Genomic DNA, 288358 nt, shown 5'->3' with positions numbered 1-288358 from the left:
AACATCCATTTAGCACAAACATGATGTGCAGTGAAAAACTACAGCGAGCCATCTGTCCTGATTAGCTGAACAGCTCTCGTTTGATAAAGGTCAAGTGTAAAATGTTCTGCCTAGTGACTCTCGGATTGTAACAGTAATGGAACGTGCAAGTCTAAATATTCATATGCTTGCTGTTTAATTTACTTTTTTTATTTTATATTATTCTGACTGGCTGTTTGGTTTATTGCTGCAGTCATGTTGTGTAAATGGTTTTAGGTGTCATGATTTTTTCAAACATACTGAAGTTTGAAACTCTGACTTGTCTAAAATTCTCTTAATTTTCCCACATGTCTGTTGTGATGTTTTTGGATTGCACACTTCAGCTTATTCTGGCCAAAAACTGACAACTTCAGACTGTCTGTATGAAATGATATTCTGGACAATATTCAAAAGGAATTGCAAATTGTATGTGCAATTGCATTTTCAATTTGTGGACTGTTCTTGGTTTTCCACCAGTAGGGGGTGTGGCATATTTTCCGACTATGTCAATAAACCCCACCCTCAAGACTGACTGACAGCTGACTGTTTTAGGCACTGGAAATGCAAGTGCAAAGGGGATTGAGATTCCCCTTGAATAGTGTGAGGGTTGGAGCAGGATGTGGAGAAACTGAAATAGCAATTGGTGATTTTTCTATTGCTATTCCAAAATGACAGAATCATAACTTTTAATACATTGGAAATGCAATTGCAAATGGACTTGGCAGACATCTTTCATGCCTGGAAAAGAAAATGGAAACGCAAATGTGTGATTTGCAATTGCAATTGGATGGTGTCTCAATGTATGCATCCACAAATTGAAAAGGTAAATACAATAAAGTTGCAATTCCTTTTGAATATTGTCTGTAACATCAATCCATCTTGTCAGCATGTAGAGCAATCAACGCTTTTTTGTGTGCTAACCTAGAATTCAGAATAGGTTTTTTTGTGCACACCAAGGCTGCTTTTATTTGATCAAAATACAGGGAAAAAAACTGTAATATTATAAAATATTATTATAATTTAAAAGAACATTTTTCTATTTTAATGTTTAAGAAAAATTTAATTATTTACTCCAGAATTCAGTGTCACGTGATTCTTCAGAAATAATGCTAGAAAGGTATCATTGTTATTTATAGGACTGTTTGATAAATAGAAAATCTATTTTAAAATCTAAAATCTTTTGTAAAGGAATATAATTTATTTGAGACTTTTTTGTTAAAACTAATGAAAAAATTTATGTAGTATATAAAATTTTGTCTCTGAAATATCTAGTTCATTTGTTACTAATTGCCTCCACAAATAAATAAATAAACTGGCAAACAAATTTAATGATAAGATTTTCTTCACAATCACTCATAATTTCAGCATGTTAGGACATGATTTAGGTTCCTAGCAAAATGATAATAGCATCCCTGTCCTTTAGAAGCTGTGTTGCAGAGATTGGAGCTTACGATTTTCACAAGTGTTTTCCAGTTTTGCATGCAGTATCAGACAGTCAGACAAACAGCAAAGACTAGTTAGTTAATGACCTCTACTCATACTTCAGTTTGATATGCCATTTTATTATTACAAGTGTAGCAGGTGCTTTCTTTGTTCTTCTGTATTTTGCAAGAGGTGAATTTATGTAGTGACTAATAATTTTGCTGTTATAACCAACAAAGTTGCCATAGAAACGATTAATTTTGTCATCTCGTAATTACGGTAATACTGACACAGCATATATTTACTGTCATTCTTCATACTTTTCTTAATTAAGAACAGTTAAACATTTAGAGAACCTTTGCACTAAATCATTTTCTTGCCCACTGATCAAATGGTAATTTTGACCTGATCCAGTGTGTAGTTCAAAATCAAATCTGAAAAATAGTTCTGGAGGAGTAATGAAAAGTTTTGTATACTTACAACCATACCATTTAGTGACACCCAGCAATCAGGAGGGAAGTCTTGCAGGAGAGGCACCAGAAACTGCAGGCATCCGTCCCAGTGACACAGCAACAACATCATGCCAATCAGGTTAAAGATTCTTACCACTGCACTCGCCAGGTCATATGTCATATGAAAAATCTGAAGGAGGAACACAAGGAGAAAAAGGGCAGAGGTTTCATTAATGAATATTTAAAGGACAGGAGCATGTCTCCCCCAACTGTTTATTTGTATTTTATTATTATTATTATTATCCCAACCCAAATGGCCATGTGATTTAATTAACAGTCATTTCAGAGTTCAGAGAAAGTAAATAAAAAAATTTTAATTCCCTCAAATGTATAATATGCACTGATGAATCTTGCACAAGAAAAACAGTAACATTTATTAAGAAAGTAAATTGGCTACATTTCAATTTAATTTCATCTATAACAACTTAACTTAATGTGAAGACTGAAAAGCAACTAGATACGCCTCATAGACTGTTTCCTACTCTGATCTCCCTTGTTCTTAATAACCAGTGTTATGTTGTATTAGAATTGCTATGTAGACAAAACTGAGAATGTTATGCCTTTCACCTCTTTGTAGATTTATATAGCTAATAATGCATTGAGTATAAAGTGAACATCACGGGAGCAATGCATTTTGCAGAAAAATGAGCCACTGCCCTGGAGGATTCAAAACGATTACGCTCGACCCCAAAGACAACATGAGAAGAGAAGGTGTGCTATCCATCTCATCTCCGCCTACTAAAAGGTCTGATACTTAATAGCTACGCATCAATAAAACTGCAATGAAAAGGGCTGTTCTTCAGTTCAAAGCAGTTCTCAACTGGTTTTGCCTTAGGTTTCAGAATTTACAATAGACATTGAGTGGAAACTCACTGTGATGCCACATTGCCACATCATATAAAAGTCACTAAAATGTCTTTACAAACTGTCTTGAGTTGTTTGTCCTGCTGAAAAGGCAAATCTTTTAAACTAGCTAAGATGGCCTTAGTTTGTCTGTTGGCTAGAAGGGTTTTGAGCTTGGCCAGGCTGGGAGAACATCTTAAGTCAGCTAAAACCAGCAAACCAACTTAGGCCTGTTTAACCATCAAATGCAATGGCCCAACAATAAACGAAATAATTAACTTGGCATAGGCTAAATGGGAAGCTTGACAATACGTAACATCTGAAGTGTGATTTACCATATTCGAACAAGCATTGGGCCAAATATTCAAAATGTTACCATATTACCAAGTGACATATGTTTTTGCACGAAAGTAGACTCAAAAAAAAAAAAAAGATGCTTAGCTTTGGTAAAAAGTGAAGTGAAACTTTTCATTTGTGCAAAAGGTTCGTCATAGTTAAAAAAAAATTTTGATTATTAAATAATAAATTTTTTCAAGAAGTGTTCACTGAAAGGTTCTTTGGGGAACCCAAAAATGGTTCTTCTATGGAATTCACTCTTGAAAATAAAGGTTCTTTATTAGTATTGATGGTTCCATGAAGAACTATAAACATTCATGCAACCTTACACAAAAGGTTCTTAATGGTGGAAAATGGTTCTTTAGATTTTTTAAATATTCTTTACACTAAGAAAATAATAGTTCTTTTAAGAACTTTTCACTAAAAGGTTCTTTGGGAACCAAAAATGGTTCTTCAATGGCATTACTGAAATAAACCCATTTTGGAACCTTTATTTTTAAGCATGCACCTTTGGCATCAAATAAGATATTCTTCTCCCTTTTAAAATACATATTGTGCTATCCTAAATATGCACAATTTTATGGTAAGTTGTTTTTCATAATTTGCATTTGGCATTGTCAGAGCAGACCTGTTACTTGTTTTGGTCACGACCCACCCGTTGAGAGACACTGTGTTAGAGGTTTCATTGAGAATGCCGCCCACAGGCTGTGAAGAATGTGAAGCATTAGGTAGTCTTACGACTGCATGAGTCCTCGTCTGTCTTACCGAGTGCCTGGGATATTTGCATATGTTTTGAGCAAAGGTAGTTTTGGTTTATGATTCACAATAGCAATACTGTCAGGAGCAAAGAAATGAGAGAGGAAAGAAGAGAGGGAGATACAAAACAGGGGACATAGACTGAAATGATATGAGATTACATATAAACACGACAGATGATTAGTCATATGCAAACTACATTATGCGCTGGCACAACAGAGACTCAGAGGGGTGAAAGGCTTTGAATTCCTAAAAAATCAATTCAGGCTTGGCAAGACGGAAGCGGGTGGCAATTTTAAATGGAGTGAAATAATGCAGAGAAATGGATAGGGGGTTAGAGGAAGTGTGTGTGTGCGAAAGAGATACACATTTTGTATTTTTGTTCTGCTGTTTATTCAGTGTAGTCAAATGAAAGAGACTATAGTTGTTATATATTTTTACATTTAGTCTTATACACAACTTCTCAGACTATTTACAACAACATAATTGCATTTTACTCTCACAGTGTGACTCACTGCTTGGTGAAACAGAATTTTCAATGTGTAAAAATGTATGGCAGGACTTGATTTTATCCATTGGGACTTGAATGAATTGTAAAAGTGGTCTCCACTGTATATGACAGGTATTCACTGATGAACACAAAAGACTATCTTAAGTCAACCCAGGCTCATGTGGCGACATTTTTGCAAAATGATGTGAAATGTCCAATGAGTGATGCTTTGGTTAGTTTTTTTCTGAAACATATGAATACGAATCAGGTGACATTGTATTGCTTTGGTTGTTGTATGTATCGCGGCAGCTCAGAAATTAAATGTGTATGCTATATTCCATTTGAAAATAACATACCAACTACCCTAAACCTTATAGTATTAAAGAAAGGAAATGTGAGCTAAAAATACATTCGCTTAAGGAACCATGCCATTTTAGCTCATCTCTAGAAGTCTTTTATTAGGACTTGTGATTCCCTCACTTTGTATTGCTAGTGTAATGAAGAGCTACCAGGTGAGTTACAGAATGAGTTTACTACACCAGAAAAACAAGATTTAGAGCTGGTTAGAGCTGGAAAACATAAAACAAATGTATTAGTTTACAAATAATGCAACTAATGCAAAAAGTGTTTTGAGAGAAACATAACATAAAAAAAAATTGTGCAAGGAACTGCATGAAAATAAGTCTTTATAAATAGATAATCTGCCCCCGAAAACATAATTTGTGTGAAACATCTGTGTGTTTTACTGCCAGTAGTGTTAATTTCAGCGGGAAAGTACAGTGAGTTATATGAAATGAATATGTACACTTTTTGAGTTTTGCAAAAATGTAGACCGAGGCATGTTTTTCCCAAGAAGCCTAAGTTGAATTTGATCTCATATTGACTTTTTTAAGACCATGCTACAGTATATCACTGCTATGATATATTCCAACATTGCAATTCAGACTGAAACTCAGACTGAAATTGGTCAGTTTCATTCAACATGAATAAAGAGACAGAATCCATTGGGTTTATCAGACAAGCTCATGTTATAGCGCAGTTACCTCGTCCATCGTTAGCGAACGGTACGGGATAAAAGGTTTCAACGGCACTGGCTCCGAACAAAGCCGATGTTCTCTCCTGAACGCCTCCATGGGCACCCTCACTAATTCAGTCATCCCTCATTTGCATGAAAAGCCCATTAACTCCACACATCACTCAGTTTCTTTTCTATCCGGGCCAGTTATTTCATTTTACAGCCCTGGCCAGAGAAACTCAATACTTACCATACTTACCCCCGCCCCCCAAAAAAAGATCTCTACTAATGTTTTCTCCAGCTCCATTGGTCACTGGATTTGCATGATAAACCTAGAATTGCGGTGGATATTTCCCCAGCCAAATTAAAGTAGGATTTGAAGCTGAAGGTAAGTGTTATCTTTTTTTAAGTTGATGGGATTGCAATTGCACTCCACATATGGAGGAAAATTACTAAGGTGTGAATTTGATACCATTTTAATGGCCGCTTATGGTATGGGCCTGAACGCTGTGGTGATGGGTTAAGTTCATTTAATGCTCCACAAAACCCACAGTGAGATGAAGGGACCTTTTGTAGTCCAACACTATTTTTGAGTTACTGCAGAGAAGCCAACGCATCATTGTGAGCTAACAGAACAGACTGCAAAACTGTCTCTGCATATTTCTCTCAGATTTTGACACTTGTAATGCGACACAGGAGCATTTCTTATTTCATATGAAATACTAAGGCTGTTTAATTTCTTCCGTCACAGATGCATTTTGCTGTAATCAGAACATATGTTTTAAATCTAAACCCTATTTAGTTTCTTAAATGTCACTTACTGTGCATAGTTCAATCAAAATATAACTTTATCCATCTCCATTTCTTGTCTAGTAAGGTCGTTTGGGTGGGGAAAATCCTGCTCTACATCATTTCCTTTTGTTTTATGTGACATACATCACTTTATGGCCGTTAAATGTGTTGTGTGCGTAGCTCCAAAGTGAAGTGTGTTGTATTTTTTTTTTCATCCCATTTGTAGGTTGATTCCTTTAAAAAGTATAGCATAGACGTGAAGCACTATGGGAATGCTAATCAACAACACTCAATTGATGCTCAAGGTTACTGGTGGAAGGGCACACAGCACTTAAAAAATAACCCATACCAGGCACAGCACGAAACATTCTGCATTGCTGTCCGCCGGGGAAAATCATACATCTGATCACTTATAATGGTGTTAGTTTTGTCTCCTCAACAAATTGCAATATTTGGGGTATTATTTTGAGTGGTGTTTAAATCCCTACCTAAGTATGAACAAAAGAAATAGTGATTATTTCAACCTGTCCTCCAACCAATACGCTTGTATAGGTCGTTTGTCCAAATCCCTGAAATACGACCCATCAGAGCATATATACTACAATTGCGCCCCTATCGGCAAAAGGTCGTTTTCATATTAATGTTTTGTACACTTATATTTGTCCTCTGGTTTGCGTTTCGTGTAGCTCAGTTAGTAGATTATTGAGTTATACCTTGATATGTAATCATGCCATCATGGGTTCGATTCCAGGGAATGGAATAAATCATAATTTAGCATGATTTCTGTGAGGGTTGGGTTTAGGGGTGGGGTTAGGTGTGGTCATTCGAACGAATAAGCCACCTACAGTAGGAAAATATGTAGGAAATACTGTGAGATCGGTGTAAAACGCCCATACATTGCATTTAAATTAACGTGCGTTTTGATTGGTAATGACATTATACGTCAATTCATGAAAACAGATGCAACGCGATACTGTCATTATTTTTACGCCCGCTAGAGGGCGCTTAACTTTAAAACATAAATATAGGTCGTAATAAATGCTTGCACAAACGATCTATATGGTCGTTTTTTGTTGGAGGACGGGCTCGATTATTTCCTTACAAATATTAAAAGCAAGAATTCAGAATTATCACACATTAAGTTGTTTTTTGAACTAGGGTTTAAAAACACAGTTTGAAAACTCCTTATTTAGGCCACATGCCTCCTGATGACACCATTTTCTAGTTTAAATAGCTTTGTATTTACTCATATAATTATAAATGTAAAAGTGAGTAAAATGTTTCAAAAGAGCTTGGTGATAAACTGTAGAGGAGCAGATGAACAAACCAAGTTGAGTAGGAGGAATAGACATAAAATAGGAAAATAGTTTATAATGCTAATAATTAGGCAATAGAAAGCTGAGTCAAGCGGAAAGATCGTGAATGCCAGAGCAAGCCTCGGGCGCTCTATACTTCCTACTTTCAATTGTTTTCCAACTCTCTCTCCATCTTAAACTAGTTTGTTTATCTTTCTGATCTCCGTTCTGCGGGGTTTAGAGGCAGATTCCTATAGTTAGTGATTTGATTGTATATCACTTGCCTTCCTCCCCGATGGTGTTGTCTTTCCCGAATTAATAAACCTCAGTGGGTTTGTAAGTTGTGTTCCATTGTACCCCAGTGCCTCATGGGAAATATGATCAGGCTTATGAGAGCCATGCATCCCAAGGACATCCAACATATGTACAGTATGTACTTACCATTTGTAGAACAAAAGAAAAAATATATACAGGGAATTAATGCCAGATGCACTCATACTTACTGTAAGTAAATTATCCAAAAATACGGTAAAACACTGTTTTTGTTTCACTTAATAATAATCAATTTGAGAGGTTCATGCTGTGGATTAATCTAGAACAGCAGCAGTAACATCTACATTCGCTCCATGATAAATTAATGTTAATAATGTAACGTCATTTAACTAACAGTACATAGCGAATGTGTTGTAGAAGCATTAGGGACATTTGTGTTCACTTACACTGATCATTTCATTTGTAATTGCTTTCAGATTAGTTTTTTTTTTTCTCTCTCTCTCTAATTCAGTAACTGTGATAAGTGTTGAATTTTGAATTGCCATTTATGCAATGTTTAATCTGGTTACTGTGTAATTCAACAATTTATATACAGTAAAAGCATATAAAATGGCTTTGCAAGGTAACAATTTATTCTACTCCAGATAAGAATAAAATCTATTCAGTTTATGAATGCGTTTTCAGCCTAGGAATGCTAACAAAAAACTCGAAGACTGTTCCTATACATTCAATTCAGTTTCTAGCTAAAATGAACACTAGTGGGAGTAAAAGACATAATTTCCTTTTCATGCAAATTATGATTATGGGGCAAATTATCAATCAACAAAGGCTTATTTTCATGTGGTTCCTTGCACAATACTATGTACTCAAAGCAATTTTACAACAGTGCATGATTTGTAAATGTTTGCATGCAATTTTCAATGTTTTACAACCCATTACCAGCTCATGTTTGCTTTTGTTAACATTATCGGTTAAGTTTAGTGTAGGTTCTACAGTATGTTACTTTCAAATTCAATATGGCATTATCCTTTTAACACCACTAATCAAACTGAACTCAAACTGAACTCAACTGAACCTTGAAAGTGTCACCAAACATGCAAGAAGCACCATGATATTCTGTTTTCCAAAAGAGCCTGATTTGCACATTTTACTGAAAATCTTGCTGACCGTCGCAATCTCTCATTCATTCCTATGCAAACCTAATTAACTCTGCAGGAGACTCTGCTCAAACTCAATACTTTCTCTTGTTTTCCTCTCTATTCCTCTTCTCGACCTCCTTCTGTATCTCCACACTCTTTCTTTCTCTCCACCCACCACTGTCTATGGGAATGGCTCAGGCAACAGCAGTGATACAGTAGAGGCTTCTGTAACTCTATTAATCTGCCGGTGTGAGAGATACTGTAGCAGTGTACAGTGCACCAGGGCTAAAATTATCCCAAGGCTGTGAGGCCTGATGTTTCACAGCGCCCTGACCCATCACCATTCCAGCACTATCTCACATGCATGCATGCTAAGTACACTTACACACCGCAAAAACACAGACTGTATCTGTACTAACATAAAGAATCCCACTCACACAGATGCACATCTAGAGTACAAAAAAATGACACCAGATGTACCAGATGTGAGTATAAATGGTATGTAACAACAATTTAACATGTTTTTTTTAATGTATTTGTAATAGGAGCAGTTTGACTGAGATACATAAACCCTGTCTATGAGGTTGCATTCCCAGAATGCATCGAGACAAGGTCAGTGATCATTTTCATTTACGATGGCCGATGGAAATGTCAACTTTGTTTTAAAATGTGTCATAATATAGGGCAAGTATGCATTGCATTATTAGTATTGCCACAAGGGGCACTATAATCATAATTAGTATAAACATGATTTTTCTAAGGTCAGCTACTGTTATAGTGGAGCAAAATTTTGAAGTTCTTGCTGAGAAAACTAGTTAAAGTTAGCCTTTTCATGTCCAGAGTACAAAATGAACAATTTCAATGTAGCAAATCTGAATAAAAATTCATTTAACTTCATTTAAAAGCACTTTGGCAAGGTCAGTGATCATTTTTAACTAAATGTTAAAATGTGTCATAATATAGTGCACGTATGCATTGCATTATTATGATTGCCACAAGGGGCGCTATAGTAGCAACCAATGTAAACATTCTTCTTCCATGGTCAGCTACTGTCATGAGTTAATTTTATAATGTTGACTTGTGTATATAGTCAGTGTTAATGTTGAATTTGTTTATTTGCATACATGTGTGTAAAGTATGCACTCTATACTCACAAACCTATTGTATTGCACATAGTCAGAAAAGTGCAGTGCTAACGCCAAATACACTGACACAAAATTAAAAAAACTTTCTCTCAACACGAACACACATACACAGATTGAACCTAACAACATCTAGGTGTTTTACAGCTCCTTTTGGACCCAAATAAGACAGGAAAAAGGGAAAAAAGAAACAGAATTAACAGGACAATACACATTAGCCTATTAGCAATGCTTATGATTCACAGTCCTGGATGGATACTGAGAGACCCTGTCTGCTATTCATCAAGTAAAATTTACTGAAAAAAGACACAGTGGTGGAAAGGAGGAGACTGTATTTTTTCGATGTAGTAAACTTGCTCAGTTGCTCACCTGGTTCAGCATTATACTTGCATTGCGAAGTGCTGGAATAATATCATTTTGCATAAATGTCAACACAGGCATGTTTTTTCCAGGAGGCCTGGTTTGCAATATAAATATAACAGGATATGGAGAGATAGAGAGAGAGATTTGTGGATGTTAAAGATAAAGAGACATTCAGATTGTATCAATCAGATTTGTGTATGTGAATCTCTAATCCTCATTAAAGAGTTTATTAGTCAGTTCCTGTGTGGGGTTCACAGAATGCTAACAGAATTAGCTTTATCATTATAACAGCTTTGTCAGAGACATACATAGTTTTGAACATTTTCAACATTTATTATTTGCATCTAATCCAGCACATGCATATTGTGTATGTGCATAACCTCTAATAAAGGTTATCAAGGATTAACATGGACTAATATGCTGGGATTCAAAATCCACAACTGAACTCATTACAATGAAAAAGAAAGAGCATATTGCCAGATAATTTTATTTATGTTAAAATTATATACATTATCATAATATTATTACAATAAAAAAACTATTTTCTATTTGAATTTTTTTTTTTACATTTTATTTATTTCTGTGATGCAAAGCTGAAATCTCAGCATCATTACTCGAGTCTTCAGTGTCACATGATCCTTCAGGAATATGCTGACACTGATCATATGTATTTGTATTAACGCTATTATTTAATTAGGCAACGGGAATCTTGAAATAAAGACACAGAGCTGTATTAGTGGTATAATGTTATGTTGATGTATTCAGCATTATGCAGCCTTGTTTTCCTTACCGATTTCAGGCTAGATGCATCTAGTTTAAGAATCTTTACACACCCTTACAAGCTAAATGAAGTGGAAGGGCTTTGCACAGAAGAGGAAATGTGACTCACTGCGTTTGCTTTGAGGGGTTTTCACTGTTCCAGAGGAAGAGGGCATTTTACAGTGTGTCTGGCAAACAGCCACATGGAAATGACATCAGCCTGTCTGTGCTCAGTGAGGGCCTGTAAACTGGACCCCCGTGGGGTAACAGAGAATGGGCCGGAACTTTGAGTGCAGCCTTACCGGCTGTCATTAAACCATCTGATTCAGCCCATTACAGAGTCATTTCACACTTTTACATCCTACTCATACTGGCCTGACAGTCTAAGAGAGAGGGGGGCCGATGGGTGGCATGCTTTCAGTGAAATATATGTGAAAAAAAGATGATAATTTATTGGAGGGAAGGAGAATAGTGATAAAAGTATAAAATCAAATGTGAGATGAACAGAATAAGAGAACAGTTAGACAGCACAAAATGTTGAGCATGAATACAATGAAACTGTAGGGATGGACAATATTTTGCTTTCATGTAATGTATCAGCTGATTTTGTATATATATTTAACTGTGCGTACTCATTTCCTCTATTTATAGATTAATATTGCATATAATTTATAATTTCAAAATGCTAAAAACTAATTTTCACTGTTATGTAATCTAGCTAATTTTTTTATGAATAGCTATTTTTCATAAACAGTACATTGTAATATTTTGATGCAGGCTTATTATAGTACTGTACACTAAAAACTAAATTAAAATTTATTGAAAAATATTTTTAATTAATTTTTTTTAACTGACATAAACATAAAAATTTTATTTAAGAAATTAAAAGAACAAGAATTAATAGAAATGTAAGTGAAAATATTAAAATAAAATCTAAACAAAAAAAAACATAATAGTATCATAATAGTATCCCAATGACATTGAAATAACGCTAAATTCACTTGATGTATTTAAAGCTATTGATTCTATTTTTTACAGTTTTTTTTTTACTCTTTTTAAAATGTTTTTTGTCAAAATAGTGCATATTTTAATATCCTTTGTGTACTCCACACAAAGAAAATCATACGCTGTGGAATAATATTAAGGTGAGTAAATTATGCATAATTTGCACTTATTTTTGGCTGAACTGTCAATTTCAGGGAATGCAAATTCAATTTATTAAGCATGAACATATACAGGGAATGAATAAAAACAAACTGAACAGTTTACTTAACTCACTCCTAGTAGAAATGTCTATAACTGTCAAAACTGTGTGACCTAATAGAGGCAGTTCTCGCTGATGAGTCCCTGATGTTATTAAATGACTAGAGACATTATTAATTCAAGCTAAGGTAACGATCAATAAAACATTCCTTTGGTCCCTGCTGCATGTGTGTGTGTAGAGAATTTGGCAACTCAACCCTGTCGGCTATGTTTTACCTCAGAGCACAAAAACATCTGACACTTCGATTACTGAGGTTCAAAAGCTTTGTGAAGAGAGAAGGCAGCTGATCCAAAGGTCATCTTGCGGCAGCGTCTTTCACCAACAGAATAAATGCATTTTCTTTATTCAGATACACAGAAAATGTCTGCGAAAGTTCAGGGTTTGTCAGCACATCACGATTCCGTGAACTCAAATCTGGGACATCCTGCTGAATTCTAATGTATCAGTTGTGTGTGAGGGGCAGAGGCCAGGGCGATTTATTCTCTTTGATAAGATTTGAGATATTTAGAAAGCCTACTTGTAAACATTGCATTTAACCATAATCTGGCTTCCACGTTCAGGAGAAATGGAGGGACAAACAACAAACCTGTTCCCTCACGTGTCTGTCCATCTGTTGAGCATTTCAGCTCGTCTTCTCACTGCTGTGACATTCTGATGTCTGTTACTTGGAATTGGACAAAATATCTTTATCCTTTTCAACTCTAATGAGAGTAAATCACGTGGGCAGACATCATTCTGTAATCTTCTATCCATTAGTGGGTTGTCCTGTAAGCCACTAAGCATGTTGGTGGTGATTTATAGCCTTTGGGAAAAGATCTTCTGTACGTTTTATTATTTTATATTATGTATATAATTTCTTGGAAACCATTATTAGTAACACCCTAGCTATTGCATAGTAATGCACTAAAACTATGCAATGCCCTAGCTACCACAATAGCATAGCAGCCACCGAGAATACCATAGCAACAGCATAGCAATGCCTTAGCAACCCCCCTGGAATCCCAAGCAACTGGATAGTAATGAAATTGAACCACTGACAAAACCATGTAGCAATTCCTTAGCAACCACCCTAAGGGTCATAGCAATAACTTAAGTAACACCCAAGTAACTGCATAGCTATGCTCTAGCAATGTAACCAACCGGTATAACCTAGCAACTTTATAACAGTGCCTTAACATCCATTCTGAACCATCCTAGCAACTCCATGTTAATGCATTCGAACCACCAGTAACACATAAGAAAACATGTAGCAATGCCTTAGCAACCACATGGACCACCCTAGCAACAACACAGCAATCCCCTAGCAGCCACTCCCTAGCAACTGCAGAGTAATCCCATAAAAAACATCCAGAACACACAAGAAACAATGTGATGCTCTAGCTACCAGAACATCATAGTTACCACTTGGACCACCCTAGCAACTGCATAGCTATGCTCCAGCAGCCATCAATGTAACCAACCATATAGCACTACCCTTACATCCACCCTTAGCAAATAGTAATGTGCCAGGACCACCTAGAAAACCTAAGACCCTATGAAGCAATGCCCTAGCAACCAGAACACCATAGCAACCACCCAACTGGTTTGTTTCAGTACTGCAGAGGTACACGGGCTCTCAAGAGAGGCGTAACAAAATCACGTGCCGTGGGTCTGGGGTTGTGGTCCGGAATGAGTGGTGATGTGGAAAAGAAACGAGTTAGGTTTTTTGCTGCCTGATCTCTCCATTTTAAGTGCCCTAAGTGGCACATCCTCCCTGCATGTCACAGCTCGGTCTGGGCTGCAGTGGGTCTGTTTTAGTCTCAGAAGCGTGATAACCTCAACTCCTCTGCTCTTTTAATCTGAGCTGTGGCACACTGAGGCCTGAACGAGACGCAGAGCTTCCAACACAGAAGAGCCCTCACTTCTCTCACTCCTTACCATCTCAGCTGTCAATCAAAATGGTGCACAACACTGACAACAAGTGCAAAAATCATTAAAGCACCCATACTGTAAGCATTATATATATATATATATATATATATATATATATATATATATATGTGTGTGTGTGTGTGTGTGTGGTATAATGATATAAATTCACAGAACTTATATTCGTATGTAAAGTTAGTGTAAAATAATAAACATTAAAGTATTTACATACAAACCTACCATTTTCATACTGTACATTATATTATTGTGATGCATAAAGTCATGTGAAGTAGTATTTTATAGTGTTTATATATATATATGTGTGTGTGTGTGTGTGTAATATGATGTAATGTATAATAATTAATCTATTATATACATACAAACGTATATACCACTTTTCATATTGTTCATTATAATATCGTGATGCCAAGTCACTTAAAAATATTTCAAACTCTTCATTTTAGTTTTTAGTGTGTGTGTGTGTGTGTATGTATATATATATATATATATATATATATATATATATATATATATATATATATATATATATATATATATATATATATATATATGTATATATATATATATATATATATATATATATGTCACAGTTTGTATATGTATAACAAATCATTTATTATATACATAAACATTTAATTTAATTTGATTTAATTTACTTAATCTTCATATTTTATTTATATTTTGTTTAGTTTAATTTATTAATTTTTTTAACATGAGCAAAAAGATCATGCTTTAAGAAAGCATATATTGGGAATTTAGATTTTATGGTGACTTTGGAAGGAGACAATTAGAACAGAAACTTTACAAACCTATTCATAAAAAACATGAGACAAAAAAGGCCTATGTTACATTAGCAGCTTACATTGTGTGATATTTTAAAACCATCCTTGTGTGGAAGGTTTCTAAAACACACACTGAAACCTATCATGCCCAAGGCCTCATATTTCAATGCTAAAGAGAACTTATTTATGGTCTGAGGGTAGAGGCGATCGATTCTTGGGTGTAACACAAGAACATGGAACAAAACAAAAACACAAACGAGCCAGCTTCTGTTAAAACAGCATTTCTCTATGTACACTCATTAGCAGTGAGCAGCGATAAATCTTTCATTTAAAAAGGCTTAAAGGGCCTAAATTCCATGCATAGCTTTCCTTTTGGATAAATTATTTATTTATTCGATTTCTCTGGGTTCTGCTCAGTTTATTTGTTATATGTGTAACATTAAACTAGGTAGATCTTGTTCAAGCTACCCGCTTTCATTGATGGAGCATTCCGTATGTCCTCAATATGAACAATAAGAGTCGATAAAAATGCAGCTACGGGAAATCTGGATCGATTATATTCTTTCATATACTGCAAGTCCAATGTAGTGCCCAAAATATATGCATGAAATATTTAGTTGCCAATATTTGAATTGATTAGCATTCTTTCTGAAAGCAAAGAAAAATAGTTGCACGCTGGATACAGAAAATATGGTGAAAGAACAGATGTTAACAAGTTCATTGTTCATATTGGATTACTAGTCGAATAATTTATTTGATAAAGTGAGATATCTTTAAAAAGTAGTAAAATTGACTTTGTGTAAGATATTGCTCGATTTCAGAGAATTGAGAAGTGGATATGTTAGATGGAGAGACTAAGAAAAATACACTTATTGCCTGTTATTTCCATCTGGCAACATCCCTACGATAGCCACAACTTATAAAGCGGCCAAGACACCATCCACTATCCCTAATTATAGAGCCTAAATTACCAGAGTTAAATTATTGATCAAGGCCACAGTTAATGGTTGTGTCAGATAGTTGATCTCCCATGATTCAAATGCCAAACTCCTGATCCCAGACAGCATCACTCAGCACGTCTGTGATCGTTCACACAAATGAACATTCTCATGGGGGTCGGAACGGGAAATGTATTCCCTTCGGCACTCAGGGAACCTTAGATAGTTCCTGTAAAAAAGCGCCTTCAGGCAAATGATGACCTGGCATGATCATCTTACAGGTTTGACATTTCAGTAAGTACATATATTCAATTATTTATATCATCTGACATTTGAAAACATGAGATAAATACAGGTTTACCACAGGATGGTATTATTTGATTGTAAGTTTTATTAATTAAGTATTTTATCAGTATTTAATATTTTTGGTACCCTCTTTCTCTCTCTCTCTTTTTTTCTCTAATTGTTTATATTTAATATATTAACTAATTTATTATATTAACTCAATTTAATATTTTTTTTTATATGACTTTCTCCCTGTATATATGTACATATATATGTATATATAATTTTACATTTTAAATTGTTTATATATATATATATATATATATATATATATATATATATATATATATATATATATATATAATTTATTTATTGCAAATATTTATGATTGCCTGTATAATAAATAAATAATAATTTTGGACACCATACAATTCTGGCATTTTAAGACTATATGGTATCATAAAAATGAAATGTTAGATGAAGACAATAAACTTGACAGTAAGATGCTGCTGTCAAAAAAAAAAAACTTTTAGTGGCCTAAACAAATTGAAATGCATCAGAACCGTCGTAGAGTGAAATTTTTGAGACATATCATGTAACAATAGTCAGAACATATGAGCTGAATTCACAAATAAATCCTTCAGCTGCTGTGAGATCTGAGTGACTGTCTAATGTTTCCGTGATGTCTCTATCTCAAACACTTCTGTAAGTGACTAAAAATGTTGCTCGGCTCTGTTCTGATGTTTGAGGGGGATGGGGTTCGACTGTCTTCATAGCTAAAAAAAGCATCTGAGACTTCCAGAGCTGTCTGATCTCTTAGTATAATCAAGTCTATGATCAAGAAACTTGCAGCACAATAGACGCAGAGCATCCAGGCTCAAAGGCAATCACATCAAATCACAGCAACTCTCAGTGCAAGACGAAAAAATTACAGCTGCAACATTCAAAGACTGAAATTTCGATTAATTAGTTTTTGGGTGGTCAGTGTAGTTTTACAACTATCTAATTCATTCTGAGGCTTAAAGGAAGACGCTACTTCATTAACCTCTAACACTGTCTTTAATCTGAAGGACCATATTTAGCCATGCTGGCTTATTCATTCCAGTGGGAGAGCACACACACATATATACACACACACAGAAATGCATGCAGATATTTCACACACGCATTCATGCTGTACTGTTCCAATGACAGATTGGTCGCAGTGTAATACCAGCAGAGAGCCTCAAAGAACATTGATTTAAAAATGGCTGACATCTCTCTCTGTCTCTTTCTCTCTGGTCTTTCTGCGACAGTATTGTTGCTGCTTCCATGTTTAAAAGGATTCCTGATCTCATGTGACATCTATGTCTTCCGAATTTCAAAAATGCAGACATGTGTGCATCTTTTATGTTAATCTTTTATGTCCTCATCTTGTAAATACCTGTTCTTTCAGAATCCAAAGGCCATGTGTGTAATAATATCGCACCCTCAGATGTTCTCATCAAATCAGAGCAAGCCCTGTCCAACTAGATGTCCCCCTTTTTTTCACTTACAGGTATGTCACATTGTTTTTGTTTTGTTTTTGGTTATCAAGGCCTCATTTATTTGATCATATACATAATATTTGATTATAATGTAGCATAATGAGATCACATTTTGAATCTTATACCCTTTGTTCAAAAGATCAGTCACTGTATAGTAGTCACAGGAAAGTGGTGTGAAGAGGGAAGTCTGTTGTGTGGAGGGAACAGGAGTGGGAGGATGGAGTGAAGTCCATTCATTCCCAGCTCTCTCCCTTTCAGACTGAACTCAACTGCGGAACTATACACCATGGAGTGGAGCTTAAACAGATCTTGGTTCATTCACTCTACTGACTGAGCATGATGTGTACGCGCGAAATGTGGTGTGAGAGAGGAAGGCAAGCAGTCAGTGGAGCAATAAAGAGAATGAGAGAGAGAGAGAGAGAGAGAGAGCTGATGAAAAAAGGAGTTGCAGCAATGGCTACAGGGATAGTGTGTTCTGAAGAGAATGTCAGTTCATTAGGAAGTAGTCCTGTGCGCTTCTGTCCACTGTTGAAGGTCATCAGCCAAATGAGTAAATGAAATATAGAGTGATGGGAACAGATAGAGGAAAAAAAAGAGGGTGGTTAGATAGACTTGGCAGCAATTTGGCAACACTTGTGTATGGAGACTGCAGTCTGTATGGATTAGGACATAATAGAGAGAGAGAGACCCAGAAAGATCGCGGAAGAGGATCTGCAGTGGTCAGGTTACAGAGATCAGGACTGGTTTGATGAGAAATATATTCCTATTGGGATCTGAGTTCTGATTGCAGAATCTGAGCACAGTTTGAGACATTGAGATCTCTTCTGAAACTCCGACCATGCATGTAAGATTCCTGGGGCCTTTTCATCTCAGAGAGAAATATGAGAAGCAGAAAACTTTAGCAAAAGTCTTAATTTGCTTTCCATTTCACTGCAGTCTAGGACAAACTACTCTTTATCAGTCACAAATTATTCGGCCTGAACTCATTATTTAAGAGCACTTACTAATTTTTCTTTTTAATGTTGGTACTTTTATTTACAGTATTGTTCAAAATAATAGCAGTACAATGTGACTAACCAGAATAATCAAGGTTTTTCGTATATTTTTTATTGCTACGTGGCAAACAAGTTACCAGTAGGTTCAGTAGATTGTCAGAAAACAAACAAGACCCAGCATTCATGATATGCACGCTCTTAAGGCTGTGCAATTGGGCAATTAGTTGAAAGGGGTGTGTTCAAAAAAATAGCAGTGTCTACCTTTGACTGTACAAACTCAAAACTATTTTGTACAAACATTTTTTTTTTTTCTGGGATTTAGCAATCCTGTGAATCACTAAACTAATATTTAGTTGTATGACCACAGTTTTTTAAAACTGCTTGACATCTGTGTGGCATGGAGTCAACCAACTTGTGGCACCTCTCAGCTGTTATTCCACTCCATGATTCTTTAACAACATTCCACAATTCATTCACATTTCTTGGTTTTGCTTCAGAAACAGCATTTTTGATATCACCCCACAAGTTCTCAATTGGATTAAGGTCTGGAGATTGGGCTGGCCACTCCATAACATTAATTTTGTTGGTTTGGAACCAAGACTTTGCTCGTTTACTAGTGTGTTTTGGGTCATTGTCTTGTTGAAACAACCATTTCAAGGGCATGTCCTCTTCAGCATAGGGCAACATGACCTCTTCAAGTATTTTAACATATGCAAACTGATCCATGATCCCTGGTATGCGATAAATAGGCCCAACACCATAGTAGGAGAAACATGCCCATATCATGATGCTTGCACCTCCATGCTTCACTGTCTTCACTGTGTACTGTGGCTTGAATTCAGAGTTTGGGGGTCGTCTCACAAACTGCCTGTGGCCGAACAATTTTACTCTCATCAGTCCACAAAATGTTACTCCATTTCTCTTTAGGCCAGTTGATGTGTTCTTTGGCAAATTGTAACCTCTTCTGCACATGCCTTTTTTTTAACAGAGGGACTTTGCGGGGGATTCTTGAAAATAGATTAGCTTCACACAGACGTCTTCTAACTGTCACAGTACTTACAGGTAACTCCAGACTGTCTTTGATCATCCTGGAGGTGATCATTGGCTGAGCCTTTGCCATTCTGGTTATTCTTCTATCCATTTTGATGGTTGTCTTCCGTTTTCTTCCACGTCTCTCTGGTTTTGCTCTCCATTTTAAGGCATTGGAGATCATTTTAGCTGAACAGCCTATCATTTTTTACACCTCTTTATAGGTTTTCCCCTCTCTAATCAACTTTTTAATCAAAGTACGCTGTTCTTCTGAACAATGTCTTGAACGACCCATTTTCCTCAGCTTTCAAATGCATGTTCAACAAGTGTTGGCTTCATCCTTAAATAGGGGCCACCTGATTCACACCTGTTTCTTCACAAAATTGATGACCTCAGTGATTGAATGCCACACTGCTATTTTTTTGAACACACCCCTTTCAACTAATTCAACTAATTGCCCAATTGCACAGCCTTAAGAGCGTGCATATCATGAATGCTGGGTCTTGTTTGTTTTCTGAGAATCTACTGAACCTACTGGTAACTTGTTTGCCACGTAGCAATAAAAAATATACGAAAAACCTTGATTATTCTGGTTAGTCACATTGTACTGCTATTATTTTGAACAATACTGTATATACAGTATATACCTGTGTGTGTGTGTATTCTGTTTTTGCTTAGAATATAGTATGCAGTGACTAGTTAACTTATTGAAAATATACTCAAGTTCTAAAAGAATCATTCTTGAGTTTGAACTTGTTTTTCTTGTGTTTACTTGTGTTTATGGTGTATGGTTTGGTTAATCGTTTCTGAGTGGAAGCAGAACTGAGCAGCAAATGATTATTACAAATTCCCCAGATCTGTGAATTCATGTCTGGATGACTCCGATGCACAGTTGAGCCATGGAAGAGAAATGCACAAACATGAAAGAGGGTGAATAAAGAGGCTTAATTTCTCCTGAGAGAGTAACACCAAAAAGACTTCTTAAAGGAGGATTTGAATTTTCTACCCTCTTTCTCTGAAGAGCATCTGTCCTGTTTTTAGCGTCGCTGTCTCTTTCTATCACGTCTTGCTGCATTACTTATCAGCTCTTGGTCTCAGTGCAAAAATCCAGCAGAGAAATTAAGCTTGGGCATCTTCATAACCATGCATAAGAATTATTTCCCCTTGGGCTTCCTTTTCTAATGCTTCCATCTGTGTCATCATCACCAACCCATTACCCTCCCAATTGAAATGAAAGTGTGATCGATTCAGCTTCAGCATGTGAGGTATGAAAATAAGCTATTGTATAAAACCTCCTTCACTCATTGTGACATCTTCAGGATTTGAGTGGATTTTCGCTGAGGAATGTGTAATTTTTCACATGTATTGAAAGATCTAGCGCTGTTATCTTGCAGAAGCTCATTTTGTTTTGGCTCGATTCCAACTAATCACACTACTAGTGTGACGATCCATTTAATTGTAAAAGTTTACGCCCATTTCAGTTCAGTTATAGAACAACTTGTGTTAGCTTCAAAGCATGCTTCATGAACTATTAGCATGGTTAGCACATTAATGTTAGTTATATAAATGTATAAATTACCAACTTTTTTTCAAAGATTGCTTACAGCTACAGTACATCAGTAATTGGAAGTTCCCCGCAGGAACATAATACAGATGGGCAAAAAATCTGTGACGAATGTAACTCATTCCTTCGCATCAAAAGACACGTCTCAGTACATTAACTCTACAACCCACCTGGCAACAAGACATAAGTGCACCAAAACATTATAATGAATCGACTTTTGTGCTGTGATGTCACTCCTCAAGAATCTGACACCCAATCAAATTAGCTTCTTTTACCAGATCAAGACTGCTGATCAATGAATGCATTACTTTAAGTGCTTTTAAGCAATTTTGGGGGAGATATCACATATAAAATGTACAGTTCCTGATATTTAAAGTAGTAAATAGACAGCTTTAAGAAGAGTTTTTAACTATATACACATCACATTTACACGTTAGCATTTTTTGGTGTTTTTGTGTATGATTGATCAGTGCATATTAGTGTAAAAAAAATATATATATTTTCATCTTTCAATCTTTCATTAAAATAACCAGCTCCACTTCTGAATTGACTTTCTTTTTCAGGTGACATCATCAAGCCCACATTTCAACCAATCAGTGTTTGCCATATTTCAGAAGGGGAGAGGCCTCCTGCGACGAAACAAACTTTTTTTTGTATTATCTAATCAATTCCTGACTATTTTTTTTCTGATTTGTTGTTGCTCATCAAAGCTACCAATCCGCATTTATTTGATCAAAATAAACTGAAAACAGCTACGTTGTGAAATAATATTATAACTTAACATTAGGACTTGCATGCATGTCTACCCATCGGTTCACACCTACAGCATCAGAAAATATTGGACTGTCAATCCAAGTCTGCATTAGTCACCCTGTGTCCTAAACTCTTCATTAACAAATACAGTAACCTTTCTGAACATTTACTGCTGCAGTTTCTGCTTTAGCGCTTGGAAAACTGGGCTTTTGGGTGATTCAGCATTTCCATAACATATGTTTCTTACCAAGTGGGTGCTTTAAGGTAGTGAATTATAACTAAAAACCTAAAGCCCAGCAGGCTGTTCTTTCGAAAGGAAAGAGCCTAAGTTGGTGCTTTTTAAATGTCACGGAAAACAGACAATTCTCATGTTGTGTTAAAAAGCAGTTGGGTGACAGATATTCGGGTTTCCAAAAACGGAAGTGTCCAAGTCCATCCCAAATGGCACAGCTAATGGCTCAGTGCAAAATGAAGCAGGGGATATTCTCTAATAATTGGATCTAGAAAAGGAGCATCTTTACAAAAAAACCCTTCTTGCCAAGGAGGCAGATAATGAATTATTGGATCAGATCCCACATCTGCCGCTGATAGGGATTTAACCAGTGCGAGAAAAAAAAAAGACTGCTGTGGACTTTATCATAAGTTGTGTATCAAATCATGCAGATTGTGGAGGAGAGGTGTACTATTACATTTAGTAATAAGAAAAATAATTATTTCTAATTTGCATAAACATTTTTTATTCATCAGAAAATGCTGATGAAATATTACAGGTTCCAAAAAAAAAAAAAAAAAAATAGTAAGCAGCTAAACTATTTCTAACACTGATAATAAATTAGCATATTACAATGATTTCTGAAGGATTTTGTGACATTGAAGACAATAGCAATAACTGATGAAAATGAGAATAAATTATATTTGAAATTATATCAAAATATAAAACTTTTATTTCACATTTTGGTAATATTTTACCGTTTTAATGTTATTACTGAATTTTGTATTAAATAAATGCAGCCTTAATGAGAAAAAGAGAGAAAAAAAAACATTAAAATTTATTTTTGCTTTATTTTATATTTAAATCAAAATGTACATGTAGGTATTTACACTAGGCTCATTTGAAGCAGTAATAATTGCATGCTTCTTTAAGTTTATGCAATTTCCTAGTGATGGTCTGATCATACACTGAAATAACATTTTGGTGTTAATAAATAGGTATAAGTACATTGAATTAAACATGAAATTTTGAAGCCAAAAGACTAAAATAGTACTTTCTTGTAAAACGTAATTGTATATAAAACAATTTGTCCACTCATTACAGATGATACACATCAAAATTATGGTTTCAGAGGATCACTGTATGTGTAACACTCAATGAACAGATGCTACTGTACATCTAAGATGTGCATTAACATCTACGCTGATCCGCAGTGTGTAAGACCATGATGCATAAGCATCTGTGTAATTAGAGTGTGTCAAGCACTATTAGATATAAATATGCGCACAAACATACAGAAAACGCAGGACAGACAGGCAAAGACTGAAAGAGACAGAGCGTGAGACGTCGAACACTGAAGGCAAAACCATGTTTGTGCAAATTGTTTTAATCTGCAGTCACTGGAGAATGAAGCAGCAGTGTAATCATTTGCTTGGGGTAAAAGATTGATTCAGCAGCGCTCTCTGCGTATAGTTTTCCCAGCATCCTCTGCTCTGTGTATGGTGCAGCACGGCCAGCTTTGGGAAAAGATTAATTGTTAATTGAGAGGAAGAGAGGAGAAATTGCATTAGCATGCCTGGACAAAGGGAGCCCCTTGAGAAATCGAATTAGGCAAAGACACATGAGTTTAAAGAGGAAGAAACAAAAAAACAACCTGGCTTTGGAACTGATCTTCTCCAAGTATGACTACTGAGCAGCACATGTAATGGAGATTAGCAGAATTTTAAGAGGAAATATTTATTAGTCACCAGGTTTCCAAAATGGAGTCCAAATGACCGCTGGAATTTATTAACAAGATGATATGTAAATAAATAAATTGTAATTACAAATAAATCAATCATATTTTTCTACATTTTCAGAACCGTGGGTGATTGTGATTTTGAATCTTTTAGATGGCATTTTTATAACATAAACAGGTCAATATCATGAAGAAATCTATGTTAAATTTCACAAAATTTCATAAAATATAATGAACTATAAACTAGTCAATATCATCAAAGCTATGAAGAAATGACTGTCAAAATCACACCAAAAAAAGTATAAAAAAAATGGGATTTCAAATTTTGATTATTCTTTTATTAATTACTAATTGTTTTATTTATTTATTGGAAGAGAAAAAATAATAAGAATATTTTGTGAAAAATGCAGTCCGGAGAATCGAATCAATGTCTGTCTATGAGATTCATTCTCAAACAACAATGTACATATATGGTATTAGTAACATGGTATTAGGTATTAAGGATGGTATGATAGGATTTTCTTTACTATTATAAAGCTTTATATTTATTCATGTTGAACAGACCTTTTAATGCCAGTATCCGCTGAATCTGGTGAATCCCGGAAGGATATGTACAGATCATATTGGATCTTTAAATCAAAATTATTAAGCTGCAATAAGAGAGAATCAGAAGATTTTATCAGAAAAAAACAATTAGATTAAAGATTTTGTGTTCGGAATTGTTTACATAATAATAATAAGGATTTTCTTTTTTTTAATGCTTCTGAAAATTCTCTTATGCACACCAAGGCTGCATTTGATTACAAATACAGCAGAAATTGTAATATTTTTAAATATTTGTATAATTTAAAATAATTATATTTAGTAATATATTTATTACGTATATTAATTTATTCATGTTGTGGGCAAAGGTGAATTTAATACCGGTACTTTTAAAAGATGTGACACTGAAGACTGGAGTAATGTTGCTGAAAATTCAGCTTTAGGAATAAATTATAGAATTAATTTTAGAGTTACTATTAATTATATTTAACTTTACTTTAGAGTTATTTTCTAGCAAATAATATAGCAAATAAATGATATAGCAAATAAATGTATACTTGGTGAACAAAGTGACATAATTTTTTTTTAAACATAAAAAAATATATAAATATATTACTACACTTTTTATATATACTATTCACAGGTAAACACCTTTATTTATTCATTCTTTCATTAATAAAAAAATAAATATATACAGTAGACAAATGCTCAACACACCCATGAGGAAGGTTTCTAGGCAATGTCTTTTTTTTTTTTTTGCCCTCATGGCAGCACACAACCAAATAAGTAAATACATTTCCTCCAAATCAGAGGAAATAACTCTGCCTAAATCACTGGATTCCCGCTGTCAAGATAACCAGCTCGAGATGACTCAGCTGAGTTCTGCTTTCAGGGAGCGGATGGTGACAGAAGCCGTCCTGCTCTAGCGTCTTAAAGGTGTGACTGAACTGTTTGTTCTTTGGTTTCTAATACTTGGCACAGATGCAAGATCTCGCTGAGGAGGCAAACACGCAATATCCTCACCTGCCCTCACCTAGCATTAACATAGCCTCCTGACACCTGTGTGCCACGCTGGGGCGGGACGTTTGTGAAGAAGGGATGAGTCACCAGAAACAGACACAGGTGCTTTGAAAAACACACAGGTGGATGACAAAACAGTCTGACTAACAACACAGGAACCAGCGCATTGTTCCCAACCGTGATGTAGTTGCTTCTCAGGAGCAACATTACTCTGGGACTTGGTGACCTTTTGTTTTAGAAAGGACGGTATTGACCTGTCAAATGTGGCATTTAAATGCAGTGTATATTTCTGAGGAGTGGAGCACCAAGACAGTTTTCAAACAAACATGCTTTTAAACTGAATCAAGTTCACAATTAAAGGAATATTCGGTACGTACATTTAAACAGACTTAATTATTTTCTGGGATATTCAATGGCATCTCAGTTGATATAAACAAACAATAGACATTTCTACAATTATGCACTTTTACTGTAATAATTAAAAAGGTGTATTACCAATTAAAATTAAATTGCTGAATTAGTATTGTTATTTTTATTGATTTCAATCAAATATTATTTACTTAGTTGTTCATCTATTATTTTAATTTCTTGTTCGTCAATTTATTATTTATTTATTTTTAGTATTTATTTTTCATGAACAAGTGATTTATTTATTTCAATGTTATTGTTTTTTTATTAAAACATAAATTAAATAAACAGATTTAAATGTCTACATTTTTATTTTTTAATCTATAAACTGATAACTGACCCTTTGTCTGGAGTTTGATTGACAGGCGACCAATCATAACCCCCGGATTTGCCATTTTGACAAACAACCAGACAAGAGAGCAGATTAACGTCTGTAGACTTGAAAAATTATGTGCATTGACATCTTCCTGTGGTTGAAACAATATACCCTCTGATCTTCATTCATGTCTATTTCTTGCGCTGTAACTAGTAAAGATCGAGCGATGATCAGTTCAAGTGCTGCTTGAACTGAGGCGCTACAATGATCTGTCATGACATTAAAGGTGTATTTATTGGTAAAAAATGTTATTTATTCTTTGAATTTGAGTCTTTGACTTTTTTGAATTCCAAAAGTCACTTGCTCTGTTTTGTCTTTCGCCACATTGCCAGTTTCCTCTGTGCTCTGAGATGCATTTTTCACTATGTGAGAATATGACGTGTGGTGTGAGAGTGCCATGGCATGTTGGACGTAGCAAAAGTAACGAAGGGGGTAGAATCTTTGCAAAGGGTCAATTGATTCCTTAATTCCAGATTTTTTGATTGGGTACAGTCCAATCTGATACCTGCACAACATGCCCAAGGATCCTCACTGTCCTAAAAAACAAATTGCAGGTGAAATTTGGCCTTGTCGAATGACTCATCTCCAGACCAGTTTACTAACACTTGCGTCATTAAGTACCTCTCTGCCCCCCTATAGTGCTCCTTCTTCTCTATGTGAGCTCAGCAAATGGGTCTGATTTTCCCCTTTTATATCAATTAACCTGCTGACTGATGAATCATTCTGCTTGAATGTCTTCCAGGTTGAGCCATGCTTAAAGATACAGCATCATCCGACTGATGTTCACGATCTTCTTGGATGGGTGATGTGGTTCATGTGCAACCCCCATTAAGTAAATTCTTTAAGGACCACTATCAGACACTTCTCAGTTTGCATACAGTTTGGATTAGGAGTATGATCCTGTTCAGGGTAAAAACCCTCCACTCATCCATGCAGCCTGTTATGAATGAGCAGGGAGATCAGCAACAAGCCACTAGGGTAAACAGGACAAAACGAATGCAGATACAGTATCATTGATGTTCTTAATTTTGGTGTAACAACATTATTAATGATAAATGGAGCCAAATTCAACAAGGAATATTAGAAAGCCAAGTCCTTACTGTTATGAAAGGAGGTATGGATTGGATTGGCAGTATGGTTATGTTCTGGATAAAAACTCCCCACTCATTCATTAAGCCTTTCATGAATGAGCAGGAAGAGCAGCAAGCAAACCGTAAACTGATCATATCCCAACCACAAACTGATGGCAAATCTAAAAGGAGAAGCATGTCCTTCTGAAATAGCAGATGCTGGGTCAGCATGCCTCTTACAGGAGGAGAGTTGTAACAAAGGGGTGGTTTTCTTTAATAAGCGACTGAGAAGAGCAGCATGCTCATTTATTGCAGTAACTGAAAAGATAAAGTAACAAGCATAGGGTCAGTACCCAAAGTTTTAGCAACAAGCATGCTGTCCTTACTCAGATGATGCTGTTAGCATTTGAATAACAACCTTTAGTAGCGAAATCAAGCATGTTACCAATACACTAGATATGTTTAAGCAACAAGCATGTTGCCGAATTAAGCACAGCCACAGCGTGTTGGCAATAATAGTTGGATGAGCTTAAAGAAATGGCATTTCCACTACTAAATGAGCCTTTAGCAGTAAGCATGTTGCATAAATCAGATTGCCTTAAACAAAACCTTTAAAATCAAGCCTCTGCTGTGGTAAGTTAAACTTGTTTCCAGTGTATCGAAATACAACCAATAAGTCTAAAGCATTAAACATGTTACCGAACAACTAGCCTTAAAAATGAGCAATATTTGCCAATACCCTGATAGCTTTAAGTAATGAGTATAAAATAGCTTAGCTTAGTGAAGACATTCAGAGATGAATAAAGGGTGAAATATATCCAGCTGAGATGTGGATGTTTGATATCTTGAAATCTTTCTCCTTCCAGCGGGGAAGACAAATCTTGTGGAAACTATTGTTAATGCAGTCACATTAGCACAACTTGTATATATATATAATAAGCAGAATAAATTATATACAGCACATTTAGCAGTTTGTTAATGTTCCATTACTGTCTTTTTAAAAATAAATTAAAAAGGTAACCATGAGAAAGTTAATAAAATATAGATATAAAGTCAGATTTTGGCAAAGAAAAACTATTTCAGCTTTGCAAAATAGGTGGATGGCTGGTTTAGCTGGTGAAGATATCTGTGCTGGGCAATGAGAGGGAACAGCTGTGTTTTGTTGTGGGTTCTACACTGATACACACACACACACACACACACACCATCAGGGCTCCAGAGCAGGCAAAATGCTGGTATGAGAGAAAATGGACAGATGTGACCCTCTCTGACTCTGGGATTCGAGCACTCACGTGTTTGTTTCCATGTCCTCATCTGTTTATTTTGCCTCTGTTTCCCAAAATCACACTGACTATCCAATACCTCCTGTTGTTTCCATTCTTTCTTTTTAATATACCGTACGAACCATACATGCTTGTTCCTCTCTGTCCCAATCCAAATAGCCTTAGATAAGCTTTTAAGAGCATTTCAGGGATAGAATATAAAACGAGGATGATGATCCCCTTGAAGAGAAAAGAGGAGCTTCTATAACATGTCATTTAGTCTCAGGGGTTGCATTACTTATGTCAGCTATAATAGTCTTTAAGGAGATTCCTTAGGTAGGTTGTGAATTAGGAGCTATTGTTAACTTCTTGTATATTTAACAGTTGCATTGAAATTGTTGTTTTGTTTTGTTTTGTTTTTGTTTTGTTTTGTTTTTTATCAACAAACATATTTCAACACTGATGATAATAAAAATAAATGCTTCTTGAGCAGCAAATCAGCATATTAGAATGATTTCTAAAGGATCATGTGACACTGAAGACTGGCGTAATGTTGCTTAAAATTCAGCTCCACATCACATGAATAAATTACATTTTAAAATATATTCAAATAGAATACAGTTATTTTGAGTTCAAATTAATGCAGCTTTGATGAGCATTAGAGACAAAACATTTTTAAAATCTTACTGACTCCAAACCTTTGAACTATATTTACTAAAAAAAATAAAAAGGTCTTATATGATATTCTTAAAATAATCCGCTTGGCCCTTGGTCTATCACTATTCTGAATCAAAACAGAAAGTAGTTGCCTATCGTTTCTGCAGTGTTGAAACCCTGAAAAAGTAGGAATGTAAAAATTCTGGTCAAAAGACACAAGCAGAATGAATTGTACTGTACATAAAAACCATTGTTATGTAAATTGCCAATTGCAAACGAGAGAAAGAGTGAAAAAGACAGAGGAAGTGAGATACATGAAGTAAAAGAGTGATAAAGCAGGGTTAAGTGAAAACAAAAAGAAGCAATGCTAGATAATGTAAAGAAATGGAGTACAGTAGATTAGGAAATGAGAGAGAAATGGAGAAAGGGAAGCAAACCGGAAACCAGAGATACGCATGTGCATACGATAAGAAACAGATTGCATGTGCATGTGCCAAAAATAATCAACATTTTCTGTAAACCCTTCGAGCTCTACCGAACATCACGGCTGCTGTGCGTCGACCTCTTGATTCACACTCCAGGTTTCATTAAAGCACCATGTCACACTGCGGCATCCTGATCCATGCGCTAACTCACGCCACAGCTGTGTTTGAGCGGATCAGGATACCGTGACTTCATTCAACATGGCGGTAAATCCACAGAGGCATAAACACTGCGGTATATAGCACACAGACCTGCTCAGGGCAGGATTTTGAAAGAGATAGCAAACCCCGGAATCACAGCATGTGCCAGGAGCACAACCCGAGGTCGGGAATAAACACGTGCTCATTCCTGACAATCGGAACATCAAAAACAAAAGAGAATGGAAGAGGGTGGGGGAAGCTTACGGCTAACTCAGTGTGGAAATAATATGCAATAATGTATTCAACATGCAAAATATATAGATGAATACGTAATTAGCACCTTGTTATTTATATATTGCTTTGCAATAAAGAAACAGCATGAGATGTCAGAGAGGAAGACGGGGAGAGACAGGGCTGATAGTCATTTTCCAGAATGCATCAGTGCAGCATGAGAGAGGGGAAATGGGGTGTATAATGTGGATGCTTCTGGGGATGCCGTAAATAAGTGCTTAGTAAAGCCTCTGGCCTGTTTTAGCCTGTGGTTCTGGTTTACTACTTTAAAATGTACATTTTACTGCATTATTTAGTCATAATTAGGTCATATTTAAGGTTTAGTGTTTAAATCCACACTTAACCCTAAACTTTTGCATGTCTTCCCAAACCATTAGCATTTAGATATGAATGATACCCCATGGCTCTTTGAGGAGAGATGTGCTATTCATATTCTAAGCCATTTGTCTTACCTTTTCTGCAGGGTGGATAATAAAACCTGAATAAATGTATAACCTAGGCTAATTAGAAAAACATGCATCTACTGTACCTACATTTAGTCCAAAAATGTACATATACATGCAATTGGCTGAATTTTCCAGCTGAAATGGACACTAGTGGCTGTAAAACATCAACAATGTTTATCCTTTTAACTAGTTATGATTACAGGGAGATTATTGATTAATAAAGACTTATTTTTGTGCAGGTCCTTGAATGATACTATGTCATCACCTCAAAACTGTTTCCATAGTGCATGATTTGTAAACAAGCACATTTCTACAGTGGGATCACATGACTAGCTCAATATGTTAGGCTTTTCTAATGTGGGAAACTTGCTTGTTAGTCCGGCTGATAAAACTCGAGTACGAGTCCTGTAAAACATGTACACCATACTTGGCTAAACGTCATGTCACTTCACTTCACAAACTTTCAGAGCATCTCACTGAACAGTTATTTTCCTACCTACCACTAGTAGTGGTAGTAGTACGTGCAACATGCAAGAATCAACATATTATCATTTTGCAGAAACGATGCACGTTTTTACAATGTGGAAATCCCCATAGATTTACATTGACTTCAGTGGGCTCTTTTAAATACCATGGCATGCTAGAAACCACATAGCAACATACTAAAAACCACTTAGAACACCTTATAAACCACATAGCAACAGATTGGCAATCACGCAACACCTTAGGATCATGATGGGGAGTTTTGGACTATGTTTTTAGCCCTAGCTGTTTTTGGCAATGGATTTGTTTTCTCTCAGTACAAGCGTCAAGCAAAATGTTAATGGAGTCCCTGTCTTAACTAATCCAGTGGTAGATCACAGAAAACAATAGTAATGAATCACCTGTGATTACTGTCAGCCACATTCGTTTGTTTTACTCTTCCTGAGAGCTACATCTGTATTTCAATTAGGTAAGATCAGAAAACGTCTACTCTGCTCTCTACCAGTTTAGACTTGGGCGTCTGCCAGCTGAAGAGGAAGACAAACTGGCTTTAAGAGTTTAATGACCGCAGGGCACCAAAACAAAGAACAAGCTCTTCCTTCTCCATTGCACATAGCTTCCAAACCCCTGATGTTGCATTTTTAACCTTGGAAACATCTGCTAACCCTATCTTTTTTCTCAAGCAACAAGGAGAAAGGGTTGTCTGAGTTGGGTTAACTTTCTTAACATAAAATGTAATTTACTGTACAATTTGTTAGGTATAATAGTAAGTGGGAAGCGGAAACATGACATTAAAAATGACTTTAAAGGACAGTTTTCTTGTGAAAACTGTCAATTAGGGAGGGCTTGCAAACCCCATTTGTCATGTGAAGATTAATGCTTTGTATTTTAGCGTAGGGTGTCTGAGACAGGGGTGGGAGAGAAGTGCTCTATCATGAATGCTGAGGCAGTTCATATTTTTTCTCAACTGCTCTCGCAGCATTGAAGGGGTCAGTTGCTCTATCTGCTCTCGCTCCCCAATGCGGCTCTTGAAGCAGATATGCTTACCTTAACCCCTAAATAAGTCTCTGCACCTCTAAAGAGTGTGTGTCAGAGATCTTTGAGAGGGGTGCGTGCTGCAGAACAACACCTGAGCTCAAAGCACCTTGGGTCGATTGTGTAATGGCATCTCTTCTTGTTCATACTGGAAGCTAACAAATCCTAAGCGTGTTACTAAAGGCCATCTGTGTCATAGTTCGTTCACTCACACACTCATACACACACTGTCCCCTCACCTCCTCCCACTGGTGGATGTATCTGATGAGGCGTGAAAGCCTGAGAAGACGGAGCAAGCTGAGGATTTTGGTGAAGCGGACGATACGCAGCGCTCGGGCCGTCTTGTAGACCTCCGAATCAAAGCCTTTCTCTACTATTAGAAAGATATAATCCACCGGGATGGAAGACAGGAAGTCTACCACGAACCAACTCTTCAGGTAGTTCATCTTAATGACCTTTGGGTCCAGGATTATCTCCGAGCTCTCCTCGTTCACAATTCCAGTTCTGAAGTTCATGACCAGGTCCACCAGGAAGATGGTGTCCGAGGCCACGTTGAAGATGAGCCAGCTGGTGGTAGTTTGCTCGGAAAAGAAGGTAATTCCCACAGGAATGATAATTAGATTCCCCATCATCATGATGAGCATTATCAAGTCCCAGTAGAACCTGCAGAGGAGGGAGAAAATGACGTGTTAAAGTAGGACCACTTGAAGGCAAAACCGTTTTTCTTTTCTCCTCGTTTAAATCTGCAGTAGGTAACTTTTGTAAAAATATATTTTTTACATATTTGTTAAACCTGTCATTATGTCCTGACAGTAGAATATGAGACAGATAATCTGTGAAAAAATCAAGCTCCTCTGGCTCCTCCCAGTGGTCCTATTGCCATTTGCAGAAATGCATCCGCTCCCGGTAAGAAACAACCAATCAGAGCTGCGGTCCGTAACTTTGTTTGTGTTCAAAATGTAGAAAAATGAATATAATAAGTGAGTACACCATGAATCCATTTTCCAAACTGTGTTTTTAGCTTGTCCTGAATCACTAGGGTGCACCTATAATAAGTGTTTATATTCGGACTATTTTAGATTGCTTCGGGGGTAGCGCTGCGGAGTAACCCAGTACCTTTGTGATACTTCATAGACATAAACAGAGAGAAGTAGTTCCGGCTACGATGTTCTTCCGCAAGACGCAAGCAGTTCTGTTTATTAACCGCTAGAGCATCAAAAGTTCCCTACTTTTAACAGCATTGAGTAAAATTAGAATTGAAAAAAATGGTTCCCTTTCAGTTTGTGAGTGCAGATTTGTATTGATTTGGCCACCTTGCACAGGAAGTTGAATTGAAATATGAATTAGAATGACAGGTAGTAGAGTTTACTGAACATCAATTTAACACAGTAAAATGCATTTTGGGAAATGAAGTGTTTCTGTATTCTGATCCACAAAACGTTATTTATTAATTCAGCATCTCATTCTGAAGACCAGCATCCATAACACAACATTTGCAGGTCATTTCAGCAGATATAAGTGTATTTTCCGGTCAAACTTATGACTCATTTCCATGACCTGATCTATCAAAGATATATACATGAATTGACTTTACAACTATTTCAAAAGCACTTTCGCATTCTCTCCTATCCCGATTCTGTTCCCAATAGCAGAAAAATACTAGCCCTGTTCAGTATGAAGATGATGTAGCAGGACTGGCAAGATTAAATTCCTGCTCTTTTCTGCTGGAATGCCCTCACTGCGATGGCCCTCGGATATATGTGATGTTTCTCTGGGTCCTGTCTAACAGACTTCCTTCAGCGATCAGTACAGCTCGCGCCTGCAGTCTGCACACGATGCACTACAGCTCATTTCCCTGTCGCTTTTGATATCACCGCCAACACTTCCTGCTGGATTGCCACCCTGTGACAGCGCAGTGCAGCTCGCGCTTTGCTCTCTGGATGAGGAGGCAAAAAGCCACAGGACCAAAAAGGCAAGAGGGAGATTGTAACATGAGAGGGTTTCCCTTTTCTTACAGTATGTGAGAGTTGTATGTGTTTACAACCGTCTGTTTGCGACATTCTGCTTTGCTTGTACAATCTGCAGATAGCTAATTAAAGGTACACGCTGTAATTGCTGAGCCAGCAGCATTTGAACCCTCAGGAATTAGCTTGTGTTTTGAAAATATGTGAATGGAACTTCTTTCAGAAAAATTTACAAATCTTTCCAATCACAAACTTTTGAACGGTAGAGTGATCTAAATTATAAAAATATCAGCATTATCAGTTATGATCATTTATCACTTGACTGCTACCAACGTTTTGCTTGTCAGCCTACAGTAAAGCACCAGACCACACTCTTATTACTGATGTTATATAAACATTATGTAAAACTTTCTATTTACAGCTCACAAAATTATTATAAAATGTGATTTGTGGTACTCTGCAGTCTCAGTATGTCCTTCGTTCTCTCTCTTCACCAGAGAACTAAACTCGAGAGAGGTTTTCAGTTGCTTGGCAGAAGATGCAGCGCACAGCTCATACAGTGAGAAGAATCACATTATGAATTCAAACCTTTAGTGTTACATAACAAGACACCCAGTATTAAATAGACATGCAAAAAAAAAAGAAAAAAAAAGCAGGACCAAAGGACAAAACGACAGTATTTGAACTTTCTGCGTATTTAATTAATTCCAAATACGAGTAATTATTTTTATAAAAAATTGTATACGTATATAATCCTCAAAATATCCCTGTTTGTTATTGTAATTATTCCTTTTTTTTTATTATTAGTCATTCAATCTGCTTCTCAATGTCTATTTAGCACAGGTTACAGACTTGCATTGTCATTCGCAAGCATGTTTGACAACAAGCCAAACCAAACACAAGTCAAGTAATTAGTGAACACTGCTATATTGGTGGTATTACTCATGCCACCTAATGTGAAGAAATCTTCCTCAGCACAAAAGGGAAAAAAAGCCCATTTTTATGTCTGCCTTGAGCAGACATGAGTCAGCTCTCTGATAGGAGTCCAGCAGACAACAGAAGAGATTTTTTATTTTTTTGCAACACTGAAATGTTCCGAGGTCAGCGTATTGTATATACACATGCACACATACTGTATTTGCATTAATGTAGCTCCTGTGTCTTGTAAAATCCAAAGGCAGAAGTATTTTGACAGGCGCCGGGCTATCCTAGAGAACCATACAAGATGTCCTGGCCGCTGATAACGGCATACATCCATGAACTAAAATAGATGCTTTCAAGAATCCTATCTCATGCTAAAAACCCCTGGCTGGGGCCTCCGATGAGGCCGATGCACTTGGCTGTAATGGAGCTGAGCGAATGAGAAAAGCGCTCGGCCTTGCTTTATATATATCTACCGATCCAGTATTTAATAATTGTCTGTGCTTCGGTCCAAAAAGTCATCTTTGGTTAATAATATCCACCTTGGTTATTTTTACTTTTGGGAGCAGTAAAAAGATGAAAGAATTCATTATTCGTTATTGCTTCTACTGTTGGTTGCAGTATAGCTGGGACTGTGCATGAATTGCACGTGAAGGTATATTGAGTACCCGTACTGAGAGAGGTTTGACAGGCCGTTTTGCTTTTGTAACTGTAGCCTTGACAACCGAAAGACAGGCAGGCTGTATTGTCAGAGGTGGGATGGTTGCCATGTGACCATCTGTCCTGCTGGTGAACACTAAAGACAAGCATAGAGGACATGACCCAGACACAATGCTTCTATATGCTCAGATGTGCTTTTCTGTCTCTCTGCCGCAGCTGCATCCTCACCTCAGTGTGGAATGGAGATCTTTAAAGGAATAATATGCACAAAAATGAAAATTCTGTCATTTATTATCCTCCTGTCATTTCATCATGATGCCAAGCTCTAAAATAAAACAATAATGTGTTCTGAAGTCATTCGATATATATATACACCTGTATGGGTTTCTGAAGAATGTTGGTTATGAGTACAAATCACGTTCACCAGATCAAATCACGTGTGATGAGTACAAATCACGTGTGATCGATCGATCACATATGTATTTATAAAGAGACACAGATTTCTCTTAACTGTGGCCTGTTTGCAGAGCTCTCCAGTCATACTGCATTCATAAATTGGGCGCTCTTCAGCATTGTATGCGAGAAAAAAAATACAGACTAAGGCTATTTAAAGAGTACCAAGGGGCATCAGTTTGGAGGAAGTGAGACATGCACTTGCAAAGACCTTCATTAGACTTTGGGACACGTCTTTGAGACAAGCCTCCAAAAAGCAACAGCAAAAACCATCAATAATGCAAGACAAACTTGCATGCCCCTAAAAATAGAGGTTAATCTGGGTTTAGAAATCAGAGGCTGTTTGATAAGGAGAAGGAATCTGCTAACATAAAAATCCTGCTTTTCCATAACCTTTGTGATTAAATTATAAGCCAGAGATTTGACCCGAGCTTATTCATTACCTGATAAATCCTGCCACTAAAAAAAAAAATTAAAACATGCACAAAGTCACCCAAAATGGTGAAGGAAGTCTGGGAAGGCGACGTCAGTCACGTCTGAAGATTTTCAATAGATTTTCCTTTCCCCAGTGAGGAATTGTGACTACAGCAATAGGCTGGACAAACAGGGAAAGCAAGAGACAGATGACATGCAATATGGAGGACCGATAAAAGAAGCATACGACTGAGTCACGCATGATAAAAGTCAATGACAAAAGATCTCAGGCCACATCAAGTCAAGCATGAGCCCTTTCTAAAAAACAATGAATAATGAATCTTACTAACCTCCTATTAATCTTTAAAGGACCACATTGGGATATTGAGTTACCTAATGCTTCAGAACCAAAACAGCGTAATGTGAATGCTGTTGTCACTCATGTGGTGTTTCTGGTTCCAGCTTTTTCAGTTCACGGCTGGGACGTTATTGGAAGAAAATAAGTCAGTTTCACAAAATTAACTATGGAAAAAGCTTGGAAACAAAATAGCAGTTCCCTGTGTGGGTGAAAAAGGAAAGCCATTGTAAATGAGCAGACGAATCCGAAGCATGCCAAGTGTAGCCAGAATCACACGGTTCAGGCTTTTCGTCCATTAGAAGCAATAACCACTGTCATCCTCCCATTGACTCTATTTTACTCTCTGTCCACCATCTCCCTCTTTGTATCTTCTATTTTCTCTTTCTCACCTGTTTTCTCCTTTTCTGGCTCTCCCTTTGATGTAAAGCCTATTTGGCAAGTGCGATCAAAGGCTCAATATTGTGTGCAGAATTGAATCATGGCCATCTTAGAATGCTATGAAGTAGCTAGCAGCGAATTAATTTAATAAAATAAAGAATGTTATTTCAGCATTGTTTATATACTGTAGTATTATTTATATGCTGTTGCATGACATTTTTAGAATTAGTTTTATTTTAATATTTTCAGTAAAATTTGTATGTAAATTATAGCTTAAGTAGTGATGTGCTTCGTCATTTTAATTCGTTTTTGTTTAAATTATTACTGTTTTGCTTGATTTTGATTTCTATTTTAGTTTAATTTCAGTGCTTCAACCTATTTGTTTGTGTTAGTTTCCAAGGCAAAATTTCTCATTTTCATTTAAGCTTTCATTTATGTTTTAAAGCAAATTTTTGTTAAAATTGTATTCGTTTTGTTACGAGCTTTTGTGATTTTTATTAGTTTTTGTTTAAATTGTTTGTTTTGCTTTATTTTTTATCTCTTTTATGGTAATTTTAGAACTTCAGCTTTTACTTTTTTTTTCTGTTTCCAAGGCGACATTTCTTATTTTTAAAAATTTGTCATTTGGTTATGTACTTTTTAATGTTTATCATTTTTTAGATAAATTATGTTTAGTTTTAGTTTTATTTCATTTCTTTTATTCCAGTTAGTGGCCAAGGGAACATTTCTAATTTTCATTTAAGTTTACTCCCTTAATATGTTTTATATTGTACAATATGCATATGATTGCTAAGCAGCAGCGTCATTTGTGCATTATGGCAGAAAGGTCAATCACATTACATCACAGGGTTCAGAGCAATGTTAATCTCGTTCAGTGTTTGTTGCACATCTAATCCAATATCACCTTCTCTCATCCCTGCTGATGTTGGAGGGCTTTACACAAACAGCTCCGATATGTTTCAGGGGTGGCGCAGCCTAGTGGTTAAAGACCTGAAAGGTTGTAGGATTAAATTTGTGAACTATGTGATTACTTAGCGTACACAATCTGTGTACTGTGAGCATCACATAAAACATCAGCTAAATTAGGTTGGCTAAATGTCAAATAGTAGTTGCAGTAGAAATGGACTTCCAGCAGACATAATGGGTCATTCATATTGTATAGTATCGGCTGACCTCTTTAACTTTAAATAATAATGTGTTTTTTTTACTTTAGAAATTAGCTTTGGACTTGCTCAGGCAATAAATTATTATTAATTATGACTTGAATGATTGCACGAACCCAGTTTCACTAGTGAACAGATGTTGCAATTTTCGAAGTCTCTTTCAAGCGTGTGAAATTGCCAATTTATTAAGAAATATAACGTTTTTATTATTATTATTATTTACATTGTGTTGACTTTATTTAGTATTTAATTTAAACATATCTTTAGATAAATTTAGATAAAGAAAAAAAGAAACACCTGGAACATTTCCTAATTATGATGATTATTATGTGGTCACTTTAATAGTTATAATAATATTTTAAGTAGTATATTGACACGTAAAAGGTGTGGCTTTATATATATATATATACATATATATATATATATATATATATATATATATACATATATATATATATATATATATATATATATATATATATATATATATATATATATATATATATATATATATATATATACTAACTTGAAATTGCACTGCATATTAGATTAGGTATATTATTAGGACCCTGCTTTGGTAGTTAGGTGGTGCCTTGGGAGTGAAACATCTGAGTTGCTTTGCTCTTACTTGTTACACATAATATACCAAAGCAAACTACATCAAGTACAAGGGATAAATAAAACAGTGAAACATGTGGGAGTCCAGCTAATGACCCTGTATGGGATAGAGTTCTCCACATTCATGAACAGCGTGAAGCTGCTTTCAGCACCATGGAGAGCGTTATGGGCTGAAACTAATGATCAGACTTGATACTGTTTCTACACTAACCTATTTGAGCTATTGATGTCTTTTGTTACTTTCTTATTAAAAAGTTTGCTATTGTTAAGTTTACAGAAAACAACTCAGGTTGTTCAATTGAAATTATGACTTAAAGTTCACCAAAATTAGCCTCTCCAACAACTATAACAATTAAAAATTTGAAAGAAACGTTGTGGTTTGTGCTCAAAAAAAGAATTAATGGAAAGTCCAATTTACCATCAATAAAGCAGTGGATATTTTTTGAAATTAAAAACATGATTTAAATATACAGTAAATAGTATATATATATATATATATATATATATATATATATATATATATATATATATATATATATATATATATATATATATATATAATGTTTATCATGTATGGTGAGGTAACCCACTGCTAACCTTTTTGTTTTTTGTTTTGTTTTTTCAGTTAAACCTGACATTTTTGCAGTATATATTCATTTATCCATCCATGCACCTATCTATCTATCTATCTATCTATCTATCTATCTATCTATCTATCTATCTATCTACCTACCTATCAACCTGTTTTCTGTCTACATTGGTGCAATGGAGTATGAAACTATAGCTTGAGACTTCAAGCCTCCAAGTGGCCAAACAAACTCCAAATGATGAACAAAAGTATGAAATTATGCTGTTGCTTATGGAATAATGCCTTTCCTAACAAGCTATTTAAAGATAACCTAGTGTTACATTGTCAATTATTTGTCCGTAGTAGTCTAATTTGAAGAGGATCTGCTAATCAAGTCGTGCATGAAACGTTCTCGTGGGGGGCATTGGGTTTGAAAATCCCCTCCATTCACCTGACTAACGCGATTAGCGTTAAACTGCTTTAGATCAACTGCCCCAGCGCTAAAATTGGCATGGGCTATTACCTGGTGAGAGCCACACGGGATCATAAAGAGCCACAAGATAATACTATAGAATAATCCGCGTTTGTACCTCCAAACAAGACGTGATCTTGCAGCCACCCTCGTTTCTTTTCATCTCACGACAGACACTAACAGCTATGTGTTTACAATGCCAGAGAGTGATGCATCATTCCCTGCGCGCACCAGCACACACGTCTTACACAATAGCAGAATGAATGCCCAATGATGGCAGGTCGGAGACAACCCATGATGACTGCTGTCCCGTTTATTCACCGATATGACATTCACCCCTACTCGTGCCAAGGGCATTGCGTGCGTTCAGGTTCTGGTTCTCCGAAACGCCACGCTTAATGACTGCAAACGCGGCGCGCAGAGCACGAATCCCATTTTACTGTGACCTGAGTGTGCGTGGGAAGGTGACTTTCCACACTCCTTACCTAAAATCACTATAGGGGTGAATGATCCAATATCCAGCCGTCTGCACTCTCTCCTGCTCTTTCTCCACGGCTTTCTGACTCCCGAACATCCGCAAGGAGAACTTATTCACCCCGGGCTGCATCATGGCTCCAAATTGCCGCTGCATAAACCCGGATTGCCTGGACGCGGCGTCCATATCGTCAAACCCGACCATGGCTTCTTCCCGGTCCCCCTTTGCACTCACTGAGTTGCCGTGTTCTTTCATGTTCTGGCTCCCCATGCTGTTCTTCAAGAGCGAGTCTTGCCTCTGGAACACATTATTCCCATCCGCTTTCTCCTCTTTGTTGCTCGAGAACGAATTGGATTTGTCTTCCATGGCGGTTTCAGAACGTGCTGTCTCCGGGTGCGGAGGACAGGCTACGCTTAAAAGTCGAAAGGAGCAGCTGGCGGCTCTTCTGTTTCATTGGACGTCCCTCAAACCACCGCTGCCTCCAGTCCGAGTGCTGCTGCACAACTGAAAGGTAGAGCAGTGGTGAACCGGACAGGATCAGCTTTCTTGGGCTGCTGCCATCTACTGTCGGGATTGAGCGCGGCCCGCGTCCCGTGGCTCTCCAAGCGTGTCGCGGACGCGGACGCACCGCCATAATGCGCTGCTCCGATATGCTTCCAGACTGAAAGAGTGCCAAAGGAATACGATTTGAACATGATGTTGTAGACGCAAATCAGGGTTATGTAAAGCATTTGGGAAGGGCATGTTTTATTATGAGGTGAACTGAAATGGCAATTATGGAAGACTAACATCCCTGTGGTCTATAAAATACCAAGTGTAGTAGGGCTTTGTGGAATGACAAAATCGAGCATAATTATATATATATATATATATATATATATATATATATATATATATATATATATATATACACACACACACACACACGCACGCACGCACACACACACATACAGTACAGACCAAAAGTTTGGACACACCTTCTCATTCAAAGAGTTTTCTTTATTTTCATGACTATGAAAATTGTAGAGTCACACTGAAGGCATCAAGGGCTATTTGAGCAAGAAGGAGAGTGATGGGATGCTGTGCCAGATGACCTGGCCTCCACAGTCACTGGACCTGAACCCAATCGAGATGGTTTAGGGGTGAGCTGGACCACAGACTGAAGGCAAAAGGGCCAACAAGTGCTAAGCATCCCTCGGGGAACTCCTTCAAGACTGTTGAAGACCATTTCAGGTGACTACCTCTTGAAGCTCATCAAGAGAAAGCCAAGAGTGTGCAAAGCAGTAATCAAAGCAAAAGGTGGCTACTTTGAACAACCTACAATATGACATATTTTCAGTTGTTTCACACTTTTTTGTTATGTATATAATTCCATATATAATTCCACATGTGTTTATTCATAGTTTTGATGCCTTCAGTGTGAATCTACAATTTTCATAGTCATGAAAATAAAGAAAACTCTTTGAATGAGAAGGTGTGTCCAAACTTTTGGTCTGTACTGTACATACACATTTTGTATTATAGATATTTTGCTCAAAATGTAACAAAAATACTTTATATTTTAATAACCAAGTGGGTTACACATTTATTTATTTATTTATTTGTAATCTAGTAAATTAATGTTACATCTGAAGGGTATTTAATCTTTTTACTAGATGTCTGCAAACCAAAAGATCATTATTAGATAAAAAAAAAGTTTGGCAATTTTAAAAAGAAAAGTCTCTGAACAATATAACTAATATTATAGTATAATAAGTTCTGACTGGACTGACATTCATAATTATATTACGAAAGACTAACTTCTCTGTGGTTAAAACTTCACAATAAATGGGAGTTGTATGACAAAACAGTATTTATACATTTTCTTATTATGGAAACCAAAAGCCCTATTATAGTTATTTTCCTGCAAATTCAGTAAAAATAAGTTACATTTTTACATCTTTATTTATTTATTTGTTTGTTTGTTTGTTTATGATGTTATTTATTCATGATTTTTTTTTATGAATTTATTTTATCATACCAGAGCCAACAATATTCATACTACATCTATGTCAAGTAAAAAAAAAAAAAAGGTATAGATAGAATATAATCAAGCAAGCAGTATACTGGAGAAAGAAGAGGGGTTTTTAAAAAATGTGTCTTTGGAGAAAGTGCTGTAATTTTTACTGTGGTGTAGGAGGTGACCACATTATAAATAGTATAATCAAATCTCTACCAGCTGGCACATTTCTGCAGTCACATAGTAGCCTAAATTATACTGTCAGCCCTATGGCAAGACTCAAATATTTTAAATTTAAGACTGTCAACCTGAAAATCTGGTTGCAGGCTCTAAATCCACCGCCAATTCAGGGGCATTTTAAATCTGAAGTAAGAAATGTTGATAAAACAGCTTGAGATATGGCTAACTAATCTTTTCAGGTCTTTAAAACCTGCTTTCATCTGCTTCTTTCAACCATGAGAGAACCGCTCCCTATTAACACTAGAAGCTCTGGCCCTGAACTGATCGTTTTCTCAAAATAAGTGCGCTGCTATCATCAGAGAAATATTTTTTTTTTTAAAATCGACTTTATACACCCTGCCTAAACTTATGGTTCAACTGACGTCACTTAAAGTGATAAAACACAACATTTAAAGTTTAGTATACAGAATTTGGCTTTCAATATGGGCACGTCAGATTGATTTCATTCTCTTTACAGTCCTGTCAAGTTGTTCCCAGCTGCAGAGAACTGATTTACTGATTTAGAGAGGAAAATAGAGTTGATGATGATGGCGATGAAGATTTGTGCATGCCGGATAGTGGTGTGTTCATCGTCGACATAAGACAATATGCACAATCAATGAAAACTGTGAAACCTTCTGTGATAGTGAGCCAGTGGGGCTTAAAGCCACAAAATGCACAAAATGCACATGATGATTTTAAACCTGGTCTCACCAAATTCATAGGAAAATTCAGAATCAGATGGCTGTGGACTATATTACAACAAAACTGATGATTCACTACTGGAAAATCTTGGCACAGGGAACTTCCTGCTACTGGGCAGCATTCATGTGAAGACTATCCAGCAGTGAAGTCATTATATAAGTTAACCAAATTAAAGCTGACATTCCTTTTATTTCCTCTGTTTTGCTTTCAGCCAGAGTTTTGCTTGGATTAGTTGGCATACCAACTGTTCCCTTACAGGGCAGTCCAGATTGCTTGTGTAACTTTAGTTTTGAGGCGAAACGTTGCGTAATTTATGAACACAAGGTAATAACTCACAGAGACTGATTACAGAGCTTTAAGCACTGCTGGATCACGTGTGTGTGGGGGCTGAAAGAAACTCTGGCATATGCAAAGGTCTCGCTGGACGCAACTGTGGCACATGAGACAAATGAAGGGTATTTCAAATCACCACTTTATGTTTTTATGTATGAAAATGTGATTTGATGCTCTTGAAGTAATTAAAAAATCTGAATTTGGCACAGATGTGGGAAGCTGATTTGCATATCATCCTGTGAGGCTAATGTTCTCATGTGCACCTAGTAGGACACATCATGCAATATTTTACCCAGATGTGAAATATTACATGATATTCATGCCAGCTATTCCTCATATATATATATATATATATATATATATATATACAGAAAAAAAATTAAGCATTGTGTTTCAAAATGACTCTTTCCGCTCACTCATACACAGTGCTGGATAGTAACTGATTACGTGTAATCTGGATTACATAATCATTTTTTAATGAGTACATGTACTGTAATAAGATTATATTATTATATTTTATATATATATATATATATATATATATATATATATATATATATATATATATATATATATAAATTAATAAATAAAATAAATCATATTGCTATATACATTCAGAAAGTCTTCCAGTTTAATGGAACTGCACACATCAGCCAGTAATCAGGTGAATATAATAACACAGAAATTGCAAAGGCCGCACAATTAGTTCTTCTGTAGTACTTCAAGGAACGCCAGTTTGTAAAACCCTGGTGTAATATAATGTTTAATGCACTTCATGATGTTGATAACAAATAATGGAAATATTTTTTTTTTTACGAGTTAGGTCGAAAGTAATCTAAAAGTAATCAAAGAGTAGTTAATTACTAACTACAATGCCTGTATGTAATTTGTGATTAGTAATGGTAATGTAATCAGTATGGGATTGTAACCAATAATCTACCCAGCACAGTTCATACACCATAAAGTAAAAGGACGTTATATACCGGTGTTAAAATATCTGTTGTTGTTGTTTTTTTTCCTTTGTAGTATTATGCATATTTACAAAACCTGACAAAAAATGTAAAAAATGTTTTACAAAAAAGTAACTGCATAGCGATGTGATAAATAAAACAAAATCGAAATCAAATTATTATTATTTTTTTTTTAATTTTTTAGGTAGTTACTAGACTTTTGTGTTGATAGACAATTGCTATTCATTTACTAGTTGTTCTGTTCATTTTTAGAATATTGCTATGTGGTTGCTAGGGTGTTGCTATTTAGTTGTTCAATTGTTTAGATTTGTTAATAGTCCACTGCAATGCAGTTGTTTTTTAGCATGATGCTGATATGCTGCGTGGTAGCTAGGGTTTTGGCTTTGTTCTAGGTTGTTAATAGACCATTTCTATATGCATATGCCGATTACTAAGGTGTTCAGAATGTATTTTCAATAGCAAGTGAGGTTGTGATTACTCTGCACACATAAAGAGCTATTTTGTGTTGTTCTAAATAGCAACAACATTTTCTGGCTCACATTCTTTAACTGTAATCTCAGATCTGCCTTGTATCATGGGCCGTTGTGTCTGCATTGTGGCCCCTGGGGAAATAAAGTACTATTACTCTGATTCTGTCTTGCAGTTTCAGAGCAGCAGAAAACGAACAGCAAACGGAGGTCGGTCCTGTTTTAGTTTTCAGTCGACCTTGTGCTAGTTCACGTCCGATGTTTTGGGGGCTCGTCAGAGCAGTTTCACCTTAACTGAGCTGAATATGAATCTGTTATCTGGATTAGGGGAATTAAAGTTGAGCTCTCTCCCTCACTGTTGTCCTCTGTTACAGGACTGAAAAGCTGCTTGAGGAAAGACACAAATTTGATTTATATGATAATACTTCTAATATCATGAGTTTATATATTTATACGTACAAATGTAACTATGGTCCTGCGACTGTCGTCACATATAGCAGGATTTGTTCTTTGTATTATTATTTTTATGCTGCTGATGATTCATTTCATAATTTTTAAATAAATAGTTTTATTTCATGAAATTTTATTAATAATAATTATTATATTATTAACTATTAATAATTAATAATTTAATAACATTTTCTAAAAATAATTTATACTTGTTTGACTACTAATACTACTACTACTACTACTACTACTTATTATTATTATTATTATTATTATTATTATTATGAAATGATTCCAAAATTATTTTATTTGTGTCATACTTATTTAAAAAATGAATATGAGTGCACCTTAATACATCAGTAAATACATCAAATGAACTGTAATATGTCACAGATTAGCTTCCCCAGTAAGTGGCCAGTGAAGTAAGCGTGCAAGTTACCTTTGGTGTGCAGGTTAATGGCACTTTTCTTAAAAATTTGTATTTAAATTTAAATGCATTTTAGTAATTTAGTGTTAAGGCAAATCTTATGATGATTTAAAGGCCATTCTAGACTGATCTAATGTATTTTTCCACTCTTCTAAAACTCACGAACACAAACCTTTAAATATAAAGAGGAGTGTTTATCTCATAACAAGAGTTTGTAACGAGGACTTGCACTTGTTGCCACAACATTTCCTTTACATCTTCTCACCTCTTTCTCTACTTCCTTTCCTTTCGTCCTCATTTCCTTTCACCTTTCTCATGCTCTCTCTTTTTCTCTCTCCGGACCCCCGGGGCCAGGCCTTGCTGTCTCAGCAGATATAAGAGGATGAATATGTGAGAAAATCAGGATGTTCCCCGTCGCGTCTCTCATTAGCACATACAGTGGCCGCTTAGATTTAAAGTCTTCTGCAGACAAGCCCAAGCACACCAACACAAGCGAGAGAATCAGGCTTGATTATACATTAAATGTAAAAATAGAAAAAAAAGAAGACCAAAAAACGCTGAGGGGCAGAACAACCTGGATGTCCTTGTAGAGCAGACTAAATGTGGAAATATTTATAGTAACCAACAGTCTCATTATATAAATCGGAGATGCTCTGTTTTAACACTGTTATACATCTGAATTGATGACAAGCACAACAGGAATTCACCTCTAAATGAACGCAAACCTCATTAACCTCTTATTTTATTTGGTGTGGTTATTATTTGTTATTTCTCATCTGCTTTAACTAAGAGTCTGAAAAAAAAACATTGTACTCAAAACTGATTTTAATATTTTACCATTGTCAGAGCTGGAGGCGCTAATTTAAATTTTAATAGATCTCAGTGGACCTTGAAAAACAATGAATTAGATCAGTTTTGTTCTGAGACGGCAGTGAAAACATGAGGAACAAACGTTGAAATAGAATAGCACAAAACTGAAGAATTCTGTAGAATATGCACACCAAGTATCTTAAAATATCAGCGATGAGAACTGAGAACCATCATTACCTTTTGAGTAATTGTTCATAACAGATTTTTGTGTCAGACCACAGTTTCATAAGGTTTATGTTGCTAATGTTGCAATTTAATGATTGTTATGCTTATTTAAATATCCGGAATAAAATACAATGTCAATATAATGCTGCTTAACAGCTCTTCAAATACAAAAGTCTCATCCACTTCAATCTGTGCGCCTATTCAGACAGGCTGGGTGGAAATTTAGTGTATTGTGAGGGAGAATTATTATTTATTGCAGAAATCACGTGTATGATGAATAAAATATTTTCAATTAAAAAACCTGAAACCTCTTATTAAAATATTTTTAACAATTTCAGTCTTTAAATTGTTTTACTTATTCTTTTTGTAATGTAATAGTAATTCATATTTGAGAATAAATGTAACATTTAAAGTATCAATTATAAATTGTTGCATTTTTTTAAATTTAGCAAAACAATGAAATCATAATAAAAAGTTTCATGTTTTGTTTCAATTTGAACTTCATCTGACAAAAAGAAAAACACTTATTTTTTATTTTTATTTATTTATTTATCATCCTCGAAGGCATAAAAGTTCCTGTAGATAAAGCCACATTTAAGTGTTATATATATAACATATATATATACATATATATATATATATATAATAACTTAATAATAAGTCATTATTCTTTTCTTAAACAGACAATAGTGATAGTTTTTTTCTGGTACACACTGTGTATTTTCCCAAGCTCTCAGCACTTCCAGTGGGGTTATAGGGATGACCACTGAGATGATTTTTCAGCAAAAAACTAAAATAAAATCTATTTTCGAACAATGTCCTGTGAGAGTGAGTCATGGCGATTTCTGAAAAGGCAGATGAAAGGGAATGTCTGATGGGAAGGGAGACACAGCTGGGCTGGAGGGAGGAGAGGAGAGCAGGGTTATCCAGGTGTGGAGGCTGATCCATCATCTCCACACAACATTAAGAGCAGGGATGGAAAGATAGCGGTACCAACTAGACCGGAAAAGGACAGTGAAAATGTTTTATTTCGGTGTACTATCATGTGTGTTTTCATGCAATAGTTTATGGACACAGTGTGTTGCAAGAAAATACATAATTCAAACACAACATAAATGTTTTGTTACTATAATTAGCATGTGTATTTTTATTATACAGAATGAAAACATGATGTCTTTTTTGGTTAAAATGCAGTCCATAATTCTTTTGCATGTGTGCCACAAACATTTAACATTAACATTGCCAATTCTATCATCCACCAGGTGAAAATCAGGACATCTTAAGAACTGCTATTTACAATAGTAATAACTATAAACAAGTCAGTCTATTTTAATGTAATGGGCTGAGGATATGCGCAGACGTTTATTAGGCTACTTAAGGTTATAGAGTTAAACCAACCCCTAATTCTAAGAACAGACTATGTTAATAGTCATGCATGCCACAAATAAATATGCATATGCACACTTTAAACGTGTTGAAAAACCAGGGCTTTTCTTGACCTAGTTTTCTTTCTTTTTTCCCCTGTCCTCCTCCTCTGCTTTGTTCCTCTGCCAGGCTATCATCTCAGGGCAAAAGGCAGCATGAGTACCGTGGAGGAGCACTTGCCAAGCATACTGAGGAGAACTGTTTACTCACGTGCACGCTCGGTGCTGAATAACGAGAAGATGTGTGGATTTTTCACTGAGTAAAGCCTTCTACCGTGTCAAGCGTGTACAAAGTGCCCTGTTTGAAAACACAAATGTAGCATTTCATTCCTAGATGCTGATTCAGCGTCCCGGCTCTGTTAAAATATACAACATAGTAACAGCTGTAATGCAAAATTTCCCATGAATGCATGAACTGAACTGGGGGAATATGTTTTAGTTACTTATATTGCCTCAAAATTTTGGCTATTTGTAATATATGTAACTTTTTTTTTTTCTATTATCGATTAAACTAATAATAATAATTTTGTTTTCACCCAATAAGTATTTTACATTTGCAAATGTATTTTCTTGTCCCTTAAAGTATGATTTTTAATATATATTTAGACATCTGAATGTGAAAATAAAATAATTTAAAAATCTGTATTTTTTTTTAATTGAAAAAAAAAATCCTTAAGTTATTTACAACAGAATTTGATTTTAATAAATGTAGGCTGGACTGTGGTTTGTATGTCTACTACATTTTAAAAACAAATCTGTTTAAACAGGGCACAATGTACTTTATTAATATGCATTTTACCTGTATTTTGAATGTTGTATTTCTTTTCATCATGTTTTAGGTTTAACAGAAATTTAAGAAAAAAATTAAACAAAACTCTTAAAACATAATGATTATTTGATTTAAAAAAGTGTCTCTGGGGAGAAATATATGCCCACATTATATTGATTGCTATGTCCCCTGACTGTTTTATAAAAGCAACTGAACCAGTCATTTGTGAATGCAATCATGACTGTAGGGCTTTCAGGTGAAACAGTCCATCTAATGCTTAAATAAATGTGTAATTCTGTGCGATTTGTTTCTAGGAGAGGTTTTCAGTGCGCTCAGATGTCTTGGATATGTTTTGGAATCTCAGCACTTGAGCTTTCAGTGGAAAGCTGAGAAACATGGAGATGACATGACAGAAAGTGTAATGCTCCACATCCACTCACTGTTACCTTTATGTCATTCCTTGGTTGTCCATTCACTCAGTGCCAAATGAAATATTCATTGAAAGCCTCGTCTTGCCACTATAAAGACGAAAAGATAAGAATCTTTGGGTCACAGACATACCGGCTGGACTGAATATTTCAGTGGCCAATGGGAATCAAGTTTTGGGTTGAAATGTATCGTAGAAAATGATCCGTGCGACGACTGAAGGGGGTGAAGAGCCCGGCGGTCCGGGTTCGGGATTCTGTCTAATTGTGATGGATTAACTCGTTCCACGTTAGTCTAATCAGATCATTCTCTAATCAGAGTCACACTAAACACGTTAAAGCTGGAATCTGATAAGTACCTTTAAACTGTAGTACATTATAAACGCACACTACAAAACCTAATTAGTTTATTATAATCATTTTAAAGAGTATTATTGCCTTTTTAGCCCTACAATTCAGTTTAACTGTAGGATGACTACATCTTTGTACATGGTAAATGATAATTTTAAAGTAAAATAAATGTACATTTTCTGAAGAAAAAGTATTTCTTTCCCATTTAAACCTTGCTGTAATAATTTTAGGATGATAAAGGTGGTTGCTATGTCACTGCTAAGTTGTTAATTGCTAGTCCAACTCAAAGATTTGGTCTTGCAATGTTAAACCTAAAACTGAAATTATATATATATATATATATATATATATATATATATATATATATATATATATATATATATATATATATATTCTTTGTTTTTAAAAGATTATTAAAGATTATTATAAAAAGTCATTAATTCTCTTTATTTATTTACTTTAATTACTCATGCATTGATATTTTCCCCTTTTTAAGTTGACCTATATCTAAATTAATAAAAATTTAGAAAAGGAACACATTTAAGTTTTTTTGTTTGTTTGTTTGTTTATTCCTTATTTAGTTATTTATTTATTTACACATGCATTAACATTTTTCCCTTTTTAAGTAAGCTATATCCAATTTAATAAAAAGTAGGAAAAGGGACACTGCAAGTTTGTTTTGTTTGTGTGTTTATTCTCAGTTTGTTTATTCATTTATTCTCATCTTTATTTATTTTTTCTTATTTATTTATTGAGGTATGAAAGGAAACAAAATTCAAGTTTGGTGATTAATGGGCTTTGAGGCTTTAAGGGGGAGAAGGAAAAGGATAACCTTACGTATTTAACACTACTTTACGATGTCAGTAAATAATCTAATCAGCCACACAAGAATAATAATTTTAAAGCTAGCATATGACTTTTTTCTTGTCCTGGCATACTTTATTTATTAAATAGCACTGTTTACTTTTTATCTGATCTGTGCCAAGATATAACAGCAGTTGGTTTGGTCATCCAGCTGAGCGTTTCTGTTTGCCTGAATGGAATGTTTAAACATACGTGTAACAGGCTTCGGCGAAACATGAGGTTGTGTGGCAATGTAATGAAATCTCCAACCTATTATTCATTAATAGTCTGTGTAAAGTTACGCCTCTTAACTGGGGCCTAATAGTGACGAAGTGGGCGTGGCCTGTCCTCTCCTCTATACACGGCTGTATGTGAAACAGACAGGACATCATTAACCCATGCCCTCATGTCTCTCAGCGATGTCATCGATGATGTCACCATGTGGTGGTGAGATACTATCACATCCGTTATTAAAGGACATGCGCATGCATCTGATATCTGAGCTGCACACTCATGCATCAGAGGTGAGAAGCATGCATGTTTGATTAATGTAAATGTGACAGTCCCTCCCTTTGACCCACTTTGTCAATGTGATGACATCTTTTAATTATTTTTGACCTTCAAATTCAACCTATTTTTGCAATATATCTACTACTCACAACCTGAAATCATGAAATGACATCATAGATCTCAGCAACGCCTGGACTCATGTTCCACTGACCCAAATATAGCCCTGAATAAAACAACAAGGCTCTGCCTTCCTTTTAGCTTGTTACGGCACAGAACAAACAATCAACTCTCAGAGGAGTTCACTTTGACTTTGGATCATACAGAGTTCAGTTCCTCTCATTCATAATGCCAATAGAAATTTATGATTTCTGGAAAAAATGTATGATGATTTATGATTTATTAATATTTATGTTTTGATCTTGATGGTCTTAAGAGGTCAAGGTTTTGCTTTTAGCACCATCCAGCTTCTGCTGTTAGAGATACTAACTACACCTTCTGGCTGAACATATTATTTTATCATTGTCAGTTATTCAAATATTTGATTTGATTGATTGATTGATTGATTGATTGATTGATGTTTGATTGAAAAACAGAAAACAGAAAAAGTGTTTCTTGATGTTAAATATTGTATTTTAAGATTGAAGTAAGAGGTATATATTTTGAATATTGTTTTAATAATGTTGCATGTTGTATGTATTATAAGATGAGCAGCCTAACCATTTTATTTTAATTTCTTATTTTTTTTGTTAATAAATGAGTCTTGCACTATTTTAAGTATCATTTACATGAATAGGAATGCTAACAGAGAAAGTTCTCCAGGTATTACTGACCTCCTTGGATGGTAATCATGATTGATGGAATCAGTCGAGTCTGAACTCCAAATCCAGGTTAAGGCCATTGGGCCAAACCACCTCATTAAACATGATCTGTCCCTGAACCAAGGTGCTCAAGATCAGACTAATGAATCAATCACTCAGGCCCCAGTTTATTCGGGTCCATTAACTCTGAGGTGATGCTGATGAGAGTCTGTTAATGTACTGTAAAGACTGGGATGAAGTAAGCCGACACTTAAAACAAGGAAGTTACTCCTGGTCTTTGCTGGAAGGATTTCAACTTTAGTCATTTGGGCCAAGGTCTGATGTCTTTTTTAAGCCCCAGTTCTGTACAGGAAAATCATGACAAATGACAGTTATTTGACATTTCTCTTTTTTTGTGTGTGTTAGATAAAATAGATAGATAAAGTAATACAGATATCAAATGAGTCAGTAAAATAACATTATTATTAGTTAAAACATTTTTATATAAACCAGTAAAAGAAAAAAAATCAAGATCTATATATGCAGAAGGACTTTTAAATTCCATTTCAGTTTCTGAATGTGAATTGCAGAAGCAAACAGATTTTTGTGCAGAATTGCAATTTCAATTTGAAAGGAAATAGAACTATACAGATGGACAGATGAATGAATGGATTTCATATAAGTAAATTCATCTTCCTGTCATTCCGATTCAATTTCCAATTTAACTGCTATTCACACTCATGAATTGAAAGGGAGGCAAATCTACAATTGTGAAATTTGAACATGCATTTAGAAATGCATTAGCTTGTGATTGACCAGGAAGCAGGTACCTTAACAGGAAAAGTACTGATTGCTTTTGATTGAAAAGATACATGTGCTCCCTCTCAACACTGATTGCAGAAGAGCCCGACTCTCAGCTCCTAATGTTTTCTACCATCACAGATGTCCCATTTTACCCCAATCAAGTCTGTGAATTTAATCACCACACCCATTTGTCAAGCCCCAAGTTTGTGTTATATATTCATTACTGGTGCTGCACGTCAGTAATTTCCTAACAGATGCTTAATTTTACTGTTTTAACATATGCTCATCATTTCTACACGCGTGAGGGGCCTGGCAGAATCCCCACATGTGTTGAATGTGTTATCAGAGGTGTTGATGAGGCTGTCATAAGCTAATGAAACCATCACAGAAATAGAATTATACTATGTATATTTGACATCTGTGTCAATAATGACTCTTCAGTTGGAAAGATACTCTCTCATGCCAGTCAAGTTTGAAACCACCACCACATTAGTCTTGCTAGTAATTTAACTGCAACACAGATGTAAGCGAGTTTATGGACTTTAATTTTTTTGATGGAGGAAAAAAAAAGTCTGTTTTTAAGAGACGGAAATACTGTAGTTAGTGGATTTTTTTTTTTTTTTCGTGAAGGCATCAGTGGTGGATTAATGAGCCGCAAAGACCCATTAAGTTCCATAAAGTCAAATGAGGGGTAGAAAATAGAGATTCTTTATGTGTGTCCAGACAAATTAGTAAAACAGAAGGAGAAGCTTTTAGTGGATTTCAAGACTGTTGTCGGATTTGCTAGTCCTTACTGTTTTAGCTTTAAATATAATAATAATTAAGTACTGTATGTGTATAATATCTAATATTTTTTAATTGTAAAATAATTAATGTATATTGAATATCTATGTAATATCATCACAGATTAAAAAAAATATTAAGCAGTGCAACTGTTTCCAACACTGTTAATAAATCAGCATATTAGAATGATTTCTGACGCATGTGGCACTGAAGACTGGAGTAATGGCTGATGAAAATGAAACTTTGATTTGGCTAGCAATGAAACTGACCTCATGTTCAAAGTGAATTTAGAGCTTATGATGATGAAGCTGGAGTCTCATTCTCAAGTGTCAAACATTGATTTTGAAGTGCTCCATCACTGACAGACATGAACATATTTCATCTTGAGTGAGTCCCTGATTAAAATGCAAAAACTGATTCACTTATCCACAATAACAGTAAATGTAGTACATTTTGAAACTTTTGTTCTCACCAGACAGCACAACAGCACAAGAAATCCATATTTAATGTAGCCCGAGTCTGATTTTCTTTTACTTTATAGATTTGACATTGTTTTTCAGGGATGTCAAGCAAACTGCCTATTCACTTTCTACAAACTGATGCAAAATATCAGAGTTTGACGCGGTTGGACCGACAATCATTGACGTCAAGAACAAAAAAAAGAAATTTCTGGATAATACTCAACAGACCTGTTTATTTGGTTTGATTGGTTAGTTGTAATTTATTATCTGCATTTAGCATGATTTCTCTCCCCGCTGTCCTGACTTCCAATCCAAGTCGTGACCAAGCAGTTAAGGACCACCAGTGTAAATGAAAATATTGACTAAATGCATGTGACTCAAGATTAGATAGTCTTCTCTCGCACAAGCTGACACATGACCCTGTTAAAAACAAAGTGAGGAGCATACAGACAATTTACCATGTTGCCCAAGTTATTGCAATATTCTGATATCCATCAGCTAGCCACTCAGAACGAGAGATGGATATGCATTTTTACGCTGCAGGTGAAAATTTAATGCTGGGTATTTTTCTTAATACTGTTTCCCTGCTGACACTTCCAAACTGGCCAAGGTGTTGTTGTAAACAGCACAGAGTAATGATAAGCATGAATCTATGTCAGTTGCCATCATTATGGCAGACCCGAGAGATAGCACAGTCACTGCTACAGATGTTCCTTACACCCTCCTCTTAAACAATAAAACGTCCACGAGGATAAACAGCAGGTAGTTTCCTCTTCCTCACAAAAAGCACCAATTTAAATGCTAGTTCATCAGTATTTCATTTATTAGCACCATGCAATTATCTGCGCAGAAACATATTACTTTCTGTGTGGGATGGGGGAGTTCACGTGATGTGGACCTTGGAGGGCAGCAAAGGAGGTTGTAATGTACTTATTGTGACTGCTATCATTTATGATTATATTCTGCCTTATAATTGTGGTTAGCAAGTTTTGCAGGCATGAGCTGACTATAACGATCTCACTCTCTTGAACTCTGAACTTGTTCGAGGCTATAAAACATATTTCTATAAAACTTCCCCTCTCATTATTGTACTTCAGCTCTAGCCAACTTTGCAGGACAAATTTAATGGTCAGATGTCATGTTTCATTTCTGCAGGCTGTGAATTTAATGCACTCTAGCCAGAGGGCAGCTTTGACTGTCACAGACATTTGTTTATATCAGACTTGCACCTGAATCCAGCCATAGACTCTATAACAACTGGTTCCAACTCACCAACTAATATCCACATAATTGTCAACTTTCTTGAGGTAATCTTGATATTTTGTGAAAGCAGGCCTTCAAAAATAATTTCCTAAGTGTTCTCTTGCCAAATTCAATGTTATGTTACAATTATTATTTTTTTTTTTATCCTGAGAAATCACAATTTCCACAAAAAAGCTAAATCTAAAATATATTAAATAGAAAACAGTTTATGTGGTTAACATGCATGAAAAAAGCTAATTGTTCCAAAGTTTCAACCAGTCATGTGTCCATTTATATTTGCAATGCTTCCATCCATTGCACAGTGGGTATAGGCTCTCTGTCTTCAAGTTTAATTATCTGATCTTCTCATCATCTTGCAGGCCACGCATGACTTCCTCCCTGAAACAATCCATTCACACGTGCCGTCTCTCCTCAACCTGTTTCAGTTTAGTTTACTCCATCAGCGCTTCTCTGTACACAATGTGCTGTTATCTTCTTTTTTCCTCTAATGCACCAGCCCCTTTTTATGTCCCTCAGGGTATTTACACCTGACAACGACTTAGTTATTGAATTCTAAAAAGCGGATCATCAGTTGTCTTTTCTTTTGCTTTTTCACCTCTCCTTGCTAAGCAGGTTGATGGATAAATGGCTCTGTCTCCACAGGGGTCGATGGACAAATGGAAGGGTGGCATTCATCTTAACAATCCCATCAGCTGATAAATGCCTGTCAGAAGCTGTTTGGCGTCCTAAGGTGTAGGGCTGAGTAAGGTGACCTCCAGTGGTCTTACCACAAGGTGGACCACAATAAAACTGCTTACAAAGTCCTTCTTGGGAATGAGACCACCTTTAATTCACATGCACTGTCCAAGATCAATTCACTTAAAGCTGCAGTAGGTAACTTTTGTAAATATATATTTTTTACATATTTATTAAACCTGTCTTTATGTCCTGACAGTAGAATATGAGACAGATAATCTGTGAAAAAATCAAGCTCCTCTGGCTCCTCCCAGTGGTCCTATTGCCATTTGCAGAAACTCCATCGCTCCCGGTAAAAAATAACCAATCAGAGCTGCGGTCCGTAACTTTGTTTGTGTTCAAAATGTAGAAAAATGTATGTAATAAGTGAGTACACCATGAATCCATTTTCCAAACCGTGTTTTTAGCTTGTCCTGAATCACTAGGGTGCACCTATAATAAGTGTTTATATTCGGACTATTTTAGATTGCTTCGGGGGTACCGCGGCGGAGTAACCCAGTACCTTTGTGATTCTTCATAGACATAAACAGAGAGAAGTAGTTCCGGCTACGATGTTCTTCCACAAGACGCAAGCAGTTCTGTTTATTAACCGCTAGAGCGTCCAAAGTTACCTACCGCAGCTTTAATGTTAACACATTGTAACGTATCAGACCCGAACCAGACAAATTAAAGAGTCGATCAGGACCATGGATGAAACATGAGCCGAATTCGGAAAATAGATTGTCAAATTTGAGGCACGTTATCAAAGAGATGCACAGTCTGACCCTCACATGTAAAGCCATGAGAGTAAACAAGATCCTTGGATTGACTTCCCCCCACCTAGCAGAACCAGACTGAAATTCCTAAGGGGACCTTTTAACGTCTGGTCTCCACAGAACATCTTTATATCAGAGAATGGCACAGGAACTGTCTTTTATAGATGTAGATGCACCAAAATGAACTCAAAAGGACTTATAAATTAATATCAGTCCATTGCTTAACACACATTTGACTATCATGTTTCTAATCACTTAATTTGTATGTCTTTTTAACAACTATTGAATAGCTTAAGGAGGCATAATCATGTTTAGTATGTATGTGTTTGAATCTGGTTGCTTGAAACGTTTCTGACCATCAGTTATTTGTCAAATGTATCATATTCTTGTTAAAGGAAACATGACAATACAAAGACAATATCTTATTGGTCAAGACAACATTTGAGGTGTGGCCAAAAGGCCAGTTTCAATACACAGGATACCATCAAATTTTTCTTTAAGCATTTGCTTCTTAGCTTTTGCTATTAGTCATGCCGGATTTTAGCTTCTGCTTTTAGCCTGCTTTTAGCGTTTGTTTTTCAGCTGCTGCTTTTGGTCATGACTTTTAGCGTTCTTTGAGTGCGGTTCCAGCGTGCGTCGGCCTGCACGCCTGCTGCTACTTAGCCACGATGAGAAGAAACACCACCTAGTCTCGTCAAACTTTATTTCTGTTATTTTACTTTAGTTTCTTTTTCTTTTCCGTTTGAGAGTTTCAAGTTCTGAGTTAAGTTTTGTAACGCTGTGTCTCTGAGTCTGACCTCGATTGCCCGTTCAACTTCATCCAGCCCACAACTCCACATCGTCAGATGACGCCCAACCACAAGGTTTCCCAAGACATCACTTCAATGACTACAGAAACTGTTAAATGCACCAACTTAAATAATAAAATACACTTACCAGTTGTGGTCCATAAACAACGGCTTCTCCAGAGAAAGAGGGAACTGCTCCACCAAAATAAACTGCACATAGTTTTACATGTGGATTATAATTTTTGGGAACCGAGTTAAACATAAATTGTAACCATTGATCTCTAAGTACAGCGTCCCTGGGAAGCCCAAACAAAGGTGATTGGACTCAGAGATGAAAATAACAGCGTTTCGACGACATGGCGACAAACACAAATGCAGCTGATTGCAGCGCAATAAGGCCACGCCCCCTTTTTTGTGTATTCCTGTGGGCGGAGGTTAGTCAAAAAACTGTTTTAGTGATATCATTACTGCAGGAACTAGAGGGATGTAGTCCAAACGGGTCGTTTTTTGTAGGCGAATTCTGTTAAATAAAATATCTCGCTTGGCATTGAACTTTGAGCTTTAGAATTTTACAGATATTATTTATACTCTAACAACAACATTACACACCAACTAAAGTTTAAAACATGGGATCACGAAGAACGTTACCTTTAATTCATTTGCTTATTTTTGGAAATCTCATATCCCATATTAAAATCTAAGTCATATTTAAAATACTTAAAAAGATTTATTTTCTTCAGGTAAAGCATAATGTCCTCTCTCTCTCTCTGTATGTATGTATTAATTAATTAATTTATATTTTTCAGTGAAACATGACTCAGAACATTTCTTTGTTAGATTCATCTATTTAATTTTATTTGCTGTTGTTTTGGCTAAAAACCTTTTAGTCCATTCCCCAGCCCTAACTACAACAACAGTCTAGTTTCATGTATAACTGTAGGTAAACTGAGGAAGAGCCAAGGTGCTTGCTCAGTCCCTCAGTGCTGAATACCCAGATGACATTTGTTCTTGCCCTGCAGAACAACATCTGATTCTAGCTAATGAGCTATGATTGTAAGACAGGGAGGCTAACACATTTGTTAAACCAGCTGTTTTCATGCCTCACCAGGTCAGATACACAGAACATGTGGTCCCAAGCTGAACAACTCAGGCACATCCAAATATGAAGAAAGATTTATCTAATAATGCAGGGTTGTACATGTGCAGAAGTGTGGGGTCATACAGTGTGTGTGTGTAAGATAGAGAGGGGTAAGAGAAAGTGAGGGAGAGATGTTTGTGGTGAGGTGTGGTGAATCCTCAGAGATGCCTGTTTGTTTGGCTAAGATCCAAAACTCATCAGAGATGTTGAGTTGCTCCCACAAGTCAACAGAGACTTAATGTTAACTTTCCACACTCGCTATTTGAAACAGTTTTGTTCAGGACTGAAATTAGTTATTAACTGCATTTTTCTTTATTTACAAAGATGATTAGGGCAATCTCAAGAAAAATTGCTATGTTACATTTCAAACTGAAATCAAAAGAAAAATTTGGAAAAAAATTATTGAGAATATGAAGATTATTTGCATCGTTAATTTATTTTTATGACACCTTTCCCTGCAAAATTCCCATTAACCTGTTACTTTTTGAATTTATTCGGACCAAATCTGAATCTGCCAAAATGAAAGATTGCATGAAAAATATTATGGAGTACCATAATATGGGGGGGGGGGTTAATTAAGAAAATTAGAAAATGATATACTTTCTAATAATGCAAATCTTAATAGCCCTAAAATTTTCCTTATAATATATATTTTGAAATGTTTGCAAGAAGGAAATTAGTCATATTTTCGAATGCTTCAGATTATTTTAAGTATTTGCAATGTGATGTTATTTTCATCACACACATTCCAAAGTAACTTATTATTATGAAAATTATATCAATTTTTACAAATCTTAATAGTCCAATAATTTTCTTTATTCAAATATAATTTCTTATTTCTTTCTTTACATTGTGAGGTAAAGCATAATTTATGTTTTTGACTTGTTCTTTACAGATTCACCCTTCTAGTACCACTGAAATGATACATTCCCTAACATAAAAAATAAATAAAGATACATTAGCATATATTTACACTTTAAATAAATGAGGCACTTCATCCATGCATGTAATCATCTTTCAGAGCACATGTTTGGCGTCTGGCATTTTTCCAGAGGCTTGTTACAGATAACTGGACCAATGAGTCCCGCTCCTTTCACACTTCTCACGGTTTGACAGCACTTACAGAGATCTGAGAAACAAACTGTAAGAGAGAGATTTAACCACTGCCATACACGGCCTTAATGAGAGCCTTAATGATCATCTCTGCTTCGTGTGAACATACCACAAACACACAGAGGAATGAAAATCTACCAAGTATAATATGGTCAAATAGCCTCTCTGTATCTGTATCTGTAAATGTTGGTATGCTTGGATTATAATAGAGAGCTACAGTCAGGCTCCAGAAGTTAAAACCCAATTCATTTTCACCATATAGAAATTGATTTTTAACAAGAACTTATAAAGTTTTGCTTTTGTTGAATGCTTCACAGTGAAATTCCAGTTGACTGTACAGTCATTATCCTTCACATAATATTTTCTTGATCATTCATGAACTTTGATTAGTCATGTTACATTTGATGCAGATTTTACATAAATCTCTATGTGTTTCTTGATCCTGAGGCCCGTTATTTCAGTTCCCCTATCAGTCACAGATACTGTATGACTCAACATCGCAGAGGCTCTTCAGAGGTAAACCCACACATCTGTGAACACTTCACATTTCTCGGCTCTGTATAAATGCATCTACAGGAGGGCAGGTCCTCTACCGTTAGCTTTCCTCTTGACACGTCCCTGTAGATGAAATGTCATATTCAGGGAGCCCAACTTAGCTGGTGGTTAATGTTCCAGTTTGCATCTGTTATGGAGCTCCAGTAACCTTTTATCCCCTTCCCTAAAGCTCTGGCTTTTTGATAATTAATCTCTGATGTCCTTGTTTTTTTAGTAATATTGGCAGTTATGACAGATGCATAACACACAGTGACCTTTACATGAGTCTGAGCCCAGCATTTAAGGACAGTTCATTATAAAAACTGCCAATCAAATGCTCAGATGGTTACTTGCTGGTTTTGATACTAAGTTGCCAACTATGTCCTCAGTAGATGCATTTATAGACACATAAAAAATACATAGGTGTTGCTAGATGCTAATTAGCTTTCATCTCAGTCCTAAAAATCTGTGATTGTGGTCTCTTGTCACATTTGCTGAAAACAGCAGCTGCGTTAGGCCATCAGAGGACATTTCACTCTGAATCCTCCACGTACGAAATTGAATTTGAATAGGCTAAATGCAAATGTGGATGGAATGGCCTAGAGAAATACAACAACATTTGCTAATCTGCAGAAGTAATTTGAGTTTATTTAAAAAGTTGGCAGTCGAGTATAAAATACTGAACTTGACTTAAATTCTCACTACTTTTTATTCCCAGTCTCTTTTCTGGAAAATTGTCACCCCAAGTGCTGTTGTCCTTCCCAAAATCACGTGTTTAATTGCTACCATGTAATGACCCTTGAGTTTAGTATGTGAACATCAAATTACAAATTAAGGGGGTGAATCACCTCTCTGCCTCTCATTTAGATCATTCCAGTGTTTGTGGTTACTTCTTAAAAGCTTTCTGCAATTAGCAGTTTGTTGCGGCGTGCCAATGCTAATTATCGGATAATTGCTGTGATCACATTTGCAGAGGTGAATGAGAAGGTTGGTTCATTCTCGGATTCTTGGAACATGCAAGCATGCTGTATATACAGTATTTAAATAGAAATGATTTTCAGTCTAATTTTGAGATTTTTACTGAATTGTAACTTTTCATTTCACACTTAACATTAAAAACAATCATTCCTTTGTTTTTGATGGTTTGTGGAGCGATTTATCCCTGTGGCTGTTTTACAGGTTAAAGAAACTTCTCCAGACACATGCACATCTGTCACCAGTCGACCGAAAGACTACGGTCCTCAAGAAATCATGTACGGTTTGTTGCGTTCTCTGGCATCACCTGAAACTAAACTCGACATCTTGCACACAAGTAACCCAAACCATTTACATGACCTTCAACCCCAGAACAAATCCATCGTGACTGTCTGTTGCTCAGATCCCAAATTTCAATGCCCCAAAACACGTTAAAATTTTAAAGTGCCACTTGAGAGTGACTTCAGAGAAAATAGCTAAATGACAGATGATTGAGAAAAGTTTCGAGAAGTTGGTAATTCTTTATATGAGCATTGTTATTTTTAATTAAATCTGTGTGACTTTTTCATGTAGTGTGGTATATTTTGAAATACGGTAAAGTTTAGTTAAAGGAGGCATTATAGGAGAATAATAATAACAACAACAGCAACAATAATATAATTTTAATAGGAATAGTATACCCATAAATAAAAATTTGCTGAAAATGTTCTCATTCTCTGCACATCCAAGATGAAGAGAAGATGAATTTGTTTCTTCGTTGGATCAGATTTGGAGAATTTTTACATTTCATCACTTGCTCACCAATGGATCCTCTGCAGTGTATGGGTGCCGTGAGAATTATTATTATAATTTTTTTTTTTTTTATCACTAAACAGGTGATAAAAACATCTCCAGTTGGGTGTCCTAAATGTTAATCCAAGAAACACTTTTTGTAGTTTTAACAAGAATTATTCCATATTTAATTTATACAGTGTACAGTGACTATGCAATGATATTTTACATTTAATTGTTCTGTTTCTGTACTTGAACACCTACAAACTTGAACAAACATTTTATCTTTGTTTTATTTATTTGTGCTACAGTATTTATACGATTTCAAACAGGGCCCGCAAACCCCAGCTACGGCCCGGTGGATTATGGACTGTTTTTTTCACCAGAAGTGACAGTTTTTGATAGATTTTGATGTCTTGATGTATTTATTTCGTACAAACACACAACTTTTCACTTTATAAGATGTTAACTGATTGACTGGAGTTGAGTGGATTACTAGTGGATTATTGTGATGTTTTTATCAGCTGTGTGAACTCTCATTCTGACGGCACCCATTCACTGCAGAGGATCCAATGGTGTACAAGTGATGTAAGGCTACATTTCTCAAATCTTTTCCAGCGAAGAAGTAAAATCAGTCATCTACATCTTGGATTGTTTGAGGATGTTTAGCTAATTGTCAGTTTTGTCCACCTGACTTGCTCTACAGTACTTATCAGAAAATGTTTACAACAAAGTATTTTGAATTGTAATAAGAGAAATGGACCTCTGAGTGTGAACTTCTAGTGTGCTTTTTTTATTACGGCTGAGTGTAGACATGTTTATGCTTGTGTGTGCTTGCAGGCACGCAGTTCCTGTTTCCCGGTGCAACTTGGCAACTTGCTCACAAGAATAGGTATATGAGACAAAGCAGCAGCTGTCCCAGAAATGTGACGCTCAGCCATAAAGGGAATGAGGTGTATCATGATTGATAATTATTCACATCGCCATTAGTGAAGTGAAAGAGCCAGTCACCCATGTCAGGAATGGCTCCCAGATGTGTGAGCATCTCTCTCTCAGCCTGTCTATTATCTTTCTGAAGCTTATTTTTTTTTAATTCTCTTATGCAACTATAAAAATCACATCACGCTAATAATGCATTTAAGACTCATCTGCACTTAAGGGAGCAGCTGGTTGCAATGATCCACCGGAATGTTTCTCATCATGTTTCTCAAGGTTAATAAAATTATTTTTGCCTCATTCATTACATAATGATTCTCTTTTGATCTGTAATGTTTGCAAATAATATGTTTGCTTGGCAGTGCAGTCATTAGGCTGGAACAAAAGAGACGTGGCTTCCTCACACGAACCTATGCATGAGGTTGAATACCACTAAGACAGTAATCTTCAGTTTCTTTGCCATTGTTTTTCATTTTTAGGCTTCAACCATAGCCTACTGTATAAAAGCATTGTCTATATATTTATATACAGTGCATTCCAAAAATGTGGGGTGAGGATTTTTTTTTTTTTATGAAATTATTATTATTATTATTTTCAGGAAGAATGCATTGAAAAAATATATATTTTATTTTGATAGGAAAGCTTTTATTTTAAAAAGTAGTTATTTTCCAATTTATATTCATCAAAGAAACATGAAAAAATTATAAATATTCCCACAATAATTATTAGGCAGTACAGCTTTTTTGAACTCTGATAATAAGATTATTTCTGTCTTGATCAGCATATTAGAATGATTTTTGAAGGATCATGTGACACTAAAGACTGGAGTAATGATGTTGAAAATGTAGCTTTGCATCACATGCATAAATTAGATTTGAATATGTATTAAAATAGAAAAAAAAAATTAATTGTAGAAATATTTACCATTAGTTCATTTTAATCAAATAAATGAAGTCTAGGCGAGCATTTTCTTTTTTCTTATCAATGCCAGAATTTTCAGCAGTAATGCATATGGCGTTTTCAGTTGAATACTGAGGTGAATTTAAATGCTAACTTTTACAGCAAACTTTCTTCAGGTATGATAGACCTTTTTGAGCTGGAATCGTAATTGCATTGGCTGACATATTTGCCAACTCTTTTTTTTTTTTTTTTACATTTATTGTGGAATGATTGTGGATTTGGAGAGAGTTACTGAAGAATTTGGCTCATTTAAGAATTTGCATCTTTGAAATTAAATTGATTATGTATTATACAGTGAGCAGCCCTTACGAAAGGAAAATATATTTACCAATATATTTCTTCAAATATATTGTAATATATTATTTTCCCTTTTTATTTTCTAAAATATTATATATTTGAATACATTTAATAATATATTGATGATACATATATTATATAATATACTGCAAAATATACAAATGATTGCCGCTTTCAATATATTGCAAAATATTGGAAAAAATAAATATATATAAGAATATATGCCTAATATATTACATGATATTTTCCAATATACTGCAATATATTTTTGTTTCATAAGGGAGGGCTGATGTGGTTAAAAACATTTTCCATGTTCATTTGAGTTTTTAGTATAACCGCAACAAGCAAGCAATGCTGGTCTAAATTCCATTCCAACATAGTCTTCAAATATATGTAAATTCACTTTGTACCATTGTATTTCCACTTGATGTGGACAGCCGTTGGAAACTGGTCACTAATGTGTAGTGAATTTGTATATGTCTTTTCTATTTGTTTCGCTGCTTCATCTTATCTGCATGCTGCAATTTTGATATTATCATAATTCAAGCATATTATTTTATAATGGATAAAACAGTTTTGCGTCAGTTTACTAAGGTGAGCATGAGGGCAAACCCTGGCATGAGCTGGGCTGCTTGGATTACCATGTGCCCGGTTTCATTGTTACCAACCTGGGATGTGTTTACACGCAACTGAAACACAAGCCACCTCACCTGCCTCTCTCATACAACCACAGGGTTTGCCTTACCAGCGTCCCTTCTCTGCAAACAACAGCGTTCTGCTTCCTGTGTTTAAGTGTGATTAAGATTTTCTCAAGATGGTCCATCATTTCATTTCCACATGCATTCTCTGAGCAGTTAAACAACTGTGTTGGGGAAAACATCAGCGTTAATCAGCAAGGCCGAATCTACCACTAGGGTGGATCTGAACAAGCATAATGATTTCTGTCTGAACTACAAGAGGCAATCACATGAACTAATAAATACACTTTCCAAAAAATCAAACATATACCAAAAAAATCAAAATAAAACTGTTGTCATGGAGATGAGAATAAATCCTCACACAATGATGACTTCCTGTGGAGAGACAGAAATTGGGGCATCGGGGGTACAGCAGACTAGCTGGTAAAGTTGGTTTTGTTGAATGTGCAGATTTCCAAACTCCGCACAAACGGCATGAAGCCTCTTTATGATTGATGATGTAGTTATCTAGGCTCTGGTGGATACATCACTCGCTGAATTATGACCTTACAGCTTATGACGTCAGAAATCGTGTAAGACAACGTATATGGGCCAGGGAAAACAAATGAGCCGACTATGAAAAGACTTAATACAACACTGTATAAGCTATAAGACAACATCCAAAGAATGTGTTGCTCTCTCAAGCATTCTATCCTTTATTTTCCATTACCTTTTGGATTATTGTAGAAAATAAGCTCTGTGTGACCAACAAAATTAATGATTTTTACACATTTTGTTCACAGCTTTTAGGATTTTTGAAGCCAGAAGTAAAATGTGTAGTCTATAAAATACCTACACAATTACATCACAATTCAAAAATAGTGAATAGAATAGTTTACCTATTCGACATGATGATGTTTATTGCTCCAGACAACCTCTGTAGTCCCATTTAGCCACTTGTTAACAGTCGTGTTTTTTAAGGCAAGTTACTGATGTATTCTGAATAGAATGAAGAAAAAAGACACGTCATAGCAGCATTACTCTGTTCTCACAACCAAACCTTCCAGGCTGGTTTTTGCATTGGTTGTAGTCTGATTTATCTGATTACATCTGATTGCTCAGATTTTCTTATCTTTTTTCAACAAAACTGTTGAAGCAAAACAACTATGATTAAGACCGTGTTTACACAAAAGATGTGTTTTGGTCAATCAGATCACAAGAAGATGAGGGAGACTCATTCATGTTTACACCTAGTGTTGTAATCCATCTCTTTTGTCCACGTTCTACCACTTGATACTGATCAGGATTTTTGAGTGGAGGGTTTGCAGGTGGGTGTACTCTATGTATGTATAGGCCTTTTCTAATCATTCAGTCTAGCATTGCATAATAAGCTCACACTACTTACATTTGAATTTGAAAGGAGACAACGTAAAATTATCCGGAGAGCAGCAGCTTTTGTTTTTACTTTGACAGCTGCAAAACTACGCCAAATGCTGTGGGCTTGTGTTAAAATCAGGGCTGGTAAGAGAAAAAAAGTCATTTTTGTTTAAACTAATTTCTAAGAGGAGGTGGTCATTAGTGGCTTTTCAAATACATTTGACCACACAGTCTGGGCGAATGAGACTTGGAATACCTCTGAAAGTGGTTGAAATTGGACAAGCTCAAAATGTTTTAGACCCTTTTTATACCTGTATTTAGCATCGGCCCATTTGTGATTGGTTCGACAAAAATGAATCTTAAAACCAGGCCATAAACAGGCCCCAAGTCACTTATGAACCAAAGTGCTGTATGTCATTTTTTGACTGTACCACAGTATAAAAAGCCATAATACATTGACAGGTATTTAGGAAACATGCTTAGTTTGCATAATTGTTTCTATGAAAACCACCGCTACCGCCAGCGGCACGGAGATTTAGGATCCAAATGCAGTTTATTGATAGCACAATCCAAAGCATCAGTCCATGAAACATGCAGTAGGTCAGAGCGCAGGTAATCAGTCCAAACAAACATACAGATCAGGGGGGTAAGACAGGAAAGAGAAATGCAGGACACGGGCAGTAATCAAACAACAGGAAAACAAAAGACAGAAGACTTTACCAATGATGGATCCAGCAGTGAAGATGATGCTTCTCCGCCAAGGTACACGTTCCACCAAGGAACGTGCTTTTATTGTTCCGCTGTTATGGATTTTCTTGAACTGATACACGTGACTTGTTGAGATGATATGCTTGATGATATTTATTTGTGGGTGGCCAGCATCCCCACCTCCACGGCCTCAGTGCTCTGCATTCTCCAAGGTTCTTCCAGTGCCCTTCCTGTAATGGCGGTAGTCATCTTGCGTGTTTGGGCTACATACTGTTCAACTACTTCTCCAGAGTTTGTTTCAGTCAGTGAGCAGCATGAGCATCGAATCTGAGGAGGAGGGACAGCGAGAAACAATACTGTGGCTTGCAGTACTCATTTCAACTGCTAGCTGTCAATATTACATACTGTCATACTGCACCATTAACACCATGTTTGAAAGCTTACTTTGGCTTTTCCCAATTATAAAGACACGGGGATGTTGGAAATGTGAAAGATGACTCATTATTTTCTTCCTTTGCTCAGGGATCCACATGTGACATGCTTTTGGCCTTGGTCAAGATAAATGGCTGCCCAGCTATAAATCCCAACTATGTGACTCTTATGTCATATGTTCCCATGTGTGATATTGTAACCTATAGAATACAAACAGAATAAATGAACAAAGCTTTATAGGTGAACAGATTCCGAAAGGTGATTTTATTCAATCTTGTATTTAATTGTTGTATTCCTTTAGTAAGCCTGTAGAATTAGTAACATGTGTCTCTATATATTAGACTGAAGAGAGATAAAGTGACAAAGGACATTGAACAAAAAGATGCCCTTTGCCTTTAAACTAATTGAATTGTTTCTCAACGGTGCTTGAAGTGAGAGCTTGGTTTTTCTGATATTTCTCTTTTTATTTGTCTCTCTGCATTGCAGTCAGTCAGAGAGGAGTTGTATTATTCCTGTGTGTTTCTCAGCGCTCTATAAATTTCCTCTTATGATTTAATGATCATAATTCTCAGTAAGCAGCTCAGTTTCATCCTGGTACTTGAAGCTTTCTGTGTCTTTCTATGGGAGATTATATCCATGGTCACTGTTCCTCTTTATTGATCAGATCAATAAAATCTGATCATGAAAAATGGGGTCCGTAAGATTTTATATATTTGAAAGAAGTGTTTTATGTTCACCAAGGCCATTTTTTTATTATTGTGAAACAGTAATATTGTGAAATATGAACACAATAAAAAACTGTAAATATAATAAATAACAAATAAATATAATAAATATTTTTAAATATAATGTATTCCTGTGATGCAAAGCAGAATTTTCAGCATAGTTATCAATATGATCCTTCAGAAATCATTCTAATATGCTGATTTGCTGCTCATGAAACATTTATTATTATTATTATTTTCAATATTGAAAACAATGTAAATTTTTAAAAAAACTATGACCGTTTTTTTGTAATGCGTGTTAAGTTACTGCATTTATTTGAAACAGATTTAAACAAAAATCACAGATTTCTTTAAAATCAATTTTTAATCAATTTAATGCATCCTTGCTGAATAAAAGTTTTCAGTAAAAGTGCGTAGGCATGAATAGGCTTCTGTGGGTTGTTGTTTTGCTTATGCAGAATATGTATATTTGTTAATGTTTGTATTTATAAACAACTCTGACCTTCTGCTGTATCTAAATAACCCTGCCAGCCTGAACCACAACATTAATTTATTTTTTAGTCTTATAATCTCTGTGGTCCATCCAAACGTCATTGCAGCAGATGGGAATCACCAGATGTTCATGATTACCAAGAATGCAAAATGATTCCGGATAAAAAGAGAGTGGGCACTATGAAACAGACACGGATGCCCTTCATGTTTGGTTGTCATTTAATCACAGATGATTATATGGAGAAATCAAACCACTGTTCAGCAGATGTTGCATAAAGCTGAACTGGACAGAGGGACGGAGTGATGCGGTTTCCTGAGGCTAGATTAGAGAAGTGGGCAATTTTATCAACGATTGGTCAATACCTGGAAGAAACGGGTTGAAAGCCAGAAACAAGAGTCAGAGAGAGTGGCAGATGGACAGACCATAAATTATGTATGTGTTTGTCTGAATAATGCACCTTCAGACTGAGGTCAAAAATCTCTCAAGATCTGTAAAAGAAATCTATTTGCTTGAGTCTATACATTTTTCCATATCTAACCTGAGGGAAGTAGATGAAAGACTCCTTTGCAATCAAGGCTACAGGAGCGCTCTGTGTAAAGTTATTAGTGCTTTGACAGATCTGAGCGGTTAGATTAAGACCTTCATCTTTAGAGCCTAAAACTGCTCTTGAACCCTTAATGCCAAAGTTTTTTTCACTGTGAAGCATGCTTTGAACGTGATTTTTCTTTTGAAATATATTTTTTATTATTATTATAGGATAGGCATGTTGGGGGAAAAAAGCACATATGCTGTTTAGGTGTGTTTTGAAATATGGCAGCTCGTTTGAGATGGTTGACAGCTCATGACCAACTAGGACTTGCTTAAACCAGCTAAATACAGCTGTCATGCTTCAAAACATACTTAACCACCAAGTGCTGTTTTTTGTTGTTGTTTTTTTCAACAGGGATCCCGCCTGTTTAAATCAATGAAATTTGCTATTTAATTTACTTTTCAATGAAATTTGCAATTTAATTTACTTTTAAATATGCTTTATGTTAATTTGGAAATTCTATATGACAGAGATAATCACGTAGCAGATGATATAATATTGAAAAGTGTTTTTTGCTGCTAACACATGTGGTCTTTTTTTTTTTTTTTTGCATCCAGTTTATGCTTCAGTTCCAATATGATGTGATAGATGTTTTTTCCTATACATCCCAGGGTTCAGTTGTACCTAAACAACACAGAATGTTTGGGTAAACTATCCTTTAACCCCTACCAAACCACTTCTACCCATTTACCAAATGACCTTCTTGTGACTCATTAAAGTACTTTTCAGAACAAGGATGTACAATAATAATAGTAATAATAATAAATATAATGATAATAATTCAGTGGAGTCATGTTAAAACACTCCTATATTATTAATACAAATAATGCCTCAAGATCAAGGGCCTTTTATTTCATGTTATAAATACATGTACACTATAAATTATATACACACACTGCCATTCAAAATGATCAGTAAGAGATTATTTTCTAATAACTTTTTACATTTCACATTTTTACATTTATAATTAAAGAATCCTGAAAAAAAAAAAAAATAATAAATAGTAGTATCACAGTTCACATGAATGATAAGAAGCACAGCTGGTTTCAACATTGATAATAATATATTATAGGAAACTTTTTTTGTGACAGTGTGACAGTGATTCAAGATTCAAGATTTTTATTCATTACATACACTATTATATAGAGCATATATAACCAGCAGTGAAATGTGAGTCAGGTCCGCTCCATGGACTGTGCAATTATTAAAGAAAACAACACAGATGAAAATATACATAAATATAGCTATGAAAGAATGAAATAAAAGTAAACAATACAAATATAAGAATAAAATATAAAAATGATGTATATTGTAGAATTAAATATAGAACGCAAAATAATGTGCATGAAAGTTAAACTGTAGTCTGAAATATTAAGATACACAGGAATGTACAAGAGGCAAACAGGTTGACACTGTCAGTATGTCAATGTGAGGTAGGGAATGATGAATATCTTACTGATAAAGTGAATATTAAGTGGAGACATGTAGATATTAAGAGGCTGGTTTTGAGTTTAGGTGTCTGATGGCCTGGGGGAAGAAACTGCTCCTGAGTCTCTCGGTTTTTGCCATCAGGCTACGGAAGCGCTTACCAGATGGCAGCAAGGTGAAAAGATGGTTACTGGGGGTGGATAGAGTCCTTGATGATTTTTTTATGATTTTCAAAAGGGAAGACTGGGGTATAATGCTGAAAATTCAGCTTTGCATCAGATGAATAAATTGCATTTTTAAATATATTCAAATAGAAACCAGTTATTTTGAATTGTAGTAATATTTCACAGTATTAGTGTTTTACTGTATTTTTGGTCAAATACATGCAGCCTATGTAAGCGTAAAAGACCCCAAAACTTTTGAACATAAGTCATTATATAGTTTGTTTTAAATACTTTACAAATGAAATGAATTACTTTCAATTAAACTAGTTTCTATTTGTATTTGTAACTTCATGAATGCAAACCAAAATAATAATTTATAAGAAATGAGTGATACATCTGGCATCAGTGCAAAAAAAAACCAAACAGCTGTAAGGCACAAGAGAAACCATACTTATCAGTTCATAGATCAGCCCTTATGTGATTCATAGCATTAACCACCACCTTAGAAGGTAATTTTTGCATTATACGAATTGACACTTGGATTCTGAGATATTTCTAGGATGTTATTAGTGTGTTAATACAACATAATGACCCAAATACACAAACATTGACAACGATATGTTGTCTGGTCTTCCAGTCGGGGAAGTCACATTGATGTGAAAGAGACACATGATTGACAGTCACCTGCAGCCACAACATCAGGCTCTGAAACACTACAAGACATCATGCTGTTCAAACAAATAACTTCCTCAAACACATAAACTCAAACCATGAAATACATACAGAAAAGAAACATTCACTTAACCACTTATTTACTAGAAAAGGGATAGATAGATAGATAGATGGATAGATGGATAGATGGATGGATGGATGGATGGATGGATGGATAGATGGATAGATGGATAGATGGATGGATGGACGAATGAATGGATGGTATATAAAAACACAAGAGTCACTAACACAAATACTCTGTCTCTGGTTCCCACACTTGCCCTTGTCGGTCAAAACTTCTTGACCTGATCCGATTAAAGTCTAGAATGACTGTCTAACTGTTTTGGGTAGAGATCAGGTGACCTGTCTTGTAGCAGACACCTGTGAGACTATGTGTGTCTCGAACTGCAGGGGCCAATGAAAAATTCAGAATGGTGTGAGCAGTCACTTATTCCAGTGCAATGGGGCCTGAGAGAGGACACATCAGAGAAAATACACCAAGGACATGCTATTCCATCTTACGAAACCAACACCTTTGACATTTTCCACACGGCTATGTCCAAGCAGCGATATAAAAACACACATATCGCAGGAAAAATACATTTTTAGCATTTATTAGGAGAAAATTATTACCTTGCTATAACTGTAATTTTGTGATAAATGATTAAATTGATTAATATATTTTTTTTTTCAGTTTTATTTCCAGCATTATTTAAAAACATTGATTGATTAATTATTGTATAGTTAATTGTTGCTTAATTCAGACAGAACATACTAATAATACAAGTATACTGATACAATTTATTCTCTATAAAACTTTAGCATTTATTAAGATTTTTTTTTTCAGATTTTGTAATGAATTATGTGATTATTTTAAGATTTTAAGGCTAATCTTTTTTCCATCATTGTATTGAAAAGTTAATTTATTCAATTCAATTTATTCTCAGTACATTTTTCGTATTTATTGAGCGAATAACTTTTAATAATTGCTTGTTTTGTGGTGAATGATCAAATGAACCTAATTTTTAGGCTAATCTTATTTTCCGCATTGCATTGAGACATGTTGTTCTAAATGTATTTGTTAATTTGTTGTTTATACCTTTATTGTTATTATTATTTATTATTACAGACAAAAAAAAACTAACCCTATTTATTTATTTATTTCATGAATAATATTCTATTTGATAATATTATAATATTAATAGTATTTTCATTCAGTTATTTATTGATTCATTCATTTATAGCTTATTGTGAATATTTGTCGTGACAGAAAAAAACATGCAAATAATAAAAGTTTTACATAAAGCTGATAGGAAAAATGCATTGCTGCAATGATAGTTTATTCTTTTCAGATGAATTGTACTGCACACAATGAAAGGTTTAATCCATATTTTTTCATAAGTTCATATTTTTTTCAGCACAGCACAATATATGTTTTATAAAATGTCCACAATGTCCATCTTGCGAACATATGTCACGCTGAAGTGCCACTATAGTGTGTGGCTAATGCAGTGACCTCCAGGGCTTCCGTGTGTGCAGAAATGCATGGCTAACTAAGATCTCTGAGGGTTAGAAGGACTGAAACTTCAGGCCACTGATGTAGCAACAGTACAGGCTTGTCTGAAAGGGATTATGGGATATCTCAAGTGTATATGTCCTTTGTCTGAAAGGTGAGTTGTCATATGCCCATTCTTACAGCTAGTAGAAGTGTAGCTGCCTTGCAGGAAGCCTTTGTGATGAGAACATGGTTGATATGGGTACAAAAGCTTCTGTATTTCTGTCGCCCTGGTTAGGATGCAACTACAAGGTGTTTCATTTTCTCTCCAGGAGCTGTTAAATTTCCGAGGGACAAAACAGAAGAACTGGCTTTCAATTTTGTGTTGCGTAAGGTAGAAATTTTCAGTCAGGGAGACAGACGGCTGTCATGGGGTAACAGCAACACTTATAACCCCAGGGGGAAAAAAGTCACAATCATGAGACGTAGAATTGCAAGGGAAAAAGTCCCAACTCACAATTGTGAGATGTGTCAAAATTCTGAGATATGAACGAATGAAAAATAAAAATACTAAAATTATGAAGTAATAAAAGATTAATAAAAAGATAATTCATTTATGATACCTAATTTAATTTAATTTTCATTCATGTTACATTTGCAAATTGTAATGTGAACAACACAACCCTCATTTTAGAGCTGGCAGAAAACTCACAACCTGCATGTTCAAAGCTTGCTTTATTCAAAGTGTGAAAGCAAATATGGAAAATGCGTGTGTGAAACTCATTTACAGCCTTGAATATCAATTAATAAAATAAAATAAAAATCTATGATATGACCACAGCCAAATTATGTGATGTAGTAAAGCCACTGACATGAGCTGACACTGTGGTGTTGCAGCTGTCCTGAAGGAATCAATCTCAGCTCAGTGTCACTGATTCAGTAAGCTGCAGGCGTGTAGTGTACACTGTTCCTGCACTTAATTAAGCAGACGTAAGAATGCAGGCAGTCAATGCACTTCAAGACATCTTCCTCAGTGCATGTACTCATCCCTGAGATGAAGATGTTAGCTTCAGGCTAAGAGGCTGAGCAGGACGTTTGCTCTGGGGCCAATCAGAGCCTCTGTTATTTTAAGATGTGACATTTAAGGAACTATTAAGGCAACCCAGGAGATAGAGACACACAGAGATACAGAGAGGGAAATACAGTCGTAAATTCAAAGATGTTCATAAATATTTGAAAGTGAAATGATAAGCAAATACATTTTCTATTTTTTACAGACAGTAATCCATTTTAAGGGGTAGTTCACCCCAAAATGAAAATTCTGTTATTAGTTACTCACCCTCATGTTGTTCCAAACCTGTACAACTTTACTCTTTGGAACACAAAAGAAAGATATTTATAATGAAATCTGAGAGGTTTCTGTCCCTCCACTGACCGCCTGCACAACTACCACAGTCAAATCCCAGATTCGTAAAGACATCATTGTTTCAACCTTAATTTTCTTAGGTCACAATAATGTTTTTATGTGTAAATATAATAAAGAAATTAACAAATAAATGATACTTCGACATTATTCTCTGAAATGCATTTAAAAGAGTAACCTGAGAATGTAACTTTCATTCAAGCATTGACAAAATAGAGCATACTGCTCTGGCATGCTTACAGGATATTTCGTATGCAAGCATTATATAATCATAGAATTTTACATTTCTTCTTGTTCAAGAGAAAGAATGGATCACAGAATGGATTCACAGAATGGATCTGATTTGATAAAAATGGTTAAAAGACATTTTGGTGTGATTATCAAGGAAGAGATTTACAGATTCTCAGTAAGGTACTGTATATTGATTGGGGTCAGATGGAAAGGTCACTGCTGTCTATTATAATCCAGATTAGTTATTCAGATGTGTTCAGGTGCTCTGTATGGATATTTGATGATCTCTAATGCTGCCTGAATCAATTAGATTTACATTTGTTGAATGTTGGAGACCTGCTAACACTCTTGGCTTCAAGGCTTCACAGATTTTTAAGCTTTTTTTCCCCCTCAAGTCTTTGGTTGAAGTTCAAGTGGATGGAATTGAAGTAATTAATTATTAATAATGTTTGGGAACCTAAGTCACTTCTAAAAGTAATACACATACAAAGTATGAGTTGTTACCCTCTGGTAGATGGTAGACATTATGTTGCCAGATTTATAAATCTTATAATTATTCAGTTAAAATACTCAATAACAGTTTGCAGATGTAAAATGTATGTATTTTGGGGAAATAATTTTTATTTAGAAATTTGATATGACTGTATGTTGTTCTATATGATTTATTATTATTATTTTTTAAGATGTGTTATGGTTATGTTTCATTTTATATATATATATTTTTTTTTTTTTTGTGAAATGTTTTGCATGGTACTATTTACTGATCCCATTTACTTATATAATATATTTGAAATAGAACAATAGTACTCTGTTCAAGAAATAATAATTAAAATCCCTTTGGGGACAATAAAATATTTCATTTTATAACTGCACAAATTAGACTTCTAATGTTCACTTGGCCAAACAAATGTCTCTTTCTCAATTCATCCTTCTGTTCCATTTTACAGCTCCTTGATTTAATTTTCTACCTTATCTATCTTTTAATTTTTACAGTGTTTTTTTTCTCTTTCAACAAAGTATAGTTTAGCCTCACCTCCCTGTCTTAGGCTAATATTATGGCTAATATATTTTCTGTTTCTTTTAAAATTGCAATAATGTTTAATTTTTAATAATAATAAAAAAGAAGTCTTGATGAATTTTTGTCTGAAACTATTTAAAAATCTTAGTGACCCCAAAATGTTTAATGTTCAATAGACTACCATACCTGAATGTAGCACGCTGATGTGCTCTCACTCTGGTTGCTGTGTGCATGCACTTTTCCTGCAGAAGTGCCCATACAAGGAGTTTCGACCTTTATGAAGTCACACAGGACCATACTCTAAAAAAACAAATATATTCTGAAACTTACATGAACCTGAAAGTAATAAATGTGACACAGAAATATTCCATCTTACTGTACAATCTACAATGTACAACTCATTTATTTATTTTTTATTTGGCCATGTTTAGCATAAGAATCCAACTCTTTAAAAGTGTAACTCTTTAACTTTTCTACACTTTCATACAGCTTTAAATAGCTCATATTGCAATTTACATAAGCATTTGTCTTATCAGACCTGTCGGCTAGACAGTGACAGCAGCTCCCTGTGGACGGCAGCCAGAGGACAGCAGGTCTGATGTGGCCGGTGTGCTCAGGTGGAGACACTGTGTCTGGAGTTACACAAGAGTGGTGTCACCTTACCTGCAGACTCTCATCACTCACTCATGCTTTTTTTTTTTTTTTTACCAGTTATGGCATTTATAGCAGGAAATAGCTTTATGTATGTATGCAAGCAGGGGCGTGTCTAGAGCATTTTCAGTGGGGGGGCCATGCTGGGGCACTACCTCCGAATGGGGTGGCCGCCAGTGACCAAAAAAAAAAAAAAAAGCTAAATTATACAGTATATTACGTAAATCCTATTGATTTTATTTATTTATTATTATTTTTTTTTTATCTTGAATAAAGTTACTTGTAAACAAATGCAGTAATAAACCACTTTTTTTTTTTTATTAATTTAGTTTTTTGTCATCCCTGTATATATCCATTAAGTTACATTTGAGAATATATATATATATATATATATATATATATATATATATATATATATATATATATATATATAGATATAGATATATATATATATATATATTTTTTTTTTTTTTTTGAAAGAAACTCCCTATTTCTTTACTTCATGGCTTGGCACTGCTCTCTTCCCTGCCTTCAAAAGAAACACTTATGTGTGTCTGTTATTCTCAATCTCACAAAAAAATAAAAAAATCTAATTGTGAATGAAATGCACAGAATGCATCCATGTCATTTCATGTGTAAATGACTAAGTTAGGCCTGACAATTTAACTGACTATCTGACTTACTCTCATGCATTAACAAGTAAAATGTCACCATACAGTTATTATTATGGAACATTCTGTGCATATTGTCACCTTGACTGTTTATTGTTTGAAAGCGCCCAGCGTATTTTACTTTTATTGTGTTTTATTAAACGTTGACTGAACATTCGATTGAAATCAACCATGACCAACGCGAGCAGAGCCTGACGGGGTAAAAATATTGATCTGAGAAAACCATACAAACATATTAAACCATACATAAAGGTTACCTACCAGCTCTTTGTTTGGTGTTTTTTGATGTGTCGTTCTTGAACGATTCGAATCTTTAATGTGACTAGGGAAGAACGAGTCGTCTCTATGACGGCGACATCACTTTGAAGGTTTTTCTCTTTTGAGTTCACCCTTCAGATTAGACTATAGAACTGTAGTGTTACTTGTTTAGGATTCAAAATGTTATTTGCTTTTAATTTATGTCATTATGTCCTTTTTGAGCAAGCATCTTATACATATATAAGACCAGTTTAAGCAATTGTTATACCAGCAAACTCAGAATTGGATTAAAAATTTAACTAGGCTATAAATACTTGGATTATTATATTATTATATAGCCTAGTATTTATTTACTGATAGACAGTCAAAAAGACAAATTAATCAATATTTTATTTATAACAAGGTTTTATTTATTTATACAATAATAACACACCACAGATCCTCAAGAAACAGTTACAAAAACACAGTGACAGAAATGTCAGAAATAGCGTATGTGGCTGTCATGTGATTAAGGAATGATTTGAACCCGAAGACTTGACAGACAAGAGGTGAGTTAGTCACAGACTGAAGACCCAGGTAAAGAATTCATTAATCTTTTCTGTATCTTTATAGCATTTTATTTTTGTATTGTTTGTAGTGTGATCAACGTTTGCTTAAGTACTAGATGTGTTGGGGAAGTAATGCGTAACATTTTAACTACATTTTGGTAAAATGAACGAAATGAATCGGAAAAAGATTCGTTCATTTTGCTGAACGCGACTCAAAAGTTCAAGTCGGTAAAATGATCAGAACTTCCCATCACTAGTGTCTCGACTTCCCACACTTGATAAACTAAAAGTCCAAGTCCGCGACGAGCGGTTGTTCCTCTGCGGCTGCACTTCTTTGAATCGCGATTCGCGAACTTCAGTAGAGTCTATAAAATGATTGGCCATAAAATGAACCAATCACAAGACATCTTATAGGGGGGGCACCTGGGGTGGCCAATCGAATTTCAGGGGGGGCCGGTGCCCCCCCTGGCCACCACGTAGACCCGCCCCTGTATGCAAGTGTGTGTGTATGTGTGTTTATTTAAAGATATATATTTTTTTTTTTGACTGTTTTCATTGTGTAGCTTATTATATGAATATAAAGTTATATGTATGTGCGAGCTATACCCTAGCATCTGCACAGCAAGACACTATAACCCATTCTGAATACTCTAACTGCATATTATTGATGCGTTGGCATCATAATAACATTTTTGCAAGTAAATAATAAAATATAATAAAATACACACTTGATGGTATTAACATGTATGTTAAATAAAATATTCCACAACAATAAAGCAGAAGCACCGTACACCACCTCTCTTCAGCTGGTTATGCAGACTGCTGGTTTATGTGTGCTTGTTTGCATTCCCTCGGGACTGGGTGTTTGTCTGAAGCTATGTGGCACTATGGACAGCTGACAGGTGCCTGTCTGACAGTGATGGATGCTGATGCTATGACAGTCTCCATTTGCTACGACTGCACTGTGCAGTGCTCTAGCTTAGAGTACAAACTGTGGAGAGGAGAAGAGAAGCTGGCATCTGTACAGACAGACACCGTAAACAGATTATGATGGCTGCACTGCAGCTCTTGCTCTCTACTTATCCCAGAATTCCTTGCAACGTTTCCTCTCAGCTGCAATGCTTTCCAAGGCTGAATCTGAAACCGAAGGCTGCCTTGCTGCCTCGTTGCACAGATAGTCAATGACTTGCCATGCAGCGATTTTGTATGAAGGTTTTCTACCTTCTAATGCATCATATCATCATAATCTAAGATTCAAGTAAGCTTTAGATATATCTCAGTGAAAATGTAATGACTAATATGTATTTCTTTGTAGATGATAAAGTAAAAATCTTAAGGGGTCACTGAGATGTTTTAATTGTTTCAGAAAAAATTCACCAAGATTTATTTTTTATTATTATTAAAATTCAATAAAAACTGTAAAATAGTGAAATATTATTGCAATTTAAAAGAACTATTTTCTATTTGAATATATTTTAAAATGTAATTTATTCCTGTGATGCAAAGCTGAATTTTCAGGAGTAATGTGATGTTTTCAGTGTCAATTGATCCTTCAGGAATCATTCTAGTATGCTGATTTGCTGCTCAGGAAACATTTCTTGTTATAATCGAAACAGTTATCCTGCTTAATATTTAAAAAAAAAAAACATGACACATGACCCTATACATGTTAAAATACCCATCCATTTTCAAAACTGCTTGAAATCACAGGGAAACCTAAAAATGAAATGATAGATAAGGTAGAAAATTAAATCAAGGAGCTGGAAAATGGAACAGAAGGATGAATTGAGAAAGAGACATTAGTTTGGCCAAGTGTGCATCCAGGAGTCAGCATGGTGCTCCTCTGTGGTTGATGTGCCAGGCGTTGTGTAATCACCTTATGCCTGCCACAGAGAATCTTCCCTGTGCTCAGAATCTTCCCTGTGCTCACATATTCATATTTGAATATGTGATTCAAAATGTCTTTGTCCCTGAAAATGGAGAGTAAAAAAAGAAGAAAATATAAAGGGGGACAAACAAATGTGGTGTACAACATCTGCAGGCTGACCCAAGGATAAACATGCAAACTGCATATCCAGTCAAACAATAGCCCTGGTTTTGGATTACATGGTGTATACCACTAAATGAAAATAATTAGCTTGATAAATGATTGCATGCATTTTTTGGAGCTGTGGCCTAGTAGTTAGAGCACATGCTCTGATGCATTGAGCAGTGGGGCTCATTAAGACGTTCTGAATCTGAATCCAGCTTGTGGCATTTCCAGATCTAATTCTCCTTAACTCAAATCCTTATTGGAGCAAGTTTGTTCTCTTGGCAGCCATACTGACGAAACCCCCTGGCAGCTTTTTTTCTAATCATGCAAGCACAGCTTCTGCTTGAATGGGGAAGGACCACAATCTCCAAAACTGTTTGTCATGCTGTCCAGTATATACTGCATATATTAATGTTATGTTGATATATAACATTAATATATTAATGTTCCTCTATACATTTCAAAAATGGTAATTTTCTTAATCTTTACGTTTATTTCGTCAGAATTGCGAGATGTAAACCTCGTAGCTTTTCCCCCCAGAATTCTGAGTTCACATCTCGCAGTTCAGTTCAGTTTCCCCCCACCCTGCCACAGAATAAAAGATATTTAAAAAAAAAAAAATTTCATGCAGTTGTGAGTCTATAGCTCAGAATTTAGACTTTTCTTCTCAGAATTGTGTTTATATCTAATGACTTAAAAAGTAAATACAAATAATAAAATAAAAAACACAATTTGGACTGTTTTTTCGAAATATCGCAAGATATAAGCACAATTTTGAGAAAAGGATCAGAGTTGCAAGATAAACTCCATTTGTGAGCTTTAAACTTAGAACTCTGAGATCTCAGAATTGCAAGAAAAAATGTCAAAATATTGAAATCTCATATTTTTGAAAGTCAAATAAATACAGTGTTGAAGCAGTGAATCATATATTCCTCTTCTATATTTGTTATTCACATTCACACACATTGCATTGTGTGATTTTACTTCTACCCCAGGAAAATGCTTCTCTTCTTTAAGACCGGCTATGTGAGGGATGTTTGCACCTGGAGACATAATGACCCTGCTCTCTCTATTTATCTATCATCCTCTTTCCTCCTCTCTGCTGAGCCATCAAAACTGCAGAAACTTAAATGGCACAGCAGGCACCCTCCCTAGTCGTGACGCACCCCGGTATTTATAACACTGCTCATCCATTTTGTTTACGGAGGTGTGCAGCGCTATGCTGGAGTTCAAGAGACATCTAGCGGTCAACAGCGGTACTACAACTGCAGTGGATCAGCGTCTGATCAGACAGGCCTTCTGCCCGTATACCAGCATTGACAGCAATAGGAGGTAATAATAATTCGATCACACATGATAAAGTGCACATGTATGACAGGATGAACATTTTAATCCAAAATGACTTGCTGTAAGGACACAAAGACCGTACAGTGAATTAATCTTGGATCTCAGATTAGTGTCCAGGCAGGTCAAGTGAGGTTGATAATCCGACAGACTGCAAATCTCAAGGTTTTCCTTCGTTTGTGTGTGTCTTCCAGCACATGATGTGCTACATATAAATCATAGGTTTCCCCCTGGCCACTGACTGAAAGAGCCCAACACTTCATTTTCTGTTCTCAGACATTTTCACACAGATTAAAAAAAAAACAGATCTGGATTACTAATATGTCAGCTATCAATTTAAGTGAGAAAGGGAAGGAGAAAAAATAACAGTGCAGTACCCAGGATGACCTTGATTATGGACCATTTGGGTGACCCAGAGGTCAGCATGGTCAATTCTTCCTGTTTTCACGGACCAAATACACACATTGAAATGTCATTATCACAAGGAGCCGTACTTCGGATGATTCTCACTTTGCGAAAAAAAAAATGGCACTGGTCTTAAAACCAGTTAGTCAAAAAATGGTTTAGGAAAAAAAATAACATTTTAGATTCCTAAATATCAATATTTATGCCACACTTCCTATCTTAATTCGACACATTAGGTATAATATCAAAACTTCTGGTGAATATATTAGTGTGGTTATGTTGTACAAAACAACTGTAGCAAAAATATATTAAAATATTTCTTTATTAAAAAATTTGTACGATTTTGAATTCGATTTTTTAAAAACTGCCATTTGATTGTTTGTGGTTGGTACAGTTACATTAAAAAGGTTAATAGTTTGAAATTTTGTAATTTGAAATAGATTGTAACAATGTAAAAGCTGTAGCCACACTTTTTTATCAATTTAAAGCATTCTTGCTGTATAAAAATATTAACTTCTTTTTCTAAAAATTGATTGAAAGTGTTCAAAACCACTGCTTTTGACTCAAAACTTTGTAGTTACTGTGCTGTACATTGAAGCAAATCATTGTTCCTTGGAACTCAGAAACTATTTATCCATTACACAACAAAAAAAACAGACCTGTTTCATCCAAACTGCAAATATTTGCATGTACCATTGACATTACAGTTTTTCTCAGTCGCTTTGGTGCATTTTTCAAATCAGAAATGAAATTCTCAAAACTACTTGTACAACCTCCACATCATTTAGTCATTTATACACATCATAAAACCAGTTTCTCATTCTTTTGAACAAGTTGCGATTGCTTTTGTACATTCATGCAATTGATTACGCACATTTATCTGCGGTTTCCTACATTATCAGTTGCTCATGTCATGTTGCTCAAAATTTATTATATAGTTTTCTGTGCATCAGTCTTACCGCTCAAAACATCTAGTCTTTAGTTCATCGTATAAGTCATTAAATGCAAAATGGTTAATCTAGTTGTCATAAACTGCCAAGCACACTTTTTATTTTTATTTTTAAACATTATTATTAGACTTTTGTCAATTTGGCATGAATTGTGCAAGTGAATCTTGACTAATGAAGAAAATGTAGATGATATGATAAACCATTTCTCTGAAATAGCTCAAAGGTTCATCTCATGAATCTTCAGTAGGAAAGCTTACTGTGCTGTAGACAGAGGACAACACAAAAGTTACAATTTCTAACAACTGACTTATTTTCATCTTTGTGTCCACATTTCTTTTTCCTTTTCTATATCACAATGACATTGTAAAGGTTGTTGTTGTTGTTGTTGTTGTTTTTTTTTTTTTTTTTTTTTTTGGTCAGACTACTGTAAAAGTGTAACTGTGAATTCTATCCAGTCTCTTTCAGTCAATATCCCACATACAGTAATGTGTAAATGTGTACGTTTGAAATGGATATATAAGCATATGGCATACTGTTCAATACAGAGGTTTACATCAGAACATCCCTCCAGAGTACAGTTATATTGACAACATGACTAAGCGATTTGACTGTCTTATCAATAAACTATGACACAAGGACGTGTCATTCTGATGGCACTGATATGTTCATTGACACAGATATTTATTTTTGAGAGATGAACTTAGGATTTTGAGCAAGAGACTGGCTTTTGCAGGTAATCCATGGTGTTTTGCTATTTGTACGAGTTGTTTTGAGAATTGCACTTACTGTTTTGCAAATCTCAAGAATGATTCGAGAAATGTACCAAAGCGACTGAGAAAAACTGCAAATGTGCACATTTTCCAGCTTTTACAGTGCTCAGGCTGACCTATTTCCTATGCCTTAATTAAAAACAAAACTTGCATTCTCATTAGCATAATTTTGAATTTGTCTGACTCATAATACTGTCAAAGCAGTTCTTAATTTTTATGCAAATGAGACCACCCTTACGAAGCACAGGAATTGCTAAACTGATATCTTATTGCTAATGCAGTCCTGTTACACTGGATAAAACTCGTAGTTAAACATTAAAAACAAATCGCTCATAGCTGTTTGATTAGGAGGAATATTCTTAAAAGAGCAGGTGTTCTATGTTTGAAAACTCTGTTCATTTGCTCTGTTTACTTGTTCTGTTCGGTTTTGGGGTGTTCGAATAGCATAGCATGAATTATGCAACCACCTGAGACAGAAATACTGCATGAAAACAGCTGGACAGATTTTGAAAACAAATGCCTGGTCAATGAAATTTTAAATGTTGTTTCCACAATCATGCTGTGATAAGAAAACATGATTAAGGAGAGTTTTTGTGCAAATAATAGGTATCATTTTGATCTTAAAAGGATTGTAGAGTAATTTATTCACATTCAGCCATAGTTCTTTTTTATAAGATCGAAAAAAAAGAGTGAACTTTTAATACTTGTCTTAAAGGAACACTCCACTTTTTTAAAAAAAAAAGTAGGCTCATTTTTCAACTCCCCTGTTGAGTTTTACCATTTTCAAATCCATTCAGCCAATCTCTGGGTCTGACGGTAGCACTTCAGCTTTAGCTTAATAGACCGTAAGCATCTCGCTCAAAAATGACCAAAGACTTTCTATATTTTTCTCTTCTGTAGTTACATCATGTACTAAGACCGACAGAAATGAAAAGATGTGATCTTTCTTGTCCGATATGGCTAGGAACTATACTTTCATTCCGGCGTAATAATCAAGGAACTTTGCTGCCATACCGTGGGTAACTCTTTGGTCATTTCGGAGTTGGAAAATAAGCCTATTTCCAAAAAAAGTGAAGTGTTCCTTTAAAGTCTCCATAGATAATGGCTCTGATGACGTCAACCATGTGTCTTAAATCATCTGTTGCTTGGATTGCAATGGAAGTGTGAAAAGAAAAAGACAAGGAGGGTTTATTACTACAAAAAAAAAAAAAAAAAAAAAACAAGGCACGAAAGTAATCTCAGCCAAGATTCATCAGCAGCATCATGCAAACAGCTCCATGGAAGCACGTCCTTTTGAAGGCAGATCATTTATCTGGGCTTTCAAGCACTTGAGATCAACACTGTCTGTATATTTGGAGTTGCTTACTCATGAGACATGGGAGATTAGTCATCAGAAAGGTTTGCTGGCTAGAACATCTTAATTTATTGCTCATCAGATGGTTGGGTTTGGAGATCATGTATTGTGAGGACTACAAACAAGAAACAGCTGCTGTTTGTTAGCCACTAGGGGGCGAAACTTTCAATAAGTCTCTTGAGTTCATTAGAGGCCAAAAACTAAAATTCAGGAGAAAGTTCAGGATATCAATAGCACTAGCATTTAAATAACTTTAAGTTTCAACACAATATAAGTCCCCTTGCCTTGAGGGATACTTGGGTACCTAAACAGCTTACATATTCAGAAGTCAAGGATGAATATTTGGAACAAAACAAGGATTCAGATTGCCAACACTGTCTCATTTACTTAGTTTAACCTTAGAGAGCAATCAATGTTGAGCTTTAAATCAAGTGATTGCAGGGTATTTATTTTGTTTTATAATTTAATCATTTTATATTTACTTTTTCACATATATAAAAAATAATAATTTTATTAGGATAGGTTAAATGTCAACTACTTTGTCAACTATCTTTGACAGCCTTTGTGCTAGAATTTTTCAAATTATTTTAGTATTATTATACATGTAATTTTTATTATAATTCATTGAGAGACATATGCTTGTTTAACATATTAGCACACACTCACACACACACACACACACACACACACACATATATATATATATATATATATATATATATATATATATATATATATATACAACCTCACACATACATATTTGATCTGTGTCCTTAAGAAGTTATAAAATAAATAAATACTCATGCATGTACTGTACAATAAGTAAATATGTATGTACAATGTAAAAAAAAAAAAAAAAAAAAAAAAACAGATTACTGGAGCATGTTTTACAAAAATATTCTATTTCAGTTTTTTCTTCAAAATTTTTCCTGTAATTCAATGTGTAAATTGCTGTTTCTTTATCATTTCTGTTTGAAAATTATTTCTACACCTTTTTTTTTTTAGCACGGATATATGCATACATTTATATATTACTGTGCACTTATATAGTTTATTTTACGTAGCCTATTATAATAATAGTATTTAATATTAATATTAAATAATATTTATCTAAAATCCCACATCATAAGGATTCCTCCACAATAATGTTTTTAATGTTAGGCTACCTGTTGCAGTTATTAAATATTAAATTCATAACTTGCTTTTCTGAACCTATGGAAGTTTATCAAGTGGGAGGGGCCGCTGGGAATCTGCGCGTGGAGCTTCGCAGGAGGTAACCAATCAATACTCTCTCAATTCCTCAAAGAAACGCTGAACTCCAAGACGCCGAGTTTAAACGGAGGAGTATCTTTTTTAGCACCTCAGAGTGTCTGAAATGAGCTACACGGGCAGAGGAAATCCTCTCAGACTTGCTGTGGTGGTGATACTGTTCTCCTCGGGAACGCCGTGGACTTTCCGAGAGGAGAAGGAGGATGTGGACAGGTAAAGTGTCCGTGCAGTGCGCGTGCTGTCAGCTCGCGCTTTACACGACTTCAGAAGACTGAAAGTTTAATTCTTACGCATGAGGCAGATTTGTTTACGTGAAAAGAAACAGCTGACGGCTCCTTTGTCTTACAGAGAAGTGTGTTCAGAGAACAAAATCGCAACGACGAAATACCCGTGCGTAAAATCCACAGGAGAGGTGACCACATGCTACAGGTAAGGGACTGTTTACTTCTCCTTCTTAGCATTGTGTAGGTTCTTGTGCGTGGTTATGTATATATGTTGTCTCTTCTAATGTATGTACGTAATGTGAACATTTTGTATTTATTGAAGCGGGCTGAATTCCCATATGGGACAAACAAAGTGTCCTGTTTGTCTATCTTATGTCTATCATGATTATTTTACATTTTTATGCGATGTTTTGCCCGAAGTTTTTCGGAAAATTATTTTGCAGGTAAGCTGCTAAGAAATATGGTTAGTTGTTTTATGATTTGAGTTTGAAATGGTACCACTGACTTTATTTTTGAAGGCAGCCCGTTTTTTATGTACCATGGTATTCTACATCACTAGCAATACACACACAGACTAGCTGTGCTTTATGCAATTCTGATGTGGCAATGGAGGAACGAAAGAAAATGAGTGCCAAATTTTTAAATTGTAAATGATTGATTTGTTGACTCAGTCATCATGATATATACGTGACATATATATGACATTCATATTTTTATGTAGATTATCATTTTATCAGATTATCATTTGATTAATTTTCCTTGAGAGTGCTGTTTATGTTCCCATTGTGTTAAGTGCATGGGCATGTAAAATAATCCTGTGTTCATTATGATGCTGGAACTTTAAGCTGGCTCCCGATGCAAAGCAGACCTAGACTCCTCAGCTTTACCGTGGTAACTTGACTTGTCCTCAATACCATCTGACTTTCCTATGTTTAACACAAAACGAGAAGTTTTTATGAATGTACTTGCCATCCAAGTTAACAAGGATACGGGTTGAGTCACTGGACTCCTTTTTTGTTTCAACATTTCTCTTTTTGTCCATGGAAGACCGTTTTCATTTTAGGAATGAATTTTATTTTTATTTTATGTAGGACAGAATTAAGATTAATTCTATTAGATTAAGGAATTTTTCTCTGTTTTGCATTATTTCTTAGTTGTCACCCTTTCGTGCATTTCATTCCACCCTCGTGCTGGAAGTCGCAAGTTAAAGCACAAGCTACTACAGGATTTTTATTTCAGCAGGCGTTGATGTGCGATGCTTTGAAAGACTTGCCAAAATTGCTGTTAAGCCTGTCCTTGTAAATTCTTGGCGTGTGTGGTGCACCAACACTGGTGACCTGTGGAGTCCCTGAGTCTCTCAAGCGTGCATGGAGAGTATTTGCACACTGGGTCTCATGTGAGCAGGCTTGCCATTATTTGCTCATTTGCAGATCACTAAAATGACGCAGATTTGATATGAGCTCATTGTAAATTAACAGGCGCAGTTAAGCCACCACACCTCTTTTCGTTTGTGGCTTGGCAGCTCTCAAACTCATGATGTGATGAGGAAATATTTGTCTGTGATTTGTTTAGTTGATGCTTCTGATCTGATCTGATGATCTGTGCATCTGTTCTTGTGCTAGAAACCTGCCTGTAAGCCAGGGTTTGTCTCTTGAATAATATATCATAATGTCAAACAGAGGAGAACTTTCATGCATCACAATGTGACATTTTCTTGCAAAACTGGCCAAGGATGTAGCGCTAAATTCTTCTGCCTTTGATCGAGTGTTCATTTTATAGCTCTTATTGGCTTAAAATATTGGCAGAAAATATCTATGAATGTGGCTAATGGATAACTTTTGTATCCGAAAAAGGGCAGTCAGTTGTTGCAATTTTTTTTATCAAATTAATTGCAATCCTTTATGAAAACAACCCACAATTTTTCAATGTTTTATTTTATTTTAATATTTTATTTATAAGTTAATATAATTTAATAAAATAACTTTAAAAAAGGAAAGAAGTATATTCTGAAAGTCTGCTTTGCAGTTGTTGATACTATGCCATAGAATTTATTTATAGGTCTTTATTTTAAATGAACTTACCATTAGTACTGTGGTTTGGATTAATAGATGTATTGTTTCCCAGAACATACTGAAGGTGTTTCTGGAGAACTTGGTTCTTGGTTGTCCTTCCAAATATTTCTGGTGGTTTCAGGCCTGTTTCTACACTCTTGAAGCATTCCAGGCCAAAAGGCAAAGGGAATCAAACATACAAAGGCCATTTCATATAAACCTCACGTTTGTTTTCCTCTCACTAACTCCTCTAGGACTGAAAACCAGCCATGATCTTAAACATGAAGTTCATCTGACCACAAGCACTTGTTCTTCGCCAGAAGAAAGCTTTTTTATTATTGTCTGAAGCTTTACAAAAACTGGGAAGTCTCTAGAGTCCAGTCGTATGTCTTTCTTGTCCCTCTAGTTCATCTTTAATGTCCACTGGTATCAAGGGAGTTTATTTCCAGAAGTGTCTATTAAAAGAAACGAGATCAAATTGGGTTTTTCAACCCAGACATGTCTTAAAGCTCCTTTGAGCAAATGCAGATGTGTCTGGCATAAGCACGGTAAACTGAAACCTGTAGCATGGCTTCACAAGGGTGCTGGTTACCTACCACTGAACAGCTCCAGGATTGATTGTTGAAGTACTATGAGATGTGGGACTTAAAGCTGGAGGACAAAGGTTTTCCAAAATACTTCTATCATCTCTTCTAACCGAAAATTCATTGTATGGACAAACAGTAGCCCGATAACATACTCTGTGGAATAACCAGAAGTTGAAATTCATAGTTATGATAAAACATTGTTCTTCAGTGTGTCTTCAGTTTTTTTTTTGCTTCAAATGTCTCACCATGAGGCAAGGATTTCCTTTGTTTTCCTTTATTCGGAGGACTGTACTCTGGAGAAAATAATTGAAGCTGACTCTGAAGAAAACTCTGACTTTGCAAGATGTTCAGATAAATTATCAGATAAGAAAATCATAATTACCTTTTTTGATTTTCTTTAAATCCATTGTGGGGAAAACATTTGAATTGTCAGATGTAAATCCTGAGGGAAAAAGCCAGAATTGAAAGATTATAGCTTGCATTGCGAGACGTAAACTCACAATAGCAATTTAAAAAAGTTAGAATTGTGCAAGGCTATTTGCAGTTGTGTTTGGATTTTTAAAAATCCATAACTTTTAATTGATTTAGACTTTGCCAGTGTTCATATTTAATCAGAAACCGTTTACCTAAACTATTTTTATGAGCTTGAACCCTGTCTTCTAGATTAACACTTACGAAATGTGGAACAAATTTTATTTAAAGGCAACACATGCGCAGCCTGAAGATGTAATATGTCTGCTACTTAATTGCAAAAATATTTAAGCATGATTTATTTCCAATGATATTTCATGAAGGGTTTGTCCGATCTTTTCATATTCAATAGACACAAGCTGGAAGTAATTGATGCAAATCACTCTCAGAGCATCTGCCCTTCAGGATTCCAGTACATTTAATTTTATGACTTAAGCAGAAATATTATGCATTTTTATATTGATTAATGCCCTCCTTGGTTAAGCTGACCAGATGGTTTGAATCAGTGAAAGTCTTCATCAATCAGCTCAAAGTGCTCATCAGGCCAAATGCTGTCAAACAAACGTTTTGACCACCAGCTCGTGAAATTCCAGGGAATTGGTTCTTGGCATTGTTGACCCATGAAACGAAAAGGATGATTTTACTGTAACAGGAAATCTTTTGCATTGTTCTCTGTTGTGTCTTTACGATGACTGTGGGAATCAATGGCAGTAGATCAAACAGTGGTCAGTGTCTTTTGTTTGTTGTATTGTTTTTTTGAATATCGTACAAATTCCTTCTTGTTTCCTCATACAAAGCTCTGGTTATAGTCTCAGTAATATGGGGTGTTTTATAGCCACAATTATTTCAAGCAGGGGCTGCGATTCCATCTGAATGTGTATGTTTTTAAAGCACAAGTGAGTCATGAGTTCTGTAGATGCTTGAATCAAATGGACCACTGACCACCAAGTCAACACCACTAAATCTGATTTATAAGCTTTTTAACCGGCCGCTATTTATGACAGAGATGACCCTCATTGTCCTCTCCAAAAACCAAAAAAGTTAATGAATGTCCACTGAAGAATATTTTTAGCCAGCTCAGAACGTGCTAGATCGAGTGACTGATTCCAGTTGGGACACAGCCAAAGTTTATTTGGGATCAGTTGAGCCAAGCTAGTCAAAGCATGGAGAAAACTGAATGTGTTACCCAACAGCCTCTGGAATTTACACAAGTCCCTGATGGATTCTGTGATAATTCTGATGAAAGTAGTGGCAGTGGGAAAAGGCATTTGTTTTCTAGGACTTTCCTTTTATATTTTTCTCTCTTTGTTTTCCACATCTTGTCATGGATTCCGTTTCTTTCAAACGCAGGTCTGGTTGGTGATGCTGTGTTTCTGTGTGTACACAGCTGTAAGCTATAAATTCAGATGTGTTTGTGAACTTTCTTCAAAATATCAGTCTTGAAGAAATCATCCAAGGTGAAAATTGTAATGCCCTATTGACAACTAAACAAATTACGTCAACTTCAGACATATTTGCTCATGTGATTTTATGACTATAATGAAATGTTATGATATTGATCTGTAAAGTAGATCAAAAAAATCATATAAATTGCTATGAATGGCTCCAAAATTAGCTTGGAGGGAAACTGAATGGCTTAATAAACAGCTACTCGATAATAATATACATACCAGTGATGCCCATCCCTCTCTCTTATGTTCACTTAATTTCCAGACAGCAGGTTTACGTAATTTTGCTATTAATTGCCAAATTCTTGCTGTAATTAAGCAATGGTGGTCTTGTCTCACTAGTCAAAATAATAAAGATTCATGGTTAGGCCAGTAATGGTTTGCTCACGCAATTAGAAGGTCAAAGGGCAACAACCTGAATAATTGGGGTCTGATGTAGTGAATTAAGTAAACCCTGTTGCTGTCTATCCAGTTCCATTTACCTAATTTATTTGTTTATAAAAACCTAATGTTTTGAACTCAAATACAATAATATTGTGTATTATTATTATTGCAATTTAAAATGATCGATTTCTATTTTAATATTTTCTAAAAAGTAATTTTATTCCTTTGGGGAATCTTCTGAATTTTCAGTAGCCATTAGTCTGTTTAATATTTTTGTAGTAACTGTGATAATTTTTTTTCTTTGATAATAAGACAACAGAATTAATTTGACATTAAAAAAATATTTTGTAACATTATAAATGTATTTACTGCTTTTGATCATTGAAATCCCATGACCAGTCAGCTACTATTCCCTTTATATTAGTAACACAATAGTTATATGCTTTTGATTGTGGAGTAAATTGATATAAGTGATTATACACTAGTTTCAAGTGTATTTTACCTATCCCAAATATATCTCAATCTCTGATGTCCACAGCACTTAAGTCACAGTTCACTTATGTACTTAGTGAAGAGAACAAGTGCAACTGAAGTCATGTAATACATAACTAATTGTCTAGTCATGGAGCACCTACTTATGACACTGTTTACAAGCACTTTTCTTGTTTTGGGATGAGTTGCATGTATAACTGGTGAATCTCAACCCCCAGAGACATTGCCAGTTGGCAGAGCCTTCCCTGCTTAGGTTCTGCCAGTCATTGAGAATAAATAAGTAAATGCCTCAGCTCATTGAGAAACCTCTCGGCTAAGTGAATGTAAAATGTATCTCTCTCCATCTAGACATCAGACAGACTTGGGAATCTTGTCATTTAAGGACCATTTTTTCCAGTCGTTGACTGAAAATGAAGACTTATTTTTGGCACCATCTGAGAGAACAGTTGAGCAAGAGGGAGTCTGTAGTGCTGTTTGGGATATCTTGGCAGGCGTTCGGGGGAGAGGACGTGTTGTTTTTGTTGTGTTGCATTCCTCAGTGATGTATGAATTGCCTTGGATCTCTGGTCTTGATCTCGTTCTCGTTTGCTGATGGTGCATCACTATTTCCTGCTATCCTTCCCAAAGTTATCACACCTCTGTTTTTATCGTCATTTAAAGAAGGGACGGTGGGGTCTTTGACGTCTCTGGTTCTTAGACTTTTGCATTTTGTTTGTATTTTTAGTAAAGTGTGGCAGTCTGCTGGAATTTTGTAACTTGTTTGCTGTGTTATTGTTGCATTTGTCACAGGTGGCGTAGAGAGGCCATGTTTTCTACCACACACAGCTGTGTGCTCTACCCTTTTGCTTTTGTGTGGTTCACTGTCTGTTCCAGTGAAATCACAAATCAAAATGCAAACAAATGTGTTCCCATTGCTGATATACATCTACTGTGGTACAGCTGCAATTTTGGCTTATTAAAATCTAAAATAGTTTTAGGGCAGGTTGGAACTCTAAATGTCTTGCATTATGTCTTGTAAGTCAATGGCTACCAGCCACTGTTAGGTTACCAACATTCTTCAAAAAATCTTCTTTTGTTTCCCAAACAAGAAAGAAACTCATACATGTGGTTTGGGTGAACTATCCTTTAAATATTCATGAGCTAATTCTTTATCAGAGCTAGCACTGTCTGTACCCTACCACATAACACACAAGAGAAACAATGTAGCATCAGTCTTAAATGCAGAAGTCTTTAATGAAATTTTAATGTAATCCATGATGATTTCCATCTTGACAGGGTTTTTGAACCACCTGTAAGCTATTGCATTGGGTGTAGATTAGGGCTGAAACAATTCCTCGAGTAACTCGATTACAAAAAATTATCGAGGCAAATTCCTCTGCCTCAAAGCCTCTTTTAATTTATTTTAAATCTAACGTCAGGTTCGTTCGCAATTTATTTTTTTAATGTGACAACGCGTTTACGTCACCCACAAAACGGAAGGAGACACAAGCGCTGAGTCCGAAGTCTCATACTGCAAGGAGTCAGCAGTGTTTTTATTTTTCAGGGCGCAGGCAAACGTAAAGAGAACGTCGTGGCATGTGTCCATTGCAAGATAGAGCTGGCATACCACAACTAGGGCCCTATGATTTCTGTGATGCAGGAAACGCGGAGGGAATCGCGGAATCCAGTCATAAAAACTGAATTTACAGTGTAACGCGGAATGGCATGGAATTTGCTAAATTTTGAATTAATCAAAAATAGATCATTGCGCTTACATCAAATCACTATATGGAGTAATATCTGTAAATATTAAGCCAGTACAATCTGTTTAAATAAGAATCCTGCATGTTCTGCGTGTCTCTGTTAATGAATGGAGCAGAAACACATCTTCCTTTATCACACACACTGAAGCGTGTGAGGAAAAAAAGGAAACTTAGTTCTTCACTTTAAGAGACCCAGGAGTCTTATTTTATCTTGCATAATTAATATTGCACTTTAATTAAGCAAAAACGCATTTTATCCGATTAATCGATGGAATTTTTGGTAGAATACTCGATTACTAAAATATTCGATAGCTACAGTCCTAGTGTAGATTGATATCTGCCTGCGATGAATGTGGGTTTCTTATTGTTCTCATGTCAGTCATTTTGAGAACAATTTAGAGCAGATGCAGTTAACTAAAACACTTTGTCACCATAGCAACTTGACGTTTATGTTAGAGGTCTTCAGCTGTATGTAAATGATGGCCAATCAAAAGAGAAGGAAACTGTTAATAAACTTTTTGTTCTATGATAAAAACATTGCATAAGCTGCGGATTGTGAAACCATATGTTGCAGCTTGCTTTCTGCATGAACTTATTTTCCTTGCACTTTCAAGGCTGTAAAGATTCTAAGTACCTTTTGACAGAGCTGTAAATAAGTGACATTTTCCTTGTCATTTATTTTGGATGGTCTTCAATAATTTCTCCATTGTTTTGAGAAACAGAAAAATTATATAGTCTTTCTCTCCCCAAAGCCATTTTTATTGAGTTAACCATGTTAACAAAGCACGTTGTTAAAGTTATGAAGGATAGGAAGATATAATTTGCTTTTATCTAGAAATATCTACTGGATTTATTGACACATTGTAAATTAAAAACTACATTTCTGCATAACACATTCTTTGCCATGTTATTCAGCTCATTTCAGATGATGTCAAGCAGTGATTATTTGAGACACTGAGGCATTGACTGATGTCCTCTAAATTTAATTACTTGTGTTTTCCAACTAGAAAGAGCCTGAGGCAAAGCCAGTGTGAACAGTTTTGCGATTAGAGAGTTTGGAAGAATATAACATTTGAAGGGTGGCTCTAAACAAACCCAAATTAATGGGTTTAATATTCAATGTATAGAGCGGTCTTAAATCTCAACCAGCGGATAGTGCTGGCTTTCTTCCTAGGCTCATGATATGTAACGGAGTACACTGGTATAGGAGTATCACAGCAGGATATCTTGTGATATGCCAGAGCATTGGCAAATAAGCGCTATAAATGTCATGTATATCTGTTAAGTCTCATATATCACCATGAGCATGCTTGGTGAGAATTCTTCTCGTTCTCAGAGGCAGCCATAAACCAAAGCTATAGGCAGTCTTTATTTTATTTGCACTATTATACCGTTGCGTGACTTTTTGTAATAAACCAGTTCTGAGTTCAATATGAAATTATTTGATTCAGTTCATTTCACTTCTTTGTGTTTGTGGATTCCTCAGTGTGTACTAAAGGGAAAAAATGACGTTTTTATAGGCCTAGGTACTGTGTTTTATGCCACGTTTGGAAGTTTGTGGTATTTATAGATGTATTCATGCAACAATCTAAGCAAGATGTGCAGTTTCCTGTTCATTTTCCTGATGTCCTTCTGGTCTCACCAGGTCAAGTGAACTTGCATTTTACTTTTACATAATGCATTAAATATTTAGTTCTGTTGTTTATTAGTACAAAGGACTCAATACAATTTTTGGATGGCTTTGAATTGCTTTTTTGTCTTGAAAGCTCTGTGTGGATTGCCCTTTCCTGATTGTCTCTGTGTATTACTGCCAAGCTTTAAGAATCGTTCCTCTTTGTGGCATTATGTGCCAGGGCAATGCACTATGCCACTGAAGTGAATTACAGTAAAATGTCATTCTGTTAGATTGTAATTCATTTGTGAAGTGCTCTCTGCAAGGTTCATAAATCATTCTATGAAACCACAAGCCTTTTGTGTCCCTTAGTGGTGTGTAAATATGACACATATTCTATAGAGTTTTAAGTTAATTATAGGCCTTTTGTAAATGCAAATATAATTCTACGAATATAATTTATATTCATATAAATAAAATTTAAACAAATAAATAAATATTTGTTTATTTGATGAAAGTAACTGGAAGGACAAGTAAGATTATCACTTTAACTGATTTTATATTTTACATTTATCAGAATTGATTGATTTACATGGTCAACCTTGTTACGGCAGTTTTAGAAATATCTAAAACTGTCAATCATGTTACTTTTCTTAAGGTAGATCAACCCAGTTTACAGTACTGAAATCCTGGCACACATTCAAATGATGAACTATTTTATTTGGACACAAATGCAGAACAAGCAAAATGATGAGTAATAATTAAAATTAGTCAAACCATTATCTATTTTAATGCTGAACATGGTCCAGAGTTGGATTTTACTTTCAGTTTTTCATTTACTAGTTGCATTTCTTTTGGTGATGAGAATTATCCTAAAAATTGAAAGATTGTCAACAAATATAATCTTTTTTTTTTCTTTTCTTTTCTGATTTGATATTGTTCATTACATTGAATGTAGCCTAGTTGCCATAGTTAAATTTGTTTGCGACGGTTGTTTTATCAAATTGATAGTAATGAACTTTGTGATCCTTGTTAAGTGCTCCCGTTCCCCTTGGTTTCTTCTTCAGCGATCAGGTTTCAGTACTACAAAAACTACCAACATAGAATAACTCAAAATAAAACAGACCTTTATCCAAATTTAGGCTTGGATAATTATCTCTCTTTGCATCTTTGTTTTGGGGCTATGATTATTTTTATTTTTTCAAGAATTTAGAATCTACCTACCTAGAATTTATATTAATAATGTTTCATGTTTGCTTTGATAATGGCAGACATCACATGTGATGAGCTGTGTATAATTAAAGATGAAGTAATCTGACACAAAATCTGTGCAAATGGGTGTTAGCATTATTTTATTTTGTGACAGACTTACAGTATTACTAGCTGTCCAGACCTGTTAGTTGGGCACTGAGACGTCTTGTAATTCATGTGTTTTAGCAATCAGGTCAAATAGAATGTGACTGAGCATGTTGGTAGCTAAACAATAATGTTGACATACTTGCCAAAAAATGTAAGAGTTTGATCCATGTCTCTCTTTGCTGTGGATTAGCCTCAAGGTTTTGGCTTGGCGGAGGTCCACTCATCCTATCTGCATGTTTGCAGCAAAGTTCCAAGCTTCTGTCAATTATGGGTGAAGTCTTAGGTTGTTTTTTTTATTGCTCATTATTTGCTGTTATGAATGGCATATGTTTCTATAAACTAGTTTAATTTGCATAATGCTTTGATAAGTTTGTTTGTTCATGTTCAGCTCACTTGTAAAAGTGTGACAGAATCATCCTGTTTTACCAAACATTTGTGCACCGCTTGGAAAAGCTATACTTCCAACTTAGTAAAAATAGTGATTAATTACTTGGCAGCTTCTTCATTGTGTATGTTGCACAGAGCTTTGTGTGTTAATTAACCATTTACCTGAAAATCACTTTGTTTGTGAGTTGTAAACAGATCTTTAGCATATAATTGATGTTTTTTTCTTTTATTTTTCAAGTTTTATTAGCGAGTGTACAGGAAATGAGAGGAAGAAGGAAAGAATGGGACCATGCAGGCAATGTGATCGGAATAGTAATCAGGGCATTGTGTATAAAATCTGGTGAATATTTCATATTAAAAACTAACTCAAGATCTTACTGTAGGTTCATAGAATAAGTATTGTTTAAAGTGTTTATTTGTTGTTTTTTTTGTTGTTGTTTTTTTTAAAGAAATATTTTCACCAAGGCTGCACTTATTTGATAATTTCTCCAGGTTTCAGTGCCACATCATCCTTCAGAAATCATTGTAATGATGATTTTGTGCTCGAAAAATATATTATTATTATTATTATTATTATTATTATAAATGTTGATAACAGTTGTGCTTCTCAGTATTCTTGTGGAAATATTTTTTTTCATGATGCTTTGAATAAAATTTTTCAAAAGAACAGTGTTTATTTAACATAAATATTATGTAAACTTACATCTTTACTGTCACTTTTGAGGAGTTTACAAATACAAACTCTTGAATGGAAGTGTGCTTAGTTTAATGTTTTAAATGCTATCTATAATGCTTTTATATTAAAAGAATAGCAAAAAGAATATGCAATTGTTGCATAGAAATATCTATGAATACTAATTTAATAAGACTGTATTTTGAATTTTTGACTGGTAAATTGTTATGCATTTGATCTCCACAGCTCAATGTAAGAGCACATGTATTAACCTTTTCACCATGACTCATGTCACATTTGACCTTGTTAGGACAACAGACCCCCGTGTGAGAATGAGTTTAGTCATCACTGAAAATAGCCTGCGCTCTAACTGTTTCAGTCCCTGCAGTACTGACGAACTCTTAGCTCTTTCCAAATGCATGAAAAATAGTGCTGTCACTCTGTCTTTGTCACACACTCAAGTAGCTAAGACCAAAATCTTATTTGACGATATGATATCATGATATATATCTTGATGTAGTTATTTTTTCTTTTAATATGCTTTTTTTATGATATAAGGATATTTGATACCATAGAATTTTCATAATCTTTGTCACCATTGTTGATATCAGACTAATACAAGAAAATAATAATTATATAAAAAAAAGTCTGTGATGAAATAAGAACAAGAAATTAATAACAAGCAATAGGACAAAAGCTATAAGAAATGCATTAGTCTTCACTGTGTAAGTTCTATCTATCTATCTATACATACGCATAATTATTAGCATTATCATTTATTTATTTAATTTCTTCTTCTTCTTCTTCTTCTTCTTCTTCTTCTTCTTCTTTAGTCAAGAGCAGTGGGAGAGTTTCTCTCACTGTTGTTTATATGAATGGCAGAAAGGACGAATATTGGACAGCTTCCCCTTTAAGACAGAAGTCCGGAGCCAATCTACTGTTACATATGCGCGTTCTCTCGCAACTGTTTACATTCCTTTAAGACCTAAATGACTGTGTTTATGAGGATACTTGCATTTGAACGCATATAAGTGTTTATTCAATCATTCAAAGCCAATAAAGCGTCAAAAATGCTCACAGGCTCTATTAGCAGCTGATGCACGGCTTAAACACAGACAGCGTGCACATATAGCTCAGTTGTTTGTTTCAACGGCCTAAAATCAGTTGTTTTAAACTGCAGTGCTTGCAAACATTACGTTTTGTGACCACGCACACAGCAATGTGACGCGAGCGCGCGTGCATCCTCGTGTAATGCATGTTCATTCAAATTATGAAAAAGTATTGCCGTAAACAATGTATTTTGTGGCACCACAAAATAAACGATAAGAGCATAACATGAAACAATAGACTTGTCATTCCATCCATCCAATATATATTGTGATATCGCCCAGCCTTACACTCAAGCATAATTTTGACAATATTCATTTGCGCCTGCCATGGTTTCAGGGGGGTAATGTGTTGTTTAATAGGTGCCAGTAGTTTGAATGCAGACTACTGAGGATTTGGCTTCCTAAAGAGAAACAGATGTTAGCATTGGCCTGAATTAAAGCAGGATGGTCGAGACACAGGTTGATGATGTATAGGGCTTTGTACTGTGTCAACATGGGGTGTGTGTGTGTGTGTGTACACCCATGCCTTTAACCTGTTAAGTGTGTTCAAATGGAATTACTACTATGGGCCTAAATTAATGATTATTTACAGGGGGAATACAAGAGCGGCACTACATTTTGCATCAACATGACCCGTGTGTATACTCTGGGTGTACAAATGTGGTTTCCATACTTGAATTAGAAGCATTAAAATGTAAAACTTGAGCTGTAAAAATTCTGTGTATTATTATTATTATTATTATTATTATTATTATGCTGTACAGTATGGATGGTATTATTAATTTTCCACCATATTGTTGTGGAACTGACCTTTCTTTATAAACTCTAAACATTCTAAGCGAAAATTTGCAAATAAGTGTTTTTTGTATCATTAATTTTGAGTTGGTGTAGAAACAAATTTTACTCAGAAATTCCTAAGATTTCACAAATAATTGCAAAGAAATTGCTAATAACACTAAGTTAAGTGTTACATTTTGAAGTACTGTAGACAGACTGAAATAGTATTTTCTATTCTGATTTGTATTCTTCCAAAAAAAAAATGTTTTTATAGTAGCTGTAGTTTTATTTATTTTGTACCTTTTAAAACTAAATTTTCCTTTAAAAATTAATGAATTTGGTTCATTTTGGTCCTGGGAGATTATACATCATGCAGGATCTGTTTGATTTTAAGACTTTTCCCAGCAAAACTATAAATTCCAAGCATGGCTAAATTGTGTTTATTTTAATTCTTCGTTTTTATGGAAAGACATTTAAATGTGTTAAACTGCATGACTGATGTGTAGTGGATAATGAAGTGAACCATGGATTGTCAAGAAACGGTTTATGTGGCTTAAGGTTTGCATAGGAAATTGTACTTAGTTCAGCAAAACCGCAGTCTCTGTTTTTTCCTCCTTTAGTCTGTTTTGGGATTTTTTTAATGTATATTTTACTGGCAGAACATTACATTTCTGTTTTGCTGTCTTGCTTTAGATACCAATTAGTGGTCATTTAACTATTAATTTACTATCCCATTAGGAGAAGAGATGATAATTTATCATTCTGCTAGGATTTTAATTAGTAAAAGGAAATGTTCTGGACTGTTTAAGTGCTACAGTGCCAGTCATTTTTCAGTCAGCTGGATACTCAAGCATTTGGATGCCAGGCCTCTTTTTTTTTATTGCATTTTGACATTGTACCATTATTATAGTATTTTGTGCTTCTGAATTTTAACATATATTTGTCAGTCAAATGGATGGTCATACTTAATGTTAAAGTCATTTAGTCACACTGCTTTCAGTTCAAGACATGCAAATTGTACCCGCTCTGTTTTCTTGCTAAATCACAGGGAAAAACTTGGTCATTTGATACCCCCTAAGCCTTTCACTCTCCAACAAATTGGATGTGAAAGAAAAAAAAACCTTTGTCTGAGAATACTTTAACCGCAGCTATCGTTAAAATCGCCTTGTTGACTTATATAATATATTTTCCACTTAACTGAATCATTTGTTTCCAAGCAACACCTCTTTGTCCTGATTTGGTGTTTTTGTAAACCTCTTTCCAGAGGTCAGTACCTCAAGGATCGATTTTTCAGAAACGAGGGATGTGTTAAGTCATTCATCCCATCATTCATTCATTCATGTCCTTCGGCGGTAAACGTGTCACTGTTTATGAAGCGGCCCAAGTGGTCAGTCCATGCACTTGACATTTTCCTGGAAAAACGTCCCGTTACTGTGCAAATAGTCGGTCTGTTGAGGGTTCCAGTAGTCGAAGCCCTTTCTTTATAGTTGATCTGGCCCAAGGCCAGGGGTGTAGTATGGTTCGAGTTAAGAGAGTATAATGTAAAGAAAGTACGTCTATAAACGTGAATTCTGTATAACAACTTATGGACGGGCATGTTCTCTGTAATTTCCGGGGTTGTCAGGGTGAGAGACATTACACCGGTTAAATTCAGTGCCAGTCCTCCTTAACATGCTTCTAAAGATACCTTGACTTCCTCCGCCTGTTGTATATTGAAGCCAGACGTTGCAGATTTCAGACTGACTTCTTGGTTGTTCAGGGCTTTGTGTTTGTGTATCTGAGACAATGCACATCTTTTCCTTGTTTGGTTTAATTAACCTTATCGCTTACAGGCTCAAAAGGAATATTGTGAGATATTTAGATGGTGCAGATAGAGAAACTCTTTACTGAGTGTGTGTATATATGTGTGTGTGTGTGAGAGAGAGAGAGAGAGAGAGAGAGAGAGAGCGAGAGATGGAGATGAGGACAGAGATTGTTCCACATGTGATTACTGGCCAAAAGGAGACAGAACTGCATCTAACCACAACCACATGTGCTTTGGGGGGTCTTTTCTAGAACCCTCCATCTGTTGTCAGGACAACAAAGAAGTCTGCAATTTCTAATGTCAATGAGCATGTGCAACAACAAAAGACGTGACTTTCACATGTGTGACTCAGGTTGGGAATTTAAAATATGATGGACCACACACAATATTGAAATAGGGCTAAATATTGGGCAGAAGGTCGCCTCATGCCATTTGGGTCCAAAATTGTTATCGGAGCAGTCTTATTTTTGCTGTTCAGTGATGTTTTGTGAGTATCGTGTTATTTGGGGTGAATGTTGGCCAATGTGTCAGACCATCTGCACATTTACACTGTGAAAAGTGTTGTGATTTGACAGCATGGCAACTGATTTAATATTTTCTAAACCTCTGACAACACTTCAGTTGGGAATGCAGAACTGTGTGAAAAGTGAACAATATTGAATTCAGGCAGATTTGATGTATGCTACACAAACATTCATAGGGCCTTATGAAATCAGTTTTATTTTTTTCCAAATTTTCCATTTTTTCAGTTTTAATTTTTCTGGATTTTTTTTTTTTTGACTCCCTTTTAATAGTTAAATTAAATTGAACTTATCAAAATGTATGTCTAATTAATTAAAAGTAGTAATAGGGACAATGTCTTTAAATCACACCAGACTTTCATTTTGACAGGTTACTGTGAATACCTTATGGTTCTGTGCATGTGATAATATGATGCTTGTTTTACTCAAATCAAATGGTCAAATGCTCATGGAGTGACTCTCAGAGCAGTTCTGGAGATGTTGTTCATGTTTTTACGTCCTTATTTAGTGAGATGACAGACGCTGAAATCACCGTGAGCATCACACGTGCACAATTTTGTTACGTAAATCTGTGGTGAAAAGGGGAACTACAGCACCCTCTAAGAGCCAATGGGGCAGATTTGAGACTGCCCTGCTTTTTTTCACGTTACCTTACATGAATCTCACTCCACCAAGACAATATCAATCCACTTCAGCAATGTGTCTGCAACAGATCAGTGGATCAAATTAACAAAATAGACTATGTTAAACCCTTTAGTTTAAATGTGCTCACATGAATAGCCTTTACATGGTTCTGTTGTGTTTTTGTTGTTTATTCTGAGAATAGACATATGATAGTCTTTTTTCACAATAGCAATTATTATACAGCATTGTATACATGCAACATTACTTCGAGCCTGTCAATCAACATTAGTCAACCACAGGATAACGCAAGGACATCTCTGACAAAATTTTGTCCCCATGTGTTGTTCAGAGATTAGAATATAAAACTTACAAAATGTTTTTCATATATCAACGCTATACGACCCAGAATCTGACCCACCAACATTTACTGTCAGGAGCTGACACTGCTAAGTCCGTAATGTTAAGTATGTTAAGTGCTATATGAAATAGGTTGGGTGTTTTGATAAGATGCATCAAAAATGACAGCTTTAAACATTTGATGGAAAACTGATAATTCTGCAATGCAAATGCAAAATGCAAATCATTAGTTTGAAGACCCTTTTACTCTCTTGTATTGCAGATGCTTTTGAGACCGCATAACTAATAAGTCCCTCTAGTGTTCTTGAATTATCATTTCTTTACACAACTGCTATTTTCCTTGGTTTATGCATGACCACTGTAAAGTGCCCCATGGAGACTAACTAAACTTTGGCTGGTCAACGCTGAGGTGACTAGATGGTTCAGGAGCTTAAAGATTTGATCCAGAATTATTCTCTGACAGAAACACTGCTTGATCAGAGAGGGTCACAGGCGCTGACCTATGCACAGCACGTCTATAGAGTAATATCCTCTTTCAAGACAAATTGCCTTGTCCTGGAAGTACCTAGTGCAATTATATAATAAACGCCAAAGTCAATTCAGGCTATTATGTTTACAGTGTGTTATAGTCCCAAGGCAACTGCACTGGCTGAAATTGGACTATGGAGGGGGGATGAAATTAAAGATGTGAACGTAACCGGAAAAACATTTTACACCAGTAACAAAAAGACAAGATACAAAAGGTACTTTTATCAAGTCTGCAAAGCATCCTGTGACTTTTCATGATGTTTTTAGTAGGGGTAGGAAGTTCCACCAAATATGATGTTTGGAAGAAGAAATACAAAAAATAAGTGACAAAATACTGAGAACAAAAAGATATCCAAGCACTTTTCATAGGTAACTGTTCTTTGTAATTTATGCCTTCCTGTAACTGTATTCCCAAAAGGTAAAGTGTTTTGGAGACATAAGACTAGTATTTTCCGACAGCCGTTCTCCTCTCTTGAACTTTCTGGCGAGTGCTTTCATTCTTTTTGCTCACTTGAGTAACCATCGCACCATGACAGACATTTGGTTCACCCCTGCATCGATGAACAGTTTATACATAAGTTTTTAAAGTGATGTGATGTCCCCCCACCCCTCCAAGTGTGTGTTTTGACAGAACGTGCTACAGATTGCATAAAGTGAGTTACATAAAGTGATCAGATCGCCCAAATGTTGGTTTTATTGTAAAACACATGTGGCTTGATATCATTTTCAGACCTCAGGTTTTGACATTTGAAGGACACTGAGAACCGCGGCGGACTGTAATGGATGTTAAACTGCTGTTTTTGAAAGATTTGGTGATGCCCTAAATATTGCAATATCATATGCATAGGGGTTTAATATAAGCTTCAAGAAAATGTCTGTAATATGAGGTATCATATTATAAATAAAACTCCGGATGATTGTTGGAATAGTAGCACTTGATCACTGTTTCACATTTCTCATAGACTGTATGCTGCACAACTTCCAAATAATTCCCCATGCTGATCCCATGTGTTTACTTCCAGTTCTTGACTATGAAGCAGTTTCTGATCATATATCATAAAGTAAACATTGGATAGATGAATCCATCTAGGCATTTTTTTTTTAACATTAGAGTAGACAGATCCAGTCATCGCATGCTTCCACAGAATGAAATTTGGCTGTCCGTGAGTGATTTCTGTTCTAAAGTTGGCCAGCTCCTCTCCTCTCTCGAACTGTTGATTGTAAATAGGAGTGATGTGAAAACAATAGTGGGAGAGCAAGGGGCAGAGCGACAAATAAGGAAGATTTGCCAAAGCAACAACTCAACACATAGATTATATTTCTCAAATATCTGAGTTTTCCTGAAACTTTTCCAGCTTGCCAGTCTTGCTCAGGGATTTTCTTGGACTTAAGTTTCTTAAAATAATTGATTTCCATCCTATATGTGACCAATATACCAGTTGAAACTGTGAAATATTAATATATCTGTTCTTTAAAATTTGGTTGGTTAGCAGTTCAAATTATGAGATGTGAGATATAATACACTTTACTTAAAGCCTTAATGCATTATAAAAGCTTATTTAGTGCATTAATTATGGCTTGTAATTCACCTTATAGCCGTATGTATTGCATGATCTCAGGAATAATTGTTATAAAAAATTATAGTACTTAGATGTTAATTGTTACACCTTAAGAAGGTATTACGCATTAAAACAGGTGACAAACAAACCTTCAAATATTAAAGTGCATTTTAACTTTTGGTTAAGATTATTAATTTAAAATATAATGCACTACAGTGTACATTATTAACAGCTTTGTAATGCATTGTACATAAAGGCTTTTAATTTAAATTTTATCGCCCATCTCTTCTCACATAACATTAAATTGATATTCAGTTTTTATAACATTCTACATTTAATGTTTCACAGTTGCTCACTGTTTATCAGCTTTATCAGCAGTGTGTATGTCGAAGTAACTGACAAGCATACTTTAAATTCAACTTAAATGTGAACTTTAACTGTGAAACGCCCATGGATTACATGGTGCCCATGCGAGCATAGGTTTCCAGATTAACTTAATGCCCATTAAAGCATCAGTCTGAATTAATCTCAGTTTCTCATCACCTCATCATGTCTGAAATGTTGACAGGCAGATCTTTGCATTGGCTGGCTGGGTCTGTCAGGCCCCATTCCAAGCAGTTACACCTAAACAAGCACCAGCACTTCTGTGATTTAATGTGAACGTTAAAGTGCGGGGGGAAAAATTCAGTCTAGTGGGTTACTGGAGGCACTCCGACTCATAAAAGACCTGTGGGTGGTGTTACAGTGCGCAAAGAGAGAAGACAAGAAAAACTAAAACAAAACTGGCCACATCTAGGGCCAGTGTGAAGAAATGTAGAGTTTGTGTCTGAATGTGTTTCAGGCTCTTGATTCGTGCCACATCAAGATTCTTCTAAGCCTAAAAGCAGAGAAGGTGAAGTGGCCTTCTGCGTCAGAGCACCAGCAATACAATTAGACCTCCCTAAACACACACACACACTTGGCACAAAAGCAACAAGATCAAATTAGTCTTCAGAGGCCCAACTCGAGCGAAGGGTGTTTACTGACATGCAGTATAAGATTAGATCTAGACCATGAGATCTAATAAGATCCTTACATGTGTAATACTGAAACTTCAAACAGGTCTGTGTAATTTACAGTTTTCAGCCTGTACAGGTTTTTGCTCAGGAATAGAGGAGAAAGATGACCGCCACAAATTCATGAAATAATAAGACCACTCACTTAACACAGCTGCTAATGGCTTCGGCTTCTGGCCAATTATGTGGATGTTAATTATAAAGGAAATTGACATTTTTGTTTTGCATTTGTTAGCCTGTGATTTCCAGCTGTGATCGTTGATGACTCCTTGTGCTGTGCTTGGCCAGACAGTCTGGGATATTTATCTGTGAATATTAAATACAGGGCATTAAATTCAAGTGGTATGATAATCTTAAAGTCATCATGGTTTTGAAATGCTCCCAATTAATTTTTTAATACACATTCCTGGATTTGAAATAACCTTACTTGTCAGGCTGGAATGCACCAGCTACTTTTAGAATATGAACAGATTTTGAAGCGTTAGACATCATATTTGTCGACTTTGTAAATGGTTACTGGTATACACAGAAAAATGCATCATGCACTAAATGACAGCAGATCACACACTTACAGACTTCTCTGCCCATCATATATTACATGATTTTATGTGAAATCTGTTAACTCTGACTGGAGACTGGCTCTGACTTTCAGCAAATAATGCCAACTCCTCCAAACTGTAAACTGCGACAAAAATCAGTGCAAAAGTTATGTAGTGCATTTAGACTGTTCTATCTCTCCATCTATCATTGTATCATTCTTTCTATGTATATTGTTTGTTCTATCTATCATTTGTGTGTTGTATCATTTATATCTGTTGTTCTGTCGCTCATTCTGTTCTATCTGTTGATTGCTATATCTACAGTACTGTCCTGTCTTTCTGTCTATCATTCTGACTGTTTGTTCACTCATCTATTATTTTATCTATCTGTCTATCTATCTGTTATTCTGTCTACCTTTTGTTTGTTCTATCATGTCTTCTATCTTTTTGTTCTGTTGTTTTTTTTCTTATCCATACCTTTCCATTCGTTCTATTTAGTGATGATGTTTTAATTCGATATAGAATATAGAATAATTTAAGTTATCTTATGACATCAGAGGACATTACAATTGTTTTTAAATGGCATTATAAGAACCTCATAATCACTTTTAGTTTAGGAATGTTTATTTAGAGCCTTAAAATTTAAATAGCGTTTGATTTGAATTGAACTGATGTTGCTCATAGTCTTTCCATGGTACCATGATTTCCATGGTAAATTTCTCAGTGTAGCCAGAATGTCATGTTTTTTCCTCCATGTGCACTGTCAGTGTCTGTGGTTACTGCAGGTCTGTGCTCAGTTTGTTTAAGTAATTCGAGATCTTTCAGAGCCCAGCGAGTGTTGCTGAGGTCACACTAATCCAGACCTGATTTTCTCCTGGTAACTGGACACCCATCAGCGTGGGAAATTAAATAAACACAACATTAGGAAAGCACAGGTGCTACTCTACCCACTAACAATGCCTGACAAGTCAAGTAAAAGCCCTGTTTAAAAGTGAATGTGTCTCAGTGTTAATGCACCTGTTTTTGTTTGGACATGGTTCTGGAATATCACCGCTTATTCATAGTTTCCATAATTTCCATCTATCATTTAACAGAGGCTGAAGAAATACAAAACAGTTTCTTTTCCACACTATTATATCTAAACAAAACGCACTCAGCTCATTTTTCTTAGTGTCTGAAATGTTTTAAGCTCTTTTAACGTGCCAGAATAACTAAACCTTTCCTTTTCATCTACAAGCAAATACACCTGAAGTCGAAATCAGGTGCTTAAGTGAGTAAAAAGGGCTTAAGGTGACGTTTCTTAATGAATCATCAATAATTATATTGAATAAATGTTATAAGAAATTTAATGTCACTGCATGCAAATTCCATCGCTTTCTCTTTTTCTCTTACATAACAAAGATTTGGTTAAAAGTCTGGTCGTGTCTGAGTGACCAAACCAGAACTAATCCATTTCATCCCGTTTTAATCCTCCCGAGGCTGGGTTCACATCTGGATCCTCCCCTCTGGAAACGTCAGACCATCAGAGCAATCGGCTGCAAAACATCCTCTTCTGCTATTCAGTGTGATCTTATTATTGCAATCTGGCCCCAAGAGGATTTTAAATAGTAAATGATGTAATGGCACGCAGTTGCATGGAATTCTGGAATATTAATCTACTGGATGAAAACATCTGTTTGACAGAAGGTCCTAAAAAATATTAAAAGTAAATTTATTTGAAAAACTGTTTCCCTCCCAGTTCATCAGGTTCAATGTGCAAAGGAATTAAGTTTCTTTATCTTTTTGGTGGATTTCCAATGAGGAATGGATATTAGTTTAGTATTTTTGTTTTATTGAGTTTATTAGGAGGAACCCTTTAATGTGTCATAAAAAGAAATTAAATAGTTCTCGATATTTTGAAATGAGTTTGATGTACAAAACTTCTTTCCAGTTTAAAAAGATCATTTGCTCTGAATATTGCTCTTAACTTCCACTATTTTGTGTCTGCGTTTATGAAGACTGGAGTGTCTCTCACAGGTCCTGCATGAGAAATGGTCATCAGGAAAACTAATTCTGGCCTCCATCAGTCTGTAAGGGTTTAACCACACTGACAGATGTGCCACTACAGGGAGTGATTCAAAGCCTTTACATTATCATGTCATGTTTTAAAGCATTAGTGCCACTGACCTTATCTTTAGAAAAAATGTCTTGCTGCTTTTCTCTGATTTTGTAATTTGCATCTGTAGAGTGCGTTTTATTTAGAAAGAGACAGGCCTGAACACAGTTTTGTGTTTTCAAGCTTCTGAGATTAAACCAGTCCTGTGTCACACAGATAATATGAATCAGTGTAAGTAGCCGTAGTCTATATAAGACCTCAGCACAGAACATCTGGGGTTCCTCAAGACAAAATATTGTAGCCTTTGTGAAGTTTTGTATATTTACATTCTGAATTGTGTGATGTATACAGTATAGGTTGATTCCGTGTTTGAACATTTCTGGCTCTGTTTAGGTCATTATGGGATTTGGTCCAGCTGGATTTCATGTTCTCCTATCCATTAAGCCTGTATAGTTTTTCATGTTAATGATGCACATATTAATAAATACTGTCATGCAGTGCAGATTTAGTTCTTAAAATTCGTGGATATTTGCATGCTTCATGCACATCCAATAAATAGTTAAATTACCCTTTATTTTGAGGTTGCATAAAGATGTTTACAATATAAAAAAGCTAATTGTATTGTAATAATTACAAAAATGAACTCATTTATATGTTTCAAAGTTTGGGTTTTATGTGTCTTTATAAAGTTGATCTTAAAAAATGAATGAAAAATCAAATCCTCAAAGTATGAATATATTTGTGAAAGCACCAGCACCAGATGGAAACCTGAGTGTAAACACCACAGAGTTAATAAATCTTAAAAATATATTTTTGGAATGCTTACCCTGGCAGACACAGGTCCAGGGTCAGTTCTGGCTGTTCTTCTCTCTGAGTGTTGTGTGTTAAGATAGGGACATATCAGAGTTTGTGTATTTGTGGAGGATCAGGGTGGCTTTGGTATCAGCACACCAGAATCACGAGATTTTCTCTTTTGCATCTCCATGTATATAAACCTGCATCCTTCCTATCCTGCTGTATGTGTTTGCTGAAGTGCTTTATTTTTTAATTACAGACTTGATTATCCTGAACACAGTTTGAGACATGGTTGAGAAATGTGAGTTTACTAGAAATTCTTCAAAGTGAAAGTATTTAACCCATCTCAAGTGCACACACACAGCAGTGAACACACACCCAGAGCAGTGGGCAGCCATTTATGCTGTGGCGCCTGGGGAGCAGTTGGGGGTTCGGTGCCTTGCCCAAGGGCCTTGCAACCTTTGGATTGAGTCAGACTCTCTAACCATAAGGCCATGACTTCCCTCCACTTACCTTTGTTTTAAGTGAAACATGCAAGAAGCAAGAGACTTGCTTAAAGTCTCAATGTACACAAAATTTAATCTATTTGATTGGTGTCGAGGAGATAAGGTTGAGATCATTTGCATATGTTGCAAATTGACAGCTGTATCGTAACACATGTGTTTGTTTCTGTAGCAGTGGTGTGTGAATGTGTGATTTTACTTTGGTAGAGTGAATCTGACCCCATGAGTGTCTGTGTGTACATGACTGCAAACGTGTGAAATTCACCTCCACCTCGTTCTGCCCTCACACCCATCACCACCTCCCACAGCAGGAGATTTGTGTCTCAGTGTATTCTCAGCACTTCCATGGATTCTCTCTTTTTCTGATGTTTTTCACCATATAAATCTGAGTTATGGCACTTGTGTGGCACTGCACAGTTGATTTTACAGCTGCGTTTTAGCATGGGTCTTACTGAGTTCAGAATTTGAGTTTTCCTACCTTGAGCTCTCTTAGGCCCTGTCCACACAGAGACGTGTTTCACTGTATACAGTAAAAGATTTTTATTGCATAGGCATTTTGTCCACATGGATCCGGTATTTTGGGAGAGTTAAACCGATATTTCTTTAAACCGGGTCCCAGAATGGATAAATTTTAAAATGCTGCCTTTGTATTTTCGTGTGGACAGCGAATCCGTATATTTTCTGAAACGATGATGTCATCAGCCCATCTCTGGCCTCTAGTCAGACACATCTATGTTACGTAACAGCAACAAAAACATGAACACACTGAACAATTGTCTTTTTATTAACTAACATTAACACAGATTAATAAATGTATAGTTCCATGTTTGTTATATCCGATAGGGAAAGCTCTGGCTTCATGTGGACATAACCATATTCAGTCCTTAAATTAATTTTCTTCACATTATACTACAAAAATGATTTTGTTTAATAATTATAGGTTCTTATGTAAGAGTGTAAAAATAAAACTTCTTTAGCACAAAAAAAATATTTATACATGTATTTGGTCTTTTGAAGCATTAGCAAATGAAAGGTAAAAAGTTTTTATTTTATTTTTTTATTTTATGGAATCATAGTAGGGCTACCTTTTTAATAAAGGTTTTCCTATGCCTTCACAAAAACATTCAAAGGGTTCTCTTATCTCATCATAGTTCTAATTCTATCACATCATAACTTCAAAAGGTTCTCCTATGACATCACAAATCTTAAAAATGTATTTGTATGGAATCAGACTTTTCAAATACTTTTGAATCCTTCATTTAGAGTCTAGAAAAGGGACCTATACCCAGAGTCTCTGTAGCCTCTGGGTCTCTGTAGAGACATATACCCAGAGTCTCTGTAGCCTGAATGCTTCAGGTTCTTGTAAGCGTGGGAAAATTCTTTATTTTGAAGGGAACTCCAAGGACACCCATTAGTTCTGGGCAACATACAGCAGGGAAAAAATTGTGGAAATACTGCAAGTCTGTCTGTAAATAAGGTAATGTAGTCAAGTTCAATGCCAAGTTGTGGCTTATGATGATTTTTTTTAATTATCATTGATTTCTCCACTCATTATTGTAAATATTTTTTATCTTGCGGTGTCATTTCCTTTAAGGAATTTCATATTGTTTATGCAGTTAAAGTCTATTATTATGTGCATTTATAATTTTTTTTCAGGACATCAAGATATATATAGTGCCCCTTAATATTGGGAGTTTGTTTGTGTATATTATATTATATTGTGTTTGGGTTTTAGATTTGTGTGTGAGAGAGATTTGTAAGTGATTGTAGTTCCTGATATTTCATCTCGTACTTGAAACAAACCAATAAAGTTTTCCTGTGTGAATCAGACCACCTAAACCGGTCCCATGATTCAAACCATACCAGCCAGCCATAGCCCAGCTCAGACCCCTTATTTCTTCTGTGGCTGTAAAAGCAATTATGTGAAAACATATTAACTGTTTATGTTGTTCTTATTGTTCTTGTAAACCAATGCATTTAATTGTTTAACATGGTGATAGCCTTTTTAATATGAACTATTTAAGCATTGTTAATTAGTTTGCTTCATCTGCAGACAAGACTAAATATTTCCACAAAATGTGTGAGTAATACTGTTTAAAAAAAAAGGATTTCACCATTGCTTAATATCCACATTTCCCCCCTTTTTGTATTTTTTTATATTTATTTATTTATTTATTTATTTAATATTATTATTATTTATTAATTTTTGGAGCATTGAAACATTTGGGAATCATTGTACATAGTATTGAAATGAATCATTTCTGTTAGTTCTTATGAGTTGTTCCCTTGTCATTCTAAAAGAGTTACCTCTCCACAATGACCACGTAGAGTGGGAAAAGTTTGGGGGGAACATTAATATCTTACCTCGGAGGTGAGTTTTCCATCACTGTCCAGAAAAAACACACTTTTTTTCCATTTGGATCTTCACTTTGTCTCATATTGTGAACTTTATGTAATTTACTCCTCTGATTCAAAGCTGAATTTTCAGCTGCCATTACTCCAGTCTTCAGTGTCACATGATTCATCAGAAATCATTCTAATAAGTTGATGGTTGTATGTAAATATAATTTCAAGCTCAAGAAACATTTCTGATTATTATCAATGTTGGAAACAGTCTTGATGATGTTGTTGTTGTTGTTTTATCATGTTCATCTGAAATAGAAACATAATTTTGTATCATAAAAGTATTTTCTGTCACTTTTGATAAATTTAATGTGTCCTCACTGAATAAAAAAGTATTTATTTATTAAGTTTATTTGAATGGTAGTTTAGCAACATACTGGCAACCATCCATGACAACCTATTAAGGGTAAGGCTTAATTAATTTTTTAAGGAAAGTATTATCATTTCTTTCACTTCGTCTCTCTTTCAGAAAGAAGTGCTGTAAAGGTTTTAAGTTTGTACTGGGACTGTGTATTCCAGAAGGTAAGACCTCTTTCCCCCCTCTCTCTCTCTTTCTCGCTCTCTCCCTACCCAGATTAGACTCCTCTGGGTTGAATTTGCTCTGATATTTCTGGAAGTGTTTTCCCTCGTCGCCCATTAGCGTTCTAAACAAAATCATTCCTTTTGGAAACCACTCAGCTAGAGCTTTTCATGTTGTTTTAACATTTCCAGCACACCTTAAACAGCTTGGCAGAGTTTCCCCACCAGTAACGATAGCTTGATTACCTTGTGTGTATTTTTATAGTGGGAACAGGCCTGTATATTAGCTTTTGAATGCAGTAATATACTGCTCGGTCTTTGGTTGAGGGTTTCAAACCACTAACGAGTTTTTACTCGTAACTGTCAAATAAAAATGTGCAACTAAATTGTCTGTGTTTTGCGGTTCGCCATGCCACATTGAGAGGTTGTGTAGTGGTCCCTGGAACCCTTTGAGACTGTCTACAGCCTGTTTTTAAAGCCTTTTTTCAATTTCTATGCTGTTTGTGTTCTCTGATGTCCTTTCCTGCCCTCTCTCTGCTGATGAGAAACACATACAGTACTGATTGAGAATGGACACATACTTCCCTGACTCATACGGCATTCCATGCTGTCCCTAAGATGGTTTGGCTCTTTGGCCCAGACCTCTTTTTGGTTTTGTTGTGAAAAGTGAATTTTTTTTTTTTTTTTTTTAAGTACCACATTTGGATTTTATTTTCGGGATGGACAATTATATTGTGGGTTTTGATGCAAGTGCTTTAAAGCTTTTGGTTTTTGTAGTCTTGTGCTTTCCTCTCCTGCTGGGTTGATGTTTGTTTGTATACACAGACTATGATGTGTGCGCTGGCGCCCCGTGTGAACAGCAGTGTACCGATCATTTCGGACGTGTGGTGTGCACCTGTTATTCTGGATATCGCTATGACCGGGAACGACATAGAAACCGTGAGAAACCATACTGTCTAGGTAAGATTTTGAACTTACTTTAAATATATATATAATAATACAGAGTGCAAAAAAAAAATCAGTTTTCACACAACAAATGTGCAGTATAGGTATGAAACCATTAATCAAATACAAGAAAAAGTGATGACCATTTGCTTTTGGTCCCTCAGCATAATGGTGTATGCAATGTATGCAACACAAACATTGCAATGTGTATACAATGTTTGTGATGCTCAAAATTTACATTTACCCATTTTATTTTTTTATTTTTTATGTAAAATCATAGTTCATAAAATGTTAGTTTATATAAATATATAATTGTGAATATAATTAAATTCTTATATTTACTTGATTTATTTATTTCTAAACTGTTAGTTTAAAGGGGGGGGTGAAATGCTATTTCATGCATACTAAGTTTTTTACACTGTTAAAGAGTTGGATTCCCAAGCTAACCATGGACAAAGTTTCAAAAATTAAGTTGTACGTTTGAAGGAGTATTTTTGAAAAATACTCCTTCCGGTTTGTCACAAGTTTCGGAAAGTTTTTTCAAGTATGGGTCTGTGTGACGTTAGATGGAGCAGAATTTCCTTATATGGATCTTAAGGGCACTTCTGCCGGAAGAGCGCACGCTCCCATATAGCAGCGCACTGAGAGGCTGAGCACAGCCTGATCAGAGCGAGAGCGTCGCGAAAAGTCACAAAAGAGGTGTGTTTTTGGTTGCCAGGGCAAGACAACCCTGCACAGATTACCAAAAAAATATATAAAATACAGCATTAAGGGACCAGTGGATGGAGTTTATTTTTACAAAGCATCAAAGGAGTTGTGCAAGTGTTTGTTCCCTGCATTTCGAAGATGCTTGTTTTACAAACAAGGCCCAGTTTGACTCCGGGTTTGCACATTGGTTATTTCTTAAGGATAATGCAGTCCCAACGAAAAAGGGTCACGATTGTGTGTTGGAACCGCATGCGGTGAGTAAAACTGCTTCAAATATCTCTGTGTTGTTAACTTAGCTATCGGCGCGTAAGCACATCAAGTAAACAACATGCGATGTTGGCATCAAACTGCACTTTCCACATGTACAGCTTAAAAAAAAAAAAAGACGACATAAAGTGGAACTTAGTCATTTTCCAAAACCGCTAAGCAAATATATACAGTTTCAGTACATACCACATAGAGACGTCGTTGCTGATGCTGCTCTTGTTAAATTTCAGCCTCTGGATTTCACGGAAATGTCACAGCTTCCAGACGCTCTCAACCACTTATAGATCAGTGCTCTCAACGCAAAATCCTACTGGCGCTCGTGATTCTTTAGCTCCGCCCACACGTCACGCCTCCAGCCGCTTGTTTTTCCGAAAAAAAAAACGGTACAGGCTGTCTTTCTCTTATAAATATAATAAAATTAAAGACTTTTTGGAGTTATGAAGGATGCAGTTCTACTCTATAGGTACTCAAGATTAACAGGATATTGAGTGAAAATGAGCATCCCCCCCCCCCCCCCCTTTAAATTTAGTTTTCCTGAAACTGTGGTTACCATGGAAGCATTTTTGTAAAAAAAAAAAAAAAAAGCGTTTGAAGCATCAGGAATATTTAACAGTATGGATATATTAGCGCCCTCTATGGGTTGTTTTTAATTCTCAGGGTTGGTTTCTCAATGCCTCTTTAACCCTTGTACGGTGTTGGAGTCTGTGGGACCCATTTGCACTTTTTATCAAAAGAAAAATTATACTATTAATAAAAGAGTGGAAATTTTAGGTCCTGTGTACCTTCACTCTGTCCTCCTATTGTCTGGGCCTGCAATTAGTGTGTATGTGTGTGAGAAAGAGAGTCTATAAGAGTGTGAGTGTAAGTGTGAGTTTTGTGTTTCTGCCCCTGCCATTTCCGTATAAGGTTTTAGCACTTTAATTCAAGAATGTGATCTAAAAAAAGGTAAAGGGCAGATTTTGACCATATATGCCGTTTATACTGCTTGTTATTGGGATTAAGTAAACATCTGTTGAGTATTTGAACATAATTTTTGATTGTGTTGAATTAAAAACCTAAAACTGCAGCTGGTCCATCAGACCTACGAACACTGGCTGAGTAACAAAAATATGAACACCACACAAGGGTTAATAATGTTTCTTAAAGGGTCTGACCTTCCAGACTGCTGAAGTGTTAAATGGATTTGATGGGAGTCAAATATTGTTTCTCTGGCTGATCTGACAGAAGCGCTCCATACCGCCCCAGGAGCAAACATCACGTCTTTTGCACTTTGCCAACTTTCCATCCCTCACACTTTCACTCTCTGTTCTTGCGTTAGACATTGATGAATGTGCCAACAATAACGAGACGGTGTGCTCACAGATCTGTGTGAACACCCCTGGCAGCTACCAGTGTGAGTGTGAGAAGGGCTTCTACCTAGAGGATGATGGGAAAACATGCACCAAGGGCGAGCGAGGTGAGTGTACTCTCTGGATCTTTGTTTGTCTGTCTCAGCAACACTCTTTGTTCTTTTACTTTAGCTTGCTTGCTTTCTTTTTGGTCTGTCTTCTTTTCTTCTGGAGTTTCCCAGACGTTTGTGGGCCTGCAAAGCGGTTCACGACCTGAAACTGTGCACTAACACCTCTTTCAGACGTTCAGATTTTAACTGATGAAATAATTGCTGTAGTGAAATCCCGAGAAATCATTGTTAACATATAAAAGTTAATGAATCAACTTGGCAGTAATATGTTTTTGTAAAGAATTTTGTCAAACTTAGAATTTTCTGTATTTATACTCCGTTTCAGTGGTTTTTAGTCAGTAATTTTATACTGAGTAGCAATGGGTGTTTTTTTTTTTTCACGGAATACGCAGTGCTTCATGGGATTGTAGTTAATTTCCACCGTTTTCTGATTTTTGTTCAGTTTGAGAGCCACTTTCCCATTTAGGAGCTGCTTTTGCAAGTTTTTAAGGTTTTAAATAGAGCACAGAGAACCAGATATATTCATTTTCCTGTCTGGACCTGTCTATCCACAGATCTCTCCATCAAGCAGGTGTGGAAAGGATTGAGTGAGGTCTAAATGCCTTGACAGGTCATGGATGCATAATCTAGTTAAAGCAATGCAAACACAAAGAAAGATGGGCAGAAAATAAGCCGAGTGGATATGAAATGTAAATTACCTTCATGTATTTGAGTAATTACCAAATTCTTTGGTTTTCCTGGATCTATTGCATATTTGAACCCTTGCCGACAATGAATGTATGATTTTGAGATCCATCTTTTTCACACTGAGGACAACTGAGCGACTTTTACAAATGGTTCAAACGGTCACTGATGCTTCACTCCAGGAAAGGGTTCAAATATGTAAGAGATGCTGGAAAATCAAAGAATTTGTGGGACTTGAAGGAGTTTTCTGAAGAACAGCAGACACAAAACAAAAAAAAATCAGCTGTGAATCATCCAGGTAACAACACAGTATTAAGAATCAAGTGTTTGGAAACTTTTGAACAGAATCAGTGTTATAAATTCAACTATTTTCTCTTATGGACTACGTAAATGTCTTTTATGGGAAAGATCTTATTCAGGTCAGTACTAAATAAAAAATCCCTCTTTCTTTGGTAAAATAATTAACATTTTGCAGATACTATTACTATTAGAATTATTATTAAAAATGATACAGCTTTTAGGGCCATTCATTTCATGTCGGATATGGTTTAGCTCTTAATCTCCTCGCGGTAAAAAAAAAAAAAAAAACACATTCTGCAGCCTCCTCTTAGTTTGACACATTTATAAGACATTACTTCCTGTCTCCATGCAGGAAGTTCACTGACCCCTCGCGGTTAATGACTTGGGACACCAGCTAGCGGTTAGCATTAGCATCAATCACTCCTTCCTCTCCACTCCTCTACACACCATCTACTTTTAGGCTTTCTTGTGGAGCGTATCAGTCATTCAGAGTTTTCTGTCTGCTGTTTCCTCTCTTTTGGGTCAATTTGAGTGCAAAATAAGATGACCTTTCAGGGCATTTGGGCTTGCAACAATCCAGATGTACGAAAAAGGAATTCTGGGAATTCCAGACCACTGAGATTACAGTGTGTAGATTAAATGAGGTTATCGGCTATTAGTCAAACTGCTGTAGGAGTTTAAAAGGGCTTCTGAACTCTGCAGACTTTTGACAGGAATGACAGTAGTTAGTACATTCTGATGAGGAGCTAGTGTGTTTCTGATGATTCATGTATGGAATGAGCTTCCATTGTGACCTTAAGATCCCTATTATAAGTTTATGAGACATTTTAATGAAAACTTTAGCTCGGTTCCAAAACCTAGTGAGCTGCCTTGAGTACACTAACTGAAAAGGAGTCTCATAAGCTTTTTATTTAGAACACTCTACGGGGCAACAGCTAAACACACCATATATTTGAGATTCCCCTTTTGAAGTGCACTTAATTGTATTGTATGTGCTTTCGAATTTCCAATCTTAAAAGTGTGTTTTTATGTACTTGCAGATATAAAATGAAAGAAATAAAAACTAACTCAAACAGTACACCTTTATAAAGTGCTTTAAAGTACACTTATTTTTATATTGACAAACATACTAAAGCACATTGTGTTGTTTGATATTGCACTTAAAGTTAATATTTTAAATGTACTAAATTGCAACTTCATTGACAATGTGTCATTTCACATATATTTAAATACATGACACGCAGGTTTTATTAGAAATTACATTCATATTTTAGTTTACCATAAATGTGTGCCAGTAAATTTGGCAGTGTGCACATAATGTTTCATAGACAATATAAGAAATTAATTGAAATTACATACCTTAGTGGGTCAAAAAGCACTCTTAACTAATTGCATTTCATATAAATTTAAACAGATATTTTAACTTGATTATAAATAATATGCAATTAAATGTCCAAAAACATTACGTTCTACTCACACTTTTTTTTCACTTTTTTTTTTAAGTATATTTTTAAAATAATGCTAGTAAAATGTACTTCTTTTTTATTTGAATTAGTTGAAATTAGATTTTAGCATATTGCTATGTTAAAATACAACACACTATGCATACAAATCAAACACATGGTCCATTTTTAATGAGCTTGAAATGCTTTAATTATGCATTTTTTTTATTGCATCAGTTATGTGTATTTATAATTAAATAACATTCTCTTAACATTTGCCATCATGGATTGACTTTTTCACTTCGCTGATTAATTTTGGTTTTGTCCGACAAACTTCCTTAAGCTCCACATTCATGTTGTTGGTTTTTTTTTGCAGCCACACTGTTTGAGAAATCAGACAATGTCATGAAAGAAGGAACGTGCTCGGCCACATGTGAAGACTTCCATCAGATGAAGATGACCGTTCTCCAACTCAAACAGAAGGTGCCCTTTACCAGTTTCACCTGAAAGACTTATTTGCTAAAACAAGCCACAGATTTCCTTTTATATGCATGTTCTCAGCGTTAGACGTGAGCCGACCTAACAAGAACCAGCCTGAAATGTTTCACAAGCAAGTCAGATTTAGGTTATACAAGTCTTCAGGGATGTGTTGGTGACTTTATAGGCAAAATAAAAAGTGATAAAACACGGGCTGAACAGCTGAGCAGTCTGGTGGTGTGACTTATGTCTGTCCTTGCTGCAGGCTAGTAAATCACGTTGAACACAGGGATGCAGTTTAGACGGGCTGTAGACAAAGTGAGACTGTCAGCAAATCCACTCAGCACCCTCATGGTCACGGCATGATATATAGCTCTTGTGCATGTTGTCCAGCAGACTATGAGGGGGAAAAACTGAGAGTAAAATATGTGATGAACTAGTGAGAGTGAGGCAAGACTTATGGTTCTGTGAGAAGGTGACACAAAAAAACATTGATATGTTTGCTTTAAAAGGTTTTTTTTTTCTCCATTGTTTTAATTTCCTGCCTATTGCTTTGTTAGGAAAAAGTTATATTGGCTTGCTCGTTTTATTTATTATTAATGTATTTTTAGATTTATTCATGGATTTTTTTTTTTTCCTTTTCAGTTTAAAAAATATATATGGTATGATATTTCGGACATGATATTTTTAGAGAATGCAGTTCCAGAATGCAATGTTACAAATTATCCATTGATGAGAAAACATTATTATAAATTTATAAACATTTTGTGGTCAGCTTGTAATTCAAAATTAATAAAATTATAAAAATGTAAGTAAAATTCATTGTGTACCATTTTAGTCTAAAGACTATTGCGTTGGTACTAAATCGGTCATTTATGGGGTTTAATAACTGTTAGGATTGTGCTTTAGAAGGTAGCTTACTATGTAGGCATTTGACTGCAATGTTTACTTAGTTTTGGAACAGAACTATAGTGTTTTATTTCAACTTCATCTTTTATTCAAAAGGGACTGCTGTTCACAGCACATAATTCTGCTAATCTCTCGCAGCATCATAAGTGGTTGACATTGGCACTGGGTGCAACATAGGAATCGAAATATGTGCAGTCAGACAAAAATCAAAACCAGAAACAATGACAAATGAGATTTAAATTGACTGCAAAGGGCTGGACACAGACAAACAGATTTATGCACTAGGCCTAGGGCTGTATCTAGTGAATGTGTGTGTGTGTGTGTGTGTGTGTGTGTGTGTGTGTACTGATCTCCAGAGCTCATAGGTTAGAAGGTAATGGATACTTCCAATGAGTCCTCTGAAGTGAAATACTCTCCGAAGAACGCTTGTAAAAGACAGGCACTGATCTCAGTTCAGAGATTTCCTGTTTTTGCGAACAGCATGTACACAGATGTTACAGTTTATCGATCATATTACATGCTCACGTTACTTTGGTTTAAATTATAATTCTCTTTGTTACCTTGTAATGTTATATATTTTAGCCATTCCCTCCTGTCAGATTAGTTGCTATCAGGTGACAGTAATGTCCTTATACCTTTTCTCAAAGGAATAATTTAACCAAATTTAATCACGGTTATGTCTCTAAATATTTAAGGGTTAATTGCTTAAAATTCATCACTGTTATAATGGTGTCTTAAGAACTAGTTAGACCAAGGTAAGGACCAAGCGAAGGGGTAAAAGTTAGATCAACGGATTCGAGTTTGACCAAGCTATGATATATTGCAAGGGTTTCTAAAAAGTTATGAGCTTGTGCTCTTTATTCCTAAGCCATTTATTTATTCTTTTTTTATTATTATTATTTTTTATAAAAATTCATTTAATTTTTCATTTTATTTCTTATATTTTCTTCCATTTATTTTTATTTTATTTTATTTTATTTTAGAGCAGCATGAAGATTCTTTCTTGGAGATTCTTACCACAGAAAATAAACAACAGCACATTGGGGTTGGATCAGCATAAGAGGGAGCAAATAATGACATTTATATTCATCTATGGATTACTATTCTTGTAAAACTGACTGTTAATCTTGCATTTTTGGTTCTATTACGCTTCAGAACCAAAAAAAAACTAGTTCATCTCATCTTTTTGTTCAGACTTTTCCAGTCCTATGGTGCAAGAAACAGTAAGACTCTGGATGATCTGTAGGTTTTGTGTAACTCTCCTTTCCTCAGATTGCCGTATTGCCAAGCAACACAGAGGTCAATAAACAGATGACCAATGAAAAGATGATGATGACGCATCCATTTTTACCTGGACCTACAGGGCCACCTGGGCCTGCAGGTGATCTTTGTTAATATGCTGTTTATTTTTGCCATTCTTTTCCTGATACCATTCTTCTGTAAACCTGTCACATTGTATATCTCTCTCAGGGAGCCCAGGGCCCAAAGGTTCCCCTGGTCCTCCAGGACAAATGGGGCCACCAGGCATGCCTGGTCCCAGAGGCGACATGGGGCCCATGGGACCCTCACCGGACCTGTCGCATATCAAACAGGGACGCCGTGGCCCAGTGGTACATATCAGTCTTTACAAGTAACCTATAAGCTCCATGTATTATCAACTGTAATCAGTATCTGAAGTCACAGATTTGAAGACCAATGTGCTCTAGTTTATTATCCTGCATCTGTAACAATTAAAATATTTAGTCTAACATTAGCACATAATCTAATTGCACTTCTCCATTAATTCTTGATGTTTCGCTTGGGACACACTGCACTGGTGTTGTTTTCCAGTTCCAGTTGATTCTGCTGCACCATTAAGCTCCGTGACGATTACTCACTTTGGCTCAGCATCTTTTGTGTATCTGGGTGGCATGTGGTTTACATTCTTTAATATGAGTCTTGATTGGTGTCCATATTTATTATGACTCACTAAAGAATGTGCTAAAGCAGGTTCATGGATGTAATGCAGGGGAAGCTTAATTCTACACATGGAAATCTGCTTTTACTGCTAAGGTTTAGTTCTAGTCTTCCTAAAACACACAGACCTGTTACTGTCAAATGGCCCTTCAAACCTTAAATAAAGACCTGTTCAAACCTGAAGGAGCTAAATGACATGAAAGTAAACAATATTTGCAAAATATTTTTTTTTTCTTGTAACAGTCACCTCAGTGGGGGAACTAAGACTTGAACTTGCTTTTGAACTGATTGGATGGGGGGCGGGTTGGGGGCATGTAAGCTAAAATATAGTTAAAAAAATTATATTAATAATAATTCATAATATAATAATTATTTTTTTTTGCCGATTTTAGTAAAATAATATATAAAACTATAATATAATCAGTGTTCTTCTAGTATAATTAGTATTAATATATATCAGCTTTATTTCAAAATATTTTTAATAGCACTAATTAACAATAACAAAACTGGATATGTATATTTGTTTTTCATTAATTAACAAATTCATGTTTGTATAACAAAATGAATGGTCCAACCTTCAAAAAAATATAAATATAGACTAAGCCTTTGGCTAAAAATGGCAGATTATCATAGTACAATATTTCAGAAGTGGATCATATAGTTAATATAGAAGTTGTGTTTGAAAACTTGAAAATGCATGTTCTCAGTGTTGTAAATCTAGACTTGCTGGGATCAGGCATTTAGACATAACCTCAGCTGGAAGTCAGGCCTCCAGGAGTAGCATTGAGCCCCCCTGCTGTAAAGATTAGAAACATCACATTACACTGACATTCTTAAGATGTTGAGTAACTTCCTAATTGTTAGTTGCACTTGATCTTCATCGTTGCACAGCACCTTCGTTCTTCACGCTGAGCATTGGCAGATTTATTGAGCCGAGCTTCCTTTTAGACACAGCATGAAGGTGTTATAGCTCGCTGACCTTTGGTTGCTTTCGACAGTGACATGCTTTACACTTCCTGTTACGGACTGTTAACCCTCATTACTCTTCACACATTCTTCCCCACACTGACAGACATAATGAATAATCATCTCACACACACACACTTTTTTCGCACTCAAATCACAAGTGCTGTGAATCAATGTCTGACAGTATGTTTTCGCAGCCGTGGATATTTGTAGATATACTGAGCAAATTGTTATGTTGTTGATGGTGGATATGTCACCGAATGTTTTCTTTAAACACTTCAGATGCATTTGTACTTGAAATATTTCTACTCTAAGGTCATGAATGGTGAGTAAGTCTGTAATGTCTGGTCTCATTTGGGACATGGTCAGTTTTAGCTCTCATAGCCATGGAAATCTTTGTTTTTGGATGCAGTTCCACTTCATGTTTGCTTTTACGGGCTCTTAATAGTTTCAGCAGACTTGTAAGACTGAAACTGGATCAGAAGGTGCAGGATCAGTTTCATTTGTACTCGAATCATTTGAAGAGTCTTTGCACTTCCAGCATATGTGGTTGTTGGCTTTTGGAGCAAGAGATTGCAACAAAATATCCTGCCTCTCACGATTGTGTCTGTAGATTTATGTAAAGAGATTGTGTCAATTTATCACAGTTACACTGCAAGGCTTAATGGACTGATCCAATATTTTGACACATGTTTTTATGTCTTGATCATTTACATTCACTTAAGACATCACCGACTGTGTTTACTTTTTTATAAACACACACTAGGCCAGTGATTTATTTATTTATTTATTTTTGGACATGAAGTACCATTAAAATGATTTTGTTAATCCGTGTGCCATATCAAACTGACACAACCAATTAAATTCTGTATCATATGTGTAGTCTCAATTTCAACATATTGCTCACATAATATCCCATCATCCATTCAAAGTGTATTGTTAAGAGTACAAATCAACTCCATTGTATGTTCTTAAAGGAATGTCAGTGGTGATTGATTGAGACTACAGTTGCACCATGATGCCGTGGTGTGGAGGAGTGGTTGCCAGGGCTTTGCTATGCAGATTCTGTGTTGTTATGATTGGTTGTGATGGGCCAATCAGAACATCTGATGTTTCATTTAGGACCACACACGAAAGTTGGCCAAATTTAAAATGATAAAAAAATTCAGTGCAACATATTTTTTTGTTTCTTTTCACACATATAAAGCAATGTTTGTGACTGATATAAAAAAAAAACTACAACAACAACACTACTGAATTGATTGTAAATATACTCTTTTATATACTACATAAAAATATACTACATTTATTATCATTATTATTATTGTTATTATTATTATTATTATTATTATTATTATTATTAATTGTAATATTTCATAGAAATTCGACTACTAAATATTTATTTTATCTAAATTTTTACTTTAAAGCATGGATTATAATAATAATAATTAAATCAACATTCTTAATTTAAAAACATTAATATGTAATACATTAATATTGTTCAATTATTTTGTTATTATTTTAATATATTTTAATATTAACATTATGAATTAATATAATATGCATTTGCATTTTTTTTTTTATTCAAATAAATTAGGAATGTGGTTTTAAGTTACAAAGTGTCACTTTAACATCCAGACATTTTTTATAATCTAAACGAACATTTTTTTATTTAAAAATGTAAATACAAAATTAATTAAATATTAATATTTAACTTGTAACATTAATATTAAAATGTATTAAAATAAAATGTTTTATTATTGTTTTGATATTTTATTTAACAAATTTTACCAATAACATTATAAATGATTAAATGTTATTATTATTTATTTTTTTAAATAAGTAGAAATGTGAATAAAATTTGTCAAAGTGTTTAGCTGCAGTAAAGCAGCAGATATTCAGCTCTCCAGACTTTCAGATCATGCTATCAGCTCAAGCCTAGCTGGGTCACCGTCTGGGCTAGCGTTTGATCACGTGTCCCCTAAACCCCCTGACCTTCAGCTGGATGACCTCTGACTCTCTGAAGGGGGGCGTCTTTGCAGGTGGAGTGGAAACTAGGGCGGGTAACCGGAATCACTTTCATCCTTGGTTTTTTTTTTCTAACAAGATCTGTCCTCCTTTATCACGTTTGATCCCCCTGTTCTTTTTGATTGTTGCCTGATATATTTCCTACCAGAAAGCTGGTTGTGAGCCAAGCCTTTTTTATAGTTTGCGTATAGAAACAATACATTTTTCAAGATTCTGAAGCACAACATTCATCCTACCTCTGGATGTTGACAAATGATAATGGCAGTAACAGGGAAAAGGCTGACTGCGTTACTTCACATGGTTTGCTTTCTTTGGCCAGTGTGCCGACTGTTAACCCTTTCTGATAATCAACCTTTTTAATGCAATCGACCTAATCACTGAAGCAAGAGTCGTCAGTGAAGAAATACACTTCTGAAATATTTTAATAATTTATGAATCCTATATGTAGAAACATGAGCCTTTCATTGCTCTGGAGTCTTGGCTCATAACATGAATTTAGTTCTAGAGGGCTCACAGTTTCAGTCTGTTGTAAGAACAGTGCAGTTTGGAACCGTGTTCTTGGAAAACACGGTCTAAGGTGCTGCCTCCAGTTGCGTCTGTGAGGTTGAGTTGTGTTTTGTATGCGCATAAATACAAGTCCAAAACCTGAACATGTGTACTCATGGGCCTCCCCTGTCTGTCACAACCGCTCCACCCATGAACACATTCACTCTGTGGTCTTTACTCAAACACTGCTGATATTGCAGTTGGCACAGAACCAGCTCTCTCTAATCGCCCACATAAAAACCCAGAGTTCAATTAAGTATTTTTAGATCGATGAATCAGGTTTTCCATTCTGGTACAAATATTGTTCAGATCTGCCCTAAAGATCTTGACAGGCATGATTTGATGTGTGAAAATATTGAGTCATTGAGTTGAATTAATAGGACCATCAAATATATAATTAAATTAATATAAATATGCCAAGGGTCCTTTGTTTGGCCTTTTGCGGTCATATGGTTTTGGTCAGATAAAATCTATTTTATGAAGCCTTCTCAGAGATTAACTTTTAAACATAGATGTTTTTATTTATTCAATCATTCTTTTTAAAAATATTTACAATCAATGCATTTACAATCAATATTTTTACAGTATGATTGATTTTTTTTTTAGCAGTTAACATTTCTAAATTGAACTTTTAAACATGAACAATTGTAAAAAATAAAAAAAAATTATATTTTTAATAAAGCATTTTTAATAAAGTAATAAACCATTCCCTTGTGCAGTCATACAAAATTAAACCTATATATTTGTGCTGTGGGTTTTTTTAGTAAATCTGCATGGTTTTGTGTTTAATTAGGATGATTTTGTGTTTTGTGTTCATAGGGTCCACCCGGGGCTCCAGGGAGAGATGGCATGAAGGTATGTTTCTATCTTTATCTCCGTCCACTACTTTTCAATGCTGTGGCCATGGGCTGTTTTTCATGTCTGGAGTCCAAAGATTTGGAAAAAAACAGGATAAAGAAATTTAAGGTCAATGGTGACCAATCACTAATGTAATAATCTGTTGGATGGCATTGGGTCGATGACCAAAGAGCAAAATATTCAAATATGACATCATAGATAGCAGGACGAATTGCACAGATTTCAGAATGTCCGAACATCATTATTAAGTTTTTGAAATGAATTATGATTAGTCCAGATATTGAATAAAAATACACGGGGGGATTTCACATGCACCACAGATAACGGTTACAAGTGATCTGCTTGCTCATGGTCTAATGTAAAACAATACTAGAAATCTTTTTTTTTATTTTTTTATATCAAAATTTGTTCAAGTTATAGAAGAATTGAGGCAGGTATTTTAAAGTCAACAAGACTATTCTCAAAAAGAAACCAGAAACATGCTGTTCACAATTACACAAATGTCTTTGCAAATGTTCAAGATATTTGCAAGCGCACTTAATTTTGTAGAAATATAATGTGATATTTGCATTACTGTGTTGTTAAAAAGCTGCCTTTAAATATCTATTCTAGAGGTGTAACAATATATTCTCACAATATAGGCCTATTGCAATACAAAAATGTAGCAATATAGCATAGCGACAATACGTATTGTGTGTAGTTCACTCAAAAGGAAATTTTAGATGGATTTAAATCAACATCAAATAACGTAAACTCAGGTCGACACACATTTGGGCTTTCGTGATTATTAATTATAAGTAGTAAATTAAGGTTACACCTTTTGATTTAAGGTGTCCTTGTTACCAGTGTTGTGCCTGAACGCGTTCATTGAACAATAGTTCATGAACTCGTTCATATTTTTGGCGAACGTGAACTGAACATGCTGTATTAATGCCTGATGAATGTTACTGTCAACTCGTTCATTCTGGTGTCTGTGAACGGCACGCTCTCTCAGGTTAACTTTGTTCAATAGGGTGCCAGATTTCTATAGAGCCTTCGAGGTGAAAACCCGGCTAAAACACACCGTAAACGGGTCTTAATATAATGTAGCGGAAAAACACCAAATCTGGCAACACCACCAAAAGCAACAATGGGGAAATGCTGTCCCCTCAATGCTAATGTAAACCCTTGGTTGGATAAGGATTCAAAATTGGATATGAAAATGAAATCTGACGCATAGCTTCATTGTTAAAACTGATTAAAAAAAAAATTGCTGTCTGTGATTCTATATGGGCTGTGGCAATAATTTTTCAAAATAATAGCTCGCAGCAACATATGGAAAAAAAGAACTATGAACTAGTGAAATTTGTTCAAAATTTTGTAGTTTGAACTATGACCTGAACTAGTTCATTTTAAAATTTGTGAATTGAACTTCATGTAGTTCATGTAGAAAGTGAACTTTCCCAACACTGCTTGTTACAGTGTAATTATACATTTAAGTGAGTAATATTAATTAACTATTACATGTACGTACTATAGGGTTAGGATTAAGGATTGGTTTAGGGTTAATGGCATGTAATTATCCATCATTTATAGTTTTTATTGTAGTAACTACATGTAACAAGGACATTGTAAAATAAAGTGTTTTCTAAATTCAAAAAACAAAACTTAATAAAACATATACTCTTTGACACACGTAGTCCATTCCTCGTGTAAATTTAGCATTTTAATGAACAGTACTTTTTCTAACTGTTTATCTAAGTCTTAGAAGTAATTATATATTGTTTAAAACCATTTCAGTTTATTGTGAGATCAGTATTTTGTATTGAACTGAATCGTGACATGAGTGTATTGTTACACCCCTAGTCAGTGCAATAAACTGGATGTTGTTATTCACGTAGCAAGCAATAAATATGTCAACAGTTTAACTAACTTTAACCAGATTGATTGTCCCTTGATTATAATTGAAACTGGCTGTAAAAGTAAATTCTTCACACCAATGTACCATGTTGCTTCATGAATTTCACTTTTAGACATTTCAGAACACAACTAAAACTAACTAGCTTAGCCTTAAGCATTCACCTTCACATATTTAGGCCTACTTTAGCATGCTTTTCCAATGTTTTGTTAGTTTTCTGACATGCATGTGCATGCATAGGTTCAAGGTTGATCCATGTAGTGTGTAGACTTCTGTTACATGTTTGTATAGAAGGTTTTTTTGGCTTATATATTCACAAATCAAAAACATCTGGGCCACTTACTACCTCTTTGTGAACCCTGACCCTACATAATGCCCACAGAGGGGTCGATATCTCACAACGTCTGTCTGTGTGGTACCTACTGCCATACCTCAGCCCAAATGAACTAGAGACCAGCTCTAAATGGTGCGCAGAAACACTGCTAAGATAACATTTATATATACACTCAGATGCTGAATAAACTTGTTTCTGTCTATTGGTTTTACATGCAAGCTAAATTGCATTGTGCAGTGATGATTCATTTGCTGAATGACGGGAGAAGAGATGTCTGATTGTGATGTGGCCAGTGTTGGCTTGTTTTCTCATGTGTGATCATGTTACTGAGAGATAGCAGGCAATAACTGTCCCATTGGACTTCTCATGGCTTCTTTACTGTAATCCTGCTAACCCAAATATTTGTTTGGTTTCTCCAGGGAGAGAGAGGGGTCCCCGGCCCTTCCGGACCGCCTGTAAGAACATCATGGCACTCTCTCTCATGGTTCTTATGTCTGAAATATATTTGTCTGTGTTCGTCTCTCTCACTCTTACCCTTGATCACACTTAATCTGTCTTTCTGTCTGTCTTTCTTAGCAGATATCCTATTGTGATTATCCACAAAATCAAGTTTAAAAGATTTATTTTTCTTGAAAACAGACCCAAAAACTCTTCTACCACCTTGTGAAATTTGCTTTGCCTTTTTATACTTTACTGGAAAAGTATATATTTATTTTACAAATACATTATATCTCAATGTAAATTCAAATAAAAAAGAAATTGCGGGGGAAATGGGTAATTGAGCCATATTGTAATTGTTATATTTGTGGATGTGTACCTTTTTTTTATATATATATAATAAAATTAATAATAATAAAAAAATCTATTACTAGTACAAGTAAAAAGTATAATTCATTAACACATGTTCGTGATTTTGGTATTATGATTGTTTTTTTTGTTTTTTTAATATGTATTTTAATTTTTATATTTGAAATTATTTTAGAACCGCAAAATATTTTCAAAATTAATACATGTAGAATCATCTGCCATTTAAATTATTATAAATTATATTTCTTCTTTTTTTTGTATTGCCACTTCCTTTTGCAGAAACTTTATATTACCCTTTTAATTAAAATAAATTCTACATAAAAAAAAAATCATTAATTATTTTTAAATATATAGACAATTCTATGGATTTTGCTATTCTAAAAAATGAATGCAAAAATCACTGGAAATAGGAAACAAACAACAAAACAAAATAATGGGTAAATATTTTCATTTCCTATTTGTAGTGTTTTTGCATGCATTATTTTATCAAAATCTGTAGAATGCTTAAAATAAAAAATAAATGAATAAAAATTAATAAATATAATAATAAATATAATATTATATTATAATATTATATTATATTCATTTAAATGGTATGACTTGTTAAAAAAAAATCTTCTGCAAAATCAAAATAGTTGAATATTTTTTAAGTCTCACCATTTAAATAGCTATAAATTCTATGTTATGTTTTATTTATTAAGCCTATTTGGTGGCAGTGTAGACAAGCTGCTATGGTGAGATAAATAAATAAATAAATATATATATATATATATATATATATAATTATTATATTTCCAGGGCCCACCAGGATCCTTCGACTTCCTGTTACTCATGATGGCTGACATTCGTAATGACATCGCAGAGTTGCAGAACAAAGTGTTCAGCAGACCGTTGCACTCCGTAGAGGATTTCCCATCTGCCCCGGACAATTGGAGGGACACCCAGGAAAGCCTGGACTTTGGCTCTGGTGAAGACCACAAACCCAAGATCCCACCTAAGAGCAACAGGAAGAGGAAATTGCCCCAAACCTCAAATAATCCAGATTGGCCAATTTAAAGATTGCCCTCAAAGAGTGGCAGAACTGAAAGAAAGAACTGATCGTAGAGAGAATGAGGAGTGTAAATATCACAGAACGACTATTTAACTGTATGCTGAAAAAAGGCTGAATGTATTTCATTGTATGAAATTTCTATTTTTATAATATAAAGGATGTGCATTTTGTATTTTGGGCATTTTGAATGTGTCATTTGTCTACCAAATAACAGGTTACATATACCATGGTTCTCTTGTTAGGGCCAGATTCACGGAAACATTAAGAATCGAATCCCTTTTAACCACTGATTTCTTATTTTCTAGCTCAAGAAATAGTTACAAATATTTTTTTAGTTCCAAAAATACTTCTAAAAATTAATACTTAATAAGAATTAAAATCCTTTAAAACTATTTTATTCTAATTATATAGAATGTGCAACATGCTACCTTTAAAGAATTTGGGGTCAGGCATATTTTATTATTGTTATTATTTGAAATAATATTTAAATTCAGCAAGTGTGCATTAAATTGATCAGATAAAAAAAGTCTGATTTAAATAAATGCCGTTCTTCTCTATTCATTAAAGAATCCAAACAATGTATCACAGTTTCCACACAAAAATATTAAGCACTAAACAGGAACTGTTTTCAACATTGATAATAATAAGCATTGTTTTAGAGCACCGAATCATTATATTACTATATATATATATCTCAGGCACTCTATACAATATTACACTGAGTTTAAACCCAAGGTTTAGCAATAATAGAGGACACTGAGTGAGGGTTTTCAACAGCTCTGTTGTCCTCACCTATTAAACACCTTGCCCTCTCTCTCAACTCTCTCTTTTTTATACTTCCCCTCACAGTTCATGAAGCGGTTCACAGCTATGGAACGTCATTGCCATTTGACCTTCCTGTATACTCATTTATCTCTGAGGAAAACAAGATCATAGATAGCTGCTTCTGCATTTTCTATAGGATCTGTTTTCCATAGGTGTTGACATGACTAACAAACTCCAGGAGTGACTGTCTGTTAACGCTCTGCAAGCCTTGTAAAACTGGAACATCAGGTAAAATAAAAGTGGGCCGAATACCAATCCCTGCAGAATACCTCTGAGTGCTTGGTGCTTTCACCTGGACCTTCCATTTCCAGTGTGTCAAATGATTTAGAGGCAATATTTGCCATAATATCTTTTTTTGATCTCTAATTTAACTGGGCTTATTAGTTATGACATTTTTATACAAAAATAAATCATATAATAATATACACTACAGTTAAAAATGTGGGGTCTGTAAGATGTTTTAATATTTTTTGAAAGAAGTATTTATGCTCACCATTGATGCATTTATTGAATCAAAAATACAGTAGTATTGTAAATAAAATGTATTTTATTCCTGTGATGACAAAGCTGAATTTTCAACAGCCATTACTCTAGTTTCCAGTCACATGATCCTTCAGAAATCAGTATAATATGCTGCTTTGCTGCTCAAGAAACAATTCCTATAATCCGTGCTGAAAACAGTCATGCCACCCATCACACTAAAAATGCAAGGTCAGGTCAAAGACATTGAATTATGGGTTAATATTTCAAACATAACCTGTATATAATGTCAAATCTGTTTGTCCTGTGAACATTTATCATAGATGAGGTTAACTAAACTCTTTATTACTTGCAATTGAAGCTTGGAAATCGGATTCAAACATGCTTGACTGGCCTCTTACCTTTATTCCCAGCGGTGGGCACCCGTTTGATTCTGACACTGTCTTCCCCTCCACATTTCATGGTTAAATCGTACTGATCCGTGTTAGAGCCACACATTAATGGCCCATGAAGAGAAACTGTCTGAAGTAACCAGCCAACAACTGCAGCCAGTTCACCCTGCAGGCCATTTATACAGACTTCATCAAAACATCATTTTGAGCTGTGAGTACTGTGTGAATGCAAAGACAATATTTTGATTTGACTAAGTGAAACGATTCATATTTTTTTTGGTACTTGGTCTCCTTTGCAAATTGTGAATGAATAATATATGTACATTGCACAGTTTAATTGCAAATGCAGTGTTTCCCATGCCATTTTGTCTTACAGTGTATATGTGTGTATATATATATATATATATATATATATATATATACACACATATATATATATATATATATATATATATATATATATTATTCTTTATTAAAAATGATCTGCTTGGTTTTTATTTGATTTCATTTTATTTTCTGTTTATATACTCTGCCAGGTTTGATTTGGTTTCTTTTTATTGTCTTTTTTTTATTGCAGACTCTTTGTTGTGTGGCTATTTAACCACTAGATTGCAGCAGAGGTGTATTATAATCGTAAAATATTGCATACAATGCTGTGAGGTGAGTGTTCCACAAGATGGCAACAACACACAAGCTCCAGACTTTTCCCGTCCTGTAGTAGAACGAATTTAATGATTAATGCGTTGTGATGCTGAGTAAATTCGTCACTTCATTCTAACACAGCACAGGTCACTGAGTGCCTTTATAGTTTGTGTCTTCATTTCCCACCTGCTAATAAGATCAATAATCAGGTGGATAGTGAAGTAAACACAAAATGCCTTTTGTAAGCACTTCACTCACTCAATATAATCTAATAAATGTAAAATAGACAATGGAGACAGCTTGAATTAGTGTTTAGTCTCTCATGCCGCCATTCTAAACACATTCATTAAGACTGAACTATTTACTTTCCTTGTTTTGTTTTAGGCCTAGTTCTAAAGAAAGCAAAAAAGATGCAGTAATTGCTTAATAATGATTAAAAGCGGCTCTTAATTTTAGATTTCATAGCCTCTGTTTATTTTGGATGGAGATGTACCTGACATCAACTCCCCCTTTTTATCTCACCCCGTTTACAAGGGCTACTTGGCACAGTGACGCTCATTCCGGACTGCCTTGGCTTGCTTTCTGAGTGGCACAATCCTCAAAAATCATTCCATGTTCAGCTCTGGTCTCAGTTATCTCCTCTCAAAATCCTTTCCATGTCTCTTTTAAAAAGTTTTGCGCCCCAGTTCCCCAGGCTGTAATTAAAGTCCATCCCTCTTTAGATCTGTTTCTCCTGAAGAAATCATGCCACCAGTGCTGCTGGAATAATGTGACTTACAGAGCGACTTACAGTGCATTCAAACCTTTTTTTACCAGAATGTGTGTTCCCTGGGAATTGAACCCAGGACCTTTTGCACCGCTAATGCAATGCTCTGAGCCACAGAAACTATTCTAACATGCGTGTATTTGATTACAGTCCATGAACATGTGAACATTTATGTTTATATTTGTGTAATATGGGAATCTTTCAGTAGCATGGTATACCAGTAGTCATGTTTTTACTGCAGTGAACATATTTTAGTCTGCTTCACACTGAATCACACATGCGCAGTATCATCAGCTCCTCGGTTCTCGAATTGGATGCGTCCGACAGAAACGGTTCTTGTCTCGTGAATGAGTCACATGGACTACTTTGATGTTTTTCTTATCTTTCTGGACATGGACAGTATATCGTACACACTCTTTCAATGGAGGGACAGAAAGCTCTCAGGGTTAAATCAGAAATATCTTAAACCGTGTTCCCAAGATGAATGGAGGTCTTACAGGTTTGGAACAACATGAAGGTGAGTTATTAATGACATAATTTTCATTTTTCAGTTAACTAACCCTTTAAGATTAGAAGAAGAGGGGCTGGAGGGGTAGGAGGTAAACGGGACATTTTTCAGCCAGAAATATTCCCCAAACCATCTGGATGTAATTAATGGACAGTGTACAAGAGCCATCCTTTAAAGATTTCAAATATTTGCTGAAGTGCCCCTTGTTCCTAATTATATCTGACTGGCTGCCTCCCTCATTATTTAGAACTACCCACTACGAAGGAAAAACACCAGTGAAAGTGAATGCGGCCCCTGCCCGGTCCCCGTTCAAACATCAAGCTAATGCTTAATGGCAGATCCTGAATGAGTCACTGTGCTGCAATAAAAGTCATTAATGAGGTAATTTTATTAACTGTGCTTGCTTGCCCGGCCTCGTCGGTATGGAAGAACAGGAGGGGAAAAGTTCCAGGCGAACATCAGCCACAACAGTGAAAATTAGGGTTTCACTCCACACTAATTAATGCCTTTAAGAGATTAAATGCAAGCACCAAATTAACTGCCCCAAAAACCTTCATTGAGGGGAAGAAATACATTGTTGCCCTCCCATGTAATTACAGGACAGTGTAAATTCAATTTTAATGAGGCGAAAGCCACTCCTTCAGCTCTTTTTTCCCCTCTTCAATCCGCAGAAAGAAAGAAAGAAAGCGCTAGTGAAAGCTTGCTGTTGTTGAGGCCTAAGTTAAAGGAAGCACCGACAGGACAAAGGGTGATTGTGTGCAAGCCGAACGCTTTAGAATCCATAAACAGGTATAGGGACTGAATAGCCCTCCTTCTGAGACTCCTAGAAGGCCTGGCTTCCCATCTCCACAACACTGGGCTCTTAGAGAGGTAGGGAAGGAGAAACAAGGTGAGGAGGGTACGTTCGGCACTGAAAGGCCCCCAGTGAAGCAGGCGCTCGCTCTCTCCCGCTCTCGTTGAGTTATCTTTATACAGGTTTTGTCTCTTCTAATTGAAGCTGATGGGTGACTAATTGGTAGCTTTTTTACAAAGCTCACTACTTAAGCCACGGCAGGCCGAGGGAGACAGCATGAGCAGAGTTAATGAGAGGTTTTATACATATAAAGGTCTTTAAACTAGGCTTTCCATGTTTGCGAGGAAAGTTGAGGATATCCTTTTGTCGTAAATTTCTCCTCTCCTTTTTCGTGCAGGTATCTGAAAAGGGAGGATATTCAAAGGTGGAGGAGATGGCGAGCACTTGTGAGGATAAAGGAATCCATTCGATATTGTTTGGAACCTTTGGTTTTCGTGTGTCGGTAAATAAGAGTAGGGCACGGTCTCTCCGGTGAATGCTCTTTAGTTCGGACAGATAATGAGAGAACACTCTACATACACACACAGGACCGTGTTGAGCCACTTTAAGGTAATGTTTGAGTGCTCAGAACACCACACACAAGCACACACAAAGGTCACCACTGCTTTATGTAGACACACACTCTCAAACACACTTGCATATCAAATAGGTGCCACAAGATGTTAATTGGCACACATTTGAAAATACTTTTTCTAATTGGTTCTTTTATTTACATTTACTTTATATTTAATTTTCTCATCTAATCTAAAATAAAAATACAAACTATTAAATATATAATATTTCTTACACTTCACTTTACACTATAACACTTCATTTAAATGGCATATAATTGTATTCACGGTTTTACATATTTGCAGTTGAAATAGAAATGTTGTAATAGGTTGTTTTTATTAAATATATATATATATATATATATATATATATATAGAATGTTTAAAAAAATCTATTGCAAATAAATGCTGATTAAATTAACATTCATTTCATCAAAGAATCCTGAAAAAAAATGTACCATGGTTTCCACAAACATATTAAGCAGCAAAAAGTTAAAAAAATTATTATAATAATTGATAGCAATAGAACCATTAATACTTCATTGCCAATTACAGCTGATAATAACTAAGTAGCAAATTAGCATATTATATTAGTGATTTCTGAAGGATCGTGTGACACTGAAGAAATTCAGCTTTACCATCACAGAAATAAATTATATTTTAAAATATATTTAAATAGAAAACAATTATTTTACATGGCAATAATATTTCACAATATTTCGGTTGTTACTGGGTTTTTTTTATGCAGTCTTGCTGAGCATAACAGTCTTTCAAATATAGTAAAATAAAATATATATATTATTCCTAACTTTTTACTGGTAGTGTAAAAAATAATAAATAACATAATGCATATCATATATTAAATATAATACCCACAGGCACAGACATTTCATAAACTCATACAATACTTTTTATTTTATGGTCTTTCAATAGGTTAACACTCAGATAAGTCAATAACAAACACATCCCTGATTATTGACCTATTCATTAGTTGATTTAAACCATAAGGTTGTCATCCAAAAAAGGGCTCAAATCTTAAGTTGATGAATGGACCAACTAGGGCTGAAGTGCTCACCATAGTGAAGTGAATTCCCTGCAGGTGATGGATAATAAAATGCTATGCTGCTTTTCTTCCACACCACTGTTATTTACTAGGTTTTGTTGTGGGAATTGTTTTTCAACATCGTAGTTGTTTTTGTTTGCATTAGTTTGTGAATTCAATGCGGAAGACACTGAATACAGAAAAGGGAACCCAACTGAGAGGTGAGAAGCCATGCTCAGCTGCTCTGTGTCCCTTATGACCTGAAAAAGGCCTTTTTATAATGCACACATTGAGCCCAGTTAGGAAACACTTGCTGCCAAAATTGAGTTTTTCTTCCATATTGCCATGCTGCTTTATTTCACACATTAAAACTGTGGTCTATCTGCATCTGCTTTCCAAAAATAACATTTCTTTGGCTGCATAATTAGCTGGCCAAATATTTGTACTGACTAATTAGTTGAAGTATTCTCCTGATGTGTAATCCATTAGCTCCCATCAGGTGCCTTTGTCTCCAATCCAAATGAGCCATTTGCATTTCACTTGTTATTTAAATCGTACATTTCCTCCAAACTGTGAGAATTAACTTTCTAATGAACTTCACACAAAAGAGAACGGACCTCAATTACAAACTCTCTCCTCAGGCTAAAGTAATGACTCGAACAAGAGAGACACTTGTCATGATTAGGGGAGTATCGTGAGCCGGAGAATAAGCCACAGGAAGATCAGCCGGAGTGATGCTGATGGATTACTCACAAGCCTTTGAGTAACAAGTCGTGACATTTAATCTAAGGTTGAAGAGATAGTTTTGGAAAAATGCAACATGACATGGTTTTTCAGGCAAGATCAGGCAAAAAAAACTAACTTGATTTTGACAACATTAACAAAATGTTTACATGTAGTTCTTCTTCTTCTTCTTCTTCTTCTTCTTCTTATTATTATTATTATTATTATTATTATTATATTTAATGATTTAAACTGATTTGTATTGTAAAATATTGTTTTCTATTATCATCATCATCTTATGCTATTTAATATTATTATAAAATGTTTGACACTTATCTACTTTTTCACTATTTTTGCATTTAAAGGTTCAATTTTATAAGAAAAATATATATTTTTAGTTTTCTATTATTATTATAATAATTATTAAATATATTTACACTATTTTTAATTCCCTATTAGATCTCTGTTTGAAGTTTAATTACAGCCCTGCAAAGATTTATTATTATTTAATGCATGTATAAAAATAAATATGAAATAACCAGTAAATGTGTTGTGGATGGTTGCCAGGGAGTTACCATGTGGTTAGTATGGTTTTCTGATTTTAAGGTTCATGGTTCTTTAACACATACACATTATTTGTCAAATATGGTGACTCTCTCATCTCTCTCTATCAATGCAAGACTATGGGATATTTTCCCAGTTTGCCAGTTAAGAGTGCACAACTGATCTCTTGTCAAATTAATATTACTTCTCTTTTCAACAAGCCAAGTTGTTGTGAGAGAGTGTATAATTCATGATTATAGCACAAATGGTACAGGACAAGTTACATACGGACGTTTGACACATAGTTTTGGGTTAATTCAAATATCTAATCCTTATGTATGCAAAATAATGAAAAGCAGTTTAAAATAGTTATAAATGGAGCTTAGCATGTCGCTCCGCTTTGCTATGTGTATGTCAGTGTAAATTATCCACTTTTGATCAACATAAATATTTTTCTACTCTTATATATAACAAAATACAAATGAAATTGCATGTAACCTATTCAACCCCCCCCCCCCCCCCTCCATTTCCTTTAGCTGTGTCAGGGTCAGCTGATGTTAACCTTAGAGTGAGGTCATCCCCTCATTAGCCCTCCGCTATTAGCATAGAAAGTGAATGGTGTGGGATTATAACAGACCCCCATCATGTCCTGCCGAGGGTTTGGGACGCCCCTATGAAAAAGACACCTCAGGAGCCTCTGCTCTCCATTCGGGTCTGATCCCTTCCACACTGTGCTAGTGCTGCATTACCACTGACCTGAGAGCGGAGGGTCGATCATTGGGCTGAATGACAGGGTGGTATCTGCCTGATGCAGTCCAGAGACAGTGACAGATCACGCCAATCATGCAATCTCATAAAGATAGCACTCATTAAAGACCTTCATTACAGGTTCAGCAGGATAAGAGGACGTGCTGAGACTCTCTTGTTCTGTCACTCAAGGTGTGTGTCCTGTGTGTTTTCTTATCCGAAGCATTATAGCACATAGCTTCCTGTTCCTGTTGAATGCTTTGATATAGTATACTGTACAGACCTGTGAATGTGTAAATTGTGCATGACAGCTGTACCAATATATTATTGAAAAAAAACATGAAAAAAACCTTTGACTATGAAAACCATATATACGTAACACTAAATAAAGATGTACATATTTACACACACAAATCTATCTATCTATCTATCTATCTATCTATACAGTACAGACCAAAAGTTTGGACACAGCTTCTCATTCAAAGAGTTTTCTTTATTTTCATGACTATGAAAATTGTAGATTCACACTGAAGGCATCAAAACTATGAATAAACACATGTGGAATTATATATGGAATTATATACATAACAAAAGAGTGTGAAACAACTGAAAATATGTCATATTGCAGGTTCTTCAAAGTAGCCACCTTTTGCTTTGATTACTGCTTTGCACACTCTTGGTATTCTCTTGATGAGCTCCACCTGAAATGGTCTTCCAACAATCTTGAAGGAGTTCCCCGAGAGATGCTTAGCACTTGTTGGCCCTTCAGTCTGCGGTCCAGCTCACCCCTAAACCATCTCGATTAGGTTCAGGTCCGGTGACTGTGGAGGCCAGGTCATCTGGCGCAGCACCCCATCACTCTCCTTCTTGGTCAAATAGCCCTTGATGCCTTCAGTGTGACTCTACAATTTTCATAGTCATCAAAATAAAGAAAACTCTGAATGAGAAGGTGTGTCCAAACTTTTGGTCTGTACTATATATATAGTTGGGAAAATAAGTATTTAGTCAGCCACCAATTGTGCAAGCTCTACCATTTAAAAAGATGAGAGGCCTGTAATATTCATCATAGGTACATTCAACTATGAGGGACAAAATGTAAAAAAAAAAAAAAAAAATCCAGAAAATCACATGGATTTTTAATTCATATATTTGCAAATTAAGGTGGAAAAAAGTATTTGGTCAATAACGAGAGTTTATCTGAATACTTTGTTATATACCCTTTGCTGGCGATGACAAAGGTCAAACATTTTCACAAGGTTTTCACTAACTGTTGCTGGTATTTTGGCCCATTCCCTCCATGCAGATCTCCTCTCAGTGATGTTTTTGGGCAACATAGACTTTCAACTCCCTCCAAAGATTTTCTATGGGGTTGAGATCTGGAGAACTGCTAGGCCACTCCAGGACCTTCTTCGTTACCCAGGCCTTGTGTTTGGGATCATTGTCATGCTGAAAGACCAAGCTATGTTTCATCTTCACGGCCCTTACTGATGGAAGGAGGTTTCCACTCAAAATCTCACGATACATGGCCCCATTCATTCTTTCCTTTACACGGATCAATCGTCCAGGTCCCTTTGCAGAAAAACAGCCCCAAAGCATGATGTTTCCACCCTCATGCTTCACAGTAGGTACGGTGTTCTTTGGATGCAACTCAGCATTCTTTCTCCTCCAAACACCAAAAAGTTATATTTTGGTTTCATCTGACCATATGACATTGTCCCAATCCTCTTCTGGATCATCCAGATGCTCTCTAGCAGACTTCAGACATGTACTGGCTTAAGCAGGGGGACACGTCTGGGACTGCAGGATTTGAGTGTGTTACTGATGGTAACCTTTGGTCGCAGCACTCTGCGGGTCATTCACTAGGTCCCCCTGTGTGGTTCTGAGATTTTTGCTCACCGTTCTTGTGGTCATTTTGACCCCACGGGGTGAGATCTTGTGTGGAGCCACAGATCGAGGGAGATTATCATTGGTCTTGTATGTCTTCCATTTCCTAATAATTGCTCCCACAGTTGATTTCTTCACACCAAGCTGCTTGCAGATTCAGTCTTCCCAGCCTGGTGCAGGTCTACAATTTTGTTTCTGGTGTCCTTTGACAGCTCTTTGGTCTCAGCCATAGTGGAGTTTGGAGTGTGACTGTTTGAGGTTGTGGACAGGTGTCTTTTATACTGATAACAAGTGGAGAACAGAGGAGCCTCTTAAAGAACTTGTTAGAGGTCTGGGAGAGCCAGAAATCTTGCTTGTTTGTAAGTGACCAAATACTTATTTTCCACCATAATTTGCGAATAAATTCATTAAAAATCCTACAATGTGATTTTCTGGATTTTCTTTTTACATTTTGTCTCTCATAGTTGAAGTGTGCCTATGATGAAAATGACATGCCTCTCATCTTTTTAAATGTGGCTGACTTTAAATTGGTGGCTGACTAAATACTTATTTTCCCCACTGTGTGTGTGTGTGTGTGTGTGTGTGTGTGTGTGTGTGTGTATGTATATATATATATATTCGTTTATATTTGTGTGTTTGTGTATGTAAATGTGTATGTATGTATTGTGTATGTGTTGTGATAAATATATTTATAATTATATGTTCATAATTATGTATCTGTATATACTATTTGTGTGCATATATACTGTATGTGTGTATACATATACATATTCTATTTTTATTTATATTTATAATGCACAATCTAATATATATTTTAATGTATTTTATAATATAATATATTTAGCATGGATTATATATTCTTGTGTGTGTGCTATTTGCTAAATCAAAAATATGTACTGTATTAGCCAGTCTAAACAGTCTGAAGAAAAGCTCATATAAATTTAATCTTGCTGCGTCAAGAATATTTAACACCACTTTAACACAACGCCAAAAGAAATGTTGGGGTTACTTTAGTAACTTACTAGTATGCTATTACACGTCTTGTACATCAGTACATGAAAACGAGACTCAAAGCGGTTCTCGTTTTAATTCCCCGCCTGTCAATCAAGCGCTTTAGCCAATGAAAGAGCGCCCTGTTGGCCCTTCTGAGTTTCCAGTCGTCCCGCCCCTCACTGTGCTACGTCAGCACTCTGACTCAAACATGGCGGTGTCCATAGCCAAGTGCCTGGCAGCTTATGGCTATTTATTACTAATATCTTTAATATTTCCACACGCTTTCGCCGACAATGCTGCCGAGGATTCCCCGCACCGGCGCTTTGAGTATAAATATAGTTTCAAAGGACCACATCTGACACAGAGTGATGGAAGAATCCCATTCTGGATTCATACTGGAAGTAAGTTTATCCATCCATCTGTATAACTGTTATCTGTCAGTATGTTTAGTCCATGTACATACTTGTAGTTTAAATTCCCCATTAAATTTATGTGAAGTTGCATTAAAATAAAACGAACTAGTGGTGCAATTATTATTGAATGAATGAATGAATAACAGATTGCATTGCTTTTGCATGTTTTTGTTTTGTAATAATGCAAATTATGATATTTTGTAACATATCTTAAAGTAAACTATGCGCACACTCGGTTCTGATATGTCTGGTGCACTGCCAGCTGTGTTTTTATGGTGTGTTGAGAAAACATCTACTTTTTACTTTCTACTTAATAAAAAGTGTCATTTTTGATTGGTCTTCAGATTCACATAATCATCTTTTATGCCTAATTAAATTATTAGTAAACATATGCATGCAGTTTCACAGCTGACATGGCACTAGTTTTCCTAAAGGGTTAAACAAATCTGTCTCAGCATGTGCCGAGAGCAAAGTTCTGTTTTGCAACACTTCCCAAATCTCTCAAATACACTGCACATATTAGCCTGAAGGAGCAAAAAATCTACCGTTTACTTAGTCAATAGATTTAATGTTGTGATTTATGTCCTGTTGTTCTGTTTAAATTGATTTATCTAAACAGAGAAGTATGCTGTCAGGGAAGAATGTGCTCATAAACCTGGTATTTTGCCAGATATTACATGGGTGTGTGATGATAAAATTATATAACGTAATTATTTTCTGTATTCTCTAATAAAGCAATAAGCCCCAAGACGCCGTGGTTTACATTGAATTTATAACACTTAAGGGGTGTTGTTAGAAACCTAAAACCCCCTTAGCTGTTATTAATTTACTTTGAACCATGGCTTCACGCAGCTTTTTGCTTTTATAAAACTGTTATTTCATATGTGTAGTAAGGTTCCACCAAATAAAATGGCAAATAAAGTGTAATGATATAAATAAAAACTGTATTTTCACAAAACATGTACTTGCTATGTACTTCCTCAGTTGTGGTTCTAACAAAGTGGTTGCAAAGCAACACACAGAAGTAAACAAGTATGTTTATAGTGTAATTTACAACAGCTTCAAATGTGGCTCAACCAAGCGGCAACCTCCCGCTCTCTCTTATGAAGCCAACAAGGAAGTGACTTAAACCGTAATTCATTGACTGGTCGCTAGAGGCTGACTTAAAAATGGAGTCAATCCCATTGAAAAAAAATTTGGTCTATATAGCTATATATTCATGGCGACTGTGGGGGGGGTAGATTTATTTATTTATTTTATAACTCATCCATTTAAATTATATTATATTAAGTTATGCATAATTAATGGCTCGGCCACATGAGTGGCAGGTGGATTGCTGCTGCTGTCACCGCTGTCGTGCTAGGTGGGTGTGGTTTCGGCAACCAGCTCCTGCCTTTTTGCCCATTTTTGGTATCCAAGAGTGACGTTTGGTGACGCGCTGCCAAGCGGCAGCCGGCTCCGCCCACTTTTGGATTCAAAAACAGTCTTCGGAAACCTATTGGTGACGTAACGGATGCTATGTCCTTGTTTTTATACAGTCTGTGATGTCACCCGTAGACTACTGAATCCACCTGTCACTCAATTTACTATATAGATCAAAATATTTTTTTTTTTGAACCAAGCTGTAAACTTTTTTTGTTTTGTTTTGCTGCTGTAAAGTTGGGCATTTTAACATGGGGAGTCTATGGGACTGACTGCCTCATGAAGCCAGCCTCTAGTGGCCAGTCGACGAATTACAGTTTAAGTCACTTCCTTGTTGGCTTCAGGAGAGAGAGCGGGAGGTTGCCGCTCGGGTTTTATACAGTCTATGAGCTCAACCAATCAGAATCAAGGACCGGAACTATCCGTTTTATAATGTAAGATATATATCAGATATACTGATAATTTTGGTAACTGACACATGCTCAGAAACCAACTTTCTTACCTCAGCTACCTGGTTTTGAGAAACAACCCTTTAATAATTAAAAAAAAAAAAATTTGGCAAAACTTGTTTACATCAGATCATGCTGCTCAATGATCAGTATATTCTTAATATTATTATTATTAAATAATAAATATTAGATAATTTTCTATTCATGCATTTTCCCATTTCCATCTTCTCTCCAGATGCCATTCCTGGTTCAGATCAGATCCGAATCACCCCCTCTCTGCGAAGCCAGAAGGGTTCGGTATGGACAAAAAACCCTGTAGGTTTTGAACACTGGGAAGCTGAAGTGACATTCCGTGTGTCCGGACGAGGACGAATGGGAGCAGATGGATTGGTAAAAATATTATTATTAATATTATTCTAATAAATATTTTTTGTATATGTGAGACTCATTTGTACATTTGTGGCTATAGGCACTTGTAAACATATAGAAGCACAGACATAAATTGTTGATGACAGTGGAGGGTCATGTTGACACTTTAACACAGTTCAGATTTTTTTTACACTACAGTTAAATCTTGTTATTGTAAAATATTATTGTAACTTAATAACTGTCTTCTATTATAAGATAATTATCTTTATTCAATAAGGTATCGTTCTGATCACTAAAATTATTAATACTAAGTAAATACTAAGAAAAAAATTACACTTACTGTAATTACAGTAATTTTCTCTGAATTTCATTCCATTTTAATTCTATAATTCTTTATTATATTAAAAATGTAAAACATTCTATTTAGCACCTCAGTTGGATATGACCATGAACTAATTAATATTCATGAGCATTTCATGACATCACCAACCTAAACCCTTAACTAAAACTGTTAAAACATGTTTGTTAATTTAAATAAAATTAAAAATAAACATTTAATGAAAAAAAAAATATTTTAATAAATAATAAAATATTAATTTTATTAATTAATTAATTATTATTAATTATTTTAGGTAGCTGCCAAGGCAAGATTTCTCATTTGTATTTAATTGAAGTTAAAGCACTAAAATTACAAAATAAAAAATATAATTTAAAATGATATTTATCACTGTGATACAAAGCTGAATTTTCAGACCATGATCTTTCAGAAATCATTCTTATAAGTTCATTTGCTGCTCAAGAAACATTTCATATTCTGTTGAGAACAGATTTTTTCGGAAACCTTTTTTTTTTTTCAGGATTCTTTGAATCTCTGCATTTTGCTAATAAACATGATATTTAAAACTTGTACATGTCACAAGTGCAAAACCTTTAACTGACGTGTAAAGGACACGTATATGAAACAGCATATGTAAAACAGAAGCTGTGAAACAGTCAAGCAGAAGGGCAGTGTGTCTACTTCCTGTGAAGTCATGTCTAGAAATCAGAAAATCATAGAGACTTGATGGTGGAAACGTTTTCCTAACAGCATGGAAATAAGCTAACAGCTACTCAGAACACCTGCATAGTCATGACCGGGCAACCACCCGGAACACCCTAGCAGTGTGCCAGCAGTTTTGCATGAGCAAACAACAGTCGCATTTAGTTAAATGTTACTATTATTTCTTTTCACAAACCATTAAATTGTAGGTTTGCATTTCAAGTTCATTATGATTCATCATGAGCTTATTTTGTATGGCTGCGTTACTGGGTGCTATACAGAATTAACTTGCACAAAATATGTTTGTTTTTTTAATTGTTAAAAGTCATTAGGTTTTAAATATTTCATCTCACCACAGGCATTTCTTTTTGCACAGAATAAACCATTTTCTCAGGAAAAGCATCCATAGGTCAGCCTTGATAAATTCACGTACACTGTTCGGCATTTGCAGTGTAGAATGAGCAATTAAATGTAGTGTTGTACAACTAACATGTGCTTTCTTTGAATTGTCCCACAGTCCGGTGGAGCAGACCACACTGAGCTCAAGCACCACTTACCAAATTATCCATGCTCACTGAAGAAAGTGTCTATGTGTGTGTGTGTGTGTGTGTGTGTTTCTGTAGGCCATATGGTTCACGGCCAGTCAAGGTCTGGAGGGTCCTGTGTACGGGGCTGCTGATCAGTGGAATGGCGTGGGAATATTCTTTGACTCTTTTGATAATGATGGAAAGGTGATTGGACACAAGTATAGTTTTTAAACAAATGCGTTTTCATTATTATAATTTCATTTTAGATTTGTTTATTTAAATGTATGAAAATAATACAATTCTAAATCAGTTTACGATTATAGCTGTATCGAATGTTATTCAAAACTAATAAGTTGCGCTCAAGTAGCTCAAGTTGCATTTTTGCTAAATAAAACTAATTAAAAAAAATTATAAAGGGCAATATAGTTACTTTTAAAGGGTATTTTTATATTACATTTTTTTTCTGATCTGACTCCATGATATAACATTTTAAAGATATCATACTTGTAAAAATGTATTCATCTGCATGATTGTTTTTAATCATTTTTCAGCCCTAGAATTTGTAATTTTTAGTTCATTGAAAAATTTGTTTTTTAACACTTGATTGTATCCGAAAAATTTACCCAATAATGTTTGTTTTTGAACGATGTGCATTTTTCAGTCAAAACAACTTAAGGTAAAGCTAAATATATATTTATCAAAGGATTATGATTATGTGTTTTGCGTTGGCCTCAGGAGCAAACAGCAAAGTTCCTCAGTGGATTTGTTTTGTGCCTCCTCTGTACTAAATAAGGATTATGTCTCTCTTCTCTGTGACCTTGCTATTGTAGAAAAACAACCCTGCTGTCCTGGTGGTGGGTAACAATGGGAAACTTATTTATGACCATCAAAAGTAAGTAAACCTATCCTCCTTGCTGACATCGGTGCTCTTATTTTTAAATTTGAACAGAGATTAGGAAATATGATGATTTATGAGAGAGTCTAATCCTCTGTCTGTCTTAATGCTTTCACTGTTACTGCACTCAGATTAAATTAGATTCGTGTCGTGTCCCAGCGGGGGAGAGCTGTCAGCAGCATATGTACTAGACTGTGCGCAAACACAGAAAAATACCCATAGCCCTTCATATTCTTGATATGTTTTTTTTGATTCATTTCATTTAAGTAAATTTTAATAGAAACTAATTTAGTTTTTTCTAATTGACATGGGAAAGGAAGCTGTTGTTGTTGGTGTTGTCTTTGTGTTTACATATATGATAAACCATATTTTTCCTCTAGTGATGGCACAACCCAGTCTCTGGGTACATGTCTTAGAGACTTCAGAAACAAACCTTACCCTGTACGTGCCAAAATCACCTACTACAAGAAAACTTTATCGGTAGGTCAAGTTTATATCACCATAAACCAGTAATAAGAATCAACATACATTCATTCTGAAGAACTGACTATAATTTGACTTTATTTGGTCATTATTATTACCAAATAATTACTACTGTAAGGTTTTTCTTTCTGTAAATTTTGCATTGTATGTCAAACCAATAGAGCCACTGTTCATTACCTTACCTAAATTCATCTTTGAGATTTTAAGACAAGTTCAAATTAAAACCGGAATATAATATAACATCAGAATAATCTCGATGGTTTCAGGTTTTCATCAATAACGGGTTCACTCCTGATAAAGATGATTATGAGTTCTGCACCAAAGTAGAAAACATGATCATTCCCGAGAATGGCTATTTTGGCATCTCTGCGGCCACTGGAGGACTTGCAGGTATGTTTTAAAAGTAACCAAATGCAGAGATTTTCTTTGTTATGCTTCGGCTGGATCAGCTAACGAGAAAATAGTTGGCTTTGAACCATTAAAGACATAGTTCTACCTAAAATGAAGGTTCTATTATCCTTTACTCACCCTCAAGAACACACAAGATAATTTGTAGAATGTTGGGAACCAAACTGGTAGCCAATAACGTCCATAGTATTTTTTCCCATACTATGAAAGTCAATGGCTACCGTCAGCTGTTTAGTTACCAACATTGTTATTGATAATACCACCAAAAAAATCTTCTTTTGTGCTCAACAGAAGAGAGAAACTCATACAGGTTTGGAACAACTTGAGGGTGAGTAAATGACAGAATTTTCATAGGGGAAGAAAGAAAGCTGGTGGTACTGAAATTGCACACTGCAGCTTTAAAAATATGGCTAACCAATTTCTTTTTCGACAGATGACCATGACGTTCTGTCGTTTTTGCTGTTCAGACTTACCGAGCCTGGGCAGAATCTGGTACACATTTTCCTCCCCACACATGATTATGATTAAAAAAGGATCGGCCATACTTGTTTCAGAAGTGTCTACCTCTTACTTCATTCCTCTTGTTCATTATAATTGGAGGATGCGTAAGTGTGTCTATGTGTGTGAGTGGGTTTGAATGTGTGTTTTGTGTCTTTCTATAAAGCCTCCCCCAGAAAAAGAGATTCCCAAAGAGGAGAAGGACAAGTACCAGGAGGAATTTGAGAATTTCCAACAAGAGCTGGACAAAAGGAAAGAGGAGTTTCAGAAAGAGCACCCTGATGTCCAGGGGCAGCCCAGTGAGTTGCTCTCATTCTGGTTTGACCACTCAGCTTTAGGTTTTCATGATGTTCATTGTCAAAAGACATGAGACACTGACATAAAAACACAGAAATAGAATGATGAAATGTTATTACTAATAAAAACCAGTGCACTTTTTATAAACCCTGTTCTAATCTTAGATCTGATTGGACGAGTCACAACTTTATTTATTTATAAAATATTTTATATTTAGTTTGTTTATTATCCATCCAAGGAAATTTTAGCGGCAAATTTATATATATATATATTTTTTATTTAAACAACAGATTCTGTTTCGACTATGATTCTTTTTTTTTTACTTACTGGGTTGCTTAAAAATGAAAACCCATATTTGTAGAAAAACATCTGTTCAGTGTTTCTCTTCTGGCAGTTGAGGACATGTTTGAAAGTGTTAACGACCGGGAAATCCGTCAGGTGTTTGAGGGGCAGAATCAAATACACCTGGAAATCAAGCAACTGAACAGACAGCTGGCCATGATTCTGGACGAACAACGCCGTTATGTGTCAGTCATCACAGAGGAGATCTCCAAACGTTCGTCACAAGCACAGTCAGGACAGGTAAGACTTGACAAATGCGTTTGAAATATGGCAAACTGTTAAATGTATGTGTATTAAAACATTAAATGCTAATCTAAAAAATGTTAGCCTGAATGCACTGTAAGTCGCTTTGGATAAAAGCATCCGCTAAATGCATTAATTTCATTTAATGTTGACCAGATTTTCATACTGAATGCTGTGACATGTCATCTCAGATCCATGTTTTTAGATCTAGTCTGACATCTTTTAAAACCTGTTGCTTTATCAGTTTGCGAAGCGCCAAAATTATATAATTGCTTTTAATACTCACAAGTGATTTATTTAATTTATGATCTAAACTGTCCTTGAGTCTAACTAATAGTTTGCATGCTTTATTTAGGCTCCCAATCATGAAATGGACACCATTATCAATACACAACAAGAGGTTTTGAGGAACCTTAATGAAGTAAGGTAAGTGCCTAAGGAAAATATTGTGCTCCTGTCAAAAAAAACTGTTATATTACCATATTTTACGAAAAATAAGTCACATATGATTTTAACTCTAAATTGCATTGCTGAGAGAAGAAAAGCATAGAAGTTGCATCAGTAAATATGTAAGTCGCATTTTATTATTACATTCAGAAATAATATAAAATACCAGTATATAAAACGAAACCTTTACAGACATTAAAAGTATATTTTATTTTCCTTCACTCCACAACAAATCCTTTACATTTAACAGTATTTCGAACAGAACTTAAATGGATAAATACAAAACAAACATGCATTATAGTGGCATTAGTTATCAGTAAAATGTATTATAAATGCCCAGCCTCAACACATTTATTTAAATTGAAACTAACTAATAAAAATTAATATGATATACCTCTGAAAATTCCTAGCCAATTAAGTGTTAAGTCAAAAACAATCTCTGAGTGAGTCAACTACTTACAGGCCTTAGCGCATTACATGCCTTTTACAAAAGGCTGAACAATGCAACAGATTAGGTTTTGTCTGTAAACATCCTGTTTGTTGTGTCTTTACATAAAGATCTAAAGATGTTCATTGTTTAATCCAGATTAAATACATTTGTTTGTTATTCAGTTTTGGCCTCTGTAATGTCAGCATTGTTTTTTTGTTTTGTTAGCGGACGGTTGTTTGTTTTGCTCCAGGTGTTTTTGAAGTGAGGTGTAGACGAAACAAGGATTAAAGCCCAAAAACTAAATCGAATAATAAGGCTTTGGGATTAGACCCCAAAATACAGCATTTAAAACTCTTTTAACTGTGCAAGGAGAGGATTAGCCCACAATAGACTGTTTTTACAACAACTCGGATGTATCCAAACTATACTGATTGTTAAACCGGTTTTTAGAACAACACTTACCGATGGCTTTGTTAGGGATTTAAGCAAGAGATTTGTTTGTGCATTTAGATAAAGAGTTTAGTTGCAGAAGAGCATTGTTTGAAACCTTTAATAACCTAATTACATCTTATATTTTATTAAAACTGAATTTTACTTCAACGGCAAAAGCTTTATCCTTATCTACGCGTTTAAATGATTTGTACGTATATTGCGTATAAAGGTTTGCTATTTGGAGCATATGCAAATATTGTTACTTTTAATATTGCTATTAGCTAAACATAATGCAGCAGTCATCATTAAAAGGACAGAATCAATGCCACATTGTTGCCATATTGGTGGAAAGACGTCAAAAAGATCAGTAATCTTAGTCAATTGTTAATTTAGGCTAATCCTATTGGCACTCGTATTTAAACAGCATTTGGTCTGCAACAAACAAATGCTCCATTGATTGAGTTCATCTGTTAGATTATGTACATATTAAGATCTTGACCTTTTCTTTTTTTTAATCATAATTTCATTTTACTCGTCTTAGCCCAACAAAATGACTTATCTGATGGGGAAAAGTGAATTCCTCTGGCATATAGTTCATTTGAAGTGGATAAAGATTACTTGGGAGGGTTACTAAATGTTCACTTTTTGCCTCAAGGCAGATTAGAGTCTTTATTATTTTTTTTTCTCCCTTAAGAAACAAATTTGATTTTGTTTAGGCTCCTTATGGGCCTCTGTTTGATGGATTAAATGTGAATCTTTAAATATATCCATGCATCATACACCAGCAAATACACAGTCTGCTTCTGATTGCTTTCTTGTCTTTGTAATTCCCCAAGGAGACTGTGCTTATGACTTACCAAACGCTTTCATTTTGTCCATCCCCTCATATTTTTTTATCCTAGTAATCATCCTAGAATTCTGAAGATGATATCCAAAGAAATGGGGTTCAGGCACAGGATAATACGTGATCAGTAAAAAATGCGAGTTAAGCAGATAAATTATCTTAAATTTCGAGATGTGTTCCTGATTAAAAGGTTAAACTGTGTGCTGCTCTTTTATAATATGCTGACCATAAATTTGACCTTATTTTGATTTAAAAAATGAATTATTAAAAGAAAAAGGTTTTAAAAGATTTAATTTACGTTAACATTACTTTTTTGTGTGTGCATCATAAAATAATTAGATATACAAAATGTTTCTCTAATTTCCATAGTGCTTTCTTTTTAATGCAGCATTGAAGTGTTTTCTAGATTGTTTGTCTTACACTCATAACAGTTATAAATGGATAATTATTTTATTTATACGTGTAAGATTTGTATATTATTCCATTTTAAGCATACTGCTTCTAGCCAAATGAAAGTGTCCCCCTGAGGAAAGCTGTGGCATGGCCTGAATGGGTATTTATTAATCATCTGAAATATGTTTGGGAAAGGGACCATGTTTTTTAGGAAGATTAATTTAGCAATCATTGCTGCTTGAGCTGCAGGGTAATTTCATTTTTTCTATGAGGCTGAAGGATATATGGCCTTTTGGTGAGAGTTAAGAGGAGGCTTAAAAGATTAGATTGGGACAATTCACTGAAATATTAAGATTAAGATTTTGTTGGCCGAGGACCTTGGGCGCAGCAGTCATTTGCCAGTGTAATCGGAGACAGCAGCGTTTACATGCAGTTCTATCAAGATGTCATTAGAGGTGTGAGAAAGGCTCAAAACCTTTAGACCAGACAGAGCTGTACAGCAAGTGTAGATGATATTTGATTTGTTAGGTTTTACAGTCTTATTGAGATTAGAGGTTTGTTAAACTAAAAATATCTTGCCATTTTAAAATCGGAGCCTTGGGGAAAAAGATGTATGCCATAAGTTGTATTGAAAAATATTATATTAATCTATTTCTCTAAAGTTGAATTACCCATGAAACCATGAACATTTTTGGAGACCATCACATACCAATAAGTAGGGAGGGAGTGGAAATTATATTTTTGCATGGTCATGTCTACAATAGAAATAATGTCATGAAATCCGAAAAACATGAGCTTTGTCTTAAGAATCCGATCAGATATTCTAAGCGTAACGTTGTTTTATACATTTAAAACATAGATGAAGTCTTGTGATTCTCCATCTCAGAGGAATCGATTGCTTGATAAGATCCTCTTGTATGACATACTGTTGTATGCAAACAGGCAGCATCTGGACCCGTCTGGCATGCACAATTTGAAAATTTTAACTTTTCTTCTCGAATAATTACCGTATTTTTCGGACTAAAAGTTGCACCTGAGTATAAGTCGCATCAGTCCAAAAATACGTCATGATGAGGAAAAAAACATATATGAGTCGCACTGGACTATAAGACGCATTTATTTAGAACCAAGAGAAAAAATTACCGTCTACAGCCACGAGAGGGCGCTCTATGTTTTCAGTGTAGACTACAGGAGTGCTGAGCAGCATAGAGCGCCCTCTCGCGGCTGTAGAAGGTAATGTTTTCTCTTGGTTCATGTCTTGGACCAGCCAAACTATGAAAAAAAGTGCGACTTATAGTCCGGAAAATACGGTAATAGTATTTTACATGCGCTCTGACTCATGTATGTTTTTGTTCTGGTTTGCACTAATGTTGTTGTAATGTTGTGTTGTGGTCTGTAGGAACTCAGTGTCAGACTTCAAGCAGTTGACAGTGGGTCAGCAGCATGGTAACGCAGCCGGACTAGGATCATATGAGACAGTCCAGCACTTCAATGACATCAAGGAGCATTTGCATGTCGTCAAGAGGAACATAGAACACATAATTCAGAAAAATCTAGTAAGTTAAAAATAAACCAGCATTTCTGATATGGGCTTATCTGACGAATAGTCATATAGTCATAATCAAATAGTCAAACCAACTTGTTTTCATTTTTGATGACATGATGCATTTTATTGGTATGCCTTTCAGGATTATCATCGTAAACTAAAACCATAAATTATTTTAAATAAAATAAACTTTTACTGAGGTCAAATATAAAATAAATTGTACTTGTTTTATTTCACTTGTAGCCAAGCTAACCTTTCTCATTTTATTTTTTAACATGATGTATTATTACTTAATATATTTTACATTACATTATAGAATATCTAGTCATTTACTAGGGCTGTGCAAGAAAATCGAAGATGATTTTCATGTGCATCTACAGTAGTCAGTAAAGGCGCTCCTGTAATTATTGGTATATCTCCAGCATGTGCGTTCAGGTCAGGATTGCCAGGTTTTCAAAACAAATCTACGATATACTGTTCACTGACAATCTACACAAAATCGATTTTAAAATCGCAGGTGATTCTTTGTCGATTTTTGAAAGTGATTTTGTCCGTGAACTACGGCTATGGCAACCCCACCAAAAAACTTATATTTTAACCCCGGGACGAAATTATTACCGGGGAACCCACTGGAAATGTGATTGGGCTAGTTTGGAGAAGCAACTGATCTGAACGCATGTGCTGGAGATATACTACTAATTACAGGAGCGCCTTTACTGATGAGATGCGCATGAAAATCGCATTCAATTTTTTTTTTGAACAGCCCTATCATTTAACAGCCCCCCCTCCCCCTTCACTTCTCTGTGTGTTTTCTGCCTTGTTTTAAATTGTCTATGTTCTAATTAATTAATTTAAAAAAGTGCCAATGACTCCTTTTTTGGTCACGATCCTTAGAATCCTGCGGAGAAGGTGAAGTGTCCTGAACTTCCTCCTTTACCCACCTGCCTCTCTACCACACACTTTGTGATCTTCATCGTCATGCAATCCCTCCTCTTCTTCTGCTACATTATGTACAAGTGAGTGAATTTGAATGTTGCAGCATTCGTGCAAAGCTCTTTAAGAAGTATGTAAATGGAAAAAGGGTTTTGTTCCTTTTTGATTGGGTGCTTCATTAAGCTTCAGTTTTTGGATTCTTGTGATGGCTTCCTCGGATGCTTTGGTAGTTAAAGGACTGAAACCTCTCCCATTGTCTTTTAAATTAAAAGATATCTTGTTCCCATAATGAAAAAGCAAGACGGATATCAGTCAAGATAGAAATTTTGTATGAACAGAACAAAAATGAAGACCATTTTAAAATATGTATTTTGTCATACACTGTGTTTTAATTCGATTTCTTCTCCTTTCAGGAGTCAGCAGGAAGCAGCAGCTAAGAAGTTTTTTTGATGATCCTTAGCTCTTGGTAAACACAGCACAACATGTCCTTTTTTTTTTTTTTTTTTTGTTAATTCAAGATTGTTTGTTTTCTGTTTGCAAACTGTAAATTATTATACTTGAAAACTTTAGTATTTTGTTTGAGATTTCTTTTTTAATTCTTGATTTTTAATTTGATCAGAGTTGTACAGTGTTTGAATGGCTGCTCTTTTCCAAGTCTGTGTGTGGCATTTGCAGTGGAAGATTCCTGAATATGATGTAATATATTCTTAAGAGGTCTGACATTATATTTACTGTTCAATACTGGTCCAGGAATCATTTCATAAACTCAATCACTGTCCCAGGAGCGTTCTGAGCTGTGGTAAAAAAAAAGAAAGTAATCGCAATACGATCAAATATTTTAACGCATGCCCTTTGGTAATGCCTCTACAATAAGGCAGATTTTTCATCCAGAAGTGTTAAAGCTTTATTGTATTGGTGAAAGTAAGAACCTGAAGGTTGTGAATGTGTGTTTTGAATCTTAAAAAACTAAAATGTTTTTCTTCTCAAACAATTTACATAAAACACAAATCGAAAACTTTTCGTGTGGTCTCATTTTTATTTAAAAATCTTGTAGGTGTATATGTTCTATATGTTGCCTGTTGCTGTAGTGTATTGTCAGCTCACTCTGTGTAAATGAGTAGCAAAAGTGCGGCTGGAGGTTTTGAGCTCCTGGATGCAGATGTAACTGTCTCATAATGTAAGAGCCCCAGCCATGAGGCATAGCACTGCTCTGAAGCGTCTATGCTTATGATTTAAAATGTTCTATATTAATGATCCATTACACAGGAAGTTACCACTGTTATGATCTGAATGACTGCTTAGATGCTACAGGCCATTGGTGTCCTTGTCACTATCATCCATTTGTGACATTAAGTGACGTGACATTCAGCCAAGTATGGTGACCCATACTCAGAATTTGTGCTCTGCATTTAACCCATCCAAAGTGCACACACACACAGCAGTGAAAGTGAAAGTGACGTGACCTACAGCCAAGTATGGTGACCCATACTCCGAATTCGTGCTCTGCTTTTAACCCATCCAAAGTGCACACACACACACTGTGAACACACACCCGGAGCAATGGGCAGCTATTTATGCTACGGCGCCGGGGAGCAGTTGGGGGTTTGGTGCCTTGCTCAAGGGCAAGTGGTATTGAAGGTGGAGAGAGAACAGTACATGCACTCCCCCCACCTACAATTCCTGCCAACCCAAGACTCGAACTCAAAACCTTTCGATTGTGAGTCAGACTCTCTAACCATTAGGCCACGACTCCCCCAAAGTATTGCGCTGGGAATCCTGGGATATGCTGATGATTCTTAGCACTGATAATCCACCAGCCGTCCCGTCCCTCTTTCTCTCTTCGCTCTCAATCACTGCTCTCTGCTCCGGCTTGATTGTGTACTCTCACTCTCTCCCCCACCCCCTCTTCTCTCTCTCTCTCTCTCTCTCTCTCTCTCTCTCTTCAGGGGATTACACTGAGAGATGTCCTGTCTGTTTAACACATCTGTCACTCCATCCCTCCATGCTGAGCTCACTGGCCCTAACAGGAGATGCAGTTGTGAACCATCTCCTCTATAATTTAATTACCAGGTTCCTTAAGGACACTTTAATTATTCCTAGTGCTTTGAATGATGGGCAGGGTTTTTTTTGTTTTTTTTTTCTTCTTGGTGCATTTGTGTCTGTGACTCATTTCAACGCACTTCCTGTATGAATAGTAGTTGCGTCCTTTCAAGGCAACCATATTGTCACCCGAGATAAATTCAAATTTTAAGAACCCTGTCCACAACAATTCAATCTTAAAATGACCTTCCCTTCAGGTATAGTATTTTTTAGCAAATTTGTGTTTCCAAAAGGCCCATAATTGAACAATTATGGGACTGTGGGGACACAATGATGACCTTTCTGCTGTGTCTTCACCTTGGACAGGCATTGTCAGCTTCAGTTTTGACTGTGTCAGAGCTTTAATAGGAGATAACAGACTCACAAAATGAGAGTTTTGTTGGACAATAGTCGGACTACAATATGAATTGACCTGAGGTACTTGTCAACAGCGAATAAAAAGAGACCTTTCGGTAATTACAGTTTTTTTTTTACAAGGGTAATGGGAGTTCGTTGGTACACTACCTTTGACTGGTTTAGGATGGTTTTAACATTAGACAATCCAGGGTCATCCTTTGGGCAGTGCAACTGGTGTGGTCTCACCGGGCACTGCATTTTGAGAGGGCACTGTGGCGTACGGACCGAGGGGGACAAACCTCTCACCCCGACACCCACCCACATCAGTCAAAGCCCAGCCTTTTAAAACCAACTAGAATACTTGAAGACCAGTTTGTTCAGGTTAAGAGACCATCTGTTTTAAACCAGTGATGACCAGAAATCCATGGTGAGCTTGTTCAAGAGTGATGTTCTTTTCAGGCAATATTTTACATCATGTTTAATAATTATTATCTGTCTATTTTAAATCTTCTCTGCTGACAAGTTCTGGAAACTGCTGGATATGGTGTGTAAAATCATACCACCTCATCATCATCATCATCATCATCATCATCATCTTCACGTCCAGTGGTTTGTAATCCTGTGGCTGTGCTTTTCCTGGGCTCACAGGAGGTATGAATGGAAGACATTTCAGTCGACCTTTTAGTAATTACTCGCAGTTTATGCTGCTCCATGTGTGAATGCTATGCTACATGCTATGCGTATTGGCAAATTGAGTCATTCCTTGTTAAAGCAGTGCTAATTAGACGTTGTAAATATTTGGAAAAAATAGTCCAAGGTTGTTTGCTGATTTTAGCTGGGAACCAGGCTGGTCAATTTAGAAAAGTTTTGAGCACTTGTTAGCTAGTCAGCCTGAAAGACTAGTCAACTGACCAGCTAAACCAGCCAAACACGAGAGAACAACTACACCAATTGAAGACCAGTTTGGTCACATTGGAAGACCAGCTAACTGTTTTAAACCATCAGAAATCCATGGCAAGTGAAGTTTCATGTTTAGTAACTATTATCAGTTTTTCTATAATTCTCTAAGCAGACTAGAATTGAAGAACTGCAGAAGAATCTCCTAGGTGTTTGCAGGTAAATACGGTGTTTGAATATGTAGGTCTTCATCAGCGGAAACAGATAAATAGGTTCGTAATCCCGTATCTTCTCTGGGCTCACAAATGAGTAAATCTAGTAACGGTTGGTTGCGTTGCATTGGTCAGTCCCTTAAGTAATGTGATTAGCGGTCAGTCAGTGGGTGGATGCAACAAACATGACGTCAACGGCGGAGGCTGACCTAGTCTGCAAAACACAGAATTCATAGTTTAAGTTTTCTCTCTGATTGTTGTCTACTATTAATATTTTCCTCTAGTTAGAGCTTTTGACTGATACATGCATTTGAGTTCTTTCACTTTTATTGTGTGGAAGTGAAAGCCACAGCCATCTGTCTCTCAGTGTAGACGGCCGCATCTTAATCCAGATTATGGCTGCGGCATAAACGTGTTTGTTTTTTTTCTCAACAGTGTGTCCTTGATAACAGACAGGCAGGTCAGTTAGCCTAGCTCCAATTAGACCACCGACAATCCATCTGAGGGACCTCTCTGCTGGAAACTAAGGAATTTCACCAAAAGATTTGAGTAAAATCGTAACTTGACATCAATCTAAAGACTCCGACAGAGTGAAAAAATGGCTTTTTTAATTAAAAGCATGGTGGGAAACCCACTGAAGGGAATGGGATTTGGAGGAGGAGAGGAGAAGGCTGAGGAGGAGACCCCCAAAGACCCCGCAGCGGCAGCTGGTATGACTAGAGAAGAATATGAGGAGTACCAGAAACAGCTAGTGGAGGAAAAGTAAGTAAGGTTTGGGCCCCTCATGTCCTATTTGTGCTTACATCCTTAGCATTTAATCACCATGACAAAGTAAATGAAGAATCTATGCCAACGTGAATATTAAGTCTGGATTCTTTAGAGATATTTTTGCTCTTAGTGAGATTAATGCTTTATTGATCCCAGCTGGTGTCTGTTTGGTTCTGGACCCTTAAAGATTATTATACAGTATTGTTCAAAATAATAGCAGTACAATGTGACTAACCAGAATAATCAAGGTTTTTAGTATATTTTTTATTGCTACGTGGCAAACAAGTTACCAGTAGGTTCAGTAGATTGTCAGAAAACAAACAAGACCCAGCATTCATGATATGCACGCTCTTAAGGCTGTGCAATTGGGCAATTAGTTGAAAGGGGTGTGTTCAAAAAAATAGCAGTGTCTACCTTTGACTGTACAAACTCAAAACTATTTTGTACAAACATTTTTTTTTTTCTGGGATTTAGCAATCCTGTGAATCACTAAACTAATATTTAGTTGTATGACCACAGTTTTTTAAAACTGCTTGACATCTGTGTGGCATGGAGTCAACCAACTTGTGGCACCTCTCAGCTGTTATTCCACTCCATGATTCTTTAACAACATTCCACAATTCATTCACATTTCTTGGTTTTGCTTCAGAAACAGCATTTTTGATATCACCCCACAAGTTCTCAATTGGATTAAGGTCTGGAGATTGGGCTGGCCACTCCATAACATTAATTTTGTTGGTTTGGAACCAAGACTTTGCCCGTTTACTAGTGTGTTTTGGGTCATTGTCTTGTTGAAACAACCATTTCAAGGGCATGTCCTCTTCAGCATAGGGCAACATGACCTCTTCAAGTATTTTAACATATGCAAACTGATCCATGATCCCTGGTATGCGATAAATAGGCCCAACACCATAGTAGGAGAAACATGCCCATATCATGATGCTTGCACCTCCATGCTTCACTGTCTTCACTGTGTACTGTGGCTTGAATTCAGAGTTCGGGGGTCGTCTCACAAACTGCCTGTGGCCCTTGGACCCAAAAAGAACAATTTTACTCTCATCAGTCCACAAAATGTTCCTCCATTTCTCTTTAGGCCAGTTGATGTGTTCTTTGGCAAATTGTAACCTCTTCTGCACATGCCTTTTTTTAACAGAGGGACTTTGCGGGGGATTCTTGAAAATAGATTAGCTTCACACAGACGTCTTCTAACTGTCACAGTACTTACAGGTAACTCCAGACTGTCTTTGATCATCCTGGAGGTGATCATTGGCTGAGCCTTTGCCATTCTGGTTATTCTTCTATCCATTTTGATGGTTGTCTTCCGTTTTCTTCCACGTCTCTCTGGTTTTGCTCTCCATTTTAAGGCATTGGAGATCATTTTAGCTGAACAGCCTATCATTTTTTCACCTCTTTATAGGTTTTCCCCTCTCTAATCAACTTTTTAATCAAAGTACGCTGTTCTTCTGAACAATGTCTTGAACGACCCATTTTCCTCAGCTTTCAAATGCATGTTCAACAAGTGTTGGCTTCATCCTTAAATAGGGGCCACCTGATTCACACCTGTTTCTTCACAAAATTGATGACCTCAGTGATTGAATGCCACACTGCTATTTTTTTGAACACACCCCTTTCAACTAATTCAACTAATTGCCCAATTGCACAGCCTTAAGAGCGTGCATATCATGAATGCTGGGTCTCATTTGTTTTCTGACAATCTACTGAACCTACTGGTAACTTGTTTGCCACGTAGCAATAAAAAAATATACGAAAAACCTTGATTATTCTGGTTAGTCACATTGTACTGCTATTATTTTGAACAATACTGTACATCGCAGAAATTCTGTAATTAAAATAAAAACTGCATTGTTGTCCATTGCAAAGGGAGCTGCATAGGTTATCAGAGCAAGAGCATGATACAAACTTAAATCTTAAAGGCATTTGATGTTATCCTATATGATGCATTCATGCGGACATCTGCACCATCTCCGAGTGTAAAAAAGATGATAATGTCAGTGATTAAAGATGAACAGGCTCCATGTTGGTATCAGAAAGCAAGCGTCAGGTGCTAGCTGCTAATCAGTCCTAAGAGCCGGGCTTAGCAAGGGTTATCCTGGCCTTGTTGATCTGGATAAGGCTATTTTTAGAAGCAATCATGATAGAGCGTGAGTAATGAAAGTATTGAATAATGTTAGACCTCTGCATATGTAAAATCTACATTTATTTATTTATATTTATTTTACCATGCCATAGTTGGGAGCCATTTTGTTTATAGTATACAGTTCTGCTTATAAACAAGGAACATGACTACATACCTGTAACTAGATTAACACATGGAATGATGGCATTCATTTCGGTCATAAAAACGTTTGCATATGTACTAAAAAGTATATGCAATCTAACATGCATTTTAAACTCAATTATATATATATATATATATATATATATATATATATATATATATATATATATATATATATATATATATATACCAATCATAAAGATCAAATAGTACAGACAAAAAACATCTGAAGCATGATTGCAACTATAGCCAGTTTAATCCCAAGATTTGCTATTATTCATGTTCAAATGAGATGAGATAACATCTCGCATCAACAGGCTCACTTAAGTAGAAATATGCCTAGGCTAGAAACAGATGATTCTTACAGTAAACATACATGCCTGCTGTGAGATTACTTCTGAACATCTGAAGATGTTTGTGTTGCTTCAGATCAAACATCCATAGGATTTTATGATCTAGTTGTTGCTGGTAAACTAAGAGCTTTGCCTGAACAATGCCGGAAGCATCCTGAAGCTCTTCATTATTAAGCTGTAGAGATAAACCCCGGAGATAATTTTATTTGACTGCTACATTGTTTTGTCACGCATGGATTTTTAAACAAACCCTTTGTGCAATGCATGTTTTCCACTGAATTATGTTTACAGTGGTATGTTGTTGTTTTTTTTACATGAAAAGCACAAGATTTTTTTAAAGCTAGATTAATATGCTGTATTTGTCTTAGCATGTGATAAAGTGTTGTCAAAACATTTCTGATCCACAGAATGGAGAGAGATGCAGACTTCTTGCACAAGAAAGCAGAGAGGGCGACTCTGAGGGTTTGTCTACGAGAAAAATACAGACTTCCTAAAGTAAGAGCTATTTACTAACTCCCTTGGCAAATGATTCATTCTTTCATTCAAGATTTCCGTTATTATTTATAAACACTACCAGTCCAGTTTAGGGTCAGTCATTTTTTTTAAGTCTCCCATGCTCAAGGAGCCTGAAGATTTTATCCCAAAACAAAACTGTAATTGTAATAATATTTTACCATTTAAAATGACTATTTTCTATTTTAATTTACTTTCAAATGTAATTCATTCCTGTGATGACAAAGTCTTTAGTGTCACATGATCCTTCAGAAATCATTATAATATTAAAATAATTAGTTGAAATCATCTCTAGCATTCCCAGTTTGCTGTGGCTTCCACACACACACATATACACAAATGCAGCTTCTCCCATAGGGATGCTTTGTTTGGCTTGGAGTTCTTGGCACTTCTGATAAATCAGCTAACCAGATTAAGAGAGTGAAACGAGGTCTGTGCAAGCCTCCAACCATACTGGCTTTCCTTAACATCTCTTCGCCTTTGTACAGCTTCATTATCTCTCTTAAAACCTCTTAAAATGTAATGCAATAATGCATACAGATAGTAGAGTCTATTATTATTGTGTATCACAGTGTACAGATCTTTCTGATCCACCCCAAATTCATTGGCCGATGTAAGGCTGGTAAGGATGTTCAATGTAACTGTGCAATGCACAACTGGTCCACATTGTTTTTAGCATTTAGACATTAGTGGAATTGTGCTTGAAAATAACATGATGTGTATTTACCTCTCAGAGTGAGCAGGACGATAACATGATCCAGATGGCAGGAGATGATGTGGATGTTCCCGAGGAGCTGCTGAAGATGGTGGATGAGGATGCCACGGAGGAGGAGGAGAAGGACTCCATCCTGGGGCAGATGCAGAACTTACAGAACATGGACATGGATCAGATAAAAGAGAAAGCCAGTGCTACACTGACAGAGATCAAGTCCAAGGCTGAGGAGAAGTGCTCCGTCATGTAGTGGTTTAACAAATTCACACATCTCTACCAACCACATCAGGTTTTTGAAATACAGGTTTTGGTACAAAAACCAGGTCAGGTTTTTGAAATACAGTTTTGAGAAACTTTCATTCATGTAAAGCGAAGTCACCCAAGGTTTTAGTTCCCAAAGGCTGCAAGATCTTCTCTTGCTTGGCTCCAAGTTTTGCTGCTGGACTTTTTCTTTTGTTTGTGTTTGAATAAATGATTATTGTAGTAAATTCCTTCCTTTTCCTTTTTTTTTTTTTAATTACCTGTAATAGTATAATAATATTACCTGTAAATATATCTAACAAACATCTAACTTGAACCTGAGGTGGAGAATCTGTTTAAATCCCCCTCCTGCTTTTTTGCACAAGGGATGAGATGAATGTGATGCTGTTATTTCTTCTTCTTTTTACTTTTCTTTTCTTTTTTTTCTTTTTGACAGCAGACCAACTAACATTGAGACATATGATGTTGCAATGCAGATTAGGATTATTTAGTCAGAAGTTTTTATGTGAGGTAAATAGGCATGAATAGGATTGATGTCTCATGTGTAAACTGATTAAACGCATGAATAAAACAGTTGATTGAAAAACTGTGAGTCTGTCATGCATGTGTGATCAAAATAAGTTAATGTCTATGAGATTTTACTTGGCCATGACATCTTACTATGTCAATGTTTTATGTCATGTAGATTTATATTAGCAAGAAAATGACTAAATCCGACTTTAAAAAAGGGTCATTTAAACAATTATTATTTTTTTTTAAGAAAATGTGTTACTGCATGACAGGAGTAAATAAAATGAATCAAAGCTCATGTTTATTGAAAAAAGAAGGCTTTGGACTTTTAAAGATTACCTGCTAATAGGATCATCAGGTCTGAGAGAAGTTAAATGCCTTCAGACATACTGTAGTAACATTGTAATGTTGTGCCTTCACATTATGTGACCTCATTATAGTTCATTTTTATTTATATAGCACCTTGAAACAACCTTAATGCGGACCAAGGTGCTTCACAAGAACACAATAAAAAAATTGTTTTAAGTTTCTTTTTCTTTTCTTTTTTTTTCAGGCCAATAGGCTAGCAGTAAAATAACCAGACAGTAAATTAAAAAAATAAATAAATACTTTATCATAGGCCTATATTAAAATTAGAGAACAACGCGGTATATTAAAGTAGCTAGGCTGCAATAAGATTTAAATGAATGAACGAACGAACGAATGAATGAAATTTTAAAGCGTTAATCAACACATTCAAAGCATCGATTCTTGTATTTTGCGGTGTGTTTTTGTTTTTCGAGTGTCTGTGAGTATGTGTGTGTGTGTATCTTTCAATAAATCTGGAAATACCAACATTATCTGTTGTAATTAGGGAAAAGCCGAGCAGTTGAAAGGATTGTGCTGTTTTGGACAGAGGGGGAAAGTGTGTAATCCCCTCAAACCAGCGTGTGTCCTGCGGATTATCAGACTGCTGTCAATCTTTATTCGGAGCTAATTACACGTATCCATTCAATATTGGGGAAGTCTGCAAATTCTTCCAATTAACTGCACCTCAATTGTAGGCTCGCTCTCAGGGGTCGCGCGCTTGCTGCTTGAGATCGCGTTTTGTTCAAGTAACAAAATCCCCTAAAACACTCCACGCTCGAAGTAGCTCTTAGCGGTGTTTCGGAGTTGTAATTACAGTAGTTAGGCTGCTTAAATATTTGACCACCAAAACTCAGGATGATTTCATTCTACCCTTACCAATTTGCCAGTTTTGTAACATTTGAATTAATTTCAGTGTTTTGTCCTTCACAAACTATCAATAACATTAGGACATTTTCTCCTAGAGTTTAAATATAAACTTTTACTTTATATATATATATATATATATATATATATATATATATATATATATATATATATATATATATATATTTCATTTATTTTTTTTGGCTAAGACTAAGTCATTTTAGTTAGACTACAACATTTAAAATGCTAACCATTGCCAATTGCGGAGTGTTATGCTAACACATTTTGTTTAAATGTCTGTAACTCAGTGTATTTATTTTATTTTATAACTTTTTGTATTTTATCTTTACGCTGTGTGTTATATTTTATAACGATTGTGTTATATTTTAGCTGCAACTAATTATTTGAAAATCTAAAACCTAAAATGTGTAAAGTAATTTCAGGTATAAAGAGGCCTACTAATTCATTTTAAGCATTTTATATGTGTGTGTGTGTGTGTTCATTTCATTTCACCATGATATGATAAGCTTAAATGAAATCTCAATCAAACAGTGTCTGAAAAAGCTTTGTCGTTGTATTTTTATTTTTTATATTTGTAATTTATTTTTATGACAGTGTCCTGTACGCTACAAGTGATTATTTTGGCGCGAGTGTAGCCTACCACAGAACATTTTACAAACTTGACATTTTTAATGACATTTTGCGCGTGCAGAGATCTTGATTTGTGTCGGAGATGTAATCCCAGCCCCAGTTCCTCTTATTTCTACAGTCTATCAGGATCGAGACATCTGGAGTGGGAAAAGATGATTTAAGATTTATGTAAGGCGGTTTATAAAGCTGCCATTATGCCCACAAGTATCTCTGGGAGGAGTTAAATGCTCAGGAACAATACTACATCCCTCATTCCGACCAATCTGACGTTTCTTGACGTGTCGAAGGGGATGTCACTCACACAATAGAGTCCCGGTCGAAGGGGGTCCATATAAGGCCCCTGGGGCCACTGCATCCTCAGTGCGTGCAGGACCACTGCTGGAGAAAGTTGCTTGTGCTGGGACATTATTGTTGGATTATTGGAAATAGAGTGTACTGAAAGAAATAGCCTAGAAAACAGTGGAAATCCTTAGTACTTTCTTCTTCTCTCTTTTTCTTCTGAAACAAAACGTTCGATGAGGCTTGTTGGATCCCAGTCCCAAGATATGGAAGAGCGTCTCTCCCCGTCCGCACGCTTGGGTCGCAGCCCTGGATCCCAAACGAGGATCCACAGCATTGAATCCATTTTGGGATTTAAAGGAGAGACTATCTTCCAAACGGCTTTTTCTTATCGAGCTATGAAGCCGGTCAAAGACGCCTGAGCTTCTGTCTTCCCCCAAGAAGGACTCCAAAAACTTTGAAGGTGAGTTAACAGCCTTGCAAAGTAATATGTTTCTCTGGTTTTAAAACTAGACGTTTCGGCAGCACTTTACATTTCATTTTTTTAGTCATGAATAAATATCTACAAGTAAGCTACACAACACACATTCAAATATTGATAGGCTATATAAGGCTATATGAAATCTGAATTTATTTTCGGAAATGTTTTTTTTGTTTGTTTGTTTGTTTAATTAAACCTTTTTAAAGGAAAAAGAAAAAACAGAAGTGTTAAATTATATACATTTTATTTGAAAAAGTCTAAAATAGGCTAATTCAATAATCAGCTATGACAATGTTAAAAGTTTAATAACTTGTTAATGTTTTCATGTAAATGTAAATACGAGCAGTTTAATTTAAATATTATATACACGTAATAACTTCTCAATGAACACTCTGTATTTTTTTTTTCTACAGGTGTGTGTAGATCCGCCGTCATGGTCAGCCCGGATCTGCTGGATGCGGATGGAGGTAAATTATCGGATGATGAAAATCCCAAGAAAAAGCACCGGCGGAACCGGACCACGTTCACAACCTTCCAGCTGCACGAGCTCGAGAGAGCGTTTGAGAAGTCGCATTATCCTGACGTGTACAGCAGAGAGGAGCTCGCGCTCAAGGTCAACCTGCCAGAAGTTCGAGTTCAGGTGAGCACACACACGATGGACTTACATGTATTTGAGTATAATGATGGCACCTGCTAGCAATTGGATCACTTCATCACTGTTCAAAACCTTTCATTTTGCATGTTCCTCCCTTCAGTTTGCAGTGTTGCTAAACAAATATTTCAAGCTCAAATTTAAGGCAAGAAATCATATTTTCGTTTTAAAAATAATAAAATATAATAAACTTAAACAAAATGCAATGTTTATTTAAAGCAACGGGGTATTTACTTTTACAAAATCTTGTTAAAATCTTTAGAAATATTTAAAGTGAATTTTGAAGAAAAATTAATTATCTTGTAATTCCATTCATTAAAGTCAAATTTGACAAATATAAATGGTAAGAGATTTTCTTGTGTATTACCAAATAAAAATTGACCGCTGCCTTTTGATTTTATTATTCTGATTGAAAATATTCAAAAGTAATTTTAGTGACAGCTAATAAAATGTGGCTAATTTGTTTTTAAATATGTGAACTTAATTAAGAATTGGTACATAACAGGCAAAAATAATTTTTGATATTGTTATATATAACATTATGTATAATATATACAAAAAATATTAATATTTGACAATATATATCACATTTTTTGCAAGTGTATTTGAAGGGTTTTTGCAAACTATTACAATTTGAATTATTTAATTATTTGCTATTTTGGCAAATGTATTTGAAGTGTTTTTGACAAAACATCTTCTGTCACAGTTGGACTTGTGAATATGATACTCTTGCATTCTAAACCAAATCCTTTCCATGTCAAATTTCAGGTGTGGTTCCAAAACCGCCGTGCAAAGTGGCGACGTCAGGAGAAACTGGAGGTGAGCTCCATCAAGCTGCAGGAGTCCTCCATGCTGTCCATCCCCAGATCGGGCCCGCTGTCTCTGGGCAGCGGTCTGCCATTAGATCCCTGGCTTACTGGACCGATCACCTCCTCCAGCTCTCCCCTGCAGTCCCTGCCCAGCTTCATCAGCCCTCAGCAGGGAGTACCAGCCAGCTACACCCCTCCACAGTTCCTCAGCTCAGCTACACTCAACCACCCTCTGCCCCATATAGGAGCGGTGTGCCCTCCTCCACCGGCGTATCAGTGCTCAGGCTTTATGGATAAATTTTCACTAGAAGAGTCAGACCCACGAAACACAAGTATCGCCTCACTAAGAATGAAAGCGAAGGAACACATCCAGTTTATAGGGAAGACGTGGTAAACTGAGGATGATGCTGGACTGAGACACTCAGAGACTTGTTTGAATCTCCTTTAACTTTCTAAATCAGACTCTTTTTGAAGAGAAATGGTTTTCCCATCTTCATGTGTGGTTCAGAAACATCCTAGAGTTGTTCTTTAAGGATGACAAGCTTTGTAAAACAAATTTACTGTACCTTACTGTTAATTATTATTATTATTTTTTTACTTTATTATAAGTTCATTTGATTAAAATTCATTGCTAATTCAAACACACAACTGGACATAATTCTAAAAAATTCTAAAAAAAAAAAAGCACACACACACACACACACACACACACACACACACACACACACAAAACAATCATTTAGAACATTCAAAGAGAGAAATAAAAATGCATAAAATGCATGCATCTAATTTCATTGACCCATTCAAAATCCCCATCGAACCTTTAAAAGAACATTCAGAGCTAGAAGTAGAATGTAGTATGATGCAGATGGTCACTTTCCCTAACATTGTGTTCTGTGCTTTCACATTGTACTGATTAATATTGTATTTTATAATAAAAACATGCTCAGAAAATATATAAATTTCATCGTATCTCCAATAGTTTTAAATGCATAATTTATACATATGATGTATATATAAAGGATGATCCGGTTCACAGGTCATCATCAGACTTGTCATGCACTGAGTTCGCACAGCGGAAGAAGAGTCAGTGTGGCACTTCTCCGTGATTACGCCGCCATCTAGTGGTTGCGTTTGGAACATTATTTTCTGGACCTGTGTCTTTACAATCAACCATTACAAAAATGGTGTATTTTAAGGTTTCTGTGGGTGTCCCTATCTAGAAATATAATTTCACCATCACTAAACTAAACTAAATCTGGAGTCAGGAATTCTGAACATTTTCAAAGCCAAAGTAAAATTGCAATGTCAACTTTTTTTTCTTTTTCATTTCTACTGTGTAAACATAATAGGTGTGATATTATAAATATTTCTGATATACTTTTATAAAGATAATAATATTTTTTTATTATTATTATTAATTTTATTTGATTGAGATTGCAGATCATCAGTTTAGCTAAATTCCTTCATATACTAGTTTGCATTAGCAGTTGGAACATGTACACCTTTTCCAAATCCGTCAGCTCACATGAACACACCACTATCACCAAATCTGAAGTTCGCCTTTTATGCAGTAACTTTATCAATGATGCAATTACATTCATCTGTGACAATTGAGGAAAGCAAACATCAGAACGGAAACTGTGTGAACTAGATGGGCTTAAGTAAATGAAAGTGGCTTCAGTTGACATCTTTCATTGTTAGAAACATCCGAGTGTATAATTGGAGCCATTATTGTGCACGGACAGCTGAGAGCAGTGAGACAGCTAGACCGTCAACCATTCCAGTTGTCACAGACAATACAGAGATTGTGATTTAGTTATTCAGATGGTCATTAGTGTGCGCTGAAGAGTTTTCCTGTCACCTGCCTGTCTCTGTTAAGTGACTGCTTGACTAAGCAGGTTATGGCCAACCCCCTAAAGAGATCGATCATAACCTGTAACAAATTGCTTTTGGAATGAGACTGGGTCTTTAAACTCTCACACTAAATGTTATATGCACATTCAGCTCAGCACATTCTCTATTTAGTTGTGATTCATGGACCATAAAGAATTCATATGATAATGTAAAAAAGTATAGAATTACATTTTGCTGAAAATGTATTCCCCTCAGGGCATCTGAGATGTAGATGACTTTGTTTCTTCATCAGAACAGATTTGGAGAAATTTAGCATTACATTATGTGCTCACAAATAGGTCCTCTTGCATTGAATGGGTGCCGTCAGAATGAGAGGCCACACAACTGATAAAAACATCACAATAATCCACATGACTTTTTTCACATGAAAGTTGTGTGTTAGTAAGAAACAAATCCATTATTAAGGCAATTTATCATTAAACTGTCGCTTCTCGATTTAATGTGGATTATTATGATGTTTTTATCAGCTGTTTGGACTCTCATTCTGACGGCACCCATTCACTGTAGAGGATCGACTGATGAGCAAGTGATGTTAAAACTTCTCAAAATCTGTCTCAATGATGAAACAAACTCATCTAGCATGACTTGAGGGTGAGTAAATTTTAACCAAATTTTCATTTTTGAGTGAAACTATTCCTTTAATAGTCATTTTCTAGCTAAGACATTTCAAATGAAGCGCAAGCGAGTACACTGTTGTTTTTATAAACCGCAGACAGTCCAACAAGTTAAGTTTATTAAATATTAATCAATTGAACTGTGGCAACAATGGTTACTATGGTGTCAGTTATCATGAAGATGAATTCAGTTATAAAACAATAACATAATAAACAGAATAATGACACTCAGTTTATGCATTTATTTTTTTTGTATATTGATATTGGCATAAAAAAATATAACATGCTTATTTATATGTTGTCGAATAAAGATATTTGTATTCAGTCAAGCCAGTTGTCAATTGTGAACTTCAAACCATAGTCTTTTGTCCAGTTGGTCCTCACTTTCGTTGTCATCCTGCATTAATTAAAAGCCCGTAACAAGACATCCTCAGCCTGTATATGAAATAGAAAAAAGAGAAATATTATTATATAAGAATCAAAGGAAACTGACCTTAAACAAAATATCATCATTAGCTTAATTTTTTTTTTCAAATAGGGTTAACTAAATCTAGTAAAGTTAACTAAAATTAAAACCTAGTTTAATTATAGTTTAAATATTAGTTTACATATTAAAACACTAAATTAAATTAAATAAAAAAAAGACAAAAACACACAAAAAGACAAACTTTAACTTAAATAAAAAATCAGAAAATATAAAAATAAAAACCTATTCAAAATATTAATTTAAAAAAACTATAAAAATGCCACTAAAATAGCACTGGTTACAAAAGGTTTATCTGTGTCTCATTCGTATTTTTATGGTCAAAAGTGATTCTTTATTTGTCCAACAATGTTTTCTTTTTTGTATATTATACACATTGAAGAACTGTTTTGTAATTAAAAAATAAATCAGATCCATCTATATGTACTTTAAATGCATTTGCATGCATTTTTGCATTAACATAATGATTATGTTAAAGATTTCTTTCCGTTTCATACCCGTTTTACTTGTCTGTCCCTCTCATGAACTTCCTCCCAGTGATGCCTCTCTTCCAGCATGCGCTGGAGTAGTTTATGAGCGTCGATCTCCTCTGTGCCCTCCAGCATGATCTCCGGTGCCGTCCGTCCTCTCATAAGTGTATGCAGGAGTGGAAGCAGCAGATGTTTGTTGTGTCTTTCCAGCTGCTGATCCTGGTCTAGAAACGTCATAGAGGTATCATCATTGCCTTCTGGATCCTCAGGTCTTACCTTCTCATCTGTGCTTTTCTTGCCCATTAAATGCCCTAAAATACATATATATAATTATAGACCGATTGTTTTCTGATTCAAGTAAAAAGAATACATTTAACACAAATATAATTGAACCTATACAGGTTAGGTAGGAGAGCATCTCCACACTTAAATAAGACTTCATGTGCAAAGTCAAAACAATGCAATTGATGTATATAGTACAACCTAATCAAGAACACACACACACACACACACACACACATACATATATACATATATATATATATATATATATATATATATATATATATATATATATATAAACTATAGCTATTTAAACAAATGATGAATATAGTCTGTCATTAATGTGCAAACAAAATACAATCTAAGCCAAAATAATCCACAATTCCTTCTATTCACCATGTCACAATTAATTTTATGAGCATTTTTTTTAAATACAGCATTAGCCCCACCGAACTAAATCTCAAATTTCAATCTCTAAAATCAAAATAAAGTATAATATTTTAGCTGATTTTCTCTTTATTAACAAATTCGTCATGCAAACAGTTGCATGCTATTTTCATCCAGTTAAAACATGGCTGTTAATCTGCTAATTTCACCCCATGGATCCACTTTCCCACATTTCCTCTTCAGACTTGAAGCTTAAGTGACACTTGAGAGTTTTGCAAGCACTCCAGATACATACTTAATGAATGTACGAAATAAACTACCACTGGTACATTTAATCAAGTGATTTATATCTAGTGTTACTGATTTCATTTTTCATTTCATTTGTATACTCATTAATGCTTCACAGCTCCTTAGGTTCAGCAACAAACCCTCTGTTTGTCCAGTTCTGTGGTTCTCATGGAGATCAACAGTTCTAGATGTTACATTTCAGGTTCTTTAGTACAGCATATTATTTTCTAAACATGTTTTTCATGTATGGTATAGGCACACACCAATTTAAACGTGATATTTTATAATTGTATTAAAAAAATATATATATTTTTTTTATTACTGCCTGTCCATATAGCTACATACCGCGTAGCGCTTCTACGTATTTTTTATATTATGTAGAATAATACATTTCATTTGTCAACAAGTATTGTTGATGCACATTTGACAAATAAAACTGACTTACATCTTCAACTTTCGTTATATTTTAAACATTTTTATAGGTTTCTTAAAAAAATTAATAAAGAATTAATTTTTAATAAAAACAAAATAAAATAAATATGCAGGATAACAGCTTAATAATAATAACATACATTTAAATAATAGATTTTAACTCACCAACAGCCCAGTGATTTCCGCGCGGATAAACTTTTCCAATTGGTTGTGAGTCTGATGCATAAACATCACAGAGCACAACAAGCAGAATGATGGAAACGACTAATCTATATCTCCATACGAGGCACATAACGCTCAGGTGAGACTCGAGTCCCTTCAGCTTCTTTGATAGATACTCCTGTAATTGCTCGTGCTCGGGCTGTTATTGCTAGTAGAGGCCCGTTTAATGCTGCATATGGATAATCACTTCATTTATATACTGCCGTCACGACGGCCACTTAAGTGAAAGTGAAAGAAAATGACGCGATAGTTTCGTGAGAGAATCTGTCGTGCCAGTGTCTGGATGTGTGGGGTGGGACGCTGAAAGTTTAATGCCCCCTCCCAGGGGTTCTGCGTCAGTCTCTTGGTGGGTTTGACATAAAAACAGAATGTCATGTTGAGCTAGCCTGTCATTATCTCAGCCACGGGCTATTGTGTTTCCCAAGACAGATTCAATGTGGAATGTCATCAGTATTTCATTAGATGTGGGGTAAAAAATAGATTGTTATTGTTATCTCGTGCAGTTGGTGTAATAGAGACCAATTGCTTTATGTCACAGGAAAGTAGGGACAGAAAGAGAAAACTGATTTAAAGTGGTCCATTATCTGCTAAATAATGCTCCAAACTCCTTTAAAACAAGCAAAAAATATGCATTTTATTTAATTATTTTATTGTACAGAAGGGAAAAGAATAATAAAGTTTCTGGTAATGTGCACTGATGATAGCATAAAGCCAGTGATTTAAGTTGCACTTTGACATTATAAGCTACTATATAAACATACAGAAGTTGGTTCTCCAGAAATAATTTTCTTATTATTATTATTATTTTATTATTTCATGGCCGTAGAATTTCTGTGAAACCATAATATGCTATATTCATTATATATATATATATATATGTTTTACTGTTATTCTCATTGACACTTGACACAAACATGAACATCTATATCTACTGTTATTTCTCAGGACTGCAAAACAAGCATGCAATAATATCAAAAAGGAACACGAAAGAAGTGAAAGCTTAAAATCACTCTTAAAAAAATATATGATGGAACCACAAAGAAGAAGTAGCATACAATTCTGTCCGTCAATGTAAAGCGCTGGGTGCAGATGTACAACTAGGAGAGTAATTTATATTTTTTCAGGATGAAATTAATCAACACTGATATCAGCTGTTGATATCACATCTCTCACCCAGCAAGCAAAGTCCCTGGTAACCTTCTAAAAGCTTGTTTTGTTCTGTAAATCGGAAAGAACAGATGGCCTTTGATGCTTCTGGTTTTACCTGAATGGAAAAATCAACAAGTGAACAATGGGCACTTGCAGATGAAGCAATATGTGAGGCTTTCTGTGAATTTCTTTAATGGTTATCCATAAGATATATTATTGGAATAATCCTATTTAAAAATATATTATTTCCAGATAATGTGACCCAGATAGCAAAGCCTGAAAATTATGGACATGACCTCAAAGGTTCTGTCAGTTTTGTAAACAACACAAAGGAGGGCAGGTGAGGTGAGCTTCTCATGCTGCTGTTTACCTCATTATCCCTGAAAGTTCTTCATGATATTAAGTGTGAATGTCAAAAGAGAAATGAGTTTATAGCAACAAGTAAAAATAAGTATTATTATTATAATCAAAGCATTGCAAAGCAAAGTATGTTGCTTTAAAATGTCTGTTTTTTATGAACTGAAATTTTGTCTAGAACAATAAACGAGAAAGCGTGAAAGTGTCAGAATTAGTCTAAAAACTTGACATAACTGTAGTATGTGTTCAATCGACTGCAACTGGAATAAAATGTAATTCCTGAAATGATTCACAACATGACTTTCACCACTAGATGGAACTATTTGGTTTCGTTTGAAGGTTGTTGCACAAACTCTGGTTGCAGTTGACCAGAGGATATGTCAAGACAAGGACAAAAACTTAAATATGACACTTTAACGTTTAATAATAAAAGCTCAGTCACAGTTTAATGATTTATAATAATTTCATAATGTAAAAAAAAATGCAAATATGAAATGGTTAGAAATTAAAAAAGGCCAACACTTCTCTAGCCTTAAAAACATCCAGGTAAAGTTTCCCTTAATTCTGTCAAAGTTTTAGGCTACTATATTGGACTATTATGGTTGCGTTTTGACTAAAAATGACTAATATGTAATATCATAATTTTTTCAAGTTTTTTTTTATTTTTTTATTTTTTTTATGTTTTTGCGTGATTGTGTCCACAAACGTGGTATTCACAATTATTTAGGCCTATAGACATATTAATAATGTTTAGATTGTTTATGTTACTAGAGACTCCTGTTTATTTACCAGGACATTGCTGATGTGTGCAGCAAAGACTTCTGGGAATCAAGTTTGGTCTTATGAGGAGCTGAACTGGGTGGCTGCCCCCCACAAACACAGTATACGTAAACGTATGATGTTAAGAAACATGTAAACAGCTGAATATTATATTAAAAATCTGTTTTAAGAGGAGCATGTTTAGATATTCATTCCGACCTTGAAGATTATAAGGAGCGAATATAGGGATCACCGCGGTGATTCATGGGTAAGTGGGGCTCAAAATCAACAATCCACTAATTTCCATGGGAATCTTAAATAATGTTCCATCATTTTGCCATAATGTTGTTAATACAGGAGAACGTAAATGAATTGTACGGACTTGCTTTGATAACGCGATCAATGATGTTTGATCTAAAATCTTTTACCAACTGAAGATTTTCTTTTCCAAGTGCGGTGAATGAATCGTTCTTATGAGTCGGATCATTGTTTGAAACTATATTGACTGACTTAACATAGGCTAAATTCCTAACAAACCGCCGATGGATGATCGGATGGTAGAGAATTTGACTGATGATGCGGATAAAACGTGTAAAAAATCACTCCCAAGTTGCCAAACAACATAACATTTCTAAATAAATAAGGGAAATATGATTACAGCTGAATGCACGAATACAAACAGAGTTGGATTTAACATTTTATTAAAACGTCCAAATCCCTTTCAGCCATGATTTTGAACATTTGTTCTTTTTGAAAACTTAAATCATGGCCGCAGCAAAATGCCACAGAACACATGAAATAAAACTTTATAATTAAGGAACATCACTTTATGAGTACACAGAAGTTTTTTTGTTTGTTTGTTTGTTTTTTTTGAGCACGTTATATGCCACGCCAGAAGCACACGATACAGTGGCGTCGTAAAAGATTCACTGAATCAATTTAGAAACGAGCTGTTCGAAAGAACCGAGTCGTTTAATCATGCCGCTGTGTCAATCGCAAGGGTTTGTGGGATTGAAAGTAAAAAAAAAAAATCTCAGCTCAAGGTATTAAAGCATTCAAGTACAAAACAAATGGTTATATGACGTAAATTGTTTCATACCGAAACGTTTTAGAAATACATGGGCAATCTTTGAGAGAACATTTCCGAAATGAAAAACAAAAGCGATTTAAAAAAAAAAAAAAAAAAACCTTCTTTGTTCTTTTAATAAGAGCGGATAAATACTCTGCGCTTTGCGAGAACTCTGTGGTGGCGTCATAGAACGTTTTGAAAGTCGAATGTAACAATAATGTTGCAGCTGGCAGTATCATGGCACAATATATGGCATCAATAAGACACTGGCGGTCATGTGACTGCGCTAACATCTCGGGGGGTGGGCAGCACCCTCTCCATGTCTTACTGCTATGTTCGGCAGGGGGAAAGCCATGCATTCTCGATCATTTTAGTACTGGGATGTCATGAGGGCTGCTTGCACCCATGAGTAACGTCTTGCAATTCTTTTTGACAGCACTGCAATGTATTCCTGAGTCCCTCTTTCATGCACACTGATGATCTCTCTCATTCTAGGTTGTGCTGTTCATAGCTGAATTTGGTGGTGCAGCAGCAAGAATCATGGCTGGCCTTCATGCCTTTGAAATTTGCTTTTGCTGCCCTGCTGAGAATTGAGACCCATCCCTTTCTTACAATAACCCACAGGTAGGTCAGCATCTGTTCTTTGCTCTTTGAATGGGTCCTTCTGATAGCTGTCATTGTGGAAGGCCAGGAGGGTTGCTGATAATGGGGAGTGGAGAGCATACATCCGTTTATTGTCCGTAGCATTGCTGCCATTGTGGTTTTCTGGTTTGAATGAGGGATTTTGTTCGCTGTACTTTGAGTCTGTCAGTTTGTTGTGCAATCGCTACATGCAGTCATGTTCTTCTCATTGCAGAAGTTATCAGAAGTGAACCGCTCACTGCGCTGTAAATGGTTCAGGGGCCAGGGCTAAAGAAGCCTCATGTAGGCCATGATGAACAACCTCCAAAATTTTCTTTAAAAACAACATTAATTCAAACTCTTTTACTTTCCTAATGCATATGTTGCTTGTACAGATAAAGCTTCTTTGACTATATATATATATATATATATATATATATATATATATATATATATATATATATATATATATATACACACACTGTATATATATTCATAAAATATATGTAGTTTATGTTACATCTAATATTTAATCAAAATGCCCTAACCTGCTTATCTTGTGAAACAACTTTATGGTTGATGACATCACATAGGCCATGCAACGCTATTGGATAATTTTAACAAATAGCCAAACAACTACGTTTTTGTAAACTTTCATTCAGTTTGGCTGCCTACTGGTATGTAATCCCTACTTTATTTTCACAGTGCAGTGAATTCCGATTGGATAAGATCAAGTCCTGTTTTTTAATAATTTAAATATTTTATATTTTAATAGTCTTAAATATTGAATAGTCTGTAAAAAATTTCTTAGAGTATAAATTTGAATTACCAATTAGTGAAATAAAGCTTTCTTTATTTGAAGTCAGCAGGGAATCAAAATTGATTCTATATCTTGATTTTCAATATTTTTTTTCATATCATCAATGATTTTTCACAAAAAAAAAAAAAAAATTGTAAATAATGCTAACCAACAGCCAAACCACTATCGAGGCATTGTGTTTTGTAAATTTGCATTCGTTTCAGTTTTATACTTTCAGTCCTCTCAAATACCAATGTATAAAATCTTATTAAATATTTTAAATATTCCATTTCATATCAGATTAGGGAAGTGCAAAAGGTTGCAAACGGCAGTTTGTTTTGACTTTTTAAAATAGTAAAATAACAACAGCAATTTATATTGACTTAAAAAAATGCAATTTGCTTTGTACTGATAAGTGACAAGTGAGTTCATAAGTTCATGGACTGTTTTGTCTAGCATTTGATTGGTCTTGACATTAGCATTTTTCTGCACTGTTAGGGTGTCTCAGATTAGTTCGTTTGCTTGGCAAAAGCCAGACTGCAGAAACACGAATATGTAGTGCCTATTTTTTTTTTCTTATTTGCAGCATAGTAAATGGTACCACATGGCCTTAATTTAAGAAAACAACACCATCACTTTATTGAATGATTACTGTAATATCGCTAAAGCTATTGTTGGTCTCAAAGAGGTTCTTAAAAAATGCTACAAATATGCTTAGACTATTGGATAGAATGATTCTCTATGCACCGGCATGAAAAAACAACACACATACATGATTTGACTGCAGGCTAGCCAATGCCATCGTGGGCCTTTGTTCTTCCTGCTCACAGTCTCTCTGCAAACGTCATTCCAGAAGATTCCCTTCTCCCCTTACACCCCTCCTTCCAGTACCGTCTCATATTCCCTCTTTTTTTTTCTCCACCTCTCCTTTCTGCCCAGTTCTCTCTCTCTCTCTCTCGCTGTTTCTCTGTCTCTACTCGAATCTGCTTGTCTTCTTTGGCTGCAGCAGCTGGTTGCAGTCTTGAGCCAGAGACTCATCCCCCTCCCCCCAACAAGTGCACGCAAAGACAAAAGGCCAGGGCTGCTTGTCAGAACACTGCCCCCTTCCTCCCTGCACTGCCTTGTGCATCTGCAGAGGAGAGAGTGACCTATAGAACAGGAACCAGCAGGCTCATAGTGAAGGGGAAAAAAAAATCACACTCATACAGAATGGGGCCTGGCTGGACTGACGTCTTGCATAAGCCTCTCCACGAAGATTCCCGGTAGTAGAGCCGGGGCAAAGCTGGGTAGGGCGAGAGCCTGCTTTTTCCCTGTTTGTGTGTCTCTGTGTGTGTGTGTTCTTCTATGTGTCACGGCCTTTGTTTTCTATCTCGCTTGGCAGAGACCGGACATGGTTGCCCAGGGCTGGAGGATTAGGGGACGAGCAGCCGATTTTAATTGACAAAGATCCGTGTTTCTGGGGAAAAGGCGAGAGGAGGAAGCAGGGACACTGGCTAGAAGAGAGGAACAGGGACCATGGAGAGTGTGAGAGTGAGGGAGAGAGAGAGAGAGAGAGGAAGAGGGGAGGCAGAGAAGGAAGTAGAAGCAGTCCAGTGCTGCAGAATGGGGTAAAACCGAGAGGCACAATCAAAAAGAGGTCAGGTACCGAGCCTGTTTAAATTCTACTTACTATCTCTGTCTTGTTTTCTTATGTCAGGAAACGGTGCTCATCTTGTGGTTTTGGTTTACACAGTGCTTGTGGTTTTCCTCTGGAATGTGCATCTGCTTTTTGACTTTTCAGTTTTTCCTTCTCTAATTCATTCATCAATCCATCCATATAAACCAGCCTCTGGTGTGCATGTATTTTTCATAAATGTCCTCCATAGTTTGTGTTTTTCAGGCCTAGCGTTTGATTCGGCTCGGCAACGTGAACTGCACACGCATTCTGAACACAAACCTCTTCGATGATATTAACACACACTCAAAACAGGAATATTTTGCAGGAATATTGAAGATTTGATGAAGAAACGGCCGGCTTCTGTGTCTCCAGTGTGGCTGCACTGCAGCACACACGTTATGCAGGGTGACCGGAACCGGTTGAAACCGGTTTGAGGCAGACGAGGAGGCTCGGAAACAATACAGTCACTGTGCTACAGGCAGATAGCTGACTGCTTCATGGCAGCAAAAATGGCAAAGGGGTCTTCAGGAGTGACACAGCCCAGAGCAGGGACGGTAGAGAGGCGGTCTTTGCACACCTCCAGACGGTTATGCACATCAGGGCCGGGAGGCAGCCATGGGAGCTGAGCAGATATGGTGACTGTGGGTCACTATGTGCTGTTATTCATGGTGGTCACCAATCAGAATGGTCTCTGGCGTGCCTTTCCTCCTGGTGGATTGTTTCTTGACGGGCCCTGCCTTGTGCAAAAAGTGGATTTTTTTTTCCCCTCTGCTGTCAGGGAGAAAGGAGGAGGAGGGTGGTGGTGGTGGTGTTTTGTTGTGGAGGTGGTGAGAGGAAGGAAGGAAGGAAGAAGGGAAGGAAAGCAAGATTGTTTGCTCTAGTTGTCGGAACACAGAGGGTGAGGAGTGGTTCATTTGCATGTTTCAACTTATATATGTTTGCATGTGTGTGTGTGTGTGTTCTTTTTTTATTACTACTGCGTCATACAGTTGCCTGATTTTAAAGGCCTCGGATAGAGACCCAAGAATCACAGTTGTTTTCCTGTGAGCGATACTCTGATTTGAAACCAGGCTGCTCGGCTGTAAATGTGTTTAGGTCCCATACTGGCTTCAACAGCTTAATGTCTTTCATTAAAGTCCTGTTTGTCCCTGTGTTATTTCTTTCTGTCTTTTTCTGTCTTTTGTTTGCTGCTCCTTCTCTGCTTACATGCCTTACCCCATTGGCTCCATTGTGTGTGGGGAAGGCCGTCTTGGCCCTGCACACCCTGTGCGTGCAGATGTTATTAGCTGTAATGGAGGCAGGACTGCAGTGCTCTCTTCCATTTCACTAAAAGCAGCAGTAACAGGAGTAATGGGGGGTGGCTAACCTTACTAGCACGATACAGCTTTATTTTCTTTGTGATTTTTAAGTAATTTGTGATTGGGTTTTTAGTTAATATTAATATTGTAAGATCAATTCTGAGGACCAAATCTGTAAAAAATAAACACAAAAGTAAATGATTCAGGGGAAAATTTTTTATGTTTCACAAAATTTATTATTTCACATAACATATATATATATATATATATATATATATATATATATATATATATATATATATATATATATATATATATATATATATATATATATATATATATATATACTAAAACCTTTTTTTAATTTCCTGTATTTAAATCCTTTATTTGTTACTTTTTAGAGTATACAAATTACTTAATTTATTAACATTTTATTAACAAAAAAAAAAAGGACAAAACATGCTCAGGCTTAATTAATTCAACATTTTGACTTTCTTTAGGAAAAATATAAAACCAAAGATACAGATTTCTGTTTCTCTCCTTTTTAATGTTTAGTTTATGTTCTATATTTGAACCATTCTTACCATTTCAGAGCCTTTTATATACAGATGTATTTACTGGTAGCCTGTTTACAGTATGCCATGTCAGAATTTTTTAAACATGGTGCAGCTTCTTACATTCAAAATTGTAGAGTCTTGAAGACACTGAGCAATGGATTTCAGTGTTTCCCACAGACTTGAACCCCATGTGTGGTGGCCTTTTCCTTGGTGGAAATTTATATGTGTATAATGTAAATATAAAACAGAAGGCTTATTGAAAGTGCAAAATCATTATCTGCCAGCAGGAGGCGCTTAAAGACTGGGAGAAATAGCGGTTTCCCCAGTGACGGCTGTAATCAAAGCAGCCATGCTACTCTATCAGCCATTATAGGAAAGATAAAATTAAAATGACATCAAAACTTTTCTAACGTCAATCAGTTCTCTTCAAATATGCTAAATTCATATAAAAACAACCCATGCCTTGTTTTGATTTTGAAACGTGCAGAGCTCATGTTTATTCAACAAAGTCAAAGCATTTTGGAAAATCTATTTGTGGTGGTCCATGTTGATATTTTGATGGGCTACCACAAAAAAAATCAATACATGGGAAACCCTGGATTTATATATAATAAGTACTTGTGTGTAAGTTTTGTCAATAATATCTTTTTTGTCTTTAATTTATTATTTTTATAGGCTTTAAGCTCTTCTTGCTGCTTTCCTTTCAACACAGTCTAATTAGTTTTTTACTTTTCAAATTGTAATATGGAATGTCTTTCCCTTGTTTCTCAAAGGAGTTTAGCTCATTCTCATAACACCATGGGTGACATGAAAACCCCAGACTTTGATGATCTGCTTGCGGCCTTTGACATACCTGATATGGTTGATCCCAAGGCTGCCATTGAGTCTGGTCATGATGACCATGAGGGACAACTCAAACATAATGCCAACCATGAAGAGGACTCCCATGTCTCCTCTGGTCCAGATGTTGGGGTTAGTGTTATTGTTAAGAACGTCCGGAATTTTGATGCCACTGAACATCTCTCAGAAAAGGATGTCCATCCCACTGTTGGAAATGGACTGCACAATGGTTTTTTGCACGTGTCACCCAACAGATACAACAAAGAGAGCGAGAAGCTTCAAAAAGGGATGGCAGGAAACATCTCCACATTCAACCAGTTCAGTCCCATCTCTAGTGCAGAAGAGTTTGATGATGATGACAAGATTGAAGTAGATGACCCTGCTGACAAGCAAAGTAATTTACAGATTAGACCAAACCCTCTAACCGGTCTGAGTGCAAAAACGGAAGAGCCTCGTTCTCAACACCCCAAACCAGATGGACCATCTAGGCCAAAAACAAATGGCAATTACAATCACATGAAAGTTGACAATAGTAGTGCAAATGGCTATGAATCTCAAAAACCAAGAAAAACTGAGGAGCACTCCAAAGAAAGATCCCAAGCAAAACAGCCTGAAGAACCAGTCGTTGAGTTGAATGTGACCAACCTCTCCCAAGCCAAGGCCAAATCATCTGCAAAGCTCTCATCCTGCATTGCTGCAATTGCAGCACTTAGTGCAAAGAAAGCTTGCTCAGAAGCAATGTCTCCAGAATCCCTAGCCACATCTCGAGATTCACCCAGAGAGGCTAAAGAGATCCCAAAGGATACGGATAAATCACCAGAGCAGGAGTCAGCTCTGGAGCTTGGCAAGAAGGTGATCTCTAAACAGCCCGAGAGTCCTTGCAGTGTTACCAGTGAAAGCAGCAGCAAAGAGTCTCCTGTATCTCCAGCAGGATCTATACCAGTCATTCCCAAAGTCCGCATTAAAACGATCAAGACATCTTCGGGGCAGATCAAGAGGACAGTTACCAGAGTTCTGCCCGAGTTTGATCCTGAAGTCTTGAAGAAAGGTATTGATTCTTCACCCAATGTTGTCTCTTCTCTGCTGTCCTCTTCAACCTCGCCTTCTGTTTTCTCTTCTCCCACGAGAACTTTGCCGACCACAGTAGTAGCAACTTCTGGAGGCTCTGCCATTGAGGTAACTAAACAAATGACCATCAAGCCCGTGGCCACTGCCTTCTTACCTGTCTCAGCCGTTAAGACGGCAGGTTCCCAAGTGATTAACCTGAAACTTGCCAACAATACGACTGTAAAGGCCACTGTCATACCAGCGGCATCTGTTCAGAGTGCCAGCAGTGCCATCCTTAAAGCTGCTACTGCCATTCAGCAACAAACTGTCATGGTGCCTGCTTCCAGCCTAACAAACACCAAACTTGTGCCAAAGACTGTCCACCTAACCAACTTAAATCTCTTGCCTCAGAATGCATCAGCAGCTGAACTCCACCAGGTTCTGACCAAGCCCCAACAACCCATCAAGCAAGCCATGTTGGCCCAGCAACAACAGAAGAAAGTGTCTCGTGTCCAGGTCCTAACCAGCTCCCAGAGCTCAGTAGTAGAGGCCTTCAATAAAGTTTTGAGTAGCATTAACCCTGTGCCAGTGTATGTACCAAATCTCAGCCCTCCGATTTCTGCCTGTATATCTTTACCATCCCGAGGATACAAATGCTTGGAATGTGGTGATTCTTTTGCCCTGGAAAAAAGCCTCACTCAACATTTTGACCGCAGAAGTGTCCGCATTGAGGTCACTTGCAACCACTGCGCCAAAAACCTAGTCTTCTACAACAAGTGCAGTCTTCTGTCACATGCTAGGGGCCACAAAGACAAAGGGGTTGTCATGCAGTGTTCTCATCTCATCCTGAAGCCAATTCCAGCTGACCAGATGATCATTGCGCCATCAGTAACTTCCAGTGCTCCCACCTCTTCAACTAACCTTGGATCCTCCATAGTGGGGAGTCCAGGGAAAGTAAACCCAACCACGGTGATCTCTGCACCCTCTTCAGCTCCTGTTGTGGCTGCCATGCCCCTAGATAAGGATGTCTCCAAGGTCTGCAGATCGAGTCTAAAGTGCTTGGAATGTAATGAGACATTTCAAGAAGAGTCATCTCTTGCAATGCATTACCAGCAGGCTCCTGAATCCAGTGGACAGGTGGGTACATAGATTAATTGTGATGTAAGAGCTGAAATGGTCATCAACTTTATCAGCATTGTAGTCGAGACCAGTTTATTTGTTTCTAAGTCCAGGTCGAGACAGGTTGAGTTCAGGTCAAGAACAAGACATGGGGCCAAGAGATAGTCTAACCTTTCTGATTAACATTTGGCCAATCAACATTTATTACTGATGTTAAACAATAATGACCAGTCTAGGAGAAAATAAATTATATGGCTAACTTTTTAAAACAAGTCTAAGCAGTTTCTTCAACTGGCCCCAGAAGAGGGTCAGACTCAAGTACAATACTGGCGTCTTCTTTTATTTACAGAAGTAGTTAAAAGTTGTGTTAAAGACATTTTGAATAATTTGCTTGTGCATTTCTTTCAACTGAAACAGAAAACCTGCACCATTTGCCAAATGCTACTGCCAAACCAGTGTAGCTTTGCTTCCCATCAGCGGATCCATCAGCACAAGTCTCCATATATCTGCCCTGAATGTGGAGCTATCTGTCGATCAGTCCATTTTCAGTCTCATGTGACCAAGAACTGCCTGCACTATACACGTCGAGTGGGCTACCGGTTAGTATTGTATGCTTCTCTAAAATAAAAAGAATGACCTTCTGAGAAATGACCTCTTTGCAAGTAAATGAAATGTTCATTTATTTTTTTTAATGCTAAATACTGGAGAATTTTTACCTTAACCAGAGATCAGCAAAACTGTGTAATTATCTTTACTGGCCACTAGGAGTGTAACAATGCATCATGCCAGAGTATAACTAACAAAGTCTAACAAAAAAAAAATATGATAACATGCATTGTGGATATGAAAAACTTATTTTGATATATCAGGTATTCTTTTACAAGAACTAAATATTGTGAGAGTATTGAATCACAAACTAAGTTTGAGTATTGAAGCAAATTCTATGATGAGTGTATGTCACCTTTACTGACCTCAGTCTATGTTCTTATTTCTGAGTTGACATCAAAGCTTCTATTTATGCATAAGACGTGAATTGAAATACAAAATGTGCCTAAGTGTTTAATTGGTTTTGAGTGGAACATGAAATGAAGACTAGTCATGCTTTCAAAGCGGCAATCATGGAGCTATTCACTGTCATTATTCTGCCATTCGCCCATGACTGATGCTGCATTAAAGGTGACTGGCATCAGTTATGGAAACAAAAAAAGGGTTAGGTTATATTCAAGAGTACCACTTTCTTTTTTCTTTTTTGGTCATAGCTGTGTTCACTGTAGTGTCATCTTCGCTGACGTTGCTGCTCTCAAGTCACACATTCAGGGATCCCACTGTGAAATCTTCTACAAATGCCCCATCTGCCCCATGGCTTTTAAATCGGCCCCCGGTACACATTCCCATGCCTACACCCAGCATCCAGGAGTCAAAATTGGAGAGCCCAAGTAAGTCTTTTCTTTATAAATTCGTAGAATTAATAAAATAGTGTCTTTGTGATTCATGACTTCTTCTTTATCCAAAGATGGAACCAATTTATTTTAGAAACCAGATGGTTAAGTTAGCGATAATGTATAAATAGCCTTTCATTATACCAAAATAAACCCAACTGGGTCATCAGATCTTATATTCTATTTATTACTTACCAAATAAGTAAATAGACATGAAATATTGATTTAAGTTGAAGTAATTGTATTATGTGAGACGAAAGACTGTGACATGCAGCTTGCACAGCTTTGTTTCTTGGAAAATGTTTAGTTATACAATAGAGCAGTCTGACCTTAGACTGCAGTGATTGATCAATTAGAATCAAGTATTTAATAGAGCTGTGTAATAATGTTCATTGCAGGTGTTACTGATAGGTATTTATGGTTTGGGGATTATGCATTTCTGAATAAAATAAAACACTATCCAGCTACCACGTTATTTTCTTATGGTGCAAACGCATGCTTGGCACTAAACACTGCCATCTTCATGACAAAACAAGCTTGCAATAATTCTTAGTTGTAGTAGAATTGAGGGGAACTCAATAGGTGTGTCAAATCAGTTCCTTTAGAACTCAAATGCTACTGACCTTTTCAGGAGCAGAAAGAAATTATGCACAGTGGCTTTAATTTGCTGTGTCCTCTCTTTGAACCCCACCAGCCCTGAGAAGGCCTGTTGTGTTCATCCGCACTTTTTAATGAAAAGGCCAGATGGTTTGTTTGCACTTCCAGTGTTACCTATAACCATTTTGGAAACCTGATCAGCTGGCTTATTGACAACACAAGCCTTTAATGCAAGTTTCAGTATGGCGCTTACAACAATCATAATTCCTTCAACACAACAGTTATTCTAGCGAGAGAGAAAATGTTTGTTTTGTTCGGACTGAGGTGTTGAACCTTGTAATGAGAAGTAGGAATGAACACCTACACAAGCTAAAGCAAGCAACCTAGCATTTTAGAAAGTAGTCTCTTCACTGCTATGTGTTGTTTTGCAGGCTGATCTACAAGTGTTCCATGTGTGACACCGTTTTTACCCAGCAGACTTTGCTCTACACGCACTTTGACCAGCACATTTCCAGTCAGAAGGTGTCTGTCTTCAAGTGTCCGGACTGTTCGTTGCACTACGCCCAAAAACAGCTCATGTTGGATCATATTAAAGTATGGGAATAAATCAGTGGGAATTATTATTAATTGTCATATGCCATCACATATTGTATCAACAGGTCATTGAAATGTATTCATGACATGATCAAATTACATATAAAAATACATATAAAACAATTTATTAATCTTAAAATTATTATTCCTTTCAAGTCCATGCACGGCATCTTAAAGACTATCGAGGGCCCTCCAAATCTGGGCATCAATCTCCCTCTCAGCTCCAAACCTACCAATTCCATGAGCCCTAATACCAACAACAAAGAGACCGTCTCTATCGACAGCCTTGAGAAGGGAGAGAGGAAGCCAGCATCCCCAACAAAAAAGAATAGTAATGGGACAGACCTTCCTAAAAAAGCCGCATTGTCCACCTCCTGCCCTGGCTGGACCTGCAGGGAGTGTGACCGCTTGTTTACACAGAGAGAAGTCTTCATCTCCCACATGAAAAGAGAGCATGGGAAGGTAAAACAGAGCTTTTTTAATAATGTTTCAAAACCGTGAGTCTCATGATTGAGACCCAGGGCTTTAGCACACCGTGCTGAATTCATGTACATCACTGCACACATATCGGCATGATTATAAAGAATCTTTCTCCTTTCTGCTTCACCAGCAACTGAAAAAGCATCCGTGTCGACAGTGTGAAAAGTCTTTCAGTTCCTCTCACAGTTTATGTAGACACAACCGAATCAAACACAAGGGTCTACGGAAGGTCTACTCATGTCCGTGAGTATCATGTGTTTCCGGACCCATCAGAATGTCCATTAGTTTCATCTGTGCTTGTGAATTCACAATTCTGCATGTTCAAGCTTAAGACACTTCATTTTACTTCAAAACGAATCACAGACACTTACGAGCGTCAAACAGATCTCTCTTGGGTCTCCTCAGACACTGCCCAGAACCCAGTCGCACTTTCACCAAAAGACTGCTGCTAGAGAAACACATTCAGTTGATGCATGGCATCAAAGACACAGAGGCCAATCTTCCGGCAGATTCCAGCGGCACAGAGGCCGTCCCAGACAAAGAACAGGTAACCAGTGAACAGACTTGCTCCTTTGGATCTGTATTGACTGGGACTGTTGCATAACACAACCATTCAGTCAGTAAGATTTTTTATATAATATCTGTCATTATCACTTACGAATGTCTGAAAATATTTAGCAGCTAAATTTTTTAACCCCTTAACTGTCACCCCCATTTTTTAAATAGGCATTAAAGTACACTATCCAAACTTAAATTGCTGTAATTTATGAACACTTTGGAATATATACCTAAGGTTGGTCCCTTTTTAAAGAAAAAATTAGCGGATTTTAACAAACGTGGAATTTTTTCAAAATATTTAAGTATCAAAAAGTTATAGAAGTTTAAATGTACTGTAAATAATATGCGCTATATTAATTTTATTTTATTTATTATAAATATTTTACATAGCAGGTTTTACCCTAAATTAAAGCCTTGTGTCTAAATAAGTTATGTTACAAATTTGAAGTTGATATGAAAAAAATTTATGTTCCTGTGAGATTTTATTTAGGGCGTCATACCACACACAGCCACTGGTAGTCATCAAAACTATTTTGAATTTTGCTTAATTAATTTTTCTCTAGATTTCTTTGTGAATTTTACTTCTATCTCAAAATAATTAAATAATATAGAAAACATGAAATTTTGTATCTTCAGGTCCCCAGTCCTAAACGAAAGCTCCACTCCGAAGAAGAAGACGCTGAGAGGGAAGAGGAAGTGGAGGAGGCCGGAGGAGAGGTGACTTCTGCTCAGCGGTCCAAGAGCTCATCCTCACAACCTCTAAAGAAGCTCAAGATCAACGTCTTCAAAACACACAAATGCGCAGTGTGTAGCTTCACCACAGAGGACATTGTGTGTTTCCACGAGCACATTCCCCAGCACAAGACTGACGTCTCGTCCTACCAGTGCCGCGAATGTGGCCTGTGCTACACCTCACACAACTCCCTCGCCCGACACCTGTTCATCGTGCACAAGTTGAAGGAGCCCCAAGGACTCGGGCGACGCAACGAGCAACAAGAGAACACGCCCAACCCGGACACCAACGACGGTATCCCAGATACTCAATGTAAAGTATGTTCAAAAACGTTTGAAACCGAGGGAGCCGTGAACACACACATGCGGACACACGGAATGGCCTTCATTAAGTCCAAACGGCTGAGTGCAGCTGAGAAGTAAGAGCGAGGTAGTGCCCACTAGTGGATGGATGTTGCTTTGCAAGGAATTATAACAAAAAACATTTTTTATTTATTTGTCTGTATGTTGTAATATAGAACGTATAGAAGCGTTTTACATCGTTTTTCTTTATTCTGGCCTTTTTGTATGCTCATTTGTTGTGCATACGTATACATGAATATATATATACATATATATATACCAAATGTATAAATCTATACACAGAATGTTTGTTTAAAGAAGTGTAATATATAAAAAACTGATTTATGTGTATTTAATTATCTATGAGAACATTTTGTATACTTTATGATAGTTGTTTGTACGCGTGTTGGGTAGACCTTTTTTATAGATTCCTTATTATTTTCTATTTTAGAGAGTTCTTGTGTTTTCTCGTGGGAACAGATGCTGTCCAAACGGCTGTCTCAGTCTTGGGATGCTTTCGGTCCCAGTTTCCGAACTGCTGCTAAAACAAAGTGCACAGAATGTCACAGTTACACCTCTCGGTGAGACACATTGCACTCTAAAAGGACAATCAGTCCGCAACCTACAACCCAAGCAGGAATACCGTCTCCTAAAGCAGCCGGGAATGGCGTTCGACGGAAGAACTGGATGTGGAATTGAGCCTGAAAGCTTTTTTTATGGTGCATTTCTGTTTCGTGAATTAGTCGTCTATTCAAAACTACTCTAATTTAGCACTACAGAAGAACAAGACATGAAAGTCGTTATTTAAATTTATATAGCCTATCTCAGCCACTGCCAAGAGGTCGTGTGGAATACATATGTGATTTTTAACTTCACAGCCGAACGATTCTCCTCAGTTCATTTCTTCTCGGGCAGCTTGTTCCAAATCATAACTTATGTTTGATTGCATTTGTGTTTTGGATTATTGTCACACTACAGTGTCTCAACCCATCAAGAACCATATTTCAGATTCATGCTCATTGGATTTTTTCGGTCTTTGGGAAGCTGTTATTTGTGATTTGAATCCAAAACCACTTTGCCCTGCAGATACAACTGAAACGAATCCTGAATATGTCCATTTAGCCTGATTTATTTAAAATCAGTTATTTAAAAGTTCCTTTACACATGAACTCCAAAGTAGGACGCCCCGCTAATAGTTGCGTGTTTTCACGTTCTTGCTAGTATACTAAAGTACTAGAGTGTATACTAAAATTGTTAATTTTTTTTTTTTTTTTTTTTTTTTTGAGCAGCATACCGTGGAAAAGTCTCTAGTTTGGTGTTTCACTGACTCACATGCTAAGTGTGAAAAGGGAAAAAATATAGCAACAAATTCGGCCTTCACCATAAATTAATGTTTTGTTAAAATTGTGGAACACGCTGTAAAATTTCTTGTTTTTTATTTTTATTTCTAGGGCATTTTCAATTGCATTTTTTCCCCCTCTAACTCAGCTGCAGCTTTTAATTTCAACGTTTCACTTCGAGGAGCTCAGTTCTAGTTCGAGATCTTCATTTGTCCTCAACTCCGTATTTTGCTTTGCATTTCCTTTGGAAAATGATTACCTTCGAGGACGCATACAGTATGTGCATGAAAGAAGCCATTCATGGTGGATGGTTGTTCTGTTTTCTAGAATGTCTTGCTGATGTTCGGTAGACTTTGTTCCATGTCTGTGCAAACAACATTATCATTAATAAATGATACATACACAAAATATCTAACATGTCTAAACTGGTTTGAAGTCTGTGTGCTTCAGCTCTCGCTTTGCCTCATTTTAATTAGCCTGAAAGCAATTTCCTTTCAGCCACTGGTCTCGGTCACCATGGCTACAAGGGAATTTAAAGTCAGAATAAGGGACCACTGTGAAACGCAGCGATGTGATTGGTGCTTTCATGTTGACAAGGGAGACAGTGACTTTAAATTTTTATTTATTCACTCTAAATCTGGGGCTTTTGTGGTGGTGGTGGGTGTTAGAAAAAAATATCTTTAAGCATTTTATAGAATTTCCTCTCAGTGTTCATGTTTCCTCAGTGCTTCATGTTATGTATATGTTCATCTTTTTGCCTCATATCTTGGCAAATATTTCTCTTTCTTAGACTTAATGGAGGTTTTACTTAGGATTCATTGAAATATTATCTTTTTCCTTAAAGCTGAAGTAGGTAACTTTTTTAAAAATGTATTTGTGAAACCTGTCATTATGTCCTGACAGTAGAATATGAGATAGATAATCCGTGAAAAAATCAAGCTCCTCTTGCTCCTCCCAGTGGTCCTATTGCCATTTGCAGAAATTCATCCGCTCCCGGTAAGAAACAACCAATCTATTAATTGTTTATACTCGGACTATTTTAGATTGCTTCGGGGGCACCGCGGAGAAGTAACCCAGTACCGTTGTGATTCTTCATAGACATAAACAGAGAGAAGTAGTTCCGGCTACGATGTTCTTCCGCAAGACGCAAGCAGTTATGTTTATTAACCGCTAGAGCGTCAAAAGTAACCGACTGCAACTTTAAATGGACGGCTGTTGACATTTAGTGTGAGTGTAGCACTATAAAATCAACGTGAATAGCATGGTACAGATTATTTATTCTTTTTATTCAAACTTAGCTATCTTGATATCATACAGTAGAATTCTTCCTAATCAAAACAAAGATTGTGTGGAGTTGTTCAGCGGCCTCCCTGAGGTGAAAGGCCGACTGTGTTTGGTTTGAGTGAGAGGACCAGACAATCATACGAGCGTTGCGTTTAGATTTGCATGGACATTTTAGATGGTGGGAGAGTACGACAGGTTAGACGTCCACCTCTTCTCCTATCATGTGTCCTGATCTCATAATATTTAAACCTGTGAAACACTGCACAAGATGCTAGGGTTAACATGGAGTGCCATCACTGATATGCCTGCTTGTTTGCCATGGCTCATGTGCCTGGAATGTGTCGCTAAAATGCAAGGAGGACACAACGGCATTCCTTATGGAATTACAGAAAGAGGCTCCAAGCAAATATGCAGTCTTGAGTAAGTAATAATGGCAGATTTTACTAAACCATACTTTTAAGCATGCATGTGAATGGAGTGGGGGGGGGGTCATGGTTTGTAGTTGTGTTTCAGTTTTTATTAAAAATTTGTAACAATATTATTAAAATTTGAAATATTGTTCAAAATATTTTAGAGCTGTTTATTTGTAATATTGTGTATAATATAATTTTATCAAATTGTTTATTTGTATATAGTAGTCAACATTTGAAGTGGTTTTAGGACAACTTTGATGAAAGATTTTGATCCACTTCAAAGGACTACTGTGTGTATATATACACACACACACACACACACACACACACACACACACACATATATATATATATATATATATATATATATATATATATATATATATATATATATATATATATATATAATTTATCAGTTTATTAACATTATTTTTAATGTTTTTTATATTTTGTATTATTTATTGTTTTTTTTCTTTATTTATTTTTCCTTTTATTATTGTTATTATTATTACTATTATTTTAGAATTGTTTTATTTATCAATATTGCATTTTTAATGCATTGCAAATATTATGATTAAATAACCATACACTGTCTCAAGTTGAGATGAAAGCTTGTGTGTTGCTGATATTATTCTGTTATGCAGGACAGGGTGGAGTACTTAGCGGGTGTTTTTGTTCCAGACTCTTGTACAGAATCAGAAATCCAGACGCTAGTTTTTTATGGTGAGTGAATCCATATCTGATCCACACAAAGAACCAACAGTATTTGAACGCTTGCCCTTAAAATATGTTTGTCATTGCATTAGACAAATTATTGAACCTTGTGTACTTTATTTGATCTACAGTGCTTCTTCAAAATATTTGTGTGGGATGTACATCATGTTCACCTTTCTACGTTTTTGTGTTTGTGTCTGCAGAGGCCTTTGAGCAGAAACAAATCTCTTTGCTTTCTTCTGTGCCTTCAATCCTGATGTCGGATTCCACTTTTGCATATTCATAAATCACTGCCTCAGTGATTCCCCTCATGCAGAACTGTCTGTGATAGTCTGCCTGTGAGTAACACACACACACACACACACACACACACATACTTACAACCACATGTGCAAAACATGTGGGTTCAAGCCTACAATGGGTGTTTAATTAAACAGATTATTTTTTTCCTAGCATGCTTATTTATTTTACATAGTCTTTCTACATTTTTAGAAGTAGATTAGAGAAGAAAATGTACTTTACTTATGGCTTTTGTACATACCACAGTGCCAGAGTTTTGTGTTTGTGGTTTAAAGGGCATTGCTATGCAGTTGCTAAGGTGCTTTTAGAATTTTAATATAGTTGCTAGGGTGTTTTTGGTGGGAGGTAAATGCTAAGTTAAAAAATTCTCTCCTTCTGAATGCCATTTTAAATTATCCTTCTGTCTTCTTTTGTTTTCTGTCCTCAGCTCTACCTGTTTCTGGTTCACCTGCTGTTGACAATCTCTGTAGGTTACATATTAACTGGGCTAAATGAAAAGCTGTATCTCTTCCTTCGGAAGCAGTCCCGCTCCTTTACCTTAAAACTGGAAGATGAAGAGAAGATTTAAAAAGAAGAGTGAAATATATTTATATATTTAAGAGAAACAAGAAGATTTTAAGTACAGTGTAATTATTCATTCTTTTTCTCCGGTTTTCTTATTTCATTCTGTTTAAAAGCTGTAGATTGCTGTTTATGAACCGTGAACAGACCTGTGGTGTTCTTATTTGAATGCATTAAATAAATGATTTGATGTACAGAATTAACAGATGAACTAAAGTTTATTAGTGTGTGTTGTCATATAGTGACACTGCCTGTTTTTAGTAACTCACAGAAGTCAAAAACAATGTACTGTATTGATACCATAGTATAATGATGACATTTAAGGGTAACACTATGTTACTTAATGATACAACAGCCTGTTTTTGAGGTATGCAAAGGTCTCTGCATAAATACAATAATGTCATCCATGAGATAAGCTTGTCACACGCAAGCCTAAATATACTTCAAGTGTGAGCAGCTCATAACAATAAAACAATTACCAGACATCAGTATCTGAAGTGTCATTGAGAGGGCCGCATCTTAAATACAGAAAGTGAAAGATGAGTCATTTAATAATCCATCAATTTGAAGTAAAAGAAAAAAAAATCCCAAATCATTAGTCATTTCAAAACAATGAATTTGATATATCTTTTTTATTATTATTACAGAACTACTTTAAAACTTCATGCTCATTCTGAGTTACACTTCACTGTTCTGTAATAGAGAACATATATGGATCAGTGGTTACACTGCAAACAAGTTAAAGCTCGAAATGTTTATTATTATGATTTGAATTTCTCTCAACTCATTTGGAATCATCAAATAATTATTTACGCTTGGGGACATTTATGAACGACTATACACATCAATCGGCGAATGAATTTCCGGTTCATTTAAAAACGACCACTCGCTTCAAAGAATCCGTCTTTTCAACATTACTACCCGCGTTAAAAGAGTTAAAAGGTACTTGTTTGAGACTCTTAATGAAAACATATGATATTTCTAGAGTCAGTAAAGGTTTATTCAGATGTTAGTCGTTAGAGAAAAAAGCGCCTAAATGCTGAAATACATATTTGAAAGAGTTTGTTAAGAACACCACGTTTATATAATGTAATATTTGTGTAATCCGATTATATCGTCGTTAGTCTTAATTATAATATAGCGCCACCTTGTGGACAAAATGAATAGCGGCTTGTTTCTAAAATGATGACTATGACTAAGAAGTGTGAATGATGACGTGTGAGTGAGTCATCAGGGATGCTTTCCCACTTTTAGTCATGAGCATGACATGACTCCGCTGCTAAAGTATGCTTTACTGGCACTGTACGTTATGACGTCATGCTTAAGTAGCCTAAACATTATTTGAGAGCTGTGATGCTGTTGTCATTTGTTATAACTGTCTGCATGGTGACTTTATTAGTCCGAGTGTCTTCCAGTTGTTGATGGGTGCTTCTTAGATCAGTTTAATGAAATTTAGAATTACATCACTAATGGATCCTCTGCAGTTAATGGGTTCAAACAGCTGATAAAAACATCACAATAATCCATGATTAACCCACACTACTCCAATCCATCTTGTGAAGCGAAAAACTGTATGTTTGTAATAAACAAGTCCATTATTATGACGTTTTGATCTGTTTATTACAAACACAGAGATTTTTTCTTCAAAAGATGTAAACTGATTGTCTGGAGATGTATTATTTACTTATTGTGATGTTTTTATCTGGACTCTCATTCTGACGGCACCCATTCACTGCAGAGGACCCATTGGTTAGCAGGTGTAATGCTACATTTCTTTAAATCTGTTTTAAAACAAACTCATCTACATCTTGGATGGCCTGAGGTTAGTACATTCTTTAAGCCAATTTGTGATGTGGCTTTTCATCAAAGAGTTCCTTCTTTGAGTCTGCTAGGTTTTCGCTCTGTGAATGAAGTCAAAGGCTGTCCTACTTTCGGTTGAAGACCCTCTCACCCTCTTTTAACCCCCTACCATGCATGTATATCGCATATACAATTATTCAGAGTGTGTAGCAAGAAGTAACGTTGCCCCGTGCAACAGCACATACTAGTGAGGTTATATTTAACTGACTTCAGAAAGATGACACTCTGGACGTTTTCCATATCTCCACTCAGGAATGCTTAAGGTTCTGTGCCAAAACAAGACTAGATCTGTAATCATGTATCTGGATTGGGAATAACAGCACAATTAAACTTTCAAACAAGCTCATTTTCATGAGTGATTTCATTTAGAGTATAGAAAGGCTGTCTGTGTGTTCAGCATGTGTAATGCTGCCATGCTGGGTGCTGATTGCATTTACGTATGTAGGGAAAATTATCAAATTAAGCACATACCTCAGGCCCACTTGAATGTGAAACAAAAGTTAGGGGTCAGTACATAATTTTTCAAATGTTTTTCAAAGAAGTCTCTTTTGCTCACCAAGAATGGATGTATTTAAAACACACACACACACACACACACACACACACACACACACACACACACACACACACACACACAAACAAACAACATTTTGAAATAGTATTATAAATATAATAATTGTTTGGTATTTTAAATATTTTAAAATGAATTCCTATGATGGCATAGCTGAAAACTTTTTTTCTTTAAAATATATTCTTTAAAATATTTTTTTCTGTTAACTGTGGTACATTTTCAAAATTATTTGATCAATTTAATGTTCAAAACAGAATTTCTATCTATCTATCTATCTATCTATCTATCTATCTATCTATCTATCTATCTATCTATATATATTTTATATATATATATATATATATATATATATATATATATATATATATATATATATATATATATATATAACACTCTCCAAAGAGATTAAGACAGATACATAAATTTTTTCAGATCTGCAATTAGTAAATACTTAGTAAATACTGTTTATAATTAAAATTTAAATGGCTTATATTTTGTCTTTTTATGACAAAACATCATAAGCTTTTAGATTTGGGATTAACCTTGATTAGATACAAATTTGAAGGCTATTCACATAAGTCTACACTCAACCTCTTTACATTCTGTTTTTGACACTGTTTAACATGTGTGTGTCTGAAGTGCTTTGAGTATGAAGTGCTACTCTGTTCTTTGATAAGAATACAAGAGCATACACAATTTTAGACCACAATATCAGTGCTACATGCTGATTATGAAATGAAATGATCCCTTATCAGAATAAAACATTTGAATATGCATGCAACATAGATATTGTGATTATAACATAGAATTACCATACTATCATTGTAAATAATGTAAGTACCATAGTATTTCCATCTAATACCATCAGTATACCATGGTGGCATGCCATCACAAACCTTAGTTTCCATAACAGTGCTTAAAGTATAAACTACCTGTACAACGTTCTATTTTGAAGGATCTGTGAAAACATCAAGGCCGAGACTCCAAGAAAACAAATTAGTACAAGACGTACAAGTCCTCATATCAGTGTTTATGATGAAGGGTGTGTGTGGTCGCATAACTGTTTTGGGATCAAAGCGACACTTGGAATTTTATTAGAGTAAAATAACTGGGTGGGTCTTCACCTCAAGACATGACGAGTGTTTTTGTTAGTCTTTCTGGCCTGTATCTGCCCAGCAACTGTTCAGACACACACACTTACACAAAAGAGAGGTGTCTGCTCAAATTACACATTTATAGGAATGTGTGTGTGTGTGTGTGTGTGTGTGTGTGTGTGTGTGTGTGTGTGTGTGTGTGTGTGTGTTCATGACCTGGTCTCAGAACACAGACTGGAGTCAAAGGCTTATTCCCTTCGAGCTTTGCAGGACACTGAAGGAGTGAAGACGTTATGTTCCCACAGGGATCAACCTTAAGGCAACACATTCTGAAGACTGAAACCTCAGTGTGATTTTAACAGCCTGCAAAGCTGAAAGGTTTCTCGACCTGTGCCAACCCTAAGCCAGAGTATGTTGGTTAAATTTGTTGCATCCAGAGACACTTGTAAATTTTGGGAGATATTAAACGTGAGAATGAAATGCTTTGATGAACTCAACTTTGGATTCAAAGGAATCTTCATAATAACTTAATTCTGAACCTAATTATGCATCCTTTGCAGGAAATTTTGCATGCAAATTTGGTTAGTTTGTAATCCATGCACCACATGGAAAAGACTGGGAAAATAGTTCATAAAGTTGCATTGTGCATTTGCATCTTTTTTTAAACTTGAAAGTTCTGTTCTCATGATTGCATTGAGGTTGCATTGATTTAAAAAAATATATATTTTTTTTCCAAATGAGAACATGAGGGAGAGTAAATGATAAAAGAATTCTTGTTACTGTGTCATTTGTTTCTTGAGTAACACAATAGATAGGAAAAATCATGCATGCTGCTTGTTGACAGTTTCATTAATTAGACTGACATAGAGCAAGTATCCATAACTGTGTGTTCCTCGAAACAATGCACCTGTTGGGAAGGCCACCTCACATTACAGATGTGTGCGCTAGAAAGAGAGAGTGTGGAGGTAAAGGAGATGTAGATCTAGTCTAAGTAAAGAACGAAGCACTTCTGAGAACCATGCAATCTTCTTCCTCTGCGTCAAAGCTTCTAGATCAGATCCTCCCTGTGGAGCATTAAACATTTCTTATTTTAAAAAAAAACCTGTCTGCGTCTGCAACACCGATCCAGGATAAACACACCCCTGACAGGCATAAAAATACCTTTCAATGTCAAATTCTGCTCCACTGTTCTGACAGTAATAATCTCGTTCTGGTCTCATAGATTAAAACACCTCTGAGATTATCTTTATGATGTTTGTTAAATCTGATGATCGCAAGGCAGGCAAATATAGCTGTGAAGTGAAAATCGTCCGGCATGGCACATGTCTCTGCTATCAGGTAACCCACTTTGAACTAAGGGAGATGTGGACTAAAAATAAACCCTCTCCCCAAACCCCCAAGACCTGTCAGCTTTATGTGAACCTCATATTCTTCAGACCTACATCACCGTTGAGTTTTATTGCCCATTTGGATGTAAAAAAAAAAGGTATCTGCTTCATTGTCTGGGTTCTCTCTCTCTCTCTCTCTCTCTCACTCTCTTTTGGGACAAACCATTTGTGTTCTGCCTGCAGGGTTCTGATGCTGAGCGCTGCTGCTTTAAGAGTGAGATCTTTGGACTCAATTGCTCATAACAGATGTGTTCAAACTGAGGTAACGAGTCTGACAAAGGTCGTCAGGTTTTATGGCTTTGGCTGCTAGTTGGAAAACAAATAAAATACATTTATTTGAATGACATAAATTATATTACTGTGTTTATAAGCTATTGTTTACTGTGAAACTATAATTTGATATAGTGACTAAAATGTATTTTTAAAGAATACTGTTTTCTTATTTAATCATATTATTCTACCATTTTTACACAGCCGATTAAGAATTTCTGCTTATTTTTTATTATAGTATCAGGTTGGAATTGGTACACCACACAACTTATATATGTTTTGCATGCACATTGAAATCAGTTATCATGCAGGTGGTGTATATTAATAATATTTATTTATTTATGTCTTGCATTACATCTCTTAAATGTATGATGCCTTGCATCTGACTGAAGTGAGTGATGACAGTTTAAGAGTAGTTTAAGAAAATCGTGTGTAGGAAAAACAGGGCTGAGACATACTCATCTGATAGCGTTGACGGAAGAATCACGTATGGAAATAATTCACAGATGGGTTGATACAAATCTAAGTGGAAAAGCATTTGACCGATCTATCAATACCGCTGGTTGTAATGGAAAAACCTAGGATTAAATGCAGTTATTTATATTTCTAAAATTAACTTAATTATTTTTTACATTTATTTTATATTAGATTTGCCTATGATGTCTTAGAAAAAAATTTCATTGGTTGTACAATGCTGTAAAATAATATTACACTATATTACTCCAAGGCAAGCTACTAAAAAAATGCCATGTTACCATGTCTAAAAGCCACAGTACTTTTATTTATTTACATTTTTTTTATCTAGCTTTTTTAAATGATCTATAGCTCTAATTTTCTATGTGTCTAAATGTTTCTTGTTTTCTTTTTTCTCTTCTTCCATTTCCTGTCTTGCAGTGATGTGTGTGCGGTGATCCAGAGAGAGGAGATGACAGCTGAGCGGGTCGACATGGCCGTCCCAGACAATCTGCTGATCTTAGACACAGATGCTGTCAACTCTTCCTTCGCTTCACCGCCCATAGAGCAAAATGAGCCTGCCTGTTCCACGGACAACCAGACAGATGACAGATGCGGTTCAGTCCCTGAACAACACCCTAATCCAGTCTCAGGAAGCTCAGGATTAATGCAGGTTTCGCACCAGGACGGGACCATTGAGATCCATAGTTCAAACAATAAAAGGGAATATGAGAGGTCCCTGGATCACACTGTAGTGATAAAAATTAAAAGAAATCATCCAAATGATGATAAAAGTGGCAATTGTGACTTCAGTACTGCTGCTGTAATGGAGACTGACAATATCACAAACAGTATTAACATCCCTAAACTAATTTACCTAATAGACAGTGATCAAAATGACAAACATAGTGACTCAAACACTAAAGATGATCCAAATGACAATTTGATGAGTCCAGAAGTTATATTATTAACAGAAGACAACAGGCAAGAAGAAATGAGTCAAGATCCCATTTTGAACCCATATGTATCCTCTGAAAGCACTGGACTTGAGGTAAGCCAAATGACTAATGATGATGATCCTCTGGTAAACACTGTCTCTGATGTTATGAATAGTGAGCAAAGCTCATGCTTGATTGCAAGCAATGAGACTGATGCAACTTTCTCTGAATCTATCATCCAGACTTCATCTGAAGGTGTTGATGTAACAGTGGAAGCGGCGACTGTGTATAAAACTCATCCAGAAATGCATGACATTACAGATGACTTCACATGTTGTGGCTTCACAACCTCTCATATACCAAAGACAGATGATCCGAAGACTGGCATTCATCTATCTTTGGCTGATTTGCATGAAGCAGACACTGTAAACATCTTAACACATGCCTCTGCATTATTAGACACTTTGGGGTTGGACAACGTTGCCTTGGAAACAGCTGACGTGCCAGTCAATGACAGTGGGATCATTCAGACTGTAAATCAAGACTTAGCTTCCTCAAATGTTGAGTTTTGCTCTGGCGATTTAACCCAAATGGTTCAGAATCTTCTACAGGATTCAAAATATGACGTAACAAAATCAGAATCCAGCAGAACTGACGATTCCAGACATGACAGAATGACTGATACAACATTTCCTTTGGACATCGGTTGGGTGGAAACTTGTAGCAATGATCCAAGTGAGAAAATAGAGTCATTTTTTCCCCAATCCATGCACGAAACCTCACAGATTGGGGAAAAACATGAGAAGGATCTCTCACAAGCGATCCCTTGCCCAACAACTGTCACGGATAGAGATTTAGATTCTGAGGAGATCGATGGTGCTTCCTTAAAGTTGACAAGAACAGAACGTGATGTTGAGGCTAGAAGCGATTTGTGGCTGGACGCTCGCCAGTTCTTGGCAGGTGAAGAGGATGAGGGTGCTATTTTTGACAAGTGGGGTCGTTCGTGTTCTCCCAGCCCCCCCATGGCCCATCCAGGCAACACAAAAGCCTCAGATAACTCCAGGAGAGAGAACATTTCAATTGACTGCCACACTGAAGACTGGGAGCTGAGGATTCCACCGGTTGAGAGACGGTCATCCTCAGACAGCTGGGCTAGTGCACTTTCAGACTGGTTCCAGGCCGTTAACACCTATTCAGAAGACTCTTTTACCAGCGTTAACACTTCAAGAACTGGTTTTAAGCTCAGTATGGCAATCCAGGACAACTTTTTAGAGCAAAGGACAAGTCCTGATAATGCAAACAACACTGGACTGGATCTCTTAGAATCAGAAGAACCAGGTCAAGCCTTGAGTAGAGGACTAGTTGAGTCTGATAACACTAATGGAACTCTGTTTAAACAAGGAGATAAAGATGGACTTCCTTCTCATTCAGACTCAGACAGAAAGGATAATACTACAATGGAGAACAACATGAGTTTGTTAGAGAGGTCTGGATCCCATAATACAGATACAAATGCAGTCGTGGATATGCTTAATGCATCAAAGTCTCCTGAAAATGAGGTCAGTGCCAAACATTATGGAAGTCAGCAAATCCCTGGAAAGTTTTGGAGTGCAAAGGTGAGATGACGATCACATTTCAAATACAATTAGCACAGGCAGATGTACTGTAGTTTTATTTTGGTCTTCTGCATTTTTCATTGAGAGATTTGCATTTTAAACTAAAGGTTAGTTTTAGTTCACCGTACTGAAATAACCACATATTGAATGCACATTTTAAAACCATTTAAATTCAAAATTTTAAACCTAAGAGTACTTTAGTACAGCCATGTTCAGTGGTGGTATCTTCATGCATAAACATTATACGAAATGCTTACTGTATACACATTTCACCACCCCGCTCATGACAGACAGCTGTGGCTGCTGAGGAAATGTGAGGTGCAGAGAAAAATACTGATAAACAGAAATGCAGACTAATTATAGAGGGTGGAGGATGATAATAGACCAAAGAGCAAAAGAGGAACTGGAGAGGCGGTGGGTGAGGGGCACGAGCACAGCTGAGGGCCGAAATATGAGCCCCGTTCTCAAACTCTGTGTCGTCCTGTACAAGAGTTTCTCCAATCCCACAGACCCCTGAGACAGCGGGAGAGATGTGATTGGTTACCTTTCATTACACAGCGGCTGTGATCACTATAATAGAGATGATTCCTTCCATTGCCAGCCACATGTGGCTTTAGACTGCAGCATGAAACCATAATGGTTTTTGCATTAGGCAGACCATCGCTTTAGTGAGGTATGTAAACAAACAGTTAAATGTAGTTTGGATGAGAATAGGAATTAATTGACTTGAACAAATGATACAAATTCTTCTATTCCTGTGCTGTCTGCCTCTAAATTCTTGTCTCAAGATAGAACTCTGCATCTTTTCCATGACATTTAATGTTTTTGTGTTTCAGTCAGAAGGAAATGTGCTGGTTGACGTGACCGGAGACAAAGATTCCTATCTCGGGTTGGTCTTCGAGGAGGAACGTCAAAGCAGTTTTACTTCTCAAAGGATCTCGGCTTACATTAGCGACAAGAATTTAACTGACTGTGTGAGCGGCGAGGAGCAGCATCACGGCTCCGATGCCGCTCTCCACACATGTCCCTCTCAATCGAACAGTCACATGTCTTCTGAGGTGGGGTTTGCTGGAGGAAATGAATCGCTTGGACATTTTAACACCAAGGACTGTACCGTGAAGCCAAGAGAGGAGGAAATAAATACACGTCCACACTTTATTATGCCGTTTGCTCCACTCGGTACTGGAAATACTTTTCTCCATCATAGTCTATTGAAGAGTCCACAGGCTGATCTAGACCTTCCACCTAAAGGGATTATTAATGAGATACACCTCAAGAGTGATCAAAAACCAATCAGTAGTGACGATTCTTCTGAAGATCGCTTTCATACTTGTCCTGGCAAATCTTTATCTTCATCCTGTGGAGATTCAGATGATCCTTACATCAAGGATACTAGGAGAAAACCCGAGTGCAGTGATACCTGCGACATCAACAAAGAGCTTTCTAAGTTTATTTTACTCACTGGACAACGTTTTATGGTAGCTGTGGACAAAAGTGTTGCATATGTCACTCTAGACTTGGAAGAACCCATTTCAAGTCAGTTTTCTTTGTCATGCTGTGAGGAACGACCGAAAACAAACAATATGCCTCACAAGACTTCCAAAACTCCCTCAGATGGTAAAACACGCTTGAAACATAAGGAGAAGCCGGCTGAGAAGCAGCAACACAGGATTCAAACATCAAAAAAGCAAGATCTTCAGCCCCCATCCCAGGCGAAAGATCAATTCAGTTCAGAAGGAGATGGTTGTGAAGATCGTCCAGTTACTGCCATAGAGACTATCGTCATCACAGAGAAGATCGTTCCTAAAACCCAAGGGAAGAAGAAAAAGAAGCATGCCCAGCATGGGATGACCAAACCAGAGAATGAGCAACCGACTGACGTAGAGAGCAGAAGTGTTCAGAAGACCGTGAGTGACAAGACCGAGAACCTTGATGTGAAGGTGACGACAAATGGTCTGGATAAACTAGCATCTCATCCTCCCACCAATTTGGATATTACTAACAAAGATAGCATTCAGAGAGTCATGTCAGTGAGACCCAAAGTACAGTCCAGTGGGAGTTTTGCAGCCAAGATGGACCCTGTTGGCATAAATGCCACTCAGAAAGCCACTTCTATAAAACTCAAAGTTGATGCCAGTAACACAGCCATGATGGAAAATAAGACGTGCAGTTCAGATTCTCTAAGCACGCGTTTATCCAGCATGCTGAATGAAGACATCAAGCGCAGGCGAATCACAGACAAGTTGTCTGGAGCAGTTCCAATAAGGACGAGGCCACAGCTGCCCGCAATTTTCCGCCAGGCAAGAAAAGATGGAGAAGATACGACCATGAGAGCTTACAGTGAGGTTGTCAAGCAGAAGACTCCGTCACCCAAAGAAGGTTCTCCAAATTCATTCCTGTTCAACTTCATATCAAATATCAATCCATTAGAACAGGGATGTCCAATTCTGCTCCCAGGGGCCTAATGTCCGGCAGAGTTTAGCTCCAACCTGCCAAAAAAACTGCCACACTTGTTTTCTAGACTTTAATTTTCTGGTTAAGGTGTGTTTGATTAGGACTAAAGCTAAACTCTCCAGGCCCTCCAGGAGCAGATTTGGACATCCCTGCACTGGAACATTTTGTGTTTTTATAGTATGTGTTACTGAGTCAGAAATGTCATAATCATCCAGTTTGACCCAGGGTTTCATATTTTATTGAAGCATACCTGGGCGTCGCCATTGGCTAGCGGACCCCACCTGCTGTTAGCATTCCATTGACTCCCATTCATTTTTGGCATTTCACTTTCAACATATCAATTTTTTAAATAATTTTACATCTGAGGCATTTAAAGACTCCATTTATCCAATTATTATTTGTAAAGAAACACGAAAATGTATAAAAGGCCCCATTACCTTGTATCTTACGGTGTGGCCCGATAGAAGCAGTTTTTGTAAAAATAGGCAAATGATTGCATCATAACCTGCGACTCTGTCGCACAGTAGAGAAATTACCGTATGGACACCTTTTTCAAAGATTCCTGTTTTGGGTGTTTACACGGAAACGATAACGGTGGCGTTTTCGAAAACTTGCACTTTGAAACCCGTTTTCAAAAATATGCATTTTTAGTCCCCAAAATGCCATTGTCATGTAAATGAACAGGCAAAACAAAAAATAAATATTTTCCCGTTTTTGGCTGAAAACATTGTCAACTAATAATTTTAGGATGATTCAAGTTTTTTTTTCTCTTTAGAATAGAATAAATTGGAAGCAGGTCATCAAATAAATTTCTCTAAAATGGACTATAAATGATGAAACTTTCTATGTTTTTGTTGTAGTTGTGGTTCCTCGTGTAGTCTCAGAGATCCAGGCGGACCCAGTCCCTGACGACCCCCAGAACATCTTGCTTTGGTGCCAGTTCAGTCCTGTCCCACCCGATGCCACCATTAAGTGGACTAAAGAGGGAACAGTTCTGTCAGAGATAAACAAAGTGTAAGAAAACACCTCTTCTCCCATCAGCCCGTTTCACATTATCTGCCAACTTTATTGTTTGACTCTGGTTCAAAATTAAGTTTCCAAATAGAATTAGCTAACTGACAAGACCACATTTCTGAAGGGTATCTTTATAGCTTTTTACCACTGGGTGGCACTCGGTTCTTGTCCAAATCTGCTGTAAATTTACTCAGAGACCTGACTGAACATCAACGCTCTGGTGATTCAGCCATGACTTGGAGTAAGGGCAAAATGAACCTTTTAAATAACAGTGTGATTCATTCCCACTACATGCTGACTGTGCCTCCGACTCTCTCAAACAGGCTTCTGCTTTCCAGAATGATCCTTCTGAGTTTAATTGCAGTTATACGGCATATAATCAGGATTTTGGGATGAACACCTGGTCTGTGTTGACCACTGTACTTAGTGCCCTTTGCCAAGATGTGTGAAGGGTTACTACTCCAATATAAATGTACAGTAAAATGTTTTTCTTTTCTTTCTGTAGGGAGAAGAAGGATGACAGCCGCTTCACTTTGACCATCCTAAAGGCTTGTAGTAAAGATCTAGGGCTGTACAAATGCAGCCTAAACGCCGCCAACATTTCTGTTTCGACCTCGGAGTACCATCTCACGTCTGAGGGTAAGCTAGTCTGCCTTCCCAGACTAATTATTAAATAGGTTATAAATTAAGATTTTAATTTGCTAATGAGAAAGTTATAGCAGGAACTCGTGCTCTGAAGTTTCAGCAGAGTAATTAATGTAATAGACAGAAAGAAAGCCAGATAAAGACTTATCTGCTACCAGAATGGCTCACTGCATATTATACAGGTCAGCTGTTAATGTACATTCTTTAAGTATGCATGTGTGCAGCAGGAATACAATCCATACATAATACAGTCACGTTCAAAAGTTTGTGGACAGTATTTTTTTAAAGGAAATGTAATACTTTTATTCAGAACGGATGCATTAAACGGATCAAAAGTGACAGTAAATACATTTATAATGTTAGAAACGATTCCTGTTTCAAGTAAATAACGCTTTTTTATATTTTCTGTTCAAAGACTAGGAAATATTAATACAATTTAAGATATGTATTTTCTATTTTAATGTACTTTAAAATATAATTTATTCCAGTGATGTCAAAGTTGAAGTTCAGCAGCCGTTACTCCAGTCTTTTGGTCCTTCAGAAATCATTCTAATGACTTGCTGCTCAGGAAACATTTCTTATTAAACCATGAATAGAAATGTAAAAGTTTGTGAGAAATAATTATTTGTAGCACTGTAATCTTTACTGCCACATTTGATCAATTTAGTGTGTCCCTGCAGAATAAAAGCATTAATTTCTTTAAAAAAAAAAAAAAAAAAAAAAAAACAACCTTTTGAGCTTCAAGCATTTGAAGGATAGTGTGTATATTTCCAAAATTTAGTGCTCGAGTCTGGGAAACCAATCCTGACTTTGCAGATCTATAAAGATGAAAAAACAATCAATAAGATGGCTTTTTAAACATTTTGACTCACATTTGTAAAATGTTTCATTTCAGTGCTGATGGAACTAGTCATTCCGAGTCATGATCAACCAGGTAAACAGACCTTTCATTTCTATACAATCTGCTGTTCCTAGGAGTATCTTAACTATAAATGAACAGTATGGTGAATTATTTCTTTAATGAAAATCTCTATTTGTGTGAACGATTAATTCACATAACAATAGTTCTCATCCCATTTATGCTGTAATCTCCCAGCTGAGCCCAGGATTGTGGACGGCGATGAGGAGAACATCCAGTGCAGCCCACTTCTCTTCAAGGAAGATTTTCTTTCGGATCAATACTTTGGAGACAATCAACCAGCGAGCATCGTGACTGAAAAGGTCCACTTCGGTGAAGGCATGCATCGCAAGGCTTTCAGAACCACTCTCAGAGAAGGCAATCTGCCGAGCTTCAACCCCGGCCATCCCTGCGTCCTGAAAGTACACAATGCCATCGGCTATGGGACCAAAATAATGAGGAACTCGTCCAGAAGAACTACAGCCTGGCTGTGGAGGTGAGAATGGATGTCTCCAGGAAGATGTTTAATGAAGAAATTAGCTTAAGGAGACTTGGGACTGATTCTTTTTATTCTATATTAACCAGGAATGTCATGTGCAGAATACCGCCAGGGAATATATTAAAGCGTACAACAGTGTGGCCAAGTCTGCAGAATCATTTGGAGAGCTGCCAGAGTAAGTTTTACTATACACACTTGGGAAGTGTAAAAAGTGCTGGGAAAGTTGTACACTGAGGATCTGAATTGTTTCAGTGTATCACTCAATTCAAGTGTAATTGTGTGAGGTGAAAAGACTTCTACATCTACTTAATAAGTGTACTGAACTTTTAACGGTTAGCAAAGATTTTCTAATTAAAGTAACATCTACACTACCATTCAAGTTGTTTTATGTATAAAAATACAATAAAATTGGTGATACTATTTAATTTAAAATAAGTGTTTTATTTTATTTGAATGAATATTAATATGTCATTTATTCCTGTGATGCAAAGCTGAATTTTCAGCATCATTACTCCAGTCTTCAGTGTCACATGATCGTTCAGAAATCATTCTAATATGTTGGTTTGCTGTTCAGGAAGCATTTCTTATTTTTATCACTTGAAAATAGTTGTGCTGCTTAATAATTTTGAGGAACCCGTGATAAGTTTGAGATTAAAAATCTTAGAAATAAAAATATATATAAATGTCTTTCACTTTTCATCAATGTAATGCATTATAGTTAAAAAATGTCCAGTTTCCATAAAAAAAAAAAAAAAAAAAAATTGGTAGTGGCTCTAGGACACACTTTATTCAAAAAAACAATTTTTATTTATTCATTAAATTGTCCTTAAATTCCCAGAATCATCCCGATTTATTTGGTGCACCGGCCGTCTAACAACATCCCTTATGCTACGCTGGAGGAGGAGCTGCTGGGAGATTTTGTGAAGTACTCCGTGAAGGACGGGAAGGAGATCAACCTGATGCGCAGAGACTCCGAGGCGGGACAGAAATGCTGCGCCTTCCAGCACTGGGTCTATACTCAGACCGAGGGCAACCTGCTGGTCACAGATATGCAGGGTGAATATCAACTTATTTTACCATGTTTTGCACATCATGACATTAAGAGCATGAGAAGGATGTGACTTTGAATCCTGCAGGGAGTGATGCATAATTATTATTATTTTTCTCTTTTACTCAGGTGTGGGTATGAAACTGACAGATGTTGGGATTGCCACCTGTAAAAAAGGGTAAACTCCCATTTAAAACGATCACAAATGTATTCTTTAAAAATGTGATATTTGAATACATTTAAATATATATATATATATATATATATATATATATATATATATATATATATATATATATATAATATATATATATATATATATATATATATATATATATATATATACACATTTTATTTAAATATGTACATATAAATGTTGAATATAAAATAATAATTAATTTTTTTAATAAATGTTAAAATATTTACTTTAAAAATATTGTATATGTTATTATTATGAAAGCAGTAAATATATATATATATATATTCTTTATCATTGCAGCTATAAGGGATTCAGGGGAAACTGTGCCACATCCTTCATTGATCAGTTCAAGGTTCTGCATCTGTGTAACCGGTACTGTGAGCTTCTGGGCCTGACGTCCCTCCAGCCCAAGCCCAAGCCAAAGCCAAAGCCAAAAACACAACCCGCGCCAAAGAAAAAAACCTTCGGTCCTGTACTGAACGGCAAGTCCTGATCACACAGAAACTGAACTTCTGCTAGTAGGATAACTAGTGTTTTTGGCATTTTTTTTTATCAATGAAGTCTTGCTCAGGGACAAACGTGTTTCTGAGCTGTTTCTTTAAATGTAAGATGACATTCATCTGTAAGGACAGTAGGGAGCTGACTTCTTTCTTGAGAGCTCTTTTGTGCCATTTTAAATGAGTTTATTTTTTTATGTTTTTAAAGGGGTGAGTGGATTGACAATTGATGTGATTTTTTTGTTTTTTTGTTTAAACCAAAGAAATATCAGCTATTGTGTTTTTATCCTGATTTGCTTTGTCGAAGAGTTGTGCCAGTGGTGCTGCCATCTGATTCTTTATTATTAGCCCACTGGCACTTCTGAACAACTTCATGTTATTATGATTGTTTGTTATAATATGTGCAATAAGTGCTTAGTTTATCAAACTGCTAAATCTTAAATAGACATTTACTTTATGAGTGAGATTAATGTACAACACGGTAAAGGTTTATTGTTGGATCTGAATGCGACTGCTAGAATTGAATGTTTGAAGCTTCTCATTTTCAGTGGTAAAGTACTTTTCACACACACAAAATTTAAAATGTTTTCTTTCATTTTGAACAAAGTTCTTCAACACTGTCTCTGGGAAGGATGAGGTGGTAAATCTGACACTGTGGAAAAGTTTGTACACTTGCCCTAGTAAACAGCTGTTGATTTGCCTCAGGAAGAATGACAAACCTCCACCTTTACGTTTCCATCATCCTTCCAAAGTCAAATGACTTATTGCCTCACTGCTATATATAAGCACACACGTCTGAAGCCATGTATTTGTCCTGTTAATGATAATGACCTGCACAAATGAATCACCTGAAATACTAAACTGTGATGTTACTGTAGCTATTTTCTGCAAATTTAGATAGTCTTATCTATTAGTCTTAGTGTATGTGGAGTGAAGGTCAGAGGTTAGCAGATTCTTGTGCTGGCTTTGAATGATCTCTTTGAATGATATGTTGTGAATTAATATGTTTTTGTTGTTGTTTTCTTTTCTTTGAGTCTGGCTTTTATTTTAATCACAACCTTAAAAAATTTACTTGAATCATTTCATTACTTATTTTATATTAATTTTAGCTTAAACTCAAATAAAAAGAACAATAAATGTAACACTTTAATAAATTTTATATATATATATATATATATATATATATATATATATATATATATATATATATAAACAATTTATTTGCCTAAAATGTATATTATAAAATTTCATTTTGCTTTCTGTAGTCTAAGGAAAAATCTGACATTATTTTAGTTAAACTAAAGTTAGTTCAACTAAAACATAAGAAAATTATTAAAAGATATATTTTATTACTTATTTTATATAAGCATAAACTTTAAATAAAAAGTCAAAGCTAATATTCATCTATATATTTATGTTTTCATATTTACACTTAAAAGTTTTAGATTTGATTTCAAAATGCAAAATTTGAATGATGTACAAAACTACAACTAAAAAAAATAAATAAACAATCACTATATTTTAAAAATCTGATACAAACTCCAAAATGTTAAATAAAATGAAGATGAAAAAAGAAAATATTAAATCTTCATTAAACTAACTATACTAACACAGCACTTCTTTACTGTCACTTTTGATCAATTTAACGCATTCTTGCTGAATTTCAAATAACACAAACCATTAAAACGCTTCAAGAAACTTCCACGTTTTTTATTGTCGTGATATGATACTAATACTGTACAAAATATGAAGAAAGTGTGTAACATGACATGCATACTGTCTGGCAGCTGGGTCATAGCACACATATGCCAGGCATGAGCTCTTACATCTATTTTTGGAAGATGCCAAATTATCAACCTGGCAACTCACACTTAAAGACACAAGGGCGTTTCGCATTCCCACTATAGAGTCCATCATCATTATTGTGTTTCTCTGTGCTGATTGGCCGAGGTGGTTGTGAGGTCTCACCGTGGCTATTTAGTGTGATAATGGCGTTTGACAACACAGGATACAAACACCATTGTCACACTCCACAGCTCCGGAGGACGAGACTGACAGAAAGACAGGAGAGAGAGTGACATAGCCTTGTTTTTGCTAATAGTGAAAAAGGAAATAGTAGTATATTTTTTTCACCTGTGATAGCTGGACCTTTATCTAAACTTTGTCCCTCTCTTGTCTTTCGTTCAGCAGCTGGCTCTCGCTCTGGTTATGTGTGAATGTTAGCGATTATCGTTGCGTTTACACGTCTGTCAGTTGAGTGGATAGTGGCGGGAACCGTGCAGATGGTCTCTTCTGAATGATCCGTTATGCCTTCGATCAGGAATCTTCAACAGAGAGTCCTCCCGTTATTGAGCTCAAACATATTTTAGTGAAAATAAAAAGTAACCAAAAACACAACTATATACGTCAGTTCAGATAAACATTTCAGTATGCGATTTTAACGTCACGTACAAGTATATGACTGCAATGACATGAAGTATGTAAATATATTAGTATAATATATTTTTTATATATATTTTTTTTGAGCAGGCACCTTAAGGAAGGTTAGGCTTAACTTTTTGAAGCGTCAGGACAACTAAAAATTTTTTTTTGGACAATATATCCATTCTCAAGTCTTTTTGTGGACATGTTAACTTACCACAGACTCTGTTCAGTAAAGATGGCTGATCCACATGACCCTTCGTGCTGTAAGAATAGTGAGAGCACTGAAAAAGACACTTTATAAAACACTAACACACACACACACACACACACACACACACACACACACGCATCGTCTCTCCCAGTGATCCAGTCTGCAAGAAAATGAGAAACAAGTCCGGTTTATGTCATGACTGCTCATTCTACTCTCCTTTAACCTCCATATATGTACCTACAGGGGGTTTAGTCAAACAGTTTTGTGATAAACTTAGAGAAGTATTGATCCAGCATGATGTGGGGACGAGGTCACTAACCCAAAACCTGGGAGTGCTTCAAAAAAAAAAAAAAAAAAAAAAAAACATTTCCTCTTAACACACTAACAATTTTAATGAACCTATAAAACCTAAAACCATGAAAATAATCATTTAAGACACTTGTGAGATATAAATAAGAGTCAGACCACCCGAAACGCCTCTTTAAACATATGATCAGTGATTAAAATATTTAATATGGCTACACTCTAGGTCCCTAAAGCTTCTTCCATTCAGTTCCAGAATTTGCTAATATAATCATACCTAATTTCCAAGAAGTGTTGACAAACATACTTCAGTTAGTGGTGAAGCTCATTCTGTGTGTCCCGGGCTCTGATGTGATGTTGTTTGTGATTGCAGAAAGGGAGCACTTGATAAAGTGTACAGGCCACTTTTATTTGCTTGTCCTTGGGTCTGATAGCTGTCCGACTGCACGTGTGAATGAACGGAGTTTCCTTCACCGCTCAGCAGAGCCTCATACCATGTGTTTAGCAACATTCATGTAAAAATGAACATGATTTGACAGTAAAATTGTGCTGCATCAACTGTCCGGGAAACTAATATATAGGTTTTTTTTAAATAGTTTTGTTTAGTGAATAATCTAAGAACATTTTAATTGACATGTTAAACAATATGCTGTTACTATTGCGAGCTGCAACAACAAATGTAAAATATAAAGTAACATTTTAAAGATGTATTTTGGCTTGAAAAAAAAAGAATAAAAAGATAATATTGTTGCATAATAAAATGATTTATAATTTACATAAAAAATATACATTACATAAAAACAGATCACACATAAAGGGCTTTCTGCTCCCCCCCCCCCCCCCATTCATTATTTAATGAACTTTCTATTCATTAAATAATCATGTTCAAACCCCACCCCCAAATATACATGTGTGTGATATGTATGTATGTTTGTGTATATGTGTGTGTGTGTGTATGCATGCATGCATACATGCTATATATATATATATATATATATATATATATATATATATATATATATACACACACACACACACACACACACACACACACAGAGAGAGAGAGAGAGAGAGAGAAAGAGAGAAAGAGAGAGAGAGAATCAGTCCCTTATTTGACGATTATTTGAAGATTTTAGAGATGATTTAGGCTTGCAATGTTTAAGCATATAAAAGCATTAAAAAACAACAACATTGTAGATAAATCGACACAGCCTTGAACTACATTACAAAGATGGTTGCCAGATTTCACCTGGTTAGCTGTGCCTGCAGCGTTGAAACGGTTCAAATCAACAGAACATGTAAAACTGCATATCTGTAAAAACAAAACCACCAACAATAAAGGAAAATTATCAGTGCTCTTGTTTGCTTTTTGCTCGACTTCGGACAATCCAGTAAATGACCGAACACACTTTATCTCAACCTTCAGCTTAAACTGAAACCTAGAACAGACATGCATTTACAAATCCGTTTGCAAACAGATACAGAAGTAGAATTATCATGAATGTGTTTATCTTAAAATCAATAAATCCAAACCCATCTGATCTAGTTTTTAAGCTTTATTTAGTTGATATTCTGTAATTTACCGTATTTTCCGGACTATAAGTCGCACTTTTTTTTTCATAGTTTGGCTGGTCCTGCGACTTATAGTCAGGTACGACTTATCAAAATTAATTTGAAATGAACCGAGAGAAATGAACCAATATAAAACATTACCGTCTCCAGCCGCGAGAGGGTGCTCTATGCTGCTCAGTTCTCCTGTAGTCTACACTGAAAACATAGAGCGCCCTCTCGTGGCTGTAGACGGTAATGTTTTCTCTTGGTTCTTGGTTCTAAATAAATGCGACTTATAGTCCAGTGCGACTTATATATGTTTTTTTCCTCATCATGACGTATTTTTGGACTGATGCGACTTATACTCAGGTGCGACTTATAGTCCGAAAAATACGGTATGTTTGTGTAAGATAATGAAGTGTTTCTAGTGTCAACTAGCCAAACATTTCAAGACTCTTCGGATAAACCAGTAATACGACAGCACACCATTCCATTTAAATTCCATAAATTCCATTTATGAGTTTATTTTGAATGAAGTTATACGAATCGCAAGGTCTTGTGGTGAACAGGAACCAGACAGTAAATGTTCCTCATCAATAAAAAAGAACTGTCCCCACAAAATAGGAAGGGTCATTTATAACAATAATCATAATATTATCACAAACCTAGTGAGCCAAGCCGGCCGAAAAGTATGAGTGTTCTCTTTTCTAAAAGACTGGAAAAAAGAACAGAAAAAGAACCAGTTTGAAGTCTTAGTCCAGGCGGAGCTCGTTCCTACAGAGCTGATCCAGATTCACACTGAAGAACCAGACTGACTCCAGATCAGCTGTTGGGCCGAGCTGTGATCTGATATGTTAGCAGCAAGCTGATTATAAACAGGCGATATTGCACCAAGGAACTGAGCGCTTTTAAAAGAAAATAACAGATAATCAGAATCAAGTTCACAAAAAAACTAAAACAAACAAACAGGTGACATGACCCTAGGGTGATCAATGAAGTGGCCTTTTAGGTACAGTGGTGTTAGAAGAAACAAGACAAAGAAATTAAGACCGAAAGAAAAAGTTTTCATCCTGAAAGTCTACAAGACTTTTTCAGTGTTGAATCACAGCGCTTTTAAGACAGCTTCACTCTGTCACTCTTTAATACTTCAAACAGATTTAACATGTACAGTAAAAGTCCAATCACGTCTTTCCCCAAACAAACTCATTTACAGCATTATGAACAGGTATAATCATAATACAGATAAAAACGATACTTATTACAATTGAAGAAAACCCTCTCAGACTAACTCATTTACATGTCCGATGCATGTTGACTTTTCAATCTTTGCTCTCAACCAAGAAGGAGAATAGATTTACAATTACTACGTAATCATATCTAAACAAAATATACATGTTCATGCCAGTTTTCATAGCAATACAATAATCGTGTTAATAATTTTTTTTTTATTGTCTTTTTTGTTTTTTACCCACAATGATATGGATGTTAAATGGAATAAAGACAGGCCACTGATGCATTTCCGATAACATTGTTTAAAATAGTAAACCACATTGTTGGTACAAATATCTGTTTCCTCTGTAAGAATGATAACATTATCAGAATAACAGCGATAATAATAAACTATTAAAAACAATTCCTGTTTCTAGATAAAAAAATAATCCTCGATGAAGGAAGTAAGGAAGGGGGAACTTGGCATACTTTGCGGGATAAGGGAGGAAGAGGATGCACCCTTCATCCTGGCTGTGATTCCTAAGGTTATCTGGTGTAAGTAAGACCTGATAAGAGAGTTAATCGTTGCCTCTCCACTGAACTTATATTATGTTTGTGAAATTAATACAGAAATGGGATTTTTTTTAATGCTGTGTCAAGGCCACGCCCACTCTGAAGCCACACCCCAATACTGACATTCCTTATTTCCCATCAGTATAAAAGTTACCACGGCCTCAGAGCTGGATTTTAAAATGGAACGTGTTAGGAGAGAGCATGATTTGTGGGATACTGCAGGGTTGTTTGGCATTCAAACGGGTTCACTGCCAATGCTGTTCCAGCTAGACAGATCACATGCATATACTGTGCTGACGTCACACACCTGCAACCACTGGGATCCGGCTGTACAATGGCAACTCGAGAGTGTGTATATGTAGATATAGACGTGAGTGTGTGAGTGTTGTACATGTCTTTGCTCGTCGATTGCATTAGGAGATCGTGTGGATGTAAAGGGACTTCTTTAGTCGACCCCCTCGAAGCCTTGAGCGTTTTCCACCGCCATCAGAAGCTTCTCTCGCAGGTCTTCAAACGTCTCATACGTCGGGAGGTCCAGACGATTAAAGCTGCAATGGGAGAAAACATTATCATTGAGCTCAATTAGATGCAAAAACTATTGTTTTTAAATTAGAAGAGAGTGATGTCTTTTCCAAATATTCCCAACATTTTTTGGTATCTGTATTTTGGTATTTTTCAGTATTTTGGTATTTTCCCCCAATACTTAAGTAAAAGTAAATAAAATTAAAACAATTCTCTGGGAGGTGAAGGGATCATTTGTGACCCAGGACCACAAAATCACCCATACGGGTCAATTTTTTGAACTTGAAATTTCAGTCAAAATCAATAATTATGACCCATACAATGTTTTTTTTTTGGCTATTGCTAGAAATATACCCCAGCGACTTAAGACTGGTTTTGTGGTCCAGGGTCACATATATAGATGTGTGTGAGTAAATAAGCGGTCAAATCCCTTAAGATCTTACCAGGTGTGAGCACGAGGGAGTTTGTCAGGTGTCCCCCACTGCTCGATAGTAAACAACTGCGGCCCATTGGAGCCTGCAAAAGATCACGTGACTCGTCAAGGACCAATGAGGATTGGAGCCAATTCATTATACAAGTCTCAAAGGGAAAAATTACAAACATGTTAAATCGGCAAGAGAAATGATAGTACAATTCTACTGCAACGTAGATTTACAAAATACCACACATATATGTATTGTATTATATCGTATAATATTTGTATTGTATGTGGCACAGTAGAGCATTAATTTACCGTAGAGTTCAGCAAAGCCGTTCATTGGCACTCTGGATGTTCCAGTGACAAACTGCAAAAGTCGGATCCGTTTTTCTGCATCCATTAACAACACGGCCTGAGCAGAGAAGGAGAGAGACATAGTTAATACCAATAACTTTCATCTGTTTATACTAGCAGTAAGGAAAAGAGTTCTCAAAACAACCATGTAAGGGAACAAGGTAGTTTTTAAGGTAGTTTTTCCCTCGAAGTAAATACCCTTAGAATTCCATTCAAATAAGCATCAGTAGAAAAACTCCACTTAATGTTCAAGTTGACTGCATTTAGATGTGGTTGCTTGACTGGTAAAAATTAACTGTATTAAAAATTATGTTGAATTCTGTATTACTTTTTTTTAGTGTCTGGCTTTTTTCCCCTAAATTTATTCACAGAAACATTTGTGAAAGCACATGAATTTATGGGAAAATGCCACAAGCTGGGCTGCGGCTCAACATGTTGGAGCCAGGGGTCAAAGTTTGGGCAGTAAGACCCTGCTAGCAGATGCCATAACTACACCATTCTGTGGGAGGTAAAAAAAATCTTTATTAATCATTATTCAAAAATTAGTTTGACAGCTCAGCAACTGTGGTTAAAAAAAAAAATAATAATGTGGCTCTAGATGTTACAAACATCAGTGGATGTGCAGCTCTGATCTGACAGATTTAGAAGAAATTAAGTTGCTGGGTTGTATTTAAAGCACTAGCCAAAAATACATTGTATGGGTCAAAATGATTGATTTTTCTTTAATGCCAAAAATCATTAGGATATTAAGTAAAGATCATGTTCCATGTATAGGTAAAGATGAAGATTGCCTACTGTAAATATATATATATATATATATATATATATATAATATATATATATATATATATATATATATATATATATATATATATAAAAAAAAATTTGATTCATAATATACACTGCTAAGAACTTCATCTGCACAACTTTAAAGGTGATTTTCTCAATATTTTGATTTTTTTTTGCACCCTCAGATTCCAGATTTTCAAATAGTTGTATCTCTGCCAAATATTGTCCCGTCCTAACAAACCATACATCAATGGAAAGCTTTATTTATTCAGCTTTCAGATGATGTATAAATCTCAATTTCGGAAATTGATACTTATGACTGGTTTTGTGGTCCTGGGTCACATATAACACATCTGCTGCATATATGCATTGGACAGTAAATCTGTATGTATGTTTGTGTGTTAGTGTGTGTGTGTAGAATGAGCAAGTCTGGCTCCAGACTGCTGATAAGAAGTTCATAATGCACTCCGTGACTCTTTCATCAGAGTAAACACTCGATGAGCCTCACATCAAACAGACTTTGATCGGTAACTGCCCACAGTGCTCTTGGCATGGGGTCAGACACACTCATGCATGCAAAAGTTCGGACACACTTGACACAATTGGTTTCTAATGATCTTTAAAATCTTTTGATGTAAAGGTTTGTTTAAACTCCTGAAATTAATTTGAAAGAAAATATGCATTCATGACTAAATAAAAATGTCTTTGCAAAACTATTTATTAATTTTTTTAATGAAATTCATTAGTTTGAGGAGATCATCCCAGGATGCAAACTTGAATTAATTATCAAACAACTTTTATTTCATTAGTTCATTATTATCATTTGATAGTTCAGATGACTTAACTATTGTTATAAAAAACAAAACAAAGCAATAAACATGAATGAGTAGTTGTGTCCAAACTTTTTGCACACAAAACACACAGGCTACATGCTTCTCCATACCTTCCAGAACCACTGGATTACAGGGTGATTAGGACAGAAGCCATTCTTATAGACGGTGTGCTGCCTCCAGTCATTGACATCCACGTCACCCAGACCACACATCAGCAGCTGGACACCGAGAACACAGCACACACAGAACAAAATCAACTACTGCATTTCAGAAAGCATTTATATTATATATACACACACACACACATTCACATTATATATATAAATAAAGTTTAGAGTCGGTTTGATTTTTTAAATTAGTTTTTTTATGTCTCTTCTGCTCATCAAGGCTGCATTTATTTGATCAGAAAGACAGAAAAATATTGTGTGATAATAGTGTGAAATATTATTAGAATTTAAAATAATGTTTTCTGTTTCAATATACTTTAAAACAATTTTCAGCAAAAATATAATTTCAGAATTTTTACTTCAGTCTTCAGTGTTATATGATCCTTCAGAAACTATTCTAATATGCCGATTTGGCACTCAATAAAAATGTCTTATTACTATCAATATTTAAAAATATAAAAGTTGTGCTGCCTAATTTTCTTTTCTTTTTTTTTTTTGTGAAACAATAATACATTTAACTTTTTGTAACATTTTTAAAGTATTTAGTGACCCTTTTAAGTGTTCTTGCTTAATAAAAGTAATAATAAAAATAAAACAAATCTACTGACCCTTAACTTTTGAACAGTTGTTTGTATGTGTGTGAGAAGTATATATAATAACTTCTGTATATTATTGGTGTATGGTACCCCAAGAGTTTTATATAGTGCCTGTGGTGATAAAATTTTCTACAATACAATTTTCGTAAACTTAAAAGTTCTTTCTAATTTTTTTATTTGGAACAAGAAATAAGATAATTGATAAACTATAAATCAGATATTAGTACAAAAACCACTTAACACTGTAGAAATCATGCAGATGAAACATTGCAGTATAAATAGTACAGCAGTCTGTTTTTTATTAGTTTATTATTATTTGCCACAATGATTGGTTTAAGTGTGGCTTTCCATTGATTATGCAAACAACAACCTGAACAGAAATGCATTGCTCTGTGCTCATGTGAGAAGAGCCAATTCATTCAACCAAATACAGAAATTATTATTATTATTTTTTTAATAATTCTACGAAAGTTTTGGACATGGATGATTTAGAAATAGTATGTGGTAAGTTGTTACCTCCAGTTCGTTTTCATCAAAAATCTTTATCAAGTCGATAGTAATAAGTTCGGTGAAGCCCTGTGAAAGAGATATGTGAAACATGATTAAACCATTGCATGTCAATAAAGCATGTTTGGCATGTAATTGTAAGGAATTAACTTCTGCTACCGCCTAGTGGCAATAGCTGGAACTACATATAACTTGTTATCATGTGGGGGATTTGATCATGTACCTCCAAAAAGGCATTCATCTGTTTCTGGACCCGGTTCACAAATCGCCACTGAATCACCAGGCTGTGCAAAAATAAAATATATATAATTACATATATATTATATGTATATATGTATGTATATATATATATATATATATATATATATATATATATATATATATATATATATATATATAAAGGAAGATAGAAAATATTTTGTTAGTATAAGATACTGTATGTAGTAATTTACAAACAGAGCAAGAGAGCAACTCACTCTATGTATTCTTTTTTGTTGTCATTGGTTATAACCATCTCTGATCCGCTCGGCTTTAAATCCACCTGATATGTCTAGAAATATTAAACATTTTACAATTACATTTTCTCATTTTAAATGACTCCCACTTAGACAAAAACATACATTTAGACACATAATGCTTTTACCTGTCCAAAGTTGTCCTCATCAATTGCGAACCGCAAGTCCAGTTCTGTGGGGTCGTTTTCCAGAATCCACTTGAGAGAGTTGTAGTATTCACTGTCCTACATGACAAACAGAAATGCAAAACAGGTCACACTAACTTCAAGTCACTGCCTTTAAACAACAGATTTCAATGAGAATTCTGTTTTATGAGGTTTCTGAGTTCTATCTTAAAATTGGTGTGTGTGTGTGTGTGTGTGTGTGTGTGTGTGTAACGCACCACTGACTCCATATCATTCAGTGTGATCTGTTTGCCCAGCATCATTTTATAGAACGGTCTGATGAAGAAACCTGCAAAACAAGAATGCATTTCTGTTTGTAACAGGGGAAAGCAACTGCATGTCAAACCAAACCAACCAAACAATTATGAACCATAAAATAGAGAAAGTGTCACATGAAAAAGCTTCTGATCAGCTCTCAGATAACAGGCTTGTGTACCGTCTAACAGCTTTCCGTGATAAACAGCCATGCCAGCCACCCGACCGATGAACTTGAAGTATGAGAGGTGATCCTCATTACAGAGGCCAGAGTTTGAATTGATCTGAAGGGTGTAGTTATCTCTGTAGACAGACAGAAGGGAGACGTTAAACGAATGAGTGTCTAATGAGTGTACAGACCAGCTCTGGAACACAGTAAACACTTACTTTCTTTCTTTCAGAGCAACAATACAGATAACCAGACAGACAAAAGATGATCAAACTTGACAAAACACAAAACTAGTGCACAAACACATGGACACTTACGTGGCCGAGTACTCAAACAGCCCATAATAAGGGTTAAACATCTCCTTGGAGAGCAGGAAGAACCATTCTCTGGCCACGCCCCCATAGTCCAGGCCTTTCTCCGATTCAAACTCGATCCACAGACGGGCCTTCAGATTGTCGGGTTTCTTCAGGGACATGATGCGTCTGTACGACTCCTCCAAGATGTTATTCCTGTGCAGCTTCATCTCAAAACGGTTCGGAATATCTGCCTGTGGGGGGAGAGAGATTCAAGGAACGTACAGATGCATGCTGGAATTCATGTTTGGATGATTAAAATCACAAAATAATAACCTGAAGCTCACGACTAGCTACATTTCAACTTAATATGAAGGCTGTAGACGACAGCACTGTAAACTAATGCGTTTCTGTCATGTGAAGAACTATTTAACTGTAAAAAAAAAAATGAAGGAAAAAAAAAACAGATTCACACGGAATAAATGAGAGTGTCTAGGAATACAGTATGTGACAGGAAAGAGCTCACTGTAATGTCTCGGAAAACGCTTCGTTTCTTACCGGCTTCTTTAACTTCTTTCTGAAGTAGTCATACTTCTGCTTGAATTCTCTGGAATAAGGCACCGCCTAAGAGAAGACAAAAAAATTACAAACTGAATACAATAAAACTAAAATTCGGTCAGTTAGGGGGACTTGTACCAATGGACAATCAAGAAGGCAAACATGAGTTTAGAAATAATTAAAAATGTTTTCAAAAGAACATCAACACACACACACACACACACACACACACGTATATGTGTGTGTATATGTAACTTGATGTTTTTAAAAAGGCCTCTATTTTTCATTGTGACATAGCTTTTTTATTTTAATCTACTGTAAAAACAAGTATTTTTTATGTTATAATACCTCTAATTTAATCAATAAAAAATAAATAATAATAATCCTATAAAAATATTTAATGTAATACAATAAAAAATGTATACTGCAGTAATGAGGATCATTGTGAAAAATTAGAATTATTTATTATTACTACTATTAATAATAATACTAATAGAATAGTAAAACAATCTAAACTAAAAAATTAGACATTAGACATTAAAAATCTGTCATTTTAATGGTTAATTTTATATTTTTTTCCTACTCCTGACAAATCTCCTTGTATTCTCTATGATTTTTTTTACATTTTTTAATAACAAAAAGCCACAAGTGTTATAGGAGAGCAGAGACAGAATAATAGAAAGATTGTGACAGAGGATAAAAGTACACTCACAGGTCCAGTTATGGCAGGACTCTGGAGGCGAGGGTCTTCCCACTGCGTTTTTTTGGTGTCTGAAGGAGAAAAGAGGAATTTTATAAGCCTCATGTTTTCATTGCAATTTGAAACAGATTCAATTGACAGAAAACTAGCTGAACTTTTTAAAGAAAATCTTTCATTTAACAACCCTTTAATGTGGTGGTTCAACATAAATCAGTGCACACACCACTGGACCTGGCAAACACTCGAGGTCATTTGTGAATGTGTGAAGCTGACAAACAAAACAGGTGTATATCGACCACAGCAGCAAACTCAGCAGTGCTTAAACACCCCTGTGTTGTGATGGACACTGAGGGCATGTCCCAGTTTAATGATGCATGAGTAAAATGAGCTCACAACTTGTATTACCATAAACTTCTAAATAGATATTGATCACACAGCACAGAATAAAGTTACTGAGACAAAACAACAAATAGGAACTTGAGAGCATATCTGTGAATGAAACGTGAATTACTGTTTGTGTAAAACAGAAGGCAGCTGGATTATAGTTCCCAAGAGAACACCGCAAAACTATGCTGGATTCCATCTAATCTTAAAGCAAAATAAACATTTTCAAACTCCAAAATTGAATAAAAACATCTGTCCAGTATTTTCTTCACAGTATTAAAGTATGTTTACAGGCATGCAAAGACATTCAAAATTAAATTAAAAAGGAGAGAAAAGTTTTATTGCTATAACATAATTTTTTTTTACCGTATTGTCTGGAATATAAGTCACACTTTTTTTCATAGTTTGGCTGGTCCTGCGACTTATAGTCAGGTGCGACTTATTTATCAAAATTAATTTGACATGAACAGAGAGAAATGAAAAAATAGAAAACATTACCGTCTACAGCCGCGAGAGGGCGCTCCATGCTGCTCAGTGCTCCTGTAGTTTACACTGAAGACATAGAGCGCCCTCTCGTGGCTGTAGACGGTAATGTTTTCTCTTGGTTCTTGGTTCTAAATACATGCGACTTATAGTCCAATGAGACTTATATATGTTTTTTTCCTCATCATGACGTATTTTTGGACTGATGCGCCTTATACTCAGTAATTTCTGACCATATAAAACCGAATGAAATTATTAATTTTTTGTTTTCTTTTAAATATATTTCAAAATTTATTCAAATAGAAAACAGTTCTTTTAAGTGATGTGTAAACATATACATATATATAGTATTTTAATTCTCTGTTAAAATTAATTGTTGTCAAAAGTATAAAATATTTAGAATACTTTGGAAAGGAAAATTAAAAGTAATTTTAGACTATAAAAATTTGAATGTGTTAAAATGTTTTCAATAACTTAAAATGATTATTTCACCCAAAAATGAAACAAAATTAAACAAAAGAAGATATTTTGAAAAATGTTGGTAACCAACAGATGACGGTCCCCATTGACTTCCATAGTGCCCCCACCACACTATGGAAGTCAATAGGGATCGTCATCTGTTGATTACCAACATTCTTCAAAATATCTTCTTTTGTGTTGAACAGAAGAAATAAATTCATGCAGGTTTGGAACAACTTGAGGTAATGAATTCACCTGAGTAAAAGTCACTATAAAGGTTTAAATTTGTTTTCTGCTTATTCTGTCAATTAATGAGTGTCCTTACTATGGTCGATGTAAAAGGTTCTTCCGTCTGCGTGCACTCGTTCCTCCCACCCAGGCTGCGAAGAATCAGAGAGAAAGAGAGACATTAAGATCAGACAAAACAACCAGACCTGATACACCACTGATACATCAACACAACATCTGAAACGGATAATGTGATGGCAGGAAGGAACAGAAAGATATGACGATTCCTCAGTTCAGTGTGCGAGAGCTTCCACTAGCATGCAGAAGAGACCTCATTTATTCACTCTCACTCAGACAAACACACACACACACGCATTCACATACTGCCCCCTCTTTTGAGAGCGGAGACCCTCGAGAGCTGCAAACCCACATTGATACCAACATCACAAGAAACTGTCAGGCCTGACAAAAATCACAGCCAGGGATACACATCCAAACAGGCCAACAATTCATAACCCACGACATCAATGGAAGCTGTCTGACGACCCACACACGGGATCCGGAGAGGGGACAAGACCTCCGTTTACGACCGAGAGACTGTGAGCCAGCACTGAAGACAAGCGCTCACGTGCTGAACGGGCATCAGCCAAAACTGGCATTGAACGAAGCACAGGATGCACACTGTGCAGAGGTGGAGGATGACGGATGGAGAAATGATAATCAACACAACCAGATACGAGATACGTGCAGGGAGAAAGATGGTGACAGACAGGAGAAACAGAGCTCAACAGACGGGTTCTGAAAGTAAAAATCCAGTTTAGGGTCGCAGTGATGTGTGTCTTTTAAAACACACACCTACCAAGAGTTTTGCAATGGTAAAGTAATGATATATGCTAGTGTAAATTCTAGAGTCTGCGTAATTCTTGCTGGGTCACAACCCAAAACCCTATATTTTGTTGAAAATCATTCTGCCACTCATCCAGCATTTGACCCAGTCATTAATCCACGTGTTATGCAGAATGTTCTTTTGACTTTTCTTGCTGTTTATGCATTTAAAAACCTAAAAAAAAAATCAGCCACTGGCAATCAGGCAGGGAAGCAGAAACTACGTAATATTAGCTATTTACCATTTTAATTAATGTAGCACTAGACCATAAAAAATAATGACAATAAAATACATTGTTTTTTTGTACCTGATTATCAAAAAATAAATAAAAAATAAAAAAATCTTTGAAACAGATGTTTTGATTTAAATTGTTGGTTTGGTTCAAAGCTTAAAACATAATATTCTGAGATTCCTATGAAGAAAATGAATACATTTCAAAAATACTTTTGAAAATAATAATAATAATACTACTACTAATACTTCTCAATATTGAACTCTATAGAGAGCTGAAAGCACTAAGAAAAAAAACAAACCTTACCTAAAAAAGAAATCAGAAGAAGAAGAACTGACAAAGACAGGAAGTAAAAGTGAAAGTAGGAGTAAAACAAAGGCAAAAGGAGGGACAGTCATCCATGCCAGCAATGATAATAAAGGTGGAGAGGGCGGCCAGGCTGGTGGGCAGGCAGGTAAACACACAGACAGAGAGAGGACCGACCTCCTCTGGAAGATTCTGTCACAAACAGCATCGAGCGCAGAGCGCACCATGTTCCCCCATGCCACCAAAAGAGAAATCACACACACACACACACACACCACCAGCTTGTGAGACAAAACTACAGTAATGCACTGGGAATCATTTATACAGAGTTATTAAAAATAAGAAAAATCATATACAAAATATATGTGTGAATGTACCAGTCGTTACTCTTAACTAGGTCAATTGAAATAAAGATAAAATAAAATATAAGTATTAGATTATACACTAAAAAACATTTAGTGTTGTTGCTTTGGCAGCTAGTTGAAATTAGTTAAAGTACTAAAATTGCTAAAAATTAAACCCAGTAATTAAAGCTAAATGGAAATATTAAATAAAAACGAATAAAATGACAAAAGCAAACAATTACTAAAATGTAAGTAAAAACTGAAAATTAAAAAATTAGAGCAATTAAAAATAGTAATAAATACTATAATAGTATATCAATTATACTTAACACTGGAATGTACTAGGAGTCAGATGAAGGAGAAAAAGTATATTCTTAGACATTTTATATAAGAGTGTGTAATAAAAAAAGCAACGTTGTGAAGTTACAGAAATGGATGTATTCGCATATATTAATGTACTTTTAGTCGATTTGCATGTGCATGGCATTTTCAACATTACGTGAAAACAAGCAAAAAAATGGATGTATATTAGATTAGTCCCTGTTTGCTGGCACGCATATCCACTGAAAACCTGAGAAGAGATGGTGTGATTACCAAACATCTCTCCTAGGTGGGAAAAAAAAACAGTTTCCTCACAATCTCATCATGTGAGACGCATATTGCATCAACTCTTGCTAAAAGAACAGTCAAAAACCAAACTGTTATCAAACAAACATAAAAAGCTTGTGCTCACTGGAGATCATTTATGGTAAAGTGTCACCAGGGATGCATTATTCCTTTTGTATTTGATTTTTTAAAATTTATTTACTATATTTACTATATACACTAGGGGTGTAACGATACGCGTATTCGTATTGAACCGTTCGGTACGAGGCTTTCGGTTCAGTACGCGGTACGCATTATGTACCGAACGGTTTGTTGGACTAATTAATTATATTTGAAAAAAAAAAAAAAAAAAAAGAGAAATATAATGATATGCATTCAACAAGGTAGCCCAATAACCCAAACGATGTAACAGGCAACGCCCCTGCCCTGACACCCCCGAAGAAGAAAAAAACACCAACTTATATGTTTATGTTAGGCTACTCAGCAGGCGCTCGCTCACTCAGTACACGCTGAAGGCTCGTTGCAAAATAGCCAATGCGTTTAACAGACCAGTAATAGAAGCTCCTCCAATAACCAACAGGTCTGGTGTTTGGGTGCACTTTGGATTCCCTTTAAGCTATAATGGTGATGGCAAGAGAGTGGTGGATAAAAAACAACGTTATGTCGCATCTGCTACATGACAATAGGGTACACCAGCGGGAATAAAAAAAAAAACAAAAAAAACAACAACAGCGGGTATACTTGAAACATGTCAACTCATTTACATCACCTTATTGTGTCAGTATCTGGGAAAAGATGAAAAAAGGAGAAACATACACGCAACAAACTATCCCCTCAGCATTTAGACCGACATTTCCAACTGACTCAAACAGGGCAAAAGACATCACCACGGCGATCGGTAGACTACATTTACGTTATAGCCGCGGATATGAGACCTTACTATTTACCATCCATTCTGTCATCACCATTATAGCTTACAGGGAATCCAAAGTGCACTCAAATACCAGACCTGTTGGTTATTGGAGGATCTTCTATTTCTGGTCTGTTAAATGCATTAGACGAGCCTTCATCGCATACTGAGTGAGCGAGAGCCTTAGGGGCCGTTCACATATCGTGCCTAAAAACGATTGGAAAACGCTAGTCGCGCCGCTTTCTCCTCTTTTCCAAAGCATTCGGGCAGAATCGCTCATTAGGCGTCTGTCTTTGCTAAGCAACAATGACGTGCTCTCTCCATGAGTTGCGAAAATTTCAGCAAAGGATAAATGGATTTGCAGCTCTAAAAATCGCTTGCAGTAGCTCTGCTACTAAATTTATTTCAAAATTGCAATCCATATACAACTATGATCAGCTGTTCCATCATCTTTCAACGTTGTTACAAGGAAAGGATGAAGCTGATTGGTAAGTTCTTGTCACATGACCCGCGGTGCGCTTGCGGCATTCTGAAAAGTTTAGATGTTTTTACATTTTGCTGTATCTAAAACGTACCGAACCGAACCGTGACATCAGTGTATCGTATCAAACCGAACCATGAATTTTGTGAACCGTTAACACCCCTAATATACACTATACATAAATATAAATAATATTTTAAAACATATTTTGTCTATATACAGTATAAACAGGATTATTTTGAGTATTTATGGGATTATTTAGAACATTTGTGAGGATCTTGTGATAAGACGGTCTCTAAAGTGAAATGAGGTGACAATACAAAACGTTTTGCTACATTTTGCTTCTCCTATTTGCATTTATATTGGCTCAATGTGAGTAACAGTTCACGTACTGCCACAGAGTTCAAGAAAAGAAAAAAGAAAAAAACCCAGATACACTTTGCTACCCAAGCCACAACCGCTTATCTTTAGCAAACCCTATTATATCTGAATACAATCCTGCAAATTGCTGTTATTGTAAATTGTATTATGTTGCATTTCTTTATAGGTTATCAGCCAACCAGCGAGCATTGCATTAACTTGCCAATGTCAATTTTGGCGGTTCTATTTGGAATAGATTTCAGTATTGTTCTTGGGCAAATTTTAAATATATATATATATATATATATATATATATATATATATATATATATATATATATATATATATATATATATATATATATATATATATACACACACACACACACACACACAAATATATATAAAAATTATATATATAATTTATATATAAAAAAATTAATTCTCAGATGGCCTACTACACTGTCAAATTTAATGTAGCATAGTTCTTTTACAAAACCGCTTGAGGCCATAGTACATCAACAAAGAAATCCAGAAAACACCACAGCCATATTCCTGCTGTTGTGTCATTAGTTATGGTTTTCCCATTCAATTGTCAGACCTAATCCTATTTTTGGCTTTGCAGATTGAATTAGTTTCGCGATTCTCGTATGATATCACTGTTGCCTTCGTGAATCTGCATCGCTGTGTCACACCAAAAGGACACATGTCACACAAGGCTGTTGAAAGAGCTTTAACGCTACTCTCTTTATACTCACAGGAAGTGGGCCGAGGTCGCCAGGGTCCAGGGATGCTTTTGTTCTCATGTGAACAGGATACTTTAAGCGAGGATCTTCCTGTAAAAGAAAAGAGGTTGACACATGCTCAGATTTTCCCTGAAGGTTTTATCCTCATTTAACAGTAAATTGCATCTGCTGTCTGCTGCCAAAATGCAGTTCTTTAGAAAATAAGTTAGTAATACTAGAATGATTGTATTTCTTTACATCTCATGGGGAGATTATACAGTAAAAACACACAGTGAACTTTTAGTCTTCTCTGTGGACATTTCAAAACCACAAGCAGGATTTAATATAGACATACTTTGTAAACCACAATGTACTATTACATGCAATTGTGCAAAGAAAAGAAAAACAATTTATTTTCAATTTACTTTAAACCTGTCCAGTTACAAAGACAAAGAGAATGCAATACATTTAACAGAGAAATGGACAAAGGCGAGTCTGTGTTGGGGGAAATTAGGGTGCTAGAGAGAAGCTGCAGTTCCTCTGTCAGACACCAGGTGGCACATTGATTCGGAGCGTATCACGTCAGCATCACCCGGGGCATCCCTCCAGCTATGGGGCACTGAAGTGTGCAATTGTGAGCAAGATTGTGTTTGTTGGCATGTGCGTATCTATGAAAGTCATTTTTCTGCCAAATACCTTTCACGCAACGTAGGCAAACATTTAACAAGATTTAAAAAATACCAGATCTACACTTCAAACATTTGAGAAAATGGCTACCACTAAATGTATTATTATTATTATTGATTATTTTTATTTTCATTATTTATTATCATTAAATTAGAAGTTTGTACTGGAGACAATACAAACTGATATACTATTATAGTTATTGTTAATGTGTAGATTTGTTTTTTCCCATTTTCATTTCAATTTTAGTGTTGTATGTGTGTGTGTGTGTATATATGTATATATATATATATATATATATATATATATATATATATATATATATATATATATATATATATATATATATATATAAATCATTCCATATATATTCTTGTATATATTATAAGAATATTCATGATTCATTACATTCATTGCATGCACAATAACATAAAATTAAATTAAATTCTCTGAAAACTCTGCAGCTGAGAGCAGACAGTGCAGGAGGATACTGTCTGACTGCTGTGAGAAAAAGCCGACCAGTCAAGCTCCAAGTCAAACTGCTGACAGTATTTGTATCATAGTAAACAAATGCTTAGTGATGAGATATAAATAGATATTAGCAGTGATCACAGCTGCATATAAACCATGGTTATGTCAGCAAACGGAACTGCAGACCTAAAGCGCTGCCGTTCTCCAACATCTCGAAACATAGTACACCTATAACTAATATATATCATAACACTTCAAACTAGGATTACAACAGAGCCTTCCTTTACCATGCTACTAAGCATGATTTTTTTTATTAGGTTAAACTATATATAAATAATTTTTTAATTTATTTTAATCTTTTCATTTATGGCAATCTTGCATTTTTCCCTCAGAAGTCATTACAAAGCATTCTGGCATTGCCCTCACCATGCACTTCACTTGTTGGAAGTGTTTGTCTTACCCATGTAGTGGTTCTGCTGTTGTGGTCGATGAAGAACGGCCGTCCATTCGGTGCAAGTCTCATTTCCCATCCAGGGGGCAGGAAGCTCTGGTTTACTTTATGTTGGGATTTGGGTGAGCTGTAGGGAGACGGCTGCGGGGACTGAGGGTTGGATAACGTGTCCTTTACGGCTCGCCGGATCTGGCCGTTATTGGCTCCCTGCAAAAGGAAAAAGAGCCAATGTTAATTATTTCCCTGTTATTTAGTTTTACAGCTCTTGTGTGTAATTCATTTGAATTCTGTGTAGGAAAGATTTTGCAAACTGAAAATGTTTTTTTTTTTAAAGATTTGGAAAATGCAGTATGGGTTAATGAGGCATCACACTGTTATTTAATCCTGCTAACATTTTAATTAGTGCACAACACAGGAGGATTTCAACTCCATTTCACCTCTGAGCATCTTTCACCTCTCTCTCTTGCGCGCTCTTTTTTTCCAAAAACAAATGGTTCCCTTTCAACACTTTAGCCCTGTCCAACACTGATTATTTATTAATAAAACCCGGCATTTCTTTATGTAAACGATTAGATAAGAATATCTTCAGATGCAAATGTAGCACCTGTCGTGTGATTAGTCACAATTGCTCATCTGATGAAGGAATTCTAAGCATTCTTTCCTTCTGAAAGCTAAACCACAAAAATAAGATTAGAACAAGGAATAGGACTGTGTTCCCAGAGTACTAATAACACAGAACATGAACTACAAAGAACCAGCTCTTAACTCTGACACAGCCAATCAAAATTAAATGAAACGTAACCTAAAATGGGATGTTTTTACATTCCTTTCAAAGCATACTTCTTCACATACTTCTCAGCAACTAACCCAGCTCCTAACTTAACACTCAAACGTTTGTGAATCCTTTTAGCCACATTATTCAAATATTCAAGCTACTGCAGCTAATGGTAGTAGAAGAAAATCAAAACAACAGATTATATATTGGTCGTGTAAGGATCTGTCACTATATATCAAGCTCTACGATACAATATCAAATACATAAATGAGAGAAAACCTCTTCTTATGCAAGGAATCATCAAGAATTGTTTTCCCTGTACTAAGATCAAATACAAGTTACCTTTCAAAAAGTTTCATGTTTCAAGAGGCCAGAGATACTTTGGTTAAGAGATGCACTGAAACATTATTTATGTTTAAAATACTGAGGTCAAGATATGACAGAAAGAAGCAAGGGTTTTTAATCAGGATCACACCAGGCAGTCCCATGCATTTTTTGTTAGCTACTATTTTTTTTTTTTACATGAAAGTGTGGGGCTGTAATAAGCAATATTTGCTATCAGAGAGAACCCAAGACATTTATTCCCAAAACATCTGCAGATTCGCCAACAGAGCTATTGTTTATTCCATTAGCAAAGGCATTCTTCACAGCGGAGACCATTAGCTCTGGCTGAGGCCCATCATTGCAGATAAAATTGTTTGACATTTTAAAATGAATATTCTGGATTAAATTACAATTTGAGCTTTATAAACACCATATGTGTCCTGTTATCAATTATCACTGGAAATAATTTGCAATACATTTTTAAAAACGAAACAGTAAAAACAGCATGTACACAAGTCTAACGCATTACAAATAAATAACAATATAAAAATATTATTGTAATATACTATATCAAATGCATAAAATAAAATAATTTCATAACATTATGGGAAAGTTTAGTAGATATATACAGATATATTTCAGAACAATATAATATAAAATCAAAATAAGAAATATGTTTAAGATCAGACTTGGATTTAGAGCAAGAGAACTGAAGGAAAATATGAAGTCATGGCTGTTTGAAAAGTTCAACTACTTTTTGGCAATAGTGACACTTTGGCGCGTTTCACAATAAGCAAACGGACAGCTTTTAGGGTTCAAGTTTTAGGTAGCGTCAACTGATACGAATGTTCAAATCGGGGGTAGAAGCCCTTTTCTTCCATGCACACGTAAATGTTGATGAGCATATTAAAACTTCATACAAACAACAGCTGCTCAATTCAACTTTGAGAAGATTTCAACAATCACCAATAAGAACTAAACTTCTCAAAGTCTGTGGGATGATTGCAAGTACAGTACATCAAGGATTTTTTTTTTTGTATAGTCAAAGTCTCATCTTATCTCAGAGGGCGTGAATAAATTTACAGTTTCTATAACGAAAAAAAAAAAAAATCATTTTGACAGTATATCCATAATGTGTTCAATCTTATGTAATGTCTAGTTGAAAAAAAAAAAAAAAAACGTGAAAAATATAAGCAAAATGAACCGATATCAATTAATAAACAAATCAAAAAATCTAATCAAACTATTTAAATATTGCATGGTTCAAATGAATTCATTTTGTGAGACTAAAGTGACTATGGGGTGATATGGGAGTCAAAACTAGCTCTGTGTTTTGTAGAAACTTGCCTTACAAAGCAAGCAAAAATAAATTTTAGCAGACATTAAGCAAAAATATCTGACTTCATAATGCCATAGCGTGCAACAAAAGAAAACACTTCATAAAACAAAACAAGTTTGCTGGCAGCTGCAAGAGAACAAAATGATTAATGATAAGAGCACAAAACAGAAATAACCAGTTATTTTTTTCTTTTACTCTGCATCGAAGTGAATTAAATTAACTTGAATTGAAAGGTCTGGAGCAGACGGGTCATGAAATGGTTTCCTGACTGAATTGGCTTTTGGGAAATCTGACTTTCATATTAAAACTGATCCATGCACAATACAAGGGCTACAAATAATCATTTGCCTCAGCTGTTCATAGCTAAAAGAAGCCAGTGGCAGTGTGCATAGAATGTGATTCTGATTTCCCTTTTCAACCAACTGTGTGTGGATATTGTGATTATATTACTTTGCACTGTCGCGATGGAAATTAAACTGACACTTGTCTACCACCAAATGTGATGAAAAACTGACTTTGTTAGTTGCATGAATGATAAACTGAATCTCATTTACGGAAATGACATGATTCAAATCAAACACACTCAAACTGAAGGAAACATATGTCCAGACTTGAGCTTTAACAACTATTACTTCAAAAGTTTATCTAGAAGTGATCCTTTTTTCTTCAGAACTCCATGAGTCATCACATGTAATAAAATTCCTCACATTAAGTCAACAATGTCAAAATATGAGGAAAAACAAAGACTGGCATTGTTGTCACTAGGGGGAAGCAAACAAAGCAAAATATGGCAAGCACAAAACAAAACAAAACAAAAAAACAATGTTAATATATATATATATTTAAAAGAAATTCACAGTTAACTCTTTTCCCAAGAAATTAACACTTAATCAGCAAACACTTCAAATAGATGAAGTAAAGACCTTTATAATGTTGACATATTATAAATATTGAATATAATGTGTAGAACATTTATAAGCTATATAACATTCTAAATTCTATTATCATGTTAATATATAAATTCAGAAGGATCATGTGACACTGAAGGCTGGAGTAATGGCTGCTGAAAATTCAGATTTGCGTCACAGGCATTAATAACATTTTAAAATATTAAAATGGAGAACAGTTATTTTAAATTGTAATAATACTTCCTTGGTGAGCATAAGATACTTTTTCAAAAACAATAAAATAAAAAATAAAACTTTACAGACCTCAAACTTTTAAATAGTAGTAGTGTAAATAATATTGGAACACTGTATAAAAGTACAGAGAATAAAAAAATAAAGAAAAATAAATAAATAAATACTGGTTAATAACAAACAAAGTGTTTGAGATTAATCAGACGGTTAAATGTATAACTCTGTCATCATAAGAAGGATAATTAAGTTGTTCCAAACCTGTACGAGTTTCTTTCTTCTGTTGAACACAGAAGACATTTTGAAAAATGTTGGTAACCAGACAGTTGCTGGTAGCCATTGACTTCCATATTCAATGGTTACCGTCAGCGGTTTGCTTACCAGCATTCTTCAAAATGTTTTCTTTTGTGTTCAACAGAGGAAAGAAACTCCTACAGGTTTGGAACAAGTGGAAGTTGAGTAAATGATGATAGACTTTCTATTTTGGGTCAACTATCCCTTTAACAGATGGACTGGAATCAGGTGGAGGGGCAAAGTAAACAGAAAGGAGGAAGTCGGTGGATAAAATGGAGGGTAAAGCGGATGTTCTCACCTCTAGTGAGGAAGAGAGAGTGACGGTGGGGGAACTGAGGCTACGGGCTCTGCGCACTTGTGGTTCGTTTAGATGGCCGCTGGAGGAGGGAGGGGTGGAAGCGGGGGGTGTGGCAGCTGTAGCGCCCCCTGCTGCCGCAGCTGAGGTACTGGCTCCATCTTCAGGGTGCTGCTGGTCAAAGAAAAGGATGAGCTAGCTAGTCACCACACGCTCTAGTCCAAGGGCACGCCATCCCACACGGACCCTAGTTAGACTGCATTCAAGGTTTAGAAGAGGTCCAGAATAGACCAGGTGTACAATACTGTAGGAAATGAAGGCTTATTAAACTGATCAATAATTCTAAGGTTTAATTTGATTGTGGGGACAAACATGAAGGTCCGTCTGGTTTATAAATGACTACAGAATATTTTTAAGAAGTTAAAAGTTTGTAGATCAGTTAAATAAGCCTTTTTATGTGGTCTATTATAAAAAAGAAAAGAAAAAAAGAAAAGGAAATGGAGAGAATCATACGAAGTGTGAAGAATAGAGAGTTTACTACCACAAGGACCAGAAATATAAGATAAAGATCAAGCGGAACCAGAGTGGCAATAAATAGATCGAGAAAACACACGACTGGCAAAACAAATAACACACTGTGACGGGACAAGTACACAAGAACATGGGAGAAAACAGATAAAGGCAGAACAACAGAAAGTAAATGAGACTGACACAGTTTAAAACCATCGGCCAATAAAGAAGGAGAGTCATGGAAGACACTTGGTGAAAAACAAACCGCCGTTAGCTTTAGCCAGGCTATGCTAGAATCCTGTACCTGTAGAATGGGCCGCGTCCAGGTGGTGCTGCGGTTGTTGTGGTTGACGTAGTATGTTCGTCCCTTGGGGTCTCTGCGTTCCTCCCAGCCTGCCGGAAGGCCTGGTGTGGTCAAGGCGTAGGAGGCCGATGGAGACTAAATAAAGTTAAACGAAAATTTTGAATATTCACAAAACAAAGAAGAGACTTGGTGATATTAAAATCTGTATCACTAGCCGCGTTTCCGATGTCGGGCCAAAGCGGCCGTGCTAGTGTGTGCCGGGGCCGGTCGCATTTCCACTGTCACTTCGGTGCTAGATTGTGCCTCATCTGCGCTTCCTTGGGGCCAGCAGCTCTGGTTTTTTGGCCCGACGAAAACCTTGGGCCAAAGTGGGCCAGCTGGGGCTAGAGGAGTAGTTATGAACAAAGGCGGAGTACTCTGCGTCATTTCATAAAGCTAAAAGTTATAACACCAGCATTAAAAACTTTTTCAAATAAGTTGAGCTCAAAACTCACTTTCAGTCAGCAGCGAGTGTTTAAAAAAAACTTGATCCAATGTGTAGTATAATCACCATAAAAGGCAGAAATATTTATAAGCGATGCAAAAGACTAAAGACTAGTTTACCATAGTAAACATGGTAAATGCAACCACTTGAAGAAATCAGACGTCAGCTTCTTATATTTCATCACAACAGTGCTTTTTTGGCCTTGGTGCTACAGGTCCGCCCGGCACCGTTTAAAGCACTGGCTGACACTGACCCGACAGTGGAAAAGCGGCTTTTGTCAGTTCTGCTACAATGAATGAACCGGTTTAGATTTTATTTTAGGGTCATATCTGTATTTGGAAGCCTTGTTACCTGATATGGCATCCAATATGATGATTGTGGGAATAATATATACTTAAAACCAGAACACTGACACATTTTCACAAACACATAAGAACACCTAAGCAACACAGCACCCAAAACACACTCCACACAAGGTGACATGTTTTAATAGTGTTATGGACACATTTAAAATGCATCCGATAAATATGTCTGGGTGAATTTATACATAGAGTAAAGATGGACATGCTGGGTGTCAAATGATCCCTGACAAGCTCTCAATTTATAGTCATACAAACACTCAAAAATCTGTATAAAATAAAAGAGAAAAAATATTTATGAAATGAGATGTGCCACCAATAAAGACAAAAAATACAGAATGTGGAATCTAAATATGAAATATAAAATGGTTCATAAAAAAAATTATATACATTTATATCATAATAATAAATTACATTAACTTTAAATAATAATAATTAATACTTGTATCGTACTAAAAGTGAAAATAAATCAATAAATACATTAACTCACAATATATTACAGCAATATCACATTAAAGAACTGTTGCAAAATGAAAAAAAGTGAAATGAGAGGTGCCATCCTTAAAGAACACTCATAAATAAACTGTATTTACAAAAGTAATAAAAATGTATTTATATTAATAATAATGAATAAACTTAACCACATCTAAATAAAAAAATAAACAACCAAAAACAAAAGGAGAGCAGAAATGTACAACATGTGGACATTACCATGGTGTCCTCAACGCCTGTGACCGTTTGTGCTCTTGTTCGTCGGGTCTGGGAGCTCTGCTGGGCAATAACAGCTGCTTTTAGATGGGGCAGGCAATCGCCCTGTTTTGGGCCAGTGGGAGAGGGGAAATGAGGGCAAATGGAAGGACAGGGTCAGCCAGAAAGCGGAACGACGAGTAGATGGGGAAGTGATTTTAGGGTGGTTCTTGTTATTTTAGGTGATTTTGTGAGAGGTGCCCTGCAGAGTGATGTAAGGATTCAGCAACCCCCCCAAAAAAATCAGTGTAACGAGATGTGATTACATGAACTATAGGGAGTGTATTTAATTTGAAATCAGTGCTGGAATTGAGAACAAATTGAGATTTGATTAAAGAGTGATAGGAGAGTGAAAGAAATACCCAGGTGCATATTTGTGGGGGGAAAAAGAATCATTAATTTGCAATTAAGGGATGATTAGTGTCAACATTTTGTTTTTGTCTTAAGATGATTAAAAAATCAGGACAGGATTTTCATTTTGTGTGAACCATTCTTTTAATATAATTCATACAATGGTAACGGACGTTTGTTAAAATGAAGCCTAACTAAAAACTAAACAATAAATGAATTCTTAATATATACTCATGTGCTTACCAAGTCTGCATTTATATGTAAAAAACAGAAATATTGAAATATTATTGCATTGCAAACTTGCATAACTGTTTCTTATTTTAATATCTTTTAATACATTATTTATATCTGTGAAGGCAAAGCTAAATTTTCATCAGTCATTACTCCAGTCTTCATTGTTTTATTTTTTTTTCATTATTTTAATATGCGCTAATAATTTCAAATATTACTGTTTTTACTGTATTTTTGGTGGCTTCCATAAGCGCATAATAATAATGACTGTAACTGAGACTGTCCTGACATTACACTGTGTCCACAATGACATATCTAAAAGGTTTTCAGGAATCATCCAAAGAAGTAGCTTCCTTCAGCAGTTCAAACTGACTCAAACTTGCCCACAGACTCACCGACTATAAAAACAGAGGAAACAACATCTGGGAAAATATCCGACTGGCACTCAGTGTTTCACATCTCAAATATTGAACGAGTCACCAACCGATCATCCTCTTGTGAGAAAGTAGACGTGATGCAGAAAGGACATGGAATGGGCCGCTATTTCAAGCGGATTCAGGCGGATGAGGAAAAGCATTTTTATTTCCAGTGAAAGGGAAATGTTACTTCAAAGTTCAGGACTGTAATCACTTTCACTGTATTTTTGATCAAGTAAAAATAAAAGATATTAGGGACCCCAAACATTTGAACAGCAGTTTAAAGTCTGCCTTTTCTTATAGTATGGTTTCAGATGACATGGAATATAGAGCATGACAGGTCCTGCTCACAATATGTTGTTGTATGAAGAGTACCAGCACAGACATTCATAAAATCAAAATTTGTTCTCTACGGAAGACAGAAACTCCATCAGGTTTGGAATGGCATTAGGATGAGTAAATTATAACAATTATGGGTGAACTATTCCAAAGTCATGTGGTTCTGAAAACCTTGTTAGTAAAACTACTATTCATGTAAATAAAGCTCTACAAACAACCGAATCACAGAAGGCTTACAGAAGCAAATCCAATTTGTGCAGTGTGCATCACATTTGCTTTATGCCTTTATAAGGTTTAACAACTGATCTTAATCCACAGCACAAGGTTACTGGAGCTATCCTGCTGCCAGATCTTATCTGGGAAATTCCCAGCATGCATTGCATCTAAATGCCACGATACAATAATGAAATGGACACCAAAACTTTCAAGGAACTAACCCAACCTCGTGACCCATCCACAAACCTCATTTCGAACAGATTTATCACACACCGTAGCAGACAGGGTCATCAGACTGTGCCACGCATTAAAACAATCTGCGAGAACTTTGCAGAAAATAAATACATAAACGTTTCAAAGCTGGGAATCATGGCATTTAAGCACAATTGCTTCAAAGATGCGGTGCACATTGTCTCTGTGCGTTGGGAGCAGGCTACACGATGACCTCATCCACATTGGTAATGTAATTTTACCTAATGTGGCTTATCTGCTGTAAAACTTGCGGTTCATTTAAAGAGACAGCACACTATTTACCACTCAAAACGTTTTGCTTGTGCATCTTAAAGCGTGACACAAACTTCATTCTTGTTGCTTGCAAAACAGAGAAATTATTTTGCAAACTGTCTCTTAAAAACTGAAAATGCCCCCATGCAGCGACGGTTACGAGGCAGCTCTTAAATAGAATGAAGCACTTCCTTACAAACATTACTGAACAAGCTGCACTGTAAAATGATCAATTGGGAGAACTCCCACAGTCACATTATCACCATGGAAACACGTCAACTTATCTCATCCGATGACATCATAATCACCACTACAGCCTCAATAAATCAATCCTACTTGCATAATAATACCTCATAAGTCACTATGAATTATCATTTGACATACGCACACAAAAACTACACAAACACATAGACAGGTGTTATATTTCTGAACAAACAATAGATGTAATTTTTTACATTTTCATAATATAATGTTTAACAGATCAGTCAAATATTAATAAATGATTATATATATATATCAAAGTTTCATGATATTTCTAACTACCTGTTTATGTGCATTAAATGATCTGTCAAGCATTATGTTTGGTTTATTATTTTGTTTTTGATTCTTATTCAACAGATATAGTAGAAAGAGGACGGATGTTCAAATAAACAAAGTTTATTTATTCGTAACCCATTTTATACCACAATTAATAAATAAATTTACAATACAACCATGAATGGGTTTCAACTTCATGTTGACTTTAAAGCATTGCATAAAGTGTTACCGAAGATTCCTATTGTCGCATTCACAGCATTCAGCGTTCCCTTAGATGTTCATTAGAGACAATTAAATCATTTGGAAATCAGGTGAACATTGGAATGTGTTAAGGAGTTTAAAGCTTTTTTAAAGATTTGACACTGAAAGAGTGAAAAAAAAAAGTATGATACTGAGAATGAGTGAGTGAAAAAAACACCACATGCAGAGTGAAGGAGAGGGGAGGAGGAGAAAAGAAGATTTACCGTTGGTGTGGGAGCTTGAGCTTGATCACTGACTCCATCAGTCATACTAGAGGAGCGTAGACGAGAGGAAAGAGGACTCTGCTGGAGCGAGAGAAAGAGATAAAAAGGCATTAGGCATGGTTATAAATAAAGGCATAAATATCGAACATCTTTTGGAGTGGTCATTTTCTAAGTGGTCCTCTGAACAGCACAGGCTCTGAATTCAGAGTTATTCTGAGTTATTAAAAACAGAAATCAAGCAAACAAAAATCTTTGCTTGGCTGAATCTGTAAATAATATTTATTTGAAATAATTTATTTCTTAATTTAAATAATATAATAATTAATAATATGCATGGTTTGTTTAGATGGGATGATGTGATTAAAGTTTAGTAGTGCACAAAGCTAACATAAAAAATAAAACAAAAATTTTATATGTAATGTTACTTAATTTAATGACTTAATATTTAATGCAATTTTTTTTACAACCTCTGCTTTCAAGGTTTTATTTTTATTCAAAAAAGGTCAGTAGTGTCCAAATCCATCTGAATTGATCTGAACTCACATGTGTCAATTTGTATTGAATGATAGATGATTGATTGATCAAGTGATTCTAAAACACATATGCATATGCTTGAATGTGTATATGTGTAGTTTATACCTTTCTAGGCCCCTTGCTTTTTTGTTTATTTAACATTTAGTCTAATTTGAATAAACTTTCAGCCACAAAAAGAGAGTGTAGCAACTTCAGCTTTGTTTAACTCAATTGGAAATAGAAACAGATCAGATTATAAAAAAAACTGAGATTTTGTCCGAGCCTTTACTAGACACAGTTTTTCATCTAGACATGTAGACTACATTGTCTGAACAAATGAGCAATGTATTATCCAGTTTCATTATTTGCAAATACCACAAAAGCCACTCAGGTCCAAAACATAAAATTACATTAAAAAAAAAAAAAAAAAAAAAAAAAATCTAGTCTTTAGTACAATGGGAGCAAATATTTTCCCAACTGAGTGACTCCTTTCTGCAGAAGTTCACAGAGGCGCTGCCTCCACAATGACTCACCGAGTGATTCAGTATGAGTGTACAGAGGTGCACGTGTGTGGAGTCAGCCATTCATTTTGACACTCTTCATTTTACTCAACATTTCAAGAATTTCACACATAATGTGTAAAATTAAAAAAGGAGTAACATCACATGAGTAGCTGTGCTCTCTCTCATTCTCCCCCTGGCCTTTCGAACATGGATGTCAGCAGAAAACTTTGTTCTCTCTTACCACAGCAGAGCTGGGTCCTGGGATTTCTCCGTTCATGTCTGGAGTGAGAGGCAATCTAAGGCTGATTTCATCTGAAAATTCTGGAGTGCTGGAGAGGGGCATCGCCAAAGAGGAGGGTCCGGACGGAGAATGGCTTAGATCGTCTGCAATTAAAGTTGGGTCCTCCTCTGATATGGGTTCCCATGACTGGTAAAGGAAGGATATGCATGAGAACCTAACATAAAATTGCTTTTAAATATACACTAAATATGTAAAAACATCTGATTATCTTTTAATATTTAACCACAGTGAAGTACTTTATTTAGAACCAAAAGCTGTTCACAGAAAGGATGAAGCCATCTAGCTCGCGTCATAGATGCAGCGATCAGAATGAAATACTAACATCGTCTATGTCCCTGATGTCCAGATGCTCATTTTCCAGATCTTCGCTAATGTGCCGTCGAGAGCGGAAAACTCTGCGGGCTTCTTGGTTAATATGCCGTAAGTTATTATCATTTTCCGTTTCTGAAACCACATCTCTAAAGCAAAGACAGGAAGAAAAAACTCGTTCCACACATATCAGTCTGGTGCAGTTGTCAGGAAATCAAGATAAATTCAACATAATGGCACATTAACTAGTCATTTGCAAAGGAATCAACAAGATAACATTTTATGTCACAAAGAAACTCACATCAATATTCTGATTTTAGTTTTTCAGTGTTTTGGCTCATTTTTACATATGCTTTTTGATAAATTAAAAAAGGTCACATACACACTACTGGGCCTCTTCCACTGTGTGGTGCGGTTGTTGTGGTTGACATAGTATGTCCGTCCCAGGTTATCGACCTTCTCTTCCCAGCCCTGAGGCAGCGGAGGCAGGAGCTGCTGAGGTCTTGGTGAACCTGGATCAGTGGAGTCTGTGACTTCCCAACCCTGAGAAGAACAAAGTGTGAGACACAAGAGTAAGTGAGAGTGAGACAGTCTTCAAAATGTTAGTATTTTAGCACCAAAAATGTAGGGACAAGGTTGTTTTCAAGAACATTTTAAAAGTCAAAAGTCTCAATGTTTTTTTCAAATCCTCATTGCTGTGAGGATGAGGATTAAATACTTTCTCCTATTCCATCTTAATATGTTATGATTAGTATTGCAGCTGCTATGACACAGGACAATCCCCTAACCGAGGAAAAAAAGAAAAAAAAAAAAAAACCAAAAAAAAAAAACAAACAAACTGAAGAGTGGGAATAAAAGTCAGAGAACAGGAAGCCAACAAAGGTAAAGGAAGGAAATGCCAGACAGTGAAATGGTTCAAGCCAAATGGCATACTTTAAATGTAAAATGCCAAGTAGTCTTTGGGGATGAGGATGAATGGACACTAAAATGACTGAAAAGCAGGAGACAAAGCAAGAAAGGAGACATTTAAGTGTGTCTCCATTCTGGAACGAAAACATCTTTCAGTTATCTGCCATGGTCTATAATATTGGAGAATATCTATTATAATGTTGGTCTACATTTACATACATTTACATGTTTCAACAACTGCAATTCCATGTACATGATTTTTTTCTAAAATAAAATGTACGTTTCGGTAATAGATATATCTTTCAAAAAATGTTCTGTAATTTAGATGCCACTGTGCTTATTATTTATTTACTTAATTTCATGTGATATTCATTTTTGTACATTTATGCTAATGAAGTTAATGATTTAGTACATACATTTAATCGTCTGAATCAATGTATTACACATAAAAAAAAAATAAAAAAAAACATTATTAGTGCATTAATATCTCATCGTATATTTTTTAAAATTATCTTATCTTATAACTAGGGCATACAATCCCTAATATGGATGCTTTATGCAAATGTATGTTTATTAGGGGTGCTCTGATCACGATCGGCCGATCTTTAATGCGCATCTCATCAGTAAAGCCGGTTTTCTAATCAGCAGTAAATTCCATCAGGTGCGTGATTTCAAATAGAGCAGCTGTTACTACACAGAGCTGTTGTTAACTGAGAAGATGCGCAAATAATCGCTGAAAATGAACGTGGATTTGCGCAGCTTCTCACCCCTAATGTTTATTACTAGTGAAACCATACTCAACATGGAGCATAAATAATTCAGATACAGGTTTTCATAAAAACAAAGTTTTTTAAAACCATTTTTAAGAAATTGAAAAGTATCATTATATTAATTTAAACAATTATTATGAGTTGATTATTACATAAATTATACAACACAACTATAAAGTGAACGTGACGTGACGTGACGTGACATTCAGCCAAGTACGGTGACCCATACTCAGAATTCGTGCTCTGCATTTAACCCATCCAAAGTGCACACACACAGAGAAGTAAACACACACACACACACACTGTGAACACACACCCGGAGCAGTGGGCAGCCATTTATGCTGCGGCGCCCGGGGAGCAGTTGGGGGTTCAGTGCCTTGCTCATGGGGACCTAAGTCATTTTATTGCCGGCCTGAGATGCAAACCCACAACCCTATGGTTAGGAGTCATACTACACTAGGCCACGACTTCCCCAACAATATTTTACTGGCTTAATTGTTTAGATCTTCTCATCGATCTACCAGTTCACATTTACAACTGAATGTTTGCTGCATAAAAACATGGGTGGATGTTCGCATTGGTCTGAAAAATGCTACTTCATTCTCTACCAGCAGATGCGGGAACGGCAGAAATAGAGCTGTTTCTCCGAATGTAAACAAAGCAGCACAGCAGCTCACTTTGAAACGTGCAGCACTCATATTTGATCAATAAAATAATCGCCTTCAGATTAAGCCATATCTGTTTTTCTTCAGACCAATGCGAACATCCACCCATGTTTTTATGCAGCAAACATTCAGTTGTAAATGTGAACTGGTAGATCGCTTTCTCGTCTTTCCTTCCTCAAATTTAAGAACTCTAGAAATCATAATTAAGACTTTCTTGTAACTTTCTTTCATACGACTTTCTATGGCCTTAATTATGATACAACTAAATTTAAGACCTCTTAAGGACCCACGGTAACCCTGAAACAGAAAATACGCTCTGCGTAAAATGCGCACGTTAATAAAAGTAGTGCCATTAAAATTTATCTGCATTAATGCATTATTAACGCGTTAATTTTGACATCCCTATTTATAACCTCTATTGTTGAAAGAAAAACACTAACAATTAACTTTTTTCTGAGTTCTGAATTGAGACATCCCAAGGAGAGAGGGATCTATACTTTAGATATACTGCTAATGGGTTGGTTTTACCTCAGTTTCTTCCCTCATCTCGCTACTTTCCTCTTCATGGCCTCCATTCTTTGGCAGGTAGGCCATCTTCAGCCTCAGGTAGCCTTTCACCCGAGACTTAGGACTACAGGACATAAAAGCATGTCATCACACAAGTAACACATTATTTGTATTCTTTATAAGCCCTTAATTACAAGGAATTTAATTGTTTGAAATTATTTTCATCTTTTAAGAGCTTCAATATTCTTCCTATAAAATAAAACAGTTTAAAAAAAAGGGTATTATCTCTGGTTGAGAATCACTGTATAGTGAAGTATAGTTGATAGTGAACTAGAGTCATCTAGGATAACATTAAAATATAGCAGTACAGGCCATATGCATTAACTGTTCCTGTGTAAAATATTTGGCCTTAACTATAACCACAGAGCATTAAGGGGATTCACAGGTGTGGTAGTTGCACATTTCTTTCCAAAATAACTGACTAATCTCAGATGTGCTGTATAGTACAAAACATCCAGTCCTCTGAATTAGGTCAAAGTTCAAAACCAACACATTACCCGGTTTTAACTTTAAATATAACCGCTAATGTTCCTGTACTTTGTTTGTGAAAGCTGCATGACGACTGACCTTCTTGGACGCAGGAGAAAGTCTTTAAACGTGTATGGCCGCTCCATTGCAGGGTCCTCCGTCTATACACCAACAAAACAACACAGAAAAAAATCAACAAACATGAATCAAATCTGGGCCAATCTCAGTTCAAACTTACAAAGCATTAATATGTAACAGTCTTCAGCCTGTTTGGGGGTGGATAACCAGCGATATAGACCCTTGGATGACACCCAGCTGTCTTATGTAACACTGTTCTCCTGTTACATTTAAACTGCCCACAGGTTGGATATTCACGGCTGGTCATTAGTGGCTTCAATCTGATGGAAATTGATGGAATTGCCACTTTTGCCAGTGCCCGAAACTAAAACTATGTGAGGAAAGATTGGAGGCCCTGAAGGAAAATGGGAGAGTTTTCCTGTTTGGCAAGTCTAGATGCAAGAGGAGGTGAAAAGCATTCATACTTCAAAACCAGTCCATCCAAAAATCCACAAGGTAGCTTAATCAATAAACAAATTTCTAAGGAAATATAAATCCATATATACACATCTAATTCAAATATAGGAAACCACTTTTAAATATTCAGCAATAAGAGCAGGCAGAAAAGGAGCGTGTGGTCTGGACTGCAACCACGCAGAACTGAAAAGTAGATATGTAGGCGGCCACAAGGAAAACAGACCAGACTCTGTGTGTGCGAGCCTAAATATGCAATCCAGCAAAGAAATCTCACTTTGCCACTGGAAATAGTTTCAATAAAAACAAGAGTTGTTCCATTCCTAAATGTCCAGGAAAACAATATATTGTTCAAAACAAGTAAACTGGAACAAAATACCATATTGAAAACCAAAGATTTTGTCAATCACAAAACCTGCCAACACCTATGTTCTTTTAAACACTGTGCGGAAGCAATTAGGTATGAAATGATGTTTTTTGTAAAAACATTTATTTATATTTTTCCAAACACATGCATACATTTTTAGTTTGAAAACTAGTAAACATTCTCTTCAGTTCAAAGTTAAATATTATTCCTGGGATCAGAACAGCCAATCAGAAATCTTAAGCAAGACAAGAGTACATGACCTTACCGGTAAATGGGTAAGAGGCACATCAACCTGCCCGAGGAAGTCATCTCTGGTCTGTATAAGAAAGAGAAACAACAAAAGAGGGGCGAGAAGAAATTAAAATGACAGAAATAGTAGTAATGTAGAGATTTGGCTTTGAAACAATGACTGACTTTAGCATGACTTGGCAAGGAAAACCACAAAGATGAGACAACCAAGAACCTGTACAACCCAAGAAGAATAAATTAATGTGTATGTATGAGAAAGAGAGAGAAAGAAGGAAATACAGAAATAAGGCAGTGTTCATTTCAGAAGTTTCACTTAAAATGGGAAAAACCTGACAACCAACCCGGTGAGGAGCAGCAGATGGGCAATGAGTGAGGGTCAAAGTCAGAAAGAGTGTATTAATATATGAACCGCCAATCACAAGCCTTCATTCCACCCACCAATTACAATAAGCCAAATTGTGAGATTGTTAGCTTTGATTGTCAGGTGTTTGGGTCGTGGTAGACCAGTAGATTACCTGACCATGGTTGAAATGCTCATACTCGGACCGATCATGACAAATGGGTGCCTGTGTGTGGAATAAACTTATTAAGACAACAAGGACGAATACATAACCCCAGTTACACAATGTTTAGGGCACTAAATGTAAATGAACCACCATGAAAATGCTTCATATTGAAAATTACATCAATGCCACACTGTAAATTAATTTAAATACACGCAGGTGAACCACCTTTGGAACAATATTGTCTGATTCAGTCAATGACACACTCTGGCAGCAGGAAACCAAAAATACATTCTCAAGCCCCTATTAATCACGGAAAACCCACCATGTCTGAGACATTCCTCGGATTAAATGTGAAAAGGTTAGTTCACTCAAAAATGGACATTCTGGTCTTCCCAAAACACAGTAAGCAGATGTGCAAAAAACGTATTACACTTTATTACGAGTTTATTAAGTGCACACTTTATTAAAGGCTTGAAAGAGCAAGGAAAATTTTTTATATAAATCCGATTGGATTCGTCTGAAAGAATAAAGTCACATATACCTAGGATGCTTCGAGGGTGAGTAAAACATGGGCAAATTTTCATTTTTGGGTGAACTAATGGCGCGTTGCAGGCAACCCATAACCCATGTATTTCCAACCTTCTACCCGTGAAAGTGCACCAGAATGGTAGTCAAACCCATGACTTCCCACCCGTGAACTCGTACTAGATCGATGCACTCCCAGCTCCAAGCTCTGACTTCACATGACCCACAAAACAACATTGACAGCCCCTACGGATTATATTGCCTACAGATGAGATAAGTGGTACACGGTGAGAAATAGACTTTAGGACAATATAACGTTCCAATAAATGTAATTGTAGTTATGTTAAATGTAGTTACAATTCCTTGTGCTCAGGCAATTTGGCGTGACTTGTCTGGAATGCTACAATGTCATGAGTCGTGGTTTGAAGTCATGATTTACGGGCTCAAAAACCTGCCTGGAACTGACGATCGGCCATGTAATGACCGCGCTTCTCCTGGTACAGGAAATAGATAGTGAATGGATGCTTGAACTTATTTGCATGTTGTTGTTGTTTTTTTACTTTTTATCCTCATTCCAAATGATCAGGAAAAGTGGAAATCAACTTTGAAGCACAATGGTGCCGCCGTGCAAGAGGGGAGTGTTCACGAAGCACAAACAAATGATCATTTTGACCATTTCCCCAACAGGGATTGGGGTGGCATGGGTGGATGTGGTCGTAGTGTCCATAGGAGAGCTGTTGCTGATCGCACGCTCACAGGGCCGACGGCAGACAGTACAGGAGCAGTCAGCTTGGGGTATGTCTGTGCGCTGTGCCATGCAATGAGAGGTGCCATACTCTTGAGAACTATATACTGTGTAACCTAAATACCTGACTTGGGAGACAGCTGGTCAACTGATCAAAAATAGGCACATGCATTTTACTATGGCACAGTAATATAGTAATAATTGTTCTACTCTCTCCTGTTTTACTGTTGATTTCCTCTTTTCCTGGTCATTTGGAATGAGGATAAAATGTCAAAAAAACAACAACAACAACAACATGCAAATAAGTTCCATTCAATATCTATTTCCTGAATAATACTGATGAACGGATCAAAAAGTAGGCTACTGTTCACATGCGTTTTACTACTATATAGTAGGGATGCACCATTCATGATTTCTCATGGCCGATTCCAATAACGTTTTTTTTACAAGCAAACTTGCTTGGATTCCGATAACGATTTCAGAATTTTTTTTTTTTTTAAACAAACAAGAAAGAAGGAAAGTATGCATAAACAAGATGTTTATTTGGTATTTAACAGGCCATACTGGCTTTTGGCTATTGAAAACAATAACTGTAACCATCTGAAACTAACAGCAGTTACTGCACAGTAAGAAGCCTGCTTTCAGTACAAATAAAGATTATACAGACATTAGCATTTAGCTTTTGTTTATGAACTGGGTTGAAACTACATAGAACTGACCTTAAATAAAAAGATTAACTGTAACCATGTGAAATTAAAGGCAACAACTGCATAATTGTAAAATACAAACAACACAATTACCACACATTCAATAAGATGTTTCTTAATCAGCACTCAGTATTTGTTTAAGGGCCCTATCTTGCACCCAGCGCAATTGACTTTGTACACCGACACATGTGTCACTCCTATTTTGCACCCGCGCAAAGCGCGCTTTTCCCTCCACAGAAGCACGTCGCTAAACTAGTGAATGAACTTGCGCTCCCTGGGCGGTTCAGCGCAAAAAAGGAGGCGTCTTCTGGCGCAAACGATCCCTGGTGCTATTTTGCTGTTCCATTAAACAATTGCGCCACTGACCAGAAAAAACCTAGTCTAGAGTCAGTGGCGCATTGCGCGTTGTTCATTATGCTATTTTAAGGGCGCATGCTTGACCATAATGTATAGCGTGCACAACGCGCATACACTTTGCTCATGTAATCTACACAGATGCAACAGTTATTTTTGCAATTCATAAATTGTTACACTAAAAAATATTAACACGTGAGATGACGGAAATCATTGTGGTGTGCCACCACGATGTGAAAAAATAGGCATAAATCTAGCTTACAAATTATTCAGGCTAATTGTAGTAATTAAGGATCAGACCTGTTGGCCAAATAGTGGCAAGACATATGTGTATATAAGGACATCTGACAAATTGTGGCTATTTCCTCCCACGCCTGTTTAACCGACGCTATTTTGGGTGGGTTTCTCCCATCCCCATACAACACAACTTCTCTGTCTTTCACTGCTCTTACAAGAACATCAGTCTCCTCGGCTGTGAACCGCTCCTGGCGTGCGCCTGGTAAATACGCCATAATAATAGCAATCCATAATGGAACTTGCGCACCTGCTTTTAAAGGGAATGTTGGATGACGCTCTGATTGGTTTATTTCACGTAACGCCCAAACCACACCTATGAATAATGAAGCTACTTCAGACCAACCCATTTTAGATTTGCGCCGGGCGCAAGAGCCATTTATCCCGCCGGGAAAATAGCAACAGCGCCGAGAACCACCCACAAAGTTACTTGCGCTTCGCGCTTTGACACTTGCGTTTCAGATCGTTAAAATAGGGCCCTTAGTTTTTAAATTTGGCTTTAAATAAAAAAAGGTCTTTACCAGTTAGACTAAATAAAAATGTTAAAATCAAATAATGTTGGTGCGAATAAAACAAAGATGTAAAAGTATCTCATTCATCCAATTAAAAAAAAAAAAAAAACATATTTAAGGTAATGATTCACATCTATATTTTTTACTAGAGCCAATGAAAAATAAATAATTATTGTCTCAAAAATCTAGATGTGAATCATTACCCTAACATTTTTTTAATTGGACTAATAAAACACTTTTTCAGCGTGCTACAGCAGGTGATTTTTAAATCAAATTAAGCTGATGTAATTTTAAGGTAAAATAAAAATAATCATCTTATACAGAACTGACATTTACTTCTGGCTTTTCAAACGTGAATGCAAGTTCTGCTTTACAAAGAAAAGCATTTCAGTTTTGTCACAGTTTAGTCCGTTTCAATTCTCATTCAACACACGAGAAGTTGAGCAGAACATCCCTTCACTGTCTCCGCTTGTGCAGGGCACGGACAGGTACAGTACGCTCGCGCAGCTTCAGTGAGCACAGGAAAGGCTCTTATTTGTGCGCCAGTTCACCAATGGCTGATCGCTTCCTGCTATCTGTGCCTCAGACATGTAGCTCTGCACTTCCGGTGTTGAACGGCTACCGTGTCCTGCGCACAGATTTCAAAATACTTCCACACAACTGACATGATAGCGAATGATTACAATGTAGTCTGTGGACGCGGGCGCACTTCCAGAAAAATCGGCAGAAAAAAGACCAAAAACCATCCGATTGCCGATCGCGTATTTTAAGCAAAAAACGACTGGTTCCGATTTATGGCTGGTCAACCGGTCCATCCCTACTATATAGTATAGTAATCTAGTAATAATTTAGTACTTTCTCTGTTTTATAGTTAGTTTTTGATCAATTGGAATGAGGATAAAAAGACACACACACACACACACAAAAAAAACATGCAAATACGTTTAAACATTTCAATATCTACTATTTCCTGAATATTATGAAATTCAAGAGGAGAATTCACGCTTGCCCATGATGTCATAACCCCTCGATTTCCGGTTTTGTTTTGTAGAAAACATATGGAAACACCAAAGACACTTTAAAATGTTGTGCATTTTATTAGACTGGTGACGATCCCGCACAGAGTAGCATTATAACAGAACTCTCAAACATATCTAGTATGATAAAACAGCGCTGCTTTTTCCCCCCACATATGCAAAATCGGAATGAGTGGAAGCGGTGGACTGTGGCAGAAAAAAAGCTCAGCTGCTTTCGAGCTGTGTGTCATGCTCATTCAGTGGCTTTGTTTTGCTTTGACGGCTTTCAGTCTTACCCTGCTTATTTCTACTATGTTAAAAAAATCATTAGCTTATCCATGAGCATGATTTCTGCCCGAGTCCTGCATTGGTTTTGGGGATGAAGACAACAACTCCCATGATTCCACACTCAGTCACGGCATCAAACTATGCTACTTGGTCTTTGTTTATTTTGAATACACGCCCTCTAGCAGCAAAAAAATTACATATTGTGCCTTTAAGCATTTCTGAACAAAATGGGGTTAAATCCTCCAAAACACTAACAACAGCTGTGAAGCACAAACAAAAGCAAAATTGAGCCATTAATTAACCAAAAAGCATGAAGGAATGACCTAGAAAGCTCAAAAAGCTAGTTGAGTCTTAAAAGTCACACTGTAGAAGAATTATGTCCGTTGTGTCTTGGCAAAGTGTCCTGTCACTAAGGAAACTATTTTCCTATCCTTCTGCAATAAAAGGGATGCTCTGAAGAAGTGAAAATGACTTTAACTGATGCCTTTTAACTTCAAAGCGACTTCGTGACCATTAAGATATCATGCCTTTATGACCCTAAAAGCTCTGTTCCTAAGTGTTAAAAATAAATGTTTGCCTAGTCATCGTTTATTACAAAGCTGAGTTAACAGTTGACTCTAGCCATTAAAGTGTAAAAAGTGCAGAAGCAGAGAAAGCAAGACAGCAGGGAAGTGAGAACCAAGAGGCCATGTTTAAAGAGAAACACAAAAAAATGGTTAAATAAACCATACAACAGATCAAATGGAAGGAAACACGAATAAAGCAGCCCATTATTTCAAACTTTACGTCACACAGCTAAGAACTGTAAATTATAGGGTCAGGGGTTATGACAACAGGACCTGACAAGAAACTTCCGACAACTGATCCGCAACACGCAGAGATGATAAAATAAGACTGCAGCCCCTACAAATTATGCAGCAGGGTTCCTGTCTAAGCGACAACAGCAGGTACTACAGCAATAGGAAATGTTGACAGAGCTAGAGTCTTTCAATAAACCTAATTTTAACTCTCTTCTCTTATGAGCAGACACAGGCTTTTCAAAGCTCTAAATCCTGAGTTCTGTAAAAAAAAAAAAAAAGCTGCCACAGCGGATTTAAGTGAGCTTTCCCACAACATTCCCTCTCTAGGTTTGCTAAAACTTGTGATACAGCAAACATGTATTATACATGTCACATGTATTAACCGGAGAGTGCTCACAAGGAAACTCATGCGCCCTGCAAGGGACAAATGCATTAAATGAGTGAAATTTTATAGTTATGTGTAAATGTTTGTAAATTCTGCAAAACCTCTTATTAAAAAGAAGCACTGAGGCAGAACTATTCTACCATATTCTTTGAAAAACAAGGACTTTACAGGTTATGATGTATTGCAAGCCTTGTCTTCAGATAAGATACATCAACAAATACATGCTTGAGGCATTCAAAAGAGCAGTCTTGACAGCAAGAAGTATACAGATCTGTATGAGAGATTTTCACTTCAGATGATGAACTCTACTGCTGGAACTTTCAGTTTCTTGACTGACTCATTTCCAGTAAAGCCTTTTGAACAGGTACTGGAAATATATATGCTGCCAATAGCTGCCTTGGAAACTGGGAAGGTATGACATTCCTAATTGTGGAATAGGAAGAGAATCTCAGAGATTCTGGACCTTCGGTTTGCAAGTGCGCCATCTGTGAGACTGAGTCCTGCTTTCCACATTCCATTGGAAAGATGCTGTTATGACTTCTGCACATGATGAGTACTAGTTTGAGTACTAGTAATGGTTGGTGACAAACAGATGAATGTCCCACACTTATAGCGTGTCAGCATCCCATGAATTGGTTTCTAAGATGAACAGGAATGAATCACTGAAGGGACTTTCAAAGCCAGTAAACTCAATGGTAACCTGGAGGGAATGACAAATTACATGTGCCAAAAATTTAAATTAAATTTAAATAAAAAACAAACAAATGGGTGGACGGTTGAAAAAAGCAAATCGTCGCTGTTGGACGGAAACCTCCTATGTCCAAATTTTGTCAATTTCATATTTTTTCATTAATTGATGATATTGGTCAGTCCCCGCGTGGTTATGTTAATATTACAAATTATTAACCAATCTAAAGTCTTAAGAATAGCTTGAGAGCAAATCTAGTAACTCTATTGGACACTTCAACTGTCCACGATGCATTGGTTTTGTTGTCATGTTTGGTAAGATGGCAAACGTGATTTTTGTGGGGCTTAAATAAAAATATTGACCCGCGCAAGTTTTGACGCTCGTCTGAGGATCGGAACTTAGTGCAAAACAATCCTCTGAAATGCGGACTAAACAATGTGCATTGCAGATAAAACAGATTGTAGCTTACAATGTCAAGGCATGCCGTCAAGTTCAACAAGTAGCTGCCTTTGCCATGTTCATCACTTTAAGCAAGCTAGCTGGCTTCTTGCCTCGTTATCATACTTAAACATGCCGTATAATTTAGGGAAATGATCATTTTACTTTTATTCATTTTGGGTTTTTTTGGATCAACCATGTGTGTCTCCTTACAGTAACTCTGTCTGATGCAGCATTTATTCAGAATACCTGAAGATCAAAGAGCAGAAATTCAAACACCTCCAAGATCTGAAGGAAGTCATCCCAAAGGACTTTCACAGCTTTTATGACAATCTACTTCACAAGCCTAATATAGGATACAGTATTAACACAGTCAATATGATGGCAATGTTATCTGTTAAACTATGATATCAGATATTGATGACAAATATCTACTTCTTACTAGGCTTATTATGCATGTGCATTGAAGTTTTAAAATGTATCTAATATAACACTTGAATTAAATTGGATATTTTGTATACCACCATTAAATTATTGTTTTTATTATTATTATACTGACTTTAAGTTAAACTGTTAGGCCCACTTATAGACTATGCCTCTCTTGGCACTGTGCATGTAAAACACCTCAAGTAGCAAGGTTTTTATTTATGGGAGAAAAAAAGGCTGTCTACTCGCACCAAGTAAGCCTCTTTGGATACAATAACGAGTGAAAATTGTTAGGTTAGATACATTTCGATAGCTGTAATGCTTCGGTTCAGAAGGAACCCCTGTAAGCCTCGAAGGTAAGTTTGCGACCAGATCAGACTAATCTTAATCAGCTCATCGTTTTTTTTTTTTTGTATTGTATTTAGACAGTCTAGTCAGTTTATGGTTTCATTTTGGTATTGCATCACTCATAGCTCTAATGTTTAAAATATTTAAGGAAGATGTATGTAACCACAATCACTGGCTTTGAATAGCTCGTAAAGCCTAGTCTCTTGTCAAAAGGCTCAACGTGACCACAGACTGATGAACTGCTGGCAGCAGCGACGTCTGTGTCTATACCATTCTTATCAATGAGAGCGTAAACTCGTATATCCATGCTCCCAAGTCATAAAACTCGTATCTCTAATAAAAAATGATGTTGGGGAAATGTTGTGTCAATGTTGGTACACAACAGTATATGATGGCAATATAAGGTATAATACCAACTTTAACAATACAATGTTGAATAACTAAAATAAATATGCAGTTTTTTTTAATTTCCAGAAAAATAATGGTTTTGGAGATACGAGGATTCCACCCGACAGCGAAGAGATGCTTAAGATCTGAGAAACTCAAACAAAGCCTTGAGCTTAATAGAACTATGATGCATGAAGATTCTTTATTTGAGCAACAATACTTTTTTTGTTTTTAAGTTACTGATACTAAGAACAGCATTATATTTAACTATATATTAGACCTTAATCACCACAGAACAGCTGTTTGAAGAGATGAACAGTGACTCAGGCCAAAAGGAGAAAAGCCGCTTTCAAAACATACAACACTTGACCCGGGAATAAAGATAGAACAGGCTCCTCTTTAAGAGAATGGGGGGTAAAACAAGTGGACAGGACCCCATGAATGAAATTACGCCTGAAAATGCTTCTGCTTTCTCTATATTTTTCACTTCTTGAATATCAAACTGAGTATAAGAGTTTGTATGCTTGTTGGGTAACTAAAGACAGTGCGGTTACGTCTTGTTCTTGGCCCCCATTTTCGTGGAATATTCACTTCCCAGAATGTGGGAAAGTCATTCTTCAACCCACCTCCTCTTTCCACCAAAATCCTGCTACCTCTTCTTTCATCTGTTTTTCCCATTCTCCAGCCACTTACAAACTATTAAAACACACTTTGAGAGGTCTACACCCTACAGCATACTTTGTGGAACTAAACAATGGCTTGTTAATAAAGCAAACCTGAAATGTAAAAAATAAACTATAAAAAGTATGTGCTTCATTTTCTGCTCAACTTTAGTCCCTTTTCTGTATTTACCTGTTGATTGCTGCAGTTAGGCACCTTTCCAAAGCTAATATCCCGTGCAAGGATGGGGCTGTGCTCACCTCCATGGCTGAAACAGATCTTAAACTTGGACTGTCGGGAGTTCTGTTCCTTCCTAATTTTGAATGTGCAAACTTGAGTACTGCTCTCAAGAATCTCACTCTCGGTCTCCATTTCTGAGATCGGGGAATGAAGATTTGGCATAGATCCAAGCCGTGAAGGAGCTCCTCTGGGCTGCATTGTCTGTGAGGTGCTCCTCTCAAGTTGGATCCGAGGGTACCGCACCAAGGGGCTGCCTTTAATACCCGTGATGCCCAAATCATCGGCCTGAGAAGTAGGGCTAGGGTGCCGTCCTTGGTCCTTTTGAAGCTGGAATACAAGTCTTTGTGTTCCAGGACCTCTGTCTGAGCTTTGCTGAACAGCCCAACGGTGGCCATTCTGGTCATTCTCACTGTAGGGCATGATCCTGAACCGCTGGACATCCGAGCCATCTGCGGATCTTCTTTGAATACAAAAACCTCCAATGGTAATCCCTTGATTACTGGGTGCACTAGCATTACCATTTTGTCCATCACATGGTCGGACGTAAAAGACTTGCCTCTTAGGCTGAATGGGCTCAGTACCTGGTTGAGATTGTTCCACATTTTGGCAAGATGGGGTTTCTCCTCTGTAGTAAGCTGGAGGTGGAGGTAAGGCCCAGCTTTCACCGGGCTCAGTGTATGGGGGAGCTGGATCCCGAGGGTAATCTGGAGGTGGATCAAAGGGCAATGCGTCTTCTTGAGGTGCAGTTGTGCGTTGGAGAGAAATCTGGACAGAGGTGCTCTTGGTTGTCCGTGGTTCAGTTTGACCCTGGAGCTGTGGGATGAACATGGAAGAGCTTCGCTTTAGAGAGGCATCTGAACAAGCACTCAATTCTGGGCTCTCAGAAAGTCCTTCATTTTGTGTCTGTGTATGGCACATTGTGGCCCCTGCGCCACAGTAGCCACTATCATCTCCGTCCTCCACTGTCCCATTTAGCTGCTCCAACTCAGTGTTACCTCGACCAGATCCAAAATACAACCGAAACCGGTGAGACATTCTCCTGTCTGACTTGATCTGTCTCGGTCCAGCTCTTGCTGGATCTGCCTCGCTCACTGTTTAGTTTGTCTGATCCCCTTTTGCTCTCCCTCTCTCGGTCTTGCTCATCCACCCTCTTTCCTTTCTCTCTTTCCCTTCCTCACAGACAGAGGCTGCATTTTGTTTCACAGCTACCAGTGAAGCGCTGCCAGGGAGCTTAAAAGTTCAACCCACAAAGAGAGAGAGAGAGAGAGAGAGGGAGAGAGAGAGAGAGTGAGCGTGCAAGTAAAAGCTGGAAACAATGGGAGAGACAAGGAAAAATAAAAAAAACTATCCCATATGTCACTGTTTGAGCTGAAGTCTGATAGTGACAGACAACAGAAATAGCCCAAGTGGCAAACTGCATTCCAGGTTTGACTGGATAAGGACGCCTGGTGCTCTTGCAAGCAAAGGTGAGGGAAGGGTTGCCAAAGTCTCGTGATCCAGATGGCACCCACCCCCACTTTCCTGTTAGACCCAAACAGCACTCTCTCAGCTGCTACTATTCTGTCAGGGGGAACTAAACCGCCGGGGGTGGGATGAGACAGAGAGGGATCACAGCTGACTCAGGAAACACTCTCCAGAAGCTCATAAATCTTTGTGCTTATCCCACATATGGGGCACACTGAGACCAAGCCAAGTTGGGACGTGATGTTACCCAAAACTCAAGCTGGTAAAAGTACTATTTTTAATTACTTACCGCCAAAAATATCAGACAGAACAAAAACAATTCACACACAACCATCACTCAGACCTATATAGGTAAGCAGAAGTATTAGAGGTGTACCACTATCGTTAGAGACATTTTCCAAGAAATACACAGGAAATGTCCATTTACTGGAAAAACACTGGAGCTTTTCATGTCTGGGCCTCTGTATAGACATGCAAAATTTCCAATCAGGCTTCTTAAAGACTGGCATGGCTGAAATGTTCCATCTCTATAAAAAAAAAAGGGAAGTTTTAAACCACAAGACAGTCACCCTCTTTCAACACAGTAACAATGAATCAGGATGCAGCCCAGGGGCCATTTCATTTTCATAAATAAAATCTACAATCACGACCACTCCTAAAACAAAAGCAACAAAGGAATCTACTTCACTTTGCACTATTTAAAAACTCTTAACTCGTGGGTCATTTGAAAAACAAAATAATTATAATGTGTTGCCTCAAAATGATTGGAAATATGATCAATCACTGATGACTGACAGCCAAATTTATAATGTATAAGCCACAAGACTGTGCTAAATGCTTCATAAAGTCTATTCAGGGTGAATAATGGTAAGTTTCTTGTTCTGGCATTTGCTTTTGCTATACAAACACAATCCACAAAATCTGAATGTTTAGATCAGTATACAGAACCCTCTGCCAACAGACACGCAAATATCATAATCAATATGATCCCAAGAGATGACGCTGGACTGTGCATATTCAAATTCAAAGAGAGCTTTGTCTAAGTGAGAAAGCCTGCACGTATATCCCTAATGGAATAAAGGCCAAAATCAGAATCCTTGGAACTCATATTAAAGATTTTTTAACAATAATAAACAAACAGAACAATTTGTAACACTGAGTTACGCTTTACCACAGCAATATTCTGAAGTCTCAGTTTTGCTTGTTTTATCACTTACTAGCCAGAAATCATAAGTATGATCGCTTCATGATGTAAATGTATCACATACAAAGTATGGATTGCTATAAAAGGTAAGTTCGGTTTTATAAAGTTAAAATTACCACAAATGTGACTATTTAGAGTGCGTCTGTGCAGGAACACCAGCCGGACACTGCAAAGTCAGTGCAGTGTCTTATTGGATGGAGTGAGTAAGACAGCCTCCAACTGAAAGAAAAGTGTTGATTGTGAGAGTGTGGGTGCTCTCTAAAGGGGATATTGTTTGGAGGGCACACATGCAATGCTAGGGGGGGAGCTGTGAACAAAGAACGGAGACATCATTCATAGTAGGGCTGCACGATATTGGGAAAAAAATTACATTGCGATATTTATTTTTCTGTGATATATATTGCGATATGAAATTTAATCAAATTTTTCTTACAAACAAAAATGGGATGAGCACACTTACATTCTCATTTTAAATGATTTAAACATCGACATCATTTTGTCAATTGACTAATATGCGCGAGGAAGATAGAGCAAGACAGCGCTCGTGTTGTTTGAAGATGGGGAGCGTGCGGCCGGGGCTCGCTCTCTCTCGCGCGCTCTGTCTCTCTCACGCTCTCTCTGTCGCACACGCGCTCTCTCTGTCTGCCCTGTTAAACTCACAGGACTTAAAATTTTAAAACTGCTGTGAAATTAATCTGCGAATCACATTCGTCAAGGGCCGTACAGTTAATGAATAACGGATCAACTACGACAGCCTACATCACACATCCTACAATGTGACTATCGTGGATTTGTACATTGCAATATCGATGCTTAAATGACATCGTGCAGCCCTAATTCATAGCGTAAGCATTAGTTCCACAGCACCAATTTTTCTGGGAATAACGACAGAGGACTTCCACAGTGCTACCTACACATACGACACCTTCACATACGATTTACTCAGCTAATATAAAGAATATTTCATAAAAACCGACATTACATAAGCCTAAACAGCAAACATTTGGCTGAATGATAGCAAACGGGTGATTTGAACTGGAATGTTTTCAAGAAACACATTCGCTCACCCACACAACTCTGGGGTGGTTATGTGTCTCCATGACAGCGGTTTTCAGAAGGATCTACAAAAATTGCTATAAACTGTGGTGTGTGACCCATCTTATTCACATCTAAACTTAAAAAAGAAGGCATTCAATTGTCTGTCTTGCTTGGACCATTGGAACTTGTGTGTGAGAGTTCATTACAGCTAGCTCTTAAGTAATCCAAAGTTACAAAATGCTTTGTACAAAAGAAAGTAGATTGATAGAGGCACTCTCACTGAGAAAGCAGGAAAGAGGGTAAGAAAAGGAGAAACAGGCAAAGAATGACAAGGTTATGAATGAGAAGACACAGGGAAGAAAATAAAGAGATAAGAGAGGGATGGAAATAGACTGAGAGCATGTATCATGTGAAAATCATTCATTAAATCTATGTCCAGTCAGTGGGACACCATCCATGCGCTCCCTCAGACTTATAAGGAAGAAGCTCAGTTTCTGCTCAACCCTGCACTGAAACTCTGCCAAATCCCATCACACAGGAGTGACAACAACCGTTTCCCTGTGAACTGCAACAACTCATACACTGCAGAGTTACAGCAGAGAACAATACCACTGCCTGGTCACAAACTGAATGGTATACTCAGAGTAACTAGATCCAAAACTTCAAAATGCACTCAGTGGTTCTCAACTGGTATTGCTTCTGGCCTCAGATTCTACATTGGACATCAAATATATGTATCTAAGGAAAATACACAAAAATAAGCACACATAAAAAAAAGTAAAAAAAAAAATAAATAAATAAAAAGTTATCCTTATTTTTTAAAGTTGATAAGTGGTGTTATTTGCATTTATCATTTTCCCCTGCTTTTCACAATCTATTATTGTAACCTACTTGTGGGTTGCAACCCACCAGGTGAGAACCACTGTTTAGATGCAGTTGCACTGTAATCATCTAATAATGCCTTAAATAACCTGCATAACTGTAGTTTGCAGTACACTGCCATTTAGTATAGACCATATTTGGAGGATTTATGCTAAATTCAGACTTGAGAGACAACTCTCTGCACAATAAAGAGGAAGCAAATTGGGTCCCAAAACTAAGTAATTGTTTAACTGAAGTCAGTCTTAATGATACAAATGAACTCTAAACTGGTTCTCACATCATCTCCCCATTAAAAAAAATGCAAATGGTTTTGTACTATGTACTTTGAGCAAAATGTGTCATGGGTACTGCATACCAAGCAAAGCAATTGAGCATTGTTGCCATGGGGACACTAATGAACGGTTTAGCACTAGCATTAGTTGCATAACAGTGAAATTTAATTTATTGTCTCATAATTAAATCATTTAATAATGTACCAGTCAGTGCCTGACAAACAACTAAATCTTCCAAATGTGCCGAATCTTCTGGGCCGGAAAAGAATAAATAAAACAAATTTCAGACTCTAACGATTCTTTCGAAGGAACAGTTGAGAGTTGCAAGCTATTTTATAAATAGAGAAGTGAAAACTGGAACACCAGTTAACACACAAGCTGACACCAAGAATAGTCATTACATCACTAACAGAAATAAAAAAAAATAAAAAAATTCTATAATGTCATTATATTCATTATATTGCTATACTACATTCAATATCAAAATGTAAAGCAAAAATTGCTCAATTTAGTATTTTATCCCTTAGCGACATTCTTGCTAGTTGCAAGTGTCTATTTCAATGTTCTATAATAGTTATGGTATGTGTAAACTATCCGTGGATATAGGTGAGTGTTTTCAATTCTCAAAATAAGTGAGGGGGATTGTGGGATTGAAAGCAGAGGGGAATAAGTAATGAGAATGTCATAAAGTTGACTTTATTGAAACTTTATAAAAAAATAATAATAATAAATGCCATTGCGGCAGCCAATCACACTAAATGAAGGCGATAATATTTGCCCTAAGCATTTTGAAATCCTGAGTCACATTGATAGACATTACATCTAATTCAAATTTCAATTTACATGCATTTATTGTGGCAAAGCTATGGCTTGGTTAACAAACTGTCAATGTGTAGACTGGAACTTCGAAGTCGACCAAGGCAGTTCAATAGATTTTTAAGCAGATTTTCATGTGCTGAAGGTGGATCTTACCAGGCGGTTTTCATCAAACACCTCAAAAAGAAGTCTGTGGTTCTGTGGGCAGACCTGCAGACATGGCAGAAGAATGTACGTTTTTTGTGAACCACTGTTGATGAAATTCAATTTATATATATGAAGCTACAGACAGAAATACACATGCACATACTCACACATTTCACAGTCACATTCAAGGTACCTAATTATCCAAAGCATGCATTTGCAATGTGCAATACACTGTAAAACTCTTTTACTGGCAGGGCTGTTTTCTGAGATTCAGGTGTAAATCTAGGTACTCTAATGAATAGTGGGGTCATGATTGTGGGCTTAGAATAGCATGTATAAATCACGTCCTTGTGAATGGATTTCTAAATGAAGCAGCCCACAATCTTTCACTAGATCGTTTTACACACAAGCAACATTATCGGCCATTGACATCACAAACGTACACGCTGCTTCTAATAATAGATTCTTAGGATTGTGGTGGTGCTGAAAGATTAGGTATAAATAACAGATGTGCATTCTGAAATATAGTTCTAAAGTGTTGATTTTTTAAATAGCACTGTACAAAGTTAAGATTCAATAAAGCATAAATCACAGATAAAAATTACAGTAGGGAACATTCAAGTACAAAATCATTGGTAGTTTTCAGAGCAGGTGTATTTCTGGATTACATGAGCCAGATTTGTCTTACCTGAGGATAAACAAAAATAAATCAATAAATAACAGAAAAAGCAACTTACTCTGAAATAGAATTCTTCATTCCATTTAGGATTGAGAGTCTGAAAAAGAATCAAAACCATGTTCATTTACACGTTTCTACATTCAGCTCACACAACCGATACAAAATGAACTGATACAAAATGAACTGATACAAAATTGTACTTTAGCTTCTACAAAGTTGAGAGTTCCTGCTTTTTTCTTCAACCTTTTAAAATCTTTTTTTGATTTCCACTTTTACTGATTACAGGTGGGGAATAAAGCAAGAGTCTTCAACAGGGGGTCTGTGACCCCTAGGGGTTTTAGCAGCGGTACAGCAGGGGGTCTGCCAATTTAGGTTTGATCACAAATATTTTTTGTTAAAAAACATAAAAAAAATGGGTAAAAACAGTCAATTTTAAATAAAGTCACCTTGAAATGAAAGCAAGAGCATCCTTAGATAATACGGTAATCTCATAATCTCAATATTGGCAAAACAGATTTAGCAAACGCTTCATGTACATGTTTGTTGATCTTTCATGTCTGTTGATTTTTCCTCCTTAAAACCAAATTACAAATCTACATCTTGTTTGCAACACTCAACTCAAATTTAGGAATCAAACTGGAATTTAAAAGACATTCTTAATTAAATTCTGAATTATTATACCCACTTGGTAAGAAATTTAAGTAATAAAGCCAGTAGGGTACCTAAAAAAAATTATTCTGATGGAGAAAGTGGATTGGATCATTTCATCATCTAACTACAGCAGTGACAAGCTGCTTGCCATTGACTTGATAAGATTTACAACACAAAGGAAATTTAAAACAGGAGACCTTGGCTAATATTTACTATACTTGAATAAAATATTTTACGGTCGCTCACAGAGACAAGAAAAACAGAAGAGAGAGAGACAAAAGAAGGGTGGGTGCTGACATTCAGACAGAGAGAGTGCACCAGATCCTTGACTGGTATTGATCCTTGAAGTGGAAGAAGAACTTAATCTAAGTCAACACAGCAGATTGATTGACAGCTTCATTTAAAATGTCCTCAGAGGAGTACCTCAGTCGATTTAAAGCAATGGAGAAACAAATATATGCAATAAAACATGTAAATGCTTTCCATTTTTGCTAAAACATTAAAACTGTTTATTAAAATGTATTTTATCAGTACAATCGGAGTAAAACATTGAACTTAAAATTTTCTGAATTTCTTAGTAGCTTGTACTGTATGTCACTCTTTTGTGTTAATGACAGTAGAACTGACAATAAAAATACCATATTCACGTTATCCAGCATTTGATTACCACAAAATACCACAAACATTTTACACTGTGAATCACAGATTCTCAATGTGGTCTCAAAGTAGCACATTAAAATGTCATTTGCACAAAGACTCCTTGATGGGCAGGTTATAAACGTATGCACTGATATGATTCGCACACACAGACATGCTGGATGCTTTAAATAAATCTGATTTATTGGTCTGTGAACCATGTGCCAAAGCTTGTGAAAATGCTTAGAGTTATTAAAGTGTAGGAACACACCCAGGTGTAAATTATACAAGAAGAACACAAAGTAATAACTGATGGAAGCTCTGGCCGATCTCAATATTTTTCAGCCTTTTAACCATATATAAATGCTTTCCAGACTTACATATATTATATCTATATCTGCATAATATATATATATAACGTGATGATCGGACAAATCAAGTTTTGAATTGATTTACTAAAAAAACTTTTCATTTAATCCCATAATTTTATACCATCAGCAAAACCAATCTGCCAATCTCCTTATTGTATAAAGTCCCTTGCAAGCCAAATCATGCTGGTGGACTGAAATCCTTTCTCTTTGCAGTGACTGCATCTCTTATGGCGGCCAGGCCAATTTCTTTCCTCCAATTTGATTCTTCCTGACATGCCCGTTGCATCCGACAGCCAACTGCTTGCCTAGTTTTTATCCTACTTGGTAAATGACCAAATTAAGTCAATTTACATACTCAACAGCCTTCCCACAACTACTAGTACCACAGGGTACTCTTTTATCAAACCACATACTTTCTCTTAGCAGTGTTATGCCGATGAAACTCAATTTTAGATCTTATAATCTCCCTCCATTTCCACTTTCTTCACAGTCTGCATCTCTCACGTTCCTGCTTAGATAACTAATCATCACCTTAAGCTAAACCTAGACAAGGGTGACTTCCTCTTACTCCAGGCCAAACGGCCACAGGTCAATCCATCTCCATGACTGTTGAGGGTCATGCAGTTGTCATCTCCTAACTAACAGAGAATCTTGTCACAGCCTGCAGAGCAGCTTCACCCTTATTTATCTTTGTCCACACAAAGTTTTCCAATAGTTAATTGCCTTTTGTAAGAAACAATTTAGACTGGCATCTCACAAGCTATGCTAACCTGTATGTAAACTCAAAGCACGTAACTAAATAAGGAAAAATATCAGGTTTTTGATGAGCATGTGTCCCAATTATATAAAACATCTATTTTATGGATATTTAGTGTCAACATTTCCATTAACAATAATGAGTGCAATACATTTCCTGACACACAAAAATGTATTAAGGTTAAAGTGCATTAGCCATATAAATAGATATAGCTCATAATGAGTATATTTACACTTTCAAATGCCTGGCCAAAATATACATCTTCATTCAGATAATAATGACAAGATGCTCTGCTGTCTGATGTGCCACAGGCCATTGAGTTCCCAGACCAGTGTATCAAAGCAGGACGTCTAAAGCATCCATCAACAGTGAGACCAGAGGAACAAGGAGGCTTGTGCTCCACAGCAGTGCATTGTCAGCTAAACCTGAAGAGTCTGCAGTCTCAGCACAGGAGACTCCAGAGTAAGGACTTTACTGAGGAGTGACTTAATGAAACTGAATGGACCCAAATGCTGACTGACTAGCTAAATCAATTTATCGCCTGCTCCAAGGCAGACCAAACTTTTTGTTTTCATTCAGTGGTCTAAAAGAAACCTCCAAAGAAAATTAAGAGGAAAAAAAATACTTCGAGAATATGAAGCCTAATTGATTAACAATTCTTCCTTAATTATTAATTATTATTCAGACAATTAACAAATGACCAAATTAATTTACATGAATTAATATTAATAATATTAATAATATTTAATAATTATTCTCACTCCTATATTTGCAACACTTTGCAATATGGTCCATATTTTAGTTAACATTGGTTAATGTGTTAACAAACAATAAGCAATATATTTGTAACAGTATTTATTATTCTTTTTTAACATTAATTATTTTGTATTTTTTATAATGTAAATGTAATTATTACATGTTAAAATTTAAATTAAGATTAATTAGGGCTTTACATTTTCTAAAGAACAATATTATACATGCATCAAAACAGTTTTCTGCTGTTAAAAACATTTTTAAAGAATTATCTGTCTGGCCTAGAATACGTTTTCATCAAAACAAAGCATGCACTTGGCTTTAAGAGGGTCTATGAATGTCACATCAACACTCATTTAAATGGTACTCGGTTCTTATAATTGATTCAACTGTGTTATATTATTCAAGGCGTGATATCATTATGAAAGCCCATGCAGTAGTGCCACAGGTCTATGGAAGTACTCCTCCTAGTGGTACTGGCTTTAGCATCTTCAACCATCAGATGCTTTTCTCATCGCTTCTTTACTTTGGGTGCTTTCAGTTCTCTCAGTCATCCTAAAATTTCTCAGAAACAAACTAAACCTTATTGTCACAAACAAGCTACTGAGTGTGAATAAAACTTACCTTTTTGATGGTTTTCGTTTGTACTAAGGCAAGCTCACGGTTTTCATCAGTGACATACAGGGAGAGTTTGACGTAAGGATCACTGACAGGAAGTAAAGAGACAAAAATACATATAAGACCTTCTCACAACAACCAATTTGAAAATGAACATTAAAAATGAATACACACAAAACTGGAAAAGATTAAATGTATTTATTAAACAGTAAATTCTTATTTTAACAATACTGATACATCACTTATTTCTCATCTTGTACTATAAAATGTACCTTTGGCTGGTCAGGCAATTAAATAATGAAGTAATAAATCTGTTACATCTTCGCAATGGAAAAATTATTTTGACTAAGAGATATGCTACAAAGATAACCATTGATTCACAAACACACATCATTTGCAGGGGTGGGAATCATGATCCCAATAACAGCAGGATACAGCAATTCTGCGATAATTGATACATTGCTAGACATTCCTATAATGATACATCATGATATCTGTCTAGCTATGAAAACAGAATGCCTGTGAAAAGGTTAAGTGCAGGTTCTCTCTATTCATTCAAGTCTAAACTGCTGAAAATTCAGCAGAGAATCATTTACTTCTTTCTACTGTTGAACATGAAAGTTATTTTGAAGAATGTGGGTGTCTCCAGCACTGTTGGGAACGTTACTTTAAAAAAGTAATTAGTTATAGTTACTCACTACTTGTTCCAAAAAGTAACTGAGTTAGTAACTGAATTACTCTATAATAAAACTCGTTACCAGGGAAAGTAACTATTTGCGTTACTGTAAAAAAGAAAAAAAGAAAAAAAAAAGTTGCTTCATGTAAGAGAATTTGTACTTTTTTTTTTTTTTTTTTGCAGTTTTCACAAGTCTAATGACATGAGTAGAACAGACAGGTGTTCGTACATAACTTTCAATATTTATTGCACGTCAACAGACAGCAAGAGTTTTATCCTGCACTTCAAGTATTATCTTTGTAAGAAAAGTGTTTTTGGCCACTAGCTTTTTAGATGCGTGTGTCACACATTACATGTACACCTTACATGCATGTTCTTGCCTTTGACCACAATGAATTTGAAGTAGTGCTTATATCTTCACCTTGAAAATGCCAACTTTTCATCGGATTGCTCCTCACTCGCCATCTCTGCTGCGAATCTCTGTGTAGCTGACTGTTGCGTGCGTGTTTGTGTGTTTGGCGCAGCCGCGTGTGCTGGCATGTGTGTAAAAACACTGGCTCTGATTGGCTACCATGAAACACATGACTCTTCCTTAGCCAATCACAACCGCTTATCTCGTCAATAACCCACCTGCTCACTCACTGTGTGAGCCAGGGGTGTGTTCGGATTGCATAGTTTATTAAATCAATGCATAGTAACGCACCGCATTTAACGTTCAGTAACGTTAACGGCGTTGTAACGACGGGAAAAGTAATTAGTTAGATTACCGCGTTACCGTTCTTTTAAACGCCGTTATTCCAAACACTGGTCTCCAGTGACTTCCACACTATTTTTAAATATATTTTTTATATATTTAAGTTAATGGGGACCAGAAACTGTTTATTTTATTCATCAAAATATTGATATTTGGTGCCAGTGTACTGATTCTCATTTTGAACGGAGAAGGACAATAAACGAGTCAATGTTTTGTTCGTTATCTGGCTCGGCTCTGTGTTCATCTTCAGTTCTCTCTTCACAGCAGTTTAGTCAGTGTACTGTTTGAGTAAATAAATTACACTGGGATATTGGTTTGTTTGAACTCAGAGGCAGTGTCAGCCAGATTGAAAAAGTTAACAGTTTAAGTCATTTGTGGATTAATGCGTATTGGATTGCGTCTGATGTTTCCAGATAATCCTATTTCTACCAGATTATAAACTTCTAAAGAAAAACACTGGGGCACATTTCAGTTGGTTCCCAATGCTCATGCATGAATGAGAAAATAATGAGGGACGTGGTTCATTGTTTTTTTTAAGCGCAATGAGCCACCAAAAATATCTCAATGCAATATTAGTGCAAATACACATAATATTTTTTCAGGTACAGTGGGTGTATTTGGCAGCAGCATTCAAGAAATGTTATGAACAAATATAAAAATAAAACACTATATTCACTTCACTGTATAAATTACAAATTGATTCTTATTAAAGAAGCAGTATTAAAGTTCTTCAGTTAAGAGCAGTAGCTGCGTTTCAATTACCCTTCAAGCTGCACTAATTAAAATTGCAAACTGAAAATATGCATAATGAAAATGCATAATTTTTGCAAAAGCTCATATATTTCTGTCTCATTCATCATCACCAGCACGGTACTTTTTCTAATCAGTAAATGTGTGCAAATTAGGTTTTAGGCGGAAAGTCAAACTCAGCATTTTTCATTTACTGAACAGTTGGAACAGTTTTTTTTTTTTTTTATTGCTTTTCTTTAAACTGTTGTGCAGCCGAAACGGCCTTCTCTGATTTTTTATTGCATTTCTGGATTTCCTGTTGCCTCTAATTGAATGTTTAAGGATTCGGCTTTCTTTATTAGAATAAAACATTATGAGACGGGACATTCTCGCCTTGGTAAACATATTAAGCGTTTTGAACAGTCGGATGTTCTCCAGCTATAAAAGTAAATGTCATTTCCAGGAGAAGATAAAAAAATATGATGAGTGACATTCGTGTGTGCAGATATAAAAGTAAAGTGTATAAATATTTTTTTTTAAAAACTGACAAAAATGGCTAAATCATTCTGAAAATAGCCTGAAGACAGAAGTCAAGAGTTGGACAAATCTGTCTGCTTTGGAATTTCTTGGATCTTTGAACTTTAGTGGGTCAGCGCTAGAGAAATCTTAGACCATTAAATCACTGTCATTTTCCCACGTTAAAGGTCACTAACAGTGTGCACTGTTACCATAGAGTTGGGCGTCTTTGCAGGGGACTTGGCTCTTTACTTGATTGCGCGCGAAAAGCAGAAATTAGAGGGGAAATGTGGGAAATACAAATTAAAAGGGGATTCTGAGGCAGAGAACCCTCTCAACTCACTAAACTTAACTGATTCAAATCAATTAAACCAAAGGTGAACAGGATTATCAACTGTATGTGCAAAAAACTGCAGCTTCATTGACATTTTCAAGGGCTTTCAAGGATGATAGTAATCTGTTGTCAAATGAAAACGCAGAGTTTAAGAACTATACAGTTCAATGTTAAGCTTGCTAGCACTTGGATAACAACAAAGATTAATAAAAACTCAAATTAAACAAAAAGTACTGAAACTAATATATGGATAAAAGAATCCCAATCCAAAAACAGTGCGTTTTGCTCAGATTAGTGCAAGAGAAAAGAAAAGTCTCTGTTCAGACATCTGTGAGGGTGCCTTGTGGCATCCACTTGCTCAGCTGCATGTATTTTGCTTAAATTAGCACAGATGTAGCATGGTCCTCATGAACCAAACATGCCAGACTCAGAAAGAGACTCATGCCGTTAACCAAGCTGCCCATAGAGGAGATACCCATAATGGTATTAGAATGCATATCTATGGCCGACAGGATGTTGGGATACACACACTCATGCTGACAGTTGAATGCGCTCTCTCCCTCACACACACACACACACACACACACACACACGCACACACTCTCTCTCGCTCTCTCTAGGACTCCGTGATTGGAGCAGACAGGTCTCATGGAGCCTACAGTAGATCAGCGCAGTTAGAACAGAAGGAGCAGTGACGTCTACACCACAGGAGCAGGAAAGATGAAAAGAAAGAGAGAACTGAGAGAAAGAAATAATACAAATTCAAGCCATTCCACACATACATTTCTTCCTGTTTGAATTAAAACTGGCTTTTGCAGAAAATGTGCCGTTTAATGTTTATTTACAAAAAAAAACTAACATTTGACGACAGCGTACTGCTGCATATAAAAAAATACTACTTTTCAGTAAAAAGAACCAGATGCCTTTTTGACAGATGCATGGCCGGTTATATGTAATGTAGAACATTTATTTGCATATGATTGGGTTACAAAACTACCCCAAGGTTCACTCTAACCCTATGGCAGCAGCAAATATGAACTCACAAGAGTTCCCACAGCTCAACAGTCACAATACATACATTATAAGAAAATGGCTGGAAAATAGCTGCCTGGTGGTGTTGCCAAGATGGCCGCTAAATGAACTGACTCACTTAAAAAAAGACTGTGTTATTATCAAGTTACCAACTATTTGTTGTAGCACCAATTTTGACAATTAGCCAAGGTTAACATTTGTTAAAGCCCTCTTGTTTGCATCCTCTGGGACAGTAAACACCCATTACAACTCTGATATATTCACTTTTTGACAGAGTGGGGTATAGTAAAGTTTTTTAGGAGGAAGGAAATTAATGCTTTTATTCAGCAAGGGCACTTTAATTCGATCAGAAGTGACAGTTTAGACATTACAAAATATTTTTATTTTAAATGCACGCCATTCCTTTTAACATTTTATTCCTCAAAGTTATTTTAAGCTGTAATAATATATTGCACAATATTACTGTTTTTGCTGTATTTTTTATTAAATAAAATGCAGCCATGGTCAGCATAAGAGTTTCATTTTAAAAACATTAAAAAAAAAACTTCTTATTTTTATAGTAACTTAGCTGAGTAATAGAATACTTCTCAAATATAACACACTACTCTAAGTTAAGTGATTGTGGCACTTTGTCTTGGACTAAATGAGGTTAGTGACTGTGAAAGAAAAAAGGAAAGAAATACACTGGTCTGTTAGGCAACAAAAACAAATATAAGTCCATTATGCAACAGAGTGGGGAACAGCAGATAAGGCAGCAGATATTTATCATTACAGAGGGCCAAGCACCAGACACTTCCACTTTGAAGTTGAAGTTCAACTCAGATTTGTGATTAGGTGCCAATTGTTTAGCCTTTTAAGAATTTCAATGTATTGGTATCAAAGGTTAATTTGATACCAAACCTTCCCTGAGCCTCTTAAGGCACAAGTCTGAAGTTAAAATAAAAACAAAACAAAAACCAATTTTCTTAGACATCTTAGCAGCATTAAAGCTACATTTATATTAGGTTCTGTAAATGTTTAACAATTTTATGGTATAAACATAACTTACAAACTTCCAATAGGGATGTCAAAATTTCCTAATCCCCATAAAAATAGTAGTAAAATGATACTGCATTTTGACACAAAGTTGGACAATGCAACGGTTATCAAGTAAATGCAAGTGGTTATTATTTTCTACCTTAACTCACATTATTTATTAGCTAACTAAAGGTGTTTGAAAAACTGACAGTCATGGACAAATATAATCTATATAATATAATATATAATATAATATGATATATCACTAAATATAAATCACTCGCATATGCGACTAAATTTTACTAAATTTAGCCATCGGCTAATAAATTCTTAGATTTTACTCGCCAGTGTGTGTTCGAGGCTATTATAAGATTAGCACAGATATATTTTCACTCGCTGAACACTGACTGAGCGCTTCAGAACTTCTCTCTCCATCGAGCGATCTGTATTTTTTCCAATCATCTCAGTGGAAGCACAGTGCACCTGTATTTGCCGAAATGTAAACGGTGTGTGAAGGCGCACGACTCGCCGTCGCTTTGCTGATAGTGCTGTTTCTCACACATGCAAAGAAAGAGAGTGAGAGTTTTACCACACTGAATAGACACGCTACATGTAAACCATATTCTTTGTTTTATTTTCCTGTCAAAATAGTGGAGTACATTTAGAATTATTCAACTCTTTCGAACAAGGAGAAAATATTCCGGTTTCTCCGGTAGTGGGCGGAGCTAATGCGCAAATGGCAATTTCATTGGCTGGCGCTCAACTATTACCATCCCTGTTTTGATTTCAGCAAATCAGTTCGACCGAACCCAGACAACGTGATTAATATTCATGAACCCAGCAGCTCATCAATCTGTAATGCATTGTATATTGTTAGTATAGTAGTAGAATTAGTAGTAGTATTATCTTTTAATAATAATTTATATGATCTATTACTTTTTTTTAACAGAAACACTCAATGACCAAAAATATCTTAAGCATCACCTCCAAGTCTTAAGTTCAGTTAAAATGACAAATATGCATTCATACATGGTTATCAAGTTTTAGTTCTAATCACTAAAGTTCTATCCTTAAATATTGCTTAATACCATAATATAATGTTTGACTGACTAATTAAGAAGCTAAGATTTAAGAATCTGTGCCATATTACAAAGAGAAGCTGATTGGAATCATATATGTGTGTGTGTGTTCTTGTTTTTGTGACATATCAGCACACAACTGTGTATAACGACATGGGTATGACACAGGTATTACAAGGAGAGGGTGACTTATGAGGACATAACCCATGTCCCCATTTTTCAAAAATGCTTATAAACCATACAGAATGAGTTTTTTTGAGAAAGTAAAAATGCACAAAGTTTCCTTTGAGGGTTAGGGTTAGGTGTAGGGTTGGTGTAGGGCCATAGAATATACAGTTTGTACAGTATAAAAACCATTACGCCTATGGGATGTCCCCTCTTTTCACAAAAACAAACGTGTGTGTGTGCGTACATAAAATAGTATATCAGTCTGGAGAGAAAACTAAAAATGTTATGATTATATTGCCACGGTGTGCGTAGAGATCGATATAGTCAAAGTCAGCATGAAATGCTGTGAATGGCCTATAAAATAACAAATAAGCTTTATGCAATTTTAATGCCCATCTGACATTAAACTTACAATATTCAAAAAGTTAAGTGGTATGTTTACAAATGACAGTCAGTAATTTACGCACTCTCTGACCTCTGACTTTAGAACCTGAGAACTTCAGAGTTAAATAAAGAGAACTTGCAACTCTGCACAAAAGTTCCCTTTGTGCTCCTTTCCTGGCAGACAGATCATTTGTTTGGATAAGTCTATTGTCTAAATTGAGAGAGACTCACAGAGTGAAGTTCAGTTATTCAGGCACATAACTAAAGGAGCAAATACACAAACACATTCATGCGCGCACACATCCAAAAGCTTCCAACATTTGCTAATGAATGAATGAATAGACTGAACAGGTCTCTCTGGACGCATCTTTTAATTCTTCCTTACCTGGCACCAATGATGTCCTTCTTCGCCAGATCAATGCCAGCAATGACCTTGACACGAAGAATACGAGATTCATTCTGCAAAACATGACACACACAGAAAAATACCATCATGAATATATCAATATCTCAGATGAATCTAGAAGAAGAAGAAGAAAAAAAAAAAAAAAACATTTCGCCTAGTAGCCTAAATTAAGCTGAGCCCAACTTGTGAGAGCGTCCTAATTTCACCTCCAGGACAGGATGAAAAAAGAGCATCTTAAAGAAATTAGAAGGAAGCAGCTGCCAAAAAAGCTTTTGTGTTTATTAATAGACACATGAGAAATAAATCCCTCTGGGAGCTATAAATGTACTTTAGCTCTAGAACACCACTATTTTTCACCATTTTATTGTCTTATGGCTGAATGAGGCGTCTAAACTTCTCAGCTTGGCCTTCATATGCTCTTCAGCAATAGGTACAACCACCATTTCACGACTCCCACTCTGCATAAGAGCGTCCCGCCCCAACATCACCTTGGCCTGCATTCAATCGCTATTCATGACACTCACGATTACACAATGAGCATCTTATTCACCCTTTCAGCTTTTGAAGCTCACCAGTCCAGAAATGACGCACTGTAGAGATTAAGAAAGGCCCTCTTCTACTGCTTTACCCACTTCTGCTCTCTACATGACTCAAATGTAGACATGCATCATTTGTGCAGCCGAGACAAACAACAACAACAACCAGTGTGACAGTTTCTATTTATCATGCCTGCCATTTATGACTTAATTATTACAGAACGAATACAATTTGGATGAGATAGGAAAGACGTTATATTCTGACAGGCAATAGGGTGTTACTGTGATCACATCGGGTGGCCCCGATTGATCTGTGCTTTTCATATAAAATGCAAACAGATTTCTTTGCAGAAAACTACTGGTATAAAAAAAATGTGTTTAAATGTATAAAATAAATTTTGGGAAAGCATGATAAAACTCATGTTAAGCCATTTCAGTATCAAAGAATTCATAGCAAAAAAAAAAAAAAAAAAAAAAAAAAAAAAAAACAAAATAATTAATACTATATACTGTTCAAAATTTTTGGGTCAGTCTTTTTTCTTTCTAAGAAACTAATACTTTTATTCAGCAAAGGTGCATTAAATTGACCAAAAGTGACACTAGACATTTATAATTTTACAAATATCCATGTCAAACAACAGCACAACTGTTATGTGAACTGTTTTCATAAAAATAAGAAAGCTTTTGGAGGAGCAAATCAGTATATTCAAATGATTTCTGAAGGATTATGTGACACTAATGACTGAATAATGGTGCTGAAAAATCAGCTTGGTCATCACAGGCAAAAGTAATCACATTTCAAAATATATTCAAATAGAAAAGTAATTTAAATTGTAATAATATTTCAATAATATTTCACATTCCAGGTCATTAAGGGCAAACCAGTGTCCAGTTGCAGATGAAGACAAAGCTCTTCCCCTCATTCCGTATACACTACTCACAAAACTTTCGGGTAAAATTTCAGAATGCACTTAAAATGCACGATATAACCTTTACAGGTGAACTTAATTTGACCTTCTCTAAACTTCTGAATGAACATGTCCATCTGTTCAATATTTCAGTACTTAGTGCATAACATGCTGTTGTCTAACAAAGTGATTAACCTGCAAAAAAATCATAACAAGTGTCTGATCCATAAATCGACCACTAAATGCTCTGGTTCAATGACATTTTGTATTTACAGTCCTCTTCATCATGCTGTTCACATTTTGACATCATGAGACAAAGACAACACATAACAACTGATCAACAGGGCCAGGCAATTGTGAGGGGAAGTTTCCACTTATTGTCACAGAGTATCATCAGCAGGTTGCAACAGAAACACAGAGAGACTGGAAGAGTCACAGAAAGCCATAGAAGTGGACGTCCTTTGGCCACATCCTATGCTGATGACTGCCTAATTGTGAACAGTGCCCCGAGGAACCTGATGATGAATGCCACTTAACTCCAGGGCACATTTAAAGGAGGTGAGAGACACCAGAGTGTCACATCAGACCACTTGAAACCACTTATATCAACATGGTCTGCGACTCTGCGTGCTAGATGACCTGCAAGGGTACCTGACCACACCACCAGGCACAGGCGTCATCATCTTGCATGGGCCAGGGAGCATTTGCGCTGGACAAGGAACCAGTGGGCCTCAGTGCTGTTGATTAAAGTCAATTCACATTGAGCAGAAATGATGGCCGCCAACGCTGTTGGAGACATCAAGGAGAACGCTATGGATCAAGACAAGCCTGGTGTTACAGACTGGGCATGTGTGTCTAGTCAATACAGATTTGCCCAACACCTTCTGAATGGTACTGTGACAAGCCAATACTACCTGAATAACATCATAAATCCAGTCATTGTGCCTCTGCATGAGCAACAAAGGCCTGATTTCATCTTCATGGATGACAATACCTCAGCTCATTGAGGTCGCATCATCAGGGAATGGCTGCTGGAGACTGGGGTACCTCAAATGAAGTGGCCTGCACTTTCTCCAGACCTGAATCCCATAGAAAACCTATAGGATCAGCTGAGCCGTTATGTAGAGGGTCATAACCCCGCACTCCAGAACCTCAATGACCTCAGGGCAGCCTTTCAAGAAAAGTGGAATGCCATGCCTCAGCAGACAATAAGTCGTTTTGTGAACAGCATTAGAAGTTGCTGTCATGCTATAATTGATGCTCATGGACACATGACAAGTTATTGAGATACTGATTTTTTTGCTGTGGTATACCCACCACTGTTAGCTTATGTTTCAATACATTGTTTGAGATGAAGAAATGGCCATTTCATGCTTCTACTTATATGCCCTGCTTTCATGATTTAATATCACTGTAGCATGAACGTTTTACATTTTCCATAAATTTCACCCTTAAGTCGAATATTCCTAACTTTTTGTGAGTAGTGTATGAACACTCCCTCATCCAACTCCACAATGTTCAGTATCCATCCTCACCTTAAATCACACCACCAGAACTTGTTCCATAACAACACAGACTCACGACACACCTTTATGAAATAAACTGCCAAAGAAAGAACAGCATTAACTTTCAACTCCAATCACTCCTATGAAAAAAAACAGTTCAGAGCTCAAGCGCTGGTCTAGGATGACACAACAAGAGAAATGTCAAGGAAGTTTTCCACATATTATTATGTATACGTCTTTAAACAGAAATAACAATGACCTAAGCTTTCAGACAAGTAAGCAATTTCAAAGAAAATAAATCTATTTGGAACTTACATTGCAAATTGAAACCAATAATTCTTATTCTTTCTTGCAGGTTTTGGGAAGAAAACATCTGACTTGTAAGAATTTCAAATGCACGTTTTCCTTTTACATGCATTAAAATACACACTCTTCTGACCCTTGTAATGTATTATAACTGAGCAAAAACCTCTTCCTCGCATCCTATTTCAACAATAAAAAAAAAAAAAAAACATACCCTTGAGACTCAACTCAACCTGAAGCTTGAAGATAATACTCGACACGGCTGCACTCATTCCCACTCGTAATTATTTCCTTGATCGTCCCACCATTCTCTATTTGAGGTTAAAAGAAAAACACTACAGAAGGGCAAGCAAGACCCAGAGTTACAAACCCACCTTCCGTTCTAACGCGATGCATTCAATTGCTTACTTCACACACTCAAGACAGACACTTGAGGGGATGAATTGGTCGGGCAGAGATGATGACTGGGTTTCGTCCATTAGTGGAAATGATAACTCATTGGTATTGCAGATGAAGGCCAGGACCACTGAAGAAGGATTAGAAGAGGACACAAGAAACCACTAAAAAAATTAAGTAATAACTAAAGAAAAGGGCTGCTACTCTTTACTCCTGCTAAAGAAAAAAAATAATTATTTTGTAACAATATAAACATCTTTACTTTCAATGAAATTACCAACATGAATTTCCTAAAAAAAAAAAAAAAAAAACGTACATATGCCTTTAAATGAGACAAAATTATGTTAAAATTAGCATTAGCCAGGACCACTAATTACTATATAGTTATTTAGAATAGGCCTATATTTTTACACAAAACAACTTCTGTCCCCCTGGAGTAACGTGACTTTAAATGTCTTGCTCAAGAATAAGACGGTGGATGGATCAGGATACAATCATTTGGTTACAAGCTCAGATGTTTCACCACCAGGTTACGTCAGCCACAACAAACTTCAACGATAAGTTGACTGTAAACATCAGCAAAGAACCCATGCAATCAAAATAAAGTGGTATGTTTACTATGTCAACAAAACTGTACTGGCTCAATTCAAGTCAAGTATAAGGAATGGCTTTGCTGCAACCCTAATTAACATGTTTGACTGATATAATAATAAAGTCTCAGGGCCAACGTAAGATGGCAGGAAAGTATTACTCAGGCTGCTGCGGTCAAGCTGGATAATTAGGATTAAGATTCTACGAGCCTCTTAGAAAGCCGAAGTTCTTCCTGTGCACACCCAGCGATTAGTTCAATGACAGTTTGGTATTTCCATGCCATATACTGTATCATCAGGTCACAACTGGGAAACCTTGGTTTCTATTATATCTATATCTATATCTAATAGGTATATCTATTAATGGTTGGACTGCAATACAATATGGGCTTAAATGCCACTTAAGACAACAGTACAAAACATTAGCAGTAGGGATGTGCCATATCATACCGTCCAGGATAATACCGGTATACATTTTTTTTTCAAAAAGTGTCATATCCCGATATCAATGTTTATAGCGACGCAATGACGTATGGTGGATACATGTTCCCTAGCATGCAAAACAATATTCAAGCACACACTCTTACTTCAAAAATAGGCGAGGAGCATATCTTTAGTAAAGTGGCATGGACAGAGGGGAGGCGACTGCCTGAGGCCAGTGTAAAAAGACGGCCTGTGCCTCATCATGAAAGCTTATCAACAGGACGTGTTATAAGCCATGCCCATTTAAACATTCAAAAAAGTTTAAAGCATTCAAACAGAAGATGCAGAAAAACTCAACAGAGTTAGAGAGCTGCGCAAACACCAAACTGCACTCTTCTTAGTTTCCTCCCATGGCTAAATGAACTTATACACCTCACCAGTTTAAACAGCCACGCGGCACCGATGCATTTTTTGCTTTCAAACCAAAGCGAAAATACACATAAAAAATGTATCCTTGTGGCGCAGCTGATAAAGAAGAGCATACTCCATCTGCATACTGCTCAGAATTGCCAAAATGTTGCTACGCTGATTTTGAGAGACACAGAGAAGAGGAATTGTTGAATAAAGTAATTAGTTTAGTTTTTTTTTTCATTTACAAAAAGTATTCTCGTAGCTTCATATAGTTACTGTTGAATGACTGATGGCAGATGGACTATTTTGACGATGCTTTTCCTACTTTCCTAGACAGTCTCAAGCCTCCCTGTTTTCATCCAAAATATCTTAAATTGTGTTCCAAAGATGAACAAAGCTTTTATTTTGGGATGGAGTATCCCTTTAATTCGGGTCCGCGCTGTTTGGTGCACAGGGTGCATATGCAGAGAGCCGCGTCTACAGCTCTTTAAACACTGAATTGAATACTGAATTCTTGCCCTTGAAATGACGAAAACATACAAAATTGTCACCTCGAAAGTATTCTCGAAAAAAAATTTCGGTTATGCCATAAGTAAAAGTAAACCGTTGAAATGGCATGTGTATCATATTGGATGTATTATTTCTTAAAATGACTGTGCCTAATTTACTACCTGCTGTCAGTGTCTTTAATGTTAATCCAAGAAATGAAATAGGAGAAAACCACTCAGTGGCTCTTTACTGAATTACTTTGAAGTTTAACAAGAATTAACCTACATTTAATTTATACAGTAAAGACTATGTAATGCTATTTACATTTGAATATTCAGATTCTGTAACTGGACACATACAAAAAATCTTAAACATTGTTTAATTTGTATATTTGTGCTTTCCATTATTATTATTATTATTATTATTATTATTATTATTATTCGCTGCCTTTGTTTTATCCATTGTTCAGAGCTTATGCAAATTCATTAGTACACAGTCTATTTTTTATAGATTTTGTATTAAGTGTAAAGTAGAAAACAGACAGACTTTGGATGCCAATACTGGTGAGATTCAGTTTTCTGAACAACAACAACAAAAAACAGTAAGGAATTTATTCAGTTAACATTTCATTTTTTTAGGCATTTTTTTATTTGCATTTATTAACAAATACAATAAAACAGTATCAAAATTTAAAATAACGGTTTTCAGTTTTACTGTATTTTAACATTTTATTTATTCCTGTGATGGCAATTTTCAGCATTATTTCTCCTGCCTTCAGACTGTCACAGAGTCCTTCAGAAATCTTTCTAATATACTCATTTAATGCTCAAAGACATTTCTTTGAATTATCAACACAGTTCTGCTGCTTAATATTTTTGTGGAAACCATGATACTTCTTTCTTTTAGAATTATGGTCTATGATGTGCTTATGAATCACATAGATCTATGCTCTCACTTCACAGAGTTATTATTAAAGGGCTTCTGACATTATACACTGACTGTCTCTAACCTGTCTAAACACACAGATTTCCAAAGCATTTGTAAAGATGCTTCCATCAGCAGTTGGATAATCAAGACTGCTGAGCTTAGTGGGGCATTTCCATATCAATGGCGTTCAAAATATTATGACACCTGGTGTCATCAGAACTAAATCTGCCTTAATGCAAGGTTCACTGTTAATGCTAAGCATGGCATCATGCTCATTTTGCAAAACACTTTTCAGGAGCACTAGGTATGTCAATTTTTTTACGCGACAATCAGGAAATGAGAAACCTGCATGTGACTGCTTTGAAACTTCAGTGAGTGTGAAATTATAATTCTTCCCAGCAGGCCATTAACAATATCATAATTATCATTTAAGATCCATTTTAATAGATAATTCTTATTTTAATATGTGCTATTACTTTTCTAGGTAACAAGACTTATTATTTGCCAGACAAAAATCATAAAACAAGCATTAAATCTCTTGATGTTGGAGGAATTTGTTTTCTCTGCTCACCAATGCTGCATTTATTTGATCAAAAACACAGTAAAACAGCCAAATCTTGAAATATTATAGCAAAACTTTTTTTTCTCTTTTAATACATTTTAAAATACATAATTAATTCCTGTGATCATAAACCTGAATTTTTAGCACCATAAGTCTTCAGTATCCTTCAGAAATCATTCTAATATGCTGATTTGCTCCTCAAGAAAAATTTCTTAAGTTTGCAAGTTTGATAAGTTTGCAAGCTCAAGATTCCCTTTAAACAACATACTTTTCCCATGTTGTTCTATGGGATCCGTAGGGATGTGCAGAGGGTGAAAACAGCCCAGATTTGACCTGCAGTGCCCCTGACCTTCTGTAAGCATGTGGATGCTATGTGTGGAATACTTAATTAGGGCCTATTGTTTAGTTTTACTTGGTAACTCAGTTACTCTCTGAATTGCAGACAGAATTCAACACACTTTCTAATTTTAAAGACGTGACATTCCATGCCCTTAAATTCCAAATTCTAAAATTCCATCAAACACCATTATCACCATGGTGCATTCCAAAATATTAAAGAACAAACGCTTCTCTACTCTTGTAATTCACTTAGAGTTAATAGACACAAACTGAAAAGCTTTTGTATCAAATACTTCAAAAATGTAAAAATCAAAACGCTGACCTTGGCTATAAAAGAGAGAGTGCAGCGCACATTTATTAAGTACAGAACAGCAAGGTAAAAGGAAAAGCACTTCAGCATTAACAAACAATAGAATATCATTCAATTTAAAAGCACCACATTTCTGATATCTATATGGGTGTTTATATACTCCCCCTTAGGGATAAAGGGCACATATCAAAAGGAAAATTGTTTTTATATTTGATACAGTAACTGTAGATTTTGTGGCATTTGGCTGGGGTCTAATGGTTCCTGGGTTTTCTAATTCCATTTTGGGACCTCAAGCACAGAGACATGTCACACGGATTGAGAAAACATGATTCTGATGCAACTACAGCTTATGTATTTTTAATGATGATGATGTGACAGCATGTCGCTGTATCACATTCCATGTCATGATGCGGAGCATGAGTGCACAATCGAATAAACGTTTGCGTGTCCTCCCTCAACGCAAACAAATTTTTAGCATACTCGAGTCAAAGGCCAAATCATCAGATTATTGTTGATTCCTAGCAAGGTTTTTCTTTTGACAATATACAGCTAACCTAAGGTGAAGGATTGCACATGAATAATAATTATGCTATCTAATGATCAACAAGCAGCTGATGATATGAGCTGATGAGAAGGTAAAGGTACTTTCTTTTTCAAACTGGACACTCCCAGAATCAAGCAATGTATGCATCACACATTTAATACTCACACACTATACTGTACCTTAAAGACATGCTTTTGTGTTCAAAAACATCAACAGAGCCAAAACAGACCAACATCTGAAAATTAGGAGACCAAATGCAACAATACAGTTGATGTGAACAGAAACTAGTGAACACTCATGCACTCATACATTCATGAGATTTGATTGGTAAATTCAAGATCCAGCAAGGATGCATTGGTCAAAAGTGACAGTGATCTTGCTCTGCCTGCTACAGTGTTTTCTCCTCTTTGCGTCCGTCTTTAGCACCACTGGCCTCTATGGACAGCCGTTTACAGACTAAATGTATTTCCACACAAACTTAATTTAGTAAAAATTACCGTGATACAGCTTGTGTGCAAGCAAGGAACAGAGATAGTCTCTAAAATACAACAAAATAACGCCCAGTAGATCGCACCCTGTATACTCCACTGTATAAATTAAATATAGATTAATCCTTATTAAAGCTACAAAGTTGTCCCTTCAAATGCAAGAATGATGGAGAAAGAAACTCAATCCGGGGTTTGCGCGTCAGAATGGAGTTGTCTTTAGCGCCTTGCTGGAATGCTTTTAAATTGCTTGAATTTTTCTTTTTTTTTTAATTAAAGGTGCTGTAGGGAACTTTTGTAAAAAAATACGTTTTACATATTTGTTAAACCTGTCATTATGTCCTGACAGTAGAATATGAGACAGATAATCTGTGAAAAAAATCAAGCTCCTCTGGCTCCTCCCAGTGGTCCTATTGCCATTTGCAGAAAGTCATCCGCTCCCAGTAAAAAACAACCAATCAGAGCTGCGGTCCGTAACTTTGTTTGTGTTCAAAATGTAGAAAAATTAATATAATAAGCGAGTACACCATGAATCCATTTTCCAAACCGTGTTTTTAGCTTGTCCTGAATCACTAAGGTGCACCTATAACAAGTGTTTATATTCTGACTATTTTAGATTGCTTCGGGGGCACCGCGGCGGAGTAACCCAGTACCTTTGTGATTCTTCATAGACATAAACAGAGAGAAGTAGTTCCGGCTACGATGTTCTTCCGCAAGGGTTATCCAATACATCTGTAAGATGACTCAACAGAAATAAAACAAATGGGGTCTAAATTTCCATAAGAGTTCTGTCTATAAGAATTTCCAGACTGTTCCGTTGGGAGAGCTTGTCATTCCTCTGTACACACAGTGTCTTGGGAACTGAGATCTATAGGAGCAGAAAGGCACGATCAAGCGCAGCAGAGAGACAAGAACTCAGAGATCAAGAAATGGGATCCCACAGGACTGAGTGCCAGGCAACTTGACGGATGCCTGTCACATACTAATGAAATAATGCATGTCATCTGTGTGTGTGGTGCATGGCAGTGTGTTTTGTGCGATGATTTGGGATAGTACATCAACATGATGGTTCTGTGGAGGGAATTTGATTGAATTCATTACGAACACCAATTTTGCAGCAATTTTACAGTGACAAAGATACTCCATATATTATCCATTCTCAATAAGAGTTGGTGCAGTGACAAGCAACAGAGATACAACAGAGTTAAGCAGACTATAACGCTATGCTTACGAAAAGTAACAATGTGCCGACCATCAAGGAATGTTATTACTTCAAAACAGCTCAGCAAATCCACAGCCTCCAACCATTACCATTTAGCGATTTAGCTGTTATTAGTCGAGCCGGCATGATTATTTCCCAAGTTGATAATGTCAAAATAGCATTTAGAGAATGCATAGGGTGAAATTTCATTTCCTTTTCACTTTAATCAAATCAAGTTTACACACATCAGGAGAACTTCCTCAGGCAGTGAAATGAGGGATGTTTGTCAAAAAAAGTGCCAAAATTATTAATTTACGTCGCCTACTCTTTTAGGTTATAGTTTCAGGGTTTTCAACTAAAAGTTCTTTAGTACATTTCCCCCTTAAGAACCTCCTATGCTCTACGTGCTAGGTCTCATATCTTTCTAGAAATTGCTGACTGGCGAATTTCATGTGATACAGGCTTAAATACGTACCTGCCAACTTGTACAGACAGTAATACATGACTAATATCTCTCCTTTGGACTCAAATATCACAGCCTAACCTACATAAATAAATAAAAAACTTCACTGATATTTACACCTATAAACCAAGGCTTTGAACTATATCACCATGATCATTAAAAACTAAATGACAGATCTAGTAGGCCAGAAAGAGAAGAGGTAGAAAATACATTCAAATGGATCCAAATGAATCATAGGCGAACACCTGCTGCCTAAGGCGGTCTTCAAGCTCTCAAGACAGTTGACCTGAATTTTCAGCGGTTACACCGGGGCCCTGTTATGACAAACAACACGGTGTTGTGGCTGCTACAAAATCTGTTGTAACATCATTACAAACACCGTAACACTGGTTGCACCGAGTAACTACAGATAAATCTTGATTATGATGCATTCCTCTTTATCCCACATGGTTCCTTTAAGGTAATATCATTAAAGCTATAAGTGTGTTGCTACAAATAACTATAAATGACTAATGCGGAATCAAAATCATCCATCTTTCAGCCAATTAAACTGCCAATGTCAATAACAACAACATCCCAAGTGTCTCAAATTTAGAGCATTAAACAGAGCCAGAAATCTTGATATGTCAACCTGATATTTGACAGGTGAGCTGTCAATCTTAAAAATCTGCACATATACCCTAGATGACTTAAAACTGGAATTGCATTTGATTTGAGATATTACATTTTTTATGACTTCTTAACAATTCCTAACACTAGATATCCTATTGAATCTTATGGAAACGTGGAAGCATAAGCTGTGGCCAGTATTAGCAATTAAATACTGACCAACCTTCATATTTATATTTGTAACCATAAAATCGTTCTATTAGGCTTAAGGAAATGTTTCCTATTTATTTGTCACAATGCAAATTCACATCAACTGAAATCAGGATGTGAAAAACAATAAACATACAGTATTAATATGGTAGGAGGCATGCACCGCCTTAAAGATGGCATGGTTTAGAAAAACAGTACTTACTTCATCCTCTGAGAGTCCATAAATAGGTTCAAAATTCGTAGCCATAAAGCCAAAGGGCAGTTTAGTACACACATACACAAAAACGCATACACACATTCGTGTGTGCTGGAACAATAGCAAAGTGTGTCCTCCTCCAACCTCCTGTGAACGTAAGTTGATCCAAAGCTATGAAGTTCTGAGTCCAAAATGGAGTATCCCTTTAAACCATACCGTGACAAAAGACGTACGTCCACCGGTTTAATCTCATTTAACCGCTAAAATTCGGCGAATACACGCTTAATTTCCCCAACAATATGATTTCTCCTCGTCAAGTGCAAACGCGAATCATTCACTTCCTCCCAGGATCCGAAACACTCCCCGCTGAATTGAGTGACAACTTATCGCGCCAATCACAGGGTTTTCCGAAACTCCAGGAGGACAGACTATCCAATCCGTGTTGGCTGAGGGCGGGGCGATGTTGTTGCACTTTTGTGAAGTAATCAGGGATAGGTAGTTTCCCTAAAATTCCAATATCGGATCCATAAGAACTTGATGTATTATTATATCTTATGCATGTCTGCATGTATGTTTTTTGTTAATTAATACTTAGTTTATTTAAAAAGCCTGTAATAATCTTGCAGCTGGTAACAGGAGTCTAGCGGTGGTCTAGCTCCCTCTATAGTGTAGAAGAGCGATACTGTCAACATGTGCCAATTTATGATTTGCACCCAACACTGGACAAAGTCCAACTATTACGCATAATGATTCATCGTACATGTGAAATAGCCTAGGGAGGAACGGAACTGAAAGATGTTTTCTGCTGGCTTCTACTGGTGTTTTATTGCTCTCGGCTTTTCTACACTGAAGTGATGTTTAACGGACTGAAGATTAACTTGAGAAACAAACGGGGATATTTTAGAAGTAAAAATCCAGGTTTGGGCTCACATGATCTAAAAATGTTTCAAAAAGCAAAATAAAAGGTAATACAAAATTATAATTATTAATAATTAAAATGATTAATATAAATAATTTCATTTACATTTTAAAAACGCAGTAAAATAATAATCATTAATGTTAAAAATTAGTAGTAGGACACGTGCTTCCAAGATCAAAGTTCACTGAAGATGCTGTTCAAAAGTGCAAATGCTTCCTTCCACTTTGTAAAGTACTTTGAATATTTGGCATGTTAATGTCACACCGTATAATGATTTTAACTTAAGAAACAATATTTAACTGTGTATTGCAGTGCGTTTGTGAGATCAGTTATGTTTGATTTGCGATATATTGCCACCTTTTGGAAAGAATTTGAGAATTAGTCACTTATTATTAACTATTTAATTAGTTTGTTATTCGCTCTGGTGTTACAACCATTGCTTCATTGTGATGCAAAATATAACAAACAATAAGGGTACAGTAATCGAAAAAACTGCACTACAAACGATTATGAAAGTGAATTAATACTACATAATAAGCCGTTTGCAATATCAAGCAGCATAATGGCCTGCTTTTGTATAGGTAAAATAACTGTAAGAAAGACACCGGAAGTCTCTAACACTCATGTTATAAATGGCCAAATGCAATTTCTCTACAACAAAAAAAAGTAGAAAGTATAATATGCTCTGTATAGGCTACCAGTAGATGTCCTCATATTACCGCATAAAAATTTCCTTTGACCTGAATAAGTGGTAATTCTTAAAATCAATGTGGTATCAACAAGGCTTTACATAGTTGTCAGCTTAATAAGCTCATATGACTGGTTAATATCAAATAAAACATTTGCCAAGTATATTGTTAATTTATAGGTAAATCAAGACTTCCAGGTTGGTTTTTTATATCACTTTGAAAATCCTTCTATTGACTCAAGAGTATGACACAACATTAAATATAGCTAGACTAAAGCTGTGAGTAATCTTCTGATAATCTTAAACTACTGAACTAGGATAAATGAAATGGGTTACTTACGCCATTAGGCATTATGCCAATGTTAGTTCATGTTAAAACAATATTGATTTAAAAAAAAAAAAAAAAAAAAAAAATACATTGTTCCAGATGGTAGAAATACAAAACACGGTGAGTCAGACGGACGAGGGTTTTTTTTTTTTCAATCTCCTTTGCCCCATTCCCTTACCCACCTGATCATGAGCTCAAAACCAGCCTCTGGTTGGGACAGAGTTACTAGCTGGAGGGTTTGCGGATGTGGTTGATGGAAAGGTGCGCAGATGTGGAAAGTTCAAAGAAGAGCACAGATGAACAAAAAGACTTTTGGAGATTGAGATGAGATTCATAAGAAGCTGCATTTAATCATCCTGTTTTTTGCACACCACTTTTCATCAAGCTCTTCATCACACACAACCAAACATGACCCTGTTAATGACTTCAATCACTCCTGAAGCAGAAGGGGTCAGAGTTCATCAGCAGGACCATGCTGTTAAGGGATATAGACAGATTCAGTATAGTGGTTTGATATCTGATTAGCCCAAATTTCTAGGTAATTGTAAAATCCTTGATTTATTGCAGCATTAAGAAAAATGGGTATAGGTAAGAGGAAGGATTTTTATGTTTTTGTCTTTTCTTTGATGCCACAGACAGTGGTTGATCATCTATTCTCAAATGCATTTGTGAAATATATCAATTATTCAAATGTTTCACATGTATTCAACGAGCCAGAATAGACATTCCAACCCATTCTCAGTCACAGGAAGCAAGACTTATCATTTGGGAGAGTGTTGGTAAGATAAGCAAGGTTGTGGGTTAGATTCCCAGGGAGCACATGTTAGGTAAAAAAAAAAAATGTTAGCATGAATGTAAGTCGCTTTGGATAAAAGCATCTGCTAAATGCATAAATTTAAACGTGCAGAAGATTTGGCAATAAAACATGACTGACAGCGGAGGAGAGCACGTGGCAGTGCACTTGTTCAGTTTTGGACAGGTGGCGTGAGCTTGACATGTTGTCGATCTGGTCATGATGATGGCTCAGTTTTACAGATTAGATGAGTGAATGTCAAAAAATAGAGGGAGAGAGAACTGAGCCAAATGCATGAAAAGAATACAGAACATATAACCGTTCAGTATAGGTTGGAGTCAGTAATATTTTTTTCTGTTTTTAAAAGAGGTCTTTTATGCCAATTTATTTGATCAAAAGCTATATAATATGGCTAAATATTATAACAATTTGAATAATTATTTTCCATTTTTATATGTTTTAAGATTTATTTATTCCTGTGATGCAAAGCTGAATTTTCAGCAGCAATACTCCAGTCTTCAGTCTCACATGATCCTTCAGAAATCATTCTAATGTTGATTTGCTGCTTCAAGAATACATATATTTAGTATTTACTTAAAATATAAATTGTTTGTAACATTATAAATGTCAGTTTTGAACCATTTAATGTGTCCATTCTGAATAAAAGAATTAATTTCTGACCCAAAACTTTTGAATAGTAGTGAATGCATATGAATAGTAAAATAATTATTTCAATATTCATTTCAAAGTAAATGAAGAAAATTAAGTTACTTATTTTAGAGAAGCATGTAACATTACAGTGATACCACAACATTTAACAGTAAAATTTAAAAAAAATATATATAATAATTACAATTGCAAATCACAAATTCGAAAGTGCATTTGTAATTATGAGAATAAACACTTTATATGTACAAAAGAGTGCATAACAACAAGTAAACAACAGAGTGGACAGAAACAGATAAAATGTTATATTTGGCTACCACTGAGCAGTGTGTTTTTTGCATCTGTCGGTGTGTGCCTGCATGCATGTATTTGTCTGTGTGTATTATATAGCCTGTACAGAAATCAGAAACCAACTGTCTCGTTATTCTCTCAAACCTGTTAATTCCAGACTCATCAGTGTGGAAGTCCTTGTCTAAAATAATCCAAGTGTTCATAATGCTCACCAGTCTTATTAATAAACTACTGACCTTTACACTATAAAGCCACCTTCACTTATGACTTATGGATATTTTTTCAAGCTTCCATACCTTTAAACTGGCATGGCTAATCTCTCAGCTGAACAAAAGAAACATTATTTGGCAGAGGTCATTGTGTTTCTTATGTGCCTGTCGGGTTCTGATGCTCACAGGCAAACTTGTTTGATCTTTGAGTCATGATTTCCTTCTGTCTGCTGAGCACATTGGATTGAGTCATGTCATGGCACTTGACCATGGGCCGTGGAAAAGTTGAAAAAGTCACATTTTAGTTTTATAACAGGTGTTTTGGCTCAGTGCTTGGATTATATTCCATTTGAAAAATACCCATTTTAGTTCATCAATAACTAGAAGTTGAATAGTTCATCTAAAAATGTATGTCATGTTTCATTTCATGTTGTTCCAGACATTTATGTCTGTCATATGATAGTTTTATGGTGTTCTTTTTGAAGTTTAAAAGCTCCAGTGCTCAACTGCGTGGAAACAAACAACAACAAAAAAAATTTATTTATTTTTTTTTCATGCACTTACCTGACTCTGTCTCTGTTTCTCTCAATGTCTCACCATAAATTATTTTTATAGTTTGGAGCACTGTGACCTCGGCAAAGCATTGATAACATAATGTTAACCTCACAACGGTTTTACACAGTGCTGGTAGGATTTGCACTGAAAATGTATACATACATATATATATATATATATATATATATATATATATATATATGTATGTATGTATGTATGTATGTATATATATATATATATATATATATATATATATATATATATATATATATATATATATATATATATATATATGTATGTATGTATATATATATATATATATATATATATATATATATATATATATATATATATATATATATATATATATATATATATATATATGATATGTAAAAATTGATAGCCTGAATGCACTGTAAGTCACTTTGGATAAAAGCATCTGCTAAATTCATACATTTAATGTTATTTATATATATATATATAATTCTCTATTTAA

General features: G+C 36.0%; 8 protein-coding genes, 2 long non-coding RNA genes and 1 pseudogene across 22 annotated transcripts in view; 7 read left to right on the top strand and 4 right to left on the bottom strand.

The window, feature by feature from the left end:
* The window catches only part of LOC113063946 (potassium/sodium hyperpolarization-activated cyclic nucleotide-gated channel 1-like), a 79664-nt gene extending 38069 nt beyond the window's left edge, over window positions 1-41595 (bottom strand). Inside the window, 3 exon segments of the mRNA XM_026234417.1 lie at window positions 1921-2082; window positions 32623-33046; window positions 40838-41595. Coding sequence (XP_026090202.1) covers window positions 1921-2082; window positions 32623-33046; window positions 40838-41193 — 942 coding nt within the window. The 5' untranslated portion in view covers window positions 41194-41595.
* Window positions 41596-86580: 44985 nt separating this feature from the next.
* Window positions 86581-131009, top strand: LOC113063945 (collagen and calcium-binding EGF domain-containing protein 1-like). Its single transcript, XM_026234416.1, has 11 exons — window positions 86581-86798; window positions 86934-87014; window positions 113154-113206; window positions 114029-114163; window positions 116442-116579; window positions 119385-119491; window positions 121667-121775; window positions 121865-122004; window positions 126710-126745; window positions 129399-129434; window positions 130585-131009. Exons 1-11 carry the CDS (start codon window positions 86692-86694, stop codon window positions 130840-130842), a joined length of 1200 nt encoding a protein of 399 aa, XP_026090201.1. The 5' UTR covers window positions 86581-86691; the 3' UTR covers window positions 130843-131009.
* Window positions 131010-141962: 10953 nt separating this feature from the next.
* LOC113063944 (protein ERGIC-53-like) lies at window positions 141963-155212 on the top strand. The gene is made up of 13 exons (XM_026234415.1): window positions 141963-142187; window positions 144306-144460; window positions 146102-146209; window positions 146836-146897; window positions 147281-147380; window positions 147650-147773; window positions 148225-148283; window positions 148456-148588; window positions 148981-149168; window positions 149527-149597; window positions 153117-153273; window positions 154158-154279; window positions 154610-155212. The coding sequence occupies exons 1-13, from the start codon at window positions 141995-141997 to the stop codon at window positions 154644-154646; spliced, it is 1509 nt and encodes a 502-aa protein (XP_026090200.1). The 5' UTR covers window positions 141963-141994; the 3' UTR covers window positions 154647-155212.
* Window positions 155213-157954: 2742 nt separating this feature from the next.
* LOC113063716 (complexin-4-like) lies at window positions 157955-163233 on the top strand. Its single transcript, XM_026234045.1, has 3 exons — window positions 157955-158503; window positions 161569-161656; window positions 162409-163233. Exons 1-3 carry the CDS (start codon window positions 158340-158342, stop codon window positions 162634-162636), a joined length of 480 nt encoding a protein of 159 aa, XP_026089830.1. The 5' UTR covers window positions 157955-158339; the 3' UTR covers window positions 162637-163233.
* A 1779-nt stretch (window positions 163234-165012) lies between these two features.
* LOC113063943 (retinal homeobox protein Rx3-like) lies at window positions 165013-168195 on the top strand (annotated as a pseudogene).
* A 1535-nt stretch (window positions 168196-169730) lies between these two features.
* Window positions 169731-172621, bottom strand: LOC113063942 (gastrin-releasing peptide). Its single transcript, XM_026234413.1, has 3 exons — window positions 172281-172621; window positions 170754-171037; window positions 169731-170207 (listed from the first exon to the last, which is right to left on the bottom strand). Exons 1-3 carry the CDS (start codon window positions 172405-172407, stop codon window positions 170175-170177), a joined length of 444 nt encoding a protein of 147 aa, XP_026090198.1. The 5' UTR covers window positions 172408-172621; the 3' UTR covers window positions 169731-170174.
* A 2072-nt stretch (window positions 172622-174693) lies between these two features.
* Window positions 174694-190101, top strand: LOC113063940 (zinc finger protein 532-like). 8 transcript variants are annotated; one of them, XM_026234406.1, is made up of 11 exons: window positions 174694-174870; window positions 176167-176295; window positions 178473-178727; window positions 181377-183627; window positions 184027-184208; window positions 184869-185045; window positions 186077-186239; window positions 186396-186701; window positions 186850-186962; window positions 187125-187266; window positions 187914-190101. In XM_026234406.1, the coding sequence occupies exons 2-11, from the start codon at window positions 176225-176227 to the stop codon at window positions 188430-188432; spliced, it is 4179 nt and encodes a 1392-aa protein (XP_026090191.1). In that variant the 5' UTR covers window positions 174694-174870; window positions 176167-176224; the 3' UTR covers window positions 188433-190101. The 8 variants fall into 8 exon arrangements, with proteins under 8 accessions (XP_026090191.1, XP_026090190.1, XP_026090192.1 ...); XM_026234405.1 differs by lacking the exon at window positions 174694-174870 and adding an exon at window positions 175959-176080; XM_026234410.1 differs by lacking the exons at window positions 174694-174870; window positions 176167-176295 and adding an exon at window positions 177771-178377 and having other exon boundaries at window positions 178473-178732.
* Window positions 190102-190780: 679 nt separating this feature from the next.
* Window positions 190781-193455, top strand: LOC113063939 (uncharacterized). Its single transcript, XR_003278756.1, has 4 exons — window positions 190781-191395; window positions 192033-192111; window positions 192306-192440; window positions 192830-193455. It is a non-coding gene; the product is annotated as an uncharacterized LOC113063939 (long non-coding RNA).
* A 4403-nt stretch (window positions 193456-197858) lies between these two features.
* LOC113063937 (uncharacterized) lies at window positions 197859-208418 on the top strand. 2 transcript variants are annotated; one of them, XM_026234404.1, is made up of 13 exons: window positions 197859-197974; window positions 198060-198138; window positions 199041-199650; window positions 199780-201153; window positions 201990-203532; window positions 204468-204621; window positions 205127-205260; window positions 206162-206200; window positions 206363-206660; window positions 206750-206838; window positions 207502-207719; window positions 207841-207889; window positions 208211-208418. In XM_026234404.1, the coding sequence occupies exons 3-11, from the start codon at window positions 199072-199074 to the stop codon at window positions 207585-207587; spliced, it is 4296 nt and encodes a 1431-aa protein (XP_026090189.1). In that variant the 5' UTR covers window positions 197859-197974; window positions 198060-198138; window positions 199041-199071; the 3' UTR covers window positions 207588-207719; window positions 207841-207889; window positions 208211-208418. The 2 variants fall into 2 exon arrangements, with proteins under 2 accessions (XP_026090189.1, XP_026090187.1); XM_026234402.1 differs by having other exon boundaries at window positions 199041-201153.
* LOC113063938 (uncharacterized) lies at window positions 207564-211369 on the bottom strand. 2 transcript variants are annotated; one of them, XR_003278754.1, is made up of 3 exons: window positions 211046-211367; window positions 210541-210731; window positions 207564-207697 (listed from the first exon to the last, which is right to left on the bottom strand). It is a non-coding gene; the product is annotated as an uncharacterized LOC113063938 (long non-coding RNA). The 2 variants fall into 2 exon arrangements; XR_003278755.1 differs by having other exon boundaries at window positions 207594-207700; window positions 211046-211369.
* A 2035-nt stretch (window positions 211370-213404) lies between these two features.
* Window positions 213405-283765, bottom strand: LOC113063935 (E3 ubiquitin-protein ligase NEDD4-like). 4 transcript variants are annotated; one of them, XM_026234398.1, is made up of 32 exons: window positions 283420-283765; window positions 271986-272059; window positions 264918-264999; window positions 261184-261222; window positions 260456-260509; window positions 254576-255436; window positions 245321-245371; window positions 244257-244318; window positions 243651-243753; window positions 241161-241321; window positions 240792-240927; window positions 240410-240595; window positions 239153-239233; window positions 236059-236160; window positions 234505-234639; window positions 233694-233864; window positions 229537-229734; window positions 227955-228032; window positions 223170-223224; window positions 221531-221589; window positions 220819-220884; window positions 220285-220514; window positions 219980-220101; window positions 219762-219832; window positions 219508-219603; window positions 219341-219414; window positions 219088-219148; window positions 218874-218933; window positions 217705-217812; window positions 215934-216030; window positions 215644-215716; window positions 213405-215226 (listed from the first exon to the last, which is right to left on the bottom strand). In XM_026234398.1, exons 1-32 carry the CDS (start codon window positions 283513-283515, stop codon window positions 215124-215126), a joined length of 3945 nt encoding a protein of 1314 aa, XP_026090183.1. In that variant the 5' UTR covers window positions 283516-283765; the 3' UTR covers window positions 213405-215123. The 4 variants fall into 4 exon arrangements, with proteins under 4 accessions (XP_026090183.1, XP_026090184.1, XP_026090185.1 ...); XM_026234399.1 differs by having other exon boundaries at window positions 233694-233861; window positions 236059-236115; XM_026234400.1 differs by lacking the exon at window positions 254576-255436 and having other exon boundaries at window positions 233694-233861; window positions 236059-236115.
* Between the last annotated feature and the right edge of the window lie 4593 nt (window positions 283766-288358).

The sequence above is a fragment of the Carassius auratus genome, chromosome 46, assembly GCF_003368295.1.
Source record: "Carassius auratus strain Wakin chromosome 46, ASM336829v1, whole genome shotgun sequence".
Taxonomy (NCBI): Eukaryota; Metazoa; Chordata; class Actinopteri; order Cypriniformes; family Cyprinidae; genus Carassius; species Carassius auratus.
Note: the sequence above shows the minus strand (reverse complement) of the source record. Positions and strands in the feature narration are given on the sequence as shown.

Excerpts from the sequence above, each read along its gene's own strand:
- LOC113063935 (XM_026234398.1), bottom strand. The coding sequence starts at position 283,515 with ATGTGTGTATGCGTTTTTGTGTATGTGTGTACTAAACTGCCCTTTGGC. Across the intron at positions 241,322-243,650 it reads AGATGAGGGAAGAAACTGAG|GGTTGGGAAGTCACAGACTC; the intron begins GTAAAACCAACC and ends TGTTCTTCTCAG. Across the intron at positions 234,640-236,058 it reads CAGGCGTTGAGGACACCATG|TCTCCATCGGCCTCCTACGC; the intron begins GTAATGTCCACA and ends AACTTTATTTAG.
- LOC113063937 (XM_026234402.1), top strand. The coding sequence starts at position 199,072 with ATGACAGCTGAGCGGGTCGACATGGCCGTCCCAGACAATCTGCTGATC. Across the intron at positions 206,201-206,362 it reads TCCGAGTCATGATCAACCAG|CTGAGCCCAGGATTGTGGAC; the intron begins GTAAACAGACCT and ends GTAATCTCCCAG. Across the intron at positions 206,661-206,749 it reads ACTACAGCCTGGCTGTGGAG|GAATGTCATGTGCAGAATAC; the intron begins GTGAGAATGGAT and ends TATATTAACCAG.
- LOC113063716 (XM_026234045.1), top strand. The coding sequence starts at position 158,340 with ATGGCTTTTTTAATTAAAAGCATGGTGGGAAACCCACTGAAGGGAATG. Across the intron at positions 158,504-161,568 it reads AAACAGCTAGTGGAGGAAAA|AATGGAGAGAGATGCAGACT; the intron begins GTAAGTAAGGTT and ends TCTGATCCACAG. Across the intron at positions 161,657-162,408 it reads AAAAATACAGACTTCCTAAA|AGTGAGCAGGACGATAACAT; the intron begins GTAAGAGCTATT and ends TTTACCTCTCAG.
- LOC113063942 (XM_026234413.1), bottom strand. The coding sequence starts at position 172,407 with ATGTGCCTCGTATGGAGATATAGATTAGTCGTTTCCATCATTCTGCTT. Across the intron at positions 171,038-172,280 it reads CGGAAATCACTGGGCTGTTG|GGCATTTAATGGGCAAGAAA; the intron begins GTGAGTTAAAAT and ends TATGTATTTTAG. Across the intron at positions 170,208-170,753 it reads GGGACAGACAAGTAAAACGG|GCTGAGGATGTCTTGTTACG; the intron begins GTATGAAACGGA and ends TTTCATATACAG.
- LOC113063940 (XM_026234406.1), top strand. The coding sequence starts at position 176,225 with ATGCCTTTGAAATTTGCTTTTGCTGCCCTGCTGAGAATTGAGACCCAT. Across the intron at positions 184,209-184,868 it reads ACACGTCGAGTGGGCTACCG|CTGTGTTCACTGTAGTGTCA; the intron begins GTTAGTATTGTA and ends TTTTGGTCATAG. Across the intron at positions 186,702-186,849 it reads TGAAAAGAGAGCATGGGAAG|CAACTGAAAAAGCATCCGTG; the intron begins GTAAAACAGAGC and ends CTGCTTCACCAG.
- LOC113063944 (XM_026234415.1), top strand. The coding sequence starts at position 141,995 with ATGGCGGTGTCCATAGCCAAGTGCCTGGCAGCTTATGGCTATTTATTA. Across the intron at positions 146,210-146,835 it reads CTTTTGATAATGATGGAAAG|AAAAACAACCCTGCTGTCCT; the intron begins GTGATTGGACAC and ends TTGCTATTGTAG. Across the intron at positions 147,774-148,224 it reads GGCCACTGGAGGACTTGCAG|ATGACCATGACGTTCTGTCG; the intron begins GTATGTTTTAAA and ends CTTTTTCGACAG.
- LOC113063945 (XM_026234416.1), top strand. The coding sequence starts at position 86,692 with ATGAGCTACACGGGCAGAGGAAATCCTCTCAGACTTGCTGTGGTGGTG. Across the intron at positions 121,776-121,864 it reads AGGGCCACCTGGGCCTGCAG|GGAGCCCAGGGCCCAAAGGT; the intron begins GTGATCTTTGTT and ends TATCTCTCTCAG. Across the intron at positions 129,435-130,584 it reads CCGGCCCTTCCGGACCGCCT|GGCCCACCAGGATCCTTCGA; the intron begins GTAAGAACATCA and ends TTATATTTCCAG.